Source organism: Osmerus mordax, chromosome 2 (assembly GCF_038355195.1).
Source record: "Osmerus mordax isolate fOsmMor3 chromosome 2, fOsmMor3.pri, whole genome shotgun sequence".
Taxonomy (NCBI): Eukaryota; Metazoa; Chordata; class Actinopteri; order Osmeriformes; family Osmeridae; genus Osmerus; species Osmerus mordax.
In genome coordinates, this window is record NC_090051.1 from 16,798,651 (window position 1) to 17,040,585 (window position 241,935).

Here is a 241,935-nt window from a genome sequence, read left to right on the forward strand (position 1 = left end):
TGTCTGCCTGTCTGTCACTCTGTTTGTCTGTCTGTCTGATTGTAGACAGAATGTATGCCAATGCAGCAAACCTGCTCATTAACAGAGAAGCAAAACATTCAGCACTTTGGCCTGTTTACTTGTCTAATTCCTATAATAACAAGATATCGGAGTCGGGACGGCCTAATTGTTGTGAATAAAGCTCTTAGCACACCTGTATGCTTACTCCAACTATAGGGAAGACAAGTGCAGGCCAGACTAGCATTTAGTCAGCTGTTCTCCACATGTACAATAAAGACTACCTGGTCTGGAGGCTGTTTACTCCGATCACACTGCACACATATTAGTGGACGCCACAACCAACACTAAAACAGAGAGTCCACTAACCACCTCAACACCCAAACATGCACACATCCACGTCAGACGTCGAAGCACGCACACGACACGGGCACGCACACACGAACCTCAGGTCAGAGGTCATGTGTCTCTCCAAGCTCTCAGAGGGAGAGGAATTTCTCCAGCCCTAGAGTCTGTCAGGCCCCCGACCCAGCCCGAGCCAGCTAGCCACATCAAACCACAGCCACCACACCCCGCTCAGTAACAACACACGCTCGGTGCCCTCCAGCAGCACTATTATGACAAACTGGTCAGCCAACCCTCACCTCTCTCGACAGACTATACGATCGACTAAGACAGAGCAGGCTGTGCTGCCTACGCATTTCTCTCGTCTACCCGACACCTCTTCATTGTGCTGTGGAATCTCTGATGACTGCATTGATTTTTACCCTCTCTACGCAGCCAACTTTGTATGGGATGTTTGAGCGGGATGAAACGCGAAGGAGAATTCGATCCAGTCGAAAAGGTTGTGTGTTCACATTATTTCACTCTCCGCTGGCGTGCTCAGTGGAAATATAAAACCTGTAATTGTGGGCCCTACAGCTTGTTAAAGCATTCTAACTTCAAAGTTGAGCAAAACATCAAAACAATCATTTTGGATAGTCCCTTTTGGGATGACTACAGTAGATTCTCAGCAACACTTTATTGGTATTGAAGAGATCCAGTGCTTAACCTTATATAGTCCACAATTATAACATTCATACTCCAAGGTGGAGAAATATAAAGAGGACCCTCCAGCATTTGACTTATCTTGTTCTCCCTTTACAAATGCCCAGCAGCTGGCAGGGGGCCAGGAAGACGAGACAGGGTGACCACACCCTCCTCCAGGACTGAGGGGTGAGACAGGGGTGACCCCCCCTCCTCCAGGACTGAGGGTGACTGAGGGTGAGACAGGGTTAACCCCCTCCCCCCAGGACTGAGGGTGAGACAGGGTGACCCCCTCCTCCTCAGGACTGAGGGTGAGACAGGGTTAACCCCCTCCTCCAGGACTGAGGGTGAGACAGGGTTAACCCCCTCCTCCAGGACTGAGGGTGAGACAGGGTTAACCCCCTCTCTCCAGGACTGAGGGTGAGACAGGGTTAACCCCCTCCTCCAGGACTGAGGGTGAGACAGGGTTAACCCCCTCCTCCAGGACTGAGGGTGAGACAGGGATGACCCCCCTCCCAAGATTGACGACCAGCTGTTTCCATCAGAGAGAAGTCTGGCCCTCAAAGCCCGGTCATTAACAGGGTCGTAAAGGTCTCGAGTGCGGGACGTGACAGGCTGGACGGGAGACAGATGTGCCACAGGTACAGCTGACAGGACCCTCCTGACAGGACCCTCCTCATGTCAGAGAAGCTAAGATAGATGGGGATGCTCGCGTTGCTTTTTCAGATATTCAGATCCCCTCCCCAGGCCTTAGCCTGTGCCATGACAAACCATGTTGCCCGTTTCAGCGAATCACAGTGAATTATCACGCCAGTTAGAGTGGGGTGAGGGCTGGCGTTGTGTGCGAGCAAAAAGCGGCATTGCAGACCAACGATGCAGACAGCTCACTCCAATTTAGCTGCTATCTCAAGGACAACATGACGAGTGCTGTTCTAATTAACTGGAGCGGACACAAACAAAGCCCATCCAGACGGGCCCAGAGACCGTTTAATTGATGAGCAAATTGATTACAGCCGACCTTCAAGAGGAGCCTTGATCACAACATAACACTTGATATGAAGAACAAAACAATCCCTGAACAGACGCGCGTAAACTGAGATGTAAACTTGTAAGGGGTAAACAGGCATAAAAGACACACACACACACACACACACACACACTACACGCAGCCCTTCAGTGGACTTGACAGAATTGTAATGATCAGGGGGATGAGTGTTCAAGGTGGTGTTGTGTATGTGGCCGCGAATGTGCGGGTGTGCCGCACATGATGTGGCCGGTGACCCGGGGAGGGAGGAGCGAGGCTGTTATTAATGGTGCTCGGCCACCGTTGTGATCCCATCAGCAGGGGGTGGGCTGGGGGGCAGACAGGCGAGGAACAACACTCCCTCAGGCTGGCTCCAAGGTTGGATCTGGAAGACCTGGCTGGATTCAATCAGAGACTCTGGCCCCCCACTGCCCCCACACAACACTCCTCTCTCTCTCTGTACTATACCCACACAAACACACCACACACACACACACAGCTTATAGAACAGATGTGTTTTGATTTGAAGAAAAATCCTTCACTGGGATAACCTCTTCATATGGTATTTTGTACCAGAACACAGTCTCCCAAAGGACTTTACTGGCTCCACCACCTCACCTCCGACAGTGGATAGATTCAGTTTATGAGCTATGAGATAGCCTTGTGGTGGTCTTGCTTGCACAATTCTGTACGTGAGGCCTCTTTCTGTTGTATTATTGAAAGAGCAGTGGGTAACTAACGGGGTTATCAATTGGCTTCCCCTCTCCTCCCAACCTTCCGACCGGGCTGCAGTAGCCGACAGGTGTAATCTCTGTTCGTTGTTAGACACCCTCCACTGCTCCAGCCCCTATAAACCACAGGGAACAACCAATGTAACAGCTCGGCTGCTGAGAAACACTACAGAGGACTTTGCACACAAGTCACATTTTTTGCAATGCTATCTCCAGAAATGCTACTTACGTAAAAATACATTCAGAGCACAGCAAAGGATGTCAGGTCGTGTCACTCAATGAGTTTTTTTTTTTTACTTCCAACCCGTGACATTGTCTTCCCAGTGCTGAGAAAAGACTTTATATGCTGAATTAAGGTTGCTCGCAGGTATATGACTGCAGTGGGAGTCAGAGTCACAAAGTCATTGAGTCTTCATGCTGAATTCAAAGTCCGCTCTTGTCATCACAACACTTCCAGAGCCCTCCGTGGCTCATTATCAATCAATTAGGAAGAGTCTCTAAGCATGGAGCCAATTACGGAGTATGACTTAGTGAAGCGGACCAGGAAATAGTACTGCTACTTAATTAACTTCTACTTTCTGTGAAACAGAGAAAGCACAGGCTGGATTAGGGTGGAAGAAACCTTCAACAGTAAAGTCACTGGGGCGGCAAGGCATATCTGGTCAAATGGACAGTGTTTTATTTCACAATCCAGTGGTCTATCTTGCCCATTAAGAAAAATGGATACATAAATGCTAATAGTGGCAAGAACTGACATATTCTCTGGCATCCTAACCACAGTGGGGTACTTTACACTGAGAGGGATCAGGCTGGAGAGATACTTGGTCACTGTGAGAGCCAGGCACCACCAGACCTGACTGAGGTCATAAGTGGTTCAGGCCTGATTAGTTCCTCAGCACCGAGAGTACAGCCACAGTCACACCAGCCTGTTCTGGGAAAACAGGAAATGTAATATGAAACAGTTTCAAACCGAGTCACTGTGACTAAGCCGTCCAGACAATTGTTACTGTCACTTTTAATTAGAGAGAAGGTCAGCTGACATTCAGTGATGATACACTTAGTTTTAACATGCTTTTGTTGAGGAGGTAAATAGCCCTTCAGAAAAAAGGACTGGCGTTGAAAAACGGTGATCTCCACAGACAACCCACTGTCTCCTGCTGGGGATGAAATTAAACACAAATCTTCACCGAGTCAAGTAAAGTTCCACCCGTTCCATTACTTTTATTAGATCTGGTGATTTGGTGCTTACTCGTCTGTCCCCTTGCCCCTGGATGTCTGGAAGTGTCACTGATGTGAGCAGCTCCCAGTCTGGGAAAAGGGCAGCAGACAGTGTGGGCTGTGTTTGTCACAGCAACCCTGGATGCATCGAGAGAACTGGTTGGAGGCTTCCCAACAAAGGCCCCTCAATCTGCTTTCCCCTGGTCTGTTTGTCACAGCGGTGAGAGGGGAACAGGGGACTGGCTCATTTGGACCCCTGCGGGCAGACTGATCAGAGGGTGGAGAGATGGAGGTACGGGAGGGAGGGGGTGTGGAGAAACCGGTACTACGCTGTCTCCATCACGTCCCACTTATTGGATTTTGGCTGTAGGGGCATTCATCACTCTCTCTGCCATTGTGCTGCTCAGGGAACAGACGTAGAAGTTTAATAAAACCCAACCTCTTAACCACCTCTGGAGGCAGGCAAACGGAGGCCTTTGTACTCCAAATTGAGCTGTTTTGGAAAAAGGCATTAATTTTGTTGTTGAAGTTTTACAAAAGCATCTATCAAGCGCACAGCGTGAAGAGGTACCCACAAGAATTAGAGCAGGAGAAAGTCAAGAAAGTAGCCACATGACTTTGAGAAGGGCCCGGACTGGGGGGCTGGGCAGAAGGTGTCTGGTCCCTGAGGTGTTCGTGTCCTCAGAAAATCTATTACAGCTGCTAGACAGGCCTAGGCTGGGACTGCTCTACACCTCTTAACAAGCCTCCTCAGACTCCATCTGATCCACTGCACCCTTCACCTTCACAAGGACAACAACCCCGTCCTTCGAGCTGGGGACAAACCAAATTGGATTACATTTCTCTCATTATAAATGGTTCTGAAGGCACTTGTGTCATGCGAGAGGACATGCACACCGTACACACTGACGGTGTTTTACGACTTGTCTGTGTCTTCAACTCGATTCGACTTTTGTCCCGCCACGCAGCCCTCCCCGCTCCTTGCTCTCGTTCAGCTCCCTCTCCTTTGCTGTCTCTCCTCTCTCCTCCCACCCTTTCTGCTTCCACGCTCCTGGATGTCAAAAATGTTTGGATCAGACCCCTTTGAGCTCAACCTCCTCTCTCCCCCCCCCCCTTCTCTCTCTCTCTCTCTCTCTCCGTTTCTTCTCTTCCTTTTATTGCTCTCCCTCAGATGCCCTCTCCCTCTCGTCTGAGTTTGGCACGGATGTAAGACTCAAAGCTCCACATTCATATCACCGTTACACATACAGAACACGCAAAACACACACACCCTCCTGGGATTATTATGGGATTATAAAACAGAACAATGTGCTGTGTCTCGAGAAGAATCAAAAATCCAAAATCTTTCAAATCTCAAAAACATTTCCTGTTTAATTGTTCTGATTTGAAATACTAAAGTATCTTTGATTTGCCAACCAACTTTGAGCTCAGTTATTCAGATGGCTCATTAAAATTGACTCATCCAGAATACTATAATCTGATATACGCATGAAGGAACAAAACGTGTTTTCATTAAATCTGGAATACTTTGGCAGGAAACACTTTCTCATAACCGTGTTGATATTAGTTTGTTCAGCTGTCACCATAACTGTATTTGTATGGATTTTCTTGTGGGGACTCACTCTTCAGAGTTCCTCTTCAATTATCCAGTTTTCCCTAACCCCTAACCCTAGCCCCTAACCCTAACACCATGCCAAACTCAAAGCCGTAATGTCATTCTAACTTTTAACCGTAATTCCATCCCTAACCACCCAAAAAAATACCTAGAAATAGCATTTGAACTCGTGAGGATCACAAAATTGTCCTTACACACACACACTCGGAAACTTCAAAAGGTCAACTGCAAAACACTTAGATCTGAACGCGATCACCATTATCTGTTCTCAGTGCAGTAAACAACCATATTTATAAGCTGAGAGAGGAAATAAATAGAGGAGATGGGGAAGGACTTGGAACAGTTGGATAGAAGGTCAAGAAATGTGCATCTCTTCCACTCACAATCTTTAAGTGATCTGGTCGTTTACATGCTATTAGTATAATTGTTAGTACTCTATAACTGCATGCACCTGCACAATATCTAAGGACGTGTTTTCAGTTGGAAGGATCCCATTAGTACCCTGCAGTTCATGAAGATAACGAGGTGAGTGAGCCTGTGCTGCTTGTGTACAATGTATTATAATGAGGGGAGCAAGGGGATCTTCCTTTTCACCAAAGACAAACTATCAAAGCGAGCACTCGCTGCTCACAAAGCACACAACAATAATAACATCCATTGTGTTCTCATTTTGAGATAATGATTTTGGCATCCAGTTTTAATTGCTGTGGGGTTTCACAACACAAACTGTGGTTCCTGCCTTTTTGAGGCATGAGACGGGCTTTGTGGCAAGGAATTTGGAGATGAAAATGAATGCAGCAACTGTGATCATTGCCTACATTGTCACTGTCCCAGCACACAACAGCTTTACTTTCGCATTCCGGATTCTAAAGCCTGTGACCCTCTTTCTCACTCTCTCTCTTTTTCGTCTCTCTCCCCCCTCTCTCTCTGTCTCTCGTAACAATATTTCTAGGTGTCCGCCATGTACTGCAGATGTAACATAATGGCTTTCTGTTATGGGAAATTCATCTAAATGATTACATTCTTTGTTGATGTTTCTCAGTTAGTTACATGAATGAAAAGTTCAATTAAGGCGTTAAGTAAACAATAGTTATGCTACAGATCATTCCCTGCGCCAGAAGATGTATCAACTGAAGATGAACACTGTCCCTGGATGACTAAAGATGAAACTGGCTTCATTATACTGTAGCCACATCCCCTTTCCAAGGCTGAGGGAAGCAATTGTATGGCCAGTTCAACATAATTCCTAGGCATTTTGTGTTTTTTGAGCCGAGCCCATCTAGTACGAAACTCGTTGACAGATGGCCCAGCGGAAGTCAAAACTGGCAGACAGAAAGGAGCAGAAGGCTCGTCTAAAAACACAGGTGGAATGTCCTCAGCTCTGACCCGAAGCTTACAGGCATTAGTTCAAATTAGTTAAGCTCACTGAAGGAGAGATCTTCATAAAGTTCTGTGCTCATGAAGAAATGTGTAATGATGTGGAAGGGTGATGGAATAAACTGAAACATACTATGACATACTATAATTATCTTAATATAAGGCTATGTACTGTATTCAACCCCCTCAGAACAATGGTTCGGCAATCGTTTATAAAATTGTCTGGTACCACACCCTCTAGCAAATTCCAAAGCATCATTTGTACACCATTTCTTCAATAATTTGTCACCAAGTTTCCATTAACACTTACATAGTTCCACATCATTTTCGTGTCATGTGATTTTGATTAGAAGAGAGAAACATCTGATAATCTCATTTGGAATGACGAGAAGTGACATTTTGATCAAATGGACTGAATGATGACATGGGTCCCTTGAAGATAAATTGATTCCCTGTGTTACAAAATTCAGACCCTGCACAAAGCATGCGGGCAAAGTCTGTTTCTGGAGTAAAAAAGACGTTTCCCTCAAGACATCTGTGAGCAACCAAGGACGACAGCAGAGGGAAGAGGCAGGAGGAGAAGGTGCTGGGCACTCAGATCCACCCTCTCCATCTTTAAAGACCCACACCTTGCTTTTCAAGTTTCCATCTTCACAGGGGCAAGTAGAGTGCTATGGCAACAGCAGCATCAAAAATACATCTCATGTCCACCTGATATCGGGGATGTGTCAATGGGTTCGGGTTTTCCTCAAGATACTCCAGTGATGATTGGCAATTTCCTTGTTATTCTCTTTCATGGTGTGCAGACTATTCATTTATTCTTTTGATTAGACTGCTTTCAACTAATATATATTCAATAAAGGCTCATGATAGAATGTTGTTATATAGACCTATCATATAATGTAATACTGTCCATGACAGAAAAATAGGTTAGTGGGTACTCATAAAGTCTTAATAAAACCCTATTGTTCTCTCAAAGAGTGAGAGGATGTAAAAAAAAAATGAGTCATTGTATTCGAAAGGGAAAAATAAAGCAAGAATCCCAGTCCTTTTTCCCACTAGTGCCTTTCTCCAATCTTGATAAAAGGAGTGATTTATATTGATGGTGTCTTCATTGGGGTTACTTAACTCTAATGAAAATACTTTGTTCCCTGCCCCCTGTGACTGCAGAAGAATGAAGAGGGGGGGGGGGGGGGGTAAGGTGAGAGAGACAACGAGAGGAAAAGAGAGACCGCAAGAGAGAGAGAGAGCGAGAGAGAGAGAGAGAGAGAGAGAAAGACAGAGAGAAAGACAGAGAGAAAGGCTGGCTATAGTCCAGCTGTCCCTACAGGAGAGTCTTGAGACAGGAGGGGGCAGGTCTATAATTAGGAAACAACCAACGGCCCTCTAATCCCTTCTGAATGATTAAGCTCTAACGCAGGGTTAGAAAATTGATTGACAACATGTCCAATGTGCTCAAACTTAGTTCCTCACAATCCAAAGAGAACAGGATGTCTACCAGCTCTCAGGTTACAGTGATGTTTGGTCAGTATTATACTGTCTGGCAGACCATATTTGAACATGTCTGTGAGTATTCCATGGCAGTTTGTGGTAAAGGGAAAATATGTCATAGTTCACATGGTACAACAGTGAGCCAGCCACAGTGGGCCAGAGAGCAAGTTGTGACATGAAACCCCATAACTTTAGAAAGTGCCAGCTCTATTGTGTTGGGTAATGAGTAGCTGGAGTATTGTTAGATATCACTGAGAGGTCTGGAATGCCATTAGAACAAGTGAAATATTATATGGGGTTCCCAATGGAAAACACAGATCACCATCAATTTTCAAAATGCAGTTCTCTCAATAGCCAATCACCTTCCTCCTGGCAGGCAGTTTGACCAATCAGTATTGTTTATAGCAAGAGATTGGAGATTGTTTACTTGCATGGGTATGGTTGATAACACAGTGTTTGTCAGATTACCAAACAGTCTTAGAAACTTGTATACAGAACTCTTCAAAATCAGGAGAATCGTTTCTAGGTCTTTCCAAGTCTCATGCACACGTGCATACATACTACAAAACAACCGTTTGGACATAAACAAGGGGTTCTCTCTCCACAAGTGGGCTTTAAACAGAAAACACCCCAAAACATGGTTATCGGCCAATCTAAATGATGAAGAAAGCACTCGCAAATAACTGGACCAAAGGGAGATTGGAGAAGTTCAGCGCAGATTTATACATGTTTTCAAACTGTAGCCTCTCCCTTCTATTGAGCCAGGATTCACAGCTGTACTCTGGGGGCGAGGGGCAGCTAATCATCAGCCAGTTAGCCACTGCAGTGTTCGGCGATCCAGAGAAGCTGATAGAGGACCCAAGGGCCCCGAGCACACAGCTTAATGACCCTGGGATCGGAGCAGGATTTACGGGCTTCAGGTCCCCGCCGTGGCCCCCTGGACAAAAGCCTCTCATCTATTTATGCTGTGAGAGCCAGATCATCAAGTTTGTGGCGGTGCCAGAGAGCTATGAAACCTTCCGCCTGACTAGGATTTGTCATGTGACAGCTGCTCTGGTTGACCTGTTTCCAAGGTGTGGTTTTGGCGCTCAGCACTAACAAGTTTAGTTGATGTGATGTAGTGGACAGTTGTACAGGCTCTGCACAGCCTAACAAGACAGGTTTGTGAAGTCTTTTGATAAGGCACTTCATGTTTCACCTGAAGCACCCTTTATGCCTGTCCATAGATAGTGCACTACTGGCAACACTCGAACCTGAATTGCGAGGGCCAGTGCAGAAAATGCGTTTGAGTTTTGGAGTTAGTAAATAATTGAAAGAGACATTCAATTTTGTAGACAACCAAGCATCTTGTAAAATACTAGGAGTATAGGGGAGGGTGTAGAGAAACAATCAACTGTACAAGCATGAGAACCAACTCTCAAAGGATTGCGGGGAATACACAAGCTCAACCTTCACCAGTCTCATATGACCTCGGGAAGCTGTGAAGCTACACGTGCCATCAAGGCATCACTTTCTAGGTACACTCACACTTACATTTAGCAGACGCTCTTATCCAGAGCGACTTACAGTAAGTACAGGGACATTCTCCCCGAAGCAAGTAGGGTGAAGTGCCTTGCCCAAGGACACAATGTCATTGGCATGGCCAGGAATCGAACCGGCAACCTTCTGATTAATAGCCCGTTTCCCTAACCGCTCAGCCATCTAACCCCCTGGATTTTCATACTTACATCATAGTATGAAAATACAACCATTATAGCTGTGCAGCTGGTACTGAAGGCCGAAGACATCTTCCCCATATGTTGAGGAGATGGTCGATGGAACTATGTCATGGTGGCCCAGCGATGAGGTCTGCTCACCCCCCCCCCCCCCACCTCCTGTCTGGAGAGAATGCTCCTCTGTGAGGCTGGCTAAGGCTCTGCCAGCGGCCCCTCTCTTTGTATGGTGAATGGGCAGAGCTCGGCCACGTTTTAAGCCACACTAATGTACCATGGCTGGACCACAAAGGCACTGTGGTAATTTGCCAGGGATAATGACCTGCCTTTAATTCAGCCGACCGAGAGTATTAAAGAAGAAGCCCTACAGATGAGCCACATTCTGGGTCTCTCTCTCTCCCTGAATCTCTCTCTGTGTATCTTGCCGTTGTTCACTGTCTCTCTCTCTTGCTTCCTCTCTCTCTTCCTCTCTTTCTCTATGAATCCACTCAGACTTGAAAAGGAGCTTGTTTTCTTTAGGCGTGTTGTCATCCTGAACCAAGTATCAGCAAACAACAGCGAGGAAGAGGAGGGGGAAACATGAAAACATGGCCGCCACTCCCGGGCTTCCTGATCCCCCCCCCCCCCCCCCCTCAGCGGAGGGGACAAAGCCAACACAAACGCAGAGGAGCGTCTCCACACTGGGCCCCAGTGAGAGTCTGCCACTCTGGTCCAGTGACACACATGAGGGGGAACATTTGGGCCACAAGCCCAACCAGGCTGAGAGAGGCTGAGGCAATGCTATGCAGAGGAATTACAATTAGTAGTAGGATCAAGTGGCAGCCAGCATGCCAGCACTGTTATTAGTTGAATAATATACACATATAGGCAACATATGACAGGGGGGTTCCAAACTTGGCTTGGTTCTGTTTCTAGAAAACTAGATTTAGAAGTTTGGGAGTTAGTGTCAAAACTATCTTGACAAGCTCCGCTCTCTTTCTCACAGGGTACACTTCCAGCCCCCACCCTCACCCAGAAACCCTTTAGAGACAGCCATCTCCGTTACTGGCTTGCGTTAGATCTATCTCTCTCTCTCTCATAATACTTCCGGCTCTCTACTGTAGGTGTTACATAAAGCTCATATAACTGAACGAGCAGAGATGAGGCAGATCTGCCTGGTTTGAAACACAGAGCTCTGATTTGAACATGTAGAGCCAATTACACTTAGTTAGGTCTCCAGCGGACTACTGTCGACTGAGACATTGAGGTTTCTCTTTGTAGAAGGAGAAAAGCTGTGGGCAGATGATCTCCAGTGTTACCTTGTAGGATAAAGGCTTCCTCTCCTCTCCTCTCCTCTCCTCTCCTCTCCTCTCCTCTCCTCTCCTCTCCTCTCCTCTCCTCTCCTCTCCTCTCCTCTCCTCTCCTCTCCTCTCCTCTCCTCTCCCCTCCCCTCCCCTCCTCTCCTCTCCCCTCCCCTCCCCTCCCCTCCCCTCCCTCCCTCCCTCCCTCCCTCCCTCCCTCCCTCCCTCCTTCCCCTCTTCCCCCAGAGTTGGAATAAAGGGATTTCACATAAAAGGCAGCACCCCTTCACCACAGGGCTAAAGAGAAGAGGGGGAGGGTACGAGAGAGAGAGAGAGAGAGAGAGAGAGAGAGAGAGTGAGTGATGGAGGGTGGAAGAGAAAAGAGGGATGGGGACTAGCTCTCAGCATCCTTCCTTTGGACTCCACTGAGCTGAAATCTGTGAGCAGTGTAGGACCTGGAGGAAGTGGGGGGGGGGGGGGCACAGCAGCAGGAAACCAATTCATGGACAGGCAACATCACACTACAACTCTCCAATGAGCAATGAGGTCCAGAAAACCTTTACAAGTGCACATTTAAAAGTTAGGTTCTGAGAGGTTAAAAGACGGAGAGGCAATGAAAAGTCAAGTGCATTCCTGGTTGGCGCGAGAGTGAGCATAAAACAGATATAAACCTGATTCACTGCCTCATATCAGTAAGAACAGAAGGCACTGTGTAAAAGTATAGTTGGAGCCAGAGGATTGTACTCACCAGCTAGGCATCACTGGCACACAGTCCTGCTGGGTACAGAAGGGCTGGAGAGGGATGTCTCTCCTTTGAAACCTTTTCTGAGGACGAAAAAAGAGGGGGGGGGGGGGGGGGGGGGGGTTGGGGGAGGGGGAGGTGGAGGGGTTAGTCTTTCAATAGTTCTCTGCCTCCTTCCCATAAGTAGCGTGGAGTGCCACAATGAGCAGCCCGCACTCTCGTAAACAAACCGCCAACTTCTCAATGAGGGCAAGAGGGCGGGCCGGGAATGGCATTTAAACAGACGTTTCACAGGCTGGAGGGGGAGAGGGGAGGCGGCTCCCCAACTACATTTCACTACATCAACTGCCCACGGCCCTCTTACGTCTCCAATAACGACACCTTCATTACTGTCCACGTTTTCAGAAGTGGTAGACAAAACATAACTTACAGATGGTGTGAACAATGGAAAAATGAAGGGAATCGATTCAATCTCATTTGCGGAGACATTCTTTTACAATTTTTTTGGAATCAATGCACTGGCAACATTTAATCAAACACACAAGTCAGTGTTGAATATTCTGATAGCATTTTGGGGGGATTTATCCATTTCCATCCGAGCACCGCACACAGCAAATTGAAACAAAATAGTCTTCTTTCGTTTCTACGGCAACCTCTGTTTGAGGCTCAGACATTGTGCCTCCCTGTGGTGTCAACTAACATGATGTTCTCCTCTTACATCCTTCACTTTCTCAGAGTAAAAAAAAAAAGAGCAAAAAAGGACAAGAAAAGAGAACGTTGGGACAATAAAGTCTGGCTTCTGCTTCAGATTCTGCTCCATTTCAGATACAGAAAATCCTCAGCACATCATACTAAGTCACTCCAAAATGTACATACTGGTTAGTGTTGTATACGTTTAACACACAAACAACGCACAAACACAGTGCCATGTCATTACAGCAGAACCTAGGCACTGTAGATGTCAGAGCTTTTGTGAAATAAATGCAGGGTTACAGGGTAACAGCAGCCTCAAACCCCAGATAACAATGCTGAGGTGGGCAAATCAAATAGACAAATCAGGTGGAGAAATGCTCGTAAGAGGATTACCAGCTCTGAATCTAAGGGTAATATAACACAGCAGGAAGGTTATGCTTCAACAAAAGCAGCCACATTCTGCTGTGTTGTTGTGGGGCAAAGCTTTGTCTAACCTTCATCTTCCACAGGCTGTCATATCACTCTCCTTTCACAAGTTCTCTATTTCACTCTCGCTCTCTTGCTGTCTTTCTTTCTTCCCGTCTCTCGCTCTCTGTCTCTCGCTCTCTGTCTCTCGCTCTCTGTCTCTCGCTCTCTGTCTCTCGCTCTCTGTCTCTCGCTCTCTGTCTCTCGCTCTCTGTCTCTCGCCCTCTGTCTCTCGCCCTCTGTCTCTCGCCCTCTGCCTCTGCAACTGGAGGTCCGTTTAGAGACATTGGCAAATTTCCACTTCATGTCTACAGTAGAAGAAGAAATACGCTTTTGAAGGAATCGAAATGAAATGGACAACCTCAATGTCTAGCATACCAGGAAATGTGACAAATGTGTATTGACCGACATTACATATTTGATTTTTGATCCGGATCTTTGGTCAGTCTCAAACATTAGACTTGTTAGATCTAGCAACATACACAGCAGGACACGGAAGAGGTGGAAGTTATTGTTTTGGGATAGATATTTGGGATTTAGATTCCCAATTAAAATCCCAGTGTGTGAAAAGAAATGGTAAATGTGAGTCTCACCAGAGGCTCCGCTCTGGTGTTAATTAGAGACATTTCTCTGTCCCCTCGAGGACGTGCAGTGCCACTCTGCCATGCGTGCTAACACACTGCCCACAATGTGTCTGTGTGTGTGTCTGTGTGTGTGTCTGTGACTGTGTCTGTTTGTGTGTTTGTGTTTCGCGTAAACCCCACCTGAAGGGAGCAAACATTGGAACAGAAGAATAACTGATAAACAAACAGAGAGAAGAGCTGTGTCAGCGAGAGTTTGACCTGTTCTTCCCTTCTCATTCAGACTATTATCAATCAGCCTGCAGTACACAGCACTGGGACTCTTCAGAGCCCAACAGCTCAGCAGTGAACACCCTCAAAGACCCCCAGCCTGATAGAGCAGGCTCTGACGCAGTCAAGGGCTTAATTAAGATTAGGGGAGGACAGAAACAGACGCCTAGTTAGCCTGTGCCAGCAGAGTTTTAAAACTTTACCCTCCACCCTCAGAACTGCCTGGAGGTCAGTGCTCTGTGCTAAGGTTTGTTGGGAATGGGTCAAAGGACTGTAGGAGAGGAGGTGTCTGTATGTGGGCTTTGCCTGCCTGCCTATCTTGCCTTCCTTTCCGCCTGCTGGCCTGCCTGCCTGCTTTCTCAGTAATGTCAATTAACCCACCTGAAGACAAGAGTTTGAAAAAGGTCAACCTAACCGAGGTAGACACAGCGCTCTGGCTTCCATAACCTGAAACCATGGTATCACATAGACAGGGGAAGTCATACATCAACCCTCCTTCTGTTCTCTCTGTCTGGGCCGAGACAGAGGAGAGAAGGTCGCCTCCGTGTCAAAAGCAGGTCCTGTGTCTCTGTTGCTTGCGTTGGCAGGGGAACACCGTTTCCAGCCAAGTTTCATATGTCCTTGGCTCCCCATCAAAGATCCGGACAGCCGTGCTGTCCCACCTGTCTGAGACGGTCACACACCCCTGGATGGACCCAGGGTTCCCTCTGCCCACAGCAGCCTTCCGGTACCCTGGAAGACTGCAACTCTGCTCTATGCTTCAGCCCATCTTGTGTAACTGCAGGCAAGCCTGTGCTTGCAGACACTAGAATGCCGTGTGCTGAATGTGTGTCTGTGTGTGTGTGTGTTTTGGGTCTCCACAAGAGTGTTGCTAGGCTAAAGTGGCACTCTGCCTTAATGAAATGGCAGGGCTATTACGGCATCCAGTGTTGGCACCAGGGCTAGCCAAAGACAGACAGAAAGACAGACAAACAGACGGAACGACAGACAGAACAGACAGACAAGACAAATCCTCTGTTGTACTCACAGCAGACTAGGCCTGGATGGCAAAACCAACACACTTGCTTTGCGAAGCACTTTAAGAATCGGAAAGGCTTTGAACTCACTCTGTTGTCATTGCTTCATCAACAGAACCTAAATGAAAAGCCTAATAAAATACAAATCATTTTCAGCAGTGTAATGTATTCCTTTTGGCTGATATCTAAATCTGATATTAAATCAGAAGACAAGAGTGAGTGATCTTCTCTCTGCATGTCAGAGCTGCTGTGACGTTAAAGATAGTTCCCCTCCACGTACACCCACAGCAATCACACCCACTGCCGCTCTGGGAACACTTACTCTGGCATTGAATGAGTGTGTGTGTGTGCATGATTGTGTGCTTGTTTGTGTGTGAGTATTGTGTAACCAGGACCAGGTGTTTGCTGTGGGATAAATTACTCCCCATAGACACTGAACACAGTCCTGAGGCTGCTGCTGCTGATTAGCACAGCCCGGTAGCAGAGCCCACACAGACGCTGATAGAGAGGTGTGTGTGTGCTGTGTGTTTGTGACTCTTCTACGTGCATGTATGTGTGTGTGTGTGCGTAGGTTACATTTACATTTAGTCATTTAGCAGATGCTCTTATCCAGAGCGACTTACAGTAAGTACAGGGACATTCCCCCGAGGCAAGGACACAACGTCAGTTGGCATGACCGGGAATCGAACTGGCAACCTTCGGATTACTAGCCCGATTCCCTCACCGCTCAGCCACCTGACTCACCAGGTTGAATTTGAGTTTTCATCCGGTATTGTGTGTGTGTGTGTGGATGGGGGGAGGGGGGGGTAGTGGATAGGTGGACATCGGTGAGTGATTGTGTGCTAGCTGGAGGCTGCGGTTATATGTGCCACTGTTATCAGGCAGCTTGGTTCACATGCTATTTCAGCTGCCATGCCGGGCCACTCACCTCCAGACCACACATTATCTGCAGGTCGGCCTATCTACTAACCGATGATGTGCCATAAAAAGCCTCATCTGCTGATGGGATGGAAGCTAGGATGACTTGGATTCCAATAGATGGAATCATGTCATTGTGGAGTGAGTCCCAAAACCCCTCTGAATGTTCTCTGCCATTTCTCCATTTCTCTAGATCTAGATCCCCTTTCCCCCCTCTCTGACTGTGCATCACATCACAACAGTGACATCAACAACAAAATAACTCCAGCATCCTGACAGTTGAAAACCCTTCAGTCAGAGGCAGGGTGCCAAAGTGCCCTGCCGGGGGACAGCTCTCCGTCCCCCGGACCTGAGACAGACACCGCTCTGCCACAGGGACATTTGTAGGCCACTGCCCAGTAACAGTCTCATCTCCATCTCCACGCCTGCCATTCCCTCCAGCCAGCCAGCCATTACAGGCACAGAGATCTGAGGAATGCAGGTTCACAACAGGGACGGGGGATGAGATGGGGAGAGGAGAAGGATGGGGGGGGGGGGCTGGGGGCGACGACGACAATGATGAGTTGGGCTCTGCTCCATCCCTGCCCTTGGGATTCGGTAAGGAAGCCCTAAAATAAACCGAAGCAGAGGGGAGCTGCTGTAATTATGACGCCAACTGGGGACATAATAAGGCCCGGGTTCCTGTCAGAGGAAAGAGAAGAAAAGAGGAGAGAGGTGTAGAGGACAGCGCTTTGTGTTGTCCACTACATCACATCAACCTACATGACATGAAATCAGTCAGCTACTTAGGGGAGACAAACTGCAGCAAGGGCAACTGTAATCATGCAAAATATATAGACAATATTCACAGCAAGTCCCTAAAGAGGTTGGCATTGTGACTAAAGTCAAACTCCAATGTGGCAACTCCTCAAACTCCTATTCAGTACATGGCACTGACCAGTTCAATACCAAGACCTCCCTGAGGAATCCTCAGCCACAGGCAGACACAGCGAGAGAGACAGACGACCCCACGGGCGTAGCCTAACCAACCAAGGATGATCAAATCACGAGGTGGTCCGACCTTTGACCCCCAGTTTTGTCAGAGCTAATGAGAGCCACATGCTGACCCCTTTCTGCCCGCCAGCCTCTACTAGGCTAACCAGCCTCTACTAGGCTAACCAGCCTCTACTAGGCTAACCAGCTTCTACTAGGCTAACCAGCCTTTACTAGGCTTACCAGCTTCTACTAGGCTAACCAGCTTCTACTAGGCTAACCAGCCTCTACTAGGCTAACCAGCTTCTACTAGGCTAACCAGCCTCTACTAGCCTAACCAGCCTCTACTAGGATAACCAGCCTCTACTTGGCTAACCAGCTTCTAGTAGGCTAACCAGCCTCTACTAGGCTCCTCTACTAGGCTAACCAGCTTCTACTAGGCTAACCAGCTTCTACTAGGCTTATCAGCATCTACTAGGCTAACCAGCCTCTACTAGGCTAACCAGCTTCTACTAGGCTAACCAGCCTCTACTAGACTAACCAGCCTCTACTAGGCTAACCAGCTTCTACTAGGCTAACCAGCCTCTACTAGGCTAACCAGCCTTTACTAGGCTAACTAGCCTCTACTAGGCTAACCAGCCTACTTGCTTGTGGCACCTCTCCCACACACATGCCTCGTCACTCAGGACAGGAGGCTCTCTCTCTCTGTTCTAGCACCTACAGACAGAACAGAGAGCGAGGAAAGAAAGGGTGTGGAGAGGAAGTAAAGTGATCTAGACTGCAGGTGATTCATCTGTGGTGTGGCTGGCCCACAGGTGGACGAGGCCTCGGAAGACAGGACCCTGTCTGTGTTTAATAAAAACAAAGTAGTCTGTGAGAATTCAACTGAGAGGGAGGGAGTGTGTGACTCCGACAGGACAAACAATGAAAGGGCAATAAGTGAGAGCGATAGTTTGAGTAGAGGATGAGGTAAATACAGATATCAAAGGAGAAAAAGAGGGATGGAAAGTCAATCAGGAGGGTTCTGGAGTTCTGATTGAAGATTGAACATTGAGGGAGAGACGGAAAGAGAGAAGGAAAGAGAGAGAGAGAGAGAGAGAGAGAGCGAGAGAGAGAGAGGGCCAAAAAGAGTCAGACGACCAGTGAATCAGACTATACACAATCTGAGAGGGTGGGAACCAATTCATCTTTTCACAGGCTGGAATTCAATACCATTCATCATCCGACTTCGGATCGGAGCGAAAATGGCAGAGAGAGAACCAGCTAGGCATGCTTTTCTTTATTGCCTTCTCCACTTGACTGCCTGGAATGTGAACAAAGACATTTCAGAATTTCACTTTGTAGGAGGTCGATTGAATAATTTGATGTTTACTGCCACTGACTCATCAGTCATACAAGACATTTGCTTAACAACTCTTGAAATTAAAGCACTTAGCATTTAACTCAGAACTGATGCAGCAATCGGCAAGTTCAAATGATATGCTACGTACTAAAGGAGGCCATCCATTAAGGTTCAAACAGAGCACATCCTGAGAAGAGAAATCAGGGGGCAGCTTTGCATCTTAGTGAATGATAATGTGTGTGTGCGTGTGTGTCTGTGTGTGTGTTTTTGAAATTTAGAGAGAAAATTTAACATAAAAAACTGATTGATTTTTTAAATGTCTTTATTGCCAGATACCAACCTATAAACATTAAGAAACTGCTTGATTACACTGGTGCAGGATGGTAGACAAATAGAGAGAGAGAGAGAGAGAGAGAGAGAGAGAGAGAGAGAGAGAGAGAGAGAGAGAGAGAGAGAGAGAGAGAGAGAGAGAGAGAGAGAGAGAGAGAGAGAGAGAGAGAGAGAGAGAGAGAGAGAGAGAGAGAGAGAGAGAGAGAGAGAGAGAGAGAGAGGGAAAATACTGCAATACTAGCATTTTAAGGCTGACATTGTTTCGATGTTTTCCAATACACCACTTCACGGAACTTTTCTCAGATTGCATCAGCAAAGGTTGTTACCCACAACTCAGTGTGCCTCAATTGTGGTCGTGATTCAAGCCCTCCCACTATCTGCCTGTCTGGCTGTCAGTCCACAAGATCAAAGAGGAGAGCAGCCACATGAGACTCAGCCAGCAGCTAAACCCCCACCAGCCCTCTCACCCTGACGCTCTACAACTACAATTTAATACAATCAATGTCCGACTAGGCTGTTTAACTTTATGGAGAAGAGCCATCGTTAACAGCTCCTCCTCCTCCTGCTATCTGTCTGTCTGGAGGACTAAGACTTAATATAAACTTAACTAAACAATTAACTTATGAAATTGAACGAAGGCCAGTGAACAAAATGACAATCCAATAAGTAATTAGCGCCAGACAGAGATGGGTCTCCATAGCGATGGACGTGCCTCTGATTCCCAATAGGCAGGACTGTGGATAATGCTCTGGATTAATTCACCGCCTTCAAAAATGGACGAGAGAAGGAGGACCACTACAGAAGAACACTTAACATTCAGAATAATCAAACACTTAAACAGCATAAATTTAAGTATTAAAAAAACTCACTTATGTTTGTATGGCAAATATACTGTATCCTAATCCACCAACTTTTTTAATTCACAGGTTTAAAGAATCTGAGTGGATCATAATGGTCACACAGTCATATGTATGTGACTATTAACAAACTTTTGTCCCATCTGCCAAATTCCCTTTTAAATACCACAGTTGGTATTTAAAAGGGAATTTACCCCACCTGGGCTTCTAGATCCGGACTTTGGGCGATGTGAGGGGTTGAGGAGGAGAGAGGGGGTTAGGAGGAGAGAGGGGGTGGGGAGGAGAGGAGAGAGGGGGTGAGGAGGAGAGAGGGGGTGAGGAGGAGAGAGGGGGTGAGGAGGAGAAAGGGGGTGAGGAGGAGAGAGGGGCCGAGGAGGAGAGAGGGGCCGAGGAGGAGAGAGGGGGTGAGGAGGAGAGAGGGGCCGAGGAGGAGAGAGGGGGTGAGGAGGAGAGAGGGGGTGAGGAGGAGAGAGGGGGTGAGGAGGAAGAACGAGTCTGACACCAAGACCTATGGAGGTGCTTTACTCATACTCCCTGACTGCTGCCAGCTCGCTGTCTCTGTGTCCCTGAGGGGTTGAGCAAGGACACTAGATTACTGGGGCTGTCAGCAGACATACACACACACACACACACACACACACACACACAGATACACAAAGACAACCAAACAGACACAGACACACACAGACATCCAGACAGACACACATACACACACAGGAACTTGAGCTCTTCCCGAGCTCTTAAAACAGCTCGAATTAAACGACTGCTGTCACAGTGGGAGAGACAGGTCTGCTGGAGATGCTGTAAACCAGCCAGCCCAGGCCAGCCAGGCCAGCCCAGGCCAGCCAGCCCAGCCCAGCCAGCCCAGGCCAGCCAGCCCAGCCCAGCCAGCCCAGGCCAGCCAGCCCAGGCCAGCCCAGCCAGCCCAGGCCAGCCAGCCCAGGCCAGCCAGCCCAGGCCAGCCAGCCCAGGCCAGCCCAGCCAGCCCAGGCCAGCCAGCCCAGGCCAGCCCAGCCAGGCCAGCCCAGGCCAGCCAGCCCAGGCCAGCCAGCCCAGGCCAGCCAGCCCAGGCCAGCCAGCCCAGGCCAGATCCCTTGATCAGAGTAGCCGTGTGGGGGCATGGTAAAGGGCTGCTGATGTTATTGAGAGGGGGGCCTGTGTCTGACTCAGGTTCATAATTAAGACTTGACAGGATAGATGTGCTACTGAGGCAAGGATCAAATGGATGATTACACAGAGACAGACTGATCCTTGCCAGGCTTCAGGCTCATTAGTGTGCCACAGCCAGAGACAGGTGGCTACAAACACCCGCAGAGCAAGACGGACGGACAGAGGACGTCACAGAGAAGTGAGCGGAGGGGAAACCAGAACAGAGTGGGAAGAGGATCGGCTAGGAAAGGGGGGAGTTCATGGATGTTAAAAAGTGTCCCCGGTGTAACCGCACAGCACTGTACACCCTAAATACGGTATCTTCTAACACTGAGGGCCCATCGGATGAGAGTCATCCGAATGGGCCGGCTGCCCGTTGACTTTCTCAATAGAGGGAGAGAAAATACATGAACGCAGCATAACCGGGCCACAAATTGTCTGTCTGTCCCTAACGAGCCTCTGTTTTATGTCTTGTTTATTTCCCTCCCAGCACCGCACAGGCGGCCCTGTCATCTTCCAGAGCCTAATGAATAGGAGCACGTCTCTGCAAAGTCAGAGAGCAGAGGGCTGACACTGGTACCGCCGCTTTGTAAACTGCTGAGGGTGGCCGGGCGCCGCGCCAACACAGGAACACACTGTCGAAAGCAGTAGGGGGGCACAGCGGGATGGATCGTGTGTGCGCGCGTGTGTGTGTGCGGGTGTGTGTGTGTGTGTGTTTGGGATGCACTGAGGCCAAGCTTGGTGGGCGGTGGGTGAGCGGTGCGTGGGGGGCGGGGCAGAGGTGGGGTAGAACGTTCCGTGTGAGTCGCTTTGTACCCTGCCGTGCTACCCGTCCCGCTGCAGCGCTGACGGTGGAGCTGGGAGGTGTTCTGTCCAAAGGAACTGGGATTAGGATGGTGCGCCCACCCTTGGACTATGACCTTGACCTTGAAGGGACAGAAGACCGATCCAAATTCATGTCAGGGAGAAACCGGCAACCTTATCCCTCCTGGAGAGACACGGTTTGACCTCTGAGTGCAGAAAAGAGGCTGCTTCCCTGTTTCGAATGCACACACACACACACACACACACACACACACACACACACGTAAAGCAGCACTAACATTTTAGAGTGGGTCACCACAGTGGAGATGTTTAAAGTCCTACATTTAAAGCTTTTGTTGTCATCACAACCTAAAGTGCTTGTTGTGTCAAAGTGGTTGAACTACGCTTTGGCGGATTGTGTTCCTCTCCTGTGCTCCCCTCTCCGCCTGAGGGCATCGTAACTCACTCGAGCTGAGAGCTGAAATGCAGAGTCTCGTTGAAAATGAGAGAGCAGATGGCAGCCAAAAACAGACACTCAAGCACGCACACCCACACAAACACCTGTCGTAGGATATCGGAATGACCTGGCTCAGCTCGGAGCGGCGTGTGTGTACCTGTCCACCCCTCTCGGAATCACGCCGCCGTTCATCTATCTAGACCCCCTCAAAAGACCGTCCAACCACACTGAAGTGTCTGAGGAGACTGCGTGGAATAGCTGGTAGAGTATGAGCCAGGACTTAACTCCAGGCTGAAGATAAAGACAGCCAGACGAGGCTGTTCAGACGGGCCGCGTTTGACAGAGTACCTCCATACAAGCGCAGCAGGGTGGGCTGGAGAACACAGGAGAGGCCTGGCCTCTCTGAACAAGCCCAGATGTCTTCATGTCTTCACCTATGTCTATCCTGGTGCCGTCATGTACACATGCGGTCAGAGGTTTTAAACATAAATCGGACAGCTTTCCCCCTCTCTTTGTTTGATGAAATACAGCACACAGTGATGTGGGATGTCGAAGGTTCTTTCCTGAGTCTTGTGGAGTCTGTGGATCTTGCATTGAACGTCCATCCATCAGACAATCCCAGTCCCTGTTCGACGTTATCCAGTATTGTGAAGAACTCCCTGTACATCACAGCATGACACAACTGCGTCTAGCCTACTAAACTGTGTTTATATACTGGTAATGATAACCATATGGCAATGTCACTGTTCTAAAATTAGAAGTTCATCTGTCTTTCTCCTCCACCTCCATCCCCCCTCCCTTCCCAATTCCGATGCCCCCTCTCACCCCCCTCTAGCCCCGCAAACAGGGCCCTCTAGGGTGCTGCTCAATGGGGCCCTTGTCCAAGAGACGCAGCACTCAACTGTGATCAAGGAGACGCCTGAGAGCTACCGTGTTTACTTAGAGACATCAAACATGGCGGCAGGCTGATTTCCACGCTGGTGTGACTGGTGCGCTTCCTTCCCAGGGAGGAGTCTGTGGTTCAACACATTGCCCATCCACAGTATTCCAGACACCATGTTGGCTTGTCAGAGGCAGATGAGATCGAGAAGAGCCCAAGGAGAGAAGACCAGAGGGGAGAGCGGATTGGGGAGACCAGAGGGGAGAGCGGGAAAAAGGCCAACTTGCGTCAACATCGCGGTGGTCTTGTTCACCACACGTCAGGGTCAAAAGCCAAGCCGGCGAAGAGAAATGGCAACCTCCTCCTACCAGTGTCTAGAGCTCATTCATCAGATCAATTTTCGCTCCCACATCTTCGGAGTTCAAATGGAAAACCAAGCAATAGTGAATGCTTTGTCCTTCCTTCCTAATACAACAACATTTCGAAGCGTGGGGAGGGAGGGGAGGGGGAGCTGGAGTGACCAGGTGTAGATTAGGTTGGGTAGCCGAAGAAGGAAGCCTTTCTCCTCTGAGGAAGAGGATTAACCGCACACACCACCAGGCCAACAGAGGGTCTTTTCTATAGGCATAAAAGAGAGGCAATGGGGAGCGAGGGATGGGATGGGGGTCTGAAAGAACCTGAGTAAAGACCCAGATCCTCAAAGAGGGTTAATGGACCTGGAATTCAAGGTGGGCAACATGAAAGAAAAGCAGGTACCTCTACAGCTTTGAGACCCCCCCCACACACATCTGTACCCAAACGGGATTAGGGCATATTGTGATGTGTGTTTTGTGTGTGCCTGCGTGCACCTGTCTGTGTGTGTGTGTGTGTGTGGCAGTGCTCATTAATAGTTTCTCCAGATTGACATTATGTAAAGGCACATACTGCCGACAGTAATTATTTCACTATTTCAATTCTTTGAGCCATTCTTTGAGTGGATATCTGTCAGATATCCACTGTGTGACCATGTATGTGTTTGGGTGAGTGTGTGTGGAGGGACAGGAAACAGGGGGGTGAATCCTTATCTCTGTCATGCAGACGACTCGCCTGCAGTCTTCTGTGCGACCGGTTTCTCATTAATAGGCTGCTGCTCGCTAGCGCTAACCAGCTCCAACACGTGACTGAGTTTAGATGAATAGCCCTCACTGCATCTGAAAAAGGCCACCTCCTCTTTGATGTTCTCATGGAGGCAGCAAGTGAAGAGGGGGTGGCTGGGAACACTACTCACATCCCACTCACATCCCATTCAGAGCATGGCTCGGCTGGAACACAGGAAAAGTTGGGGACAATACCCTGTGGAGTTCAAAGTCCACATTTAAGGGACGTCCATGCAAACAAGTGTCAGTTTGAACGGACTCATAGGTAACCTGCTACAGTGTTGACCTGCTTTGTTGTGAACTTAAAAGGCGTTAACCTGCTACAGTGTTAAACTGTTACAGTGTCAGCCGTCTACAGTTTTAGCCGTCTACAGTGTTAGCCTGCTACAGTGTCAGCCGTCTACAGTTTTAGCCGTCTACAGTGTTAGCCTGCTACAGTGTTAGCCTGCTACAGTGTTAGCCTGCTAGTGTTAAACCTTTGCAATGACAAGCTTGGAGTAGTAGAATGTTGTGAAGGTCTCTCCCAGAGGTCTGGTCTGTACACAGGGGGCCCTGAGAATAGAATGTCCATGTTTCTGCGTGGACATTAATCACTGTCACACTTCCTCTCTGTCTGTCTGAGTCTGAGACGGACCTTCCTGCCCCCGCAGAGAACTGCTTCCATCGCCATAGAAACCACCGCCAACCTCGCGCCAAACAAACCAGAGCGGAGAGGTAGGGCAGTAAACAAAGTGCGCCTGTCTGTAATTGAGTAAGAGATGGAGGGCGGAATATTGATAAGCACAGCTCTTCGCAGTGTTGAACTCAAGAGCAAACATTTACATCTATGTACCACTGTTGTTCCATTATGCACCAATAGTATTGTGAGGCAGATACATGTCTAAAATGAGAAGAGAACCACTCAGCGTTGGTATGAGAGAGACCACAAATGAGGACTCGGTTAAGAGGCTATAACAAAAAACAACAATGGTGATAATTGTAACTTGTAATGTTCTCCACTCTCAGTCAACAAGAGTGAGACCCTCTCAGGAAACGTAAAATGTCACCCATTGGTCCTAGAAGAATATCTATGGTCTTTAGACATGTATAATCAGAATCAGAATCAGAATGGGATTTATTCGCCATGAAAGTTTGCACAGACAAGGAATTTGCTTTGGCAGGAAGGTGCATACAATAAACATATAGGGACCTAAAATTTATCTATACTAAGGGTACATGAACTAGCAGTACTAAGGAAACTGAAGAAAATAATGTGTCTGTAGTTCTGCCTGGTTACTTTTGTTAGTGGTGTCAGAGTGCAGAGCTATTCCTGCCTTCTCTCACCTCACAATATCCAAGCGCATGGAATGCAAGCGCCAATTAATATCCCATTTCACAGTGAGCCAGTCTACACACACCATCCTCAGAGTGGTGAAATATAAACTGGTCTCTCTGGGTTATTGCTCAATTCTCTCTTTCTATCAATCAATTCAACACCAGGGTCTGTTCACACATAAGCGGTGGGGCGATTTGCCCTTGGAGGTGTACCTGGATAGCAGAGGAGAAACTAAGCAGTGGAGGACTGCTTTGACTACATCAGAGATCATTCATGAAATAGCGGGGAAGGCTATTTTGATGAAACGTTTTATATTTTAAAAAATTACATTTAGCAGACGCTCTTATCCAGAGCGACTTACAGTAAGTACATGGACATTCCCCCCGAGGCAAGTAGGGTGTAGTGCCTTGCCCAAGGACACAACGTCAGTTTGCACGGCCGGGAATCGAACTGGCAACCTTCAGATCACCAGCCCGCTTCCCTAACCGCTCAGCCACCTGACTAACATCAATACCACAATCCCAAAGACCTGTTCATGCTTACAGGAAACTACAAAGACTGTGTACAGCAGCCTGTACGGCACTTCACTCAACATGAAAGAGATGAATCAGGTCACACAAACACCTGTGTTTGAAGTGCTCTGTAATTTAACAGCTGTGGTGAGGCTTCCTGAAAAGAAAATGCTGCTCTGACAGGCATTTTCCATTGGTGTGGGGCACGTTCCCAATCACACGTGGATGTGTCACCCAGACAACAGAGTGATGCGGTGGGAAAGGTACAAGTGGAGGGACTACAGCTAGACTGCCAGCACGAGAAAACGACACAAACTCATGGGAAAGAACACTATACGTGCCGGACGCATTTATTAAAGGTTCAACGTATGCGGTTTTCAATCTGTTTGAATGTCATTCAAAGCCCATTAGAGATTTTTATAAATGTCTCCATTCCTGGATGTGACCATCCCGCTGCTATGAAATAAGTATAGCCATTATGTCACATTTTTAATCAACACCTGACTGGGGTCGACTCTTCTCATCATGTTTAGCTGTGCAATGTCGTTAGGCTCGCCGTGTGAATCCCAGCCAATGGCTCTGTTCTCTGCCCACATGTGCTGATGAGATACGGGGTGATGGACACGAGAGAGGCTGGCGGACTGCTTACTGCTGGTGTTGGGAACAACACACACACACAATACAAACCACGGGGACAGGCGTCACCTCACTAATGAGCCCATTAGACTAAACAGCCCAAAGGCAACAAGCAGCCACAAATTGTCCCCATCCACACCAGTGAGAGAATTGTCATTACAGAGGGATTTCACTTTTATAGGATGGTCAAGCGGAGGAGAAATGGCGGCTGTATGTATTTCGGGCCGGTCCTGATGTTTTAAGTACATACTTATCTTGTCCTAAAGGACACAATGCCCAGAGCTGACCTAAGCTTTGTTCCGCTGGAGGCTCTCGAGCAGGTGACTGGACACCAGGGAGGGAGAAACGCCCAAGGCAAGGACAGAGTTATCTCCCGGTTGCTGCGGCTTGAAAAAAGGAGAGCATTTCACTCGGACAAAGTGGTGCTTTCCCTGTGGGATACAGACCCACTGCCGCACAAAGCGTCCTGACGTCACCTGCAGGTTGGGGACGTGACTGACCTCGGGGACGTGACTGACCTCGGAGTCGTGTCCGGTCTACGGAGACGAGACCGCGAGCTCCTGGAGCAGAGCGAGGGGAGAGAGGAGGGGGATAAAATAAGTACAACGGGGACAACGTTCCCACCATGGCCACAAAGCCCCTAACAGCCATCTCCCAGCCCCGTCCTCTGAGTCGCCTGTTGCTCTGAAAGAGCCCCCCCTTCCTAAAGCTTCTGGAGGTTGCACCATCCACTCACTTATCAATGGGAATAGTGTTCCTCCCCCACAATGGCCAAATCAACTGTGGGAGCATTCTGGCCTCTCCTCCCCCTACTTCTCTTCATCCCACTGAGGCCTTGTTGAGACGGTCTCTAATGGAGAAAGAAGGCACATGCCATCACGTCCGCTTCACACACACACACACACACACACACACACACAAACCCACGCGCACACACACACACACATGTGCACACAGACACTCCCCTCCTTTGGCAGCCGGGGGAACAATAATCAGAAATGGGAACACAAAGCTTATTGAGAGGAAGTCCCTTGCCAAAAAATACATCATTAATCTGTGACTCATGCTTTCAATGCCCTAGATGCCAGAACACATGATATTGTATACCTCGCATAGTTTGTTTGTCAGAACACATAATGAAGATATCTGTAAGTTGTTACAAGCTTTTACAAGAAAACCTCCGTTTATCCTTAAGTGGGAGAAACTTTGCTCATTCGCAGGGTAAATTAAATTCTTCTTAACGAGGAGCATTTTTCACGTCCAGACTATAAACAGACATTTTGGTCTCTATTCACTGTTCTAAAACACTGTTAGGGAAGGGGAGGAAAAACAACCCCGACAACAACGATAAGAAGCCACCAGACAAATGGAGCCTGTTGGGTCGCATCAAGCATTAATTAGGGGCTTGCGACAGTACGCGAGCGGGCGGAGCAGCCCTATCGGCTGTCACAGCCGGAGTGGTGTGCAGCCGAGCGTTGAGACCAGGTTACAGACAGACAGACACCCGGCAGGCCCTGCCAAAAGGAGCGCATTGAAAAACAATGAGCACCCCATGCCCAGAGAGATCAGATGGATCCAGACCAGACTTGATGGGCTAATGAATTAATGTCCACTTGCTCTCACTGCTCAACCATGCCCACATAGTGGCGACCAATAGTACTGAGCCGTGCCCACCAAGAGAGCCCCACACTGTGAATTGTTTTCAATCGTACAAGTACATGTCAATCTCCTATCACATCTACAGTATACTACTAAAGGCTTTAGAACTGAACTCAGAATAGTCCCAGAAACTGCGTATTTGTGACACATATCGACTCATATAGGGATCTTGAATATGTTTAAGGCATGAAGGCAACAGTTGTCATTCCAGACTACATTCATGTTTATCCTTTGTTTGGTTTTTCTGTGAGCATGTGTGTCTTTTCCGTCACACTAAATGGATAAGCCACCTGACGGGGGTTGGGTTGAGTGTTTCATCAGCTTTAAGATCACTGAAAGTTGTGTTTGGTGGGAGGAGGTAACACAGTCTCATGCCCAACCTGACTTTCAGGCAACACACATAGCGTGCTAGCAGGCCACACCTTCCCTTTATATCTATGTCACTTTGCCCCTAAAAATTATTCCACCATAATTAAACGGCAGACAAATGTTTAAACTGTGTGGGAGTCGGACATTTGTGTTGAGAATATTACAACTTTCAAAGATGTAGCACATGGGAAGGGGGTCCAAAACGCCTCCAAACTATTTTAAAAGCCACGATCGTAGCAGGTTTGGGCTCTTTTTCGGCACAGCTCTGACCTAATTACCATGTAAATCCAACTGAAGCCCACTATAAAAGGATAAATCTCTCTGTCCCGCATGGTCCACAGTGGGAACAAAGCATGTGAGGCAGGCCCACCTCCCTGTATAGGAGCTTGTCACAGCCCGACTCTGCCTCGCAGCAATTCTGAGGGCATCTTCCATGACGACAAAACAGTTTTAGAATGTTCTTGAAAGCGCGATGTCACCCGTTTGCTCCAGATATGATTGTAAACACCAGTAGTGTTTTGTGTGGAATAAGCAAGCGGGTCTTAAAATCGGATGATGACTCAGGACGTGTGGTAACAAACGTTGTGCCGCTTGTCGAGCTTCAAGATACTGACAAGAAACAGAGTCCCCGGTGACATAAAATCGCTGTAGAGGAGTGGAGCCTTAGGGATGGTATTGGCTGGCTGCTCAGCACACTCACTTGGTCGCATGAAATGGTAGTCTGGTGAAACAATATTCATTACAACATCATGAGCCAGCTCAAACGTTCATGCTAAGCAGATACATGCCTCAAACTTGATATTCAAACAAACTGTTGACAGCAATTCCATTAAAAGAGCCAGTGACATCTTTTTAGGTATGGCTTTACTTTGCCTCCTTCCTAATCTGCGGACTCTGGTCCAGTGCAATAGCAGAGTGGTTTCTCCTCCTGTAGCTGAATGGTCTCCTTTATCTCCTCAGACACAGATGCTGTTCTGCAGCGGTCAGTTATATTGGTCATGATCTGGTTTTCCCATGGAGGTTAAATCTACAGACGTGCAGGTAGTGTTACCCCAGCATTAATCTTTCATCTCAGTTGTCCGCTTTCAATTGTAGCACCACCGACTCAAATGGCACAGCTTACATATCCACTATTAAATAGTTGATGAAGGCCATTAATTCAATATTTTGACATTCAGGTGTATTAATGAAATGAAACAATTGATACTGAAACCTCCAGACAATGGGCACTAGTGGTATGTCTGCATAACAGAGTTGTAAGAGGCTTTAAGCCTCTGGTTTTTCTCTTTGAATTATCTGCCCAGGTCTCTCTCCGTGAACTGTCAAGGGCCCTCATAAGTTCATCAAACATGAAAACCTACTTTCCATTTGAAAGGGTGTGCTCGGGATCTCAGACATCGCTTGAATTAACTCATGTGGCGTGGCTGTATATATATGAATATTAAGTGTTCAACAGTCATTTGTTTAGGGTACACTGCAAATACTTCACTAAATCTATGAACCAATGAGCACATTGCATCCCCAGGAATAAGCCAAGAGACAATATTGCACTGGTTCAAATAACACACAGCTCACAGCTTTTATAACCAACGAGGCAGGTTTTGGAAACATGACTTGCTTATTTAAATGATATTGAGATGATAGAAGCCTGTCCTCATTACAATACTGTCTAAAGGTCTCATACTCAATGACAACGATACTAATGTTTCAAACTTCACACGGTGCGCAAACAGAATTCACCTGGCAAGGTGCTTTAACTTTTGTGCACCGTTGCTGAACACTGCCCTCTATCGTTCTCCGAAAATACAAACGTCTAAACTGGGGTGACTGTATCCATTCGTTTTGCTATTGTGATTTCGATAACTGGTTATTTACACATACTGCCAAAATAATCAAATAGCACTATGCACTAGGCTATGTCTTTCGTTCCCAATGCCCTGAATAATGGTATTTTAATGTGATATATTTGAATTAGGAAAGAATCAAGTGATCATGTCTTAAGTTTACATATGAACATAATATGTTCTATATGTCATGCAATCTTACATATCACAAGAGGTAGTTACTGAAGTCGATATTGAATGTCCATAATAGCAAACACTCGAAAATTCCCGTTTACATTTTTGTCAAGAAAACCACACAGTTCGAGAACAAAGGTATATTAATGAAATACAGGGTTGAAGCACATAACGAAAAATGACAAATTAGAACACTTTTCTCGGTCCTTTTTAGTAATCACCTCCCTGTTACGGACAACGGAAATAAGTTTGAAACAGTGGATATGTGGCAGAACCTGCAGCTAGAAATGCCTCTGATCCTGAGATGGAACGTGAGTAGAAAGTCAAACTGAAGCGGTATAAAAGAAACTGCTAACTGCTCTGAATAAACATGCGATATGTCGAACAAACACGTCGCTAAACCGAGTCCCTGTACAACGTACGAAAAAACAGGAAAAATCAGGACGGGACACAGAAATAAATATATAGAAGGAAAACCTGGACAATCAAGGGATGTAGCCAAATCGAAATTAAGCATCCAATGATCAATGCGAAAAAAAGGTAGTCTCAATGGAAGTCTAATAATTTTATGGATGAATTCAGTTTACAAAACACAATGTCTAATTTGTCCTATTTTCTAAGATTGGGTTATGCTTTATTTGATCATTTTTATTAAATAATAAAAGTGAATGTTATTAATTAACAAAAGTTAAATATGTTTTTGGCAATAAACATCAAACGCCATATAAAGTCTACCATCCAGTAAATGTAATACAATATTTACCTTGTTGTTTCTTTTCCAACTTGATCGAAAACACGCGGGCTCCTTGGATCTCAACTAGGCTACCTCAACACAAGTGTATCCTGCGATGTTTCGTTCTGAGCGACCTGCAGCTGCCAACTGCGCTCGCAGTGAAAGCTGGATGAGACTACAAGGACCGTTGCAACTCACAAAGGTAGGGGTGTCCAAGCGAGTGTCTGCATTTCAAAACGGAAGTTTGCGCACGGACGCGAGGTAGTGAGACGTCGCAATGACTTGCAGCACCGTTAATCATAATGGCTTCATAAATATTATTGCTTTTGTCAGTTGATGATCCAATACGAGATTTAAAACTATTTAATCATAAACGCCCCTAATGTTTATTTGGGTGAGGTTGCGTGCCAATTCTGCACTGCAGAGCATGGCAATTTGTCCATGGTGGGCAAGGTTAGGAGGAATTGATAGCCTATCCGAGATTAGATTTAAAGCCCTATTAGTTTTATTGAGAGCATATCACTTAACCTATGTGCCAAACAATGAACTATTTCAAACTAATTTCCCCAATATATATCATTATTAAAATCAGAGCACATTAGACATTATAAAATATATTGAACTGTATCAATATAATAAAGTTAATCTCTGACCATTATCAACATAGGTTTATGTTTACACAGTTTTATCTTGACAATACAACATTTGATTAAACTAATATAATGCAGGATTTTACTTTATCACTTCGATCCCTGATTTGTAGGCGCTGAGGCTCTTGGCCGTAAACTACATTACCTAAGAAGCCTTGCGATTTGCCCAGGAATCCGTCCGTGGAAAACCGATTGCGCTTGCGTATCCAGACGTGGCAACGGCATCATGGCTTCTTGGATCAGCGACGGGAGTCGGAGGAGAGAGATGAAAATACACATATTTTTCTTGTTGGTAAGTAATATTGCTCGTTTTATGTTACATCAAGACAGAGAGAATAATATTCATAATCTGATATCAAAGCTGTGGCCAAGGAATTATGGGAAAACCTAAAACTGTTCTTTGCCGTGTATTCGTGCTGGTTGCAAAGTTGACAGGCTATTCAAATCGTTTTTGGTGGTAGAACTTGTCGCTCATTATTGGCCATTAAGACTGAACGCGGATTTCTATTGTACTCTACGTATCCATTGCATCCTTGTATTAGGTAATGTTAATTTAAGATAAAGTTGTTCAATGTATGCGCTTTCCCTAGTAAATACCGCATGGATGCTTTGCGAGCACAACAGGCAACAGATTTAATCCGTGAAACGCTGGACACATCATTTTTTTAATTCAAGTACATACGTAGGATTTCTTATCCTGGGCATGAAGGCCTGTATTCTATTCACGATTCTAGTTCTTCCAAACTGTGGGCCTATACTTTTATGACGGAAGTGCCTTCCTGCCCCTTGGCCCGTGTTCATGTAACTGTCTGCAAGCGTAGTAGTAAGTGCAGGGCAAAACCCATGGAACGACCAACCTATTTCACGAAGCTTCTGAGGGTCTGACTAATGGTCATATTTCAACCAGAATACAGATGCAGGATGTGTTTTTTCTATTGTGAAAGAATGACTAGTGGTGTAGTAGGTAGCCTACCCTTCTAAAATACAGGTTAGCATTGAGGGGTGTGGTTCACTGCCCTTTGGAGTCAGAGGTAGGATAATATAGTTATACCCCTATGTCATGTGACCCATATCCAGTAATTTGTTTACATACAGAAGCTACATGTGGCTGTTCTGGCACTAACATTCAGTTTGTTATCCATGTCCTGCAGAAGACCACGTCACTGGTTGTGGCAGTCCTTTTCCTGTTCCACATCCTGTTGTATTCCTGCCATTGCAAACAAAGGTGGAGACGGGTACTGGTTTAAGCAGGCCAGACAGACATGTAGACCTGGGGTGGGTAGCGGAGATAGCAGGACACTGTTCTCTACCAGGGGCCGAGGCTGTCAAAGCAATTAAAAAAATATTTGAATCTGAGTTGAGGACACATCTCCTATCCACACACACACACACGCGTGCGCGCACACACACCCTCCCTAACATGTTGGACTGCCTGACTGCCTGCCATTACACCCTGGAGTCCTTTTTACATAAATGGCTCTATCAAGAGAGGAGGGCCGCACCATTGACAGACCTGTTAGTGTTCCCTGTCTTCTAATCAATTGCCGATAAATGATCAATTGTTTCATAATGTTTCCCCACTGTCAGCATTTCGACCGTGGCTCTATCACCCAAGGCTGGGGGGGAACATATCTATACTTCGGCTCATCTAGTTTTAACGTATTCTATGAACCACAGTTCTTGGGCAACTACCACAAACACAAACACACACACACACAGTCAGTAGCTGCTTCTCAAGTCATTAATCAGAGGGAAATGGAGAGAGCGTTTCAGAAACAGTCAACTGGTTTGTGCTGATTCAGTGCAGCTTTCTAAACTGGGATGGCATTTATGAAGCAGGTTAGTCACAGCAGATGGAGGGTGCAGCAGCAGAATCCAGGCTTCTGCTGCTTAGCTAGCGTAAAGTTTTTTTTAAATTTTTTATATATTTTTTTTTATAAACACTGATGTGATGCGACACCTTTTTTGGATTAGCGTTCTAGATGAAGAGTGTGCTAATGGCCGCCCTCCATATTTAAGCCATTCGCTCAGAAGGGCTTCCAGGGACAAGCTCCCTTGCACTCACTAAGCTGCATACCTTAATTGGAAAATGTCGGCTGGATGAGATATGGTTTATTGGGGGAGCTTGATCGATAATGAAAGGATTTGCAATAGATTGTCATTCTGAGAGCGGGGTTGGGTGAATAGGCTACGCTTGACCAGTCATGTTTGCCTGTGTGCTAATGGTCTTCAATAACGTGGGTTTGTGACTGTGTCACTTGTGAATGCGAGTGAAATAGAGGCTACATTACAGCATCCCAGCAGTTAATGTGTTCCAACCTCACTTTATCAGATGATTGAGTAGAACCAAGAACCAAACCAAGTTCTTGGCCAAGAAGCCATGCTTTCCTAGAGCCTACTGTCTCATTGTATCTTCTGTTAATGTAGTACGCAAGGCTGCCGCGTGGAAGGACTGAAGGCTCAGTGTGTGTGCGCTTGTGGTTGGGTGCATTTGTGTGCGTGTGTGAGCATTTGTGTGCCCGTGTGTAGTTCCACCTCCACCTGTCTCCATCAATTGGGAGTGTGTGAGTGAGTCTGTTTCCCGGCAGCATGTGTTCAGAGGATGTAGATAATGGTAGGGAGAGAGCGGCAGATCACATGGGCCACAGCAGCCCTTTAGAATGGGTGGGCTAGGCTGCACACGCTAATTGCCAGGCATTGATGGGCTAGCAGGATTGGCTGCCTGTCTCTACACAGTGTGAGTGGGAGGGCAATGTCATTATCATTTTTTTTTTTTTGTTGAAGGCATAATCACACAACAAAAACGGAGTCATTGTAGTAGGAATAATCAGAGCTGATTTGACTAATTATACAACCAGTCACGATAGCCTGAGCATTTTATGATTCAAACGTCTTGGTAAATCCATGATGCAATTTATAGTCCTGCATCCCTTCCTCTCCTCTGCTCCAGTCCAACATCCCCTTCCTCCCACCCCCTCCAGGAGCTGACCTAGCCAGGAGCTGACCTAGCCAGGAGCTGACCTAGCCAGGAGCTGACCTAGCCAGGAGCTGACCTAGCCAGGAGCTGACCTAGCCAGGAGCTGACCTAGCCAGGAGCTGACCTAGCCAGGAGCTGACCTAGCCAGGAGCTGACCTAGCCAGGAGCTGACCTAGCCAGGAGCTGACCTAGCCAGGAGCTGACCTAGCCAGGAGCTGACCTAGCCAGGAGCTGACCTAGCCAGGAGCTGACCTAGCCAGGCAGGGGAGGGGTATTCATGGTCCTCACAGGACAGAGATTCTCCATATTTTTTTTTTGACTTTTAATTACTCCTGACGGGCAGCTTCACACCCCAGGCTGCCCGGTCTCAGAGCAGGGGGGGGGAGGAAGGTAGGCCGGTGGGCAGGCAGTGGAGGACGTCACCCTGTCACATCCTTCGGCTCTGTCTCCGATCAGCAACCTCTAGACTCCCACACTGTCACACAGAGAAAATGAGATGGCCTCCTGATAGAGTTCACGAGTCATCCAGACAAGTGTGTCTGCGTGCGAGTCTGTAGAGCGCATTTGTGGGTACGTGGATATGGACCATCAGAAATGTGTGGAGGTCAGGGTCAGATATGGTTTCAGTCGTTCCACTACTGTTTCAGTATGGTTTTAGAGAACCTGTTAGAGATGGGCTCTGGAAGGCTCATGAAGATGAGAATGTAGGCTAGCTTGGTTTCAATTAAGGCAGTGTCACTCATTATGTATGTGGACCAGAGCAGAAACGGACGTTTAGGGCAAATTTGATATCTCTGCAGGGGACCAAAGGACGTTTTTAAGACGCAGTAGGAAGGAGACGATTCAAATTTGTCACACAGTGTGACACCGAAACTCCATGTCACACTTCAGAGGATGTTTACCGGGGTAAGCATTCTGCTTGCTCGGAAGGTTATATAATTACCTGGGGAAATTCACCTTTCAAATGATTTTTTGATTGAAGTTGGTGGTGAGTGCTCTGCTTATTTTATGTATCAAATGATCTGTGTGTGTCTTTGTGCTTGTGTGTGCGTGCGTGCGTGGTGTTTAGGTGTGGTTGGCGTCCACACTGCAGGCCGTCAAGGTGTCTCCTCTCATTGAGAAGATAAGCGACCACAAAGACTTCAAGAAGCTTCTAAGGACCCGGACCAACGTCCTCGTGCTCTACACCAAGTCAGGTGAGGCACCTCGCTGCTAGCTGTCACCAGATGTTCCCCTTCGTTTTGATTGAACTATTTCCCCGCGTTTAGGATAGGATTTGCGTGTGTCACACGGCTGTAGTTTCAATCTGCCGAGTTGGGAAGTGCTGGGGTTGGAGATTAGAGTAAGATGAGTGTCCCTACGCGGTCAAATGAGGTCGTAAAAAAAGCAGTCACTCAAAGGCATTAGGGAAGTCAAGAGCTTGCATTTAACATTTAATTTGCATATTTTACACCGGCCCGAAGTGTGATTCCCCTCCACCACAGGGCCCATGGAAGACTGAACCATGCTGATCCCATCCATAAACAACCCAGCCTCTCTGCACAGGAAGAGCCTCTCAAGGCCTCATGGCTCTAGATTCATTCGTTTCATAATTCAAGGCCCATTTCAGCCTCTGTCAGGTCATTGGATAAGACTTGCACATATTGAACGCCAGTGATTGATGGTTTGCTGCGCTGTTCTGTGGCGTTTCCCCGAGGCACGGGCCAGGCTGTTTCCCTTCCTACATGTTTCCCTGCCCATTTCATTTCCTGCTGTCTGTCCCTCTCTCTGTGCCCCCCTCCCCCAGACCCAACCCACCCTCAAGGGGGTGTCTAAACATTCTTCTCCCCTCCAACGCTGCACACTTCCTCCATAAAACCAAACTACCCTCATACCCGATGTCACCGTATGTTGGGATCTAAGAGCCGCGCTTTCAGGTGTTTCCCTTAGCAACCTGGTGCTAGGCCCCTTTTAGGCCCATACCACTCCCCCGAGAGTCATGGCTGAGCCCCAAACCTACTGAATATAAAGCAAGTGTTGTGTCTACAGCCAGTGGAAATGCTCTACGAATGCTTGTGACACCTTAATCAAGTTTAGCAAGAAGGCAGTAAAACTGATATACAGTGAGGCTGTAGGAATAAAGACCCACAGGGTGTTTTACCCGACTCAGAATCCACACCCTCGTGTTGACTTAGTTTTATCATTGTGAATTGTGGTTATGTTCGCTGCTATAAATTGTTTCTCATTGTGGCACTCTGGGAGGTTAAGTAAAGTTCTCTCTGTGATGCGATGGGGTTCTTTGTTTGCTATGTTGACATATTCCTGGTGTTTTATTTGAGTCCAGAGTACTTGTGTTCAGTGTGTCATCCTGACCCTCCTTATCTATAACCTCCATAGTTTTTTTGGAAAGCAATGACATTATCATTTGCTAACAAATGCATTCACCTGTTATCCTTTAAATATGATTATATTCATACACAATTTTCTTTGTGTCGATGGCTAGTATGCAGTTCTAACTGTGTGTGTGTGCGTGTGTGTTTGTGTGTGTGTGTGTGTGTGCAGGGAGTTCTGGGGACTCCCAGCTGAAGCTTCTGTCAGATGTTTCCCAGGTGGTGAAGGGCCAGGGGACCATTGCCTGGGTCAACTGTGGGTGAGTAATGGATGCCGTGGCCTAGTTCACAGAATGACAGTGCTTAGGATCATTGTGTTATATGCTATATTGCGTAATACCAGCAATGGGATGATATGAACCACAAGTCTGATTTCGGTGAGTGGCACTGGCTCAGAAGAAGATCTGTCAAACAAGTCGAGTGCAGCCGTTTCTCTGTCATTGAAATTTGCAGCAAAGAACTTGGAAGCCTTTTGTCTTGGTCCTTTGTAGGAGCACAATGTGGCATGTCTGTCCAGAGTAATCGATAGCAGCCATTGAAGCCGCTGCTGTATCCTCTTTAAACTGCCTCCCTCTAGATCTCTATACCCGGCCTGTCCTGCAGGCACACTGAAAATGCTCATTAAAACATTTCTTTCTACATTTCGTTGAAGGCTGGAGAGAGGAGAGAGTCACAGCCATGTGTGTGTGTTGTGTGTGTATTGTCTACACGTGTAGCGATGAGTCACGGAGCACATTCACTTTCCTGTATTGGAATCCATGCTTCTCTGTCCTTGCCTCCCCGCGCCCCACACAATAGATGTGTCAGGATGGGGCAGATTAATCCACCTCAGGCTCTTTTCTTGGAAGCCTTATCACCGGGATAGATGATACTCCCATGGCACACGCAGGAATGCTCTTCTTTAAACTCTTCCATCGTCTGCGCCCACCACCCCCAGCAACTCGGGCCTCTGCAGGCTGCGCGTCCTCTCGGTTCTCTGCTTTTTTCCACAGCTGTGTCAACCTTCAACCCCGTGAGCCTCCCCCGTCGCTCAGGAGGGACGGCATCCAACGGGAATTGGAGAAAATGAGAGGATCTCCTGGCAACTGCCTTTCAAAACATACCTCGAAGTTTCCCTCAAGCTTGTCTGGGAGTGGCAAGCTGTCAACTCTCCTCGCTAATTGCTTGTCATCAGTTCGATTCACTTACAGCAATGAGCAAAATAAATCTTTCACTTTTTCAAGTTTACCTACTGTATGTTCAATTTCTGGGAATATGCCTTTCCACTCTGCCTCCATACTGGAGTGGGTAGTGAGCTTCTAGGCCTGTGCCAGAGAGCCTACAGGGGGCATAGATGACCGGGTTCAGCCCTGCTGGACTCCCCCTGCCTCTGCCAGTACTGCTCCAGCTAGCAAGCCTGCAGTAATTGTGCGCGTTGGCGTGCTCTAGCACCTTCCTACATGGAGCAGGTCCAAAACAAAGCTTAGCCGAGAGCCTGTGGCGGAGTGGAGCTGACGGGCCTCAGCATGAGAACAGACCTCCCTGCCAACCTGGAGGCCTGGGGAGGCCAAGACGACACACTTAGAGCAGATGACACAGAGCTGAGAGAGGGCCAACTATGGCCAACCCGGGAATGAGGTCACCGGAAGTGGGCGAGGGAACAAGCCAGGAAGGGTCCGGCTAATGGTATTAGTCACATCTTACATCAAGATTGGCTGAATACATTTTTTTTTCATGATGCCAGAGGAAAGCTTCTGTAATCCTGAAGACTTCTTGGATGATTTATTAAGCATATCAAGGATGACCTGTGTTTGTGTGTTTTTCTGCTTTACTGGATTCTTTTTAATTATCTCGATTGCGTGTGCACTATCCGGAATAGCTGACAATGTACTGTTGTCGCAGAAAATGTTTAGTTTTCTACGGGTTTTCTTCTCAATGGCAGTATTCTCTGAGTTTATTTGGAGGCAGATTTGACGGGGGCAGTTCTCCAGAAAATTCGCCTCGACTCTCCTTTTCTCAATGTCATCTTTTGTTGCACCCAATATCTTCCACTCAGCCTCTCTTCCCATCTCTCTCTCTCCACCTCTCTTCGTCACCTGCCACCACCCTGTGGACAGCAGAATCCATCTGACTCACCCTGCATGACGCAACTGCTTGAGAAACAAATTATCACCCCTAAAATCGGTGCCTGGGTCTGCATGAGCTCTGCTGTTGGTAGAACTGGAATCCTCTGCTGCCAATTTTAGTCTCTCACTCCTCGGACGGATACATTCAGCAGGTCCGTTTCAAAGAGACTGTCCGAGTACTTTATTACTTTATTTACTCGACTACTTTTATTACTCTCCTCTTTGTTCTGTGGACGATTGTTGAGAAGAAAGTGACAAGATATATTTACTCCTCAGCTGAGGTCATCTTAAATTCGATTTGTCCTGGGACTATTTCTGTTACTTGACTTTTCGTTTCCACGGTCAGCACGGAGATCGCAAATCCAGAGAAGTCCTCCGTTATCGCGGCGACCAGCGTAATGTTCGACGAGGTCAGGGCCCCCTATGCTGCTAACAAGCCAGTGATTTGGAGGCACTCTGCCCATTTGCACCCCACCCGTTAGAGGGATATGGTGTTCCGTGGAACTGTGTGAAACTCATGATTGGCTCTCAACTCCCCCGGTACAATGTGCGGTCACAATGTCTGCTCATGAATACCTTGAGCGATGCCATCTGCTATTGTGAGTCTCAATGTTTCGGTGCATGCACTCACACGCACACAGTCACTATCTACTCTCTTCTACCTGCATTCTGGAAAACATCCCTCCTGCAGACAATGACACTATCTATAATGTATATAACATTGATGACAGCACCTCATTCTCTCTTAAAGGACAAAAAAGGGTATTTTGCTGAGGGTGGGGGGGGTGGGTCTGTCAGTACTGTAATTGAATTCCATCCCTTTTGAATTTTCATTAGCATAGAGGCTTAGCTTTCCTGTGGAGGCCTGTGTGTGTGTCTCTCTCACTTCCTATTTGTCCTCAAGTAACACATTTTCATGCTCATTATCGCTGGAGAGAAAGGGAGTTATTATCGTCGGGAGAGGGGTGTGCCGGGAGTGTGAATGTGTGGGTGGCTGGTTATATAGGATGTGTGTATTTGTAGCATGTGCTTACAGAGGGTTTGTTTGCTGTTGTGTGTTTGGGTGTTCTGCTTGTTTGCGAAGATTACTCTCCACAATGACAGAAATGAGCCTGTGAACAGTATGTAAACAGATCCTCTCGTCAGCGTACGCCGTCTCCAATCAACACCACGGCTCTCTAAATGAGTGTGTATAGTCAACAGGAGTGCGTGTTTCTGTGACCCGTCCGAGAACGTCATCAAACACACTGATATGTTCCAGTTGATGGCAGTAATGGCTGGAGACTTGATTTCATCAGGCTTAATCTGTCTCTTATGTATTTCTCTTTCAGAGATTCAGAAGGTCGCAAACTGTGTAAGAAGGTGAAGGTGGACCCCAGTTCAAAAAGCAGTGGAGCAGAACTCCTGCACTACAAGTGAGACTCTCTCCACTGTGTCGCTTCCTTTTAATAACGTTTAATAGCGTCTCTGGTGTTGAGCAGAACTTGTGTGTGTGTTCCAGGGATGGAACCTTCCACATAGAGTACAGCAGGCCCGCCACATTTAAGGTAACTTTCACACTCTGCATCAAGATCACCTCCAAACGTCATGACTGAAGGTGGGGCGTACGTAAACACCAAGCGGGAAACTTATGAGCAAATAAAACGATGATCACGGGAACATCGCTGCTTTCTTCCTGATTTGAAAAGCATGTTTGTGATGTTTTGGTATTTTGAAATTAAAGCACATTCAGTCGATCATGTCTTGCAGCCGAAACTACAGATTGCGGCAACAATCATCCTCATTTGACCCAGCCCTGCATATTTAGTAATTGTACAAATAACCAGAGCAGTTTAGATACTACCTCATGTATAGTTGTGCTTGCTGTTGTCTCAGAAGACATATGGCTCATCACTTAAGTTTGGAAAGTGCATAAAAACTCATTATGAACATTTTAAAGTGAAGAATGACTTGCGTGATTCCCGAATGGGAGAACATTTTTGCGGATATATTACTCGCCATCTGCCAGGCCAGTGCAGCTCCTGCTCAGCATTCACTGGTGTGTTTTTCCCAGTGACGCCTTCTCATCTGCTCTCCTTCTCCTCTCTATTTTCCCCCTCTCCTCCCCCTCTCCAACCCTCCAGTCCATGGTGGCGTTCCTGAAAGATCCCACAGGAGCCCCTCTGTGGGAGGAGAACCCCGAGGCGAAGGACGTCGTCCACGTAGAGAGTGAGAAGGTCAGTGCGTCCTGTCCTCTATGGGTTCCTGCTAACATGGACTGAGTGTCGCTCTATGGAGATTAATTAATTAATATGCAGCATTAAATCTGAGCTCAACAACAAACCGCTGTGATGATGACTAAACACTTCAGGATAAAGTCAGACTTCCTGTTCTCCGGCCCTCTCTCTATCGCTCTCTGTCTCTCTCTCTATCTCTCCCTCCAGTCTAACAGTTGGATCACCTCGACACATCCTGAAATAACAACACAGCACTACACAGTTACTGACAGACATAAACGCAGGCCAGGCGCGGCATCAAAGAGCTGAAAACAGTTCAAACATGATCAGCGGCCCGCTCTGTCGTCAGAGCTGTCCGACGGTTCTCGCTCCAGCAGCGAGGCTGACTCGATGCCTCACCAGAAGGCTGATCTGCACACACGACCCGCGCGAGGCCTTTGAACATCTTTTGATTGCCGGATGAGCCGCTGATTCCTGCTCATCTCTGTGTTGCACCGTGCCTGGAGGACAGCGTAGAGTAGAGGCTGTGTCAGTTGGCAGTTCTTCTGATGTGAAGGAACAGGAAGTGGATGTGTAATGAGGGAGGGAAATGAATTGTCAAGGAAGAAAGGATTCAGACCCCCCACCTGTGTGTTTCTTTCTCTTCCCTCCATCCATGGCATCAGCGTGTGTCGCAATGCCAATCAAATGAGCCAGGCGGACTATTTTTGTGCGGCTAAGTTAATTAGCGGCTGCTTTTCATAGAATCACTCTCCTCGTGATTCATCGCGTGCTTCGGCCTTTTGTTCACCACGCTGCACCTCCGCTGTTCTCTTTGTTTCTCAGGACTTCCGGAAGCTTCTGAAGAGAGAAGAGAGGCCGGTCCTCATGATGTTCTACGCCCCCTGTGAGTCACCCGTCTCATTCACACTGCCTGCAGCTGAGAGGTCCAGGTAGAGTCCTGGAGAGACAGGCGTGTTGTCCTCAAAGTGCTCTGCAAAAAGTCACAACAGCATTGTGCTCATTACACAGGAGCCTTCATTCTCGAACACACAGTAAAGATGGAGGACCAACCGTGTTGGCCTGCTGGCATAATCAAGTTGGTGCCTAGACACATTTCTCAAATGTCTTCATAATGTATTCCCCTATCGTGTGTTGTAACAGGGTGCGGTGTATGTAAGAGGATGCAGCCCATCTTCCAGCAAGCGGCCACGGAGACTAAGGGGAAATATGTAAGTGAAGCTCCTCTCGACGGCTGGCATCTTGTTTACGGAGCCTAATCACTCCTGTTCTCAGTGAGACACCATCACAGTTGCAGTTCAATCGAAAGCAGCTTGCCTCCAGGGCCTCTTCGCCCTGTGCTTTAGAGGAACTACATAATGGATGTGCCAGCCATCAGTCAGACACCTGTGTAATTGCTAGGATCACTGCTCATTTAGAAACCCGACTTTCCCTCCTCATTTTCCTCTTAATATTGTTCTAGATTGAGCTGTCCTCATGAAGTGGGGATTTACTTGGTTTATACCCATTTACTTAACTGTGGTCACCTAATAATGCCCCAACAACACCAATTATGGGATGGAGTCGTGACAGTTGGAGTCTTGTGTCTGTATGGATTACTGTGGCTTCCCCCTTAGACCTGACAGTGTTGTGTTTTCTTCACGGCTCTCTCGTCTCTCCCAACCTTGTCTCTAAAAATCCACTCGGTCAACAGAGAAAGGGGAAGAACAATCTAGTACAGTGGAGGACTGTCCAGCTAATGGTACATGAGATTGCAAGGTGGGGTGGGGTGGGGGGGGGGGGTGGGCTGGTTGGTTGCGTGAAGGAGATGAGCTTCTTCCTCTGGAGAGCGGAGAGTTTACAGATCAATAGCACACAGGGTGTCCCTCCGCGACTAGCCAGAGAAACAAAGAAACTGTTTTCAGAAGCATTTCTGGTACAGCGATGTCATAGGGCTGACTTCAGACGGCTGTTTCCTTTACCCTTCTAAAGGAGCAAAGTACTGAAGGGAAGAAGTTGAGTTTTCAGTGTTTGATTTCGGGTGTGTGAATAAATAAGCCCCTCATTTAGAGATTTGCATAATGGGTGCATTTACCTCCCTATACACGCAACATGTGGTGTTGCAGCATAATGACAGTATTCCAAATAGTTGTGTGACAGACGAGATGCTTTGAGTTTCAAATTGCTTTTGAAAAGTTAACCTGGTTAACCCGAATCCCACATCATGTTTTCATGTCTCGTTCTGTTTACCAGCTCTGTCGTTCATCTTCATTTCCAGGCTTTTGGGAAAGTTTCTTTTCAAATCAAGTAAACTACCGTTTCTGCCCTTCTCATTCTCTCTCTCTCATTCTCTCTCTCTCTCTCTCTCTCTCTCTCTCTCTCTCTCTCTCTTCTTGTTTTCTCTCTCTCTCTCTCTCTCTCTCTCTCTCTCTCTCTCTCTCTCTCTCTCTCTCTCTCTCTCTCTCTCTCTCTCTCTCTCTCTCTCTTCTTGTTTTCTCTCCCTCTCTCTCTCATTCTCTCTCTCTCTTCTTGTTTTCTCTCCCTTTCTCCTTTATATTTCCCACTGCTCTAGGTGTTGGCAGGGATGAATGTGCACCCAGCAGAGTTTGACGGCCTCAAGCAGGAGTACGATGTCAAGGGCTACCCGACCTTCTGCTACTTCCAGTGAGTCTCTGTCATCCGTCTCACTTAGGGCCTCGCTCATATGGCTGCTTCACTCCATGCTGGGCCAATAGAACATTTACTACCATAGGTGTTTGGAGAGGATGGGGGCACGCATCATATCACCACACTCATTGCCAAGCATCGGCACACTCCCTGCCTTGCAATTGGCCAAAGCAAGTAAGTGTGTCGTTGGATGTTCTGATCTGACTCCTCTCTCTGAGTTTCTTCAGTGGGCTTGGGTCCTTGACGATTCTGTTTGAACGAGGCAGGCTCACAATGGGGGGGGGGTTTCTGCTGGGAAGAGTTGAGATGGGGTGGCAGGTCGTGGGGGGGCCTGGCATGGCGTCTCCACTGTGGTGTGTGTGTGTGTTTGCTAGGGGACAGATGGAGTTGAAGCTGAAGGCTCCCTCTAGCCTCTGAGCTGTCTCTGGTTCCTTAAGCCTGCAACTGCTCTCAGTAGGATGTCCTGGCTGCTGTTTCTCCATCCTAAGTTACCCTCGCTGCTAGGTCCTCTGTCATGCAGGAGAATGTCCAAAGCCTGTATAGATCAAGTAGTATCAATGTAGCGTATGTATGTTTACTTCCTTGTATATGACTTGAAAATGTGCTTCATCATAGAGCTTGTGCACTTGTTTCAGATTCGAGTGAAGACACAGCCATATTTGGTTGTACCATCCAACCAGCCTTCTAGCCTTTACAAATCCCCCCCCCCCCCCCCATCCATCCATCCTATCCTTTCAAACCTAACTAAACGCTTCTTGTTTCAGCTCAGCCTTTCAATTAGGGTCCATTAAGCAGCTAGCGAGGATGTGCTGGCCAAAGCAGAGTGAGCAGGTTACCAGTGAGACGTTAGCCATTAGCTTTCCCAGCTCAGGGGGGAAGGCAAGCGGACAACCACGCAGCAGCATTTGTTTCCTGTAATGAGCCCTTTCATTTGGAACTCGTTGCAAGTCCTTCTAGGACAAAACACCATCGTCTCGAACACTTCTGGTGCAGAGCAATCTCACAGTGGTACCGTGGTGGACTTTCTGCTCAGAAGCCTCTACCTTTCGTACACCGGGAAGACCACTGCAGTTTTCAACTGGGCTTTAGGGCACCACTAAATTTGCCAGAGCTAAATGAAAAAGGTCTCAAAACTTGTGTTCGAAAGTCCTTTTTATTTTCTTTCAGTAGCTACGGGCAGCATGTTTTTATGGCTCCTTGTTGTGGAGACCGACCCACTTCATGTTTTTCGTGTAACATCGTAAAGATCTATCACGGCTTGCTTTTTCCATAAGACACACGATAGGTCTACTGGGAGTCAGGTGGCTGAGCGGTTAGGGAATTGGGCTAGTAATCCGAAGGTTGCTGTGCCAAATGACGTCGTGTCCTTGGGCAAGGCACTTCACCCTACTTGCCTCTGGGGGAACGTCCCTGTACTTACTGTAAGTCGCTCTGGATAAGAGCGTCTGCTAAATGACTACATGTAAATGTAGGTCTGTTAACACAGTCTTCTTCCAGCTGTGGTTTTCACTGATGGGGACATTTCTCACAACGTTTCCAACTCCCTATGGACCAGGAACAGTTATAAATGACTGTGATCTGCAGGTATAAAGTTGAGCTGGCACAGATTAGTCCCATGTGGAGGAATCCCAGATCACAGCAGATCAGCACCGATACGTTTAGAACACAAGAACGTTGTCTTCTGAGAAATCGCAAGGTTTGGCATGTTCACACTGTGGAAAGAGAGCTCTGTTTTCAGCCTGTTTCTGATTCATGGCAGTGGGTAAACGGAAGACGGGCTGTGTTATCCACAGAAGTAGGAAAAGAAGAGAGGGAAATCAATTCATGTTGCGCATTTTCTTTTTTGTTGCTTTTGTCATCCTCATAAAATGTCTCGTTTGTTCCCTAGTCCTTCTCTCTGCTCTGGACAGGAAAAGCAGACACATGTAGGGGGATATTCTTTCAGCTATTCGAGGAAATTCATTCTTGTTGCATCGCTCCATAGTTTGTTTTGTTATGGAACTCTCTGGTGACGGTGTAACGCCAGCACGTGTTGAGTGCTTCTGCGTCTTCTCTTTCCGCCTTCTAGGAAAGGGAAGTTCCTCCACCATTATGAGAACTACGGAGCCACGGCCAAGGACATCATCGACTGGATAAAAAAGTGAGTGACTCATTACCCCGTTCTCCCCTGTGAGCTTCCCTGCTTATCCCATTCTCCCCCAGTATCACCCCTTTACCCTCTCATGCCTCCCTCCTTCATAGCTCACTAACTCCCCCTCCCTCCCCTGATCCACCCCCCCCCCCACTCACCACCTCCAGACTGAGGTGTAAGGGCCTGGAAGGCTGCCACGCCGGCCCTCCGCGCCCCGCAGAAGTGCACGGTGCGCACATTTCCCAGTACAAATTGGGGGGGGGGGAAGAGGAGAAGTGTGTCGAAACAATTCTTAGAAGGCCAGTAAACACACGACACTTGAGAACCCTCTTCAGTGCATACTCTTCAAGTCCTGAGCACTCTCCTCTCCGAGCACAATGGCCACATGTGAAACCTTCCCACGGTACAGGGCCATAGCACCATCTAGCATGTGCTCAGGCTGTGGCTGGTGCTGCTGCCCTTTCCCTGGGCCTTGATCAGCCCAGCCTGCTAATGCTAAGAGGTGCAGCTGACAGTTAAATACGAGGATATGCTCACTGGACAAACCCCTGCAGGCAGGCACCGCACTCTGTCACACAGCAACGAAATTGGCTGATTGTGCGGGAAAAAACTCACCAGAGCTTTACCTTCCGGAAGCCTCCTAGGTGGCATTATGGGAGAACTCCTATAAAGAAGCACACAAGTAGTCAGGCAAGTGAGCTTGCCAGTGGGGAAACTCAGCACCTGATGTTGCTTAGAAACTACCTGGCCATCTGGTACCGAATAAGTGTAGCCGGTTAAGATTTTTAAAACAATAAATTGGAGTTGAGCCAATATCCTTAAGGAGAATCTGTGCAGGATGAGGCCCACTTCTCACAGCCTCCCAGTTGCACAATACTGACATACAAAAGTTTCCACTATCAGAGGGGCATATGCAGGTGTAGATAAATACACCTTATTATACAACCAGTACGTAGATACTGCATGTACCAGGGGGAACGTTTTGTAAGTATGTGTGTATGTTTATGGGAGAGAAGAGCGTGTTTGTGTGTAAGACAGAGAGAGGATGCGTGCGAGCCAGCGTGCCTGCGTGTGCGTACTGGTCTTGGCAGTGCAGGAGAGGGTTCTGTCACACGGGCGTGTCCACTCTAGTCCAGATGTGTGTGACGTGAGGTGCAGTATTGGCTCCAGCTGTGATGGCCTCTGGGACCGGACCAGCTCAGAGGACTGTTCAGTGGAAGCGTGACGGCTCCTGACCTCTTCATGTGCAGCAGTATATCTCCACACATTACCTCGAGTCCTCACCTCAGGTCTCCCCCGCTTCCAGAATGTTTCTACACTGCTTCCTTGCTGTTTTCCTATTCATGTTTCTTCTCTCTCCACCCTACCTCCCCCCCCCTCTCTCTCTCTCTCTCTCTCTCTCTCTCTCTCTCTCTCTCTCTCTCTCTCTCTCTCTCTCTCTCTCTCTCTCTCTCTCTCTCTCAGCCCCCAGCCCCCACAGCCTAAGGCCCCTGAGGTACCCTGGTCGGAGACAGAGTCCCCGGTGTTCCACCTGACAGACGACTCCTTCGATGGCTTCCTGGAGGAGCATCCCTCGGCCCTGGTCATGTTCTACGCCCCCTGTGAGTAGCTTGCCCCAGGAACACTCACAGAACCCACACACAGACAAGCACACACAAACACGCATACATGTACACACACGGCCCGAGTCTCCCACACACTGTCAGTCTCCGCTGGGAATGACTGAATGACCTTGCGCCGTGTACTCAAGCCTATGTTGCATCATTGGAGCTTACGCAACGGGCTGTTTCCAGAAACGTTTCTAAAAATGCCAAACTGTGAAGGATGAAACCTTGAGTTCCAAACTCTTGTCTCTTAGGTGAGTGTGGAGGTGGTCCGAGGGTTGTTAGTCTAATGTCGTCTCGTAGCATAGAGTGAACATTTCCACCTTCTCTGGGAGGTCTCATATCTTGTCCTCTGATCTCCTTCTTGCCGCATTGCTAACCTCGAGACACCTCTCTAGCCACTATGCAATGAGAAGCTAAGCCTCCTTCTTATAGACTCCCGCCCCAGTTCAGGATGCCAGCTAGACAGACCCAACCCTCTCTCCATGGGGTCTAGAACCAGACAATGGTGGCACGGCAACCTTGACCTGACACAGTTCCTGCTCATTGAGACTCTGAACAAGGGGCAGTCAGCTGATATTGGCATCAGGCATTGCAGCTTACACACACACACAAACCACACACACGCAAACTCGCGCAGACATGCATGCGCACAGAGACACCCGCAGACACACACTCGCTGTGTGGAAGTTTTAAAGTGGTCCAGACATCATTGAGAGATACATGGCTTTGCGTTCAAGAGGGTGACCTTGTATTTTGGTCTGTCTCAAACCTGAACCGATCTATCCCTATGCTGACATAGACCAAGGGCGCACCTCTACAGACAGCCTAGACTAAAGATGGGCCTTAACCCGAGTCTGGAGACAGGCTCTGAATGAAGATGAGTGGAGTTTGACTGTACTGCCAGTTTGCATGGTGGTGGTGTCCTGAGAGACACACACACACACACTTTTATGTTGCTGGAGGTAGGCAGAGTACAGTACTTGAATCACTAAAGCTGTCTGTGGTCAGCGCAGTCAGTAAGATTATTCCCAACACTACTGAGATGTTCCTGGGTCCGTAACAGGCAAGTTTGTTACAGTAGTTACTGACATCTAACTTACGTATTTTATTAGATTTAAATATAAAATAATTTATGTGCTTTTTGATCTGATAAAGTTTTACAGGGCTGTTATATATATATATATGTATATATATATATATATATTTAGTTATTTTTTCATCCTGCCTTAACATGCAAAAGAAACCTAGATATACGTGTTCTCTATCAAAGAGCATATTCATGAGATTTTAAACAAAGCATCTCATGGATGCTGGGGCACAAACTTTCAGTTCAGCGTCTGAAAGACGTTTAGCTCTAAAAATAAGACGCATCCACGCTGCACTCATGCATTTTTTATCAAACGCAGAGTTTATTCATGATGCTAGAATTTGGTTATCACAACAGTGTTGACAAGCCAGCTCACAGACACGCACGCGCGCGCACACACACACATGCGGGGCGGAACACTTGCTGTGGCTCTCGCAGCCCTCACCATGTGATGTCAGCGTGAGGTCTCAGTTCCAGTACGCTGTATCCATCCTCTGTCGGCGTTTCAGGAGTTAGGACGCTGACACACCCTCTGCCCACGCGGCTGCAGTCATGCCTGTGGACAGACATGACTCAGTCCTCCAGGGGGTGTCACCATGGATCTCCTTTGCCCTCCAGTCTGATTAAATAGCACAAGCTAGGTACGGATGGAGCGCATGTCTAGTCCATCGTACGAGGTGAGAAACCTTGCTCTCGCTAGCTCGGATGGATACGGAAACCGAGGTCTGAGATGCATTAGGACTGACTCTTCAGTCCTAAACTGACTCCGAGTCAGTTTTATGACGAGTTTTATGAAGTCAGTTTTATGAAGTTTCCCGAAACGGGTGGAGAGTTCCCAGCCGCTTGTCTTCGCGTGCTCGGACGAGACGGCTCCGAGGGCCGTCGTGTTTGTGAACCGCTCGAGTTTGCCCACCGAAGGCCCTTCCTTATGGCTGTTGTTTCTCCCGTTCGTGTTATAAGGGCGAGTGAAGTCACGCTGTCCTGCTCTGACTTACGACCTGTCGTCTCTCTCTGCTCAGGGTGTGGCCACTGCAAGAAGATGAAGCCAGAGTATGATGAAGCCGCTGAGACTCTCAACAAAGACAAACACGTAAGTCTTCCTGTGTGCCTACGAACCCCGTCACGTAGAGTCTGTGCGACACGTTTAACACCCTTCCCCAGCTCGAGCCTTGGCCGCTGGTATGACTAGAGAGGAGAGAGAGAGAGAGAGAGAGAGAGACTGGAGAGTTGGAGAGACTGGAGAGAATGCACAGGGGGGAGGCGTATGTGTTTATGATTATCAGGGTGTGTCCTGGTCCTATCCTCTCTGGTAATGCTTCTCCCCCATGGCCGCAGACGGGTCAGTAGCACTCAGCCCAGCCTCCCGATTGGTCCCATTACCCCATCCTCATCCCCTCCATCTCTCCAATCGTCCTCATCCTGCTGCCTGGCGAGGCTGAGCTGTTCTGTGGCGGTCTGCCCAGTGCCGGGGGTCAATGGGAAGAGCTCCCACATGATCTAATGTGGCTTTACTGGAGCCCTTCCTCACACCCCGGGCTCTGGAGGCCCCTCAAGCCCTTCCTTTTTCATCTTCTCCAGTACTGGTGACTCATACAGTACACTACACTCATACATCGAAGCTTGGTGAGAAGCACATCTGTGGACTTGCTGTAGTGCTTAACGTCTACAGGACTTGCTCTGTAGACAGAGAAAAAATAGAAAGTGTTTTTTTTATTTTTGATCGGTCCAATGTTTATAAGTAATAGGGGTGATTTTAATTTGAATGGATTGCAACGTACCGTTGAAGGGCTCTTAAGACGGCACCACGACTGTTTGCAGTCTTACTAACAACCTTCGGTTTGCTCTCCCTCTCCTCCGTCTTTTGCACGCCCCTACTTTCTGCAGTGCCTCAGCCCGTGAGCAAAATTTTTTTGTTGATGATGTCATAACTGCGTGGTGTTGTTCTGTGTGTCCAGAGCCCTGGCGTTCTGGCGGCGGTGGATACCACCATCCACAAGGCGGTGGGAGAACGCTTCAAGATCTCCGGCTTCCCCACCGTCAAGTACTTCCAGAAGGGGGAGGACACGTACACCCTGCCCCATCTCCGCAACAAAGACAAGATCATCGAGTTCCTGCAAAAGTCAGTTCTTACCTTCCCAAACCCAAAAAACACACCGGCTCGACGTTAGTAGGGATGTCTAACAGTCCAGAACGCCGTTGCCAACGATGCAGAACGTCACTAGTTGGATGTCTCTAATGAAAACTAGTCATGTGTAATGGCCATGTCCTGATTCTTCTCCCCCCTCCAGCCCCCAGCCCCCACCTCCTCCAGAGCAGTCCTGGGAGGACACGCCCTCCAGTGTCAGCCATCTCGGATTGGAAGACTTTAGAGAGGCTCTGAAGAAGAAAAAGCATGCCCTGGTCATGTTCTACGCTCCCTGTAAGAACCTCGAGCATGCCTCCCAATGACAGTCCGGGCGAAACACCTGTTGTTGATTTACCCATGTCACCCATGACCTCAGCTTTCATTGCCCCGGTGTTTACGAAGCATTCCTAGCCAACCTAAAGCTGCCATCTTCTCCGGCTCCACCTGAACTGTGGGGAATTGGGAAGTTACACACTGGGCTCAAAATAGATTTGCAGTAGTGGGTAAATAGGATGACAGGTCCACCTCCTCGGCAGTGAGCTAAGCATTAACACACACACACCGTTTCCTTCCCTGTCAATGGGGAGGGGGGGCGCTGACGTTACGAAAGCCTACAGTCGCCGTATGATGCGAGACTTCAAAAGAGCAAGAAAGCAGCACCGTCATCTTAGCGCGGAGCCAAAGCTGTCTGAAATGCCCTCGGCTGTCCCTCGACAAAGAGGTGGTTGAGGCAGAACCGACAAAAACAAGGTGCTCTTTGTGCTTCCCCCTTTTAACGTGTTGTAATCCACTGTGTAACATCCGCCCAGGGGCCTGGCGGATCAAACTGCATAAAGACTGGAAGGCCTTCAGACAATCTGTTAATTGCTATCAAAGGGGATGGGAGACACTCGTTCGTTTCCTAGCGTCAGACCTGCAGAACAAACAGCCTACGTAGCCCTGCGAGTAATAGGCCACTTTCACCGTTTCCTACAGTAAACCCACCCTGGAAACACTGAGCTAATATCTGTGTACTGGTACATTACACCATTTACAAGCTCATTTACCCTAAAGCCTATTTAGCCGAAATGACATCCATTTAATTTTGATATACGATATCCGATTTGAGAATGAGTTGAGTGATTCCCACTAGTTACGTTGATATTGTAATCCCTGTGCAGGCGAGGTGTTTAAAGATCTAGCTCTACCTCGCATTGGCAATGTAACAACCCTTCCTCTCGTGGTCAGAGCGACCAACAGGGAGAGGGGATCACCAAACACAGGCAACACCCAGTGGCAAGCTACTCAAGTGTAATGGCAGAAGGTGGAGACCCATGGACGTGGGAGGGGCGCGTTTGCTAGGGGGAGTGAAACTTATAGATGTGCTACAACATCCTGGGAGGCATCATTCATGAGGGCGGTAACAAGTTTTATGGCTGCTTGTGAAATGGACATCAGTAATAAGGGAGTAGCATGTGTGTACGCTGCCAAATCCTATGTGCCGTCACACGGCTACGAGAGAATGACCTCTCTGTACGAGGGAGTCCGGTTTGTCGCGTGGTGAAGGAGTATTGGGCGTTCGATGCGGTCCATGTCCTGCAGCGAGGGGCCAAGTAGTGCTTGTGCTGATGTGGCCGTAGCGACACTGACTCCCTCTTTCCGGCAGGGTGTCCCCACTGCAAGAACGCCGTCCCCCACTTCACCACAGCAGCCGACCTGTTCAAGGAGGACCGCAAGGTGAGACTGCCCATCCCTCCGCCGTCTTCCTGACTCGCCTTCATCGGGTTACATTTTCAATACAGGCCAATCTGGAGGATCTGACTTGCATGTGACTTCGTAAACACACACAATTCCTCAATCCCAAATTAACACCTACACCTCCCTGTGAAGTCGTGTTGATTTTAGAAGGCTATTGCTCTACTGTTTACTCTTTGCAAATTCTCCACTTGAGGAATTATCTAGATTAGGATTGCCATTGGTATGGTATGCTGTCATGTTGAAATCTATCCGGCTCACGCCATGATTATCTCAAGGGCCGGGTGCTGATTGGGGATTATTCGACTCAGACACTCTCCCCTTCTGTGTCCTCTATCCTCATGTTTTCTCATATACCCCTCTGGAGGCTCTTTCACTCTCATATCCTCTCTTGCTCCTCTCCCCTGGCAATCCATCTCACTTCTATGATGCCTTCAATTGTACATTTCCTGTTAAACCCTCTGACTCCGTGACTCAAGTCACTGTTTCCATTTGGGGAGCCCCCCCTCCCACCTAACTGTCTGAATCACCTCTGTCCTCACTTGGCAAGCGAGTTCTCTCGCTCTGACCTGAAAAAAACCCAAAGTTGAACATTTGCAACTGAGTCAGATGCATCCTACATAGCACCAGCCTTTACCAATTATTGAAATGCCACTCGTTATTTGGCACGCAATCTTTTTACATAAGCCTGTACATAATTCACATCGTTGCGATGTTGAAATCAATAATCCATCACAGATGTTACTGTGTGAAGACGTCTACTTTGGAACTTGTTTGCTGGGCAGCGCCTTGGTCGATATTTCGCATCAAGGGAATAGAAGTTCTTGTTGTTCGTGTTAAGACCTGCTCTCTAACCCGGAGCGTGTCTGAACGGTGGATGTCCCTGCTGTGGGACATGCACGCCAACGAGCAGACCCTACTGGCTCACAGTGTCGGGAGCCTGGCTCACAGTGTCGGGAGCTTGGCTCACAGTGTCGGGAGCCTGGCTCACAGTGTCGGGAGCCTGGCTCACAGTGTCGGGAGCCTGGCTCACAGTGTCGGGAGCCTGGCTCACAGTGTCGGGAGCCTGGCTCACAGTGTCGGGAGCCTGGCTCACAGTGTCGGGAGCCTGGCTCACAGTGTCAGGAGCCTGGCTCACAGTGTCGGGAGCCTGGCTCCTGTGGAGCTGAGTTACAGCTACCTGTCGATGTACATTCCAGTACTGTGGGGCTCCATACCGAGCCCAGGACAGGACCAGAGCCAGAGACCCTGGGCTGTGGGGGTCTGTCAGCCAGGAGTAAGTGGTCCACTCGGAGGTCTCCACAGGCAGGATCCAGCCCCCTCCACTGGCCATTGATAGTATGCACGTCCGCAAAGACAAACTAGAATCCCCACAGTTCTAACTTGGATATATGTTGGTGTTACATAACCATCATGCCTTTGACATCCCTCATGAAGGCATAGAAAAGCAAAGACAGATTCCTTTTACCCCCTCCCTGTGGCTTACATTAAATGACCAGAGGATCAGATGGTCAGTGCGCACGAGGCGTTGTCGGGGTGGGGTGTATGATCCGATAAGCCTGGCGGGGTGTGGAGCAAGGGAACTCGATGCAACCCAGAGATCTCTGAAAAAGATCTCCCCTACCTCCCCTGGTCCCTGCTCTCCCCCTCTCACCATCGTATGCCCTTCTTCTCTCCATCTCCCCTTCTCCTACAGTGAGCAGGATTTTGGGGGGAAGGGTTGATTAGACAGGAGTGACAAGGGAGAACGGAACACAAGGTTGGTCATTTGTTTGAAGTCCTCAGTGCATGGCTCTGCACGGGGGCAAATCTCCATCTATTGACTTTCTTCCCCTCATTTACCAAAGACAGATATAACAAGCTCAATGCTCACTTGCAAGAAACACAATTAAACACAAGATATTGCATCCCCCTCGAATGACGATGTGTCAGTGTTCAGTGTCTGAGGAAAAGCAATGTTTTATCCCAATCCTGAATTAATGGGATGTCTACACTGCTAAAGCAGGGGTTTTATGGGGTAACTAATATTCAGAAAGCTGCCTGCTGACTAATGAGAAGACCATGACCAAGGAGAGAGAGTGGGGGTGGGAGACAGTCTAATAACCTGCTTGTGCAGTGAGGATTGACTTGCTCTCACAGATATTAATTAGCACCTAAGGTAGATTCATCCACTATTGATGCTCCTACTTTGTAGGAACCCAATCGCTGCAGCTTCTCCAAGGTACCGTAACAGGTGTAACATCTAGTCCTCGACAGAGACCCCCATGTACGCTTCCACGGCGTCAGAGCTGTTGTGGGATCAATGTGATGTTGCGGGGTCCTCTGTCAACTGGAGCAAGATCAATAAGCAGCATTGGTCTTAGACCTTTTGAAAACAATCCCTTACGACTTAATTTTCCTCCTGTCAATTTGCCGGCTGCTTTGATTGATCGCCCGGACTGGCTCGGTGATGAACGTCGGGGCCAGTGTCTGCAGTGATGTCATCATCGCCGACTGCCACAGATGCCTTCTGGGAGTTTAAAGGGTTTGTTCCAGCCCGGCTGTGAAGCTAACAGCTCAGCCTCTCTGATCTGAGATGACCCTGTTCCGTCACTGTCCCAGACCTGATGGCATCTGCTCACTAGCCTTACTGGCCCAGCTGGCCCTGACATCTAAACTACCCTCAGCCATTCATCTAACAAGGGTTTGACGGCACGGCTGACTTGGGACAGATGTGATTGTGTGTTCTCACTGCTGAAGAACAGTCCGGTCATTCGGACGAGCAATTTCATGTTGTTGATATGCGGCGGAGTGCCTGCGATTTGGACGTCGAGCTGTCCGATTTGTTTAGTCTCGGCAGGAGATCTATCGTTTCCTTATTCGTCTCCAGGAAAATGCTGGGAGATTATTCAACGGTGACAAGTTCAATGCCCGGTTTTTGAGTGTTTGGGAGGGTGACATTTGAGCTGTCCAAAAGGATGAACTGAGTGAGCTGTGTATCAGAGGTGGTATTCACGCCTCATTGGGACCGGCTTTCTCAACTGCCTTTCTCCAACATAAATCTCCTTTGTTGTTTTTGTGTAGGAGGGATTGGTTTTCTTCTCTCTCTCTACATGGTCAAGCCCGATAGGAATGAATTAGTCATTTTTCTTAACCCTGCCGAGTCTCTGGCAGGCTAAATTTGGGAAAGTGGAATGTTGAGAGCAAAACAGCTCGGTCCGTGCCAAAGCAGCTGTCAGAGGTTCAAGTACTTACTGTGAATGTCTCTGTACTGCAAATAAAGGCTGCAATATTAACAATGTGGATATTGTATGTCTTCCATACAAAAGTTAAAGGACTGGAAATTCACAGCTTGTTGAACAGATCGTTCCGCTTGGAATGAATTAGACTACTAGGCTCTTATGAAACCTGGCATTTATACTATAGGAAATGTATGGCTGCTATTTTCTACGTGGAAAATCTCCCATCAAATAGGAAAAATGCTGCATATGACTAATCCTCTGCCATCCCGAGCCACCCCTGTCCTAGGGAGTGATATAGGTGTGCCGTTGTCGAGGGTTTGGTATTGAGCCAGACGTCTTATCAGCAGGGGACGGAACAGCACAGCAAGGCCATGAGCAGGGGAGACAATGGAACACCAGTCAATAGAGGAGCATGGGATATCTCATGCCGAATGAAATCCTGCCAATGCCTACACCGCCACATTCCATTAATGACCAAAAGCAGGCCAAATCGATTCCTTAGTCGGGTAGTGTCTGTGTCATGTTTACGATCATTCCCCTCCACCCACCACCCAGATTGCATATGCAGCCGTGGACTGCACCAGAGGACAGAACCACGAGCTGTGTAAACAGGAGGGGGTAGAAGGATACCCCACCTTCAACTACTACAACTATGGCAAGTTTCCCGAAAGATACAACGGAGACAGAGGGGTAAGGAACAACTCGGGGCCACAGCAAGTGCTCTCTTGTCACCTTAGTATCACATTGTGTTATAAACCAAAGTTTGTAGGTATCCCCAATTCCCAACATTTCTCTCTCTGACTGTCAATGTTTTTTTTTTTTCTCTCTCTCTCCTTCCCTCCCTTGTTTCAGGAGGCGGGCTTTATAGGCTTCATGCGCAGCCTGAGGGGGCGGGACCAGGAGAAGGTTGGCAAGAAGAAGGAGGAGCTTTAAGGCTGACTTAGGTGGGGAGAGCCTGTCGTTGCACTGTGACCCCTGGCCGAGCGGGGGGCCTATCAGCACTGACGTGGGAGACTTGAAAACCTCAGCGAAAGGCTATTTTTGATACTGCGCTGACCATGTTTGTTATACCAGCGGAGTAACCTACCGTCAGACCACTTCTTTTCTTTTTTTTTTCATTAGTACTTTGATGGACCAAACAAAAAAATCATAATCAAAACAGAAACAAAACAGAGTTTTTGCCCAAATACTGTGACTTCATTTGTGAAAACGACATCTTATACTGTATCTATGCAATACTTCTCCCTGCTTTCCCAGCCCTGGGTATCTGTGAAAGTGCTGTTTGGTGGTCTGGGGATGGAGGAGGGCTGTGCTTGTCATTGGCATCCACCCACCCGCAGCCAGCTACACATTACACCACAGGGATCACACGTTAGCATTGTTAGCTCTGTATGTTCTTTTGAAGAGGAATCCAATACAACATAGGTATACAGCTTTTTCCCTCCCAAAAATATTTTTGTACAGAACTGTCCTGTAGGAAGACTGAACCCATGTTAAACCTTCATGGTGGAATTGCTCCAGTATAGACGACTGGTACTGTTCACGAGTCTGTCTGAATGCTGTATTGATTGTTCCAAACTGAATAACACTGAAGTGAAGTGGAATCGCCTTCTCTATTTCAAAGCTGTTATGTGTCGTCTTGCTTTAAAGAGAAAACGTATCTAGTCTCTCAAAACAGTGGCCTTAAATGTTATTATGGAAACGAGTTACATTATTCAGACAGATATGGTGACATTCGAGGTCCGGAGCTCTCTGGGAGTAATGTTTCAAAGCCTGGTGCTTGTCAATCTCCACCTTTTTTTAAGTTAATCTTAACAGACATTAGCGTGAATGTCAAAAAGGTCATTTGAACTGTGTTGCATTTGCAGAGGCTTAGTGTTGCACCATGCCTAGTGTTACCTCTTTACTATGGCCCTACATGTATAGAGATGAGGTATCTAACTAATCATTAGCCTCATAGCGCTGGAGAGACCTGCAGGCTTAGAATGATTCCAGTGATTCCATCTGGCCCAGTCTGTCACATTGTCATGTGTATTGCATTTTCGAAACTGAACCGCACTAAGGAGATAAGGGTGAATGGATAGTCCAGTCAGCCTCATTCAGATCTTGTTTTGTGAGTCCTTCTGGTCAACGGTCCGTCTTCACATTTGATAGATTCAGGTCATTATAGCCGATGATGAGATCCGAGCTTGCAGAATGCACAATGTGCACCAACCAGGAGGCATTATAAAACATAGGGGCCATCCTCCACCCTGATGAGGCCCGGTGTGCTCCAGTTTAGTCTGGGCAGTGTCGACCCTTGTGTTCCAACTCATCCAAATGGATAACTACGCTGATCTGAGGGGCGGGGAAGTCAATGGGGCCCACAGACTTTTCTTTCAGAGCCTGGCACTTTCATCCACTCTCGAGCCATCATCACTACCTTTGTGGCGACTTCAATGTTGTGTGTTTTTTCGACTCCCTCGCTTAGGCCTCGATAAATATTTAAAAATGTATCTGTAGCTGGACTTGTGTTTTATTATTCAGGAGTTTTGTTCCTTTTATTATGAATAATGTTCTCAGGGATAGCGAAACACAATTAAGGGAACTAGCTAGTTTTTGTCATTTGCATTCCAATTTGGTGTGGATGAGCTCTAGTCGCCAAATTAATAATTGTTTACATTTGCCTCCAAGAAATAGAACAAAATATATAGATTAATTTTTCAAGTTTTCATTTCCTGTGTCAACTTATGGCAGGATGTATTACATAGAACATATTGATCTTAATGGGGGTTAATGAACAGACTCTTAGTGGAGGTCGTTGGATTTTAAATGGGCCAGTTTCAAATGGTCAGTCTGACTGCTGGCTGACGTTGAACACTGTTGTAGATGTTTAATGTTACTACTTCATGAGTATGAAAAACATGCAGAAACTAGCTGCAGAATCACATAATATTGGGAGAGTGCTTTACATAGCTAGATTTTCACATAATGCTGTTTTAGGTGTTTGGTTTTGTTCCATGTCGGCCAGAAATGGCTTTGTCTCTTATTCAGTTGGTTTCTTCACTTGTTGAGGCTTCTTCAGTTTTAAAAATGAGGATTTATTATTCGGACAGCTCTGTCCTATCCCAAAGGTCTCCATCTTGTGTGAAAAAAAAAAAACACAAACTTATGCCAAGAAGTCATGGTTGCCTTTGTTGATTTGTGTGCCCAGCCATATGTACAGTTTAGCCCAGTACAAATGAGGACCTTGCAAAAAATAAACTAATTCGTTTCCAAAACATTGTCTGTTTGTCGATTTTCCCAATATGTATTCCTAGTCAGCTGACAAATTGTCACTCCAGTGAATACGATTATGGTCATCGTTGACTTATGAACACACCCCTATCAAATGTAACTACTGGGACAACAACGTAGTTTATCCCTGTTAATCCGTCTTCGTAGATCACCCCCCAGACCATGGCAGCTGTGTACCTGGGTATTTAGACACCCCGTATCTCACTTGGTGGTTCATCATCTCAGTAAATAGACAAAAAAACAATTCTATCAGCCCTCAGTAGAACCGTATGAGATTGACAATGAACTGTACAACAGACAGTGAAGTGCAACTCCTTCCTTTCTTTATCACAGTCTTCCTAGAGTAGGTAACATTTCAAGTTTACTTCTAAGAAAGCATTCTTAGATTTATTTGTACCTGTATATTGATTCCTTAGAATGAAAAAACCTGGATCAAGAAAATGGGTTACATTTATTTTTCTTGAATGCCCTTATAGGTGTCTTAAGTGTGGCTTTTTATATACTTATATACTTTGAGTCATTGAAGCTCTCCTGGATAAATTCTCAAGTGTGAGATTCATTTAGTGTTCAATGAGGCTGTCGCTTCATGATTAATGTTCGCGACTGCAGACAGAGATACCCACTCCAACAGAATTTCCCTCAAGCCCTTTTTAAAGTGAGAAGCCTAGTTTTTCGGATGGGTGCACTTCCTTGTCGTGAAACGGGTTGCTAAACGGACAAGCGCATTAACCTGCAAAATTGAACATAAGCAATAGAGGGCAGAGTGTTGTCTAATTCCACCCAAGTTCTGTCCAATGTGACAGAAGGTCATTTCAGGTAGATTGGGTTTTGCTCTTGAGAGCAGCTTTCTGATCACGTTCGGCTTTCTCCACGAGTTGCTAACTCTCACACTCTGCGTGCCTAATCTTACCTGCTGTCTCTGTGACTACCATAAGGGTCTGTGGCCTTCTTTGTTTAATTTTTTTGGACATAATCACAGCATGATACCGTGTTAATTAGTCTTCACCCAAGAGCACCACTTTGCTCTTATTTTCTGATCCAGACATTGATCCAGAGCCCAGCTCTGCGCCTGTGGTTCTGAAATGAATCACATTGAGGTCTATTCAATACAGCAGGACGTGGGGACAAATTGGTCTGAATAACAGCAGTCAAAGAAATAAATAGACCCCCGAGTATCTGCTCAGGCGAGATAAAGATTTCCCTCAGCCCTTCTTTCCTCAAGGCAGTCATCAAAATAATTTACACCGCTGGCTGCAAGATCCATACACTCATCATCTTCGCACTGCTATAGAGCTGCCAGTCAACAGCCCTCAGAACAGCATCCCTTTTGTAATTTCTGATTGAAATTGGAAAATTATAGCTTGTGCAATCTTACCAGAGCATCATCATGAAAGAACAGTGGTTACATGGTTAATTGCTCTACACTCACACATAAAAAAAGGCTTATTTTGTTTTGATTAATATTTCACTATCTCTTATGGGACCAAGTAAAATACAGTGTAAAATCCATACTCGATGCCGAACAGTCCGAAATTGGTCTCCGATTCACTGGTGTTTCTATAGTTTAATCGACATTAGGGGTTAAAGGCTGTCTTTGCAGGACTACGGTTTGCGGATATCCAGCCTAGGGGTCATGTGCCTGCCAATATCAGCATGCAGTACATTGATTTACTGAACTGAGATGTACAGTATGAATAATAAACCTTTCCATAAAACATCTGATTCAATACACAAGCCACATGCTATGACACAATTACTCTACAAGAAAAAAATACATTTTCAAGCAACAAAAACAATGTGGCATCCGTTTACCAAACAGGAGACACTGAGACCTACAATTTCTTGGACCCTCCACTCCATTTGGTACCCGGTGATTGTGAATGACAGCTCTGCCTCGCTTCCATCTGACAGTCACTCAACACGGAACATTCCCCTGGACCAGTGGCCATTCATCAAGTTGTCAGCACAGCAGACATCGATCATCGTCACCATGTAATCCCCTACACCCCTACCCCACCCTCACACACACACACACACACACAACCTGAAGGTGAAGGGTTCTTAGTGAAGCGGTCTACACTGAAGATAAAATGTCTCTTGAGAGCCAGAATCCCTGGGGCTTTTTTCTGGTTTGTTTAAAAAGAAAAACCGAAAATGTATCATTTGATCTTGGTTAATAACTTGTAGTTTAAGAAGTGAATTTTGGTTTACCAATTCAAACTTACTCAGCCCTGAAATATTCACCTGATACCTCCTCAAAAGTTGTTACAGTGTGGGTTTTACTTTAACCATAATAATTACAGAATAACCATTTGATAAATTATCCCAGACTTTTAACAGAGAGTCTAGAGATAAACTGGCTGTGCATGCCTTATTTGCTTTCTGTGGTCAGTATTGGTGAATGGCATTCCATGAGATTAATGCAAAATGCACACTGATGATGCAGCATTGCCTTTCCACTTCGAACTGAACCGGCCTGTTATACTAACATCACCTGAGGCTGGAGGGAGTTTGTGTGTGCTGATTTAGAGGTTCTATTAAGTTCATTAAATCTGTTCATTACATGTATGTGCATCAGTGAGTTTGCTAATAAATTATTGGACGCCATGGACCTTCTTATTGTAATTGCTCCAGTCCCTTGTGCTTACTTTAATTTCCTTCATTTCTCATGAACGTTAATTTTCCTTTGTATATTTATACTTTTTTTTCCCCTCAAAATTGTCTTAATGGATGGATGAGTATCGTATCATATCTAATCCAGTACCCAATAAAGACAGCATGTACCCGGAAAGGCCATTCCCGGTCTTTGCCTTTATGGTGCTGATCAGAGCTTCTCAGTGAGATGTTTTTTGATGCTGATCAAAGGTACTAAGATTTTTTTTTTTGGTGCTGATCAGAAAAGAGTTGTTTTTTGGTGCTGATGAGACTGGCATTACCCATAATGCACCGGTCAGCCACGTAAACATTCGAGGTGTAGGAAGTCCTCCTGCCTGCTGCGTGCTCACTGAAAGAGCTGCTCCATATCCGACAGATGAGAAATAGCAAGCTTGCAACCGAATGGCATACTAGATAGCTTAAACACAAATTCGTTATTGAATCAGAGGCGGTGCACGACTGACACATGTTCAGGTTAGAGCGTAAAACAACAGCCTTTTTCATTATTGCATATTCGAAGACTATTCCTCCTCAGCACAGCAGCTAACTTAGTCGTTAGCCTAGCTAGCTACTGTAGTTAGTTTTCGACTACGGCTTGGCTTATTGCAATGCTAGCTAACTCACGGTCAATAGCAAAGCTGAGCCAGGTTGACAGAAAGCTTGTTAGTCTAGGGAAGCAAGGAAGGGCAAAAGTTGGAGCTGGCATTATTCTACCTGGTCCTAGCAGGCTTAGGATGAACCTGTGAGCTAATTCACTTGCTAATTAGCTAGCTAGCTGTCACGTAGCTGCTAGTATCACACATAACTGCACATTATTTTCCATATAACGTTAGCAAGTCGCTTTGATTTTCAATATGCAGAAACAGCAGTTGTCTTTAATGCACCATATGTGGATTTAAAAAAAACTCAATGTGTCTGTGTAGCTAGTACTACTGGAAAACGAGCTAATGATCCTATTTAGGTTGGTAGCCAGAAACGCGTTGCTGAGTGGTGTCGCGAGATAACCGTTCAAGGTGTCTGCTTGTGCTGTCCAAGGTGCTAAAGTCAATGACTGCGTTGTAGAAAAGAAACGGATCATAATATGAGTTGCAATAACCCCAGTGTCAATGTTTAGAGAATGAATCCGATCGCAATGTTTGATAAACTGATGTTAAGATGTAAACTGTCATTATTTAACACAAGTGACCATGCGAATGTGTCAAGCCTACCCTTTATAAAGTGCCCGTGTGTCTGTCTTCAGGTGTTCGGCATAGGTGAGAGAGCTGTAAGATCATGTCTATGGTCCTGTTTGCCTCCGTGGTACGAGTGGGGGATGGCCTACCTCTCTCCGCCTCTACAGATTATGAGCAGGACAAAGGCCTGCAGGAGACCAAGAAGCACCTCAAAGGGCTTTCCAAGAAGCTCAGCCAGTTTCCTGACCGCTGCACACTGAAGGCTGGACAGTACAACGTCAAGTGAGTCGACCTGTGATCTGGACCTTCTAGTCAGACCAGACCTGGGTGTATCTCGGAAGTCGTGAATTGCGGGACTAGTTCGACTTGTCGTTCAGTGCATCCACGTAAAGTTGGTGGAAACCTCCTAAAATGGTGTGTTTGTAAATTGGTTATTAGCTAAAAGGTTCCATTCGGGCAGCAACAGATAATGGTTTGAACGACAAAAAGGCCTGACTCGACTTAAAAAAAAGACTGGTTTGTCTCTATCGAAGCGCTACCGAGACACAAGTTCCTTTAATCAATGCACATATCAGCCTTCAAAAGACAGAGGCGGAAGGGCAAATGTGCCAGCAAGCATTTAAGTCACTGGTTAATCTAATCCAATATTTAAAAGGTCCTTTTTGGCAGTGTCTGACTTAGATGTATAGGTCTTCTGAGGGGCAGTGACTCCACTACAAGCCCGCTCCACTCTACAGCTAGGCTATACATCACCCAGACACCATAAGTAGCTTTAGAAGAGGGGGGAGAGGGTTTGAAAGACACAACACCGTTAGCCTCGTTCTGCTGTTTCCCACTAGGTGGGCGTCAGTTTCAATTCTTTGTGGAGGCAGGACGTCGGTGGCTTGGCGAAGTGAAAGTACTTATCTGCTTCACTGTCATGGTCAAGATTGTGAAAGATGTTTGTGTAACAGTCAGTGGTGTGTGTGTGTTTCAGTTTCACCAGCTCCCTGGGAGTGGGGTATCTGATGGTCTGCTCTGATAACTACCCCAACGTGCTGGCCTTCTGTTTCTTGGACGAGCTACAGAGAGAGTTCCTGGTCACCTACGACACGAAGCGCATCATCAGCGCCGTGCGGCCGTACTCCTTCATCGAGTTTGGTGAGTGCTCTGCTTTATATCCGACGACGATGGTGCGGTCCAAATGATTCGAATTCAATCCAAAAAACGTGTTCGTTCCATTGCTGTGGATTAGGGTTGGGTATCAAGAACGGGGTTCCAAATATCCAAGATCTGTCGATTCGATAAGACGCGTGCATTTCCGTTTTTCCGGTTCGTTCCATAGCGTTTGCATACGAGTGGCGCTCCCGCGTAAACTGCAGTGAGCATTTTACAGTCCATAAAAGTTGCACTTATCTGCCAGGACCTGCTATGCAGATGCAGTAAGTCAGCAAAGCATGTGAGAAGAGCCACTTTAAGCATCCTGGACCTGACCGCAGTAAACCCCTCCACAGTTTGCCTTAGCGTCACTTAAAAAAGATAACGACACGGCCAAATTGCGGCATCTGCAGTAAGGACATCTCATGCGAGGTAAGAAACGCCTCCGACGAAGCGTTTACTTTAATACAGCGAAATTAAATCTGAATCTGAAGGAACGCACCGCGTTCGACATGTTGCGTTCTCCCAGCCACGCTAATGACCCAGATACAGCAAATGTCAACAGTAGCCAGGTCTCCTGCTCAGTTCCAGAACAGAGAAAGGCTGACGTTCGCCTTTTCTATTGGAAGGGAAAGAAAATAATGATTTTTACTGATTATAGCCTAAATGTGCCAAGAGGAAAGGTAGGCACATTTTTGTTTTTGAAATAATGAGCAAAGCTAGTTCAGGCATGGCAATCGGGCAGCGCGCGTCATCCGCTCATCGCCACACCTGTGTGAGCCAGCACAAACCCATTGGGCCACGTCTGATAAGACGACATTAAAAGGCCGCGCGGATGCGCACACACTCACCTCGGTTGTTGTATTATCAGTGCTGCTGCCGCCCTCCACCTCCCCCTTCTCCCCCTTGCTGTCTGTACAGTATGTTCTATCCATCAGGAGGATCATATCTCTATTGCTCTCTGCCTCATATGTCATGTACGTGTCGCATCGAGGAGGCAGGGAGCGCTTCCCTTAGATCATCAACTCCGCCAAAGTCAAACCTATTTCCATGTCATGGTTATCAATAAATGCTCTCCAATCTAATACGTGAGTGTCTTGACTGAACTGGCTTTGTTCTTTTCTTCGGTCCCCCCAAAACTATTGGAAATCAGAAACGATATTCGCTAAGAACCCAGATTCAAAGAGCAGAATCCAAATTGAAAGTCTGAAACAATACCCAACCCTACAGTAGATGCACGTGTACAATATCAACTACGCCAGATGTTCACCATTTGAAGCTAAAAGTGATCAAACAGAACATTGCGTTTTTTATTTCCATATCCAACAGACAACTTCATCCAGAAAACCAAGCAGCGTTACAACAGCCCCCGGTCGCTGTCCACCAAGATCAACCTGGCCGACATGCAGACGGAGATCAAGCTGCGGCCGCCCTACCAGCTCTCCCCGGAGGACATGGGCTCCGTCAACGGCTTCTCCCCCCACACCACCTCCAAGTACAAGGGCATAGGTACGCCGTCCCCCTTCCAACGCACCCGTCAGCGTGTTGTGTTTACGTGTTGTGGGTGTCGAGCTAAGAAAACACCATGCGTTTTGAGTGCCAAGTGAGCACCGATGGCACCTTACCATCTGTATTGTCGCTTACTGTACAGCATCTTATCAGACGTAGCCCAGACGTATGTTTCGAGAATATGCTTGTGGACATCGAGGCCTTTTCAAAGGGGTTTGATGTGTTCGTATCCTTACACGTAAAGGTAGTGTCGCTGCTGTTTAACTCGCCTGAAGACTTTCTTCTACATCTCTCACATTTCCATTACATTCGAGTGTTTCCCCTTCACCCTCAGTAATAATGCCGATTTTCAACACCTTCCTTATTTCCCTTGTATCTCCTTTTGGGCACGTTTGACCATGTAGGCCTATACGTTCCACACAGTACATCTCGCGCGGGTCATGAACATGTTGGAAAAGAGCCCGTGTCAGTCCGACAGAAGCGGTGTGCTCGCGCGGAGCCCGCTCGCCGCTACACGGCTAAAAGCACGGCCAACGTCACCGTCTGACAGCTGTCATGTGTTCCAGAGCGGGGCTCGGGCTCGCTCGTCCATTAGTGGGGCCCCAGCTGAGACCTCCCCTGCCCCGCCGCCTCTACGGCTCACCGCCCAGCCCTGTGGGCCGCTTCACACCTCAGCAGGCCCGGCTAAGCGATTCGGCCCTGGGTCACCGCGGCTTTTGTGTACCCCCCCCCTCCCCCGGAGCCACTTCATCCTTCTCACCTCGCTTCTCGCCCCTTTTATCTCTCCGCCTCCTCACTCTGCCCTTTTCAAATGCCAGTCGACCCAGCGAAGTGCCAGTCAGACGGCAGCGCCGGGACATGGCCGCTGAAAAAGCTCCGTTTGGAGGGGAGAGAGGCACAGCAGTGGGTTGTCAACAAGCATCCTGGTGGGGGGGGGGATCTCCCAAATGAAAACGGACGGGTTGTTTTGGATGTGACGTGATTGGTCTGTCTCCTCTGCCCTGCCCACAGCTCCCACCCAGATGCTGGAGCCGGTGGCCCTGCCCGGCGTTGTGTCCTGCGTGCTCAGCCTGCTTTGCGGAGGCCTCAATCTCCTGCGCGGAGTCCACGCCATCGAGAGCATTCTACAGGTAAGGACGACGGGTGCGGATTCGCTCGCAGCCGCGGCGTTTCCGCCCATTGGTCCCCCCCCCCCGTGGAGGTGTACTTCCTGCCTACTGCCTTTGCTTCGTGACTCCCGAGTGACTCCACTTAACCCGCCTCCATCTCTCCTCCTCTTCAATCCACAGAACGATGACGAAAACTTTAATTATGTGATTGCCTTTTTCCTGGGCACAGCAGCCTGTCTGTATCAGGTAAAGGATATCCAGCCGAATTTTTCGTTTTGTGGCTAAATACTGATTGTTTTGGCTGTTCCCTCTGGCTGCGTGTGTTAATGGATATTAACTGCCCCCCCCCCCCCCCTCTTTATCCCTGCAGTGTTACCTGTTTGCATACTTCTCCGTGTGGAGAAACAGCAAGTCCTTCCTGGCGTTTGCACTCATCTGCCTGTGCAACATGTACCTGTATGAACTGAGGAACGTGTGGCAGATCCTGTTCCACGTCACCGTTGGAGCCTTCATGACCCTGCAGATACGCCTCCGCCAGCCACAGGGCAAAGCTCCAGACTACAATGTCTGACCAGAGCAACAAAGGACTCAAACTCCCAAGACTCCAAATCCAGGAAACCGTTTTTGAAGTTCCACTCAAATTCTTTGGTCTCTGTACCACCACATATCCCAACCCCCCCCCCCCCCCAGGATGGCTGGACTATATGCCCTTAGGGACCCTCAGACAGCCCCCCCCTCCACACACACACACCCCAACCCCCCCCTCTCTTCAATGTGGCTGCCAGCTCATATGGAGCCTGCCTATGCATGGAGGAAGCCGCAGCGAGGCCCAGCGACTCTGCTGGCTGAATGTCTCCAGGCTGCTTGGGAGGAAGGATTGGGCCTGGGGGTGGTCATGGGACTACGCAGTGCAGGGCTTTTCAGGGTAGCTCTCCTCCTGATCCTTTTGGTTCCCCCCTTAGGTAGGACAAGACTTTCATCCGTTCAGCCGGCGACGTCATGTTCCTGTATCACCATTTGCTCGCTTGTTTCGAAGCATACCGTTTTATTGATTATTTATTGAACGCTGTTTCTCATTTGTATCGGAAACGAAACGTATTTCGTGATTTGAATGCATTCATTTGTTTTATACGCGACACGCGGGCCGTTCCTTGCCTCTGTTTTATTGCACATGTCCAGTAGGCCTCAGAGTCATAACAGTCCTATGTTAGTTCCAGAGTTGTGACGCTGACGCTGTACTGAACAGTACATGGAGCTCCCGTGGACATGCTGGATGTCAGTAGTGCAGCGACCCTCTTCACGTCCCCCCGCTACAGTGCTGCTACTGGCAGCTACTATTGAAACTGGATCCATATAGTATATCCATAGCATGGGATTCCTCATACTCAATCCAGTCCCCTGATTGTGCCAATTGCGTTGTTGACTGTCTTGATATTTGGCCATTTCCATTGACAGCATTAGAGTACAGTTCATAATTGCATGAGAGAACATAGAGGAAGATGAGTATTGCGCTTCTTTGGCACCAAGAGGCTGACCGACTGCTTCAACTCCTAGGATCTGTCCCGGCCTGTTAGGGCGGCCAGTTTGGACAGTTTTGCTGTGGTTGCCTGCAGGCCCCACTCACCAGCAGAGTTGTTCCTGAATGAGTTTGGATTTTGCTATTGATCAAATGTAACACTTCACCATAATTAAACAATACAAATATGTATTCATTTATCGTTGATTTTCATCTGCAAAAGGGTTTCCTTTGCATTTATTGTCATCCCAGTGAAGTAGCTAAAGACACATGTTTGCTGTATTAAATGCTTTTTCAAAGAATGTCAGTATCAATGAGGATCTGCAAGTTCCATCCATCCCTACAAGGGAAAAGCGTGAACATGAGAGGAGAATGCTAAACTGCTAAACTGGCAAGCAACTCCATATAAAACGTTGGCACAAGTTTTCAAGCAACATTTATTTTGTTTCAGAAGTCGAACCATCAGTGCGGCCATTATGATGATTGCCTGAGTGATGATTATGACTATTAGTGTGTGTGTGTGTGTGTGTGCAGCATTATTATTATTAGAAGCAGCCATTTCCTCCAAAGGTACGTAGAGAAGTAATGAGCCAGGGCTGATCTCTTTGTTCACGCTTGCCCTACCAGATATGAGGTGCGACGCTGAAAGGAACTGTTGGGTGGTGGAAAATTGCTGCTATTTGCAAGCAAGCGCAGGAGTCACCGACGGGGTTTGTGCGTGAGGCTTTGTGTTCGTGACCACGACATTTTTCCCCAGTCATGGGGTGGTTCACAAGTGGGGTGCTCTGAATGTGCTTCCACTCATTCCTAATCTTTCTGCCAAAAGACAGACACTTCGTTCCCCCAAAGAACGGTGGTTCTCTATATGTACACACTGGCAAGCAGAGTATGAAAAGCAGATATCAAATACAAGGTACATTAAGAAATGATCAACATACAAAATACTTTTAAAAACATTGCACCATCTGCCTTATGTTGGGTCAAAAGGGAAGGCATAGGGAGAGAGTCTGACACCCAAGTGTTGGTGTTTTAATGAGTTTGAAAGACTACTGCTGCCCCCTTGTGGACATTGGAACACAGCTGATCAACTGAAAGACCCAAGTACGTGAGGAAAACCAGATCAAACCACCAGGGAGAAGTAAAACATTTGAGCAGTTTATTTGCATGTAAAAAACAGCAGTGTTTGACATGATAGAAAGAGAACACACTGATGCCAGATATCTTCCTATTAGCTGCCCGCGTCTCCATATCAACAGTCAGCTTCTCGATGAAAGCCTGTCTGTCCACAGCAGCGAGGGACAGTGTCCGAACTCCCGAGTCTCCTCCTCTGATGTCAGCTTCTGACAACGTCTAAAGGTCAACGAAATTCAATGGCACTGTGTTTGCTAAGTTTTCTAAAAAGGCTCACTTTCTGCGTACAATCTCTTAACCTCCCCCCCCACCCCCACAACTAATGACAAACAGTGAGATCATAAAAACATGAAAAGTCACAAGGGCAAACTAACCATGGCACCATGGTGACAGATCTGGGAGGGGGGGGGAGGCAGAACTGATAAAGACAGACGTTTGCATGAGTCTGGTAGTTCCTAAGGTCGTTGTACTGCAGGGAAAAACTAAAGGCCAAACTGCAGGGAGTAAGCAGATGGGCGATCACAATAGGGTACATATGCAGTTACACTGTGGAACTGTTGTATTAAAACACTTTAGGGATACAAAAAGCCGACCTAAATAACTATTTCCGCAAGTAGACCCCTTTTCATAGAAGGACGTCATTAGTATATATAGACTATAGAAGAAAGGCCTCATTGGAAATCATTGGACATTCATTGGGTCGTACCATCTGATTAAAAGATGGGGGGGGGTAAAAGGTGAAAAGGTGGGCTGACAGCAGTGTTGTGCAAAATTGGCTTTCAGCACCGAAAACTATTATTGCTGGGTCCCAATTTTCTACCCTTTTTCGACTTTTAGAGTGTGAACACTTCATGAAAAGGGTTGAACATTGGGACGGATGATGTACAGGCTGAATGTTATTACACAAAACAGAATGTGTGACGCTCATGAACAACAGTATGACATGGAAACCTAACATGGAGCCACAGAAAAAAGAAAGTCCAGAGGAATCCCCGACCCCTGGCTAATGTATGTGCATGATTGTAAAAGGACTGTGTTAGCTTTGTACATCTGAATACACGTTGGTGTTTATAGATAACTCTCTCTCTAATATATTAATGTACAAAATATAGAATCTGAAATATCTGATAGGGTTTGGTGTTTGGAGTCAAAATACAAAATGCTGAAAATACAAAAAAAAGCTTTTCGTTGACATCCTCGGTTGAAAGTGTCTTCAGTTAAAGCATGTGTGTGTGTGTGTGTGTGTTTGCAGGTAGGTGTGTGCGTGTGTATCTGTTTGTGTGGCTGGGGAAGAGCCCTGTAAACTCGCACATCACCACACAAGACAGTGTCACTGATCAGCTGAGCCACAGGAAGGTTGAACGTGTCCACCTACCGCCCCCTACTGGTGATAAATAGACCTGCTGCTCGGTCTCATGTCCTGTGTGGAGCTCCTTCTCATCCAGCATCAGGCCAGCTACTGATGACCTCGGTAAAGGGATGGATAGTGCTGCTTTGCTGACTGGAGCCTAATGTACTCGTGAAATTGCAATATCTGCACCACTCCACAGTGTACACTGACAATATGGACACAAACTGTTTTACACCTACACACGAATATATACACATAAAACAGAGTGTGTTTTACATGTATACATGGTTCAGTATCTTCATGCAGGTTTTGTTTGGAGCAAAGGTGGATCTCTGTGAAAGCTGGGTGGGCTAGGGCCATTCTGCCATGTGGTAAACATGACACGGGTTCTGGGGATGAGCATATTAGCACGTCATATAAGCTAATGCGTCACTGCAGGGTGACTGGACGTCTTTGGTCTCCGTAGTGAACCCAGACCCTCTAGGCCCCTCCAACTGTTCGACCCTCGGTGAGAGAATGGGTAAGGTCTACTGTTTCCTTTGCTCAATAGCTGACCTCTGCAGGTAGGGAAGGGGCTAAATGACAAGTGGGGGCATGTGCCATACGCACCAGGCTATTGCAGGTCCGTGAGCCTGCTCTTCAAAGGCTCGGCCCCCGGTCCTTTAAGTCCTGCCCCCCTCTCCTCTGAGTCATGCCCAGTGTCAGTGACAGTCAGTGGGTGTTAACTGCTGGAAGGCCCTCCGTTTAGGAAATAGGTCATCATCTCTCCTTTCCCCTTCACCTTCACCACCCCTCGGCACTCCAGAGAGTAGTTGTAGGAATTCAACACTTGATACAGATCTGTTGTCACCTGATGAGAGAAACCATGCTGTTGTGGTTACATTACATTTACATTTAGTCATTTAGCAGACGCTCTTATCCAGAGCGACTTACAGTAAGTACAGGGACATTCCCCCTGAGGCAAGTAGGGTGAAGTGCCTTGCCCAAGGACACAACGTCAGTTGGCATGACCGGGAATCGAACTGGCAACCTTCTGATTAGTAGCCCGCTTCCCTCACCGCTCAGCCACCTGACTCCCAAGCCTGGTTAGCAAGCCATGAGAGAGCTGTGTGTTGTGTGCGCGTGCTCTGTTTGTGTGCGCGTGTTGGTGTTACCTGGATCCTCTCAGGAACCCCAGTGCTGTCCATGCGACTGGCCACATTGACCGTGTTGCCCCAGATGTCGTACTGTGGTTTCCTGGCTCCTATGACCCCAGCCACCACAGGCCCCATGTTCAGACCTATATGAGGTACATACACGGTAAACACACAGTGAAAGTGGAACACGTTATCATGCGAAATGCTTTCCTTGCTTCCTGTCCTCAGTTCCCACTTCATTTATACAGTGTGAGATGCAGTCGTCTGGCTCTGAAGCATATTGATTTAAAATGATCTTGATTTATGCGAAACACTTTGACGCCCCGTTCTCAACCTTATCAAGCTATCTGCTATCCTGTCTGGGGGAAAAATGTAACGAGTAGTTCTAGAAAATTCAAAAGACGAGGCCGTCTGTCTCACCAATCTTCATCTTGAAGTTGTTGAAGGAGTGCTCATTGATGTACTTCATCTGGTCCATCAGTCTCATGGCGTAGTCAGCCAGCGCCAGAATGTGGGAGCGGCCTGCCTTGTCGTAGGTGGAGTCATTCAGGCCAGAAGCCGCCATGTAGGTGGAGCCAATGGTCTTGATCTTCTCCAGCTGCCGGAACTGGTCCTCGCTGATGATCTGGGTAGGAGGGACGAGCACATTTCCAGAGGGGGAGGGACGGAAAGAAAAAGAAAATTGTGGTTTTCTGGAATCAGTTTTCAGAAGCCTCGCAATGGTCCATTTTCATCAACACACACACACACACACACACACACAGAAACGCACACGGCCTCACCTCGTCGAAATCTGCGATGATCTCGTTGAGCAGCCGGAGACACTCCACGCCCTCGTTGTTGGCCTCCAGCTCCACGTAGAACTCTGAGAAGTTGCTGATGGAGGCGAACATGACGGCCACGCACTCGCACGACTGGTAGTACAGCTCGTCGTTGCGGCGCTCCCGCGCCAGGAAGTGGGCGGCCACGTCCTTGGGCAGGATGTTGTGGAGGAGCCGTCGGTTGTAGGCCTGCAGCTCCTCCATCTCCTCCTTCTCCTCTGTGGCCTGAGGGGAGGGGCAAGGAGGTGCCAATCAGAACTTTTTCCGACCAATCCCTAATGAGGGATTTCCTTGAAAGACACACACACACACGCAAACACACAGTGACACTCACCTGTAGCTTCCAGAGGAAGTCGAGTCTGGCTGTTGACTCCACCTGCTGTGCGTGCAGGTAGAGCGCCAAGACAAAGACCGTGATGACCACAGGAGTCATAATCTTCAGAGGAACCTTGGGGTCCATCTCACAGCTGTCCAGCACAGACACAGACACGAACAGGCAAAACAAGCCAGGTCAGATGAATCACTTTCAAAGAACATGACTACCCATGATATCTGATATCATTGATATGATATGAGAGTATCCAAGACTTGCTATCAAAATGAATGAACAGTTGTGTCACAGAACACATAACACCCAGGTTGTGTCGCCTGTATTGTAAATCTCACCTTGTTGAATTGAAGTAAGCACTATGCGGAGGAAACAAAAAGTAGAAAAGCGTTAGATGGTTTGAAAGCAAAGCAAGAAAAACGACTCCATCCAAAACGAACGACAGCAGACATGTCAGACTCACATGGCATTGGCCATGACCAGCAGGTCCACGTTGTCGAAGAGGCTGACCTCAGGAACCTCCATGATGAGGAGGTAGAAGAGCTCAATGAACAGCATGAGGAACAGCTTCCCTATGCTGCTGACCTGCAGGAAGACTGAACACGCCAGCAGACTGAGCAGCACGCACGAGGAGAAGTACTACGGGAGGGAGGGAGACAGGGAGGGAGGGGGGGAGGGAGGGAGGGAGACAGGGAGGGAGGGAGGGAGACAGGAGGAAGGGAAACAGGAGGGAGGGAGACAGGAGGGAGGCAGAAGGGAGGGAGGGGGGGAGGGGGGAAGGAGACAGATAGGAAGGGAGGGAGACAGGAGGGAGGGAGACAGGAGGGAGGGAGGGAGACAGGAGGGAGGGAGGGAGACAGGAGGGAAGGAGACAGGAGGGAGGGAGGGAGACAGGTGGGAGGGAGGGAGACAGGAGGGAGGGAGGGAGAAGGAAGAAGAGAGGAAGGGAGATAGAGGGAGGGAGAGAGGAATAAAAATAATTAAATTTCTACAGAGATGACAATAAGCAAAACTAATTGAAATACTCCTGGCTCAAAGTGCAAATGTACAGGACTTTGTCCATGAATGTGTGAAGAGTCACACACACACTTCCCGACTGTACCTCCGGGAAGTTGCAGTTGATAGCGCCGTCTCCGCAGAAGCCGGCGTATGAGTCCAGGGTGTAGTTGAGGCTGCGGGCGTGGCAGGCGTTGATGGTGCTGCGGCTCAGATTGAGTTCGGAGCTGATGCAGTCACGCAGATCACTGGTGCTGCAGGTAAACTAGGGGGAACAGGTCAGGGGGTCAGGTCACTAAATGAAATAACAGCCCAGGATGGGAACCTCGTGGACTTACCATGTTGATGAAAGCGGACAGAAAGACCAGGATGATGGTGAAGACCCCCACTAGAGTGCTGTTGAGTCTGGACTGGACAATCCTCTTCGAGAGCGTCTGGAGAGGCACTGGGAAAAACTACCAAGAGGTGAGGGGATGGGAAGGAGGGAAAGGGAAGGAGGCATAGGGGGAGAGAGGAATAAAGTATATTAGTAAGACTCAAGACAGTTAACAGACTCTTCTTAGGATGAGCGGAGCTGAGTGGAAGCACACAACCAGCTCTGACATTGACCATCGCCATTCCTCTGAAATGAGCAACGAAGGACGTCACAGCAGTGTCTGTCTCAGTGGAATATCATCAAGTATGCTCACGCATGAGAATGTCGTTATAAGATTCAATTTAGGAGTCTATTCCACAGTATCACTTACTGTACAGGGTTGAGACTGCTCTCAGTGGTTTTATAACAAAAACACACCAGAACAACTACAAAAGATGAGCTGCCAGCTACGATGATTGTTCTCTTCAAGTGGGCATGAGGGCCTGTCTTATTTCCCCGACGGCCTGCGGTCAGCCAATAAAGAGAAAGCAGGAAATGTGATACCCAGAGGTCCCAGCTGGGTTCAATAGCGCCACCATGACGCTGCTTCCTTTGAACATTCTGAACTGTCACACCAAACACGGCGAGTGCAGCACACGTCTCTTTGCCTCAATTCAAAACCCAGTCCGTGTCTCCACAAGGATACAAACGCACACACGCTGGCACACACATAGCTACGCATGCACACATACACACATGCTTGCGCGCACACACACACACATAGGAGGACACCACCAGCATTTACACAGGTGTAGCTCTGTATGTATGTACTGTATATGCCGGCTCTGTATGTATGTATGTACTGTATATGCCGGCTCTGTATGTATGTATTGTATATGCCGGCTCTGTATGTATGTACTGTATATGCCTGCTCTGTATGTATGTATGTACTGTATATGCTTGCTCTGTATGTATGTATGTATGTATGTATGTATGTATGTATGTATGTACTGTATATGCCTGCTCTGTATGTATGTACTGTATATGCCTGCTCTGTATGTATGTACTGTATATGCCGGCTCTGCGTCCTGATTACTGTGGAACCTACACCATCACAGCACCTGGCATTCTCAGACATAACTGTTCTAATAAGGTTATCTTACACCCGCTGCTGTCATTCATTTGATTAAAATGACTCAACTAGGAAAAGAACAACAAATAAAACTAGCTATTAGGGAGTACTCACCCCGAAACAGGAGTAGACTGCAGAGACAAACATGACAACCATCAGAATGATCAGGCATGAGATGTAGAACCCGATCATCAAACTAGAGCTGAGGAGGAACAGATTAGATCAATTAGATAAGACGATGAATAAGATAGATAACATGGAGAGAGAGATAGAGATGGAAAAGAGAGCGAGAGATGGATAGGTAGAGAGAGAAAGAGAGAGAGACGCCATATATCATATCACTGGATTAGAAATCACATCCTGATTTTAGAGGAGACAAAGAGGTGAAATGTTCGCGCAGATAACAACAACCCCTGGAAGCACTCCCTGGGAGAAGATCATAGTCATTCTCCAACAGAAACAGACATGTGAGAGGTAGTGACAAGGACAATAAGAATGGGTAGGGAGGAAAAATGATCGAAAGAAGTAAAAAAAAAAACATATATATATATATATATATATATATATATAGTAAGAGATTAGGAAACAAAGAAAAAGGAAGGTGAATGCAGATGAACGAACCTGGGAAGGTTGTGGGTGGAGGGGACGACTGTAGACGGACAGACAGAGGGCAAGGGGATCGATGAAACGCAGGGAATTGATCTCAACACGGGGAAAGGGGAGAGATAAAAGGTTCCGGAAGAAAATGGTATAACAAAGGAACGATAACGGGATCAATGCAACGACAGAGGGAGCGACGGAGGAAGCGAGCGTGAGGAACGGAGAAGCGAGGCAGAGGAAGAGATGGCGGGCGAGAGACTGAAGGAGCAAAGAGAGGCAGGGGGAGAGAGAGGTGAGAGACGCAGGAAGGAGAAAGAGACAAGAGAATGAGAACAAAATAGTTGAAGGGATATCGTGAGGCTGAGATGGGGACAGCCTTGACGGGATATCTTTGGTGTTTGAACCCCTGCTTCTTGCTTGTCTCTGAGATAGGCAGCTTAGGGTTCGCAAGGTGAGCTGGAGGACTTACTGTGGTACGATGACGATCTGGATGAAGCAAATGAAGAGGAAGACGAGAGAGGCACAGGCAACATACGCCCCAAACCTGGAATCCACCTGTTTGGAGTACTGGACAGGAAAAGATTGTTAGTAAAGAAATGAAAAGTCAAGCTCTCAACCCAAACACACAAACGATAAATTAAAGATGGCACGTGTATTTACAGCTGTCTACTAACAGCCTGTGAAATCAAGTTAAGTCAGTCTAACTATATTATTGTCAAAATAGCTCCTAGAAATGATCTACAAACGGAATATGGATACAAACCACATGCAAACGGAATGTATCTAATGTAAGTAAGGCCACAATAAAAGCAGGGACAAACTGTCATCCAGACATTCAGGCTTTCTGCCTGCCTAATGTGCACACTGAGGGGGTGAATAATTGTCTGCCGTGGTGCCCAGGTAATCGAGGGAAACAAAGGCAGCCATTATCTCACCCACAAAGGTGCGGGGGCCGCCTAAGAGCCAGCTCGAGAGCCAGCCTGAGAGGCCTTCTGCTCGGCTGTAAGTAGCACTAGGCAGCCCATTTACAATCCCATAGCAGGAAAGGAGGAGAAAGAGAAAGTGGGGAGAGGGCAGCGAGAGAGATGAGGTGGGCCAGGTGAAAACAGGTCTCTGCTTCGCCTCCCTCACCCCTTTGTCAACTCCTCTGTCCTCCTTTCATCTCCCCCCTTTCAGCCTCTCGCTCCTTCCTCCTCTCCCCCTCTGTCTCCCTCTCCCCCCTGCTTCTATATCTGTCTCTCCCGCCTCTCTCTCTCTTGCTCTCCCTTCACACCCTGCTTTGACAGACCTCCCATTGGCACAGTGTTAGACTTGCGAGTTCAACTTGGTCTGAAAGCTGTTTGTGTGTGAGTGTGTGGGGGGGAGGGAGATTACTTGTCACAAGTAATTATTTAAGCCCCTTTTAGCAGGACGGGAGGGCGAAAACATCGAATCCCAGGCTACCTTCTTTTCTAGATCAGGTTCTCGGAAGGTGAGCAGGAACTTGGTGACGTGTTCGGAGCGCAGGCGGTCGATGCTCCTGGCGTCGATGGCTCGGCCCAGGAACTCATCCACCTCGTCCTCTGGGTTCAGGTTCTCCTGTGTGTTTCTGAAAATGAAATGTCTAGATAACACAAGACGAGACCCTTTGTTGTTGTTCTCTGAGGGCTGGCTGTCAGCTCATGCCACAGCTCTGTGTCACTACGACTACCTCCCAGCACCGCCACCAGCAAACCCCAAACCAGCGTGGAAAGCAAGCAGTAAGATTGACAGAAAGGAGTAGCCAATCATTGGATCAATTGGATTTGAAGGACCTGTCTTTGAATCAGGGTACAATTGTGACAATTTGACAGGAGTGTGATTTGGCCAAATGTCAGTGGATTATGAGATATGTGTTAATCAGCTGACTATTGTGATCTGAGGGGTCACACTAATAACAGAGCAGAGGATGTTACTCACTTGTCCTTGGGATCTTCAAAGCCCTGAAACAGAGGAGAGAAACAAAAGGCAACTCAAATCAGAAGTGGGGCCATTCAGGTAAACCTCATCCAGCCAAACGCAATAGAGAAAGACAGCAACAGGGCATGAGGTACTGGAATGTGCTGAATGTGAAACGTTGCTAGCGTTTGGAACAGCGAGAAACCGTCTCCACAGCTGGGAACTAAAAATGGAACATACGTCAAGCAGACACGAGATTGGCATCTTCTCTCCTCCATCTCTCAACCACCAAAAACGGCCCTCCTCTCTTTCCTTCACTTCCTATAGCTCTCTTTCTTTCTGAGTCATCAGACTGACCTGGATGTCTGTCAGGGGGCGATGGTGTTTTAGCACACTGGCTGTGCATTACTCACATCCCATTCTGTTTACGGCACATCAGGTGAAATGAACAGTGGACCCATTTTGGCCAATAGCTCCCTCTGTTGGACATGTGTAGCAACAGAGGAAGAGAGAGCCAAGCCAGGTCTGATAACACTGGACAGACAAAGACACCGTTTGTAGACTGATGGAGAAAAACAGGAAGTAGAAGGGAGACACTCTATCATTGTAATCAATATCAACTGAAGATCAGTTGTTGTTTTTTTTTGCACAAACAAAGCACTGGCAAATGAGAGCTTGGACACAGCAGGATGTACAATGACTATGTGGTCTGGACACACTGGGCTACAATAGGAAGCCTTGTAAACCAAGCTAAGGTACCCGAGTGTGTAAAACCGTGTTAGGGATAGAACACAGGAAGAATACACTCAGTGTTTTTTGGAGGGGGGTTTATGTGAAATATGAAAGCTGTGATTAATAGCATGGGAGGCCTGGCAGCCAGAAAGCAGCTGGACAGCTCATAAGTCATCTCTCCTCTGTTGCCCTTCAGTCTGCCTGCATGTGGAGGACAGAGGCAAGAGGGAATTTCTATCACTCCCTTCCTTTTACACGCGGTCTCTCTCATGCCCTCGCTCGCTCTATCTTTGCTCTTTCCGTATCTGTGCCGCTGTGTGATTTATGAGAAATGCAGGGGGGATGGAGAGAGAGGGAGAGAGGGAGAGGGAGAGAGGGAGAGAGATAAAGAGGGAGGGAGGAAGCGGGAGAAATTGGAGAAAGATACAGAGGGTATGAGACGAAGAAAGCTCGTAAACATCACTGAGTTCATGTCGACGGAGGCAGTGACTGGTTAGGGAGGATGAGAGCAAGAGAGGAGGGCTCGAGAGGCGTCCAGCTATGTGTGGTGTCACCGGGATTCCCTTTGCAACAGAGAGGCTGGATCTCCTGAAAGAGACGTGATACACAGATGGCCGCCTATTCATCATTGAACACCGACAGACCGATAGACACAGCGAGAGAGAGAGAGAGAAAAAGGAATTTGGGGTCAAGAGAGGGAATTAATAATCCCAGAGAGAAAGAGGGAAAGAGGGAGGGAGAGAATACCATTCTCAGAAAAGTAAACAACAGAATCCTTGGTGTGTGTGTGCGTGCGTGTGCATGAGTCACTGATGGTAGGATTGATTTAGCACAGTTGGAGGCCTCAGGGAGGAGAAAGCAAACCCTGGATACGGTCACAGCAGCCCTGTCAACGATACGCCGTTATTGTTCCCATTTCCATACGTCTACAAACTCCTCCTCGGTTTTGGAGGACATGTATTTATCCCAAATGAGGCCGCAGTGACAGAATGTTTTGGCATTTGTTTGTTCATCCTCGCTGCCCATGGATGACAGAGTCTGGTACTGTGGCCCTTAGGGGCCACTCTTTACTGGGCGGGGAGAAGGGATGCATGCACACCCCAGGATCCCGGTTCCCAAGCCCCCACTTGGAGCTACTGAGAAAACAAAGAGCTCTTCCCAAAGAGCTCTTACCAATGATCCCCGGGTGTTTATTATAATATTGTGCTCATTTAGCAGATGCTTTGTTGTTTACTACCCCTGCAAAATACAGTCTCCCAGGTAGACGTTGCAAATATCACATTGCTAGAATCACGTTAGCTCGCTAAAAGCACTGACCCTGAAGCTGTTTGTTATTCTCCAAATGGGAAAAGCAGCACACATCCACACATGACCGACCAACCTTGAGATGCTATTGTACCAGGTTGACACATGCACAGACACACACAGACACACACACAGACACGCTGACAGACATACATACACAGACACGAATGAACACACGCATATGTTGATTCCGAGTGATGGGGGACCAATCCCAGTTGCTCACCATCCTCCTCATGTCCTTGGAGACCTGGTTGCCGCCCAGGTGGTTGTAGAAGGGCCGTTCGGTCCAGTGGCCTGTGTTGTGGGTGACCGAGTTAGTCCGCTGACGGTTCATCTTTGCTATCATGGCCTTCTCTTCTTTCTGTCAGCGGGAGATAACACAGTTATTTCTGTGTCATAATTGAGATGAGGTGCAGTTGTTTTGACAGAGCTGCTCTGGAGCTTTTCAAAAGCTGCAGTTCCCATCTCGCTTATCAATCGAGGTAAATCAGCCACACCTTAGGTAGCATTCCAGGTGTGAACATGCTCGAGATACCGTATACGGTGTCCTTTTGAACAGGCTCATGGTGGGAGTTGTACAGTAACTGATCTGGGATGGAATCAGCGGATGTAAAGGCTCGGAGGGTATCGTGTATCACAAATATGTGAGGAGTGTGACAGCAACCTTGTCCCATATTCGGCGCTCACTAACAGAGAGCGTCCTGTGTAACATGAGATACTTAGGACCGAGTTCCCATGACGCCTGTGACATGACCAGAGGACACTGATGGAGGCGTCAGACATGTAAACAAGCACTTTCTCCCAACTGCTGGGTGAGGTGAGCTCGCGCTCCACATACTTAAGGAACTCGTCATCTTTCTGTTTACAAATGCGACCATTATAAATGCTTTCGCCATTTTTATCTTGAAATATGGGAGCATTAGAGATAGCAGTGTAGGCTTTCAAATGTAATGGTGTGCAAGAGCACAAATCAGGATTTGGGGGGCTTAAAAAAGCAGCTGGTTTTCGTTCGAAAAACCCAATCCTGGCCCCCGCCACGGAGGGGATGAGAGCTCCAGGACGTACGCGCTTCTGACTGCAGCCCACGATGAGGTAGGTTTCTATGTTGTGCTTCTTCAGGTAGACGTTCCTCTCCCCCCCAGCGCCTGGTTCCACGTCATAGTCTCCATTCAGGTAGTTCAGCGTGGCCTTGGTGATGTGAATACGCCTGGCAACACACAAACACACACACACAGGATGAGTACGGTAGACGCACGGTTCCGTAGATTCACGGGTTGACTAACCGTGGGTAATGTGTCCTGATTGGATGCGCTTACCCTGCCTTGCCCCCTGCCTCCATGTGATTGGCAAGCGTGACATCATTGGACCAGACGTCAAACTGCCACTTCCTGAGTCCCAGCACACCACAGTGGACCCTGCCGCTGTGGATGCCCACCCGCATGTTCACGTTGACCCCAGTGACCTCTCGCACCAGCCTGCAACACAGGCGCGCAGGCACACACATTGAAGAAATGGCAAGAATGTACTTTTGACTTCATCATTTCAAATGGATTTACGTCACACTTTTCTTCCAACAATATTCTATAGAGTGAGGCAGGCTGGGACACACTATGTCACCATTCTCTCTGACTGAGCCCCATACACTCAGACTTGAAGAGAGATCTGTGTGTGAGAGGGCGTGTGTGTCTGTGTGTGAGATGTGTTTTTTTTTGTTGAGAGTCACATACTTAGGCCATGCTGTAAGCACATTAATCTGACGAGTGTATCTGAGAGCCGTTGTAAGTGAAAAGCACCTCAGGGTCAGCTCTGTATGGACTGGGCGAGTGCTGTGACGAGAAGTCTGGCTCTTCTGTCTAGGATATTATCTAGCCACACGCTCAGTAAGGCAGTGCTGCAGGCCCTTCAAACTCATATCCAAGCACATACAGGCACAAAGACACACGCGCACACACACGTGTACACTCTCCCTGCTGACAGGACCAACGTGGCCAGACATTTACATTTAGTCATTTAGCAGACGCTCTTATCCAGAGCGACTTACAGTAAGTACAGGGACATTCCCCCGAGGCAAGTAGGGTGAAGTGCCTTGCCCAAGGACACAACGTCATTTGGCACGGCTGGGAATCGAACAGGCAACCTTCAGATTACTAGCCCGATTCCCTAACCGCTCAGCCACCTGACTCCCTGACTCCCCAGACACACCTTATCAGGCCGACCAGGAAAAACACATTATTCACACTTCATTAATATCTCAAGATTGCACTGAACAAGTCCCATCTCTCAGCAAACAGCAATCAAAAGGCATATTTACAAACAAATACAGCATGAAAAGAACCCGGGAGAGGACACTAATCACGGTGACTGCCCTTGGTACATCCAGGACAGGGCTCATCACCAACCATGTAACGACACAAATTAGGCTAAGTGCCTCTTTAGGGGTTGGATACAGCGTGAACCTCATGTGAAATGAATCGCTGTTAGGGCTGTAGCGTTTCAACACAAACACACACACAGACACCCAGGCACCATCATGTCTGTTCCTGAGAACAGCAGGGGACACAAGAGACTGCTGGCAGATCCGCTCCAATACAGACTGTACCAATCTAACATGATTGAATGACTGACAGCTCTCCACACGTTAACAATTAACCTTGATAGACAAGTGGATTAGCTAGATTACAACCACGCAAGAAAAGTTATTCATTTGTGCCTGAACCACAGAGGTTCGGATCAACCAGCGTCCTATAAAGAACTGCTGGAAGCTAAATTGTATGAGATTGGTTGAAGTTAACCCATGATCGACTCTGATGGACAGATGGGTCATCCAATTACCTGCCAAAATGTTATTGAAAGTGCCTGAACTTTTCCAAACAGTTTCCATGGACAACTTCCCAGATGGATATGTGTAACAAACCATCTGGTGTTTAGGTTGGTTAACAATACATCCATCTTTGTCTATGTCCTCTGTCCCTGGACCTTCTCCTGCCTCAGTGAATACTTGTGTCCACCGTGTCAGCGCAGACAAGCTAGACAAGCTAGACTTTTTGGAAAGACTTTGTGGAGAACGGTTTACGTGTGAGTCAAGCTACTTTGCCGCAAACAAATATTTGGAATGTGCAGAAACTTATAAGCACCATAGCAAACTCTTGGATCAGCAGCAGTCAGAGCATGTATCAGCAAGAACCGGCGACGAAATGCGTAGTCTCATTTCCTCGTTGAGAGGCAGTCCTGTCAACCCTTCACTCAATGTTGACAGTAATGTCGAGTGGCTCGCCAAGCATTTCAAGCGATGCAGTGGACGGTATATAAATGAATCCGGCCTTTTGGTCTGGCTTAGTAGCAAGCCAGACCAAAAGGCCGGATTCATTTATTTATATACCGTCCACTGTCCTTTCGAGTCGCCCTCCTTCTGGGAGGAGGGATAGGCATGAAACCCATGGGTGTACATCACATCACGTAGATAACCTGCTGTTTCAAAACATTTGCCATTACTAACAAGGTTAGAGGCGAGCGATTGTCTTTTTTGCTTGGCGGCAGGCAGGTTCAAAAACACGATTAGTATTGAGACAGGGCTGGTTATGGTGTGGGGAAGAGAGAGCCAGATCTTCCGAGCTCTTTGTTTGGACACGTCCTTTATCATTTCCTTGTATATCGCTCCTCCTGTCGGTCCCCTCTTTGTCGTAGGGTGTTTTCGTTTGTGTGTGTGTGTCTGTGCGAGTGCGTGAAGCGGGTCCTGTGTGATACTCACGAGATGGCCTCGATCATGTCCACGCCCATCTCCACACAGCAGTGTCCGTGGTCAGCACGGGCCTCCGGCAGGCCAGACACACAGTAGTAGCAGTCTCCTAGGATCTTGATACGCAGACAGTGGTTCTCCTGAGGTGGGTGACACACACACAAACACATTTTCAACCCCTACTTTCCGAACAGCACCTCGTAGGGTTTGGTCCCTGTTGCCGTGTCTCCCTGAGGGTGTCATGAAACTACAAGGTCCTTATTGTGAAACTCGAAAACCTTGACAGAGAAATAGGTTTATTCTAGCTTTAAACTGCGAGTGGCTTCCCAACGACAAGGGATTGGGGTGAGGACGACAATGTGTGTTGTCTGTGTGAGCTGGTGTGAGTGTGGGAGGTGAAGGCGGGGGTGGGGGGGAGGGGGGTGGGGGGGAGGGGGGGGGGGGGGGTTGTTTGTGAGTATGTCTCCCCGAGGCTGGGCACAGGACTGTACCAGGCTGGTGTCTTATGATACCCACCTGAATATCTCCCTAGCACATGGTTCTGGTTGAATACAATCCTCCCCTTTGTTGAGCAATAGAAAATGTGTGTGTTTGTGCACTTGGCTTCATGCACTATGTCGCATGCGGGTGTGTATAAAACTGAGCTGGCGCATTTGCGACATTCATTTGTCCTTGTGATTGATGGAACATATGAATGGGATTATATCTACGTGTGTGTTAGACGCTGAACTGAAACCTTGAAGTGGGATGGGGATAGTGTATATGCATGTGGGAGTGGGTGTAATGTATTAAGCCATTTTCTTTTATTGTGGGTAGGGGGAAAATATGTGGACATACGTTTGTCTTTTGGAGCACTGTACTTGTGAGGAACAATAGTACAATGATATTCCACATCGTATTAACTGATTCACTGACACGGTTCTCAACCTCACCCATGACCCATGACCCATGACCCCAAATCCCCAAACCTAGCCTGGTGTGTGTGAGGTGCAAGTGCGAGGGGGAGCGTTCTCTCACCGCGGCCAGCTTGTCGAAGCGAGCGAACAGCTCGTTGAGCGTCATCACCAGCTCCTGGGCGGTGCACTGAGAGGCCAGGCTGGTGAAGCCCTCGATGTCAGCAAACAGGATGCTGGTCACGCGTCACAAAGAGAGAGAGAATGGGACGGGTCAGTAAAGCGATGCAGTGGGTGCCTTAGCTGACAGGATTTTTACCAGGCAGTCAAGCTGTTGACTGCATTGACCATTGTCTCCTTCGGTAAAGCAGCTGTCACAATCCCAGAAACTCGGATCAGATGGTGCTGTTGTTTTCTCTTGTTACACATGACAGCCAACCTTGGGAACCATGGCAACCGCTGAAGCCATTGACAGAGGTGCCAGGGCAGATTGCTCCTGGTCCATTTAGAACAGCATGAGAATAAAGTAGACCGCCCACAGGAACAATCATCTCCACAGTCAGAGTATGGCACTCATGTGACACTGATGTCTGAACTCCAACTCCACAGCAGGTCAGACCAGCTGTAGATCAGACAGGGCAAGCCTATTTATATGAAAGGACTAAAGGGTGAGAGAGTGAGAGAGAGGGCGACAGAATGTGTGTGTCGGTGACCGTGCGCTTCGGTTTGTGCAAGTGTGTGTGTGTGTGTGTGTGTGTGTGTGTGTGTGTGTGTGTGGAAACGTGTGTGCCTGACCACTCCCGACAAACTCCCAAGTCAAGTCACCTTCCCTGGGAACAAGGTAACTGATATGTTAATCTTTCGTAACATGCCCTCCGGGGGTGCACACATTCATCTCACCACAACAGTGTGGATGATCTCATCCAGTGAAAGGGTGTCACTCGTCGGCATCACCCAGGCCACAATAGGGCAGAGAGATGGGCAGGTCTCCTGTATTAGCAGAGTGGTGGGAGAGTCAGACCGCTCTGACATGCGGGCCCAAGAGCTTCGCTGCTCTTGAAATTGGTTCTCTGGAGTGGCGTGAGCCTCGCTCGACATGCGGCGGATGTCAAATTGTACCCTCGTCTTCCGTCTGAAACATGTCGCGCCACTCCTTGGTCGCTAGCAGGCTGTACTTCTGAGATTGAAATTGCGTCGATCGGGTAAGAAGACACAGGGTGAAAATAGGAACGAGAGAGTGCGAGTCACAGAGAAGAACAGGGAGAGACATGGAGTAGAGAAGGTTGCGAGAAGGACACCAGAAAGGATGGAGGACCAAAAAGCTGATGCTGGACAGAGGGAAATGGTGATAGAGGGTAGGAAAGAGTGAGAGGGGGGACGGAGAGAGAGAGAGAGAGAGAGAGAGAGAGAGAGAGAGAGAGAGAGAGAGAGAGAGAGAGAGAGAGAGAGAGAGAGAGAGAGAGAGAGAGAGAGAGAAAGCAGCTCCGAAAGCAAAACAGGCTCACATGAGTCTCACAGGGTGTAAAGAGAGGCCCGAGGGCCGACTGGGAGAAGACGCATGGCCAGGAGAGGTGTCTGCTGTGGTCTGGAAATAGAGCTTCGCACACAAAGGGGACAGACACGGCCTGCCCTGCTCGTTCAACAGCCTGATAAAGAGCCATTGTGGAGCAGCACCTACAGGGCAGCACCAATCACAGGGCAGCACCTACAGGGCAGCACCAATCACAGGGCAGCACCTACAGGGCAGCACCAATCACAGGGCTAGGGGGTACCAATGGTCACTATGTGGCATAGACTAAGACTGCCTCTGCATTTTAGACTGTCCAGTCATCTGAGGGGGAGAGCTTGATTTGAATCTAAAATCCTAACAAGCCTAATGACATACACCTTAAGAGACATTCTTTGATTTAAGCGAACAAGCGAGCGTCTCTGAAGAACTAATTGAAGCCTTTTTGACGTGTGTTGTATTTCCCTTCGCAGGATTCTGAGGGGATTCTACTTCCATTAGGCTCTTCATAGCAGGCACACTAAATAAAGCACCTCTTAAATCCTTCCGTATTAGACCTCAGCGCCTGGACTCCCTGGTCGCCCGTGGAAGCAGCCTCAGCATCCCTGCCCGCACGCCCCCTCAGACCTGTTGTCATGACCACAGATTGACGGTGATTAGGATGATTACGGTGGTGGCTTTGAGAGGAGGAGAAGGGGGGTGGTGGGAGGGGGTGGGGTAGTGTTGAGCAGGCTTCTGTCCCGGTGCTCCAGGTGCATATGAGGGAAACAATCTGCATGACCTTTCCAGCTCAATAGTCATGTTCGCCCCATAAGATATCCTTAGCGTTTAAGTCTTATTTGAAAAGAATATACTGTTCCACCTGGTCCTACTGCTGTATCCAGCAAAGGAACCAGATCAGCATGGAGTCTTAGTGGGCCGACTAGTTGACTGATTGAGAGGTCATATCAGGGGACTAAGGTAAAGTCCAGTCCAGCCTGATCACTCTGATCCCGGATTGGCTGACAGGCACAGGGGTACGCCAGACCGCTTCGCTGCAACTCAGATTATCAGATGGTTTATGACAGCGGCACCGTGGAAGCTATTTATGGTGCCAAATATAATCCCTGTGCCTCCCACAACCATGGGATTAACAGCTGCACAAATATCAGGGAGCAGAGTGTTATTCTGGAGAGGGGGTTCGAGACGGAGGGAGGAAGGGGGGCAGACACCAGGCAAATGTCAAGAGCTTTGTCAGGTTTCTAAAACCTGTAAAATGGTTACTTAGGTGATGACTCACCAGAATGTAGAAGCACGACTTGAGATGGTGATTTGTTTTTCTGTCTGGCAAGGATCTTAGAGGCCTGCGGCTCACTGTCCCTGGCTGGTGGAGAGACAATGCTCACACGTGTATCCGTATCTTAAGCACGGGTTTGAATCCCCCATCCATCATAAAGAAATCTCCATCCAACCTTTCTTATTTTTGCTCACTTACTCAACTAATAACCATTGGCTCTCTTCAAACACATGTTACAAATTCTCGGGAATTAGGAACTGTGCTGGGATTAGGAATTGTGCTGGTTTGTGCTGGTTAGATTTGCTTAGATAAAACAAAATATTCGCAATTCTTCTCAACGTTATGCTATTAACGTTGTTGACATTACAAATAAGACCTGAGATCACAAAACAGCTTAGAGCCATTGCTTCATCCGAAGCTCTTTGAAACAGAAGGAGACTGAGAACAAACTCGTCCGAGGGTTCCCGGATGTTCAGGAACTAAGATTGCATTAGGTCCCCTCTTTCAAGTGTTATTGTCCCTGGAGGAAAGGACCTTCACTATGTCAACAATAAGACACAGGAATAATAAACCTTTGGACAAGAGACCCTGAGGCTGGAGCAGGGAGTTTCAGGATGAAATGTCCGACTTCAGGAAGTGTTTGCTCGGCAAGTTGTTTAAGTTGTTAGTGAGCCTCATATTTCACAAGCTGAGCCCCAACACAGCTACATGCAAGTACACACACACATAAAGTATATACACACACACGCAAACAAAAACATACACATTAATACACACAAACACTCCAATATCCCCAGGGGAAAGGAGAGTGAGGAGAAGCACACTTCCTGCTTATATAGCACAACCCCCAGAATCCATTCCGGGTCAGCGCTCAGCCAAATCAAAGGCCTGCTGAGCTGGCATGGTCTGACCCCATGAACCCCTGTCCCTCAGAGCTGGCACTGCCACAAAACGCCAGGCCTTTCATCTCTCCGCCGCTTGACCTCCCAGCACTGTTGTTGGCCAGTTCAACCCTGCATGCATATCCCCTTTCCTTCTCGCTCTCTCGTTCTCTCGCTCCCTCTCTCGCTCTCTCCCTCTCTTCCTCTCTCCCTCTCTTTCTCTCTCCCTCTCTCTCTCTCTCTCTCTCTCTCTCTCTCTCCTTTGCGGTGTCCTCTCCTTCTCCCCCCGTCTCCCCTCCCTCCATGTCCCCTGGCATGTCGTACGAGGACTCGGTCCCCTCGTCTGCCAGTGCATCCGGCCGTCCAGCCGCCTGCCTTGTTTGTCCCTGTTGTGCTCAGCCTGTCAGCGCTAAACCCATGAGTACATGTCTGGCTGGTTGTCAGATTACATCACCTTACATTTCCTTCCTCTCCGTCGCTTGTCACGCACCTCCATAGGAAACTGGTGATAAAACACCTTGAAAAGATTCATACAGTACATGACTCATGTAGGACTATTCATTCAAAGGTCAATATGAAGGACATTAAACTATTGACCATGAAACATTTGGCTTGCTTTCCTGATACAGGACCGCAAAGGGTCTGGTGGAGGATGCGTGATCCTGAAACAGCTCCCATCCGTCTCTGGAGAAAAACCTCTCTCCGGGACGGAGGCCGAGAGGACTGGAGTGTCTGCTGTCCTGTGTGCCGCAGTACTGAGCTGCTGACCACGAACAGGGGGACATGACAGCACTGCCTCCATCAGCCCCAGCAGGGAACTCTTATGTAAGCTTCTGAGAGGCCACGACTGGAAACTGCACTGCAGACAGCAATCTGACACAACTGCAGAACTGCTCATCTGCTGTGTGTGTGTGTGTGTGTGTGTGTGTGTGTGTGTGTGTGTGTGTGTGTGTGTGTGTGTGTGTGTGTGTGTGAGTGAGTGAGTGAGAGAGAGAGAGAGAGTGTGTTTAAATGTGACTTTAGCGATGGAGCACCGGGGGGGTCAACAGTGGTTCAATCAAACCAAGGAGCTCTGTCTTCCTTTGTAGCAGATAAATACTGCTATTAGAGACCTCATCCAAACGGACCCAAATAACACCCTACTGCTAGCTTGCATAACTGTGTCTGCTGTGGAATGGGACATTTTGGCCTAATTGCTGGAAGCCACAGGGAGGACACAAACAGGAAGGCAGGTCCTGACAGAGAGAGAGAGACGGCCCCGGGAGTACAAGGGTACCGGGGGCTGGGGCCACTAGACTGTTGGTGGCAGGCGGAGAGGGATTGGAAGCTGGGGCCTGGGAGCTGGAGGCTCGGGACTGTAACCTGGACAGCTGGTGACTGAGACTTCAGGATTGAGACTAGCTTTCTAGCTTTTTTTTTTTTCCCCGGCGAGAGCGGTCCACTCTGTTCCTGTTGTCCGTCTGCGGCTCAGATGGGCCCAATTAACAGTGGTGGCGTGCCCTCTCCCGCGGGCCTCCCGTTAGCAGGGCATTAGCCACACAGTCAGCCAAGCTTACTGGGCAGCGACACTAATGAAACCAGCTGAGAGGTCTGGACAAGATGGGGGGGGGCTGCTGCTCCACCAGCCAGCCAATCAGACCCAGCGTCAGCCGGAATGAGAAACAGATCAACACACGGCGGGATCAATCACTCCAACCTATAGCTGTGCTTTTCAGCACGATCAGGGAAGCACGCATTCCTTTTCGAAACAATAGCAATCAAACGCCTGACAGACACCGCTGGCCTCGAGCGCGTGCGACAGAAACGGGTCCCACTATTTCTGTCACAGCTACATCACAGATGAAGGAACGTCCTCGAGCTGGCGTCACGCGGTACATCCGTGCGTGGAAGGAGGCGAGTGGACGCGATGTGGAGGAGAGCGATGGAGCCTCTGACGGGGGCATGGAGGACAGAGCTGTGTGACCAGTGGCTCTTCTCCCAGAGACAGTACCCCCCCCTCCCCCCCGCCCCGACACCTCTGTGCTGCACGTTGTCCAGCTAACCCAATCAGACACAGGGGCTCCTTATGGCCCCGACACCGCCACCCGAGCGGTGGTGGAACAGTGGTCACTCTGTGTACAGGTGACCACTGTAAACCACCTACACAGTGCAACACTTAGGTGCTGGAACAACCAGCAAGGAACTGTGCTGTTCTGTGTGGTGGAAGAAATTATGGATATCATACGGGCTTATGTTAATCACAATCAGTAGGTCGGCTAATTGCCTTCATGTATTCTCTCTTGTTATTCGTATGCATTCCTGCTATAACCTATATTATGTTGAGGACAGTCATAGGTCTATGATGTAGTATCCGCCTGACTGATCAATGAACACCTGTTGGCTGTAGGTTTCATGCTTCAGAAAGACTTCATTACCCACACTGTGTATTGGGTGGTCAGTTTTCATGTCATGAGTGTCCAATCTGCAGTTTGCTTGATACTTCCAAACCCACAACCAGATTGAATACATTTCCTGTGGAGACGGGCAGAACCTTTCGACACCAGTGTCTTCTCATCTCTTACGGAGAGGGTAGGGTAGAGAGAGTGGCTGACCGAGCCTAGAATGGAGGTCTCAGCACGCACACACAAGTTAGCAGCAGTGGCCTGCTGGAAGGCTGTGGGACGGATTTTCAAAACAACAGTTTGGGGGCAAGACCTGGAAGTGGCCTCTGTTTTTCTCCATCTCTGCCCCCTGTCCAGCGCCCCTCCCCTGGTGACAGTTGGCCGTACCTCACGTTGTCGTGCTTCTGGATGTAGATCTTGTGAAACATCATGTCCTCTTGTTTGACGTTAATGTCGGCTTTCATCTCCATGGCAACGTGGCGGGGAAGCACCGAGAGCAGGAGGCGTTCCTGTGGAGAGAGAGAGAGGGAGAGAGAGAGAGAGGGAGAGAGAGAGGGAGGGAGGGAGGGAGGGAGGGAGGGAGGGAGGGAGGGAGGGAGGGAGGGAGGGAGGGAGGGAGGGAGGGAGGGAGGGAGGGAGGGAGGGAGGGAGGGAGGGAAAGCAGAAAGAGAGGGGAGGAGGGGAGGAGAGCAATAGATCATTAAGTGATGGAGACAGAGAAAAGTATAAGAGAAAAAAGAAGTAGAGGGGAGAGTGAAGGAGAGTAGGAGTTAGAGAGACAGTAAAAATTTAAGTGTTGATTTTGGCCATGACAAAGTGGGGGTGGGGTGTACAGGGGTAATTGAGTTGTCAGCCGCGCACACTGCCTCGCTACACCCGTCCTCGCCCTCCTCCCCTCTCAGCCCTCATCCATACATCTTCGTACAGTGTCCGCCCACGCATGGAGATCCCGCAGAGCGATGTCATCACTAAGTGACGAGTGTGAGCCAGCCTCTGATGTCATTTCCATGTTTACGTTGCAGTGGGGGCAGCGTCACTGCTGCCAGGCCAGGCTGCTACTAAAGGATGACACACACACCTCCCTCACACATTCATCTCCTACTGCAGCCTGTCAAACCTGCACAATTAGCCCCAGTCGGCTCTCTCTCTCCGCCCACTGGTAGAGCTCCAATTATGAACACTTTTAACAAGCTCAGTTCAGCAGGAGACAACCATCTTCGGCATGACTCACTAATTAGATGACATTGTCCATGGAACAGGGACCCTCCATCCTGAACTCTGAAAGGATGTGACATCCACCCCCCCCCACCCCCCCGCCCCAGCCCGCCCTCCCTGTCACCAACTGCCCCCCCACCTCCCTCTCCCCAGCCCCCGACCACCCCACTCCCCCATTCACCTAGGCCCGGCACCTGCTCACCTGCTGCTGGTTCTCTCTCTGCGAGTGGAGGCGAGCCTGGATACACTCCCTTGTCTCCTGGAAGGCCTGCCTCTGGGAGCCCTCGGCTGGGTAGTGTGTGCACACCCCCACAATGTTGGTGCAGGAAAAGATCAACACGTTGGACACCACCTGTGGGAGGAGACGGAGGAGAGAGGGAGGAGTCATGAGGCCGGGGTCGGATATAGGAAGAAGAAAGAGGGAAGGAGAGAGAGACCTTTTGTACATTTTATGCAAAGTGCCATTTTGTTTACAATTTGTTCACTTAATCCAATCCCCAACACACAATTTAAACGCATTGTAGTTTGTGTCTGTTTTGGAGATCCGACCTTGGAAAGACAACATTGACCCTGTTCCCACATTTTTAGTATTCCATTCCTTAAATGGTTTTTGTTTGGAGTCCAAATCATTGAATCTGACACCACAAGGAGCCGAGCGATATATCTGGGAGGAAGAGGAGAAGGAGTAGAATACAGACACAAGTGAGCAGATATGGTTTCCCAGCGTTGCGTCCCTGTCCCTTCTTGGTTTAGGAAGAAGGACCTCCAGTACCCCTTTGCCCCCTCTCCCTGTGACTCCTTCTGAGTTACAGTAAGAACAGGCTGGCTCGACCCCTCTCCTTCCTGGTAGTTAGCAGAGGCCCAGAGCCACAGCGCCACAGCATCACTATGCCTGGGGCCAGACAGAACCCAGCGTTCTCAGACATAGCTCTGACATGACCTCAGCTGTTGGAATAACGCCACTACCGGACCAGGCCTATATGGACTGCCTAGGTGTGTGTTTGTATGTGTGTGTGTGTTGTGTGCAGAGAGTAAGAAAGAGCAAGAGAGAAAGAACGCAAGAAAGAGAGAGCGTGAGAGCGTGAGAGCGCGCGCGAGAGAGAGAGAGAGAGAGAGAGAGAGAGAGAGAGAGAGAGAGAGAGAGAGAGAGAGAGAGTGAAAGAAAGCTATAAAGTGTGAGGGAGAATGTGTGATACACAGAAAACTGTGAGAGATACAGAAAGCGAGAGAGAGAGAGAGAGAGAGAGAGAGAGAGAGAGAGAGAGAGAGAGAGAGAGAGAGAGAGAGAGAGAGAGAGAGAGAGTACTGTGGGGATAGGGCTCCTGAGGCCAGCACCCAGAGGCTTCCTCCCCTACAGCCAGGCCCAGGCCTGTCACACAATTAACCAATGGCCTGAGTCAGCTATCTCATTCACACCTCTGGCCCCTCCCATTACAGAACAAAATAAACAAACACATCAGACTGTATTTTCCAAGGCCCATAATTAGTCTATAAGCAGCCTGTCTACAATTAGAAATGAGGATGTAAGAACTAAGGCGGAAGAGGAGGAGGCCGGGGAGGGATTTGAAGACACTGGGGAGGCAGAGGAGGAGGCTGGGGAGGAGGAGGAGAAGGCTGCTGGGAAAGAAGACAGAGAGACACTGAAAATGAGTCTCCCAGAGAGACACAACAGAGGAGCGCTACTTCACAGACACTGACAGAGGTGTGAGACAAGACATTTATATAAGTGTAACAAACAAAGTAACACACGATGACATCTCCAAGGTCGGTCATTCAGAGAAACTCTCCATCTCTTACCTTCTCCCCTCAGTTCTTAGAGGAATATGTCCTGATGACTGTACTGTGTCTCTCCAGATAACCAATAGCCATGACAATTCTACAGTTGTCAAAGTAAAGGCAGGTGTTGTGCTCTCCTTATTTAGTATACTATTCCGTGTCCTCTTGAACCCGGGTGTCAGTACAGACTACAGCACATACCCTGGTGTGAGTAAAGGCTACTGTAAGGCAGCAGAGAATGCAGTTGGTCTTGAAGGCAACTGATGCTACACAGTTAGTGAATGGTTCTATAGCTATACACAGTATCCCCCACACACTAAAACTGCCAGGAAAACCGCAGTGCATCAGATAAGGCCTCCAGCAGGTCAATGTGACCATCCCTTGCCAGAAGGACGCCCTCGTGGTCTATTTATACCATCCCAACATCCCCACTGGCCTTCTTAGACTGCTTGCCTGGGTCTGCCTGGGCTTAATCAAAGATACTACAAATATAGTTTTTATTATCAAAATTAGGAATGTTTACAATTAGGGCAAAATGACAATGAATATAATGTACAGAGATGTACATCAAAACCATCTGTGTTGGGCATTTCTGAGATGGCGCTGGCGTTCAAAGTTATCATCATCCAGCCTGTAACTGCTGGGTCTCTTGATGCAAACATGTTCAATCGCAGGGACGCTAAAGCTCAACCCCGAATCTCTCACCTGAACACAACCTGAATGCAGTCCAACCTTTTACAGTCAAGGTGTCCACACAATAGCTGCTGCTATCTCTTCCATCGAGAGAGGCAGTGGAGCACATACCAGGTGCATGGTGTGAGCGTGCCGTAAAAACTCTTACAGAGCGGAACGTTTCGCAAACAAGCCCCTCAGTGAATGTGACAAGGCGAACAACAACCAGGAGAGAAACAAATACAGTGTGCCTAATGGATCCTCCCCTCTCTCCCCGAGGGACATTACTCATCCAGTTCCCTGCGTGTAGCGTCCCTGTCGAGCGCCCCACGTTGAGGTCAGCCAGGCCTGCCACGCAATGCTGCTTTAGAGATAATGGACAGCTCGCACAGCGATCAGCACCAGGAAAAAAAAATACATCTGTCCTCCTTCCTTAAAAGAACTACAACTGCCAGCTTCCATCGAGCAGTGAGATTCAAGAAGAAGAGACCAACGCTGAGCATGCCGTCTGGTTCTTCCCCACGAAGAAGAACTTCACACAGCCCACAGTGGGTCTTCCACACACAGTGACAACGGCTGAGGTGCAGACGGCTGAGACACACCGAATTTGGGAGACTGGTAGACAACAGTCGATTTGCATTGCCGTGCGTCTAATTAACGAAAGAAACTATGTTCAAACATTATAGACAGAAGTACTCCTCTCAGGGCTTCTCATCAGGGAGCCTCGCTCCACCCAGGTTAGCCGCACTGGCCTGTAAGTGTGGCACGCAACTCACACTTTACGTGATCGCTGGCAAGGGATACAGTATTTGTGCCGGCAACGGCTGTCCCCTGAGGCATTTTCCTCTCTTGCGGCGTTCGCTGTCTCTGAGCCATATCGGCTCCGTTTTTGGCGAGAAGGTTCTGATTGGTGAAGGTTTATGGTAGTGGAGTACGACAACTTTCCTCGAATCCACGTCCATGATTCGACGGCGGTGACGAAGTATGTGGAAGTACCATTCAAAGCCAGCCTTCTGCTCACTTATCTTCCCAAATAAACCCATTACGCCAACATGCGTGTGTGCGGCTGTGTTGACTGAGTGATGCTTAATGTGTTTCTGCATGTTCTTTGTCGTTGTAGTAACCAGGGAACGGACTGCACAGCTTGGTGTGGCTGCTCACTCGCCTGTGCTTCTCGCTAGGTGCAACATTATTTCAGAGGACTCCTAATAATTACCAGCAGGAACCATAAAATCTCCAGGGAGCGAGGCAGCCTGGGTGTCAATATTTACCTATCCAACCGAGCCCCCATTTTACCCTCCTTGTCGTCTTATCCCCTCCCCTCTCTTTCACTCACGCTCTCCCCTCCTTGTCACCTTCTCTCTCTCCTCTGTCTTCTTCCCTCCTTTTCTCTCCCATGTCCTCTCCTTCCCTCCCCTCCTCTATACTTGGCTTTCTCCTCCTCTGGCCTCCTTTCCTCATCTCCCCTCCCTTCCCCCTGTCCACCTTTTTCCATTCCTCCCCTCATCTTTCCCCTCCTCTCATTCCCTCCCCTTTTCTGTTCTCTCCTTCCCCCCCCCCCCCTCTGTCCCCTGCTTCCCTTTCTCCTCCCCTCCTCACTAACTCTTCCAAGCACACAGCACTATTTCTATACTTCCTGCGTGTCCATTGTGCCCCGGCTATAACACCTGTCCACTCGGTGGGTCTTCTAAACGTTGACTTCTAAACTTCTAAATGTTGACTAATAACCGTTTACCATCAATGCATTTCACCACTTGTCATGACGAGGACCCAGCCATCATCAGTAGTGTATCTGAGTGTGGTTTGATATAATTTTCTAAGTGATTCCTTACTGCAGACTCTCCTAGGTCAGGACAATGAGACCCATTGTAGGCTCTTAGAATAAATGCAAGTCATGTGCAGCTAGCTGATTAGTGTGAGCAGGCGTTCTCGGACTGTGTGGGCTCGGCACCGTGGTGCTGCATGGCCTTGGACTGAAATGTTCCAGACCTTTCACCCCGGGCCCTGTGTCACTAGAGAGGTAGAGAGGTAGAGAGGTAGCTACAAGCACCCCGGGCCCTGTGTCACTAGAGAGGTAGAGAGGTAGAGAGGTAGAGAGGTAGAGAGGTAGAGAGGTAGAGAGGTAGAGAGGTAGAGAGGTAAAGAGGTAGAGAGGTAAAGAGGTAGAGAGGTAGCGAGGTAGAGAGGTAGAGAGGTAGAGAGGTAGAGAGGTAGCGAGGTAGCTACAAGCACCAGCCAAGCACCAATGCTGTCCATCACTAGTTTCACTTTCATGATTTTAGCTCACATCCAGATACCATACTATTTACACGCTGTATGTCATTTTATTTATTTTTTTATGACATTAAAAAATGTCACTGACTGATTTTTTCTATTCGGATTATGGTATTTGGCACGCTCCAAGACCAACCCTTCACTAAATCATATCTGTAAGGACCTCTCCAGAACATTTCTTCATCCTGTATACTAATTCAATTTTAATCAAACTGTGTACTATATAAAGGAAAAATGCAGTGGTTAATTTTGTTCTTTAGAAGATTTTGCAAGCCGATGCAAACAAGAAGGCTTTCCTCCCAGAGCTTGAGGTTTGACATGCCTTACATTCAAACCAGCTGAAGGAACAAGAAAAGCTAAATGCCTTTTTGTATTGAATTGAATCCATTGGCACCATAATGCCAAGGAGGCAAAACAACACTAAATGTCTTAAATGCACACACACACACACACACACACACAAACATATTACATCAGACAATACAAAGCACTGCTGTTCCCAATTATATCCGTGCCACACCTCTCCAACAGGAACTCAGTTACAATTCCATCTTGTGTTCCACAAACACATCTTCATGTGACCTGTTCCAGACGGTAGGGCGAAACCAGAGAGGATGAAGGTCTGGAGATGGGGGCAGGGGAAAGTGGGAGTACAGTCTTTTGGTTGACTGTTAAATTAAATGTTCAATCAAACTGTCCATCTCAGGACACAGGGAGATTTCCAATACAGATGTGATGGGGCCTGTTGGGCCTGAAAGGTCAATGTCTGAATCATACCTTTGAAGAAGAAAGGTGGGGCCACCATCAGACAATAACATTTTTTCATCTCTCACTTCAAAATACAAAGAGAGAGAGAGAGAAATACTGAAAGTCACTCTAAATATAGCCTCATTTCAAACACTATGGCATGGGGCAAAAGGGCTCTCGGGGGCCCTTTGAAGTCAACAGCCAGCACTCAAATCCAATTTCCTCACAAACTGTACATTGCATTGTACTCATAATAAAAAACAAATGTACTTCTGAAAATACAGCTATGCACACTTTGAGAAAAACCTAAACATGAAAAGGGACAATTTCTCTAGGATACCCTTTTGGCAGAAAACCTAACCAACGCAAACACACAAACGCACACAGTCTCAGGGTCCTCTGTGTTACATAGTGATTGAATCATCATGAGTGTCCAAGACCTAGCATGACCCTGTTCACCCCGCCTGTCATAGAGCTTGTCTGACATAGAGGTGAATATAAATTGCAATGAAGCAGCCTAAAGGAGGACACAGTACTTTAGTTTGCTAGGGCACTCAAAAGTGTCCAGGTGTCTTCGACCGCTCCACCAGTGATGAAAGTATAGCTCTCAGGAGAGACCCCGCCAGAAAAAGCGACACGAATGGCACTTCTTGTTCCATTGTCTACTTTCCTCATGTTTCCCTTGCGACCCTTCCTTTCACTCACTCCAGCAATGCCAGATCGTACAGGGAGCACAGCTGTGATCATGTGACTCCCCCCAGCCCCAATCTGGATCCCTGCTTTCCCTCTCACTCGCCTCGCCTGTCACGCAGTAGGAGTGCAAGGCTCTGCACCAGGGCTGATCCAAGTCCAGTCCAGGATCAACCTGCCACACAAATCACCGTTTCCCGCCAACTGCCATGGTGTCATAGTTGACACTAACTGCCAACACGCAGCCTCGTTACACTTCTGAAACAACTAAAGGAAAGATCGGCTCACTTTTTACAAGAAACAGATCTCGTTCCTACAGCATTACTTTTCATCACTTGAACAGGCAATAGTTACAGGGTGTGCTTGATGTCCCCCCCTCTCACAGCCCACATATCAAACTACAGATCACAATAACCACAGTTGGACAGAGGGAAAGGGCTCGGAATCAATGTGTTGCTAAGGAGACACAATCCCCAATTACTAATGCGGACATTTCTCCAAGCCCTGATGAGTGTCACTGCACTTGTAGTAATTAGTCCATTCAAATGAGCAATCATTTCCTGGTTGGTGGAGGGCAGAGGCCATAGGGATATGGTAATCTCTTTCACACTAAACCGAAGGCTGACCAGCTTTGTGAGGTAAACAAGCACAGTGCTTTCAAGCGACTCATTCTTCAGAAAAATGCGGCTGACAGGGTCAAGTAAGGACCTTCCTGTTTTTTACAGCACCTGTGACTTTTGATGGCACCTCAGAACTCTTAAGGGAAAAAAGAACCTCCCGTTAAGGACTATAAGTGTCCATAGAGCCTATAAAAAATAGAGATCTTATTCATAATAGCTAGCTTGGCGAGGCCCTGTCAGGTGTCTCAGATCACCGAGGGATGCTAGTCCAGTCCCAACATGTGATCACGTTATAGCTCGAATAGATTGCTGTCGTGTTTGTTGTGTGTGTGTGGAGTGGCAGGGAGGGAGGGAGAGAGGAGGCTCGAGTCTGGTCAATAGGAGTCTGTGTGTTCCCTGTGCCTGATGTCATTAAGTGGAGCTGTGCTCCGTGGCGCATGGCGGCAGTCCTGTGAGCCTCTGCTGGGCTCTGCTTATGTAACACTGGGCCAAAGGGCTCCTGCAGCCTGCTTCAGCCCCAGCGGCTCCAAACCCAGCCCCAGCAGGAAAGGACGCCAGGCCGCCGCATTCATGCAACATGCACAAACATGGTCTTCAAACATCCATAATCATCTATCAATTCCTCCCATGGCAACGGAAGCAGAGCAGGCCATCCAGGAGAGGCAGTACACATGAACACGTACACGGAACGGACAAGACGGTCGTCAACAAATAACTATCCAATGGGTCAACACACCCCTTGAACAAAAGCAACGTCAAGTTGAGTTTTTACATGTTTAATGGAAGCTGAGGACCTGAGGCTCTCCTTCCATTAAACCTCCCATTAGAAGAGTCTTGCCAAAGAGCATGATAGGAGATATAGACTAAAGCAACTGATTAATAGGGTTATGATGTTGGAAAAGGAGAGGGAGCCAGGCAGACCCGCTGCGCTCTGTTATGATAGCCCTACTTGACCAAGAGCACTTAGCAGGTCAAAAGGGGCTGATTTTAGTGTGTGCGTTCAGCAGCTGCAGACTCAAAGTGCCCTGACCTTGAAGGTGCCTGATCAACCCGGGCTTTGCGGCCCCACATTTAGCAGTAATCTAGATAAAAGCTTTTCAATTAACAGCGAAACATTTCGAAGCCACCACTGAACAACATTACGATGCCAACGCTACCACCTTTGAAAATGGGTAGAAGCTTGTCAGCCTGCAATCTGTGGATGTGGTCAGAGAGAGAAACCATCACAATCAATTGGAGATTATATAAATGAGCTCATTTGGAGCCACAGCTCTGTTTTAGCCCACTGTTCGAGCATGGCGGGATGAAGTTATATTGGCCGCTCGGGATTGGCTCCTTGGTGGCTAGCAGTCTCGTAATTGAATTAGACTCTTTGCCCTGTTGCTTACAGGCGCTTGGTGGCTCGTTAACGAGCACCATCTCCCAAGATGCAGCAGCAAAGACGGGCTGTTTCGCTGTTCTGCACTGCAAATACTGACAACTTTGTTCACATTATTCAAACCACACTTTTCCTGAGTGTCCGCTCTTGATTCTCCACAGTGGGTGGTGGCTGTAGCCGACGTGTTTGTTCTTCTTGCCTATGCCACTCGGCACGTCAAAGGAATCAGTGTCGCAAAAACTATTCTAGTCTCCCGTGTTCTGTCACGTTGGAAGAACGCAGCCACTGTGTACTCGCAGTGTGCGAACGCAACAAACGACAGACATGTTGCGGAAGATGCGCTGTTATGCAACACAGTGAGAAGGTACTTTTGTGACTCATTTGGCTTTATTTCAGTTTGCTTGTATTTAGCTTTCATCCCAAAAGAATTGTGTGTGTTAAGGTGTGAGAATACGTTGGAGAGCAAATATGCATGAAAAAGTACGTGAAAGTATGTGAACAATGTTTTTCCTACAAAATGCACAAACGTTATGCATGAAAACAATAGCTCAGATTAGTGATTTTAAAAAACTATTCTGGAACAGTCATTTACAGCATTTCTGCAGGCATTGCACTCTTCTTTAAAAGAGGAGGGTTTTAACAGACTAAAGACCAGGATCAATACGCAGGCACTGCCAAATATAGCCCAAGAGGAAAGAGAACTAATGTTTTATCTCCATTTGCCTAATTTTAGTACTCCTGAGAGCATACATAATTCCCCCCCCCCCATGTCAGTTGGCAGTGTACAATTAGAGATTGTATTATACTTTTGAAATGCACAGCTAGATAAAAACATAAACATCCCTAAGGCTAGTTAGACCATAATCTCATGAACAGAGGACAAATCTTCTCATAATATAGTATTGATATAGGCTTTTTTAATCGTATGAGTCTAGACTGATATAGAGCTGGAAAAGTCTCACTCTGTTTACCCTATCAAGACAGCGGCTGTACCAACTCAGAATAAATGAAATATGCATACTGTCCGTGCATTTCCTGGCGATTCAGATGAAACAGTTGAGAGAGGTTGGAGAGTTTAAGATTCCAACAACTATATGATATACCACACATACAGTATACAGGGGTGAAATATGGTCCCCTCAGAAATATGGTCCCCTCAAAAATAGAAGCAGGCATCTCAGAGAGAGAAAGAAAGAATAAGCAGAGGAGGTATCGAGAAATCACCTAACTGTTGACATACCAGGAATACCTAACATGGACGAAAAGGGAATAAATATGGATGTCCCCATCTACCTTCTATGTTCCACTGTGTTCGGGGATGTGGGCATACTTTGAATGCTGTACCAAAAAAAAAAAAAAACACGGCCTGTATATCAGCCCCTTAGATCCACGTACACAGACAGACAACACAGGCCAGCCTTAGGATCTGCTCCACGTCCTGCTAATGCAGGCTAGATGTGCCGCTGCTACCGTGTTTGGGTCTCCAGGAGCTGTCCCACAGCCAGGTACGGTACACTGAGCAGAAAGCCAGAGACCGGTCAGGCTCTAAGAGATCAAACACCACAGCCACGCTCCGCCAGCCACGCACCCAACCACAATGCACCACCAATTCACTTTAGCTAGAGAGATGAGCTATGATGCCTAATTACCAACCCCCATAACATGTGTGCCTGCATGACAGTGTGTGTGCATTCATTAAATGACAACACTGTAAACAACAATACATTTAGTCATGGATGAGATATTTAATTTCTAAGGCCTAATCCCCCACACACAAATTTAAAAACGGGACAGTACACCAGGCAGACGTACACGTTCTATATTTAAACCTATATAGATTAGCCCAGTTTAGTTTGAGAAAAATAATATGCTCACGCTGAGAGCATTGATACAGACCGGTTTTTATTCACTGTCAGATATTGTTTTCAAACAAGTATATCACTCATCGTTTTACATGTTTGGCCACATTTCATTTACATGGGGAAGGTATATCGCGTGTAGCCTCTGTGCTCACCTGCATGGAAGTCATTCACAAACATGCACTTTACATAGACTATCTGGGTTGATACTGCAGCTATCCAACCAATGATAAACACAGTTAGCAAGAGAGCTTGAACACATTTAATGTGCGATCTCCATGACTTACAACATATCCATTATTAGAACACCCTTGCATTTCATCCAACAACAAAAAAGCCAACCACACCCTAAATGAGAACACCAACAGTTCTCATTTGACCACCAGACCAGCTCTGTTGTGTCAGTTCTGACATGTTAGCTGTGAACACTGAGAGCGAGGCAAGAAGCCAGATTAGTGTTTACATGGCAACAGCTCGAGCTGAGTGGGAGATGGATGGTGTTGATCTATTTGTAGCCACATTAATTGTTCGATGTCTTCGCCACGATTCACATGATTCACCTCTTGATGGCTAATGGGTCTAGCAGTGGGACAAGACAGTGAGCAGCATTGTTTCCTCCCTGGTGTTTGGAGCCCTCGACACTGAGGCGGAGTACCAAAGCTGCTAATGTGAACCTCAGTTATCGCGGCTGATGCTGAGCCCAAACACGGGGGGATTTCTCATTCGGATTTAAAGAGAGAGAGAGAGCGTTCATGCATCGCCAGCTGCCTGTCATCACATCGATTTATGTTTGTGACTGGAGGATTTGATGTGAAAATGCCAACACATCATAGTTTGAGAGTTACATCCCTTTGCTGCTGCAATTTGTACAGCACAGTACAAACTTTACAAGAACCCGTGTACCAGGGTTAGTGTTTTAAATGAGTGGAAATCTGGCATTGGCTGGGCCATAAACATATGCTGAAAATATCAATAAAGCAGATTTACGAAGCCCAGTCACCCAGCGTCGGCACACACAAAGCCATTTACTTTAACACTACCATGTGGTTGTTGAAACTAATTATAAACACACACTGTAGCCCAACTCAAACCACTCACTCACACTGGTTGCTTTCTTGAATTACGAGAAGTTGCAAAACTTTTCACTGTTGGCAGAGGGACAATGGAAAGAGCCAGGCCCTTGGGGGACAGGGGTGGGTGCAACGGGGCAAGGGAGACAGGGTTGGGGAGAGGGCTAACTGGGACTGGCTGCCAGAGCTGTCCCACCGAGCCCATGTTTCCTTCCCATTACCAAATCCTGCACGGAGTCACATCCCTCCCTCATGAGTAGTCTGGCCCACGCTGGTTCTCAGGCTGAACAGGCCCCGTGGAGGTTATTGCCGTGTGTCCACAGCATGTGTGTGTAACGTTGGTGAGCTCCATTATGGAGGACTAAGTATGCTGCCGTTATCAACCTCTGCCATGCTGCCTGTGCATGCTGCCCTACTGCGATAGCTAGCTGCTCGACTCCCTCCAGGATCTCATGTTAAGTAGTGAAAGAGCTCCATATAAGGATGTCAGGACTGACACACTGTGTCTTATCAAACACAGTGTTTTCTTAACTCGAGCCACAGTCAAAACACATATGGAAAGCATCACCGAAGTGAGATCTAAGTGAGAACTTTTCTCTCTTCAGCCACAACCGAATGATACTTAAGCGCTTTGCATTTTACTGAGGGAGCGCAGGATCTGTCAGTTCAGATTGAATTACAACTGGCCAGGATCCTTTCTATATCGAGGACATCGTGACAATTGCTACGATGAATGGTGTCCGTCAGGACGTGTGACGAGCTTCATTTTAGCGTACAGTACAAGCTTTTCATAACCAGCGCCCAATGTAGTTTTCCCAAGGTAAAACTACATATACCATAGACCTACGTTGAGATTCTACATGGACAGGAAGCAGACAAAGAACAGATCCTCTTTGACAGCCAGAGCACTGCTACTGTGCGGTGTATCTCTGTTTGCTCTGTTGGTTGTCTCTAACACTAACCTTTATGGCCCTCTTGTCTGTCCACTGAATAGTTAAGCATAACAGGCAAACAAACATTAGGTGTCGAACCTCCTACAGTTTACAAGCAATATACCTACCCTGTGGCTACACAGCTACAGGTTTTAGGGAACTGGGTTATAACAGGAAACTATAATGCATAGTGTCATGATAGGGGTGTTACAATATATTTTGAACAAACCCCTCAAATTTGAAAGGTCTATTGTCGATGACCTTCACAATGTCTTGGGAGAGAGACACCTACCTCTAAGTGGCATCTATGCATCATATTCTGGCATGGTTGTGTCAGCCATGTTGCCTCCCGAAATTATAGTAAAAGGTCATTTGATTATGATTTTATGACAGTAAGATATCTGGACAAAAAAAACTAACATTTCAGCATAAATGACCACAGTTATTCATATCAACAGCGATGGTTTAGCAGAGATTGTCCTCAAATCAAATGCTCATGTTGTCACTACCTGGACAGTCACCAAAACACCTGCCTCGGGTGAATTCATGCCCCTGCTATTATCAACTAAACCAATAACATTGTCTGCTGAAATATATTGTTACATCAGACATCAACAGGCAGGCAGGAAGACAGCTGGGCTATCGTTTCCCTGGTTCGATGCTAATTTTATGCAAGCCAGTGTTGCCTTCTGTATGAGATTCAGTCCAAGAGGCCTGAGTCTTGCTGCCAGCTCCAGCTGCTGTAGCTCAGATACATACAGTAAAGTACAGCGATCTGCTGTTGACCTCGCTACACCTGCCCAGCTTATCCATTATGGAGGCAGCAAATGAGATCGGAGCAGGAAAACACGTGTATGAGCAGCGAAGAGGGACACACTCTGCAAAATTCAACATGACTAAGAACCACGTTCACCGAGCACACACTGAAAAACAAGTCTCCCTGCCAGTAATGCTAAAGTGTGTTTGTATCAACCAAGCTATTCTCAGCTGAACTATGCCCGCATTCCACTGACAGACATAAACGTTTAGTTAATGTTAAGAATTGGTCAGAAATACAAATGTAGGCCATGCTCACGACCTTTGGGGCCACTAGTGGTCTGCCAGAAACCTACTCGAATCCCTTATTCCCCAGGCACTGATATGTAGTATCAGGATAGGACTAAGCACAATGCTGCTTTCAGTAACTTCATATGCTCCAGGTACAATGTCCTACCATGTTGCTTACACCAACCCCTCCTGGTTAGTCCTCTTACTGACTTTTGACCAGAATAGTAGCATACAGTTCCCTGTGTATCCCCACAGTCCCTTTGAGACTGTGGGAAAAAATCAGTGTTTGTGTCTGGCTGCCTGGGTACCGCACAGCGTCTGAGACTGTGTTGTATGCAGAGATGCCTATGGAGAGGAGAGAATACAGGGAGGAAGGGGGGAGGTTGGAAGGAAAAGGAGCAAAGAGGGAAAAGGGAAGAAAAAGGGCAATGAAAAGCAAAGAGGAAAGAAGTAAGGAAAGATACGAGGGAAAAGGACAGGGAAAGGAATAATAAAATAGGGAAAAGAAAGCGAAGGAAAAATGAATAGGGAAAGAAACAGAGAGGAAAGACAAACCCCCAGAGCCCGGAGAGCATATGTAACAGTATGGTTGTCCAGAACATCCCCATCTGTCAGAGACAAGTTGTTACTTAAGTGGATGGCTAGATGGAGAGAGAGGAAGATTACTCTTTTTAAAGATATATATTATGGCCCTTTTTTGTTGTTGCCTTTGCCTGAACAGAGATGATGAATAGACAGGAAATGTAGGGGAGAATGAGGGAAAGTCTCAGCCCTTGTGGTATGTGTTCTATCCGATGAGCCACAGGGGCGCTGTGAAAACATAACTTTAACAGCTATATACTCCAATCTCAAGAGCTGATAGAGGGATGTACAGAGACATAGAGAAAAGCTGTAGAACAGTGTGTCCAGCCTTATTAGACCCTGACCAACCAGGTCACCTTCACAATATGTCCTCACATATCCTGTGTTGCCATGAGATACAGCAGAATCAGATATGATAAGGACGAAGCTTATTGGACATTGCTTCTATTATACCTCCCATTCATTCATTCCTGTCTTAACAAGAAGCTTCGAGAAAACCTGAGGAAACTGCTTATGCCTGACATTACCAGAGGAGGTCTAGGAAGGATATGAGATGCAAAGCTGTCAACAGTTTGCAATAGCCTAGCCAGCCAACCAGGGTTGAGCTATACAGAGCATTATTAGCGTGTTAGCAGCTACAAATAGACTTTCGGAATAACTGACAGTCCAAAGCAAGGAGAAAAGTCAGAATTGTGCAGTTGAGGGAGTCCCATATCTGATATTCTAGTATACAGTAGATTGCCTTTTGTACTTGAGCGCACTTGCTGTTTAAACCTCCACTTTAGAACTATGATGTAAAGGTGAGATGTTAATATACACAATTAAACAGGGGGCAATGTTAATGTCAAACAAATGTAGGCCTACTACTATTTTTATATGCCTACTTCTGTACTGCCATGTCCTACGAATTTCTTTGTTCAGAATGTCATACTGCCCACATGACAAATAAAACACTTTGACATTTTTTAGGGATCAAATCACAAGAAAAAGCCATCACACTACTCTAATACTAGCACGTATTAGGATATTATACATCGCAGTGCATAACTCATATGAACAATAGTCATCAGTGGCAGGTTGATTAATAACATGGTAACAAGTCTGTGTCTTTAAACTGACTGTTTATACTGTGGCTCTTGGCAGAAGATACATGTTTAACTATGAGAAGAATTTCCCTACCAAATAAGACAGATGGGATCCATTTTGATCCACTGGATCAACATCTTCCATAGTTCTAACTGTTCTCAACATGGAAACAAAGAACATTTTTTACCCACAGGTTTAACTTAGTGCCATCCATCTCTTAATGTTTAGTGAGCTTGGAATGGCCAGGGTGGTTTATGCAAATATAACCATTTTCCTCCATGTTTGGTTGGCCTTCCCACGCACAAACACAGAAATAACACAAAGGGCAGTACAGAATGAATACAATGGCAAGAAAATGTATAGAAACTTCACTCTGTCCTATACTGTATGAGCTGGGAATAGCAGAGGCTATTATGAACATGCACTGCTAGGTTTCTAAAGCTCTATAAACTCAGATGTGTAACTGTCAATCAAACACACCAATGAGAAAGAGGGAGGGATTAGGAAAGACATCTCCCCCTCTCCACCCTCCACTCCCAGGGCAGCTACACTGGACTACCCCTGACAGGGCAGCTATACTGGACTCCACCCTCCAGGGCAGCTACACTGGACTCCACCCTCCAGGGCAGCTACACTGGACTCCACCCTCCAGGGCAGCTACACTGGACTCCACCCTCCAGGGCAGCTACACTGGACTCCACCCTCCAGGGCAGCTACACTGGACTCCCCCTGACAGGGCAGCTACACTGGACTCCACCCTCCAGGGCAGCTACACTGGACTCCCCCTGACAGTGACATGGCACAGAGAAGTCCATCAGATAATAAATCTGAAGCTTCACATCAAATGTCATCTAGAGGGTCACCCAGCACCAAGAGGTGCTATTTCAAAGGGTCTACGGTAACAGGTGAAACGAATGTGCATTAGGCATTGGCACAGTTTAAAGATTCTTTTTTAAATTTGTAAAAAAAAAATTAGGGGCATTTTATTTCACAGTGGATTGCTAAACCAGAGCGTCTGTTGTGTGGGAAAGGGTTTTCTGTGGGGGTGACATCTTTTACATCAGTGGAAATTGCCCAGAGCTGAGCAAAACACTCCAGTGAAGAATGCAAGTTTCTTCACAGTTCACTCTGATGATACAACCCTGTACGTTATAAGTTGGAAAAATGCATGTTGATCACCTAGACAATATTCTTCCTTCATACAGTGCATATTCTCATTAATTCTTTAATTAATTAAGACAATGGCAAGAGGTACAAGTTAAGACAATGCTGCCAGGAAGCAAATATGGCACATCATTATGCCCACGACGGCAAGTAATAAATTAACCGGTCTACATCACTGCAAAAACATGTCCCATCTATCAAAGCCTACAGGGATACTGACCAAGGCAGGTCCACCACTGAACCAAGCAATGCAGAGGAGTGACAGGTCATCTAAGCATGAATGCCCTTGGTATTAAACAACGTGAACCGTTAGCACTGACACCAAATTAACACAGAGCAAGGTGGACAGGCTCCTCTGGCTGAGCGTTAAGCTATGCAGCTTTGTGGGATGAACTCTGCGGGAATCCTAGGCTCAAGGTCATTGGTACAGAATAAAAGGATATATTCAGCATATTAGGTTTTCAAGTATTCAACATAAGCACTATCTCATCCAGTCAATTTTATACTGAGCTTCTGAGAAAGAATTCAAAAGAAACAAGAGTTTCATAGTCAAATGTATTGAAAAAAAATTCTGCTTAAGCCATCATAAGAGGGGTAAAAGCATTATTTGCCTGAAGAGCGAAGAGAGAGAAAAACGTATTACTCTCGGCCCAACAGGCAGCTACACTGTAAACACAGAGGGTGCGAGCGGGGCAAACTGTAGGGTTCATCCTAAGGTTGTGTCCAGACAAAGCCAGGCACAGCTAGGCTAGGCCAGGCTGTTTTCAATGACGATCATTCATTTGCAGAACAGCATGATGCAGAGCAGAAACCCTCTGCTTGCTTTCAAGCAATCTCACAAAGCCTGGCCCTGGGTCTATATCCCATACACCACACCACACCACAGTCACGCTGATTGGCATTGTTCTTCATGCAAAAACCATTTGCTGATTTGAATAGGCTGATCTATCGAACAAAGACACAAAATCGTCAGCAAGTCATTTCCATCCCATTATGGTAAGAGACTGCCTTCATATTGTTTTACTTTCGTTCTAACTGACTGGTCATTTTTGACTCAACATTCATTAGGTCTCATTAGAAGACTGGAACAATTCCAATGATGACACCAAAGCTTGAGTTTTAAGGAAAATACAGCCCTGGTAAGATGAGACCCTGTTGCTCCTCTAACACCTCCTCACCCCTACAGGCCTAGCCTCAGGCAAACCCCCAGGGCTGGACACAGAAAAACCTGGGCCTCTGTGACTCCACACACTTCCAGTGAAGTTGTAGTACTGGAACTGAAGGTTGAGAACTGATCTCTGAAACGGCAGCATCAGCTGTTGAGATTAGCTTCCCAGTTAGTCTTTCCGTGACAGCTCCTCAAATAATCAACGTCTACTCTGCTGGTCAGGGCTAAGCTTTAATCACAGTCCTGAAAGATAACACTAATGTTTTACTTGTGTGTTTCCCTTAATGGATCAATCTGACATTTTCTACACAGAGGCTGATGATTAAAATAAACAACTGTCCAACAGTGGTGGTCGGACTCTACGATACTAACTGCACAAGCACCCTGTTGTCTAAAAGGATCCTGACCATGCAGTGCAATATGAATGTGCAATATGAAACACCATGGCTGATTATCTATGACCATTAACCATACAAATGAGACAGAACGCTGGGATATTGGCCTTGGTCCATTCACTGTCCAATACTGAGGCACAGAGCCAAGCTTCTAGAGCTCTGTATAGCACTTGTCTGTGGCCTTTCTGGGTTATTATAGAGACTGACAATCTACTGTTAAACAAAAAGAGGGGGAAATACCTTTATATTTCATCTTTAAACAAACGATGAAACAGCTATATTTCTTGTCCGTTTCTGGAGAAAAGAACATTCTAATCTCACGGACACTGTCAGAGATGATGAGACAAATGGAATCTAGAGTGGCAGGTGGCTTGTCTCTAGACTAGCTGAATATCATTTCAATGTTCTTCAGTGTAATTAGAAAGAGCAAATACTTGTTTATGTATCTGTTACAGTGATGTTCTTACAGAGAAACTATCTTGCCATGAGGCTAACTTAAATAAACAGTACATATTACCATTGTATACCTCTTGTTTACAGTTCTACAGCTCTGTGCAGAGGATGATGTCCAGACTAAGCTCTTATGGTTAGTTATCATTAAAACAAACCAAAAATCTTAGTTTAAACATTGAAGTCTTGGCTAAGCATCAGTCCACACCTCCCGTTTCACCTAAACCCCATCCTAATTAAGACAACACTGCATTGGAGGATGTCCTTGGGTTCTGTCAAGTGATGGAGATCCAAACCTTGATGACACCTCTCCCAGCGGACACAGAAGTTTGTATTGTGGTTATATTTTGGTTAGGGTGTCATGCGGCCGAATACAACCTGCTCTAGACATTGGTTTATCCAACGTCTCTACAACTGACCTAAATCCAGCATCTTTATTTGAACACATCTCGTTCTTCTCATCACACCTCTCACATAATATGATACTAGGAAATGATTATAAGCAAGTGTGATTCAAGAGACCCCTTCATACTCAACCAAAATTGTCATGGGATGTCAGAAAATAAGTTATATCTAAACAATATCTATCTATACAACCTACCCCATCCCATTGGGTCTCGAAAGAGATCTTGACCACAGCATTAAGGCCCACAGTTTCCTGATTGGCCGTAGAATGCATCGGATAACAGAAAAATGACTCAGTGGGGCCATCGGGGTGAAAGTATGGAAATGGAAGGAACATCGGCCCAAGATGGTGCCATGAAGTTCTGTCCCAATTATCTATACTGAGTTTTTACAAGGAAGGCTGGAGATTCAAAAAGGGGTTGGAGATGAAAAGCAAACAGAGGTCTTCTTGGGAGGGAAGCTCTAAGAGGCTGTGGATGGTGTTGTGAAATACGGATTCTGTTGCTAAGATACAGGGAGAACTGCGCAGGGTCTGCGCTCCCAGAGGACACAAAAGTGGTTGCACGATGCAGTTAGGTGCTCTGGTGTCTGGTGACTTAGAAAACACCTCCCTACATACCTATCAACTTTCCTCAGACGCTCACACACACCTGACCATGCACCGGGTCAAAGTAAAATCACTACACCAAACAAGGCTACAAGACACAATGCTGGCGACATCAGAATGAAAGAAAAAGGGCAAGAGGTGCTTCAACCTCTTTTATTTCCTAAAATCTGAAATCAGCAGCATGTTCTCATTTGTATTTCCTCCTGGGCAAGTTTCAAGCCTGTGTTCTAGAGTGAACTTATTTTGGATTTGAAGTGATAGCTAAATGCTTCCATGGGGGTTATGTCTCAAAGGCAAATTAAAAGCAGGTCTGTCTCGGGAGAGTTGGAGTAAGAGGGGAAAAAGGGGAGGACATCTGTTTTGAATTCCGGCGAGTCGGCACGTTACAGCGCAGGGCAATTTAATTATAGAGGCTGCAAACCTTGTTACAGCTGGAGTCGTGCCAGAATGGACTGACCACCTAACCTGCTCCTCTCTGATAAAAAGTTAAAGAGAGAGGAGAAAAAGAGGTACGTGAAAGTGAAAAATTGTGCAAGAAAAACGTGAAACTGCAGACCAAAGAGGGACTAATTGTGAGGTAGACTTACAGTGGGCTTTGCATTAACTGAAAATTAGCAAGGAGGAACCTAGGGGTTTTAACCAGTTCTCTTTATATGAGGGCCTCGGTCAGTGTAGTTTGGACATATCCATCTCTGGAGCCTATGCCTCTCTTATCAGAAATAATCCCTTCACTAAGCATGAGATGGGAATCCTCCATCCATTTCATGTTCCAGCTGTACTGGAAACTTTCAATTATTTCAGATTTCTTCAAGGCGGTTAACAGCATATTATTATATAGATTTAGAAGTTGTCTTTTCAAGCTGTGTACTTGCTTATTCCTGGGAGCATTTTTAAACAAGCATCTTCATGGGATCTCATATAAACATGGTGTTCAACTCTGGAAACCTGCTGGAACCTATGTAAACAGGGGAAGATCTGATAGGCTAAAAACAACAGGATTGTGAGGAAAGAGAAACAAATACAGGAGCTCTTTCCCACACACTACTTTCAAACAGACATTATTTTCACAGAAAATACAATTAGATGCTGGGTCGCATGTCTATAGCAAAAGGTAAAGCTCATAGTAGTACAGTAGTCAAACTTTTAAACGCAGAAATGCCATGATTAGAATGTTTTGTACACTATATGCCAACAAGCCTATGGGAACGATTTGTTTGGGCAGTTTGGATTCTTTCTCTTTTTTTTTGGCTGCCAAATGATTCATTTACAAGCCCCTTAACTTCAATGGTGGATTGGCTGATGCACTGTTTCCACTCAGTGGATACTTACTTACAAGTAAGTTTTTTTCTGGATGAGGCCATTCTTTAGGCAGTTTATTAGATGCACTGGGACTGGTTAACACACTGATCTAAGTAGCCAAACAAATCTATGAAAACGGGGAGAGAAAGCGCCATGTCCAAATTGTTGTGTGAGAATCAGAGCGTTGTGCACTGTGAAGTTCGGCATTGTGTTTTTCGTGAAAAGCTCGAGCACACACCTAGGCTATTAAGGAAAACGCCTGATCGCCTATTGCATTCACTTGTGATTTGCCTAACTTCTGCTAATTGCTCTCAAAGAAAAGCGTGCTGAGCAATAGTCAATCTTGACAGTTTCCGTGGCAACAAGAAGGTGCCGGCATCCCGGTGAAAGCCAAAGAACAACATCGGCATCTTTAATATGCATAGGCATAAACTATAAATATGATAATTCAGTAAAGTGTACTTCAAAGTTAATATTAGCCTATAGCGCGTCTTAAAAGTTAATATTGTCTTGTTGAAAAGACAATATTAACTTTTAAGAGTAGGCTATAGAAACCTGTCGATCTATTTCTCTGGATTTTGTGACCAGACGTTTTGATTTATCAGGTGTTCATAAGCTACGGTGTATTGTCATTTTTAAAACAGCATGAAATACTTTAAACCTATTGACATTTTAACTTTAATTCTATGTGGCTGGTAGAGACCATAGCCTACAACTGCACTCTCTTCCAAGTGACGAACCTACTTTACCTGTTTCCATATGAAGTTATCCACCCCGTTTAGCGTCCAAGACACGGCCACATGGATGGCGGACAGTATAACTCCAGTGATAACTGCAGCTCGCATCCGGACCGGGAGCAACGTGTAGATGACATGGATAAAGAACACTGTCCACCAGATTCCCTCAGAGGCACTTCGCGGCTGCACCAGTAGAACCCCAATCACCTGCACCACTAGCACGACCAGTATAACCACATAGCAGACGATCCACATGTGGTCCTGATGAAACCCGTTCCTATTGCAGACGACCATCAGTATGAGGATGAGAAGGATGGCAATGGCAAAGACCACCACGTAAGTTACGCTGCATATCCCCCCGGCGCAATGAAATCCCAGCATGACCGCGCACACGAGCACCAACACGGCCATAAGCATGGTCAAACTGCTCTGATTAAGTCGGAAAAAGTAACGCTGGTAAAGCCTTTCCAATTTCTCCGATTGGAATTTCTTGGATTTAAAAATCTGCATCACGCTGCTGCAGCACGCAACCATGGAAAAGTGAACTTCGGGCATAAGCTCCTCCTCGGACTTGGGCTTCGATCTCCGGTCCTCCAGACCCAGTTCCACCGATTTGGCTCTCACTTCACCATCAGCGTGCTTTGGGGATGAACGATTGTTGTTACGGCTCCCCTCCCCATGCTCTTGCCACGCAGACCTAGACCTAAAACTGACCCTGCTAACAGTTGTTGTGGCACGTCCTGCTTGTCGATCATAATCATCCTCCTCTTTCCATCTGCTGTTCGACCGGGTGAGCTTTTTGCTCGGCGATCTGGCCGAGTATGGGCATCCGTTGGCAATAGACTCACACTCGCCCCAAGCTGATCTGTGCTCAGTCCCTCCCCTTAGTCCAGGCGCACAGACTCCAGGGGGGCTTACACTGTTTGATCTGGACATTATAGCCTATTTCAGACGCAATTAATAGAAAAATTACTCGACATCAACGAGTCCTTTTATAAAATAAAACTTCCTAAATTCCAACTCTGGGCTTAAAGTTCTGCCCAATAAAATTGAGAATAAACAGTAGGCTATAGGCCTACTCTTAATGAAATTTCTACCAAACTTCAAAGGAATACACTTCAGCAAGGTTCTTGCAGCTCTCAATTAGGATTTTGTAAAAGTTCATTGGGGGTTCCGAATCCGAAAGTTCAAATCAAAGCCATTGTTGAATAGCGCACACTTAAGACCTATACAGGCCTAAGTTATTCAAAACGATCGAATGTATAAAATGTTCAGGACAATAATTTATTTACGGCCCGAACAACACATTTTATCAAAAATGTTTGTCATAGGCCTATATTTTATCAACGCGTAGCCTACTGTGTCCAAAAAGTCAAAACAATTTCATGGCCGGTTGAAGAATTCTTCCGAGGATCAAAACAATTGAACAAGGAGAAAAAGTAGGCTAACCTGGGACTCCCCAACAAAACCATCTTGTGTACAATGAATATTTTCAGGTGGACTTCTGACAATATTATTAGGCCTAACTGCCATACAAACGGAGAATGCCTCTAGTTATTTTTCATTAAATGAAATAATTACGCAATTTGAGCCCCATATTACGTTGCAAATCCGTTATATCTCCCTAAATATTTTCTTTTACCCTGTGAAATAGATATTTTAGAAAAGTAAAACCGACACCAAGTATATATGGGGTACAATTCCATGGTGCTGTCTACATTTGTTCTTCAACCAATAGGATTATGGTCATGCACCTGCGCTACTGGTTCCAGGCTTGTCGATGGTTATATCCTCACATTTAGGCTAAATCAATCACTTCCCTCATTGACCGATGGATGTTACAGACTATAGGAAAGCACTCCGATTCTCCTGGTCTCCAAGCCGCGCACAATAAAAAACGACTGTATTCTTTAGCTACTCTATTAGTATAGAATTTATGCCAACTCTACAAGAATTAATAACCTGCCGCAACATTGAACAGCTGCAGATCAGCACTCGAGATCCCCGATGACTCAATCCAATTTGTATCCATATTCATTCAGGACACATTTTCAACGATGTCGGTGCAAATGGCCACCCTATTTTGTGCACAACGTCGAAGAATCCAAGCGTTCTATCCGACTGACTAGATATCTTCTTTTGCACGAAATCCCATAAGGCAAGGATAGAGAATCACGCGTTGTATTGATCAAGTGAGCATCATCGGCTATTTACGGTCTCCGTTGGATTGCCATTCAACCAAGTGTGATTCCTAGAGTCCGCCTTTTGCCAATTTCTATTGGAAAAGCGAGAATATGACTTTCACATACAGGATTATTATTGGCTTTTGCCGGTGTCAGTTCAAACCTGACTGGATGAATGGGCGGGTCTGTGATCACAGCTGGATCTGAGCACTAACGTTTAACACTTAAAGTTCTGTAGACAACTAGCCTCCTCATCTAATGTTTATCGATAGTTGTGGAGCCATCATTGGGAGGCATGAAGAAATTATTTTAAGAACAAACTAACTGCATTGGCCTATTGTGTACAGTGAGTCATGATATAATTCTTTGAACACATACACAGTCCAGTAACCTTTCATTCTATCACATAACACTCCATAGCCTATAGTTTTTAAATAATGTCCCTTTCAATCTCCCTCTCTTATGGAACTTCGATTTGCCCTAATTAGTTAGAAAATACACTTATTTAAAGAAACAAGTTACATTTATAAAAATAGTGAAGTGTTTTTTCATTGTCCCATTGCCATCTTGCAGTTTCCTTCCACTGAAAGGATCACATGTAAGCTATCCGCTTTTTATGGAGAAAGAGGACACAGACCTCATAAAGGATTCATCTGATCTACTCTTCCTATTTATTAAAGGATATGAACAGATTGCATGAATTTCAAATTAGGAGAAACAATGATGTTACTGTGTCAGATAAATGTTCTAGCTAAGTGTTCTTGTGTAGATTTTTATACACAGCAATCCCTTTCTTCTCACTGTTTCTCTTGCTTGGGACATAACATGCTCTGAATAAGTATAATGGAATCATTGAGATTATGCAAAAGTTGAAACATGATCATTATAGCACCAGAATAATGCTATTCAAGCACAGTGTTGTATATGTAAGAGACCTAAACAAGTGTAAATAGAGAGGCCTGAACACAGTGCATGTGACCGGTATACTTATCACACCATGTTTGTATGCATGTGCATACATAGATTATATTTTGAAAACCATGAAATCATGATAATACATTTTATGTATTATCTCCTGATCCTTTACTTTAGCTGAACAAGTGTTTCTGCATAATGCAAAAGCCCTGGTTTGAATCCTGCTTACAGTGTAAGTGGAATAATGCACACTCTAGCCTAATGTATCCGTTGCTCATTTACAGGGGAAGAAAATGGTTAGGAAGAGCTTTTGCCTAAGATAAGAAAAATGGCCAAAAGGATTGTTGATAAATTACAGGATTTATGTCTCCAGAGGACACATTTGAAGTGTTTAGAGAAATGTTTTATCCATCACATAAAGCCTTCTGAGCTGGCCTGAAACATAACCCAACTGGGGAGAAGTTTTATTAATACCGATATTGTGAATGTCCCTAAATGAAAAACTTTCATAATTCAGTTTGTTATAAAGGACACTCATACTGTTTTTCTGAAGTAGCCTAGAACACTACTGCCATCATGTGAGTGGTCAGGGAATTTGTTCAGCAGAGATACTACTTTTAAACAAACATAACACATACAGATAACACTCACTTCGTTTTCCAACAACCTTTTCAATATTTCCTTATGGATTATGTAAAACAACCTCTGAAATATCAGCTTGCTTACCATATTGAGTTTATTGTAAATATATATTCATATAACGCATCATACTTATACAAAGTTTTCCTGTTCCATGCAAAACATTTGTATCAAAAACCTCACAGTAGTTAGTATAACTAGGAGAATGCAGTCATGTGGCATGCTGTTCTCTTTACAATGTGCCCAATTATAATTACTCTGGGCAAATTATTCAGATTATTTCCTCTGACATGCAATTTCGCAAGAGTTGCATACCTCTCTTTCACAGACATACCTAATAATTTCATAACCATGCTGTCAAACTGTCTTCAAACAAGCAAGAGTAAGATTTCACTATTAAAGGTGGTGGGTTGTTGTGCTGTTAGCTAAACTTGATCATTGTAAAGGGATCTCTGCAACCATAAGGTTTGAAAGTGAATTTTGGAGAATAGCTTTGGTATATATCAGATCCACAGGACTTTTAATTAAGTTGCAAAGTGGGAGGTATTCTTAGGGACGACTCCCTTTACTGTAGGGATAATAATAATACTGGGATTCAATTTCGGAGTCAGTAGTCCCCAGTAGTGGTTGTACACCACAAAGCAGCACTGCAGGTAAACTAGTGTCAGCTCACACCACTGACCAAGCCCTCCAAAAGCAGAACCAACACCACTCATGAAAGATGACAGAACTAGAATAGTGAACCATCAGTAAAACATGAAAAAAAATAAACACAGAAATGGGCTTACGCTGTTTCTGGTTTTACTTTTGTTGGCTTAATCCAAATCAATAAAATATTCAGTTTGGGAGTCAACATGTCATAACAACATAAAACATCTATCATAATGTTATTTCCAGTACCAAAGCAGGTAAGGGTAATACCATGCAAAGCCAGGCATCACACATGTGCACCAGCTCCCTTCTCTCTCTGGATTATTAGATTTGGCTCATTGGGAATGCATGACACAAGCACTCTAATCCAATTGGATCCAGTGTGTACAGTATGTAAGCTTTTTGTCACGGTATATTCTGACAACTATAGTTTAACACAAAGTGTGAATAAATACAGAAAAATGGCGATGGCTTGTGAAATTTCCAAGGTAATGTAAAATGTAGCATCTTGCACTAAGGTCACATAGAGAAGATTTCAGTATAGCCTTTAGCGTTATTGAAGATCATTTCAATGAGTTTTATCAGACCAAACAGACAAGAAGGAATACGGAAAAGCTTTCAACTGCACAACTCAATCTATTCAGCAACTCTACAACTATTCATCAACAGCACGTCTAGCCTGAACAGGTACAGATAAACTAACAAACGGAACCAACCTTAAGTTAACATTTATTAAAAGCAAGGACACGAATATAGCACGAACCCTGGTCAATGTAAATTCAGTACAAACTGGTTGACAAAGTTCACAACATAAAAAGCATTACTAATCTTGATAGGACATGGTAACCTTTCAAACTCCTATCAAACACCCAGTTACTGCAGTTCTCCAGGTATAATTCAAAAACAGAAACTAAACAAACACAGAATGAAAAAGCTTTATTATACCAAACAGGGAATGTGATCAAAACCTACATGTGACAAATAAGCTGCAGAACTAAATTAGTTAAATAACTTAAATCAAACTCTTCTTCTTTTCCAACTGTCTTGGAACTGTATCCAAACAAAGGACAATTACAACAATGTGCAGACCAGGGGGTTGTTTTAGAGTAAGTCTCCTACAGTGCCACTAGAGAACAGGACAGTATGTATCTTTGCATTTAATTTAAACAGTATGATCAAGAGTCCTTGCCAGGACCATTCAGCTCGCCTCTGAAAGAGGGGCCGATGCAACTGTATTCGATTCAGTACAGTTTTGAGTGAGCGTTCTTATAGAACAGTGGGTAAGTGCCTTTGCTCATAAAGAAACCACCAAGCTGTTCAAATTGTAGTATATGCACTTGAAAACCGGATCTCAGGCAACAACTCATCAACAACCAATTGATAAACCATAAAAACATTGTTAGATTACATCATAGTCCTCACATCGCACTTCTGAATCTGAAAACAGAGTTAAGCTTGGTTTATCAACAAGCACACATGTTTAGTAGGCCAAGCAGGTTTCTGAAAGGTTATCTTCTCTTCATTCCTCTTTTCTCCTGTGACCAGTCTGTGATGTGCTCGGTTTACTCCACTTTGGTGTAGTCCTCCACATGCCCCAGGACTTTCTTCCTCTGACGCATCATGTGGAAATACAGCTGTGGGAACACTAGAGGGGAGAGGAGGGAGAAGAAAGGAGTCACACTTCCGGTATCAATGACCACAATGACTGGGAAGTGGCTGAGCGGTTAGGGAATCGGGCTAGTAATCTGAAGGTTGCCAGTTCGATTCCCGGCTGTGAAAAATGACGTTGTGTCCTTGGGCAAGGCACTTCACCCTACTTGCCTCGGGAGAATGTCCCTGTACTTACTGTAAGTCGCTCTGGATAAGAGCGTCTGCTAAATGACTAAATGAAAATGTAAGTGAGGCAGGCACTTGTAAAGAGAACATTGGTATTGCCTAGCATTATTTCACAGCGTGCAGTGTTTACAACATGGCCAGTATGAATAGCTGCTGTGACCTAGATGACTCAACACATCATCAGATACACCTTAATGTGCAGGCAGAGGGGAGGAGTCGGTGCAACTTACGTGGAATGTAGGAGATCATGGTGAGGATGAGGAAGGTGTGGTAATCAAAGGAGAAGTTGTACTTGTTGGGCAGAGTGACAGAGTACAGGCCAGTCTTCTGTACATATGGCAGGGCTGCATAGATAGTTAGCAGCTCCCCAGTGACACCCATTGGGTACAGCACAATGAAGAATGTGTACCTGGATAGAGGGAATAAGGCACATTAATAACTATGAAAAAAGGATGTGCTATTAGACGCATATATTTTCAATATAGCTCTATAATAAGGTAACGGTTTAAACTGAGTAGTGCAATACCAACTGAACAATTATAATAAAAATCAGCACATTAAAGGCAATGTATTTCCCTGGTTAAGGGAAAGAATTTCACGCAAATACACTCCATGTCAAACATCACAAGTAAAAAAAGCTACTGAATTAGGTGAAAAACACATCAATGCCTTGCCCTGGCTGACATTGGAGGAAGATCATAATTTGCTACCTGGAAACACAGAAAGTCCTTCCCTATGGACTCTGGGGCTCTTAAAGACTGTTGCCATGGTTGTGAGGAAAAACTTGACTATGCAACAAACGTCACGACTCCCACACCATCATTGACCCTTCACCGCCAATAATGTCTATGAGTATCAGTTCTTTTGTATAATTGTTTTCTGTCGGTTAAGATGCTCCAATTTACCTGAGGGATGAGTGAAAAATATGACTTCCTTCTTATGGGAAAACCTGCACTGTAAATAACCATCAGTTTTAGCCAATCTGGTCCTTACCTTGCCCATTTGATGAGGTAGGGCAGGTGGTTGAGCAGGCTGAATGTGTAGAAGGAGTAGCGGATGATCTCTGTAATGGTCCAGGCCGCTACAAAGAGCAGGACACTGTCCTCACTTTGGACCTGTGGTGGACGGGGGGGAGATAGAAAAATGGTGAAAAGGGAGGTTGAGTAGGGCTTATCTACTTCATATTCAGAATCGGTTACAGCTGCAAGAAAACATGCATCTCAGGACATCCAGACATCAGTCCCCAGAGAGACATGAGCGGACACACAGCAGAGAAAAGCAGAACCCACATTCTGGTTGAGTAAATATAGGCTAGATGCAAAGGCATAAAGACACACCGATCATCAGACATGCACACACACATTGTTCCAACGCGTACATCAGTGTTAATAATGTTTGTTTCAAGCATGGTGGCTATTTCAGGCTTACAGACCTTGATGCCTCAGCAAGACAGTCTTTCTTTTGGATGGAAGACAACATCTAGGGGCATTGTTTAGGGATCAATACTCTTCTTCAGTCTATGTGTATAACTTATTATGAAAATGGATCAAAACCACACTGATATTGAACCTAACAATAAAAAAAAGCTGAAAGATCCAATCACATCAGCATTAGATAATCCATTATTTGAAAAGTAACAGTTGCTCAATGGAGTGATAGGACCAATAAATTGAACTGTATCAATACTCATTTGAAATTAATAATATAGCATTCATACCTCTCTGACACTGTGAGTCACAGCCCAGGTGAGGAACACTCGAGACATCACCTGGAATCCTGTCAGAACCACTGAGGACGGAACAATGCCTTAAGGGTAGAAAGATGAGATGATCAAATAATTACAAAATGTCGTTTTCATAAAAGACACAGTGACTAAGTAGAGTAGACCAATGAAGACTGTGTGTAGAGTTGGTCCCAGCAGGGGGCAGCACAGTGCTGTGTGCTGAACGACAGCAGGCAACCATAGTCTGTTAGCTCGCTGAGGGAAAGGTCAGGTTTAGCTTTAAATTTCAGATAAAGAGGAGTGGACTCTCAACCCAGAATCACACCACCAAAGATATACAGTATCTCCTTTGCACATGAGCACCACCTGGCAAGCTTCCCTAAACTACAATTGCTCAACCCTACATCTCCAAGGTCAGCAGTCTATGCAGTAGGTCCACATTCTTGGTTTACTGATGAAAAAGACCAAAAGGTGACAGGAGAGGAACTTACCCACAGCACAGTGCAATACCTGAAAAAGAATAATAGACATTCATTCGGGATACATGTAGAAGCTACATGATACAGAATAACAAATGTATCTGGCCTGGAAATATATATATTTTTTTTTAAACGTCCATGCTTATGTAGATATAGATAGATTCATAAGAATTGGTAAGCACAATGTTTAGAGCTTATATTATACAAAGTTCAATGTTTGATAATACAGTATATGGGTAAAAGCAATCACTGAAACACTAAGTAACTTTTGCACAGTTTGTGTGTGCATGTGTGTATGGGCATGTTTATCAGAAGTCCCCTCAAGAATAGTAAACTAAGGTACATTTTAACTTCTGAGGACATTTTCTAGGTCCTCACAAGTTCAAGTGCGATTTGGAACTGGATTTTCAATCCACACAAGGGCCCCAGAACTTGTGTGTGTGAATATCACAGGGGTGGAAGCTGAAGAGGCTCGGACATGTCACAGCGGAATTAAAACTGTGTTTTTGTATCACTTACTCATCACTAAATAGCAGCCATGGGTTACTTATGGATGGCTTGGAGAATACAGTATTTGTAAGGAGACACTGCCTTCACCCACCTCCAGGAGAGCACCAGTCTGGAAGAACTTTAGGGGCTTCTCTATGGAGTAGTATAGACCATGGTAGCTGCCTCTGGCCAAGTAAGCACGAACCAGGCCCACAGCTATCACCAGCCACCTAAATAACATACACATTCAAACCTTTTAAATTTCACTGCAAAGTAAGGCACAGTACAACATATTAGTTGTACAAAGCTGTAGGTAAAACAGCCTACTATAACAGAAAAGGCTGAGTCAACCGTAGGTTATGTGTTCTAAAGTTTCACCTGCCAACACCAACCAAGGTGAGGGGTGATCTAACTGGTTGGAATAGAACTACAATGTGATATAACAGGTTAGGATAGCACCCCCACTTGTGCAATCTGGCCATATAGAGGCTGTTGCTCAATCCTTAATAATGTTAACATATTCCACATGATCTGACCCATTACATTACTGTTTAAACACGCAAAATGTTATATGTACAATGATATATTAAACAGATATGCGATCAGTCTGCATGTCATTGACATGCTAATAGGACATAATACATTCATCGGGGGACAAATGCTTAACTTTTCACGACGACATCGCCACTTTATGGTAGATGATGAATACATGCCCTCTCCTTCTTGCACTTGAGCAACATTACAACAGTACCCCTGTCTGACAAATTATGACTTTACGATTACGGTGGTTTAAACAATAGTGGACTGTTTGCCTGCGGCGGCATATGCTATTTTATTAGCTTGGGACATCTGCAAAAGTATTTTCCTCAACACGAGTTTATTATTAGATTACTTTTCTGGTAGGCCTCTGCTCTGGAATTGATGGTACATAAATGCTAGATACGGTTCGAATAATCGTGTCTCGATGCGAGTATGTGCCAGTTGTATCCATCCTTCTAATCCATGAGGAATTATCACGCTTGCTACTTACTCGGCATAGACTACAACAGGAAGTACAGAATTAAATGTACATACCCAGCTGTCATAACCACGTTATAAATAACCAGATACGCCGTCGCCAGGGCACCTGGCCCCCTCTTCTTCTTTTGGCTCACATCACTGTGAGCTGTTTTGGTGCTCCCCATAGCAGGTGCTGACATGACTGAAATCCACTTGACGATGCCTGGTGCTGATAATTGCAATCGGTTCACCGACTCAGGAAACGAAAGGCATAAAGGGCAAGGGCCGCAAACAATATTCAGGGTATGGTTACAAGAACGCGCGCCCCCTACTGCAACATCACCATAACGTATCGGAAGACATAGAACGCTTGACACGTTAGGTAGCAAAAAAAATAAAAAAGTAACAAGACGCAGATAAAATAATCAAAAAATATAGTATTCCTCTCTATAATACAAGAAAAGAGTCAACACGTATTCCATCGATTTCTACTGTTATTCCACATCAGTTACTTCATTCCAAAGTTTAGGACCCCAATAGAGATGTCTATGTACTTGCCTGTGTGACAGACAACTAACTAAATAGTATTGTATTAAAACATACCTACATGATGACAGGTTCAAACTGAGATTCGTTAAAGATGTTAAAGATATGTGCAAATGGTGTATGTGACAAGTATCTTTATATTTAGCTTTTAATTACATTTGGTCATTTAGCAGATTTTAATGATCATCGGGCATTTGATTGGACACCCAAGTTTACGGAAGAGCAACTGGTGAAAGTGTACACTTTGATGGATGAGGAAGGGAAAATATTTTATTAAAGAAAGTCACAGTTTTCGCCGTTAGAACTTCGTTTTGCTAATAAAGATTCAACATGCCTTTATTTACCCAAAACCCTTTTGACCAAGATGTCGGTAAGTTAAGCTTTTTATTGCCGTTGTTATTAGACTTAGCAACCTAACATAGCTAGCTCGAGCTACCTACTAGCTAGCTGTATTGCTAACCCTGTTGATTATCTGGCAAACTTAGATAGCAGCTTGCGAGTGCACTACACCGATTCCTATTTTCAACAGATGGGTTGCTAGCTTGGTAGCTTGCTAATTACTGGCATAAAGCCGTCAGCCAGGCTGTCAAAACGGAAAAACGTCAACCATTCTATTGTTTCTGATGACGTCTGGGATAGGCTACATTTTTATGTTAGCTACTAACAATGTATGTCAATGTACAGTAAGCGTGATTCGTGCTACAGTTAACTTTAGCTAATCTGTTAGTGTATAGTAGTGGGGATATTAGTATGAGCTAGAATATTAGCTAGCTTACTTCTATGTAGTAGCATTCATTCCACGGGCCGCTCCCTGTCAAAATGAATACCCCCGAAAGATCAGATATTGTGCAAACTTAGAACAGTGTAGGGCCAAGTGTTTCATTTGTATAACCGCCTATGTACTGCTTGTTAGCAGTAACTATAACTCTAGATTGAAGTCAGACTCGATCTGAGAAAGAGAAGCTATCTAACTTACTAATACGTTACATATATAGGTCACCATTATCCCTCAATGCAAATGATACATTTAAATCACCCTTGGCTTTAGTTTGTCAGTCCATCTTGGAACATTGCTTTTCTTTGTGGCTAAAATACGATATTGACATCACTAGCTGTCACTGACTCACTGTCGTAGTCTAACCCAGCAAGTGAGGTTTTTTAATTAGCTATATATTTTAAACAATAAATACGTTGGCCCAGCTGCCATGGCAATATGGTGACAGCAATAGCGGGTTAGGTATGACGTCATCATACTTTGGACTTGTATTTTGTTGTATTCATGATATATATTCATGATCTGTCACATTCTCAGAGAAAGCAACCAATGAAACCAACACAACAGATGACTGGGGCCTCATTATGGATATCTGCGACAGGATTGGAACAACACCCAATGGGTAATCTGAGAAGAACAAAAACAGCCTATCTCCAAAACAACAGCATTGTTTACTTACACCAGCGCTGTTTTCACGATAAAACAGTTGGCCCATGTATAAATATGCATTCTATTTTGAGTACAGCTGCATCCCCATGCATGTCGAATCATGGATATAGATTTTAAATGTTTTTCCTGGAGCCCTTCAATGTTATTATTTCCATTCCTCCTATATCTAATAGCTATGTACCTGTCCTTCCCCAGAGCAAAGGACTGCCTCAGATCCATCATGAAAAGAGTCAATCACAAGGTCCCACATGTGGCCATGCAGGCTCTCACTGTGAGTTCAAGCTGTAACACCCACCCTTTTTTCAGACCTTTTCCCAATCTTTATTTCTAAGTAGAACAGACAGTCCTCAGCTTTGATGTGACCAATTTAGCGACAGTTTTATTTACTTTTGTAAAGGATTGTGTGTCGAATGTGATCATTCAAGTTTGCCTGTTGCTGGAATTTCCTTTGGGATCAATAACGTTAATAGAATTGAACAAAAAAAAATCGAATCCTCATTCCTCTTCAGCTGTCAGTGTAGCTCAAAACGATCTGGGCTCTTGGTTGTCACACAGTTGCTTCATTGGGCCCGGAATGCTGTGGAATAATCGGGGTTGTTCAGGGCAGTCTGACAAGGAGGGATACTGTGACTATGTGATCATTCTCTTTGAGTCATCACGCGTAAAGATGTCACATGATTCTATTATTAGACCTCTCCCTCCTCAGCTAAACTTCCAAAGTCATTAAGTCGTGCATAAGGATTTAAACGTCTTCACCTTTTATTTATATGCTGCTCAATCATTTAACAGATCAAACTGGATGCACACAGTGTGCACACCAGACCTAGCTGGATAGGATTTCAAACACTTTGATACCCCTGGATGAAACCTGAAGAAATATGATTAAGCTAATATGTCTCACCTGTTTTGTAGTTGCTAGGAGCCGGTGTCGCTAATGCTGGAAGAATCTTTCACCTAGAGATCTGTTCCCGAGAGTTTGCCAGTGAAGTGCGGGCGGTCCTGGGCAGGGTATGTTTTGTCAATATGGCTTAAATCAGGTCAAACCTTCCTTTATTATTGTTATTATTATGGTATTTCCACCATTCCCACTGTTTCGTTATGGTATAATAGTCACAGGCTGAATTTAGGTAGTTTCCGCTCTCACCTCAGGCTCACAACAAGGTGTGCGACAAGCTGAAGGCCTTAATGATGGAATGGGCGGAGAGTTTCCAGAAGGATCCACAGCTCAGTCTCATCAGCGCCACCATTAAGTCTCTAAAAGAGGATGGGGTGAGCTTTCCCTCAGGCTCCCAGGTAAAAACATCCATGATAATTAACACCTATGTTGATGTTACTTCAGTTTTATTTACATTTTTCTAAATATTTTTTTATCGTGTTTGTCAATGAGGATCTAACTGCAATTTCACTGTGACATTCTACTCTATATACTATGTCCTTGGCCTTGTCTAGCATCCACTCAAGTCTTCACTGCTTTCCTATGTGTTTTCCAATATACTGTAGCCCTGGGTGTAGCTTGAGCTTACATTGGAATTTCCTCTCCTATTTTATGTAAAGCCAGTCTATCCATGTGAAGAGTTACAATGTTTTGTGAGTGTGTGGAGCAGCCTAGCATCTTCGTGATCTTCATTTCTTCCTTGAAGCTTGCATTGGCATGCACACCCTTGTTTTTTTTCTTCACGCAAGCGAATGTCACGTGAAGTGGTATGTGTCGATACGGGGCCCTTGTGCATGCTCTGGCCCGGATAACAATGTTTGCTTAAAAGATTGTACAAGCTTTCCTGTGGGCACTGTTGCATGGCTTCTTCTTATAAAAAGAGCAGTGTTTAGTCTCTCTTGTTGATCGTTGTGCATGCTGTATTACTTATAAACTCCTAGAGGTGGCATCACAGAGTATGCTTCTTTTGCTTACCCTCTACCCCCCCCCCCCCCCCCTCTCTCCCTCTCCCTACCATAATCACCTCATTTGTTCTGTGTTGACCGCAGGGGTCTAGCTTGAAGGTCAGCACACCTGCAGTGAGCAAAGCCTCTGATGACGACGACCTGGCCAAAGGTAGACTACACCCCTTGCCGTACGCAGACAGTTTGATATGTAGCTGATGAACACAATTTAACACACACACCCCCCTCCTTCCCTCAGCCATCGAGCTGTCCCTGCAGGAGCAGAAGGTTGAGACCCGCCCCCTCATGGTGACCTCTGACCCCCCCTTCAACACTAACGGGGGCAAGGATTCCAGGAAGGTGCGTGCCCTCTATGACTTTGAGGCGGCGGAGGACAACGAGCTGACCTTCAAGACTGGGGAGCTGATCCTTGTCCTCGACGACAGGTAACTGGCCGGTCAAGTCATGAAATTGGTGTCCCTTTTTCAAGATGGTTGATCTCATAACATGATATGAAATGATGTGTGCAGTGATCCAAACTGGTGGAAAGGAGAGAACCACAGGGGAATAGGTCTCTTTCCGTCCAACTTCGTCACTACAAACCTGAATGACGAACCTGAAGCGGGTATGTTTTCCTTCATTAGTACCATGGCATGGGTCAGGCCTCGGTTTTGCAATACCTTGCTCCCATTTATCCCGGTCATCATCAGAGTAATGTGTAGACTGATGGGTTAACCAGCCTTGTCTTTCCTCAGTGGCATATGTGGAGAAGACGGAGATTCCCGAAGAACCCTGTATAGAACCCAGAGTGGAACCGGAGCCTGTCTTCATAGACGAGGTGGGTAGACAGCAGTGTACAACCATCACGACTATCTGCTCAACCATTTGGATCTTTCTCATCCGCACTTTAAACTCCCCCATTTCCTTCTCCCTTTCTTAACCCCCCCCTTCATGTCTTCTTCTCTGTTTCTCTCTCCCACTCTCTGTTTCTGCAGGAGAAGATGGACAAAACACTGTTCCTGCTTCAGAACAAGGATCCCGCTGATGCAGCTCTGGACGACTCCGAGCTGGTCCAGCTGGAGGGTATAAACTAGTCTTTAATGCCCCTATAAATCCAGGTTTTGGCCACCGGTGCTGCAGCTGGCTCGACTGTGTACAGGAGACTGTCCATTCAGACTGGAGTCTAATTCATTTGTATTAATCCCTGCTTCTTACCTCCCAGGTGCCTGTGAGCAGATGAACCCCATGATTGACGAGAAACTAGAAGAGATTGACAGGTATGGTGAATCCACCTTTCCCCACACAAAGCACACCTCACATAGTTTCGTGTGTGGTCCACCCACCCGAGGTCAAGAACCCGCGAGGGTTTGTCCGACACCGCTTTCATTTGTTCCTCTCTAAACGCAATGCGTTTATCTCTCTCACACGCGTTCTTTGCCTGACAGGCAACACTCGGAGTTGTCAGAGCTCAACGTGAAGGTGCTGGAGGCCTTGGAACTCTATAACAAGCTGATGAACGAGGCTCCGTTCTACACGGCCTACTCTAAGATGCAGCCCCCGGCTCAATACCCACCTGCCCCAGCTGCAGCCATGCCGGTAAGACTGGACTGTCTCTTGTTTTATTTATGGATCGAACGAATGATGGACAGATCAGGAAAAAGGCCCGAAGATAACGATTGAAGTCCCCGTCTGGCTTTTAAGTTATGGATGTGTGTTAAAAAAGAAGAGGTGATTTGTACCGACGCCTATTTCTCACACCTGACCCAGTGACGATACGATCTAGCGGGTCTCTAATGTCCCCCTGTGGACCCCGTGACCACGTGCAGCTGTGTTTTGTCTGCTGCGCTCTCTTTGGTTTTGTCACCATGATGGATGACATTGTCACTCCCCTGTGACGGAGAGTAATGGCAGCTTCAGTGGTCCTGCCTGGACACGAGCTCTGCTCACTTTCTGTTTGGTCCGTTTTTTGCACAGTGTAGCAAAAAAAAAAAAAAAAACAAAGCTCCCCCTCAATTTAACACTTAGCACACACTCACCTTGGCTGGTCCTGTTCTTTCAGTGAGAGCTTTTGACCTTGACTTTATGAGGTTGCTGTTTCTTTAGGGGAGTAATCCATTTGTTAGATTTGATCCAGAGTCAAACATTTGTTTAGTCATCTAAGGGTTCCACTTCTCTTCCTGTCCCCTCTTTTTCAGGGTTATCCCGGCCAGCCAGGAGGTGCCTACATGCCCCCAGGGATGTCCCAGGGCCCCCCAGCCCAGACCTACATGGCATCTGACCAGCCAGGACCCCTTCACTCTCTCCCACCCAACAGTCAACCAGCACAGTACGTCAGGTAGGTGTCTGCAGCCTGTGTTTTAAGCCTGGGAACTGCTATGGCTCACAAGCATGTGATTGCTAATGTTGCTGTCCTTGGTTCCTTCCCATCAGTGGCATAAATGGGCCCTACATGAGCCAAGCTCCCAGTGCCGCATACCCTCCCCAAATGGGGGTGGCCATGGACATGTCAGCCTATCAGAATGCTAACTCCAGCATGCCTCCGGGCCCGTATCCAATGGCGGCGCCCTCCCACCCAGCCCCCCAGCCGCAGCAGGCTGCCTACTATCAGCAGCCCCTCCTGTAAGGCCCGTGTCTGTGTAGGGATTCCCACCTTCAGACTTAACGCAACACCGCAGAACCAACCGTGCACCTGATTGTCCCCTACCCTCCTTTCTCGTCCTGATTGAGAAAATGATGCGTACGTACGACGATCATCAGAGAAGTCAGCGCAGAGGCCACTGTAAAGGAAGTGATGTCGCCGTCGACCGGCGGGCGACCCACAGAACAATACGGCGCATTTTTGAAGGGATGACCAATTTGCATCTCAAATTGTTGGAATGTTGGAAATGCAAACTGTACATACACATTTCTCCTGACCTACTTATTGTGTCTGATACACATACATCAGTTACTACAAGATTTTTGTTTTTAATCAGTCTTTTATTTTAAATGTTTGTTTTGTTGATTTAACCTGTCTTTCTTGTAGATCTATGAAGGAGGTTGTGGTTGGACAGTGTTTCCTCTTATGTCCCTCTCACCAGCATCAACCATTCTAGATTGCACCGCTCTGGGTCAAACGTTATGAAGTGCAACACATTACATAGCCACTGTATATGGTATCTTGTACAATAACAATTTCTTCAGAACATGTTCAGTTTCTAAAATGAGCTTCCCATTCACTGCCTTGATGCACTCTGGGGCGTTAGTAAAGACAGACTTGATAGAGAGGTAGATGGAGTAATTGTTGTGCGTGAGTGTGTGTGTGTGTGTGTGTGTGTGTGTGTGTGTGTTAAGATATGTTGATTGAGTTGTGATCGTACTTGCTGCATTGGAGGTTGAGATTATTATTTGTACACAAATCGAAAGTTTGTATAGAATTTGTAGATGGAAGAAAGCGTTATGGCTTCTGATAAAGAACAGGTTTTGCCATGGCTTTTGTCGATGTAGAAGGAGCCCAGACAGACCGCAAACCTTTTGAGGGGCTTATTGGAAAAGGGTTTCTATTCTATGCCTCCGCTTTTGTTTGTATAATAATTATAGTTTATTCATGTCGGTCGGTTTGTCTAGTGGGGCATCATGTTTCTATAAAGAACCTATTCTCAACATCAGTTGGAGATTGCTTCACTCAAGACATCTTTTGATATGCAATGCAACACATTTCTACATTGCATGGCTATTTGCAGTTTTTCGTTTTAAAATAGATAATTGCAATGCTTGTGTATTTGTATTTTATTTGGTATATTGTGTACCCAGGTGATATAATTTTATGGTTTATGAATGTAAGATTGTAGTAACTTACTTCCCTTATTTTTTGACTTAATTTTATAAGAAAATTCAAATAGAATTGGTTTTCATACACATCATGACCAACTTTTGTGAACTGGCCATTCAAACTGTAGTTTTAACATAAGAGATACAGTATTTGGCCAGTGGTCAGTTTGCCCTGGAATATTTCTGTGGGTTCAAATTGAGGACCACATTTCTCATCTGACATTTGCTTTTCTTCCTTGCTAGATAGTAAAATATGATTCAGAGCTCTACACTTTATTTTCTTTACTTGCCTCATTAAAAGGTATTGTATATTAGATGTAAAATATCTGGTTTTGTCAGCATTGCACCTTAACTTTGTAAACAGTTATGTACCACTGGATGCCTTGTTTTCTGTAGAAATCGTAATTAAAAATACTGAAACAACTTTAGGAAAGGAATTCACCCTGGAAGCTGCTGTATATCTTTATATTTAAAAAGATTCCAGGGAAAGTTCCTATCAACTGGCATAATATTCCCATGTTTTGTATCAGGGTTCTTCCTTATCTTGTGTTATCATTTTAAATACCCTTTTGTAACACAGTGAACTCTAATATTCATCGAAATAAAATTGACCTGTGTTCAAATTCATCTTTTTATGTTTGATTGTGTTTTTCTTGCTAATTGCATTACGCTTTTATAATATTTTCCTTCAACTTTTTAACGTTTTGATGAAGGTATTGAAATCGTTTTCAGGACTCCTAGATATAGACTTACTTTCACACATATTGTAATATGATATATTTATATTTAGTCATTTAGCAGACGCTCTTATCCAGAGCGACTTACAGTAAGTACAGGGACATTCCCCTGAGGCAAGTAGGGTGAAGTGCCTTGCCCAAGGACACAACGTCAGTTGGCATGACCGGGAATCGAACTGGCAACCTTCGGATTACTAGTCCGACTCCCTCACCGCTCAGCCACCTGACTCCGAATATGATGCCATATCTAACATGGTGAAAAGGGGATCTGTTTATTGAGATTACAATCAGTAGTGAACAGTATAATTTGTAAAAGGAAGGGCTTGGGCTAATAAGATAGGCTAATATAAGTGAAGAAAATTAAACATCCAGGCATATTAGGTTCTCGTGTTGTTTTCTATTTAAAGTATGCCACAGCCATTTTAAGTATTTTGATATAGAACAACACTAAACAGAACATGTTCTTGAAGACAGATGAGTCCTAACTGGCTCATATTATGTAATTTCCTGCCAGGGAAGTTAACACAGCAGTGGTCAATCAGAGGTTATTTATTCACTCAAGATGAAAAAATAATTTCTTATCACCTTTCATCCACCCATACAGTTCTCAGCTGTCCCAGAGTGAAGCCTTGACTAGAGACCAATGACGCATTGGCGGCCTGTCACAGTAATCGTTACCTGGGAGACACAATGATTTATTCATCAAGACTTATGAAACTGCACTATACTTCTGCAGATAAATCCCTGTAGACACTTTTTCTGAAGCCACTACTGTAGGAAGAGGGCCAATGGCCTAGGCTTTAGGAGTTGATTGACAAACAAAGCTTACACTGAAATGCTGATCCAATGCATCATTTTATATTTTATTTAGCACTCTACTGCTAGACTTAGGCTCTAGGATAAAAGGGATTTTTGTGTAGAATGTGGGAGGAGATGCCCCCACAAATGGACATTCAAACCAGTCAATTTGTACACATAGGAGACTTAGACCCACACCATAATCTCATAAATCTAATTAAATGTTAACTTGGCAGAAATGTCATTGACTGAAAGGAACAAAGAAATCTAGCAATGCGTCAAAATTAACTCAAGATCTAAAGAAGACCAAACTGAATTGGCTGGAGAGAAAACGCGCACGGAGAGCACTCTGTCAATAATGGAGCGGTGGGGGGAGTGTGCTACTGCGCGTGCACATCTGTAGCATACAGCGTCAGCAGCTGCACTGCCGCTGAACACGCGCTGATCCTGGTCCTATTTCAGTTGTAGTCTTCTATATATTTGTCAAAGGAGCAGTAGAGCGATTCTCTTTTCTGTGTTGCTGTGTGAAATCTAACGGTGCAAAGCTGGAGCAAACGGTTCAATGCCCGCAGCAGTTGCAGTGGACTGGGACAGAGCGGCAGCCGCCCCCCTGGACAGATGAACTGGCCGAAATGTCCCGACACATATACACCCGTCACGGTGTTGGCGACGGGCTACAAAAGCCTGTTTTTCAGGTAGGCAAAAGATCCGCATAAAAAATATGTTCTCTTCATCTTCTCGTCTCCTCTCTTCGAAATCGAACTCTAATCACTAATTCAATGCGCTTTAAACATACAGTATATATATGTAGAGATATGCAAGTGGGTCAAGTGTTCTAATCACGGTCGACTCTTGTTTCGTTTTAATATATATATATATATATTAATTTATTTTTAAACTAAAATTTGAAATTATATGTCCAATAAAAGTGTCATGCTTTTGTCTAATATAACACAGTACACATAGGCTACATTTTTGCCTATGGACAGTAGGCTTACAATGTTCTCACCTCTGGTAATAATGCTGGTCATTGGGAAACTGGGCTTTCAGTTGTATGGTTTGAAATAGGGTGCTTAATAATTCATAAGTTGAGCTGGTACTCATTTAAGAAGGGGCAAGCTGACCTAGATGTGCTGCTTTTCTAAAGTACAAGTGGAAAATCTCATCCGTTCATTCTGATACACTTGAGCAAGACAAACTGATCGGACACATCGAATATCTTTGAATTATTTCACTTGTGCGTGACATCCTAAATCCCTATGACAGCAGCAGTGCTTCCATCCACCTAAGCACTGTGGGATGTAGACGTTGAAGGGTATGGATGGTTCAGACAAGGACACCTCTGGTGTTCCTCTGGTTTGAGGGAATTGCCTGTGACACTCTGCTCTGTGGGGCTACAGACGTGCATGTGCGTGTATGGGTGAACATATATGTGTGTGTTTGTTCGTGTGTCACACTCTGACATCAGCTGCCCAATGATGCCCTCTTATAGGTGGGCGGAGGAAAAGAAACACCACTAACACAGGATAGGTGCTGTCTGAAAAGGCTCTTATTCAGGACATAACCACCACCTCAGTCCGTGGGCCAAGGTGCCCTTGTTTAGCCGCAGAGTGTACTGTATGTGTGTGCATGTATTGTCCCCAGAAGGATAGTAAACAAACAAAAAAATGACCTTGCGGACACATTTTCTTGGGCCCAACCACTTCAAGTGCTATTTCTAGGGTTTTTTAAGGGCTTTAGGCTTAGTGTTGGAATTAGTGTTAGGGTTAACATTTCATGAAGGGTTAACGTTAGGGTTAAGGGTTAGGGGTTAGGTACAACACAAATTTGGGAGTTAATTGTCGGTCCTCATTAGGATAGTAAAACTAACCTGGCATGTGTGTGTGTGTGTGTTGGTGGGGTGTTTGTGTGGGTACTTTTGTGTGTGTGTTATTCGTATGTGTCCGACCCCCCCTCCAGGGTAACAGAGGGACCTACTCCAGACGCAGCAGATTGAAGAGATCTGATGGCAGCACCACTTCCACCAGCTTCATCCTCAGACAAGTAAGAACATTCTGTCCCCCTGTCCCTAATGAGAAGCTGTCATTAAGTCCTCCATGTTTATTAAAGGTTCAAAGCTCAGAAAACATAATGACATTCTGTTTGCATCTATGTCACATCAACAGCATACTGCTGTGGTAGCAGCAGCAATGACCTTTATTTAAACATAAAAGGAGAATTAATTCAAACAATTCACTCAGCTACCACTGAATTATCTGTCAGTCATGTAAAATCCATGGAGAAGTGAACAGGGGGTTATCTTTGTAGTTCTGGCTGTACTCTCTTCGCCTCTAAGCAACTCTGTAACAAATGCTAATGATATACCATTATGTGTAAGATAATTATTCCATAAAAATGGAGGGGACTTTGTCTGAACTGTGACATCCCAACTAATGGGTTTCCAAGGAAACTGCAGTCGGGCTTTTCACAACACTGGGACACCTGAATGTTATTGGCCATCTTTTGTGTGTCTTTTTATTTATTTCACTGAACGTGTCAGTGGGAACAGATCAAAACCTCTCAAATTAGGGGAGTATTTTTGTTGGTCAATTATTCTAAGACGTTTTCCTTAGTTACATTTCCCAAACTGTTAGTTTGTTGATTTATGTAAACAGTGCATACATTGCTTCGACATATTTGCCACAAGGCTGTCTTAATAAAGATACAGTACAGTAGGTCACATCAAGAATGAGGGAATGTTTTGTGGAAATGGTTTGCAAACTCTATGTCAGGTTATTTATGTTTTTGCCACATGCCAAGTTGTATCTAGTACACCATTCAACCAACACATTATCATAAAAATGTTGATTAAGGACTAGAATATGGATTAGCTTCCTGTTTGTTTATCCCGTGATTTTCCCTCATGATGATTATTAATTATGCAAGAGTCACTGTGGGAAATCTATCTGCATGCAAAGCATTCATGTCCCAGCGGGTTTAAAGAGGCCAAAGACACACAGGACACTTATGCATGCACACACTTACACAAATACACACATACACATGGACACACACTTATACACACACTCACACAAACACAACTTAAGGGTCATAATCAGTTTCACATCTTCAGGTGGTGAGATGAGCAGAGTGCCTGCTGATTGAGCTCTTTGATTCCAGTTAGGTATCCATAGCAACAGCGCTAGTTCAAAATCAGGGGTTGAGCCCAGCTGTTTGATTGGCAGTCATTGGTCCTTTAACATATCTGATGTGACAACCTTTACTCTCCTCTTTAAAACAGTGCAGGGGAAGTCTGAAGTGTAATCTGTAAAAAGTGTCAAGTGAATCTTTCCAGTGTGTGGATTTACTGGAGGTTTAGCTGAAGTACAGTATTAGGGGCAAGGAGGATGATCACAAACATGTCAGAAACTGTCAGCTTTTATGGCCGACCATAAAGAGATCTCTATTCAGACTATTCTGTACATCCGTGTTTATTAGACTAGAGTCAACAACCCTCTCTCCCTGCTATTGGAGCTGAAGAGCTGTTCTCTCCTGGAAGTCAGGAGATGAGCAGGAGAGAGAACGTGTTACCTGGTACAGGCTAATGAAGACAACAGAGGCGCACATCACGCCACATGTGGTTGACTCTTAGACAGAAAAAGAAAATGCGTCAGGCATGAGAAGATGTTTTCTTTCCTCAGATGGTGTTTTGAGTTCACATGGTTTATTACATTCCGGTAGACAGATGTTCAGCGTTTCTTCATGGGATATCTAGTCATCTAAACTGTCTTCTGCCTGTTTCCCTGAGCTCTATCTTGAGAGTCAGGGACTCAGACAGCTATTTGCTAGCTGGGTAGTTCTGTATTTCTGTATAAACCATTGGATCCCTTAAGCTTTTCACCAAGGAATCCATGGCTTTCCTCCAGGCCTATTCAAGAAAAACTAAAAGTGTGCCAACTCTTAAAGAACAGCTTTAATTTAAACTCCTGAGGAAACGTACTATACTCAGTTATCTACTAGGTACTGTATTGTACGTATCGTATTAGACAGAGAGTCCTGGTATCTCATGTAGCTGGCCTAAGTGGCTGACCTGGAAGGGCTGAGCAGTGGCCATTTTAGATATCATTAGGTTCCTGATTCATTTCTGGGATTTCTAAGGTTAATTTAGAGAAGAGGAAATATTTAGAAAAGTTAATTGAATGGGTGAAGTGAATCTCAGTTGTGCAGCTGAAAAGCCATTGGCTGAGGGAAGATTTCTGAATCACAATTAATTGAACAAAGAGATACAGTTAAGATGATTTTTTTCTATGGGGAATAGAAGGGCTGATTTATTTTGTTAATCCCTCCAATGTACAGTAGGTCACATGACCGAACACCTAAGCAGCTAATTCATGAATCACTGAATGGGACTTGGCCACAGCACTCGCCATTCCACCCCATCACACATCAAGTACCATCCAGTCCTTCCAAACAGCACACTCCACCCACTCACACATTAAGTACCAGTCAGTCCCTCCAAACAGCAACAGCTCAATGTAGTGACCTCCCTCACCATGTGACCTTTTCCTCTCCAAAGTCAGATCTCCGAATAAGCTCTCTGTGATAAATGTCACATTGTAGGTCACACTGTCAGGTTAGATAGCTAGAAATACTGGGTTGAATGTCTAGACATGACCAACAGTATGTCCTATTTGTAGAGTGTCGGATTGGAATAAAACAAACAAAGCCTAGTTAGAAATTATTACTTATAATATCATATCCATGGGTAATCGAAATAAACAAGGAGATGAAAAAAAAAAAGATCATAACATGACCATCCAAAGATAACCATGGTAGAGAGAGGCTGCCCGTTGGTGCTCCGGCTCAGGACATCCACAAGCCTCTGTTTCCCCCAGCTCTGTTGGCAGGGTTACCGAGCAAGCTCAGCTTAGTGGCAGGTGCACCTGCTGTAAGTCTCCTCATCAGCAGGGGGCAATGTTGCTCTTCCATAGCAGCATTTCTCGTATAGCGCTCAAAGATGCAGAGTTTCCAATTAAACGATTTCCCTTAATTAAAGTTTCAAATCCCTTAATTAATGAACATGCACCACATTCCATATCATTCCATCTAGTCATCAAGTAAAAGTGTCTCAAACAATGAAAGACTACGTAAAAAAGTATGGCTTGTGTGTGAATACGTCAACAAAAAGAAAATGTGTCATTATTTGTAAGGCTTTGAGTATTTGAGGCCAGGTTTTGATAATACCCCATGACCCTGGTCTTCCCTGCATGGCCTTGGCTGCAGTGCATCCGGACACGGTTGTTTTATGGTCCCATTGGGTTCATAAAGATATTATGACATCCTTTGGGTATGCTGTGAGCAATGAGCGTGAGTGATGTTGCAGTGGAGAGGGTACTACAAGAGGAGGGGTTGTCGTTAAATCTTAGTGTTTAGGTCAGTGTCATCATGATTACACACACAGACACGCAAACACACACTCCAGTTAGTAGAAAGAGAGAGAGTGAGAGCGAGAAAGCCAGAAAGAGATTTAGAGGCAGTTAAGCAAACGACATGAGACTAGCAGACAAATACACGGCACCTCAAAGAAAACGATGCGCTCAAGCTATAGACCCCGTCTCTCTCTTTTTATCCCTCCCTCCCTCCCTCCCTCCCTCCCTCCCTCCCTCCCTCCCTCCCTCCCTCCCTCCCTCCCTCCCTCCCTCCCTCCCTCCCTCCCTCCCTCCCTCCCTCCCTCCCTCCCTCCCTCCCTCCCTCCCTCCCTCCCTCCCATCCCTTTCCTTATTCACCAGTGTCTAAGCTAACTGGAGCAGCCAGCAGCCAATCAGAAGGCTGCCTCCCTGCGTTGTCATCAGCCTCTGATTGAGGAAGGGATTCGCTCTCCTGCTCTGTATTTGGGAGGCAGATAAAATGCCAGGTCTGTGTAGCCTCCGGAGAGAGCTAGGTTGCCTTGTGATGGATAGGAACTCACTCTAGGCTCTGGGGCAATAACATCCAACAGACACTGGGAAGGCAAAACAGAAGAGGGCTCCACGTTCATGATTTATGTGGAGAGGGATTTTTAATCCCCCGGTGTTGATGCTCTGCTGCTCCATCATTCACTCTTAATTCATCAAGTGGTGCTTTCTGGAATATCAAACCTCCATGTACGATAATTTGTACCTACATGGATTTGAAGACTCGGAGGCGGTGAGTAAGGGGTTGTGGAGGGCTAGGGGGAAAAGCAGTTGTAGCTGTCTGTACCATGCGTTTTATTGTGACACTGTTAGATGCCTCTGGATTCATACTTCTCCCTCCTGTGTAATTGTATTGACAAGTGCACTCTCACATTCACACACAAAGACACGCACACACACACACACTCTAAGGATTGGGAGTAGGGGCATGGTATGTTTATGGTATTCTGTCTTTGGTTGGTTTGGGCTTTCTTGTGGGGAGTTGGGAGTGGGTGGGAGGATGGGGGGATGGGAAAGAAGGAGAGGAAGAGACATGTGTCTTAGAGTTACCTGTTCTTCATTCTTACAAATGATACTGTTCTCTCTCTCCAAGGCTGATGTTGTACATTTAGTCATTTAGCAGACACTCTTATCCAGAGCGACTAATGCCACGGAAGAGAAACAGGCTAGAAAAAAACGTACATTCCATATCACTGAACATCCACTGATCTGGACAGTGCTCTTGATCATGTCTGTGTATGACTGATTAGCCAGTGAACATGCTGCAACTGAGTGTGTGCGCGTGCATGTGTGTTTGTGTGTGCATGTAGGTGTGTGTATTGTTTGTGGGTGGGCGAGTATGTGTGTGTATGTGGTTACTTGTATATGTGTTTTTTATGTGTGTGCTCATACTTGGCCAGGAGTGCAGAGAACCAGCCATCCTTGGCTACTTAATGTATCATTATGTAGTTTCTTGTAACAGAGAGCTGCATTTGCTTTTGATTTAAAGGGACAGTACCTTACTAACTCTCTTTTACATTCACAGTAAGGGGTTGTGTGACCCACTCCCATGGGTCTAAGATAACACTAATCTTATCTCATCTGCCATTGTTTCAAACAGAGTTGTAAAATTCCGAGGGCCATGTGTCTTGTAATCCAAGCACTGACAAGATTCACTTCAGACTCTGTGAAGCTATAGCAGTCGGGTGTGACTGACTGTGACAAACAGTCCTGTAGATCATGTCCATCACAGACATAAAAATGAATACCTCTGAAGTGTCTGTGTACACACAGCCATGATTCTCTTCTGCTGTGGAAAAACCTAGATTTATACTGACATGTGACGAGCATCAGCACCAGAAACCTGTTTTTGAGTGCTGAGAGAAATGCTTACAAAGGCAATAAAATGTAGGAGCTGTGTGGACAGGAGGAGGAGGAGGGAGCTGAACATGAACATACCTAGCTCTCTCTCTTTTCCTCCAAGCCCTCTCTGTCCCTTCCAGTCCTCTCTTTCTTTCTTGTTATTTATTGGAAAGGGGATATCAGAGATGATCTATCTGATCCTCATGATTGTGTATAATTTCAGCATTTCACTATCATGGACAATTTGGTCTAATTTGGTCCTTTTGTTTGCCTTCAATACAAAATACACTCGACTGAAGGGTTATACATTTGCACTGTAACAGATAACAAGAGGTGCTCAGCGTAGGCTAGACATGAGCTATGCTATTTATTACCAACTATATTTCTAGCTAACACAAGCTTAATTGCTTCCTCTCAATTATTTATGGACCCCAATCAGGTTTGGGCTGTTATCCGTTCAGCCAATGGCTCGCCAGCCCCATTGAACCTAACCAGTATGTGATGGAAATCATTGTTTTCTGCCACCTCCATGAAAGTGCTGCACAAGCTAAATGTGGTCTCTCCTTTGTGAGTCTGTGCAACCCAGTAGGGAGGTAGTGTTATTGAATCATTAATACAGCATCTCTACATTGTGGAGGGGGAGGTTCACTGCAAGGCAACACGCCTTGTCAGCTTGATACCAAATCTAAAATCTCTACAGAGCAGAGTTAAATTAGACCAGTTGTTATACAAATGTCAAACAACGCCCGTTTCAAGTCCACAGATGGCAGTGCATTTGAGCTATTTCATACTTGTCTGTAGACAAACTGTCATACAGTACTAAGTGTTGAGACTGTATGGCAGTGTTAGTTTAGTTTAGTGCTGGCAGCTGCACTAACCTTCATTCTGGCATCCGATCAGCTCTTAGTGGCTCTACGTTATTATCAGCCCTTATCTCAGACCACTGAGTGGCTGGCTTTACAGGAAGTGAAACTATGACCAGCAAGTGACCAGTTTGGAGAGACACATCGAACACACTCGAAACCTACATTATTTTTAGAAGTGATTTCATTTTCATGTGTTGGTTATAGGGAGTTTAATTAATGGTTGCATTGATGGTGATCAGGTAGGGAGTTCTACCGCACCTTAAAATGTATCACAACATGATCAAAGGGCATCCAAAACCCTATTAGATTATAATATTGTGTACTTATTGTAGATATCGTCCATCTAAATACCAGAGCATTTCATTCCAGTTTGCTCAGGAAGATGCTAGCCTGTTTGTCTTTGAGACAGTGATGTAGTGATGTCATCTGTTGTGGTGCCTGGAGAGCGAGTAGCCAGGACAGGAAACATGATGGCATTTTTCATTTGAAGGGGAGACAGGAGCCAGGCTGTGGTTGGCTGGAGAGTGTACAAGCACTGCAACTTGACTCTGAGAATGCCTCACACACTGTGACGTGCAGTTTGATGGATGAATCAGACCATCTCTGCCAACTCAGCAGAACTGTTGTTTACGATAGTAACAAACCTATTTTGGTGAGAAAAAACAACAACATATTCTTACATTTCACTTACCATTTACACAACGCCCGTCATTTTAGAAATCAGGCGAGATCTTTTCCATGGCAGTGTGACGCACAGAAATACCATTTAACAGAAACAACGTTGAACTCAATATCTTGCCACTGACTGGATCAGATTGGTCATGGGGGCAGGGGGATTTGGGGTGCAGCTGTGAGGGTCGCTTGAGTGCTACTAGGCGTCTGGGGCGATAAGACCCGAGTGTGGTGCGATGGACACTAGCCTGGGCCCCTGACGCACTCAGATAACGGACACACTAGTGACCCAGTCAGTGTGGTAGTGGGAACATGGATTGTGGAGTTGGTTGAAGTGTGTCTGTGTGTCTGTGTGTGTGCTTGTGTCGTGGGATGCAGGTTTGTGATAGTAGTAGATAGTGGTGGCCTTGTGTCCATTGTTGTCACTTAAGGATTTTTTTTCAGTAAGTGTTGCATGCCTTAGACCCACCCCCACTCCTGGCTGTGCAGAGAAGTTAATGATATCACATGTTTTGCTCTAAATTTAGTTTCACTGCTATTTGTTTTGAGGTAAATATCCTGACAAACGACAGAATACTTGTGTTTTTGAGCTAAAGGCCAGGTATGAGATTAAAAGGCTGAAGGTTAAAATCCAGACGGTTTTCTTAACAATACTATCCTTTTATAGTAAATTGTTTGTATTGTAACACATCTTAGCTGCAGGATGATAAAGGACCATTTTGTATTGTACTTGTATTACTTTAATATTGTCCACTATAAAGGGACATATGCCACTATTTACAGTGCTGTGATCACACAAATGCTTGTAAAGGTATTGTAGTCTCATTGTAGAGAAGTTGAAGACCTATCACACCAGAGGAAGCAGTGATGCAGAGGAGCTGTTCCTCTGTGAAAGTGGGTCTGGATTCTAACTGGATGAAAAGGCATCGCAAAGGGAAATGCTACTCCATGAATATAAATGGTTGTATCGGGCAATCATGCCTTGTTCCTCTTGTCATGCAGCCCTTTGTAAGCATGTTTCTCTGCTCCCGCGAGCCTATGCACCATGTACACGTGTGTGTGAATGGAGTTGTCCATGACATGTGCACGTTGATGTGTTCACGTGTGGCTCTTTGTGCTCAGGTGAAGCCTAATGCAAATTTCTCCGGGAAATAAAACAGCATCAACCACCGTCAAATCTCCATGCCATTTCCTTGAAGTTACATTTGCAAATACTGCCGTGCATGTTCGATTGAATGGCCCCCGGCCCTCTGTTAATGGCATGTTGTGCAGAAAGGACTAGTTGGCAGCACCCTTGGGGCGACTGTGCCATCATCTGTTGGGTAAACATTTGTGCTGAGGCTCCATGTTCCTCAAGCCTGCCTTTCCTTAGTAGGGCTGAGTCTGCAGTACTGGGAGTGCAGACCAGCTGGCTGTGATACTGCTAATGTGCTTCATACAGGAGTGATACCATACACTCAGTGTCTGACAGAGCAGGAAGGAAACACTGTTGTGTGCAAACCTCTACTTACATGCTAAGAAAAACCAGGTCTGCCAAGTACAGGCTGTGTAAATGAACGATGACAATGAATTAAACGCTGTTCATTCATCAATCATTTCCGACTATTATATAAAAAATGCGGTTGGTGGTCCTATTATTTTACAAAATAATTTTGGATAGTCAATAAATGTAAGGAATGTACATGTTCTGAACTTGGTGACAATACAATCACCTCTATGTCCAAACCTACCCTCTTTTCTTTCTGTCTATCCCTCCCTCCCAATTCTACACTTCCCTTTCCCTCTCCCGTTTCCTTTCTTTCTCTCTACCTCTCTCTATCTCTCTCTCATTCTCTCTCTGGCCAAGGGATGACTCGAGACCCCACATGCCTCTCCCTAGCTCTCAGCTGTTGAAGCGTGAAGTCCATGGAGACATATGTATCACCGGTGACTACACACATGGCACACTTTGCCACAGCACTGCCATCACACTGAAAACCACACAAAGACAAGAAAGGGATTAAAAAGCTCAAGCTGACTAGTACCTTCATTCAAATGGACAAATGCATGTTCATTCATGTTCATTCAAATGGACAAATACCTCATACAATCTCAGCATTTGCTTTGCATTCACAATATTTCACGACTCGTTTTCACTTTTCCATATGTTGCTCATATATATGTAAATGTATTTATGAAGTGCCTGTAATTCTTTGTTGATTAAGCAAAATGCACAAGGGTGAGTGTATTCACTTCATTGTTTGGAGACATGAAGACCCTGAATCAATCAGTAGGCAGAATCCCAAAGAAGATGTGTAGAGAGAGAAAGAAAGAGGTGGACAGAAAGAGACGAAGAGAACGGAGTAAAGAAAGTGAGTGAGGGAGGGAGAGAGAGAGTGCAGGTTGTAGTCAGAGGGATGATGTATCAGACAGAATATTGACGTCAGCAGGAGTAGAGATGGGGGCTTTCATCCCTCAGTCCTTGTGTAACTGCTGAACAGGTCAGGTCAGAGGGTACAGGTGGTGGAGGAGTCTCTGACATCAAAACAAGGCGACTGAGACGGGAATTAATTGAAAGCTGAACTGTCGCTTATACTCTACATGTTCAGATGTTTAACGTACGGATTTGTCCTCTATCTGTAATGTCCACCTGTCTGGAACTGTTCCATTTATTTGCAGAGTGAAATAGTTCATGCAGAGAGCACTGCTGAACTCATTGAAATGTTGTTTGGGAAAAGCAAAGCTCAGAAACGGTCTAATAGTTCAAAGCAGTAGAGAATGTATTTGGAACCTGGTCTTCTTTTCTCCATATCCTGTCAGGAGTAACAGACATCAGGAAGTAGACTTATCCACCTTGCCAGGCACCACCTAGACAGCTATTGGTTGGTGGCATCAGAAGGTTAGCCGCTGCATGCTGAGGATGTGATGAGATCGTCACTGCTAATGTCTCTCAGCACCTTCGTCAGGGGGCTCGAAATAGAGTCCCTCCCCCCCAGCCCCCCACCTCCCTCCCCCACCCCCCACTACCCGGATTCCACCCCCTCACTGCAGCCTCAGTTTGCTGCTGCCGCTGGCATCTGGGCATCCGGGCATTACTGAGCTGTGGTGGCGGTGGTGCCTCTCCGAATCTCTCCGAATCTCTGAAATTCTGGAGAATCTTTTGTCCATACTTCCATCCTTACGTCCATCTGTCTCATTCTATCTCTCTGTGTCTTGTATTTTTTCTCTCACAGATCACTTTGTTATCTCTGTCTCTCTCTCTCTGTCCGTGTCGCTTTCTCTGTCTCTCACTCTCTCTCTCTGTCTCTCTGTCTCTTTCTCTCCCTTTTTCTCTGTGAGTGGGTGTTGTACTGGTTCTGTTTCCCAGCAGCCACTGACTCGTGGCTAATAAGGGATAGTGTTGGGGGCTTGGTTGCTGGAGGGTAGGGGGGCAGCTCCTCTGATAGTAATGCCATGAGACTGGCTCTGCCTGAAGGGGGGGGGGGGGGGGGGGGGGGGGGGCAGTTGAGCACACAAAGACCAGTACACACTTTCTGGGGTGCCTTGGACACAATAATGCCTTGGTTTCCACTGTAATGTAATAGCGGATGCCTCAATTACAATCTAATTCCTACAGTATGAGCCTGTTTAAAGTGAGCCCCGGAGATAGTCGTAATTTCCCTTGGATTATTCATATTTTCCCCATTTTCATTTTTCAAGAACAGTAGTGTGATTAATATATCTGGAAGCTTCTAAGACAAAATAGCGAATCTGCTAAATGGAGGTCTGCAATCCTATTATTATAGGTTCAATAGCCGCAAGGTTAATCAGGCCTTTTGCGCTTTGTGTGGAACCTTTTGATTTCAGGTTCAAAGCTTTACTCTCAGGTCCTCTCTCTTGAAAACAGTGCTCTGTTTGATATGAGATGAGATCCTTTTGCTAACACTGTGCTAAGGCCAACACTTGGTCTTAGATGTGTTGCTGTGTGGTGAAGAGTCCTTCTCCTACTTGCCCGTGGAGCCCAATACACCTGCCTAGGGCTCTTCGTCTCTGCTCCTCTCATCATGTTGTATTGACCCAGCCTCTGTTTAGTCACACTCTGCAGTCTAAATGTGTGTGTGCTTGTGTGTGAGTTAATGCGCTTTCCAATTTGATCACTTCAACTAGATTTCCCTTTTCGGCATGCTACAAAAAAGCCTCTCTGTATTTGGGAGCCCTGTCGCCACGGCGGCTTGTCAGCTTTAATCACACTCTCTTTGATCTTGTCGGGAGAGGTGGACAGCCATCTTTGCGCCTCCCCTCCACGCCCCCGCCACACACCTGGACCCCCACCACAACTCGCTCGCTCACTCACGCATGCACGCACACATGCACTCACTCGTTCACTTTCTCACTCACATACTCATTCTCTCACAGACTCACGCAACTCCTAACTTGCCTACTCCCTCCCTCACTCACTCACGCACTATTTTTAGTTCTCGACCTACCTACTGTAAGCATAGGCCTTATGGTCCTACTGGGAGTTTTACCATTTCTAAGGACTGTTGGGTGTTGGGTGTTATAGGCCTACGTGTTACAGTATTCTGTAAATTGTACCTTGTGTCTAATGTTTCCCCTCGCCTGGTGACTAACAGCCTGTGCTCCTGCAGGGTTCAGCTGATTCCTACACTAGCCGACCATCTGACTCAGATGTGTCTCTGGAGGAGGAGCGGGAAAGCGGGCGGCAGGAGAAGGAGCAGCAGGCGGCGGTGCAGCTGGAGAGGGCTAAGGTGAGCTCCAACACTGTGCCTTGCATCTGCTGCAGCTTGGCCCTAGGAGGGTCAAACACATCGTACTCGGACAGCTCGCGCCGTGCACCCACATTCTTACCCATTTCTAACAACGAATACTTCAACTGGCCCCTGAAGTCATTATGCCCCTATTCAGCGTCACTCACGATTAGGCTTTACATCATACATCCGTTACTTCGACACGTGGCGTAGTTCAACATGTCTTGTGCCTCCCATGCTGTGCTTGCCCAGGCCAAGGCAGTGGCCTTCGCTGTGAAGACGAACGTCAGCTACTGTGGAGCCCTGGATGAGGACGTCCCTGTGGCTGGGACAGCCATCTCCTTTGATGCCAAGGACTTCCTGCACATCAAAGAGGTACCGAGCGCTGCGCTCTTCCAACAACAAACGACACGCTGCTTTCAAGCGATTCGTTTGTGTGTGTGTGGGGGGGTGGGGGGGGGGGATTTCAACTGTCTCCGAGTGTGGTTTAACTTTTTGTATGTACTTTTGAAAGTATTGTAATTCACTTTGTTTTGATACCTAATGTGTCAATTGTTCAGGTACGGTATCTATCTTTTCGGTCTTGTTTTCTTCCAGAAGTACAGCAATGACTGGTGGATTGGTCGCCTGGTGAAGGAGGGCTGTGACACCGGCTTCATCCCCAGCCCTCTCAAGCTGGAGAACATCCGTCTTCAGCAGGAGCAGAAGCGAGGACGTTTCCACGGGTACGTGGAAGGCATGGGGGCAGTGGCACAATGGAGGGGGTAAGGCAGAAAGTGTGTGTGTGTGTGGGGGTGGGGGATCGAACCGAGACTGTGGAGTCTGTCTCATCATTGATCGACAGCTTTTTGTTAGCATTTGTTAGTAAGCTCTGCATTAACTCTGTGCTGCATACTTCAAAAGACAATGGGTCCGGATTGGCCTCATGTTGGTGATGATTTGACCAGTTGTGGTAAAAGTGGGTATGACGTCTTCTCGAATACATCGAAACTAACCTCTCCAAGAACACCGCTTATGAGTTAAACAAGCATCGCCACAGCATATTTATTGCAGCCCTTTGTAATCACTGGTCAATCTATGCCGCTAACAAGAAGCAACCTGCACTTCTTATGTCAATCATGTTTCATTGTTGGGTAAATATATCCTGATTAACATGAATGCAGTGCTCTTTGTGACCTCTCCTATCAGCAGGCTGGGGTGTGATTGATGAGATTGTATGTGCTCCACATTCACACTGCTCTTTGTTATGGTTTTGTGCCTCCGCAGTAAGTCCAGTGGGAATTCCTCCTCCAGTCTAGGAGACATGGTCTCAGGCTCATTCAAACCCAACCCCACCTCTGCAGGTGAGCCCTGGCACTGCGCCAGCCTGTAGATCAAGACAACTTATTTGTGAATCATCTGATTGAAGTTGGAATCATCTACTTGAAGAATAGAATTCAGAGGGTGAATTTCCCTCTCTGGGCCATTTCCCAGACATGCATTAAGCATAATCTCTTACGATTAAACATCCTAAAGGAAGCTCTGCTTTTGGAGGTTGTTTGTCCATTCAGGGTGATGTTTGATATCTGTGCAGGGAACTGTCCAAAAAGATGTCTGTAAATCCAAATAGTGTGATGGTATAGTTTGTCTGGTGTGAATAATTCTGTCCTCATTTCATTTTTTTTATTTTTATCTTTGTGTATCATAAATGGCATCTATCGAAAAAAAACTCAGGTCTTTCAATGGCTAACCCTGCAAAGGAAGGTTTGGAATAGATACAAATAAATCAAGTATTTTTAACCACTAGTGTTAATATAATGTATAGGCCTACTGTACATACATTTTATTTGATACTTCATTTATTTGTGGATATCTGTCTCCCCTTAAAAGGTTGTGTTTTGTAAATACCTTGTTCAGTAGCATGATTGTAGCTCACTTTTAGTCACTACATCATTTGTTAAGCCATAAAACCGTAATCAATAACAAGGTCTTGTGTGCATATAATGTGGTGTCAGCGGAGTCTAATAAGGTTAGCAACCCTATCAATTTCCAAGTTGATAGCAGAATTCCTTTTGACTCATACAGGTCAAGACACACGTCACAATGCATATGTGCTGCTTTATAATAGGATGCATTTTCCTTGTTTAAAATATATTGATTGGATCTTTTTTCTTTTTTTCAGGAAAACAAAAGCAGAAAGTGGTGAGTGTGTCTGTTCATTACTTTGATTTATACACTGATGTCAACTTACCATACTTTTCATTCAGTCTAGATGAACAATTTATTTAGAAAGAGGCTGGCAAGTCTGCCTTCATATACAGATTTACATTTGTAACTAAATTATATCTATTTTTTACAGATGCATTGAGTCACTTTGATACCATATACTCTTATGGGGGCAGTTAAACAGTTTGAGAGACCCAAACACTAATGGCTTAATTGTAAAAAAGCTCACCTATAACCATGATGTATGTGCTATTTTATAGTTAAACTCTTTTTAGATAAGGTTTTGTCTAAACAACATGACAGAATCGCAAGTTTAAAGCAGCAGACTGAATTCCTGCAGCTTGATAGCAGTGGATATACTGTACATGTATATACAATGTGTGCATGTGTGTGTATGTGCGTGCGTGTATGTGTGTGGTTGAATATGTGTTTGTGTGTGTGTCCTTTCCAGGCAGAGAACATCCCTCCCTATGACGTGGTGCCCTCCATGAGACCAGTGGTCCTAGTAGGACCGTCCCTGAAGGGATATGAGGTAGGTCACTGCCATCTCAAACCCTGTGACTCACACAGACTCCTTTAAGGTCTCCTTCAAGACCTAATGGAAGGAAGTGTCATACAATCTCCTCACTTGTTTCTTTGGGGTTATTTTTGGGTGATGATTTTGATGTAAAATCTCATTTTAGAGCAACTGTGACTTTTGATGGTATGCCATGCCCTAAAGGGACAACTACGGGATTCTCCAGTTGAATCAGTACTGACAATATTCTCATGGTAGTTGGCTGAAGGGAAATAGGTAAAGATGAAGATACCTTGAACACCAACCCGTTTTTGCAGAGAACCAACTCCCGTTACATCATTTAAGGCGTGTGCCTAACAGCAGCACTGCATAACCCAGCCAGCCAGCGCTAACTAGTGATGGGGTGTATTGTCAGCTGAGCAGGGCAGGAATGGGGTAAAGTGGGGGAGCCAGAGTCATCACAGAATCCTCATCTCCTCTCTGTGTTGCCGTGGTAACAACCTTCTGGGTAAAACACGTCAGTATCGAAAGTGGAGCATGGTTTGAAATTAGAAACTGAAAATACATTGCAGTAGCTATACATTACATGGTCACATAACATGTTCATATGATCTGTCCGTTTGAAAAAGCCATTTTGTTGTTGGAATTGGAAAAGTTTGCTCTATGATTTTAATCAATGGATTTGTAAGTAGTTGCTAGTACCGTTGTTGTCTTTTACAAGGTTCTATGGATTTTCTTTTGAAGAACCAAAATATGTTTTACATCTAGTGCTAGTTCTCATGGTAACAAAGCTAGACATATCTTTGTGTGTGACAGTGTAAAATCTAGAGAAACAAATTGTTTTTTGGAAGAAACAGACAAGATATTTTGACTGAATAATGATGCAGAGGAAGGCCTGCAATATGTACACATATTTAATACCTGTTAAGGTTAAGATAATGTTGATGGAATTTCACTGTATCTTGTATCTTTGGTGTGAAATTTCAGCCTAAGTTTCTTCTCAGTAGCCGTGCTATGTTTGGTAGAAAATGGCCCATGACATGACTACTGTGTACAGGGTTCTGCTGTCACTCAATGTTACAGTCAAGAGAGGCAAGTGCATGCAACAGCATCAGGCAGATACACTCATAGAACAAAATTACTCGAACAAAATTCCTTCATGAGAGTTGACTTCTATTGTTCTCGTGAGTTCGAAATCATTTTCTACTTTTCAAGTTTTATTTATTTTCGACCAAAGTTTCATCGGGGACTCTCTGCGAATGATAGCCTCAATTCATCACCTTTGCGCTGGTCTTTATGACACCTGTCATTGTAGGCCTAATAATCTTGTTAAATGTAACCCTTAATCCTGGAGTGAAGTGGAGAGGAACCATTAGCTCTGCGAAGTGTGTTATTCATTCTGGTAGGACTCTGAAAACAGAATGGGGCCCTTCTTAATTGTGGAAGGGAAACAAGAAATAATTGGGGACAGTGATGGCTGGGGCAAGTAGGGACAGGCGATTGCTAGGTAGCTTGTGTTTTTTTTCAATGCTTTATGTCTTACTCCTATCATTGATACCATCTTTACCAAATCATGCTGCAGTTGTTCTTTTCTGCCTGTTTCTTATATTTTATCTCTTATCTGATCTCGTATTTCTCTGCCTCTCCCCTCTCCCCACCGGTTCTACCTGGGCTATATATGCAGGTGACTGACATGATGCAGAAAGCACTATTTGACTTCCTGAAGCACAGGTTTGATGGCAGGTGAGGAGCTGGGAGTTCACTCTCTTTAGATTATGCATATACCTTGAGTAAACTCTGCAGTTTTATATCCCTGTATACAATCTCACCATACAACCAGAAGGCTCACAGCTCATAGAAGAATTCCACAGTTAGCACAGGCTTTATATAAAACATAATGTTAACTAAATTGACCGTTCCAAATAAAGTTTCTCAACTTATGTTTATCCATGTCAGGATATCCATCACAAGGGTGACAGCAGACATATCTCTGGCTAAGAGGTCAGTCCTAAACAACCCCAGCAAGAGGGCCATCATAGAGAGGTCCAACACCAGGTCCAGTCTAGGTAAAACAAGGATGGCTTTGTTTCATCAATGAAATGCTCAACATACATACTCATCTTTCATATCTGTCTTTTATGAAAAGAATGGACAGCGTTTGTCATTTCTTTCCAACAGCGGAGGTACAGAGTGAGATTGAGAGGATCTTTGAGTTGGCCAGGTCCTTGCAGCTGGTGGTGTTGGATGCTGACACAATCAACCACCCAGCTCAGTTGATAAAGACCTCATTAGCCCCCATCATTGTCCATGTTAAAGTGTCCTCCCCTAAGGTAACTCACCGGCTACACTTGTTCTCTGAGGTTGTACTGTTTTCTGATTTGCCGTGAGTCAAGGTTGCTGCCCTCTTCTGGTTAAAACTTTACATTTGTTTTATTAGTGGTCTGTGGAATGTAGTTCAAAATCTAAAACAGCAAAAGGCCATATTTTGTACTGTATTGTAATAATTTATATAGAGGGAAGAGTACCTCTTGTTTTGCATAACATTGAATTGTTTACATCAAATTAATTATAATGTTTTTTTAAATAGTATTATAAGCTTTTTATGGAAAACAGAAACATATCATTTTTTATAGATTTTGTAGGATAGTGGTGAAATAACCTCTGGTCTGTTCACATTCTTCAGGTCCTGCAGCGGCTGATTAAATCAAGGGGGAAATCCCAGAGTAAACACTTGAACGTGCAGCTTGTAGCAGCAGACAAGCTAGCACAGTGCCCCCCCGTAAGCATCTTATGAACCCTTACAAATGACACACTGTCTTCCTAACCACTATACAAGTGACAGAAAGTCACAAGTATTCAAACATTTTGAACTTTACTCAACTTACCTGTTTTCTGCCGTTTCCTACAATCTACATCCTACTCATCGCTCCTATCTCCTTTCTTATCCTGTGTGAAGCTACAATCTCTAATCTCTCCTGTCTCTCCCGATCAGGAGATGTTTGATATCATCTTGGATGAGAACCAGCTGGAGGATGCATGCGAGCACCTGGCAGAGTACCTTGAGGCCTATTGGCGTGCCACCCACACCTCCCTCAGCACACCCCTCAACCCTCTGTTGGGACGTAACCTGGGCTCCACTGCCCTTTCCCCGTACCCAACTGCCATATCTGGTCTACAGGTAAACCAACCTACACATTGAGACTATTGTGGGTGTTACAAACATCTCTGTCATTACTACCGTGTGTGCAATATTATCACACTCCAAAGAGTAAAAACGATTTCATTCAAATAAATGAAATGGTGTATTAATACACAAGTATCCTCCTTTTACAGACTTCCCATCCACTGTGGTTATGCTTAACACAGCCTAATGTGCTCAAATGAAAACGTACTGTACGATCAGGGGACTGAGATCTATGTGTCAATCTATCCTCCCATGCACAGGGCCAAAAAAACAGGAACAGCAATCACACACAAGAAGACCACACGCCCATCGAAAGGCGCAGTCTGATGCCGTCAGATGAGAACTACCACAATGAGCGGACACGCAAGAGCTGCAACCGGCTATCCTCTGGGTCCATGCCAAGCCGAGACCACTACCCCCTAGAGGAGGAGGACTACCAAGACCCTTACCAGGACTCCTATAAACCTCACCGCAATAGGGGCTCCCCTGGGGGCTACAGTCAAGACTCCAGGCACAGGCTTTGAGTGGACACCATATAAAACCTCATTGACCCCCGCCCCATTGTCTCCCCTCCTCTAAACAACATTGGGGCAACTATTTAGGCTCCAGTGCCAATTGTTTTTCTTCTAAAGTGTAGCACCTCACTTCCCTTTGGCACTGGTTCCTACCAACGGGGCATCTGGGAAATCCAATCTGGGAACATATCGTTTTTGTGGTTGTTGCAAAGGATCATTTTGTGTTGTAAAGATAATTGTTTAGGGCGGATGCCTGAACTGGGAAGTCCTGTGGCTAAATGGAAGGAGTACCCATGAGGGACAGGTGTTATTACTGTCCCATGGGCTCACTTCTGCACTGCCCCTCCCCTCTCTCCCCCACTCACCCAGTGCCAGCACCAAGTGTCCTGGGATCAGCACAGTAGAAACTCTTAGCATGTTGTATCCAGGAGCTGAAAACAGCAGAGGGCAATGCATCTTTAATAATCTAACTAAGTTGTTTGAAACTGTATTGGATGTGCGTGTTTCCAGTCCTGTGCATCCTGCTTTTCAGAACAAGTGAAGTTTCTGTTTGGCTAACATGTCCAGTGATTTTAGCTTATTTTTTTGGTGGGGGTGGGAGGGTCACAATTTTAAATACAGTCAATTAAACTTTTGAGTGATATTTGAGTCCCACATCAGGGCAAAACTTTATTTTTAAGTATAGAGAACAATATTAGTAGCAAGGTATTTACCTTGGTCTCTTTTAGGAAAGTGGGATGATTTTTTACTATACATTTATAGTATCTCAAGTTATTGATTATCAAATAAATATGCTTCACTCCTAGTTTAACTACAGTACACACGTTCAACCTGAGCATTACATGTGGGGTAATTCATGCTGAATCTAATTGCCTAAAGAATTTCTGTATGTGAGTGGTCAGAGCAGAATAGTATTCCCAATAAGGGGTATTTTTGATTGTCAGAATATTGCTTCCAGTTATAAGCTGCCTCTGATAGGGAAAGGCTGGCTAACTCTATTGGAGCAGGGAACACAGGTCCTATTCCGCAAAATAGAAATGTCTATGTAGCTTTGGTTTAGGATGATCATGCCAGCATGTCTATTTTTCAATATACAATATGCCATGCAGTTATCCAGTGCTAAAATATGTCATGTATGTCTGTTAGGCTGGATCAGATAATAGAAAAATGGTTTGCTAGTGAGTGACATATGTTAAAGTCACTACGAAATAGAAATGAGTCAAGACAAAAGGGGTGGAAAGAAGCTTCAAATGTTGTTGAACTCACAGTTGGTTGCTGCACACGAATCAACTCAATTGTATTAATTATGAATCATGATTCCAAAACGCGGTGGGTGTTTGTTCCTGCCTGGAAGTCTTCCAATAGCTTTGCCGTTTAGTTCCTCTTCATGCATTTTGAAGCTTACTTTATGTGAAAGTATTCAACAGTATTCTCTGATGATCACTTCTGCTTGTAAAGAAATATGTTGCAGATTAAATAGCTATCCCTATCACCGAGTAACAATTTTAAATAATCAAAAAATAGTTGATTTGGTTAATCTACATAATATAACATATGTTTACTGTACCTTTTGAATTGGCATGACGTTTAATACAGACACTGCTTTCTACAAAAACTGTAGCCTACTTCTCCAGTTCAATATCAGCCAATAAGACAACATTTTATAGTGTAGATGGAACTTATTGTCCTTACTGTATGATACAGGTTAGCCATACTTATTTATAGCTTTTTCCACCTATGAACATAAATTATATGTATTTCTTAGTAGCTATGGAGCATTGTTTGGCTCCTGTTCCTATTCACATGTAGCATTTTCAGTGAATGTGACCACACTTCAGAGGTTGACTAACTCTATAACAAACTGTCAATTTAAAGCACCTGTTTCTCTTTGGACCGAACATGCCTTGGAATGTCTCCTAGAACTGTACTGTGTGTGATTTACAACTACCTGTAGTTGACATTTCATCAGGGTCAACCAGAGATCAGGGGAAATTGGATAACATGCTGGTTTAAAAAATCGTAATTGTTTATTGACCTTATTATCCTCTTTTGTTCTGTAAACTACAGCTACAGTATGAGACTAAGAACAAGGATTAGTTTTGTTTTTATGTTAGGATCTATTCATCAGTATTCAAAAATATGTTTCTTTTATTTGTAATTCTAGATTAAAGAACACTGGAGAGCAAGTAATGATTTGATTTCAAATCCTTTGAAAACTGCCTGTGAAAGACCAATGCATTGCATTAAAGTGATTTTGTTTGTACTGCCAATTTACAGTTGTATTGTAATAAATTTCCCTAATTCTGTTGGATGGATAGCAATTTATGAGTGTCAATTTTTTTCCATTAAAAGGGGATGCTCTTTATCGAGAAACAGATATGTTTCTATACGTAATATCTTCATAGTAACAGCCTTTGCATTTGCACTTTCACATCAGGTCAGAGAGAGAGAAAGAAAAAGAGAGGCAGAGAGAATCTTTTTTACAAATTGTGTTGTTATAATTCATCATTGTGGTGCAAAGGGTAAAGCCTCAAACTGAAACAAATGTTCGTTAATACCACCCTCTCTCTGGTTACAAGCAGAGCCATATAAACAGAATAAGTAAAGAAAAAAAAGCCATGGAAAGAATGGCTCTGGAGAAGCTAAATTAATGGAGAAAGAAAATGCTGAAGAACGCATGCGTAACATTTGACGTTTCACACACAGTAGCGAACTGAGCCGACTGGGCCAGCTGCAGTAGTAGCGTTACTTGTCTATCCATCGTTTACCTACAGCTGGCTAGCTAGCTGCCGTTCTTTGGAATTAAACATTAGATTGTCACTGTACTCGTGTACTGTGAACTGAATAAATTGTCTATATATTCAACAATGGCAAAGCCTTGCAGACATTTTGACATTACCCGGCTTTTTGTTCCTGTTAGATGTCAGGTGTAACGTTAGCTAGCTAGCTAGTTAGCTTGGAACTTGCTAATGGTAACAGCATTGCCAGCCTATAGTTTGTAGGGCTAACGTTAGTAGTTTAGCAAAGATAACAAGCTTAATTTGCATCCTCTCCTCCCAGACATGGGGATAATATTTACTAAGTTGTGGAGGCTGTTTAACCATCAAGGTAAGTTTTCAAAAGATCTCCAGTTGTCGAGATAGTTTCATATTTATTTCATAAAACAAAAATAGCTTGTGCTAGCTAACTAGCATAATAGTATTAAACATATGAGATTGCATTTATTAAGTAACAAACATACCTAAGTAGCATTGCAAGGAAATGCTTTCTTATTTACTGTCTGTGATCTGAATAATTCCTTTTCGCTAACCAATTACAGCAACCATTGTGTAGCTGTAATAAATAAATCCCCCCTCTACCATTTCTTGAGGACAAGTAGCTAGTTAGGTTCCAGTCTTTGGTTTAGTCCATTTTACATACATTTTAGTAGTGCTTGCTATCGCGCTGGTTATCTGGTAGTTGGTGCCAGTTTAGTTACAGAGTCCATGAGGACGTGGGTTTGTTTGTCTGACATTTTTACGTGGATCACATACAGCTACAGTAGCTAACCGTTGATTTCCTTGAGCACTCACTATTGTAGCTGCTTCTAGTTATTCTGGAGGGGTAGATGGACAATTAACTAATCCTCCTGTCTTATGGATGTATAGCTGTCAATCAGTCACTTAGATGTGCTGGTCTCTCTGAAATAGGTGAAATGTACTTTCTTTAATGCTGATGGGCCTAATAATCGTATTTGGTAATCAGATATGTGAACCACTTGTCATTTGAGACCAGCAGAGTGCTATGGAAAAACCACTGTCACAGTACCTTTTAGCAAGGTTTTATGTTTGGTTTCTCTAAGGCCACAGTGTGGTACTAAACGTTTGTTCTAAAACCAACAGTTTGGTTGTAGGGCAAACCAAACGTTTGCTCTTACACAAGCAATTAAATGGCAACCTCTTCATCTATATATATATATATATATATATATATATATATCAAGGATTGAGGAAGATGGAATTTGTAAATGAATAATTAGTGACTCATGTTAAATTATCCCAATCAGCAAACAGTAGCCATAAAACATTGCAGTATTGGCTTTATTCAGATATAGTGTAACACCCTACACATTTTGTTCTGTTTTTACAGATGTGCCTATACTTACATAGATTGTCGAAAACAGACGTAGCCAACATTTTATCAGCAAAACATTAAAACCACATGAAATTGTTTACTAGCAAGACTCTGACAGCCTGTGACTTACATTACCACTGCCATATCTGAGGTGCTTTATTTTTCGGTTCAGTGTGGCAAGACAACTGATTTGTCTGATAAGCATGTTTTTTTTTATATTTAAGCCTATCTGGTATTCATGTGGCTCGCATTTTGAAGACTGAAGAAAACTGTCTGCGGTTAGCCTACTACTAGATCTTTAGCCTCCAGAACAATAGGCATTCATTCACAAGGTGGAGAATAAAAGGTTGTACAGGGTGCCACCAAAATACAGTGGTGTCACTCTCATAGTGGGTGTAGCCGGTGTAATAACAACATTCTAAGGGCACAGCCTATCATCTGAACAACCTTTGCAACTGATGTGTGACGTGCACTTGACATCTTTGCTGACTCCACCGATTTTCAAGTGAGAGATGCATGCCATTTGCAATTCCTGCAGAACAAAAAGTGCCCTAAGTGTGGCTTTGTCTGTATTGGGTTGAGGCTGCTTAGGGCTTACTTGTTAAGAAAGGAAGCTTGCCACCACACCTGTGTAGGGTTTAGTAATCTAGGCAGGCTACATCCTACTTGTCTACTGTGCAGTTCAGGGTTTTTCTCTTCTGTTTTTGCTTGTCTACTGTGCAGTTCAGGGTCTGTTCACAGGATAATGATTAGCCTAGATGTTGGGATTTAGAAGACAGGGTTTACATTCATAGGACTTGTTTATGTTGGGTGCCTAAGCATTTTCTTTTCTTTGTCTCATGTTGTGCTACTGCCTAGATCTTGGTGATTGCGATTGTTGTTGATAGGTGGGCACATGGGGTTTCAGAAACACGGGGTTTCAGAAACAGCTGTGATAATGGAGCAGGATATGGAGGTTTGGATATGGAGGTCTGCATATCCTGGATCTTCAGGATATGCAGCCCTGAATCAACTTTGCCATGCAGGAACTTGTGGGACCTTAGACTAAACATGAATTATCTTGCTGAGTGTGTACAGACAGAAGCGTACACTTAATCTTTATTTCTGTCTCTTTTTCATAATCTTCACCTTCCCCCTCCTCCTTTTTTCTCTTTCGGTCTATGTTTCTCTTTCTTTCTTATTTCCTTATTTGTTCTCTGAATTTATTTGTGCCGAATAGCCTCATTGCAGCCTAAGCTTTTTCATTTCTGCAATTGTGGGTACAACTGGTTATGCTGTCTGGTAAGAGAGATTGTCTGACTAATCATTATTATCTAACCGTAATCAACCTTTGAGAAGACTTTATTGAGTGACTATGTTTCTCTTTCGCTCCTTCAGTGATTAGCAGCCAGTTTTAGAGAGACAAACCATTTCAAACCAATTATTGAACCTCCGAAAACACACCCAGTGTCTGAAATGACTGTGTTCTATGTTTTGGCAGTGCACAAGCATCTCTGACTTCTGTCTTTAACTACTTGTCTTATTTGCATGGATTGTATGTCGATGTACAGGTGGCCCCTGCCATGCTCCCTGGAGCCAGGTGCGCTCGTATTTGTCTGAGTTCCTTCCTGCCTCCTGCAGCTTGTGCGGGGGGAGGCCCCAAACCCCGACTCTGGAGCTGCTCTGTCTCAGTCAGGCCCTGTGTGTCAGAGGGAGGGAAACGGGTGAAGATATGTGTGACATGTCACCATTTGTCACTGGGAAATGTCCCCATTTGTCACAGGGAAATGTCACTGATCCAGTAGAGGAGGGTTGTTTCTTGTCATTTGATGGCGTGGAGGCCTGAGATCCTCAGAGCTGGGAACAATATCAGCTCTGTTTCTGGAAAAAGCCTCAGATTAGGTTATGTAGTCACCATGATGTGCAGCGTTCACCAACGGTATTAATGGTCTTATCTTCCAGGCCTGGACAGCTAAGTTTATGCAGTTTGTGTGAATGTTGGAAAACTTCAATCTTCAAACAACTTCAAACTATCTAAAAGCTTTCTCTCTTGATGTATTTCAGAGCACAAAGTTATCATTGTGGGCCTGGACAATGCAGGGAAGACCACCATTCTCTACCAGTTGTAAGTAGACGTTAGTCATTTTGATTGTGGAATAGTACATTTTGTAAGCTTATCGCTCTTGAAAAAAAAACAAAAAGTGAAAGTAGGGCTAATGGACTTCCATCATGAACTCTGTTCCAGTTTTGGAAACGATCTCAGCCTGTGATTGCTTTTTGCTCTACAGTTCTATGAACGAGGTGGTGCACACATCCCCCACAATAGGCAGCAATGTGGAGGAGATAGTTGTCAACAACACTCACTTCCTCATGTGGGACATAGGTGGACAGGAGTCGCTTCGGTCCTCTTGGAACACCTACTACACCAACACAGAGGTGTGTGTGTGCACGGGGATCCAGGGGGAGTGGTGGGGTAGTGCATGCGTTGTACTTTTGTAATTGTCCTTTTTTTTTTTTGTCTCAACATAGTTTGTTATAGTGGTGGTGGACAGCACAGACCGAGAGAGGATCTCCGTCACCAAAGAGGAGCTGTACAGAATGCTTGCTCATGAAGTGAGTCCTCTTGTTTGTCTTCTATTATTGCAAACAAGAGATTTAGGTTGCTGCTTTCTAGCACTCTGTCTTTCACTCTAGGACCTGAAGAAGGCTGGCCTGCTGGTATTTGCCAATAAACAGGATGTGAAAGGCTGCATGTCTGTAGCAGAGATCTCCCAGAGTCTACAGCTCACCTCAGTCAAAGACCACCAGTGGCACATCCAGGCCTGCTGTGCCCTCACAGGGGAGGGGTAAGGACACTTTAACAGCATATATGGCTAAATTTGAAAGAATGGTATGCCATGTTTATGTTAACAATGAAATGTCTGTCTAGCTTGTGCCAGGGCCTTGAGTGGATGATGTCACGACTTCGGGTGAGATGACCACTGACCTGAACCAATGAAGTGGTTTTTTGTTTCTACTCCTCCATGACGGACGGACTGACGGGGGGCACTTGTGTGGTTGGTTGATGGATGCCCTCTGACACTGACCTGGCAAGAAAAGACCTGCCAGAAAACCATTTTTTGGGGTGTTTTTATTTATTACACAACAATTCTTCAGACTTCTCTGAACTGTGAACAAAAACTTTTCAATTTCAGAACCTCAAAGACTGATGTGTATTTAATTTTTTGCACGGTTCTCTTATAAAGCTACATGAAAGTGGGCTGGGTCTGATTGGCTGGTGTGGGAAAATGAGGTCTTTAGTTGTGTGAGAAAGGGATCCTGCCCAGTGTGGCCTTGCAGTATTGCCGGACTGCTTGTGGTGGTGTTTAACATCACCCCTGTGTGTACAGCCCAGTATTTACAGTAACTTTGTGCCTGCCTCAGATTCCCCAAGCGATGGTTGAAAATAGAGTCAATGTAGGGGGAACACCCAACTCAGCCCATTATTATACAAAGTGAAATAAAGGGTTTTTATCTGTTTCTGGTGAATAAAATGTGTCATGAATGGATTATTCTTATGGATGACGAAGAAGTAAGTTACACACTAATTGCACACTCACATAAATATAGTTACTCTCTAACTGTCTTACTCTCTAATCTAAACTTTATTGGTTGTGCTTCTGAATGTGCATGGTTCTCCTACAGGCCTCTAGGGTGCAGTATGTTCTATGAGGACTCATGTTTGCTTCCGATTACAGAGTAGAGTATGGACAAGACGAGTGGGGAGGGAGTGGCGAGTAAAAGAGAAAAGAGGCTGGGTGGTAAGCATATCCCTCGCTCTGCGGAAGACAACGTCAACTAAGACAGTCAAGTCAGTGTGTACAGTATTATGTATGCCATATTGTTAATCCTCTGTCATTGGTCTGCCAGGTTATAAATTACAGTTGATTACATTAGACACTAATCCGAAGACACCATGCAGCAAGTCATAACAATGTTAAATGAGATGTATAATATTGGTAGAAGAGTAACCAGTAATCAATTGATTATAAAGACAACTTGTTCTCTATACAAGAGTGATTGTCAATTGTCTACATTGTTGAGTATTGTAGCAGTTGTGCTGTCAGCAAAGGTTAATGTCGTGGTTCTAAGCGTGTTAGATCTACAGCTATGGATGAACTGCTTAAGTATAGTGTTCTAATTTATTTGACATGCTGCCAGTTTCTCCCTTCAGTCAAAAACTGCCTTATGTTTCTCTGTAAGTTATCAAACTATGAAATATACAACATGGTTATAATTCAGAGGTGATGCTTCTATTAAATCAAATGATTTAATACGCTTTGATGGGATAAACAAAATATGAGTTTATAGGGCTTACATTGTCATCCCATTATGTCAGCTATCTATTAAAGAGCAGGGACTTGGCTGCTGTGGAGTCCAGACATCTGGTTAGTAAACAATATCTATCTACAAACTAATGTCCTCATATGCCAGACACCCTGTTTAGTCCTCTTACCTCAGTGTTGATGAGAACAATTTTTTTCAGAGGATTTAGGGGGAGGATCACTGAAAGCGTGATTAGCAACGGTGGAGGTATCATCGTGCAGCTGCTGTCCTAGTCTGCCATGTCCTCCTGTCTGGCGGTCAGCTTTGTTCAGTGACTAAGCATCATTTTCCATCTCTAGCTTCACTTAAGACCCAGGCAGGTATGGAAACCTCTCTGATAAAGGCACAAAGCTGCCACATAACCCGAAATGTTAACACCATGCACTTCCAGTATGCTCCTACCATGAACTGTTGGGAGTAAAAATATATTTTTAAGTTGGATTCTAAAGGGTACATTACACTTTGCTTTATATTTTGAAACATCTGCTATAAATATGGTTTTATTGTTTACAATGTACCTCACAGAAGATGGATGTGTGTGATATTTGTATTTCACCCTCTTATCAGTACTTATTCATGAATGCGTGTCCCTGTCATTTTTCATCGTAAAAAAAACAAAAAAGAATTTCCTTGAGTATATGCATTGACCTTGCTAATGAGGACTAGATAGCATTCCGAACACCACTTACTAATGGGGGATAGGGTGTTTGGAGGTAGAGACTCAGCTGTGCCTGTCCATCAGAGCCCAGAAGCTCGCTTCTCGTGGAGGGAGGGGGTAAATACCAGCAAGCGAGAGAGAGAGGTCCACGGCAGAGGAAAAGAGATACATTCCCATCATACCCCCTCCCGAGGTAGCATCTAAGGTACAGTATGTATGAGTTTAGACTCGGGTTTCACAAATACCATCCAGTATTTGTTCTTATACTTTCCAGAGAACGCCTTACTCTCTGTCATGTATGCCCTCCACTGTACTATGTTTCTTGAAATAGTCCATGGCTGTATTTTTATACAGGATTACTATGAATACTTCTGTATACCAATGCAGAGACAGAACACGGACAGCAACTGTGTCTATTGTAAGTTTGATGGAGGGGATGTGCCACCATTGTTCTCTTTCAAATGTTATTTTTGAACCTCACATCCTACTTTATTCACTCTCAAAAGATGACAGAGAGCGCGACCTGTCAAACCCTGCGATCCTGCATTCATCATGAAGGGGCACTCAACCGTGAAAGTTACTTTCACCCTTTATACATTTGTACCATTCTATTGCATTCATTTCATATGGAAATAAATCCATTAAAACTCGACAAGTGAAGTCCAATATCTTCCTGGTGTCTGTCCCAGATGTACAGTGGTTTCAGATCAGTAGAGAAGATCAACTGATCTGGTGTCTGATCGAATCTTTCAGTCTGGCCATGAGTCTGAAGTGTGTTGGCACACGTGATAAACCTTTTTATATACGATCCAGTAATTACTGGATCATTTTGAGCTTTTGTTTATTTATAGTGGGTATTTATTTCAGTCCAGGTCAACTATTTTGATTCCCTTCCACCTCAGTGGTCTGTTCAGCCATTAACTTGATTCCAGACACTATTAAGCATCTGAACAGGGTCAACTAGTAGCTGACCTCAGAGACTTTGGAAAAATACAGTAACAGTGAGTCAGTGCCCTCTCCACAGCCCTGTCCTCAAGGATAGTCTCCTTCCTCCAAACAACCCCATGTGGCATGTTTTCAAAACCAGCGACTACACCCATTGCCCCTGCCTGGGGGATGCTTCTAGATGTGGCTTTTCTCATGTTTTCACTCCCGTTGCCCCATCCTCATAGTTAAATCGCTGATACATTTGCTGAACAGGTGCTCTTTTTCCTGCAGGGATCACTAGGTATATTTAGATTTGGAAACCTGAGTGTCGGCTGCTGATTGGCTGTCTGGGCCACATGATAACCGGGGTGTCGTTGCAGCTGTGAGCTGTCTCCCACCGTTTCTCAGGAGGGAAGTTGGGGACGCTCTGGCGGCTTGGGAATCCTTTAAACTTTAAAGTAACTGGTAAGCAATCAAAAACCAAACAACATTGTTTTCAGCAAAACCCTCTGCATGGCCTACACTCTGCCTGGACTTGTGTCTCTCCTGCTGGTTCTGTTTGGATGCTGGAAGACCATTTATGGATGGATGAGCCTGTTGAGGTTATGCTGTCGTTAAAGGATACTTCCAGGCAGCCCAGAGCAGAACGTCTCCAGCTCTACCAGGCCACCATTGGGATACCTATGAATCACAACATGACTGTCCATCTTTCTAGTGTCATCTTTTTTGTGTGCCTTTTGTTTAGAAAAAGCATCTTTGAATGAGATGAGTTGGGAGTCGGGTCCTTAAAAAGGGTAGTTAGTACGCTGTCCTATATTTAACCTGCAGCCTCAGAAGGAATTGCAGTTCAGTTTGCTAAACAAAGCCAACCAATCAGGCTGTGGCATTGGCTTACATGACAAATAGCTGGAGCATCGTGGGGCAGCTGTCGCCAACCTTCAGCCTGGAGGCGCAGTGCTTGTGGGTTTTTTTTTTTTTTTTTTTTTTTTTTTTGAGGGTGGGGGAAGAGCTGCAGAGCCAGAGGCCTACAAAAAAAAGATTCCCATGCAATTTAGTCCTTTGGTTTCTCGTGTCTTCTCTCTGCTCTACCTGAACTGTTTTAGGTGGAGTTGAATATTTGATATTTATCTTTGATTTATCTAGGCTTGAAGCAAGTCGAAAAGTGGAATATCAATTTGGGACCCTAGTGGATGGGAAGTGAAGCTTTTGTTTTAAGGTCGCAGAAAATACCACTGGAATCTCTCTGGTACTGTTTGGATTATTTAAGTGTTTTTTTTTGTGCATGTGTGTGCTTGAGAGAGAATGAGACATTCTGTTTGCTAATTGAGTTGTATTGAGTGAAGCTCATTCATTGACATTGGGTTGGGGTTAGTGTGTAGGTGTGGGTTCAACAGGATCTGCAAGGAGAGATCCTAAAATATCTCTAGTAACGTCCTTTCAACCTGTGATAGAGCTAAAGAATACACTGAATTGTTAATATGTCAACATCAGAGACATTGGTACGTTGTCAAGTATTGTAATAATTGAAGTTTCCATTCAGCTCACTCAAAGTCCTTGACAGTGATGAATATTGTGTGTGTGTTTCATGTAGAATCTCTAAAACTGTGCCATAATGGAGGAGACTGAAGAAATTGATGAATTCGAGGAGGAAGAGATTGTGGAGGAGGTAAGTGCATTTATGTTTCCCCAGGTGAACACTGTTTTCATTCAGTCACTCGTTGCTGGTTAGGTTCTGTGGCGGTTGGGGACAACATTTACATTTTTACATACAAATAAAGGACGAACTGCCAACTGGAAGTCGTATGAGAAACACTCTTCTTGACAGATAAAAGTCCCACACAAAATGACACGTTCAATAAATACATAGTATGTGTCTTGCCAGGGAGTCAGCTTTATTTAGCACAGTGAAAGATGCTTTAGGGTTTGACTGATTTTCTATGGTCCTGGTGGGCTGAAGCAATCTGTTGGATTTGCAGGTTCGGTAGCAGCGAACCCTATGAATAGTTAAGTCTCTTACGATACCCTTCAAGTCAGCAATTCAGGAGCCCAGGCATCTGTGAGTGATGCTGGATCCAGTTTCAGTGGGACACCTCCCTATGTGCCAAAGCCAGGCCAGCCCTCCTTAAAGCACTGTAAATCATAACCGTCATTAAAAAACCTGCTACTTTCACTTACTTGAGGTTTTATAGCTACATTTCTCAGCAGGTAGCAGTCAGTGGAAGTGCACTTTTACCCCTACTAACACATAGTTCAACCAGTGGCAATAGATCATAGGTCAGCTGGTGATGATGTAAACAATATTACAACACTGTCAATGTTAGGTGTTGTTGGCTAGTAGTTCTGATGATGAGCCATTCCAATGTGTTCCACAATATTACAGCGCACAGTTTATGATACTATAATTTGCTGTAGTGTGCTTATAAGAAGGTTCCCATATCACTGTAGCAGTGATGGAAAATATGTATTGATGGAAGGGTGTTCCACGCAGAGGAATGCACCCTGTGTCATAGATAGACTGACTGTCTGAAACCTTTGGGAGACGCCTTTGGGCGATTTTAGGTCAAGTAGCAGAAAGTAGCAAGACATTTTTTCAAGGTGGATCAAACTAATTTTTATATTTAATCAAATATACAGCTCCCTGAGTTCCAAATAATTCAGCTAAATATTACTGTAAATTCTGTGTTGTTATTGTTTGTGACTGTCCTGTTATCTGTAGTCTATGTCAGAGTGTCCAATGGAAGAGTGAAAACAGAAGGCTAATAACTTAATCCCATATTTCCCAGTGAAATAGGATTAAAGTTAGCCTTGTATTTTTCATGTTGATATCTAATAGAGGTGCCAAATGATTACTCATCCAGCAAATGGGACAATGCTTTAAGTTAGGCCTAGACAGAGTTCCTATGAAATAATCCTATTTAGAATATTAATGAGAAATCTTAAACATACCCCAAAACATAGTGATAAGTTAATAATTATTTGGCTCCCATATTACATATCAACCATCCCCAAAGAGATTTATCATCTTAATGACAAAGATATAAATCTTTCACGAGGAAGAGGAAAATAAATACTTTCAACTTGATACAATCTGATTTCACTATCACTTTCATCTTCACTTTGGAAGACATTTTTAAACAAATACATTTTATATCAAAAGTGTAAGATGGCTTCTTTTATTTGATCTTCTGATTGAGGAGAATTTGAAAACTCTTATTTTGAAATAACATTTGACTGTAATGTGCCTTATTCATAATGTCTTTGTAGATCATTTGTAGAGACATTGGTTTCATACAGCATCTCTTGGCTGTACCAAACAAGACCATTTTTTTCATTATATATTTTCATGTTCATGGTCATTGAGATAGGTATTTTTTCTTTTAACTACTGAGTTTCCTCTAAGCCCAGTAAGGGAATAAGTCAGTGCTCATAGCTCCAGCGATTGAGAGCTACAAATTTAGAAGTGGACATTTACGGCAGACTGGCAGGGAGACAAGTGAGAAGGGCCTCACTGTAAATCACACTCCTGTGGCCCAGCCTGTGTTAACGTCATGCTGCCAAAATGTGCTTAGGAGAGATGGATGCATGGAAAAAACACCTGGAAGTAGCAGGAGAGAGATCAATCTGCAGTATAGCATATCCTACCTTCTCTCTACTCACCATTATTTCCATCGTGTAACTTGTTCTGAGGATAGAGGTGTGTGTGTGTGTGTGTGTGTGGGGGGGGGGGGGGGTACCTGTACGAATCTCCTCTAGTTCGGAAGATCCACGTAAAGAAGCCTCTTACAGCTGTTTTTTAAAGTGTTTGAGATGTTCTTTTCTCCCAGCTCTGGTCTTAATGCTATTTCTGATGAGTTTTGAGGGCACAGCCTCCATGGATAATGATCCAAGAAGTTCTAGGGCTTTCTAGAAAAAAATGATATTATTGCTCACGTGACTGTGCACTATTTTGTGTGTCAGTGACTGCCAGGGTTAAAAAGTGTTGTCTCATTGGAGGTCACAGGTTAAACTGTAGACTCATTTAGACGAGTTGGACGGATGTTGGATGCAAGTTATTCAGGGAGTATGTGGAGAAGTGTTCATATAGTAGTTCAAGCATGACCCTCTAGTTGATGCTTGAAATGGATTTGTAACCCATGCAGAGGGGCAGGCATTAAGCTTAAAAGCTGATCTAATGCTGTTGTATTGTAACTATTTGATTACAATTGTGACACATAGGACATAGGACAATAGGGTCCAACACAACACAAGAATAGAGGTGAGGTCAAATGGGTTCTAAGATGTTTTTACAGAATGGGTCAGTCAGAAGGTTCTGTCAGTCAGACTCGCTTACACACACACACTCTCTCTCTTTCTCTCTCTCTTTTTCTCTCTCGCACGCACACACACCACACATGGACACACACACAGAGCTATTATAGGTTTATCTACCCCATCTGGAACAGAGGCTTAATTACTACCACTTTCACTCCATTCCCTAATGGACTCTAAAGTCATTAGAAAGTCATGTGTGAATGGGGGACTTTTATTATAGAACAAGATAATTATTCCTAAATCACTTTCAATATTCAAATGTAGGCGGACACAGTCGTAGTTGATGCTGGCTGTGAAGCCAAATAGAAATACAGCAGGTTTAGGAGTCCTACCAGAGCTGGAGTGAAAAAATCAACCTCAATCCAATATGACTGTGATTTGTCTTCTCTTAATTGTACTGGTGATTTTGAAACCACAGAGTATATCCTATATTTGTAGTCTTTTAAGATGACTTCGTCGACTGTCAGTCACCAGACAACTAAGGTGGCCGAGGTAAAGCACTCCCTCCCAGAGGACAGTTGAGATACTACGTCCGGCGATGTTGCTGACTCTCCTCCCACTCTGCTTGCATGCAATGGGGGCTATTCCATATAGTCTCAGTAGACAGGAAAGTAAGTGTGTCCATTCGAGAGACATGTATGCTTATGTGCCACCATGGCACATTTAAGCAAACTCCATTTTATAACGAAACACATCTCACAATCAAAAGTGATGTTTTATTCTGCTGTTTTCCATGTGAATTCATCGCCTCTGGAACATAGTCTCAGCTGTCCCCTTGTGCACTGCATACAAATGAAATAGCCCTCATCACGAGCGAGTCCTGCTTATAGATGACGCATGCGGCCTACTCTGCATGCGACAGTGTTTTTGACCTCCCTCTTGTCCCTGTGTTTGTCCCACAGTCTCTCCTTATTCCCTTCAGTCCCCAATCCCCTCTTACAACGTCCCCTGTAACAGATCCACTTTACCTGACCTCTGCTCGGGCCTTACTACGCCTACCCTAGCCATGTCCATTACACCCTGTAGAACTCCATGTAGATGACTATGCATAACTCCATGTCATGCTTTAATCATTCCCAAAAGTGTTGGGAATGATTTGCCTTTTTGATTAGCCGATTGACTTATCAGGTAAGTCAACGCTGAAAATGTCCTTTTGTTGCCATTAGATCTAGTGCCACACTTGATGTACCGGTAGCTTGTGTTTCCCGCTTGTCTCTCTTATGTGCCTGACGCAGTAGTATATTTTCTTGTCTTGTCTGTGTTATACTGTGTAGCTGGTCTCTCCATTGGCAGAATTATAGTTTTTTTTCACTGGGTTAGGGCCCTGAGAGGAGCTCTGGACCATTGTGTCAAACAAAGCACTGACTGTTCCTTCTGCTTCCCCAGGCTGGTGTTCTCGCTACCAGAAAGATCAGGAAGAAGGTCAAGGTGGACACCTCAAAGTTCATGACCCCTTACCTAGCCCACAGCCAGAAGATGCTGGACCAGTACAGTCATGTAAGCAGAAGCCAGTTCTCTTTCAGCAGTCACGTCAATACTTTCGGGACGTTTTTAATCTCAAGACCATCTTTTCATCTTTTTCTCCCCCATTACACCAGCTTATTTGACACAATCCAGTTAGTCTGTCTGAAAAAAAATGTCCACAATGTGAAGAGTAGAGTGTGACTAGAATGTGATGGCCCCACTGTCGCCCTCCCCTCTTCCTGTTCCCCTTACCAGAACAAGTACCGTCTTGAATATGATAAGGCCAAGGGGCAGCCCTATGCCATCAGCGCTGACACCCCTGAGATGATCAGGATCAAGAAGGCCCAGGAGCAGCTCAGCGAGGTACTGCACAGAGGGGGCTTCTATCCGGGACGTTAAATGGGATTCCTGACGCTGGCCATTAGGATGAGTCCATCATATCGTCTATCGTGATACACTACTCACGGCGTGTTGTCATCTTCCAGGTGAAGTACCGCATGGAGGGCAACAAGACCAGGACTACCAGCTTGTATGACGGCGAGGCTAGAGAGATCGCCCACGTCAAACATGTCTCTGAGCTTGTCAGCAAGGTAATTTTCAAGACACTCGCGTATTAGATTTGAGCATTTATTGACAACCATAGACATGGAAATAGGTTTGACTTTGGCGGAGTGGATGTATCTCAGGGAAGCATTCCCTGCCTCTAGCATTAGTGAGCAGCATACATAGAATATGAGGCAGGGAGCAAATAGAGTAATAATCCCCCCAGATGGATAGTACATACAGACAACACGGGGGAGATGGGGATGGGGGAGGGCGGCAGCAGCACAATAATACAACAACCGGAGTATCCGTGCAGCCTTATAATGCCGCCTTATCGGATGTGGGCCAATGGGCTTGAAGCAGGCTAACACAGGTGTAGTTAATGAGTGTAATGAGGCGCGCTGCCCGAGTGCCATGCCTCTGAACTAGGCTTTGCTCATGAAATATACAAGTTTCTACACTGTGAATATAAACAAGGAAGACAATATGCATATTATGAATGTGTATACTCCAGGTACTGTACAGGCAGAAATGGGATGAGACCAAGGACAGATTCTTCTTGCCACCTGATTGTCCTGAGCTGGTCCTGGCTGTCAAGAATGCTGCTAACTACAGCAAGGTAATTCACTGGTTTCAGACCTAGCCTTGTACAAGTCTTGGTAAAACCGTATACAAGTCTATAATATTGTCTTTTTTTTTTTTTTATCTCCACTCTTTTAATTGTTCTGATTGATCTTATTGGTCCTGCTTGGTGTCTGTCCCTTGGGGTTAGAAACTGTACACAGAGGCCTGGGATGAGGACAAGACCATGTTCTTCCCCTACAGTGACAGCCCTGAGCTCCGCAGGGTGGCCAAGGCCCAGGAGGTCCTCAGTGACGTAAGTGGCACCATATGTCCTGGTGTAGAAATCCTGAATGGTAGACACAGTAGTGATGTCTTATTCAGATATAATTCCCTCTATACTTATCCAATTTGGGTGAATATTACCCTACCAAATCTGATTTACTCACAGGAAATGTCAAAATTACTTTTAACATGTTTCAGAATCATTTTCACAAATCAAAAAATCATTTCTCACATCTATTGGCAAAATGTGGGTCAGCATCCCTCATTCCTCGTTCTCTTATTTTCTGTTTTCAGAGCTTTTCTTTCTGTGTAATATGGTTAACTTGCTCAGCCAAGTGACAAATCATCAAGCAATGTAGCTGTGCCATTCAAGGTCAGGTGCTGTTCCTCATCAGACATTTTCTTGCCGCTTACAGATCCACTACAAGAAAGGTCATAACGAACGTAAGGCCAAGTACACCTCCCTGGCTGTTTCTACAGATATGGAGCTGGCCAAGAAAGCGTTCACTCAGCGCAGTGATGTAAGTCATTCAGCAGGTTCACATCCATTGTCATACATGCACGGGCACACAAACATTTACACAGCAAACTGGTTCGAAAGTCATTTGAGCCACAAGCCGTTGGCATACAGAGGAATATACATGCACACAAAACGCACACCCACCCAACAAAAACTGTCCCTTCACTCGTCCATCGGTCGCATCAGGCTGGGTTAGTGGCTGTCCTACACACTGTGCTGCTCCCAGCACTGCCCTCCCGGGGAGGCTGCTGGGGATAAGCAGCCCCCTGCTTCCTGGTGTCAGTGAAAGGCAGCAGTATTTTTGGTAGTGAGAAGCACAGGGAGTTGGCAAAGAAGCGCAGCGATAGCTTTTCCCCTCTGCAGCATGCAAAATGTACCATCCACCAGCCCCTCAATGGCACACACTCTTGGAACGTCCGCGTATTTGTGCTCCACTGTAAAATGACATACTTCCTCATGATTTCAGATGAAGTGGAACACATTGGCACTGTATATGTTGCTCACTGTTCATTGGACATCCCGTGTCATTTCATTTCTCAGCTGAAGTACCACGAGGACTATAACAAGAACGTGAAGGGCCAGTGGTGCGAGACCCCCTACTTTGAAGTGGCCACTGCCAGGATGGCCATGGACAACTTGAGCAGTGTGAGTAGACACTGCTCTATTTCACATCGTCTTAAAGTCGGTATAGGTATATCGGAAAAAGTTGCTGATACTGTGAAGTTTTATACCAAACCTCCACATTTATGGGTTGTGATTTCCTTTTCCCCCCATTTCAGAAAAAGTACACTGCTGCGTATGAGGATGTTAAAGACCAAATCTATTTCATGCAAACGGACACGCCAGAGTACGGAACACGCAAGAAGGCTGGCAAAGCGGCAAGCTCGGTGAGTCTGACGGCCCCAAAATATAAAGACACACCCAACTTCAAACACAAACATGAGACCTGAGTATATTTTTATAGATCCCATCTCATGCGGACAGGACACTAGTTGACCTTCGCCTCTGAACAGGGTGTGAGTCATCCGTGTGACTCCACCATCACGAACACCCTTCACATGGGGGGGGGGGGGGGGGGCTCACACAAACGCATCAGAGAACATCTAGAACTCTTGTCATCTTCACCTGAGTCAGACCTCAGGCGTGACAAGCACTCCGCATGCGTGTATCGACCAGATGTGTCTCCTTTTTAATGCATGAAAGCACATTGTAAAGACACAGGTAGAAACTTTGTTTCCCTTTCTTCCCCTCAGGTGCAATACAAGAAGGACTATGAGAAGACGAAGGACCAGGCTGCTTACAATGTTCTACCTGCGACGGATAACCCCCTTCTCAGGCAGCTGAGATATGCCGGCACAATCCTCAGTGATGTAGGTGTCTGATGGACATGGCAGCACTAGGACCACTGGTCTGGCAGCATTTAGCTACAGCCACGTGGCTCTGACACATATCGTTACATTTCCTGAGAGTAAGATTATGACTGAGTGATTGCTCATCTTCTAGGTGATTATCGTATTAGGGGTGTTAATTAATCTCATTTGGACGACTTAGCCTTAGTGGCGTAACCCACTGGTATTTTGTGGTGTAACCCACTGAGGGTGTAAAATGGCCTCAGGTGACAACTGCAAGCCACTCTTAATTACAATTATTAGCTATCAGACGGCAAGCCAGAAAACAATTTATATTTATAGTGTCTGATTTACAAGCTATTGCCTATTTAACACAAGTATTTTACTTTTTTAGGATTATTGTTTTAAAATCTTTGTCACTAATTTACTTCCTGTCTGTCTACTCCTGCAGAAAGTGTATAAGGCCAGCTATGAGAAATCAAGGGGATCTAGCATAAACTACTGTGATACGCCCAAATTCAAAATGGACTCAGTGATTCAGAAGTTCAGTGATGTGAGTATACACCCTTCACTTCTGTCAGGCAAAAATGTATAAATATTGAGCTATATAAAGTTAGTACCATATTATAACATTATTACCTAATGTAAATATTGAGCTATATAAAGTTAGTACCATATTATAACATTATTACCTAATGTTATTCTCAATATCATGTTTCTTTCTCCGCACAGGCAAATTATAGAGAGAAGTACGAAAACGAAGTGAAAGGTCACTATATTGGCAGCTATGAGGACATTTATATGCTACACTGTCAGAAAATGGAGGAGATAAAGAGCGAAGTAAGACAGTTTGAATGTCGGTTCCACTACAGTTAACAAACCGATATTTCACAGTTTGGTTCTCAGTTGAATACACAGTTTTTTAATGTTTTATCTTTCAGACAAATTACAAAGCAGACTATGAAGACATGAAGACTAGATGTTTCTACCCCCAAACAATGACGCCTGAATACGCAGCCACTAAGAAGCTTCAACAGTGTAAAGATGTAAGTGTGTTTCTGAACCACAGACAACAGACAGTTTCACAATAAGCATGAGTCACTCTCTCCAAGTCTCTGAAACATCTAGAGTTGTGGAAATTGGATGCTCTGAGTGATGTCCTTGAACTCTTGGAGGGTTTCTGTTGTCTGTTTTACAGAAAGTATACCGGCAACATCCGGACAAAGTGAAATTCACTCAAGTGACGGACTCGCCAGTTCAACTCCAAGCTGCCATCAATGCCAAACAGCTAAGTGATGTATGAATCTTATCAATTATCTGTTTACCTACCAAATTTGTTGTAATGTGTAGCGTGAAAAGGTATTCAACCAAGTTCAGTTATTAGGTTGTATGTAGGTGTTGTATGTAATGAACCATAGTGAAGAATAACAAAAACAAAAATAGTCAGTTGTTTCCATGACAAAGGCTTCTATATAGAGACACGATAGTCCCCTGAATATGTGCTCATTCATCCACATAGCCCAGCTGTCTTCCTGTGGACACCATGGAAACCAGAGCCATCTCTCTGCAGTATAAATAGCAACATGCGTTCAGTCTGCCCAAAATAAACCTACTCTGAGGTGACTGGGGGAGGACAGTTATGAGAGACAACTCTGACATAGGGAGTCTGTTCAGTCAGACAATACTGGCCTCTAGTGGTAGGAAATACTGCACCTTTAGATGGCCGTTACTAAATACGTACCGAAAAGTTACAGGCACTCACTGTGTAGTATACTTAGTCAATCTTCTAGTTGCTTGTTATCACAATAAACTATGGCATAGCTTACAGTATACAAGGGACATTGACTGAAATAAGACCACAAGGTGAGAGAGACAGACTTCAATGACTTATCAATTTCTCCCTAACCCTTTCTTGCTTTCCAGCTGAACTACCATGCACAGTATGAAAAGGATAAGTTTAAGTGTTCCCTGCCCGTGGACTACCCCTTCTTCATCCAGTCCAGAGTCAATGCTTATAACCTTAGTGATGTGAGTACATGTTTTTGGTGTTTTTCTAGATATTTGTGTTGGACACGCTCTTTGATGACATGTAGTAATTGTAGTTGTGGATTAAGATAGGGTTGAGTATATCATTGGATATAGTATTCACTGTTTTCTATCTCCACGCAGAATTGTTACAAGTATGACTGGGAGAAGAAAAAAGCCAAGCAGTTTGAGGTCAAGGGGGACACCATCTCAATCCTGGCTGCCCGTGCACATACAAACATTGCCAGCGATGTAAGTTATTGTTCCGCGGTTGACAGCTCAATTCCCTAAATGTCCATGAACAGAAACATCCTGGACGAGGGAGATGCTCTTGGTTGTATGTGTCTGTCGACCACAGCTTTTCAAACTGTCATTGATTCTCTCAGGTGAAGTACAAGAAGGAATACGAGAAGAACAAGGGTCAAATGGTGGGAGCCCTCAGTATCCACGACGACCCCAAGATCCTGCATTCTGTCCACGTGGCCAAAATTCAGAGTGATGTAAGACTAAGAACTGATATTCCTATTTATTTCTGGTCGCTTACAAATCAGTGTGGAATTATGTCATAGTCTCTCATTGTGATATTTGCACAGTCCAATTCTTAAAAAAAAAAAAGCAAATAAAATGGCTTATTTGAATGAATAATACAACTGTTGTGTGTTTGGTGTCCTGACAATCTTTTTAAATCCCATCCTTGTAGAGGGAGTATAAGAAGAACTATGAGAAGATCAAGACCAAGTTCCACACCACCCTGGACATGATGTCCCTCACCCTGGCTAAGAAATCCCAGGCTATAGCTAGCATGACCGGCTACAGGCGCATCCACAACCACTACATGCTGCCCTATGACAGCTTAGCTTTGGACCTGGCCAAGAAAGTCAACATCCAGCAGAGTGACGTAAGTGCCACCTTACACCCAAGTCGTCAAATCACTCACTTAACAGCAACAAGGGATAGCTTTCTACCAATCACAGGCTATCACAACATATTGTCCTATTGCTTTGATGTTTGCACCGAGTTCAGTTATTCTGATTGCATTTAGAGACGATTAGCTGTATGTATAAACAGGGTTATAAATGACATGCACCCACTTCTTTCTCCTTTAACTTTCCTCCTTCCAGAATGAATACCATTCAGACTACAACAACTTCACCAAGGGAACTCCGTGGGTACCCTATGGCTCTATAGAAGTAGAAAAGGTCAAGAAAGCCGGTGAAATCCTCAATGAGGTACGACGGCATGATTCCTCGCCCCCCCCCCCCCCCCTTTCATCTTGTCATGTCATTTCCTGATGCAAGCAGGTCATTTCCTCCCTGTCAGCAGATCTCACAGAGTAAATGACAAATTAAAAACGTACTTTCATTTTTATGCCCACAGAAAAAGTACAGGCAACACCCTGACACCATCCCCTTTACGTCAATTGACGACCATCCAGTGATGATGCAGGCCAAAGTCAACCAGATGATGAGGAGTGATGTGAGTACATGGATCAACTGGATTGTATTCCCTGTACGACATGGTTAAGATACCATATCGTATTGTTCACCGTATACTTTAGTATTTGTAGCTAAGTATACTTATTTATTCTAATGCTGTTACCTATCTTTTGCAGTTGCACTACAAGAAAGGTTTGGAGAAGACCCACCAGAAGTACTCTCTGCCCCATGATCTCCCAGAGTTCATCCAGGCCAAATGCAATGCCTACAACATCAGCAAGGTGCGGGAGGTTGAGACTGTGCTGTTCTTTGTCGACACTAACAGTCGGGCGTCTCAGTGACATTTCTAATATGTCACTTTGCTGGTTCATTTTAGAGCTGCTACAAGGTGGCATGGGAGGAAACTATTGCAAAGGGGTATGACCTGAAGAATGACGCCATTTCCATCATTGCTGCTAAGAAAGCAAGACATGCAGTCAGTGACGTAAGTACATTATGACAGATTTGGGATTTACTTGTACATGTAATTCAACTGAACCCTGTGTAGTACTGTATATACAGTTTACATTTGCAGATGTAACAATAATCATTTTTTTTTTTTATATATATAAAAAAATAAATAATTGGGTGCCATCTAGGTTCAGTACAAGAAAGCCTATGAGAAGAACAGAGGCCACCATGTTGGCTGCCGTAACGTTAAGGACGACCCCTTGCTGGTGCACTACATGGCGGTTGCCAAGATGCAGAGTGAGAGAAACTACACGAAGGATTACCACAAGACCAAGCTGAAGTACCACTCTCCAGTAGATATGATGAGCCTCGCCCATGCCAAGCACGCCTCTGCTGTGCAAACCTACGCTGGCTACAAGACGATCCACCATCGCTACTCCCTGATGCCTGACGCCATGAACCTGGCGCTGGCTCGCACCATGAACGTCAACGCCAGCGATGTGAGTCCTCTTTGTGAAGCCGCTTGGTGTTGAGGGTTCCTGCAATACCTCGTGGTTTCATCTCCCCCCTTCTTTGTCTCTATATTAGAAAGAGAATCACAGTTGTGGTTCTCTGTTATTTTTATGTTTTTATATATGTAAATCTGACAACCCCATAGAAGAGGTTCAGTTGTGCAGCTTTTTCACTGTTCCTCCTAATTCTTCCTAACCTAATTCCCACAAATGACTTTACTCTCCACAAACTGTGAAGTGCAACTACAAGTCGGATTACGAGAGTTACGTGAAAGGAACGGGGTGGATTCCCATCGGCTCCTTGGAGGTGGAGAGGGCCAAGGCCGCTGGCTCTGCTCTGGATGAGCACAAGTACCGGCAGCATCCCGACACCTTCAAGTTCACCAGCCTCACCGACTCCATGAACATGGAGCTGGCCAAGACAAACGCCAAGATCATGAGTGTTGTGAGTACGACAGAACAACAGTCCTGTGTAAGGTGGCTGAGGAGCTTAGAGATCAGTTGTCTTTACATCATTTTGTTCATCAGGAAAACCCAAAACAAAATGTGCTGTCAATATAAACATTTATGACATATTTGACTGCTAAATTGATTTTGTTTTGCTAAGTGTTATTATTTTTTATTTTTTCAGCGGGACTACAAAGCAAGCGGAGAGAAGTTTATGCACACCTACCATCTCCCCGCGGATGCACCACAGCTGATGCAAGCCAAATATAATGCTGTCAACATTAGCCAGGTAGGCATCAGCTACTGTCAACCAGCTATTGTATGTGTATTCCCTGATACATGACTTTTGCATGTCATAACTTGTAATGTGTATTTTTCAGAATTATTACACCCATGCTCACCGTCAAGACCTGCTTAAGGGGCACCATGTGAAAGAGGATGCCATTTCCGTCCTCGCTGCCAGAGCCTCAACGAACATTGCTAGTGATGTAGGTTGTTTATCTGTGGGGATACTACAAGGATTTTGTCACATCTGATATGATTCACATTATCATGTATCGCTTTGTATCCTAAACAGTACAAGTACAAGCTGGCACACGAGAAGGCCAGGGGCCACCACGTTGGCTGCCGTAATGTTCAGGATGACCCCTTGCTCGTTCACTACATGGCGGTTGCTAAGATGCAGAGTGAGAGAAACTACACAAAGGATTACCACAAGTCCAAGCTGAAGTACCACTCTCCAGTAGATATGATGAGCCTCACCCATGCCAAGCAGGCTTCTGCTGCACAAACCTTCGCTGGCTACAGGAAGATTCAACATAACTACACACTGCTTCCTGATGCCATGAACCTTGGTCTGGCTCGTACCATGATGGAGATTCAGAGTGATGTAAGTTTTGTATCCTCCCCATTTCGTGTGTGGGAAGAACACTGAGTCTCTGTTATGTCAGATACTGATGCCCTGTCCTTTTGCTCTGCTTTCTTTGCCTCAGAATGCCTACAAGTCAGACTACATGAATGTGTACAGGGGTGCAGGCTGGGTCCCCATTGGTTCGGTGGAGGTCGAAAAGGCTAAAGCAGCTAAGGCTGCTCTGGATGAACATGGCTACCGCCAGCACCCCAGCACCTTCAAATTCAAAAGTCTGACCGACTCCATGAACATGGCCCTGGCCATCAGTAATACCAAGCAACTCAATGATGTGAGAACTTTGTTTGATGAATGTAATGATTATAGGATGACACCTAAAATTGTATTTGAATAAGAATCAAAAGGTTTATAGCTTTACATTTGTAGCAGTCCTATAGGACCCATAGACACTTCTAATTCTTGAAAGCCACAATTGTCTCATATTTATGAAACTATACTGGAAGTTACATTTTTCATTATGTAAATTCCCCTAATATTTGGGGAAATGGACTTGACTCTGTTTCTATCTGTCCCCCCCCAGCCTGCATATAGAGCTTCTGGTGAGAAATTCAAGCACACCTACCACCTGCCAGCAGACAGCCCTGAGTTCATCCAGGCCAAGTTCAATGCTCAGACCATGAGCGAGGTCAGAATCCAGAACCTGTTGATGTCATGAAATCTCGGTGTCCCTCACTTATTGACTCGCTTGATCATGATCAATGAGTTGTAAATGGAAGCGTTCACACAGGGAGATGGACTTTTACGGCCATTTCTGTGACACAATATGAATATTTTGTTTAAAATTTAAATTACTGAGCAGAACTTGAACACACTAGGCTATAAATATTGGATGTGTTTTCTATAGGCTCACTACAAGCACCAGTGGGTGCAGGATATTTCCAAGGGCTACGACATGAGGGTGGATGCCATCTCCATTGTGGCTGCAAAGCATGGCAGGCATATTGCCAGTGACGTAAGTACATATTAAACAACGAGTAGTGATCACAAGGCAAAACAATGTACAATTTTTTTTTACACTAAATTGAATAGAAATGCATGATTTAAATATACTATGTTTTGACTCTATTCAGTTCCAGTACAAGAAGGACTTTCGGAAGGCCAAGGGCCACCATGTTGGCTTCCGTAATGTTAAGGACGACCCCTTGCTCGTGCACTACATGGCGGTTGCTAAGATGCAGAGTGAGAGAAACTACACAAAGGATTACCACAAATCCAAGCTGAAGTACCACTCTCCAGTAGATATGATGAGCCTCACCCATGCCAAGCAGGCTTCTGCTGCACAAACCTTCGCTGGCTACAGGAAGATTCAACATCATTACTCTCTCCTGCCCGATGCCATGAACCTGGTTCTGGCTCGAGGCATGAACTCCATCGCCAGTGATGTGAGTTATTAAATGAACCAACCTATTCCATGTCAATGAAAGCTTTGTTATAATTTAATCTGAAGTGTTTTTGTGGTAGCATACTGCTGAAACAACATACCACCTACTGCTGACTTGTCCACTCTGCTGTATTTATATCCTGTTTCCAATGTATTCTCTTAGTATGAGTACAAAAGTGATTGGAACAACTTTGTGAGAGGCACTGGATGGATCCCCATTGGCTCAGTGGGAGTGGAGACAGCCAAGATTGGAGGGAATATTCAGAGTGAACACAAGTACCGTACACATCCCTCCACCTTCAAGTTCCACAAGCTGATGGATTCCATGGATCTGACCTTGGCCACAGCCAACAACCAGATTATGAACAAGGTGTGTTTTGTTCACATTTAAATAATTTCTCAGCTATTGATAAAAAAAAAGGTAAATCCTGTTGTATTATGATACTATATAATCCAGCATGATGCTAAAATAAACAGAATTAAGATGTATTTTAGATGGAGCAGCTGACCAACCCCTAATTGTAATGTATATTGCATGTGTGTTTTTGTCTTTCAGAAAGCATATTCAGATAAATGGAACAAGGACAAACTGAGTATCCATGTCATGCCCGATGCTCCGGAGATTGTGCTGGCCAAGGCTAATGCTATCAACATGAGTCAGGTATAGCCATCCTATTGGTGCATGCAACGCATTTTCAATGCTTTTTCATGCTTACAAGCATGCACTGTTTGGAACATCAAGGAATAATTGCCCGAATGTCAATTGAAAACCTTGTAGAAATGTTTAGATCTGTCTGCTTGAACACTATTAACCATTTTATTGACAATTTATTTATTTTAGTGGCAAGTCTTATTTGAAAATTATAGGCTGTACAGTGAAAGACAAAACGAGTTTATAAGTGATGATCTTGTTCTATTTCAGAAACTGTACAAAGCTGGTGTGGTGGAGATGGCCAAGAAGGGCTATGACCTGAAACCAGATGCCATCTCTATCTTGGCAGCCAAGTTAGGTACTAGAATTGCTAGTGACGTAAGTGAGATATTATAATTTTTACTACTTTCTTAGTGTTATGGATCCTGTAATCAACTAGCGTCTGCCACAATCTCTTTGTACATTTTGACCGTATATGTTGATTGTTATATGGGGTTAATTACTACTTCACTTTTGCAGTTCAAGTACAAGCTGGCACACGAGAAGGCCAGGGGCCACCTTGTTGGCTGCCGTAATGTTCAGGATGACCCCTTGCTCGTTCACTACATGGCGGTTGCTAAGATGCAGAGTGAGAGAAACTACACAAAGGATTACCACAAATCCAAGCTGAAGTACCACTCTCCAGTAGATATGATGAGCCTCACCCATGCCAAGCAGGCTTCTGCTGCACAAACCTTCGCTGGCTACAGGAAGATTCAACATCATTACTCTCTCCTGCCCGATGCCATGAACCTGGTTCTGGCTCGAGGCATGAACTCCATCGCCAGTGATGTGAGTTATTAAATGAACCAGCCTATTCCATGTCAATGAAAGCTTTGTTATAATGTAATCTGAAGTGTTTTTGTGGTAGCATACTGCTGAAACAACATGCCACCTATTGCTGACTTGTCATAACTGCTGTATTGACATTGTTTCCAATGTATTCTCTTAGAATGAGTACAAAAGTGATTGGAACAACTTTGTGAAAGGCACTGGATGGATCCCCATTGGCTCAGTGGGAGTGGAGACAGCCAAGATTGGAGGGAATATTCAGAGTGAACACAAGTACCGTACACATCCCTCCACCTTCAAGTTCCACAAGCTGATGGACTCCATGGATCTGACCCTGGCCAAAGCCAACAACCAGATTATGAACAAGGTAAAGAGTTCTGTTGCCAAGAATGCATTCGTATCTGAAAAATGTATCTTTGGTATTACAGCAGGTCTCGGTAACTTTTGTCTTTTGTATCCATGTCATTACAGCAAGCATACAATGCAGCCTGGGAAAAAGATAAACTCCACATCCACGTCATGCCTGATTCTCCTGAAATTGTCCTCGCTAAGGCCAATGCTATCACAATGAGTGAGGTAAGGCCCAGACATAAATAAACAGTATATATGAGATTTACTGGAAAACGACAGTAATGCAAAATGCAATACGTTTCTTTTGCATTGAAGAAACAATACAAAGCTGGTCTGCAAGCACTGACGAAGAAGGGCTATGACCTCCGAACAGATGCTATCTCCATCCAGGCAGCCAAGCTTTCCACCCGCATTGCCAGTGATGTGAGTACCTTTTCCTTCTCTTTGCTCCATCTTCCCTTCTAATATTCCCCAACTTTCTTCAATATTCATTTAAATTGACCGTTTGTTATCGTTATTTTTACAGTACAAGTACAAGAAAGATTATGAGAAGGCAAGAGGCCACCATGTTGGCTGCCGTAACGTTAAAGACGACCCCTTGCTGGTGCACTACATGGAGGTTGCTAAGATGCAGAGTGAGAAGAACTACAAGAAGGATTACCACAAGTCCAAGCTGAAGTACCACTCTCCAGTAGATATGATGAGCCTCATCCATGCCAAGCAGGCTTCTGCTGCACAAACCTATGCAGGCTACAGAAAGATTCAACATCACTACACTGTTCTACCTGATGCCATGAACATGGTGCTGGCTCGTAACATGCAACAAATTATCAGTGATGTGAGTATAGGTTTATGTCAACTTGTGAACCTCCTTTCACTGTTTCAAGTATGAAATGTAAGCCGTCCATTCAGAAGAGTGAAATGCCAATATTGGTTACATTTTACACTTGTCCAGTATGTTTATCTACTATTATACGGATGTTATTATCTGCTATTCTCAAACACAGTGTATTAAGCAATTCATCCATTAATGGCTTGCACAAGAAAAATACAACTGACACCAAATATATCTAACACCTATAATACGCCCCTTTCTTACAGAATCAGTACAAAAGTGACTATGACAGCTACGTAAAGGGATTGGGATGGGTCCCAATTGGTGCTGTGGAAGTTGAAACGGTGAAGGCAGCAGGCAAGATCCGCAGTGAGAAACTGTACCGCCAGCATCCCAGCAAATTCAAGTTTACGAAAGACATGTTCTCCATGGACCTGACTCTAGCTACAGCCAACAACCAGATCATGAATAAGGTATGTGGTGTCTGTCTGAAAAAACGTAGCAAATTTTAATGTTGTTATTATTGCCAACACCACTAATCAACACCATTTCATCAAAGCACACCATTGTCCTGTTCCTGATGAAAAAAACAAACCAGCTCTATTGTAAACCCTCCTAATAGCAAGCATACATGACTGCCTGGGAGAAGGACAAGACCAAGATCCACATCATGCCTGATTCCATGGAGGTGGTTTTGGCAAGACAGAACAAATCCAACTACAGCGAGGTAAAACATTTATTTGGATGTTGTTAAGTTATGCATTAAAAAATTAAATAAAATAACATCCATGCGTCAAGCATTCTAAAATGTATGGCTTTTTTGGAAAATGTTTCTAGTGCATGAAATTCTCAATAATATGTCTTTTTCTCTCCTCAGAAACTGTATAAGCTTGACAATGAGCTGAGCAAGAAGAAGGGTCATCACGTGCGCTCCGACGCCATTGCTATTCAAGCAGCTAAAGCCACCACTGTCATTGCCAGCGATGTAAGCTTATGCTTAATTACAAGCACACATTTTAATATGACAGTTAAATGTATTCAGGTTAAGTCCCACGGCTGGTTGTTTTTTTGTAAATGACTTTGTAAATTGTAAATCCATGTACAGTAGATTCAACATTGCTTACTGGTATCTTTCAGTACAAGTACAAGGCAGGTTACCGCAAGCAAGTTGGCCATCACATTGGTGCCCTCAGCGTCCAGGATGACCCTCTGCTCGTGCTGGCTCTGAACTCAGCCAGGATTGCTAGTGATGCCCTCTATAAGAAGGACTTCAACAAGTCAAAGACCAAGTTCAACCTTCCAGTGGACATGATGGCCTTTGAGCTGGCCAAGAAGAACCAGATCCAGGTCAACCATGCCAACTACATCACCCGCCTGCACAACTGGACCTGTCTTCCAGATTCCAGTGATGTTGTACATGCCAGACAGATGTACGACATGCAGAGTGATGTGAGTATAGATTTCCATCATCTACGTTAAATTACAACTCTTTATATAGTTACCTATGAAGGCATCTTCACCCATACTTTATGCAGTATTTGATTAGGCAAATATTAATACATTTTGTTTTCTTTGGTCCCCTTTAGGCTGTGTACAAGGCTGATCTGAAATGGTTGAGGGGAATGGGATGGGTGCCCATTGGATCACTTGATGTTGAGAAGGCGAAGAAAGCTGGGCAGGTCCTGAGTGAGCAGCTGTATCGTCAGCACCCAAGCAAGTTCGCTTTCAAAAGCTCAACTGAGGACATGCCCTTGGTGTTGGCTAAGGCCAATGCTCAGATTGCCAACAAGGTATTGTTATACTTCTCCAGTTACCCCAATTTAATTCAAATTAGATACTGGCTAGATTATCCATTTATATAAAATCATGCTGATAGGATGCTAACATTATTCCTTCCTAACATTATTCATAGAGTTCATTGTGTGAACAGTCTGATGACGTGATTGTTTTTTGTTGGTACAGCAAGCATACACAGCGGCCTGGGAGAAAGATAAGACAAGTATCCACATCATGCCTGACATTATGGATGTGGTACTGGCCAAACAGAACAATATCAACTACAGTTTGGTAAGTAACTATGAAAAGCTGACCACACAGACAAAGTTGACTATGATACATCTTCAAGTTTAATGGACTTTGAATGCTTGTGTGGATGGAAGTCCTTCATGCCATGTTGTTTGTGCTGTCATGTTTATTTGATTAAAACTACTCCTAATGTTCTGAGTAGGCCAATAATTGTTACTATATTCTTTATTCTTTAATTTTTACAGAAAAAGTATAGACAAGGTTTTGAAGACACCATCAAGAAGGGATATAACCTTCCTGTGGATGCCATCTCTGTCAAGGCTGCTAAACTTGGTAGAGAAATCATCAGTGATGTAAGTGTCCGCTATTATATTTTAAGTAAATATATTTTATTGTATGAAAATGTTAACATTATTTACTCATTTTATTCAGGTCAAATACAAGACGGGTTACCGCAAGCAAGTTGGCCATCACATTGGTGCCCTCAGCGTCCAGGATGACCCTCTGCTCGTGCTGGCTCTGAACTCAGCCAGGATTGCTAGTGATGCCCTCTATAAGAAGGACTTCAACAAGTCAAAGACCAAGTTCAACCTTCCAGTGGACATGATGGCCTTTGAGCTGGCCAAGAAGAACCAGATCCAGGTCAACCATGCCAACTACATCACCCGCCTGCACAACTGGACCTGTCTTCCAGATTCCAGTGATGTTGTACATGCCAGACAGATGAACGAAATGCAGAGTGATGTGAGTATAGATTTCCATCATCTCTGTTATATTACTACTTTTTATATAAATACCTATGAAGGCATATTCATCCCTACTTTATGCAGTATATGATTAGGTAAATATAAATACATTTTGTTTTCTATGGTCCCCTTTAGGCTGTGTACAAGGCTGATCTGAAATGGTTGAGGGGAATGGGATGGGTGCCCATTGGATCACTTGATGTTGAGAAGGCGAAGAAAGCTGGGCAGGTCCTGAGTGAGCAGCTGTATCGTCAGCACCCAAGCAAGTTCGCTTTCAAAAGCTCAACTGAGGACATGCCCTTGGTGTTGGCTAAGGCCAATGCTCAGATTGCCAACAAGGTATTGTTATACTTCTCAAGTTACCCCCATTTATTTCAAATTAGATACTGGCGAGATTATCCATTTATATAAAATCATGCTGATAGGATGTTAACATTATTCCTTAACATTATTCATAGAGTTCATTGTGTGAACAGTCTGATGACATGATTGTTTTTTGTTGGTACAGCAAGCATACACAGCGGCCTGGGAGAAAGATAAGACAAGTATCCACATCATGCCTGACATTATGGATGTGGTACTGGCCAAACAGAACAATATTAACTTCAGTTTGGTAAGTAACTATGAAAAGCTGACCACATAGACAAAGTTGATTATGATACATCTTCAAGTTTAATGGACTTTGAATGCTTGTGAGGATGGCAGTCCTTCATACCATGTTGTTTGTGCTGTCATGTTTAATTGATTGAAACTAACTCCTAATGTCCTGAGTAGGCCAATAATTGTTACTATATTCTTTATTCTTTAATTTTTACAGAAAAAGTATAGACAAGGTTTTGAAGACACCATCAAGAAGGGATATAACCTTCCTGTGGATGCCATCTCTGTCAAGGCTGCTAAACTTGGTAGAGAAATCATCAGTGATGTAAGTGTCCGCTATTATATTTTAAGTAAATATATTTTATTGTATGAAAATGTTAACATTATTTACTCATTTTATTCAGGTCAAATACAAGACGGGTTACCGCAAGCAAGTTGGCCATCACATTGGTGCCCTCAGCGTCCAGGATGACCCTCTGCTCGTGCTGGCTCTGAACTCAGCCAGGATTGCTAGTGATGCCCTCTATAAGAAGGACTTCAACAAGTCAAAGACCAAGTTCAACCTTCCAGTGGACATGATGGCCTTTGAGCTGGCCAAGAAGAACCAGATCCAGGTCAACCATGCCAACTACATCACCCGCCTGCACAACTGGACCTGTCTTCCAGATTCCAGTGATGTTGTACATGCCAGACAGATGAACGAAATGCAGAGTGATGTGAGTATAGATTTCCATCATCTCTGTTATATTACTACTTTTTATATAAATACCTATGAAGGCATATTCATCCCTACTTTTTGCAGTATATGATTAGGTAAATATAAATACATTTTGTTTTCTATGGTCCCCTTTAGGCTGTGTACAAGGCTGATCTGAAATGGTTGAGGGGAATGGGATGGGTGCCCATTGGATCACTTGATGTTGAGAAGGCGAAGAAAGCTGGGCAGGTCCTGAGTGAGCAGCTGTATCGTCAGCACCCAAGCAAGTTCGCTTTCAAAAGCTCAACTGAGGACATGCCCTTGGTGTTGGCTAAGGCCAATGCTCAGATTGCCAACAAGGTATTGTTATACTTCTCAAGTTACCCCCATTTATTTCAAATTAGATACTGGCGAGATTATCCATTTATATAAAATCATGCTGATAGGATGTTAACATTATTCCTTAACATTATTCATAGAGTTCATTGTGTGAACAGTCTGATGACGTGATTGTTTTTTGTTGGTACAGCAAGCATACACAGCGGCCTGGGAGAAAGATAAGACAAGTATCCACATCATGCCTGACATTATGGATGTGGTACTGGCCAAACAGAACAATATTAACTTCAGTTTGGTAAGTAACTATGAAAAGCTGACCACATAGACAAAGTTGATTATGATACATCTTCAAGTTTAATGGACTTTGAATGCTTGTGAGGATGGCAGTCCTTCATACCATGTTGTTTGTGCTGTCATGTTTAATTGATTGAAACTAACTCCTAATGTCCTGAGTAGGCCAATAATTGTTACTATATTCTTTATTCTTTAATTTTTACAGAAAAAGTATAGACAAGGTTTTGAAGACACCATCAAGAAGGGATATAACCTTCCTGTGGATGCCATCTCTGTCAAGGCTGCTAAACTTGGTAGAGAAATCATCAGTGATGTAAGTGTCCGCTATTATATTTTAAGTAAATATATTTTATTGTATGAAAATGTTAACATTATTTACTCATTTTATTCAGGTCAAATACAAGACGGGTTACCGCAAGCAAGTTGGCCATCACATTGGTGCCCTCAGCGTCCAGGATGACCCTCTGCTCGTGCTGGCTCTGAACTCAGCCAGGATTGCTAGTGATGCCCTCTATAAGAAGGACTTCAACAAGTCAAAGACCAAGTTCAACCTTCCAGTGGACATGATGGCCTTTGAGCTGGCCAAGAAGAACCAGATCCAGGTCAACCATGCCAACTACATCACCCGCCTGCACAACTGGACCTGTCTTCCAGATTCCAGTGATGTTGTACATGCCAGACAGGTGTACGACATACAGAGTGACGTAAGTTCACAGCTTTATCTATATAAAACATGTCCATCAGAGCTCACCATTAATATTTATTGTTGGAATTTTGAAACTTGTGTATTGTTGAAAGTTAAAATCGTTCACAGTAAAATACAATAATTTGAGTATAATGATGATTCCCCTTACCTATAGGCCATATACAAAGCAGATCTTAAGTGGCTCAAAGGACTTGGCTGGGTCCCCATTGGTTCAATTGATGTGGAGAAAGCCAAGAAGGCTGGAGAAATCCTGAGTGAGGCGAAGTATCGCCAGCACCCCAGCACTGTGCCTTTTACAAGTCCTATTGATGCCATGAACCTTGTCCTGGCAAAGAATAATTGCCTAACCATGAACAAGGTAATGTGCACCTCTCTACCCACCAACTTTGCAGCACGCATTCTTTGAAGTCATACAGAGATCAAATCAGATGTTTTAATTTGAATATGTGTTTATTTATGTATTTATCATATTATGGAGTATTAAATAACCTATTGAGACATATGCACAACAATACAAAACACCTCATAGAGGGACTGTGTGTGTGTGTGTGTGTGTGTGTGTGTGTGTGTGTGTGTGTGTGTGTGTGTGTGTGTGTGTGTGTGTGTGTGTGTGTGTGTGTGTGTGTGTGTGTGTGTGTGTGTGTGTGTGTGTGTGTGTGTGTGTGTGTGTGTGTGTGTGTGTGTGTGTGTGTGTGTGTGTGTGTGTGTGTGTGTGTGTGTGTGTGTGTGTGTGTGTGTGTGTGTGTGTGTGTGTGTGTGTGTGTGTGTGTGTGTGTGTGTGTGTGTATATTTATTTGGTTTTGTTTTGCAGAAAATGTACACAGAGGCATGGGAGGCAGACAAGACGAAGCTGCACATCAACCCTGACACTCCTGAGATTGTGCTGGGCAAGCAGAACTCTATCACCATGAGCAATGTGAGTACACTGCTCAGATCATCCCATGTTCATTATTTAAATACAACAGTCTGGTTTGAGGTTAAACTCTACTACTACCTGCTGGGTTCTCCGCACTGATTCAGAAGGCTGTGTGGATAGGAAATCATATGACATTTACTTTGCATTGACATGTTTTACTGATTTGAAGCAACTTATAATGTCCTGAAAATACCTGTAATTCTCACTATATTTTCCATTCTTTCCTTTTTACAGAAGCAGTATAGACAAGGTTTTGAAGACACCATCAAGAAGGGATATTACCTTCCTGGTGACGCCATCTCTGTCAAAGCTGCCAAACTTGGTAGAGAAATCATCAGTGATGTAAGTGTCTCATATTGTTTCTTTTCTATGCACACTGTAATTATCTTCTGGGTTTGTGAAAAGCAAAGAATTTTAGGTTGAGCGAAAAAAAATATATATAGTAAATCCATGTCGATTTTAACATTGTTTACTTATATATTACAGTACAAGTACAAGACAGGTTACCGCAAGCAACTTGGCCATCACATCGGTGCCCTCAACGTCCAGGGTGATCCTCTGCTCGTGCTGGCTCTGAACTCAGCCAGGATCGCTAGTGATGCCCTGTACAAGAAGGACTTCAACCAGTCCAAGACCAAGTTCAACCTTCCAGTGGACATGATGGCATTTGAGCTGGCCAAGAAGAACCAGATACAAGTTAACGATGCCAACTACAGAACTCGCCTGCACAACTGGACCTGTCTGCCAGATTCCAGTGATGTGGTGCATGCCAGGAAGGTCTATGATCTGCACAGTGATGTAAGAATAATGACATTAAAAGTCATTAGATGTACACAAGTCTGCTGTTTCAGGTTTCTGTGTTGTTACTGTCCCTTAAGAGCTGCTTCAGTCTATTCTTTTCTTCTACCCAGGCTGTCTACAAGGCAGACATGGAGTTCACAAGGGGTTTGGGATGGGTCCCTATCGGGTCTCTGGACGTGTTGAAGGCGAAGAAAGCTGGAGAGATTTTGAGTGATCGCCTTTACAAGCAGAAACCAGATGCACTTAAATTCACCACTGACATGCAGTCTATGCCCATGGTTTTGGCCAAGGCCAATGCTGATATCATTAACAAGGTATGTATTGTGTCCTGTATAATGTTCTGCTTGGCAAATATTCGATTTGAAAAAGAAAGTGTGTTACAATGATTTGACCTGAGATTTTGTCTGTATTTGTAGCATCAGTACTTGGCTGCTTGGGAGAAAGACAAGATCAAAATTCATATGACCCCGGATATACCTGAAATTGTGCTTTCAAAGGCCAATGCAATCAACATGAGCAGGGTAAGCCCTTCTCTTCCTCTCCTTAAACTGTCTTGTAAATCTACATCTACCATGTCTTTTTATATTTTCAACTGCGACTCTTGTGGATGTCTCCTCCTTTTCCTTTGCAGAAACTGTACAGGCAAGGCTTTGAGGACTCCATCCGCAAGCCTATTGACATCAAATCAGATTGCATCGCAATCAAAGCTGCCAAGCATGGCAGAGAGATCATCAGTGATGTAAGTACTCCAGCCACGAGTACTCATAAACATGGGATAATTCTTGTTACAGGCTAATCAAATTATTTTATGCATACATGGTGACTGATCTGTGAGTTGAATTATGGAGTCTCACCAAACTGTGATTTATTCTTTTCTTTATCAGTACAAGTACAAGGCAGCTTACCGCAAGCAAGTTGGCCATCACATTGGTGCCCTCAACGTCCAGGGTGATCCTCTGCTCATGCTGGCTCTGAACTCAGCCAAGATTGCTAGTGATGCCCTGTACAAGAAGGACTTCAACAAGTCCAAGACCAAGTTCCACCTCCCAGTGGACATGCTGTCCATTGAGTTGGCCAAGAGATGCCAGGTCCAAGTCAACGACTTCAACTACAGAACTCGCCTGCACAACTGGACCTGTCTACCAGACTCTAGTGATGTTGTTCAGGCCAGAAAGGTCTATGATCTGCGTAGTGATGTAAGTTCAAAGAAAGTTCCATTAATCTGATTTTAAATTGGGTATACACTTTAACTTTTAAAACACAAATTAGTTGTTTAAAGCATACTGTCTAATAATCCTTTTCCCCTCTGTTTTTGCTACATTTTTATTAGGCCGTGTACAAAGCTGACCTTGAGTGGTTGAGGGGCACAGGCTGGGTTCCTATTGGCTCAGTGGATGTGGAGAAGGTCAAGAAGGCATCAGCAATCCTAAGCGAAAGGAAGTATCGCCAGCACCCCAGCAACTTCAAGTTCACCGCCAAAACCGATGGCATACCATATGCCTTAGCTCAAGCCAATGCACAAATAATGAACAAGGTACCGTACAGCGCTCTTACCTGTTAATCTGTTTTCGAAAACATGAAGGGTTATGGTTAATAAAGGTTTGATGACCAAGATGATAAGTTGGGAAAATAGTTTGCATTTCATTAATATCAGTTACCTTTTTCTTTACAATGTTGCCATACAGTTCCGTGATTGACTGGACTGAATTTTTGTCTTATTAACAGACAATTGATTTCCCTTATCTGTTCATAGAAAGCATATGTAGAAGCCTGGGAAAAGGACAAAGTCAACATCCACATTATGCCTGACACACCAGAGATCATTTTGGGCCAGCAGAACAAACTTAACACAAGTCTGGTAAGACATCAATTCATCACAATTTTTGAAATGTAAGAGTTGTGTCAGTTTCACCGAACCATATTCCAAATTGATCACTGTGTTATCTTGGTAATTTATTTCTATTTTTCATTGTATATGCATTGTATTACACTGTTCTTGTGCTTTTTTAGAAATATTATCGTCAAGGATTTGAAGATACCATCAAAAAAGGCTACTACTTGCCAAAGGATGCCATCTCCATCAAAGCTGCCAAGGCTGGCAGGGATATCATCAGTGATGTAAGTCAGCATATTTCACTCCTCTGAAAAAAGCATGGCCAGCTTTTAACAGTCACAATAGTTGGCTTTAAATCAGTAAACTGCCTAAACATGATATCTTAACATTTAAACAAAATAGACTTCAGAGCTAGAGATATAATTCACCCACAAATGTTTCTATAAGAACTGAAAGTATTTTAACAACCTTTTAATATGTTTTTGAAAACCTTCAGTATAAGTACAAGGCTGGCTACCGTAAGCAATGTGGACACCATATTGGAGCCTTAAGTGTTCAGGGTGACCCTCTCCTCGTGCTGGCAGCAAATGCAGCTAAGATCTTCAGCGATAATGTCTACAAAGCAGACTTCCACAAGACCAAGACCAAGTTTAACCTTCCTGTTGACATGTTGGCTTTTGAGCTGGCTAAAAAGAATCAGATCCAAGTTAACGATGCCAACTACAGAACTCGCCTGCACAACTGGACCTGTCTGCCAGATTCCAGTGATGTTGTCCAAGCCAGGAAGGTGTATGATATCCGCAGTGATGTAAGTAAACAAAACACATGCTCTGATTCAAAGCTATATAAAGTTTCTTCCAAACTTGCCTAACAAAATAACCTTTAGGGCTCACTTGAGCTGGACCTGTTCTTGTTTTGCTTCCTTTAGGCAGTGTACAAGGCTGATCTTGAGTGGCTGAGAGGATGCGGCTGGATGCCTCAGGGCTCCGTGGATGTCGTCAAGGCTAAGCATGCCCAAACCATCCTCAATGACCGGCTGTATCGCCAGCCACCCAGCTCTGTCAAGTTCACCAGTGTGGTTGACCTCCCCGCCATTGTCCTCTCCAAGCAGAATGCTGACACCATTAGCGATGTGAGTTTGTCACTAGTACTTGACTAAGTAGCCAAGCTTGTACTATTTTAATAATCACATGTCTGGTTAAAGCAGAAAGTCAAAGTTATTTTATGAGATTAATTTAATTTCTTGTTCGTTAATTGTTGTTCTTTCGTTCCTTTACAGAGGAAATACCATGAAGTTTGGGAGAAAGACAAAACTTCCATTCATCTCCCAGTTGACATACCTTCAAATGTGCTGTCCAAGGCCAATGCTATCAGTATCAGCAATGTAAGTTTTACCTGAAATGTTCCACAGATTGTGAATACGTTCACTAGACATTTTTAAAAGACAGCTTAAAACCTACCTTTTTACCGAAGCATTTAAGTAATTTTATCTCAGAAGGGTTTTACTACTTTTATTAGTTATATTATTGTTTTTATAGATTTGCTATATTAAATATTACTTTTATCACTTGTATTATTGTTTTTATTGATTTTATGTAAAGCACCTTGAGCTACAATTCTTGTATGAAATGTGCTATATAAATAAAGTCTTACTTACTTACTTACTTACTTACTTACTTACAGGTAATTTGATGAGCCAACTTATCGTACACAATTTTTTGTGTTGTATCTAATTGAGGGTCTTTTCTTCCACAGAAACTGTACACAAAAGACTGGGATACCCAGAAGGCCAAGGGGTACCACATTAAGGAGGATGCCATCGCTGTCCTGAAGGCCAGAAAATCCAGAGACATCATCAGTGACGTAAGAAAAATGAGCCACGGTTTACCTTTTCAAAGACCATTCAAAAAAGATATTCGTTGTCTGTAACTCTTCAACTCTTTCTTTTATTCGCTCAGTACAAATACAAAGCAGGTTACCGCAAGCAAGTTGGACATCACATTGGTGCCCTCAGTGTTCTTGATGATCCTCTGATCATGCTGGCTCTGAACTCAGCCAGGATTGCTAGTGATGTCCTGTATAAGAAGGACTTCAACAAGTCCAAGACCAAGTTCAACCTCCCAGTGGACATGCTGACCATTGAGTTGGCCAAGAAATGCCAGGTCCAAGTCAACGACTTCAACTATAGAACTCACCTGCACAACTGGACCTGTCTACCAGACTCCACCGATGTAGTCCAGGCCAGGAAAGCTTACGACCTTCAGAGCGACGTAAGTTTGCCGTTTTGAGTTATTTACTGTCAATGTTGCTCATTTCTAATTCATCTACTTGTGTTATGTGGATAAGGAAAACTCTGAATATGCTGTAGCTGTGGAAATGATTGTATAAAATGAATTGTAATGCAATGCTAATGCTTATATTGTTGCCCCCCCCAGGCTGTGTACAAGGCTGATATGGAGTGGCTACGTGGATGTGGCTGGGTTCCACATATGTGTTTGGATGTGGTAAAGGTTAAGAATGCCCAGAAGATCCTGGCTGATGTAAGTCACTTCTCTCTCACTCCTTTCTCTCAGATATGGGTATAGGAATTTCAAATATAATTTGATGATCCGTAAAGGAATTCCAAATATAATTAGCCAAATATGATCCAACTCCAGTTGCACTTAACGCATAACGTGAATGCACCTCAATATTGAAGAGGTTTTATATTGTTGTTAATAATGTCTTTCAGAGAGGCTACCGTGTCAAGTTGGATGAGCAGAAGTTCACTGCTCCTGTCGATAGAATGGACTTTGTCCGTGCCAAGAATGCTGCTGAAGTCCTTAACGAGGTGATGAGGACATAAATTATTTGACAACAAACACGGTTGTAAAGGTTGCTTTTGTGTCTTCAAATCTATAACCTTCAGTGTCACTTGCTGTAGGAAAATCAGTTGATCTTGGGCAATTATCTTTATGCTGTTCTTCATTCCCTTTGCAAATATGTAGTGAGAAGCTGACCAGTGCTTTTTTTAATCTCTTAACATTGTGCAGGCTAAGTACCGTGAGACTTGGCACAAGGACAAGATCAAGTACTCCTTGTCGGATACCCCAATCCTGGCCACAGCCAGAGAGGTGGCCAAGAACCTGCATCCGGTAAGAGACTTTCAGTTGTCTTAGACACTTCAACCAGTTTATGTTTGCTTGATACTACATGTATGAGTATAGTTATGAATGAATACGGCATTCCTGCTTTCTTTAAAAGTTGTTTAATAGATTATTTCCCTGATAACGTAACTTATAGAATACCATGAACTGTGTTCGTTGCAGAAATTGTACACCAAGGACTGGGACAAGGTCAAGTCCACTGGATATTTCATGCCTGGAGATGCAGTTCCCATCAAGCAGTGTATCCATAACGCCAAAGTGCAGAGTGACGTGAGTATAAAACAGCAAAGTGAAAAAGACAATGTTAAAAAGACAGTCTTCAACAGGATGTTAGATGCTCAGACTCATCTACTAATAAAAGATGTTATATGTATTTAGATAATAATGTATGGATTGATAAACCGTTGAATCGTTTCTGGCGCTGACTTTGTTTTTTTGTTTTTTTTAGCACAAATACAAAGCAAGTTACCGCAAGCAAATTGGCCATCACATTGGTGCCCTCAGCGTCCAGGATGACCCTCTGCTCATGCTGGCTCTGAACTCAGCCAAGATTGCTAGTGATGCCCTGTACAAGAAGGACTTCAACAAGTCCAAGACCAAGTTCCACCTCCCAGTGGACATGCTGACCATTGAGTTGGCCAAGAAATGCCAGGTCCAAGTCAACGACTTCAACTACAGAACTCACCTGCACAACTGGACCTGTCTACCGGACTCTAGTGATGTCCAGCAAGCACGCAAAGCCTATGACCTTCAGAGTGATGTAGGTCAACACTATAGACATCATTTCACATCACCATGTCAAATTTGCTGTAATACATCAACTTTTTAGAGATTATGAAATCATCCTTCAGTGACTAAAGTTCCTGTTTTTATGTCTCTTGGTTTCTAGTTTGTCTACAAGGCGGATATGGAATGGCTTAGAGGCTGTGGCTGGATGGCAGCTGACTCTGTCCACCACGTCAAAGTCAGGAATGCCCAGAAGATTATCAATGAGGTAAGTTCCTTGAATTCTAACTCTGCTAAGCTTGATGATTTGTTATTTTTCTAAGGTCTTAGTTGTCTTTCAAGTTTCAATTGTATCTAACTCATTGTTTTTTCATTTGTTTTGCAGAGGTTCTACAAGAAGGATGCCAAAGATAACTTTGCCAAGTACACACATATTGTGGATCGTCCAGAAATCATCTTGGCAAAAAATAATGCTTTCAACCTCAGTGATGTAAGCAATAAGTATTTTGTAGTCTTCAATATTTACTTCCTAAACATAGAACATGCACTACAAATGGAATGTATGCTAGACACGTGCTGTATTTGAACAAAAACAAAAGGTGAAATATTTTTTATCACTATGGATGCTAAACTGTAAACCGTATTTGCTGTGGTGCCATTAGCTGAAGTACAAAGAGACCTTCAACATTGAGAAGGGCCACTACATTGGTTCTGAGGATACCCCCCAGCTTGCCCACAGCAGGGAAGTCTCCAAGAACATCAGTGAGGTAAGACCTGAACAGCATCTAAACATCTAGTATCTAGTACAGTATTGGTGTGTGATCAGTTTTTTTTACGCGAGTATTTTGATGTGATTGCAGAAATACTACAAACTAGCCTGGGATGAGGCCAAAGCTACTGGTTACCAGCTGAACCATCAGTACATGCCCCTAATTGGAGCCAAGAAGGGCAGAGAGATCATCAGTGATGTGAGTTTATTTTTATTTCATAGTTAGTAATCCCCCACTGACCAGCATTTGTATTCTACCCAGAGTTTTTGGATTCCTGTTTTGTCTTGTGTGTTTATGTCTGTTATATTTGATCAAATGTCTCCAGGCCAAATACAAGGACGCCCATGAGAAGGCAAAGGGACACTACCTGGCTGGTACCCTTGTGGACTTCCCTGAAGTGATGCGCTGTGGTGCTCAAGAGAAGGCCAAGGGACTGGTGAGCTTTGTCAATGACGTGTATTCGGGCGAGAACAAGAGCACACTTTGATCTTTCTTATGCAAGTTGATAAACTATCGTTCGTAATCTTACCCCACTCTGCTTCGCCATAGAGAGACTATCAAAAGGCCTACAATGAGACCAAGACGAAGAACCACCTTCCAGCTGACGTCATCGCCAACGTGGTGGCAAAGAAGAGCCAAGATATGCTGAGTACTGTGCTGTACCGGAACTATCTGCACCAATGGACATGCCACCCTGACCAAGAGGACAACATCAGAGCCCGCAGGAACAACGAAATCCTCAGTGATGTAGGCAGCTGGCATTGGCGCGCACATGCAGACACACACACCCACACATGCAGCTATGCAACAATAAGATCCTCTGAAACGTGTGTGGTGCATGTCAGACACCTAACGGCGCATGCCTGTAATATTTCCTGTCTGATCAAACTGTGCCCTGTGTCGTGTCGCCTCACAGGTGTTTTACAGAGATGACCTGAACTGGATGAAGGGGATTGGCTGCTATGTTTGGGACACGCCCGAGATCGTTCGTGCCAAGAAATCTTATGAGCTCCAGAGCGAGGTGAGTAACAGGAAAAGGAGGACAAATACAGCAAAATCTTACTTTCACTACAGTTTGTAGGGCCTAATTTGCCTCATTGTCAGGTCAAAATGTATTATTTCTTGTTCCACTATTAATATCACTCTGGAGCATAAGACTGGAGTAATGGTTTGTTTTATTTTACCAAAGTAATGTACCACTGTAGACTATGGTGTGGACATATTTTTAGGAATTGCTTAATTTTTATCTTTGTCAACTCTTGTCTTCCAGCTCAAGTACAAAGAGGAGGGCAAAAAAGAGTTCAACAACTACTCCATCGTGACAGATACTCCAGTCTATGTGACTGCTATTCTGGGTTCCACCTGGGCTAGTGAGGTACACAAACATGTCCTTCATTTTCCTAGTCTTTAAGTTTTACGTATTCAATAATGTATTCATGAATGAGATTCACTCACTTCTGTTGTTTATTCCCCCAGCTGAACTACAGGGAAGCCTACCATAAAGAGAAGCACTTGTATACAACCATTCTGGACACCCATGACTATGCTAGGTGCCACGCCCTCAAGGAAATCTACAGCAACGTATGTTTGAGATGTCTTCCCGAAACACCAATTGATAACTTTCTCTTAAATATTTCACATGTCAAAACTTTTCTGCTCTAAGTTATGTGTGTATATTTTGTCTCCAGAAATCATACACAGCTGCTTGGGATAAGGTCAAGGCAAAGGCATACCAAATCCCATCAGACTCCCATGCTCTGAGCCACGCCAAACAGCAGAAAGTCATCCTCAGTGGTGTGAAGTACAAGGAGGACTACGAGAAGTTCAAGTCTCTCTACAGCCTGCCCAAGTCCATAGAGGACGACCCCTCCACTGCTCGATGCCTCAAAGCTGGGAAGCTCTGCCTTGACGTGAGTTCATCATCATCCTTGGGAGTCAGGTGGCTGAGCGGTTAGGGAATCGGGCTAGTAATCAGAAGGTTGCCGGTTCAATTCCCTGCCAGGGAATTGAACCATTTTCTCAGACTTCCTTGATTAGCATTTTCAATAAACATCCTCCATCAGATGAAATGGTTTTTCATATCTATTGTTTCTCCTCACACAGCGCTTGTACAGGCAAGATTATGAGAAGACCAAGGCCAAGAATCAAGTTGTACCCGACATGCTGGAGATTATATCCGCCCGCAACACCCAGGCAATGATCAGCGAGGTCGACTACAGGAAGCGCCTGCACCAGTGGGTGTGCCTGCCTGACATGCAGGTGTTCGTCCAGGCACGCAAGGTCAACGAGCAGCTCAGCGATGTGAGTGTCTCTCCCGTAGCTGGTCTTTACCTTACAGGACGATCCAAATCCATAGCCTTCACTGTCAAGTTATATACTCGTGATAAGACATTTTGTCTACATCGCTGTTGTGGTTTGTCTTTTGCCATGACTTTTCCCATGGCTGAACGTTCGGTGTCTCCCCAGATCTTCTACAAAGATGACATGAACTGGCTGAGAGGTATTGGCTGCTACGCCTGGGACACGCCCGAGATCATACGCTGCAAACAGTCCAACATTCTGCAGAGTGAGGTGAGACTCTCTCTACGTCCCCTCCGTGTCATTGTGTCGACCCTTCCAAAGGCAAATGAATCTGATTTGTCAAAATCTGTATGGTGATGATGCATGTATGTTTCTTTCACGTCCACCAGAACAAATACAGAGCCAAGGGTATCGAGCACTTCAAGGACTACTCTGTTGTCCTGGAGACCCCAGGCTATGAGAACAGCAAGCTGGCCTCCCAGAACCTGAGCGACGTAAGTTCCCCTGAGGATTGCCCTTCGAGACGGCCTCTTGCTGTCATGTCATCACAGATATGGACAACTTTTTTCTCTCAGTGAAATTCTCACCTGTTCACTCTCTTCTCTGTTGCTTTCAGCTTCACTATCGCCAAGACTATGCCACCAACGTCAAGGGCACAAACACCGCCCCCGCGGTCACCGTAGATACGGAGAGGGCACGCATGGCCAACTTCATCCAGAGTGAAGTATGTCCTTCTGTCACCCAGGAGTATCTCAACCCTCAGCCTTCATCAGAAAAAAGAATCAGAAGTGCATTTGAACTGTACCAGCGATTACCACTATTGAATCTCAATTGGCACTGATTTAATCCTCCTTTTGTGTTTCCAGAACTTCTACAAAGAAGCCAACAAGAACTTCATGCCCACTGGGTACACCCTTCCCTACGATACTCCTCTGAATAAGCAGGCCAAAGCCAACAGCATTGTCACCAGCAGTGTAAGCATCCTGCTGTCTTCTGATTTCAACAATAGAGGGAAGATCTTCGGTCGGAAAGCCTAAAAATGCAGTGTACTTGTTTTAGAAATACATTTACGATCATGAAACTGCTTCTACCGGATGGTGTTTCAATTGTTGTGACGTCAAATGTTCTGTTAATCTTCCTGACTCAGTCGATGGTGTTTGTGTTTGTGTTGTCATTAGGTGAAGTACAGTGAAGCCCATGACCTGACCAAGGCCAAGGCCTATACCCTAGACCCCGAGGGAGTCAGCTTTGTCAACATCAGGAAGGCTAACAAGATCACCAACCCCGTAAGACCACACCTTGCCAACATTGATTCTTGTCCTTCACATGATAAGGATGTACTCTCTGAAGGTAGTGGGTGAGTTATACTGGTTTCATTCCCCCCCCCTCTCTCTCTCTCTCTCTTCACAGCGTCTGTACCGCGAGAAGTATGAGAAGGAGAAGGAAAAGTTCCATTCTGAATATGATACCCCTGAGATTAAACAGGTCAAGATGACCCAGGAGGCCATCAGCAACGTGAGTCACCGTCTCTCAACCACATGCAACCACAGGTCACTAAAATGTTACTTTCATGCCATATTTTTCACATCCATTTAACACTTTTCCCTTCCACAGTTGTGCTACAAGGAGAAGTACTTTAACAACAGAGGCACCTTGATCGCCATGGCGACCACTCCTCAACTCATGCACTGCCACCATGTGAATGAGATCACAAGCGATGTACGTCCAAAGACTTCCTACACGCATACGTTTATGGGATTTGAGTGCAGATGTGTGACTTGTGTGTTTATATTTGTCTCATAAGGTTCATCCTAAATCAACATGCGTTTTGTGTTTTGCACGCTGTACTGCAGCAGTAGTGTAACTATCCTGTGTACTTGTGTGTATGATGTCACTTCCAGCTGAGGTACAAAGAGGACCTGCAGTGGCTGAGAGGCATGGGCTGCTTCCTGTATGACACCCCTGAGATGGTCCATGTTCGCAACATCACCAAGTTCAGGGTAATCGACATCCCGCTCATCATCCTTTGGCTCAGTGTAAAAGCTCTACCGTGGATACAACTTAACAGTGGATAGTGTTTTTGAAGTTCCTCTCTCCCTTCAAATAGGCCAACTATGGCGTCGAAGCCATGAAGAACCGCGGCAAGTTCTCCGTGGTCCTGGACACCCCAGAGTACCAGCGTGTGTCTGAGCTCAAGACCCACATGAGCGGCGTGAGTCACCTGATTTCCTTCTCGCCTTCCTCCTACTCTACGGGTTATGTCCAGTGAGCTCTGAGTCACCCGGAAGTGTTGCCTTTTTTTCCTGTCCTCCACAGCGTGTGTACAAGGCCCAGGCCGCCGAGGAGCAGAGCAAGTGCACCACCACTCTGGACTCCATGGACATCCAGAGAGTCAAGTGGGCCCAGCAGCTCACCAACAAGGCAAGTCGGGACGGAAGTCACGGCGCCAAATATTTCCAGTCCGTCCATCAATTGCATGTATTGGTTTCGTACGCGAAGCTTGTCTCCATAAGCCTAGTTGGGAAGAAACCACTCCGTTTCCTGTCTTGTTCTGCACAAAAACGATCCGCTGGTCATTTGAGGTGTGTTTGTGTGGTTGGTGTCTACAGTACCAGTACACTGACCTGGCCTCCAAAGAGAGAGCCCACTTCACCCAGGAGATTGACACCCCCACTATGGACCATTCCAGAGCAATGAAGGTCATCGTCAGTGAAGTAAGTCCTCTCAATAGTGTCCTCTACCTCAGCAATCAGGTCTCTTTTGGGGGGGGGGACCACAGCTCTTGTAAATGAGGGGAGTAACCTCCACTTGTCTCATCATCCAGAACAAATACAAGAACCAGTATGAGAAGATGAAGCACAAGTACACTTCTATTGCCGACACGCCCATCCTAGTGCGCGCCAAGAAGGCCTACCTCAACTCCAGCGACGTGAGTATGATCTGTTGGGGGAAAGGTCTAGCTTTACTTTTCATGGGTGTCGTTTTCATGGGTCGTCTCACCGGCGTCTGAATGACTGTATCCCTGTTTTCTCTGCAGTTGCGCTACAAGGAGACCTTTGAGCTGTCAAAGGGACACTACCACACTGTCCAGGATGCCCTGGACATTGTCTGCCACCGCAGGGTCACTGATGACATCAGTGAGGTCAGTTTCTGTTCGAGTTCTCTGCCCTTTTGGCGTCACAGGGGATTACGCTGCAGTCTGTCATTTATTCTAAAGTCAATTTGATCAGAGTTACTTTGAGGGATAAACTAGAAAAAGAAAATACATTTGTTGTGGTTCCGTTTCTTAATCTCTTTCATTTCCACCCAGGTCAAGTACAGGGAGAAGTACATCAACTCTCTCGGTACATGGAGGTCTATTCCCGACCGCCCCGAGTTCTTCCACAGCAGGAATGTCAGCGATGCCGTCAGCGATGTGAGTGGTGGCGCAGACGCCTTAATAACCCTTCATAGTTCAGTCAGATTGCACCGAGACACGTCTATTGGAGTCACATGACTAACCCCCATTCGCTGTCTCCAACATCAGATCAAGTACAAGGAGGATATGGATTGGATGAAGGGTATCGGCTGCTTTGTGTGGGATAGACCTGAGATGGTCCAGGCAGAGAAGAACAAGACTCTGTACAGTGAGGTAAGGGATCCACAATATCATATCCGACCTGTGATATAGCACACGTTTGACATCTGTGATGTCAATTGTATATTGGATGCCACCTGAGGTTTTGTTTGAAATTGTCCTCGCTGTCGTAACCACACTTGTGTGTTTCCTCACGACGACAGAGGCTGTACAAAGCTTCATTCGAGAAGAACAGATACAACTTCAAGTACACCTGCGATACTCCCTTCTTCCACGCCGCCAAGAACGCGTCTGTTCTCATCAACGATGTAAGTCACTGATATCGTTTGGATGCATCCAATCTTTTCATGGTATGTAGGCATTACTCCTGAAATATACATGTTGATCAGCAGACACAGTAATGAGTATTATGTGCTTTCTTTACCTGCATCTGTGTTGGATTCTCAGCTGTTAAGGTAAAAGTTGCCAGCGATGTTATTGTAATACTGAGATCTTTCATCCGTAGCTAAGAATGTTGGTTCCCCATCGTATTCACTGTACTCTAATGTGTTATCACTTCAGTTTTATGTAGTCATTTAATTTCCGGCAGAACATTCCTCTGGACATCCTTATCAAATGCTATTAACTGACTTTTCTCCCTCAAGAGTGTGTAAATATCACAGAGAACTATTGTTTGGCAGTTGTCTTTAACTTCCTTCTGATATTCTGAGCAGAGGACCTATAGATCAGCCTATGAGAAGAGCAAGGATAAGTACTCCGTTGTTCTGGATGATCCCAAAAACCTGATGGCCAGGGAGGCCAAGGCCCAGAGCCAGGTAACACCCCTGAGCCAGCTGGCCCTACGCCCCGCCCACGCCCGCCTCCTGTGGGCCAATCAGAACGCCTGCCTCTGAGCCCAGTGCATGAGGTCATCTGCTGCCTGCCGAAGGCCATGTCCGCATGGCGAGGACGTCACCCGTTGACATTCACAACTCTCTCTCTCACTCGCACAGGTTTCCCACGCTCTGCCACTCAAGTAGCCCAGTGGGGGTTATTTTGAGTGGTCAGGACTCACCTTAAACTGTGCTCTTTCATGGCCTGAGGCCCTGTTTCTGTGATATTTTTTCGATTTGAATACAAAACTATCTAAGTGAGTCCATCTCCTCGAAAGGGCCGTAATCGGAGACGATCACACCATTTCTCCCTCGATATTCTTAAAGGGGAGGCTTCAGCCCAAGAGCACAGATTAAGACCCAGCTCGGACTCCGTGTTTGGATCCTGGGAGTCACCAGGCTACGCCAGCGTGTCGCCGCCCTCACATTTGGCATGCTGTGTCTGTGTGTGTCTGTGTGTGTGTGTTGTCCTGACGTGGACAGATGAAATATAAATCCCGAGCCAAGGAGCTGCTAAAGAGTGGCTGCAATGAGCTGCTCCGACCAGACATCCTCAGCGCTCTGTACAACTCTGGCATGAGGAGTAAGGTAACCATCAGAGCAGTGGAGCCCCAGAAACCCTCTCCCATACAGCAGGCTTCTGTTCACAAACAACCCCCTTAGACTTGCCCCCAGACACTGGTGCATGGATTATACAAACAGGCAAAAGGAGAGCTGGAGTCGACATTGCTTATTCTGGACCTGCCAAGTTGTCTCACAGTGTCAGAGGGCTGAGGCCTAGACGTTGTTTCTGGACAGAGCCTCAAGAATTCCCTGTACTTCCCATCCTCTCCATTGTCATTTTTTATCCTGGCTAACTCCAGATGTGGAACCCCCACTTGTCCTCCACCCTGCTTCTAAAACACACGCACTGTACTGACCACTAGACCCCTCGCTACCCTCCGTCACCCTGTCCCAAACACGCAGAGTATGACCGACATTCCAAGGTAGTTTGGAATGTGGAATCTTCGCTGCCAGTGACACAATCAGTAGTTTGATAGATTCACATAAGTGTAATCAAACGAGAAATCATACCGATAAACAGAAGCCGCACACTTTAAATCTTCAGTGCAGTTCACTCTTTCCCGTTCAATGTTCCTGTGCCACATGGCCATTGTTGTTGAACCATGTGTTAGAGATACTGCACCGTATCAGTGGCATAATACAGTAGCCTAGTTGTGGAGTTGCTGCATCATGACATGAACAAACCGCTGCTGATGGAAATCGCCAACATGGAAACAACAGCCACCTTTTATCTGAGTATTGGTAACACGTTTGTCCATCTCCCTAAACATTTGACCATGCCTGTTTGTTTGTTTGTTTGTTTGTTTGGTTGCTGCATGTAAAGCCCGTACTGAGGATATTAACTCACCTGTGCATGGCCTCTCCTCTATACACATCTTATTATGTTCCAGTTCATCTAACTTGTAAATGAATACATGTAGAATGTACTGTACATTCCAAGTACTTGTAATGTACTTGTAGACTCACAGAAACTTTTTGCATTTCTTGATCTGGCTATTATGCATGTTATTCAATACAACCGCATTTGACACACACACACACACACATTCATGTAGTTATGTGTAACCATACAGTTATATGATCAATTATACAGCAATCATATAACATGAATAATAAATAATATAAATTAAGGTAAATTCATAGATTACTCATGCTTGTGGAACTGATGTGGATCAAACGAATACTACACTGTGTCTGAGGATGTCTATCTTTGGTGTCCCTCTACCCCACCTCTTCCCTCAGTGGAAGTACAGGGAGCAGTATGAGAAAGCCAAGGACAAGTTCACCTCCATCCTGGAGACCCCTGAGCACGAGTCCCATAAACGCAGCAAGAAGATCAGCGATGTGAGTCTGCTCTGTTTGTGTCTATCCATTCAAGCAAGGAAACGTGAAAACACACATTTTAATGCAGATTTACCAAGTAGATTTCTCCCACTTTCCCGGCTTCATGGAGTTTGTTTTTAATGATGGTCTCACAAAGTTTATGATTTTCCTTCCAGGTTATTTACAAGATGGAATACCACAAGAACAAGGCCAAGGGCTACACCCTGCCCTATGACACTCCAGCCACCAACCACATGAAGAGGGTGAAGGAGATCACCAGCAACGTACGTCCCTCAAACCAGCATCGACTTACCACATCGGTCGCTTGCCAGGCCTGAAGTCTTAGCTGGAGTTCTGTGTCTTTGACCTTTTGACCCGTGTTCCTGTTTCTTGCAGCTGAAGTACAGGGAGGTATACGAGAGGAGCAAGGCTCAGATCAACATGGCTCCCGATTCCCACGAAATCCGCGCCGCCAAGGAGGCCTACAAGAACATTAGCAATGTGAGTCTCGCAGTTCTGGCCTTCGAGTATGCTAGGATGGATAGATGAAGGAATGGATGGATAACTGTTTACTTTGCCTTCTGCAGCTTGATTACCGCAAGAAGTACCATGCCACAAAGAACAAGTGGATCTGGACCGTGGACAGACCTGACTTTGTCCATAATGCCAAGAACACCTTCCAGCAGAGTGATGTCAGTTCAACTTTATTCAGAAGAAATCGCTAACGATGACTTCTTACTGCCTCCATATTAAATCTCTGGATTTTGTAATGCCTATTGTTTTTTATGAATCCACAGATTGAGTACAAGTATGACAAGGAGATGATGAAAGGCTGTATGATGTCCGTGGTGGATGACAAGCTCACTGTCCTGGCCAAGAACAATTCTGATATGTCCAATGTGAGTCCCTCACTTACTCTCTCAGTGTACAGTCACACTCAAGACATGTCCCATCAACCTGAATAACCTTAGACCTTTAATAACCCATTGTTCCTATTGTTTTGTTTTATAACCTTAACCCTATTTCCAGGTGAAATACAGACAAAAATATGAGTCGTCTAAAGGACAGTACAAGGCTGTTATGGACACTCCTCAGATCCTCCACGCCAAAGCAGTGCGCAGTCTTGTGTCTGAGGTAAGAAATATCCTACTTGGATTTGTGGGTCACTGTACATGGGAACAATTCATGACTGGCTGTTGATGGACCTATTTCAGAGCAAATACAAAGAGGCCAGTAAGAAGGACCAGCAGTCTGGCTCCTTCACCACCTTGGCTCAGACCCGGGACACCATCCACAGCAAGGAGATCAACAAGCTCATCAGCGGGGTGAGTGGAACCCACACTAGGATGGGGATCATATAAAGGCCTAGCTGTTTTGGGTTGCTTTGTCACTAACTCCTCCACCCCCCACCATCTTGTCCACGACAGAAACTCTACAAGGAGAAGTTTGAGGCCGAGAAAGGGAAGTCAAAGTACAACAACATGATTGTACCACCTGATGTGCAGCATGCCATGGAGGTGGCCAAGAGCCAGAGCAATGTAAGTCTCTCTCTGTCCAACACTTTACGAGCTCTCTAATCTCACTCATAGGTGTTGTTACCATAGAAACACTTGTGTCCATCTCTCATGCATACTTTCTCTTGGCGGTCTCTACATTTGGTAACTGTGTTTTTATGTCTCTGCCCACCTCCCAGTTTGCCTATAGGAAAGACGCCAAGGCCAAGCTAAACTACACCTCTGTAGCCGACCGTCCTGACATCAGGAAGGCCACGCAGACTGCCAAGCTTGTCAGTGATGTAAGTAATGTACATCATGGTTGCCCTCCTGGCCCAGTGGCCTTTCCAATTGGACTTGCAAATGTAGGGTTGTGGCTTGCTTATCCATGTTCACCATGTTGGTCAATTTGGACAAACATCCCTGTAAGATGATTATATGCATAGTAAGGTTATTTTCTATGACAAACAAGAAGGTATCTTGCGTTATCACATCAACAAGACTGTGTTGTCCGTTAACGGTGTTCCGTGTCTGTCTGCTAGGTTGGCTACCGTGAGAAGGCTCGCCAGGAGGCTAGTCGTGGAGGCTCCCTGGCCCACCGCCCTGACATTGCTCTGGCCACAGAGGTGTCCAAGCTGACCAGCCAGGTACGGTAACCACCCCTTCACCCAGCCAGGGAGCCCTGTCCTGGGGCAGTGTCAACACCGTTCTGCCCCGTTTGATGATCAGTTACCTCTTTTCTGTTCACATTGACCCACTCTGTCCACATATGACATTCCCAAGTGGTTTGTTACGGTCTGCTTTCAGACGAGTTTTGTATCGTATTTTTCCGCTGATGGTGTTATCCCTCAGCTGGTGTCGTGATCAAACCAAGTTTCAGATTTCCAGAGACTTGATATTGCGCCCATAGATTGTAGTGCTCTCAGACGCTCTATTCCGTTAACAATTGAGCCAGCTAGCAGTTAAAAGCTCATCATTAGTGCTTCCCCTGCCATCCTGCATTAATATCTCCAGTATGTCCCACACTGTCCTTGTCAGTCCTGTCTGATCCTCCATAGATATATATGTTCATATGCCTTTCCCACTATGTACAACCCTCTCCATCTCCCCCCAGCATGTCCATTGTGTTTACTCTGCTCTCACCCCTCCATCTCACTACGCTTTATAGGTAGAGGGCACGCCCTCCCTCCACGGGACGGCCTCCTACGACACGCCCCAGATGCGCCACATTAAGAAAATGAGCTCCCTGACTAGTAATGTAAGGAGGCCAACCTCAAACCCCCCCTCCCGGGAACCAATCAGCTGCAACTTCCTGTCTGTCGTCTTTGCGCCTCCTTTTCTCTTGACTTGACCGCCTGACCTTCTTAGGGGCTCTGGGGCGGCACGGGCCTCACTGCACATTACACTAAATCAGACGACATTGATATTTTCCTCGCATTTACATTTTTTTGGTTTTCTCTCACAAGTTATGTTCAAATGATCTTTCCTGTCCGTTTTGTGTTATCAGTGTTCACCCTCGCTTTTTTCTATTTCCCTGGCAAACCTTTGCCCTTCTGACAAGCATAAAAAGCATAGCCTGGCCTTTACTAATTCAGAAGCCATCAAATTCACCTCAAAGGTTAATTGAAAATGTTCATTCTCTATGGTATTTATTTGCCGTGAGGTACCCCCAAGACATACACATCACTCGACATCTCTGTCCCAGTGCCCTGTATGAAATGGCCTCTACGGTGACATGTCGTCATAGGCTGAACGCTGTTGCATCATTCTACTACATAATTTCCCTGTACTGTAAGGACTGTGTAAATCCAGTATGTAAATCCAGTACTATATCAAATATACAGTCAAATGTGTCCCTGTTGAATAGATGCCAAGGACAAGACTCATTTAGAAAATAGGACTATTGGGTTTACACATCCTTCAAGTTCTCTCTGTCTGCCTGATGTTTGCAGTTTGGTATTTTGTCTTCTACTCTAAAGTTGGTTCCTCTGCAGATCCGGAGTCTCGGACTATGTCTGCAGTGAGATCCCCGCATCACAGTCTCCCTCTCCCATCTACCATATATACTCTCATACATACATATATATGAGCTCTACGTTTGTGCTTGTACACTTATCTGTGTTTGGACTATTTGGCCTGCCTCCTGGAAGTAGTTGGTACAGTACAATGACGCTGCAGTCCCTCTCCTCCGATAAATCGGCATGCAGCAGTTAGTTACTCCCAGGAGGTAGAACACAAACTCTCTGGTTCTTGACTACAACCATTGCTCTGTATAACAAGGGACTACAGATTCCATCTGATCGAGTAGAATGCACAGTAAATGTGATTGGGACTTCTCAATTTGGAATGCACTTCTTTTACTGTCTAAAGATCCCATCCCATACTGTCAAACGAAATGATCATCATAAGCCCTTTTTATACAACGTGACCCATTGCTATGTGATCCTGTTTTCTTTTCTCCTTGTTAATCCGTTTCTCCAAGTGTGATAGCCGCCAGACAGTCTGTCAGATTGACACTAACACGCGTCAACACATTGGCCTGTCCTCATAGGTGAAGTACAAGGAGAAGCATGACAAGGAGATGAGAGGAAGGAAGGCACAGTATGACTTGAAGGACAGTAAGATTTACCAGACACTGAAGGATGCAAACATCCTGGCTAGTGAGGTAGGTGCTTTCCCAGATCGAAATACCACCCCACCCACCACCTGTATTATCATGCGTCTCTGAGTGCCTGGATTTCTGCTCTCCCAGGTGAAGTACAAGGGCGACATGAAGAAGATCCACAAGCCGGTGACCGACATGGCCGAATCTCTGTCCATGCAACACAACCTGAGCACCAGCAAACTGTCCAGCGGCGTGAGTCATCCGCTAACCCTCCTCTCACACTCATCCGCTCCCTCCCTCCCTCCCTTTCATCCACTCACCGTTCATCCACGCCTGGGCTCACCCTGTAGTTCCATCCCTCCTTCCACGTCACAGTCCCCTCTAACGCCTCCAGGCCGCCACGTGAGCCCGTCTCAAGGGGACCGATCGGGGTCTCTCGCTTGCTCTCCGAGCTCGACTTGAACTAAGATACCCGGTAGCATCATTCTTCATCCATAACTCCCAAGGACATCATCTGGTAGTGACCCTTGGCCCTTCTCACCTCTGACCTCTAAACCTCCTGCAACTAGCATACATCATAACCTTCATTTTTTTTAATTATTATTATTATCAAGTGACGTCATGTTGCCATGTGTTAGATATGTGACCTTTTTCTATAACTCGTAACTCTTTTTATAACTTCTTTAACTTTTTCCATAACATCTTAAAACACAGCCCCCTGCCTCACCCTTCATCTTTCATGCATTGTTGTTGTTTTTTATTTTTAAATCTCAACCAATGCAAAATATCATCTTTTATGACTTCTGAATGACCATTATCCCAAATGGATTTAGTTTTCAACGTATTTTTCCTCTTTTTTTTCTCACACAAATTCTGTGATCTGTTTTAATGTGGCATGATCCCTCCCATTTTCATGTCCACATTTTTTACAAAACATCTGTTTTTCAAATGGGTGGCAGTGGGCAAATACTCCTTTTGATTTCTTTGTTGTGCTGAACTGCTTCACGTCGCCCGGCGTTCCCCCTTAGTACCAGTACAAGAAGAAATTTGAGGACAGTAAGGGTCACTACCTTATGATCGCCGACACACCTGAACAGCTCCACCACAAGGAGGCCTCAGAACTGCAGAGTCACGTAAGTGGGTCACGATGTCATGAGCACACCTGTGGAAGCCCTACAGACATCCCCCACGTTTCCCCCAAGTGTTTGAGGTGCCATTTCCCGTTTGAACATCTCCATGGTTACGTCTCAGTGTACTTGATCCAAACCTGTAAAATAGAGGCAGTAGATTAAACTGTGTTGTAAATTGTGTTTGTACAGAGCTACTTTTTAAGGGTTTGGTTGACTTGTAAAAGCACTGTACTTGGTGGTTTTATTGAATCAGTAAAGATTTTCTCAAGTGTCACTCCCCTTATTAATCCTAAATGTTTATATTACATAAACTTTACTGTGAACCATACATCCCAGTGAACCATACATCCCAGTAGGTGCAAAGTGACTTTTTACTTCAGACAGAAACTTACCTTGCTTACTGAAATAGGATCTGTCAAGCCTACGACATAGGCTAACAGCCCATGTAGCGAGTGCATGTATGACTGTGTGCGTGTGGCCATCTCCAGGTGAAGTACAAGGAGAAGTATGAGAAGGAGAGAGGAAAGGCCATGTTGGACTTTGAGACGCCCACGTACGTGACGGCCAAGGAGGCCCAGCACATGCAGAGCCAGGTGAGCTCCCTCCCCCCGGCCTGTCAGTCACACCACGCTGGTTGTTTTTTGCCCTGCCTCCCCTCAGCAGGACCCCCTGGATCACGTGCTGGGGAAACCGAATGGCCTCTTCCAAACATTCCATACATCCGTTTGCTCTGCTGCTTATTCTTGTGATTATGCCATCGGAGGTCTGTGTTGTTTGAGACGTTAAAGGGGCTATGCTGTATGGTCTGTTGAATGAACCGTTGGATGAAACGGTTTGAATTGAAAAGGTAAGCGGTGTAGTAGACTTGTTGCGTGTACATGTATGTAGTGGCAGTCACATGACCCTCTGATCGTCCATGGACATTCAAGGTACCTGTTATTTATCTTTACTTGGTAGCTTCCAAGCAGTCCAGATCAAAATCACTTTTCTCATTGATTCAAGACTGTTGAAACCATGGACTGGTTTGGACACCGTGTAAATGCTCCTGATAAGTGCATACACATAAGCATTCCTGCACAGTACAGTGAGCTGTTACTTTCCTCACATGTGACATATCAGATCTAGCAGATACTACAGCTGAAAGAAAACACAATAGCACTCCAGAGGTACCTCATCACAATGTGATGCCGTAGGCCTAGAAGGCCGAGCTGTGGGTAGGATGGAGGTAGGCCACACTGTACCTCTCCCTCAGGGGGGGTAGCGCATTGTGCACCATGCCGTCTTGGCTGCATGTCCTATCTCAGCTGTGTTTGTCCTTGTCTTGTCTTTGCGGCCAATAGAAAGACTATAAGAGGGACTATGAGGAGTCCATAAAGGGCAAGAACCTCTCAGGGTTGGAGGTCACCCCAGCCATGATACATGTCAGACATGCCACCAAAATAGCGAGCGAGGTAAACGACAAATACCCTCCACTTTTTGTTAATACCTCCCTCCTCCCCCTTTCGTCTCCTCCTCCCCCTAAAACCCATTCACCCCACCCTTCCGTAGTAATTATACTAAGACCACAAAGCATACACACCACCCCACCCCACCCCCCTCTCCACTCCCTACACGAGTGCCGTTTGGTCTTCTGGTTCCAGTCTGGTTAGTCCAAGTAAATTGCATGGTTCACTTCGTCTTAATGACAATACACTGTATAATACACTCATAATACGCCCACCCTTTCTCTGTCGTAGTAAACCACGTTGGTGCCGTGTCAGTAGTAGTCTGGACATTATTGTGTTTGTCTGCTGGTTCTCTCTCCCTTCTTGCTTGTCTGCACTCTCGTCTGTGTTGACACCCTCGTACACACTGTTCCACTCACAACACTATGACTCCTTTAGAAAAATAACCTGGTCCTTGGGTTGACTTTATTTCTGTTTGCTTCGTCCGTGTGGGTTGTCATTAACCTCTTAGGCTACCACCAGTTAACAAGTCGTTTAACTGAGGTAGAAACGTGTTCGCATGCTGTTATGACAGGCAGGCATGAGCTCCTGTCTCTTTTTAAACGAACTAAATGACTTTTATATTCATTCAGTAATGCTATTGTGATTGTACATTTACCTCCAACCTGTCCTAGTTTGAAACGACAACTCCGGAGGGAGTTGGTGACTGTGAGCAGAGTGGGGGGGGGAAGAGCTTGCCAGATAAGCCTCGTACTGTGCTTGTGTGCCCTGCTCTGGTCTGGTCTGGCCTGGCCTGCCCTGCCCTGCCTGTCTGTCTGTCTGTTTTCCTGCAGTCTCTCTGTTCTTCTCCCTCCCTGTAGAGGGAATACAGGAGGGACCTAGAGGAGGGGGTGAAGGGTAAAGGGCTAACGGTTTTTGAGGAAACTCCAGAGCTTTTGAGAGCAAGGAATGCTACTCAAATCCTAAGTGAGGTAGGATGGCAGCGGATCGAGCTGGCCTTTCTCCGTTCCTTTGTGTCCCTCCTCTACCTGCTTCATCACCACATTAACCGGGCAGTTGCTGCTGAGTTTGCCACGTCCTCTTTGGCGCACACTGATGACATCACTAATAAGTCCTACCCTGCAGTGGATGGATGAGATCTTTAACCAGATAGGTTCACTGAAGTGTACCTGTAACTTTGCCACCCTGATATTCACAGCTAACCTTCCTCTGTCTTCCAGCTCTGAGTGGATCCACTTTTCACCCCCCTTCTCCCTCATAACTTTATTTATCCCATCTCTAGTGTCTCCAGTTGATTTGTGCTAACCTCTGTTCACTGTTCCTTCAGGAGTTTCCTTAATCTCTTTACACCGTTGACTATTTCTGCTTTGCAGCCCATAGAAATCCCTTTCCTCTCCCAGTACCCAGTCGTTACAGTATCTCTAAATGCGGTGAGGGTGAAGCGTGTCCTACTCTCACGCTTGTCCCTTGGGTGTTTGCAGAGAGAGTATAAGAAGTCACTGGAGTCGGAGATCAAGGGCAAGGGGATGTTAGCTTTGGCTACCGACACCCCAGACTTCCAGAGGGCTAGGAACGCCACCGACATCCTCAGTCAGGTCTGTGGAACCTTTGGTTATGTTTGATCTGATATTGAACTTTTGATCGATTTTTTGTATAAGGCCGGTCGCATATACGTACAATTACGTTGCGTTCGTATTGCCTTGACATTGCATGCCAAATTTGTCTGATTCAGATCATTCGTGCTCCTTAAATGTTACTCATAGGATGGATCTAGCTTTTCGAAAAGTGTGTCGATGTTGGGTACTGAGTGGCGGTTTGTCCTTCAGTCTCAGTACAAGCACAAAGCGGAGGTGGACAGGGCCAGCTACACTTCGGTCATCGACACCCCAGACATCCTCCACGCCCAGCAGATCAGGAACATCATCAGCCAGGTGAGTGACACACAGCCAACATCTACTGTACGGCTATTTCGAATTGCTTGTTTGTATTTGAATGGTAGTTCGATGTGTTGTTCATCGAATAACCCATTATCATGATCTGACAAGATCATTTTGAAGCTTTTTTGTGGGTTGTGAAGCGTACTTCAGTTTGACTTCTCTTTTTCTCTCTCCAACAGAAAAAATACAGGGAGGAGGCTGAGAAGACCATGTCTCACTATGTGCCAGTCCTGGACACCCCTGAGATGCAGAGAGTTCGGGAGAACCAGAAGAACTTCAGCACAGTGAGTACAGTCGAGAACCTTCCAGAGCAGCTGGAACCCCTAGTTACCCACTAGACGACAGGCTCTGTGGTCCCAGGGACACGGGGTCTCATCCAAGCCAGGCACTGCGAGGTGGCTCTGTGTTTGTTTGTGTTTCTACATGTCTGCTTCTCAAAGTATTTCCCTGAATACTTTATACTTTTTCATGGATGTCTATTGTGTTGTGTTGTCGTAACTAAAACCAGCAACACATTGTACAGCTATGGTTATTATGAGTTGATGAAGTCCGAGAAGCACAGTAGCTAATATAATGATTCAGATGATGAGACTAGTTAAACCTGCTGATGATACTGGTAAGAAGCTGAATTAACTCGGCGCAGGATGAACTGTGACGTAAACCTCGTCCTTAAAACAACGAGGTTTAATCCTTTTGATTTAAAAGGAGCGATATTGTTTTTTTCCACATATCGTCTCTTTCTTTTCTCTTGTATCCATGACAACATTTTAATTACACTTTTGCTCTTCCCTCTGTAGAATCAGTACCAGACAGACTTTAAAAACACAAAGGGCAAAGTCTGTGCAATAAAGGACACCCCTGAAATGCTTCGTGTTAAAGAAAATACAAAGAATTTCAGCTCGGTACCTACTGCTCATTCATATTCTTGTTTTTCTTTTTTTAACCCTTTTTTCTAATACCATATTTTTGCCTTAATTTTTTTCTTTGGCTTTCTTTGGTAACTTTTTTTCTCTTTTGAAGTGAAGGTTAACACTCCCTGATATGCAGCCCTTTTTGGTCTTTCGAAAGTACAAACCTAGTAGACATTAACCACTTGTAGATGGTTCTCTAAATGAGCAACTAACCCATCGCCGGTGATGTTGTTGCTCTAGTCTGAAAGGTGGCAGCTTAACCCTGAGGTTAACAATAATGCTGCTATTGCCTTGCTGGTGTGTTTCCGTAGAATGTGTTTCTGTGTCGTGTTGATATGTAATCTGTGCTGTACTGTGCTGTCTCCGTCAATACTGTCTGTTTTAATGCTGGGCCTGTCCAGCCAATACACAAATTACCTGAGTCACCAGGAAAGTTTGCTAAATACAATAACTGTTGTTGGCCCAGGTGAGTTTCTCGACATATGGTAAGATTGTTGGTCACTGTTTTATCCTGTACCTGTTTCAAAGATTCAGTACAAAGAGGATTTGGGTGGAGGAACGTCCCTGTCAGAGACCCCAGAGATGGAGAGAGTTAAACGCAATCAGCAGAACATTAGCACGGTACACCATGGTGTGACCCTGCCTCTCCTCCAGCACTCATCACCCCTTCTGCCCTCTATGCTCCATCACTCCCTCCATCTCTCCCTCCCTCTCTCCCTCATACTCAGAAACAAACGGCAGCTTACTATCTATAATCCCTTTTGAAACAGCAGCCATTCTTTCCCCCACCATTTCAGACCCAGTGTGCTGAGTTGGTACTAATTCACTGTGCTTCAAGCTCAGAAATCCTTCCAGGCCACACAGCCATTTGTTGTGTCTCAGCCCTTCTCTGATTACCTAATGGAAATATGTATTTATTTGTTCTTATGTACTGTATATATGTGTGTGTGTTTGTATATACCTGTCTGTGTATGTTTGCATGGGCTCTGTCTGTTCCTTTGTTTCGCTCTGTGTTTTTCATGGAACCTGTATGTCTGGTAGATAAAATACAAGGAGTTGTTGGGTCAGGGCATCGCCATACCAGACCTTCCTGAGGTGAAGCGGGTCAGAGAGACCCAGAAGAACATCAGCTCGGTAGAGTTTCTCTCTAGTTTCACATCGGAGTGCTAATTTGTGGTGGGAGGATCTGTGCAGTATACCTCCCAATCACTCCAAAGTTTACACAGCCTCCCATTCATTTAGTAGAAAGGCATTAACCCCTTGTTGACTGGTTGCTGCTGTCTACCTGTTTAAAGATTCAGTACAAAGAGGATTTGGGTGGAGGAACGGCCCTCTCAGAGACCCCAGAGATGGAGAGAGTTAAACGCAATCAGCAGAACATTAGCACGGTACACCATGGTGTGACCTTCCCCCCCTCCATTTGACCTCTATCTACCCTGCCCTACCCCTGCCCTACTCCTGATCCTACCCCTGCCCTACTCCTGATCCTACCCCTACCTGCCACTGCCCTACTCCTGATCGTACCCCTGCCCTACACCTGGTCCTACCCCTAATCCTACCCTACCCCATGTCCCATCTATGCCCTACCCCAGGTCCTACCCTTGCCTTAACTTAACCTACAATACTCCTGTCCTTGTCAAGTTGCCCCAGTCACCCCTTCTATAATGACAGCCCCATTCAGCCCTAATCCGCCTTCACCTCAGGCAACCTGTATCCCAAACATCCCCAAATAGACCTTAATATCATATTTAAATCATCACCATCACATCCAACCACCCAAATCGTGTTGTTCGTATTTAAGGGCTTCAAATCATTAACATTCTGGTATGTCGATGTGTTCAAATGTTAGCATTCTTGTCCTTTTGTTTAGTCTACTGCGTATGTGTTATTATTCCAGTTCCATGACTGTACTGCTGTGCAGTACATGTGCTGCCTGTCCTCTGTCCCTGGCTTACGTCTGCCCTCTGTCTGTCTGTCTCTCTGTGTACTCTGCATGGACCCTGTACCTGGGTTAGATCAAGTACAAGGACTCGTTGGGTCAGGGAACGGCCATATCAGACCTCCCAGAGGTGAAGCGTGTCCGGGAGACCCAGAAGAACATCAGTGCGGTAGTGGAACCCGCCAACACGTGTTTCTCCCAGCTTTTGATTTGAGAGTGAACCCTCCACTTCACCCCTTCATCTCCCTGCGTCCGTACCCGCTGAGCTGACATCCTCCTCCCATACCCCTCTACCAGTATATCTGTTCCGTCTCATCTCCCTGCACCCGTGACCACCATGCACCCAGAAGATGTGTCCCCCGTTTGCTCAACCGTCATCACCCGGGGAAGTCCTGTCCCTAATACGACCTGACACTCTCCCACCTTCACCCCTTTCTCCATGTCTTCCTTCATTCACCCATTCATTTTCTGTCTTCTGTGAGGCCATCTTCCGCCATCTCCCATCATCGGACTCATCCCCTACGTTTCCGCCGTTGTCTTCGGCGTTTCTAACCCTTTTTCCCATGACCCAGCTTCTCTCATTTGACCGAGATACTCTTTGACTGTCCCACCCTTGCTTTATCGTGGGCCGTTGGGTTGTGTCCTTCAGAACTAACATTTCAGCGTGTGCCGGCTCATGTCCTGCGAGGTGTCTGATTGTCCCCTGGGGGGCGCTGTGCTTCTGTCCTGACTCTAGGTGTTGTATAAGGACGCTTCTGCCAAGGGAACCCCCGTGGTGTTCACTCCCGAGATGGAAAGAGTGAAACGGAACCAAGAACACATTAGCTCGGTATTCCAGAACAGGGAACGTGTGCCCGTCATCCTTTAGACCCTCAGTAGTCCCCACGTTAACCCCAGTCTAACCCCCCACCCCCTGTACCCTCCTCTGGCTTTAGTTCATCCCATTAACGCAGACCTGAACGCTCTCATACGCTCCTTTCTCTCGATGTGTTTAATACCACCATCTGTTGTGTGGTGTGGACATCCTCTCTAACTCATCCCTCTGTTCAGACTAGTCTTCTCCGTCTCCAGCTCCGTCTGAGACCCCTCTCAGCCACCCACCCTCCCTCATAATGTCCCCCTCTCTAAAAGGTTTGATTCTCCCTGCTAATTCATCTGTCTTGAGATTCCATTTTAATTCATCTGTCTTGAGATTCCATTTTAACGCTCCGGTGTTTCTCCCAGCGGCCTTGGCGGTCGCCCGCTCTCTCTCTGTCCGTCCACCTCTTGTGTGTCTGTCTGTGGTGTCCTCATCTCCTGGTGCTGTGTGGAGCGTGGTGTGTGGCGCTGACGCTGATGCTGTGCCCCTCCGCCCCCACAGGTGCTGTACTCCGACAGCTTCAGGAAGCAGGTGCAGGGCAAGGCCGCCTTCGTGCTGGACACCCCCGAGATGAGACGCGTCAAGGAGACCCAGCGCAACATCTCTGGAGTGAGACACTGCTTCTCGTGGCGAAATCCACTCAGACATCAATCAAATTCGATCTGAGATCTGTCCCCGAGTCCAGCTACAGTAAGCATACATGTAAAGTGTGTTCTGAACTTACGATTAACGGTCGTCTATGACCTCGTCCACCAGGTGAGATACCACCAGGACTTTGAGAAGAGCAAGGGCAGCTTCACTCCCACCACCACCGACCTTGTGACGGAGCGCGTGAAGAAGAACACTCAGGACTTCAGCGACATCAACTACCGCGGCATCCAGAGGCGCGTGGTGGAGATGGAGAGGAGGCGTGCAGTGGAGCACGACCAGGAGACCATCACCGGTACCCGTCTAAACCCCTCCCTGAAATGACTCAATCGACCTGATCTTTACTGTACACGCAAAACATTAAATGAAAAAGCACATTCAGATATGCGCAGGTGCACACACAAGTCCAGCTCGTTCATCTTCTTGTCGTGTTGTCCTCAGACCTGCGTGTGTGGCGTACCAACCCAGGCTCTGTGTTTGACTATGACCCTGCTGAGGACAACATCCAGTCCAGGAGTCTGCACATGATGAAAGGTGAGGAGTCATGGAACAATCTGGAACAGTCTGTTCCACTGCCAAGGAGGAGTTCGTTCAATTAAACATCGTGACATTGGCCGAACACGTTTCTCTACTTGGCATGGATCCTGTCTGGCAGACGTGTGACGCTGATATTAACCCTTTCACCCTCTGCCAGTCCAAGCCCAGCGCCGCAGCAAGGAGCACTCCCGCTCCACCAGCGCCATGAGCGGAGCAGGAGACGGAGAGAAGTCGGAGGTGTCTGAGAACGTGGACCACCACATGTCCACGTACAGCAACGGCTTTGGAGCCTCCTCTATAGGTGAGACCAGATCTCGACGAATCACAAATGCTGCGCATAGTAACTCGCACATCTGTGTGGATTCTCTCGTGCTGAAGAGTGGTTCGGTACATTATGAAAACATTCAAAATGGCCATTTATAGAAAACACGGGAGAAATGCCATTTGGTCTGTGATCTCAACCTCCCGTCTGGGGTGTGGTGGTGACGAGCGGTGTTCTCTCCCTTCTGCAGGATACCAGCAGGCCAAGACTGTGGAGCTGCAGCAGAGGTCCTCATCTGTGGCCACCCAGCAGACCACAGTGTCCTCTGTGCCCTCACACCCCTCTACGACTGGAGTCAGTACCGCACACAAGCACCCACCCACACACACACACACAGTTGACAATTATTTGGGGGGGGAGCTTACATTGTGCCAGCACACAGGGCTTGTGCAACCCCTATTATGATTCCAGAAAAATAGAGGAGCATGTTTCTAACATATAGTCAAGGGGGAGGCCATTGTTAGCACAATCTCGAGTGGCAAATCAGTTGAATACATTTTGGGAGGCCACTAGATGCCAGTGAGCAGTTAGTCTTATCTTTCATTGAGTCACTGTCCTTCCGCGTCTGCCTGGCTGTGACTCAAGATCTCTTTGCTGTTGTTTTTCTCCCGTTTCAGAAGACTGTGCGTGCTCTGTATGACTACGCGGCTGCCGACAACGACGAGGTGTCCTTCAAGGACAGTGATGTCATCGTCAACGTGCAGTCCATCGACGAGGGCTGGATGTATGGCACCGTGCAGCGCACCGGCAAGACTGGCATGCTGCCAGCCAATTACGTTGAGTCTATCTAAAGTTAAGGCCCGCCCGCCCGCCCACCCAAACCCCAACCTCCTTCCGGAGTGGGCGAGACGCAATCCCGGTGGACACCTGATTGGTGGCCCCACCTGCGGCTGGATCTGTGGCTTTACGAATATGCAGTTATATATGTGTAGTGTTTAGATTTTAGCGGTAGGTTCTGTATATGTTATGATCTGCTAGAATGGGACGTTCTATTGTTGTGTATGCCTGTGTGTACACACACTGCCTATGGATGCGACCTGACAATTGACTACATGACATACATTTATACATATCGATATGAATCAGACTATTGTAGAATGTTAAACTTCTCCAAGACCCATGTCTTGCAAGAACAATGATGTGACTGAAAAAAGCCCATTATTTTGTAAATTGCAAACAACCATATTTAAATATTTCAGTTTAATATTTATGAAAACGCTTTGAGAGTTTTAACTTTCACACACAAACAAATGGATGGGCTTGCATGCCATGAAGGATGAATCGAAACAAACCAGTTATAGAGTAACCTTAAAACCACAATAGAGGGGTTTTAAGAAAAGATGTATGTAACCTGAAGGAGGCATGAACCATCTCCTCCTGTTATCAAACCAGTCCTGAAGAGTTGTAAAAGAAGAGCCTCTCTCCTCCCTCCTTTACTGAAGGCTGGCCATGAGTAGCATGTGTGTTTTGTTTCTTCCGATTGCCGAGGTTTGAGGGGAAAATGAAGTCGTATACCTTTAATCATTAGCTAATAAAGCACATCAAGCTTCAGCAGTATTCTGTTCCAGAGTCCTTCTTCTGCCACTGGACCCTCATCTCATACAGGGTTCCTGCAGGTTCCAGTAAGTCAAATAAGACATTTTAAGACCATAAGGATGGAAATTGAACAGAGGTAAAACCTTTTTTTTTAGACCTGACTAAATGAAATTTAAGACCTCAGATGAAAATCTGTCTGACGTTTTAAGGCCTTAAATTTAAAGTTCAGACGTAAGATCGCGCAGGAACCCAGTAATAGTGCATCGTATATTTACATTGCCTGATAATTCCAGGAAACACTAGCATGTCAGTACACCATCCTGAGCCGTCTGCTGGAGGTGCTTTGAATGTCCTTTAGCTCCAATATAGAATATAAAGCAAGCATGACAAGGGATAAAATGTTATCGTTTATTGACACATTCAGGAATTCCTTAATAAAACTTTGTACTACCATCTTGTGAATGACAGACAAATGTAACAGTAAAGACACTTGGATCAAATATAAAATATACAAACTTTCCTACTAAGGTTCCTGTGGTAGAGTGAATATGCATGACGTGTCTTACGTAGGCATTATACTGGTAATAGTGGAATACTAACCGCAACAGAGGTATATAAGAAACATATGTACACACACGCGCACACACACACACACAATCATAACTTGGCAATACCTTAAATTCTAGTATCAAAGAACTTGATACATTCTTATCTCTGTTATTCAAATAAGAAAATTGCCATCCCTTTACAAGCACTTGGTAAAAAGTTTCTGGCTCAGCACTCAGCTAAGAGACCGTCTACAGAGTCGCCTACTGTTGCTTCAGGAAGGAAAAAAGGGCAAGTGTTAAAAATTCCTCAACCACCAGAGGAGATGAGGAAATAATCAGGAAGTACATTTCATTAAAATCCATATTTGGGTTTCTGGATCAGCCCAGTCTATATCCACCGGCCCAGTCCAGAAAACCTGCCTAATCCTTTCCAGGAAAACAAGGGGTGGACATCCAGGATCAGGTTAAAGGCTGCATGTAAGGTGTTCAGCTCTTTCCAGCTAGGAGGTTCCCTCAGAGCTGCCCTTCCCTCTGAGTCAGCCTGGTCTGCAGCTGGACCACCACCCTCCTCATCATGCTGCCCAGCTGGTCATGCACATGAAGCAGCTGCTCTGCAGAACACCGGCCCAGCGACTCTGCGGTCATCTGAGCGCCCAGCCCCTCCACCTCAGACAGAAGACCCTGGGTCCTCACCTCCCTCAGCGGGCCCTCTGGGGCCCCGTCCTGGGGCCTCTTGCTTAGCCGGGGGTTTCCCTGCCCCACCGCCAGGGGCTCCTCCAATAACTCTGTGGCTGTAGAGAGAGACAAGACACCTTGAGTTTTTAACACTGCCAACTACTGATTGAGGCTGGATATGGAATGGATTGTTCCGAGAACCTGGGTGCCATTTTTTCGAATTGTGGAAAAGATTTGACCGCAACAACGCTTTCGATGGGAGGAACTCACCGAGAGCCTCTCCTGTAGACTTGTCGTCATCTTCCTGGTTGGGAGGGGCATTCATGTCCTCCAGCTCCGAGGCCATCTTCTCCATCTCATCGAAGCTCTTCAGCTCATCACCACGACCTTTACGCTTCAGCAGGAAGTGAGCCAAAGGAAACCACGGGTCATTATAGGTGTTATACGCTATTACCATCCAAAAAATAAGTTTCGACATTCAACGATGACAGAGACCCCAAAAAAGAAGCATACCTGCTGTTCATGGTAGGTCCTAAGTGCCATCTTAACGTTCATGATTTTGGGAGAACGGATAGGAAGTTTCTTAATTTCATTGGGTGTGAGAGAACTGAGGTCTCCAACTGTTTTGATATTTCGGGCTCGGACAAGCTGTCCAAAACCACGGGGCCTGCAGAAATAAACAGGAAAAATGTTCAGGTAAAAAATGTTTTTTTTAAACATGCTGTGGTAGAGTCCACCTGTCTGCTTTTTAAAAGACATGGTCCTCACCACATGTTGGAGGTGATCTGGGGCAGCACAGCCTCCACAGGGGTCGAGCAGCCGACAAGGGCAGGGTAAACACAGTCCTTGGGGATGGCCAGTGGCTCCTGGCCCATCTCGGAAATCTGAATTAAACAAAAGTTCCACCATTACATCATACACCTGCAGTCTACATGCATCTACAGTCATTCCGGAAATGTACCCGTTTCGTTTTGTAAATAGGGTGGTACATGAACCTTGTTTCCCCATTGATTATGCATGCCTAACTCATGTCAAGACATCTAGCAGGGTACTTCTGGCTTCCCTCTAAGGGCTGCCACATACCAGGCATTTCTTGGAGCTCTTGTATCCAGGGCTTCGAAGGTTGCGAGGACTGAAGTTCAGTAGGCCCTTTGTAGGAGTCGTGATGTACTGCAACACAAATGGCAGGCTATTTCAGCTGAAAGGGTCACAAGTCAGTGTTCCCAGAAATAAAGCAAGACAAGTTCTTCTGTGTCCCAACACAGTACAGGCAGACATCTCCATGACCAGAATGTATGTAAAAAAACAAGAAACACTAAATAACAGGCATTACATGACCCATCTAGGCATGGATCTCTGGCATCAACACTGGTTAACCAAGAGAAGCAGTGGATAGTTTATAATGATGATTCAATACAACATGAAGTATATACCTTAGGCTGTGGAATACTGCTGGGGGACTTGGATCTGGGAGAGCTGGTTCGGATGACAGGGCTCCGGCGGTCTATGTCATCTGCCAGCTCCTGGTGCTGGATTGGGTTAGCAAAAGACACTCTTCTAGACTGAAAGCAGAAGAGACGGAGCAAATTCGATGAATGCATGAAGAACGTATGGAAGAAAAGTGTCAATGGAACTTTTGATTGACAAAGTATTCCCTGTGACAAACCAATCGGTTTACCTTGATTATTGGGGAGGGGGTCTCCACTTCCACCAAGGCTCTCTTCTGGCCCTTCTTCAAGATGCTGGTGGAAGGGGAAGCAGTGGGAGACCAGACCCCCCTCGTCTTGCTGCTGGGACTGTCGCCTACCTCCGGCCTCCCTAGGCCCGCCAGGCCCCTCTGCTTGGCTGGGGAGTCCTGGTGCACGTCTGTGGTCTGTTCCGGGTGTGGGGCTGCAAGGACATCAGCCAGAGGGGCAACAGAGTCCGCCACAGCCCCCGCAGGCAGGTCGAGGTCGTGGTTGTCTATCTGGGTTTCTTCTCCAGCTTCGTCTTCACACCCCAGCCCCGAGGCGGGATCTTTCTCCTGGGGAGGAGGTGCATCTCGGTCTGCCTGAGCCTTTCCCCCCACCTCTACTCGGGTCCTGATGGAGCGACCATCAGTCTCTGGAAGGCTCTCCTTAATAGACGTGTACTGATCTTGCTCTCCTCCTAAGACATTCAAACACGTTGCCGGGACCTCCTCCGTTGACGTATCGATGCCAGTACACCGGCGGTCCTCCTCTGAAACCACGGTAGATGCACGCTGATCTTCATCCAGGTCGCCCACCTGTTCCTCAGCCACGACCTCCACAGGCTGGGGCATGTCTCCAAGCTTCTCCTCTGAAGACTGAGACACCTGGAGACTAAGGCTCGGTTTCTCCCCTGGGTCGCTGGAGGGGGAGGAGTCCGACGAGATTCCATTGGGCAGCGGAGGAGCGCAGACCTCGTTGGGATCCATAAAGACGTCGTCGAGGAGGACGCTGGAAGGCACGGGAGTGTCCGACCTCCCGGGGTCGTCCACCTGAGATACCGTAGTGTCCGGGATTGACTGGCCCTTTGAGCACTTCTGAGGGGACATGCGGGCATGCAGATCTTTCACAGTCAGGTCTGCTTCCACGGCAGGTCTCGTCTGTGAGAAGGGTTGGGCGTTCTCACTCTCCGTCTTCTCCTGGACAACAACGGGGTCAACAGACTCAGAGAACTCTCCCTCCGTGTGGATCTGGTTGTCGGCCAGGCAGTCCTCTACGGTGTTCTCAGAGACCAGAGGGACACTTACTTCCACTGCATCTTGAGATCCAGGAAGGTCTTTAGACACCAACACTGCCAAAGATGCTAAACGTATAGGTATGATCGCTGGTTCAGCCTTTTGAGAAGATTCAGAGCTATCCATCTGAATCTCGTTATCTGGCGTAGGCCTGTTTGATTCTACGTTAAGTGGACTTGGAGACTTGCACTTCTTGCTTCTCTTCTTGGCCTTCTGAACTAACTCTCTGGCCTCGGATCCATCCGACTCGGAGGTCTCCACGTTGGACAACAGGGCCTGGGATGCTGTCCGTCTGGTGGACCGGCCCCTACCTAGGGAGGACTCTGGGGTTCCTGCTTCTTCGATGACCTGAGAGCTCTGGGCCTCCACAGTAAGCGCTGAACTAGCATTCACCTGCTGCTCTGCCAGCTTGAGCCTCCGGGGCCTACAGCCCATTGTCTGCCCATCAGGTCGACTGGAGGGAGTTAGCTGAGAGTCAGTCTGAGGGCATGGTTTTTCTGGTGTGTCACCGACCAAATCCTGGCTCTTGTCAGGTTCAGCTGTGTCATCAGACACGTCGCTCCTCTCTCTGCCGATACCCAGTGACTGGCTATCGGGCTGAGAGACTGAGGAAGGTGTGCTCGTTTGAAAATCATTCGGACTGGACTTGTCATCTGTACTTTCAATTCTACCAGAGTCGTCTTTGACAAGCTCTTCCAATTGGTCGACCACTTTGCTTGTCCTACTTGGTGTACTCTGTGATTGGCTATCTGGTTGACTGTCCGAAGACGGGGTCGTTTGAGGGTCACCTTGGCTTAGCTCATCATCCGTGCCACTTTTCCTGGTCGTCTTGGGTTCATCTTTGACCCGCTCTTGTGATTCACTCACCACTTTGCTGCTTCTACTGGCTCGACCTTGTGACTGACTCTCATTCTGAGAGGCAGAAGATGGCGTGACCACTTGGGAATCACCTTGACTGAGCGCAGCTTCCTCTTTTTTACTCTGGCTTATGAGGTCAAATTCCTCAGAGTCGCTGACCATCTTGCTTCTCCGGCTAGTTCTACCCTGAGACTGGCTTTCTGACTGGGACGGCGTGGCAACGCGTCTCTGGCTGGACCCTTGCTCCTTGGGAGACTTGCCACTCCGTGTGACTCGGCCTACTTCCTTAGCTACGTTACTCCTTAGACTGCGCCTGCCCTGAGACTGGCTGTCATTTTCAGAGGCGCTCTGACTAAGTTCTTCCTTTGTAGAACCTCTCTTAGTGCGTTTGTCTTTAACCAGCTCTGAATCACCCAACAATTTGACTCTCTTACTCGATTTAAGTGATTGGCTATTGGTTTCCGTGGTAGGAGAGGGAGTAACCATCAGTGAATTTGATTGGCTGGACTGGCTCCCGTCCTTGAGCGCTGCTTTCTTCTGTGGTTTTCCGGCTTCCACCACTTCAACAGCCAGCTTGCTGCTCCTACTAGACCTCCCCTGAGATTGGCTGTCAGCCGCAAGGTGTGGTGTACTTTGTGAATCAGTTTGACTCGGCCCTTTCCCACTTGTCGATTGTCTCTCTTTTTCCTCCACATTGTCTGGGTCCTCCCCTGGCAGCAGTGGCCTGCTCCTGCGTCGGCCAGACCTTCTGGGCTCACCCTGTGACTGCGAGCACGCCGGATCTTCCACAAGAGCCTCCTCCTGGCTGTCGGCCTCTACGTCCTCCACCACAGGTTCCTTCCTCTCCTCTTCAGCCTGGGTATCGGGAATGACATCTTCCTCATCCTCCGTGGCTTCACTGGGCCGCTTCTCTGGGATCTTCACCTCGGGCTCATTTTCGTTTGGACTCGTTCTGTACTCTTTCTCCTGCTGTGAAGACTGCTGATCTGGGAGAATGTCCCCGGAGTGTTTCAGCCTCTCTTGTCTGGCTTGGGGGGTTTGTGAGTCAGAGCCCGTGTCTGCCAGGGAGGCCTGAGAGAGGGGGGAACAGGAAGAGGGGTCCTGGCTGTTGGAGGTCCTGGCGAGGGGGCCTGTGAACTTCGTCACACTGATGGGACTGGCGGGTTTCCCCTCGGCATACTTCTCCAGGGTGATGAAGGACTGCCGGCGGCTATTGCTGGACTGTTGAGGGGTGCCCGAGACTACGTCGGGGGAGGTGGAGACGTTGGGGCTGGTGGAGGCTGTGGGCTCTGTAACAGGGTCTTCCACTGGTACATGTCCGTGGGCCTCCTCCATGGAAACATCTGGAGACTCTGGTAGCATCTCGGCTGGACCCTGGTCCTGCACCGGGCTTGCGGACACATGGTCGTTGGCAGTCAGACTGCTGTATTCCTGGGGGTCCTTCGTCAGAAGCTCAGGGACCTCCTCTGTTTCCATGTTCTCCTCTTGATCCTGTATGGAGTTGAAGGCAATTTGAAAACATGCATTGGAAGAGGCAAGAAAGCTTCCAGATGTTTGCCATGATACATAAAAATGTATGGTAAGAGCACACAATTGAATTGTGAATGTTAGTTTTTTTTCTTTATGGTGTTCGTCATTACCTCTGTGTTGCCACTATCCTTGGCAGGATCTTGAGCTTGCTCATCTGTTTGTAGTTTGTCCCTGAAATAGATAATTTCATTATTTAAAAACCTAAATGATTGCCGTAACAAATAGGCCACATGGCAGACACAGATCCAAATACACTTACATGGACTCTTCCTGGCTCTGAGTGTACTGGCTGAAGGCTGTGGTATCAAGGGAGGCATCCAGGTTATTGTACATTGCAGGAATGTCAACCCTTTAACAAGAGGACAACACAGCAAATTAATATTGACACGCTGATAATAAAAGGATTTCCATTGCAGCAGAGGTGACTGTTGACGTCGGACCTTTTCATCCTCTTGACCTCCTTCTGGTGCTCTGTCAGGACTCTCTGCTTGGTCTCAGGGGGGATGAAGACAAAGTCTATGGAGGCCTCCTCCTCCAGAACTTCTCTACGTGGAGGCTTGGGAGACCCAAAGTCCAGCTTTGTCTATTGGGATTGGATTGTTAAAAAATTAATAAGACAGATTGTTAATAAATAAAAGGGTTTTAGGGTTCTTTTGTTGCACAGTATCAGAGATCAACGGCCCAGCAGAAAGGCTTACAGAGACAGGCTTGGAGGTCTTGGGGGTGGGCTCCTTCAGCTCCCCCGCCCTGGCCAAAAGAGAGTCCCTCTTCCCTACTGATGACACCTGAACTCCACTTAGTTTGGTCACCAACTGAGAGCTCTCACTCTAAACAACAACCAGTAAAAAGATTCCATTAGAACACTTAGTAGTAAGAGGAGAAACAATATATATGTAAGCTTACTGTGTGGTACATAGAAACACTCACCGACTCCTGTCCATTGAGCTCATCTGGTACATCAACTGACTGAAAGCCAGGTAGAATAATGGGGGTATTATGCTTGACCTGGCTCAGGACTGGTCTGTCAACAGAGACATTACAAAATATGTACGTCAGAACACTTCATTATTGAAACCTCATTCCAAAAAATAAAATAAAAAATACAATCTGCTGCAGTCAACTTTTATTTGGAGAAGGGAAAAAAAAGAAAAAGGAGATTCTTACTTGAGCTGGTCAGGGTAGGTGAGGACGAGCGTGTTAGCGAAAGTAGCGTTCCAGAACTGGGTGACGAGGGAGCGGACGTGCTTGCTCCTGTGAGAGAACAGCACGCACAGCAGTGGAGCCAGCAGACCCAGCAGGTCGTTGTCGTAGGCCAGGGCTGAGCGCGTCTGGAAGCAGCCCAGCATGTCGCCCAGGAGCTTGTCCAACTGGGGACAAACACACCCGGTCAGAAACTAACAACTGCTAGGTTCAAACGTGAACAAAATGTTATATCGGGATCCTACACGAGTTTAGCTTCTCAAATGTTGAGAAGTGTAATTGGGGAATTAAAAATTCCAGTTTAATACGGGAATTTAACACACATACCTTTGCAGATAAGTTTGATGAGAATTTTGGCTCCTCATTTTGGGACCTACATAAAAGGGAAGAAACGGTATACAACATCATAAGACTATGAGGTCCTATGACGACAGTCCTATGACGACAGATGACAACTCAAAAGCCCATCCTTACCCATAAGCCTGTTGGTAGAACTGTGTGAGGGGCTGGGTGAGGGACACAAGGGCTTCATGGATGGCTGTGGCCAGAGCCAAGTTAGTAAAGAGACAAGACAAGATGGAGACCAGGGTGAACCCTGCTCCCTCACTGGCCGCCTCAGGGTCCTCCAGGGCAGTGAAGGTCTCCAGGGCCCGGACCAGAAGAGTCTGGAAGGAGAACAGGTTCCCCAGGGCTCTCTTCTTCCTCAGCCAGGGCTGGGGGGTGTGGGGAGCTGGGACAGAGGGACCAGCAAACAGCTCATTAGGATTCTGGTGACACCCAGAGGAAGCGTCATTATCAATCCTAACAATACCATAGTCAACAGATAATAAGTCATTACATTTCGTTTTCTGCTGGAACTGTGGTGTGTAGGGAGAAAAGTCCACACTCTCAATGATGACTAGGAGGATGTGTACAACTGCATCCATTGTAGGAGGAGTCTGAAAGAGGCAACCATGTCTAATAAATAAACTGTTATTGATAGGCAGCTTATTGATTGATAGGGCGTAGCAGTCCTATTGCACTCACCATCAATGCCTTTGAGTCAAGGACGGCAGCCATCTTGTTACAGAGCTCCTCACAGCAGACATTCTCCTCAGCAGTGGCCACTAGGGCAGAGCAGCGAGCGAAAACCGTGTACAGCCGAGACCAGGTGGAAAGCAGAGACTTCTGGGACATCTGGAGGATGGCAGGGCGTGTAAAAGAAGAAACACTGATCTACATATTTGTGTAGGTGTGAGGTCAATAACATCTGGAGCAAAGGGTAGATGTCTCTTATGGCACCATCCTTCAGTGACTGACCTGAGGCAGAGGCTTGCCAGGGAGTAGGTAGGTAATGGGGAACATCAGAGCGGTGTGCACAGCACTGAAGTTGTGCTCCAGCGCATCTCCTTGGTTCACCTCGTTAGTCTGGGGGAGAGATCAGCCAATCAGAACCAAACGCCCCCATCTTTCCCGTTGTGCTGTTGATTTCTTTATCTGTCGCAAACTGCTGTTGAATTGACTGGTAGGTGACAGCACACTTCTAAAGGCCACGGAGCTTTAAGGATGAAACCATCATCCTCATCGCCGTACCTGTGTGATGGTGTCGGTTAAGGGGTTCACCACCACACTCCACATCCTCCACAGCTGCTCCTTGTGGTCCAGAACACATGCAGCGCGCCCCATGGCGCCCAGGACCGCCTCCCCAAACGCCAGAGGGGACGTGGGGCCAGACAGGCCACAGCCCACCAAGGTCTCCAGGCACAGGAAGAACCTAGAGGGGGACAGGCATATAAAGAACAGCTGATGGAACACCGCGAGGAGCCGACCTTTCGTTCGTTTCCAGATGAACGGATCGTTTAAGACAAATGTTTCCGAGCCGGTCCCCCACCTCTCCTCCTCCACGAAGGCTGGGACCAGGCTGCTGTTGAAGAGCAGCTGGATCAGGAACAGAGCCGGGGTTCCCTAGGGTCACAGCAGGACACCAGTCAACACACACACACACACTCGAGACAAGAGTACAGAGAACACACACAAAGGCTCAGAGGGATTGAACTGCCAAATAACACGTCCGTCAGGCAACCTTGGACCAAGCTCCAGTGCAAAGGCAGCCGGCTGCCCCAGGGCCACCGTCCAGCTGAGCTTGTGCACGTCCAAGAATACAGGACATAATTGACCGTAGCGGCCAAGAGCAGGCGATTGAGAAACTCACATTCAGCACATCCATCTTGCCAACTTGGTAGGAGGCAGACCCAAGGACTCTCTGAGGAATGCCCCTCACCGTAGTTTCCAGAAGACCCTGAGTACAGTGAAAGCAGCATGAGTCACGACCGGGCAGCGTCTGAAGCACCCCCTTTTTAAAAAGCTCAAGTGTTACGAGCTGAAGTGTGGAGTTTTGGAACAGCGGGCCAGCCAGGATGGAGTTAACTTGCAGCATGGGACATTAGAGAGAGCTGCGGAGCAGACGTGGAATGGAGGCAAGTCTAGTGCAGGGGAGAGGGAGGTCTCACCAACACACGCTGGGCCCGCAGGGCTTCTGAGGTGACGACGCTCTGGAGAGCCTGGAGAACCAGCGTGAGCACCTCGCAGCCGTGACGATCTTTCTTGTGGCCAGCTGTTCAAAAGGGATTTGATCAAAACGTCAAATATTCGGGTTCATACAACTTTGGTCGTTTAGAAAGGATGTCTTGTTTTTCCATTTACTGTTTCATAAAAATGTACATAATCAGGGGATTTGGACTTTGGAGATGGTCATCATTGGGGGCCAGCCCCTCAGATTAATCTCCTCGTCACAGCAGGCCAGACCCTCAAGTCTTTCTGCTCAGACTTAAACTGATGATAGTGGGACTGGGTCTAGATCTGGGGGGGGGAGTAGGGTCTCACTTTCACCCCCCAGGACAGGAGGCAGACCCAGCCATGGTGCTCTTTGTGGTGCTGCTAGGCAGGCCCATGTCTTCAAGAGCCTGCCCTGTAGGACAGCCTACCACAATACATGGATCAACACCGATATGAATGTTGCATGAAGGGTTGAGGGGTCGTTTTTCTTGTATCCTAGGGAACCATCAGGCAGACTCTTGGCATCTTACCAGCGTCTATGGTTGAGCTGACGTAACTGACGAGGTGCTTCCAGAGGAGGGTGAGTAGGGCATCTGGAAGGAGTGAAGAGAGAGAAAACATGACTCATTTCCAATAATAAAAAAGAGCACACCGAAGAACCCTCCTGTGAGTTTGCACACAGAACACAATTCAAAGTACTTTCCCCCCTCCCTCAACCCCCGAGCAACTCTCCAAGTCTGTTTCAAATCCACAGATCCCATCAGTGCGAACTCCCCCATTCCGCAATACCCGACCAGGAGACCAAAACCGACCCCACAAGCCTCCCTTTATGAAGCAGCAAGCGAGCAGCCAAGCCGTGTCCGCCCCCCCCCCCCCCCCCCTACTGCTGCCTGTCCTAGAAAACGTCATACCCCAGCCATGCTCCTGGAGGGACACCAGCTCAGTGAATGAAACCATCTCACTAGCTGGAAGGCAGAACTAAAAAAGGCAGCTGGCCCTGTGGTTTCTCAGTAAGAAGAGATGCAGCAGAGATGCGCGTGCGTGCTGCAGAGCAGATACCTGGAGCGTTTTTGCCGATGGTGATGAATCCGTCTCGTACCAATGAGGTGAGCAGCAAGGCATGTTTGGTGAAAGACGACGGGCTGGAAAGGAGGGTGTGGCTCAAAGGTTCTGAAAGTCAAAAATCACAGGAAGCCAATCAATCAAAGCCATCAAATTGAAGGATCATTTCCAGAAATGTTCATTCCAATGAGTAGTACTATATTTTTACTAATTCATAGACTTTGTACTATTTGTACTAGCTGTAATGATTCACATAGATTACAGAGGGAATTTGTGGAGTACAGGTCATCTTGTCCTTAGTGTGATCGATACATCAGTTTGTTGTAAGAGATCATGTATGAGCCATCCAGAGCCTGGCACCCAAGGTTGAGAGGTATTTGGGGCCCCTGGCTGAAAGAGGCCTACTTATGGGTTGAGCCTGACTGATATGATGATCTTGTCTGTGGTTGTGAGTATGCCTAATTTTGTAAAAGCACCTATTGGTTGTATTTCATTTGTTATCTTTAAGTTCCCTATAAAACTAGATCTTCTGACCGTCACACTTCAGAGACTTTGCAACAGACCACATCTGTGTCTTTGAATCTATTTGCTATTCCTGAGTCACTGTTTTGGTGTTCATCTCCACTTAGCTGACTGGTAAATATCAGTAAATCTCATAAACAGAGAGACGCCACACTATTGGCGGAGATGGACAACATTTTCTTCCACGTCAGCTTGGCTGATCTAACATGAGGATTTAGCGGTGAGTCACGCACCCAAGCCGAGCACAAGCTTGTTCCTGGCAGCGGTGGAGGTGACCTCTGGCCCCAGGAAGCAGTGGAGCAGCATCTCCAGGCCCAGGAGCTGGATGGAGGGATAGGCCTGCACAGGGTGGATACTGCTATTCAGATTCATACGAGGTGTGACTGCAGGGCTGCCAAAGCCTGGGGTGCCTGGAGGTGGAGGAGGAAATGTGACCAGACATTAGAAAAAAACAGCCTGTGGCAGTTATGGTAGTCCCCTGGTAGGGGACCGGTGAGTGAGAGGACAGTACCTGCTTTCGGGGTAGATGTTCCCACAACTCCACTGTGACTGGAGTTACGGGCTGGAGTGGCTGGGGAGGGAGTGTCAAGGCCGAGGGTACACTGTAGGAGGGGCACACCCACCTGCAACGACACGATTTCAGACACAGATGGAGTTGAAGCGCTTACGTCACCTGTGAATCTGTTTTTAACACTCCACAATCCTCACACTTCTTACCTGTTCAAAGTTGGCAGCCATGTTGGGCCCCAGCTTGACCAGCAGGTACCACCAGACCTCCAGCTTGGTGAGCAGCAGGGCCTCCGTCCTGACCTGGATGGAGCTCAGAGGCTGCATCAGCAGCTTTAAGCGCTTTGCACTGGAGAGGATGTCTACAGGGAGAAACAGTCTGTAAGAGCACTGGAGAGGATGTCTACAGGGAGAAATGGTCAGTAAGAGCACTGGAGAGGATGTCTACAGGGAGAAACAGTCTGTAAGAGCACTGGAGAGGATGTCTACAGGGACAAATGGTCAGTAAGAGCACTGGAGAGGATGTCTACAGGGAGAAACAGTCTAAGAGCACTGGAGAGGATGTCTACAGGGAGAAACAGTCTGTACACGCACTGGAGAGGATGTCATAGACATAGTTCGAAAAGACACTGGACTGTATGGGAAACATCCCTTTGAAGAAACACACAAAGCGATAAACAAAGGGATGTTTTGGCGTGGTCACCTGGATTGAGGGCAAAGTTGTCTATGAGGCTCTTCCAGGCGATGAAGGCAATCTTCTTGACGTTGGGGGAGGAGCTACGGAAGCCCAGTTCCTCCAGGTGGAGCAGGGAGTTGATGAACGGCCCTCCTCTGTGGAGCAGCTGTGTGAGTAAACACAAAGTATTGCTTTAGCGCAACCCCTTCCACTTCAGACGGACTCTTGGTGATGCCCGTCATCAGCTCGTACGCCATACCTTGCCCAGGAGCCTCACAAACAGAGGCCACAGTTTCAGCACGTTGGTCTCGTTCTTGGAGGAGAAGAGTTTCTGGAGCTCAGGGATGAGCTTCTGTGGAAACGTACAGAAGACGGAGATGAGGACAAGCTTCACAAGCAAGCATGAGCCATTTGCAGGCCATCTTGCGGCTGTTCGAACACTCCTCACACACGCAGGCAAACAGGAGACACAGGATATGAAACTCACAGTGGACATCATGGGCTCGATGATAGCCGCCACCTCCTGCTGCTTTGCCAGTAGCAGAGGCATGCCCATCTCCATGGCGACTGCTGCACGGAGCCTCACCTTGGAGGCCGAGTGGACCACCAGTGGGATGACCAGGCTAGCCCACCGCTCTGCACCCTCCCCCATCTGGACTGGAGCCTGCTCCAGTAACCTACACAGACACGCGTGAGTGGGTTGGTGTCGGGAATGTGCAGTATATTGAACATTAAACGCAACAACAGATGTAGAACACATATCCCTCTCGAGCAAAAGGTCATTTTAGTCAGGACCATAACATATGAATCGTTATGTTTGGCAGTTTGGTTTGTTTACCTAATTACAACATTTAGCGCCTCATGTTCCATGACGATAGACTGGATGTCCTCTCGAGTCCGTACACTCTCAAGGGTCTCCAGCACCTCTGGCACCTGACAACAACAACAAAACAGACAAGTCAACTTTTATGATTTGGAGAAAATCACCTTAATCGCTTTAGAAACAACAGCAAAAACATGAGTCTTGAAAGTCTGTCCACCCACCCTTTTAGCAACCACCTCGGGAGGAAAATTCTGTTTGGAGATGACCCACAGTGCCCGAGTACATGTGTTCTTTTCTGTGGACTTCACCACCAGGGAAGAAAGTGCTGACAGGAGCTCCTCTGCAAAGCTTGCTGATAGTCCAAAAGAATTATAAACATTACAGATATGCGGACAAGGGATAGGAGTCAGCACTAAACAGATGGGTTACGATATCAAAGAAATTAACGTCGAAAACATGTATTCATAAATATACAAACAAGAACTCCCATCACCCAAACTGTGAGCCAGTGGATCACTCCTGCAACCCTAACCCTAGCACCTACCTGGGATGATTGACACGACATGACTGTGGAACACACAGAAGCCCAGGGCCTGCAAAGCAGCCTGGCTCAGCTCCACATTCTGACTGGCTATGTGAGTCTAGAATAAGAACAATAAAACTGACATTATCATCTTGACTTTATAAAAAAAAAAACAGAATTCAAAAGCGGTCAAACAAGGCTGACAGCGTTAGCTGCATGTCTCGTGATGTGTGGACAACACCATGAAGTAGAGACTCACCTGTAATGTTTTGCCCAAACGCGAAAAGTGCTTGACGACTGCGGGAAGGAACTGTCGCCCCTCTTCGCCATTGATGCGGCTGCAGACGAAAAACAAGAGAGCTTTGAAACATAAGCGTCAAACAGCAACAGCATAAAAGTAGAAACTGACTGTCCACCCGGGCAGTTCTGTGAAATAAATAAATGGTATCAAAAATATATTTGATAGCATACCAATTCCATGTCCAAACACCATCATTTCTTTCCAGGAGTGTACTTACTTGGCGATGGTGAGGTAGGCATCCGTCTGCTCCGACTGTCCAACATTGCTGTCCTCCAAGGACTCCAGAAGCGGGAGGAGGCTCGAGCTGGTCTGGGGTACTGTGGCCATCATCCTTGCTCACCTCCGTTCACTAAAGGCAGGTGGGTAGAGGAGGTAGAGAAGGGGGATTGCAATGAGTCTACAACCCACAGCAGATGTCCATTCATATAGACAGCAAGTGACATGAAGGGGTACCTTGTATTTAACAAGCAACAAAACTAGACTTCCATAACTTGACCTGACTAGTTTGCTGGCCTTCTAGCTCAAAGTAAATGTTTACCACGCACCAATTTGGGATACGTGGGTACGTAATTGGTACGTGGCAAAGCATTGTGTGAATAGAAGACCAAATAGCTGTCTGGCGTGTAATCTCACACACTTTAGCCTAATCTGATACATGGAATACCAAAAAAATACAGTATGATTGGCTCCTGCGAGCTAGAGCTAGTTAGCTTAGGAGGCAATCATGCAGTCACTTGACCATATAGGGGTGTCGATATGACTCATGGTCGTAACCGTAAAGCACCACGTTTTACCACACAATGCAAAAAATACTTAATTTCATTACTTAATAGCTTTATTTAGCGAGCTAGTTAGATAGCTAGCAGGTTGGCTACTGTCTTGTCAGTGATTCCCTTCCCTCGCGCGAAAATAAAAACAAAGCAAGCCAAACTTCCTTACCTCGGCACTCGTGCAGAAGGCCAGATGCATACAGACAACGATATCATGAACACCGGTAATATACTAGCAATACACACGAGCAACAGCCAGACCTGTTACAGAAGAACCCGATTATATTATCTTTATTTCCTTCGGTTTGTGATTATCCTCCTCTACAAGTAGTCCGCGCGTAGACACTGTGGTGCTGGCGCGAAACTAACACGCTGATCACCTATGACCTGACGTAGTGGGACCGCCCCATTAAGTCGAACGACGTGCATAACCCGTACGAAATCATTTAGTTCCCTTTGCATTAAAAAATAATCAATACAATATATAAATACATGCTATTCCATGACAAAATCGGCCTAGTTATTGTTCAACATTTTCATCGATAATTTTTTTTACGTAGGCTATTGCACTGTGCAGCATATGCCATTGCCTACACGATACGTTTATCTGTTTTTGAACAACTGTGGCCTATGAAAGATTTCCCAAGAGAATATCAAGAGCACATCAGCAACCAGGACAAACAGGTTAACATCAAACACAAAGTCACACAGAGCACATGATTATGGCGTATTTAATGTTATGGATTTAATACAGAACTATTTATGTATTTTATGAACTTCAAATACTCATTAATTACATGGCTAACGACTACAACAACATACAGTACATTGACTCCAATATGTCATTGGTCAAGTGTAATAATCAGTGTTGCTCTCTGAAAGCATAGATGCGTTAAAGGCTGTGTACTGGAGCTGGAAGCCTCCTGCAGTCACAGATGCATCAGAGAGAAACTTCAGTGTCATGACGTTTCCTGTTGGCATAGAAACAAGATTTAGGGTACAGGGTTATTTATACATGAAACAGGTGAAACCTATTGAGCTATTGTACAGAAATAATTTATCCCAGAGTTTGTGGAATATAACTTGAGATATTGACATAGTTTACAATACACCCAATAATTACATGAGCCCAGCATAAGTGCAAGCCTTCCTGCTAAATCAATCAACAGCTTTTCAGAACAATTACATTTGACAGGAAATGAAAGAATATTTCTCTTTTTGCCCGGCAAAAACACAAGGACTTCAGTGGTACATGTGAACTGGATTCATAAAGTAGTAACATGATGATGCCATACCTGTGCTAATTATGTCGTCTGGTAAATAATCACCACAGAACCTATAAAATAGGAACAGGTTTAGTTGATTATAAAGGGCAAGAGCAACATGATAGCTAAGTATGCTCTCTATAGATACTAAAATAACTGATGTTATGTAGAATACTGGTGGCCACTGAGAGGGCAAAGACACAACCAGGAGAAACTAAATTATGCCACTCACCTTCCGGCAAAGCCAAAGATGTCATCATAGCTGTCAAAGATCTCCAGGTGGTCAGCCAGGCAGGACATGTCATCCTCTATGTCAAACTCCAGGAAGTGGAGGCGTATTCTCTGGCCGTATCGCACACGAATGTGCCAGTAGCAAATCTGCTCATCCTGATATTCGTTAGGGTAACCAGGGGACTGTATGATCTTCTGTTGATCTGTCAGAACCCCACCACACTCCTTTGCTGTGTGACAGAGAGGGTGGAGGCGAAAGAGCAATGTGGGAAGAGATCAGGAAGGGAGACCATAAAAAAGTTATTAGTAATATGAATATTAAAAACCATATGTCTCTTCTGTCAAGTTTTAATTAACAATGTATGAATCAACTTAGCCCGCTGCTATGTAATGGACACCTCTTTGTACATCTCTTTGTAAACTTTGTTTTATCTTGCATGAGAACACAGTATACAATTTATAAAGGGAAAAGAGAATCTATTGTCCTTTGAAGGACGAAAATCAACAACATGTGTGGACTAAAGAAAATGTAATGAAAAACGTACTGTCCTCTAGACTGGTATTGGGGAAACATCATATTTAATTGGGAACTGCTGGAATTTTTCCATGAACAATCCCTATACTTACAACATTTAAAATGTAAGTAGTGTGTGCTAGTGTGGGGGAAAACGAGAACCCAATAAACTGCCTTATGTGCTGTAAAGCTTGCTGTATAGTATGTTAATCATAAAAACCATTAATTTGAAGTGAGGTCGCTCCAACTCTGTCTTGCTTGCTGACAAAGAAGTATCAGTTGAGAGCTAATCGTGAAACTTTACCATACCTCAAAAATATTTTCAAATATACAGACAGGGAAGGGAATGTAAATATTCTTGTATCTTGCGTGAAATGTAATCCTAATGTTAGTATCTCTTGGTCTTTAGTGGCCCGCTGACAACTAAAAGGAATTTGGGCTTTGGTCTGTCTGCATAGCTGGGGAATTACAGTATTCAGATAGAACTCTTTCTCTCTCATAGGTCTGCCTGTTTCTTAGTTATTTTCTTCCCGTCATCTTTCTAATGGCTGGATACTGCAGCCCACAAGCTTCTGCACAAGGTGGAGTAAATGAATATAATGGAACCACACAAACTCCATTCTGACTGCCGGGTGCCCTAACCTCACCCTCCGTAACAACATACACTCATTCATATCTAATGGAGACTCATGGTCCATTTACGGTCAATTAAATCCACACCCAGCGTTGACTAAACTCTAACATCATTTGTCATGCTCTTTACTCACTGTCTGGGTTGTAGCAATACACGTCCCACCTCTCACTCTTGTTCAGCCTGTAGCCATAGTCAACGATACCAACTTTCCCAAAGCCACAGTTGACGCCAGATTTGACAATGGGATAGCCAACACGTCCTTTATCAAACCATCCTGCGGCACATACGTGAAAGCCTAATGAGGGAATGAGAGAAAGAGTTAAGCATGGGATGACTTCAAATGTATTGATAACCATCTAATTGCCTAGCACCTTTTACATTGATATTTTCTGTTATTCCACTTTATGTGGATTAGCTGAGCAAATGTAAAAACGTTCTTAACTTCCCTTCAAAAAGAAATACAAAATAAAACATTTTGGAAATCCATGGCGTCTGACCAATGTGCCCTTCAGTGATTCTTAATGTGGGTGTGGGTTTTGGGGGCAGGGAGCAACATATAGCCACATAATGGACTCCCATCTGATTGTAGTAACAATCAGTGAACCACAGACAGGAAAGGAAGAGCAGATAAAGGCAGACCTCCTAGAAACTCTGCCATGGGGTAAAGCTTTTATCACAGAGACACAGAGTGGGGTTCTCAGCGCCAGAACCAAGGCCTGTTTTCAATCTGTCTTGCATGGAAACAGTAAAATTTCCTAGCAAGGTACGTGTTAACAGGTCTTCACAAAACTGGTGAACCAGACTGTTCAGTGTTAACAATACCAAGGAGAACAATCTGGCAGTCACATGCCTCTTGTTGCATTTCACCTTTCATCTTTCCTTGTCAACAATTTGGTTTACATTTTTACTCACAACTGAAATGAACTGTTTTCTTTTCCCCCAAACATGACTCATACTGTGGCAGTCCTTTCCTTTCTAATTCATCACCAAACCCGCAGACGTGGGAGAAAGAAGCAAGGTAGACAAGCACCCTTCCCTGCCATTGCTGGACCACATGGTGGCCCAGTATAGGCTGTGTTGTTTGTGATGTCATCAATGAAAGGGTAAACACTCAAACATTTTACTTATGTTTAAAGCCTGTATCTGAGTTATTGGAAGAATTGTGCACTTCTGTGTGTGTGACTGTGTGTATGTGTGTTTGTCTAGAGGTGTGTGTGTCTGTTTGCCAGCTTGTATGGCTGTGTGTTGAGTCTGAGTGTGTTACATACCTATTTGGCGTGCAGCTTCCAGTTGCTCATAAGTGGCCAATTTTCCTCCTTCATACTTGCACACAGCCTTGGCCTCCATGTAAGTCAGTTGATATCTCCCTTTGCGTGATTCCCTGTGGTAGACCCCAGCTGCTTGCTCTGTCCAGTAAAAAAAGAAAAGAAAAAACAATGTCCGTCAACAGTGCTATCAGCATCAACGAGGCAGAAAGAGGAGATATGCTCCCAGTGTCTGTGTAGTGTCCCTCTGCTTCAACCACAAATAGACGTCTCCAGGCGACAGGAAACAGGTTAGAGGGATTCTGTTTTACAAGAAGAGAGAGGAGAACTGAGAGAAGAACTTGCTGAGAAGAACAAACCAACAAACTGGGATTCAGGCTGAAGAGCTTAACCTAAAGTGAATTAAAACACTCATAGGAGTTGATTATTAGTACAGTTCTTAGTTCTCCCCGCCTCCCGGCTTTTTTCCCTAGTGCTCTTGGTTGGTCCTGTTTTGATATTACGAATGCATGACCCTAAAACAAGACTAAAGAGTCCATTACAAATGACCCCCTGATATACTACATGATATAAGGGGAAAGAGTCATGTGATGCAGTTCTGTAAACATGCAGTTTATGTGCCAGATGTGCTGATGAGCAAGCCTGACTCATTAATTCTGTCAGAAGCAACATCAAATGGATGTGGACTGTCAGATACAACGGTGACCAAACAACTAAGTCTAAATAGAACGTAATCAGGCCAATGTCCAATGTAAATTACACTCAACTAGGTCCATGACAATTCGAATCTTATTGATGATATTTCAACAAAGACAAAACAAAACAACAAAGAATGAGTTTGCAGAAGTAGTTAACTCATTGCTGTCCTGTATGTGTGTGTGTGGGTTTATGTCTTCCAGACAAAATGAAGTCATTTCCCAGTGTTTACACGACAGTCTCAAGTAGAGCTCGGTCTATAAATGTGTCTCCTACTGTGTGTACCCTACCCCACTCTCACACACATTCTCCCTCTCTTTCTCGCTCTCACATACACACACAAACACACCAAGAATGCTTTGACCAATTATTTTTTTTACAAAAAAGCTTTTTGCTCATGACTTGTTTAAATTCCTCTTTTAACAATCAAGCCCCACTGAATGTGTTCTTTGACACCCCACTTATTCAAGAATTCCACAACAACTTCAAATAATTGTAGCCTACCTGTAAGTTAAGAAAACATGATCAAATCGCCAAACCTCATAGCCTTACCAAGCCAAATTGAGTTATGAAATATCCCATTCCTGAAGCCCCAGGCTTGCGCCTCCTTCATGAGGAAACCAGTGATCCAGACGACAGCGAAGATGCGCATCCTTCCGTTGTGTCGTTCCCTGTGCGCAGGGCAGCTTAAATTCTGCGTTCTTGCTAGATGCCACCGCGCGCTGTGCTTACTGCTCATTTGGCGACTGGCCTTAAATAGTTAGCTGCTGCCCTTCGCCGCGCTCTCTCAACTGCGTCAAGTCAGCGACGTTGCTTCCTCAACCCTGGAAATTACCATTAGGGACCTGATTTGGTGTTTGAAATAGTGAGAATGTGTACCATCATGTCCACCACATGAACACACACTAATCATGGCAGATGCCATGTCTGATAGTTAAGTTAAAGCCATGAGTTGATATAGCCTGGACACTATCTCTACAGTATGTTCGATCAAAGAGTAGCCTATTGTGTTGATCAAACTGAAACTCAAATATTATTTAAAGGAATGTCATGTATCCTATTGGCTATGGAAACTTCAGTGTGAAGAGTATAAGAATAAGTAAATATTTGTATCATATAATATTTATATTTAAATATATGTATTTATATTTGTAAATATCTGATGAAGGCAAACATGTGTTTTAGATGATGTTTTCATATGGTAAACACCTCTGAAAGTAATAATGAGCTGTTTCAACCAATGTGCTAGTACTTTTTGCTGGTGTTAAAAAGGGATTGAATACACCGGGTGCATGACAGAAAAAAAGTGACCTGTAAATATGTAGGTCACTTTGATGGCCAAGCCTGCGCAATATCTGTGATCCCTGTGGTCACACTTCAATGAGCATATTTTTGTATGACCTCAGGTAATAAGGGTGGGTACAGATCAGATGAAAATTGTTCTGAAATGGTTCCAGAACAGACAGGAAATGAGCTATACCTTCTTAATTCCCGAAACTCTCTCAGTTGAACCCAGAGATGGACATTTTGGCTCATGAACATTTATTGTAATTTAGACTTTTCTTGTCATGGCTATTCATTTCATTTCCTAGTGTTGAAACTGTTGAACTATAATTAGTTGAGTTTTGACTTAATATTAGAACAAAGAAGAAATATTATATTAATATATTATAAAATATGATATCATTTATAATAATATAAATATGACACAGCTGTATAATCAATGCTTTTGACATAGTCAATTTCTGTTGTTACGGCCACGGCCTGGTCCCTGTCCCTTTTACACCCCCTGTTGGTTCTCCTGGATCATCCTGCCTAGACCCTACACACCTGCCGCCCATTACCTCATCATCCTGCATACCTCAACCCGGCTTTCCAACCACTCCTCGTCAGATCGTTGTCACAGCTACTGTGGTAGTATGCGCTTTTGACCCTCAAGCATTGCTTGATTCACTTCCCTTCTGTAACCCTGCTTTCTTTGTGCCCAGGATCACCATCCGTGAACCCAGTCCCTGCCTGCTGACCCGCTGATTCACCAAACAAGACCACAACTCAGGACTACACCCAATAAATCACCTAATTGTATCTCTGCTGCGTTTGGGTACACTCTGTACCACACCATAACATCTGTGGTACTGCGAGTATGTCTCAATTTCTCTGTGTGAATAAAGAAAAGACATAATCAATCAATTAGAAAAGCTGCCTCAGTGTTGCTCACAGTCAGAACCAAATAGTGTTTGAAGCTAAGAGCAATATATACCACTTACTGTTTGAGACTGATAAAGTCTGAATCCTTTGATAGAAAAAAAAAAAGTATTTTTCAGATCAACATGAGCTGCCCACACAGGCAGTGAATTTCCCTGAGTAATGGCAGCTGTTTTGAATATATTGTAATGTAATTACATCCTCCCACATATGTCAAACACGTTCCTGGGCTGTGTCCATGTCACTGTCCAGAGTGTGTAGGCATGTGTGGTGTATTGCTCACTCACTACACATTCAACACACAGGGGAGAGGGATAAGGGCGTCTTTGTTCTGGCGTGTTTTTTACTATTTTTACTGAGTTGCCCACTGACTGCCACTCCATGACTTAACATCCTGCCATGCGCCAATCTGGAGGTGGTGCTCAGCCCTAACACACACATAGCATATACTCACACGCATGAATTCACACACACGCCCTCATATACAGTGTATAAACACACAGACATACACACACACCGCTTAGGCAAGGCCACATATGGCAGCAAGACAGTGAGCCTAATCACACTTTCTTTCCATTCCCTCCCTTAACCTTGGAGGAGGGCCCCTCTTGTTTGCCACCCCCTCTCAGCTCATGCTGAAAGAAGAGACTCATCCTCCTGTAAGGGTGTTAAAGGGAGTATCCGGGACGTCGGCTAATTTTATTGTTTCGACCGACGAAAGCCAAAAGTATTTAAAGATGACACAAAGCACTTAATTTCCATTGATTTATTTAGTGTTATGTCATCTGTAAGCCACTATTATTCTCTCACATACTTTTCCATCAGTAGAGGGCGACATGAGACAAGAGCAGGTCGTGAGACAAGGATTTGTGGTCTTGAATGGTTGACAGATGAGATACCGTCTACTGACCAACAGGGGGTGCTATATGATGGATAACTGCCCATCATATGTTGTTTGACCATCTTGCAATGTAATATAGGCCTAACCTCATTCAAAAACGAGTCTGCCATTTTTAACATTGCAT

General features: G+C 45.5%; 10 protein-coding genes across 28 annotated transcripts; 6 read left to right on the forward strand and 4 right to left on the reverse strand.

Moving 5' to 3' along the window:
• The first annotated feature begins 32,194 nt into the window (after window positions 1-32,194).
• pdia5 (protein disulfide isomerase family A, member 5) lies at window positions 32,195-59,444 on the forward strand. 2 transcript variants are annotated; one of them, XM_067227707.1, is made up of 18 exons: window positions 32,195-32,267; window positions 35,753-35,858; window positions 36,022-36,148; window positions 37,494-37,581; window positions 40,758-40,841; window positions 40,928-40,973; window positions 41,550-41,642; window positions 42,468-42,528; window positions 42,786-42,853; window positions 44,194-44,285; window positions 46,357-46,428; window positions 47,884-48,020; window positions 50,133-50,203; window positions 51,069-51,232; window positions 51,402-51,532; window positions 52,884-52,954; window positions 56,749-56,883; window positions 57,046-59,444. In XM_067227707.1, the coding sequence occupies exons 2-18, from the start codon at window positions 35,847-35,849 to the stop codon at window positions 57,124-57,126; spliced, it is 1,533 nt and encodes a 510-aa protein (XP_067083808.1). In that variant the 5' UTR covers window positions 32,195-32,267; window positions 35,753-35,846; the 3' UTR covers window positions 57,127-59,444. The 2 variants fall into 2 exon arrangements, with proteins under 2 accessions (XP_067083808.1, XP_067083800.1); XM_067227699.1 differs by lacking the exon at window positions 35,753-35,858 and having other exon boundaries at window positions 32,198-32,267.
• A 3,033-nt stretch (window positions 59,445-62,477) lies between these two features.
• On the forward strand, window positions 62,478-68,759 carry sec22a (SEC22 homolog A, vesicle trafficking protein). Its single transcript, XM_067258335.1, has 7 exons — window positions 62,478-62,598; window positions 63,365-63,578; window positions 64,273-64,436; window positions 65,763-65,942; window positions 66,954-67,072; window positions 67,232-67,297; window positions 67,422-68,759. The coding sequence occupies exons 2-7, from the start codon at window positions 63,397-63,399 to the stop codon at window positions 67,620-67,622; spliced, it is 912 nt and encodes a 303-aa protein (XP_067114436.1). The 5' UTR covers window positions 62,478-62,598; window positions 63,365-63,396; the 3' UTR covers window positions 67,623-68,759.
• Window positions 68,760-69,714: 955 nt separating this feature from the next.
• Window positions 69,715-114,154, reverse strand: adcy5 (adenylate cyclase 5). Its single transcript, XM_067251714.1, has 20 exons — window positions 113,231-114,154; window positions 92,463-92,612; window positions 91,433-91,554; window positions 85,125-85,236; window positions 84,120-84,247; window positions 81,688-81,846; window positions 81,437-81,578; window positions 80,595-80,732; window positions 78,356-78,378; window positions 77,861-78,005; window positions 76,887-76,984; window positions 75,932-76,019; window positions 74,669-74,785; window positions 74,437-74,595; window positions 73,798-73,973; window positions 73,341-73,473; window positions 72,968-73,231; window positions 72,606-72,810; window positions 72,204-72,328; window positions 69,715-71,899 (listed from the first exon to the last, which is right to left on the reverse strand). The coding sequence occupies exons 1-20, from the start codon at window positions 114,152-114,154 to the stop codon at window positions 71,771-71,773; spliced, it is 3,537 nt and encodes a 1,178-aa protein (XP_067107815.1). The 3' UTR covers window positions 69,715-71,770.
• A 4,371-nt stretch (window positions 114,155-118,525) lies between these two features.
• hacd2 (3-hydroxyacyl-CoA dehydratase 2) lies at window positions 118,526-123,391 on the reverse strand. 2 transcript variants are annotated; one of them, XM_067260030.1, is made up of 7 exons: window positions 123,208-123,391; window positions 122,246-122,363; window positions 121,657-121,675; window positions 121,160-121,248; window positions 120,436-120,557; window positions 119,673-119,851; window positions 118,526-119,251 (listed from the first exon to the last, which is right to left on the reverse strand). In XM_067260030.1, the coding sequence occupies exons 1-7, from the start codon at window positions 123,330-123,332 to the stop codon at window positions 119,169-119,171; spliced, it is 735 nt and encodes a 244-aa protein (XP_067116131.1). In that variant the 5' UTR covers window positions 123,333-123,391; the 3' UTR covers window positions 118,526-119,168. The 2 variants fall into 2 exon arrangements, with proteins under 2 accessions (XP_067116131.1, XP_067116140.1); XM_067260039.1 differs by lacking the exon at window positions 123,208-123,391 and having other exon boundaries at window positions 122,164-122,274.
• Window positions 123,392-123,909: 518 nt separating this feature from the next.
• Window positions 123,910-131,427, forward strand: stam2 (signal transducing adaptor molecule (SH3 domain and ITAM motif) 2). Its single transcript, XM_067261962.1, has 14 exons — window positions 123,910-124,048; window positions 124,991-125,075; window positions 125,318-125,393; window positions 126,035-126,130; window positions 126,272-126,415; window positions 127,106-127,172; window positions 127,260-127,446; window positions 127,531-127,625; window positions 127,756-127,838; window positions 127,996-128,083; window positions 128,223-128,277; window positions 128,446-128,596; window positions 129,196-129,335; window positions 129,431-131,427. Exons 1-14 carry the CDS (start codon window positions 124,009-124,011, stop codon window positions 129,621-129,623), a joined length of 1,500 nt encoding a protein of 499 aa, XP_067118063.1. The 5' UTR covers window positions 123,910-124,008; the 3' UTR covers window positions 129,624-131,427.
• A 1,550-nt stretch (window positions 131,428-132,977) lies between these two features.
• On the forward strand, window positions 132,978-152,314 carry cacnb4a (calcium channel, voltage-dependent, beta 4a subunit). Of its 8 annotated transcripts, none has more exons than XM_067251050.1 (14): window positions 132,978-133,040; window positions 134,305-134,388; window positions 145,765-145,884; window positions 146,137-146,259; window positions 146,482-146,609; window positions 147,151-147,227; window positions 148,046-148,065; window positions 148,541-148,621; window positions 150,291-150,349; window positions 150,563-150,672; window positions 150,785-150,936; window positions 151,290-151,385; window positions 151,599-151,784; window positions 152,051-152,314. In XM_067251050.1, the coding sequence occupies exons 1-14, from the start codon at window positions 132,978-132,980 to the stop codon at window positions 152,312-152,314; spliced, it is 1,563 nt and encodes a 520-aa protein (XP_067107151.1). The 8 variants fall into 8 exon arrangements, with proteins under 8 accessions (XP_067107151.1, XP_067107168.1, XP_067107175.1 ...); XM_067251067.1 differs by having other exon boundaries at window positions 147,151-147,195; window positions 148,041-148,065; XM_067251088.1 differs by lacking the exons at window positions 132,978-133,040; window positions 134,305-134,388 and adding exons at window positions 138,466-138,510; window positions 146,646-146,648.
• A 2,746-nt stretch (window positions 152,315-155,060) lies between these two features.
• On the forward strand, window positions 155,061-159,916 carry arl5a (ADP-ribosylation factor-like 5A). Its single transcript, XM_067251113.1, has 6 exons — window positions 155,061-155,413; window positions 158,462-158,522; window positions 158,686-158,833; window positions 158,927-159,010; window positions 159,092-159,243; window positions 159,327-159,916. Exons 1-6 carry the CDS (start codon window positions 155,368-155,370, stop codon window positions 159,373-159,375), a joined length of 540 nt encoding a protein of 179 aa, XP_067107214.1. The 5' UTR covers window positions 155,061-155,367; the 3' UTR covers window positions 159,376-159,916.
• Window positions 159,917-162,752: 2,836 nt separating this feature from the next.
• neb (nebulin) lies at window positions 162,753-218,848 on the forward strand. Of its 10 annotated transcripts, XM_067251178.1 has the most exons (137): window positions 162,753-162,812; window positions 163,939-164,013; window positions 167,097-167,150; window positions 168,045-168,155; window positions 168,378-168,485; window positions 168,608-168,712; window positions 169,180-169,284; window positions 169,438-169,542; window positions 169,928-170,032; window positions 170,572-170,676; window positions 170,811-170,918; window positions 171,285-171,401; window positions 171,832-171,933; window positions 172,113-172,220; window positions 172,322-172,426; window positions 172,579-172,677; window positions 173,304-173,408; window positions 173,550-173,657; window positions 173,792-173,905; window positions 174,106-174,303; window positions 174,527-174,634; window positions 174,783-174,881; window positions 175,018-175,122; window positions 175,218-175,325; window positions 175,480-175,791; window positions 176,042-176,248; window positions 176,435-176,539; window positions 176,631-176,738; window positions 176,828-177,139; window positions 177,243-177,449; window positions 177,699-177,803; window positions 178,023-178,130; window positions 178,249-178,560; window positions 178,723-178,929; window positions 179,116-179,220; window positions 179,482-179,589; window positions 179,731-180,042; window positions 180,203-180,409; window positions 180,514-180,618; window positions 180,709-180,816; window positions 180,920-181,231; window positions 181,495-181,701; window positions 181,851-181,955; window positions 182,106-182,213; window positions 182,366-182,677; window positions 182,815-183,018; window positions 183,191-183,295; window positions 183,499-183,606; window positions 183,686-183,997; window positions 184,135-184,338; window positions 184,508-184,612; window positions 184,817-184,924; window positions 185,004-185,315; window positions 185,453-185,656; window positions 185,826-185,930; window positions 186,135-186,242; window positions 186,322-186,633; window positions 186,790-186,993; window positions 187,447-187,551; window positions 187,786-187,893; window positions 188,038-188,349; window positions 188,463-188,666; window positions 188,769-188,873; window positions 188,984-189,091; window positions 189,237-189,548; window positions 189,683-189,886; window positions 190,106-190,210; window positions 190,363-190,470; window positions 190,683-190,994; window positions 191,115-191,318; window positions 191,466-191,570; window positions 191,942-192,049; window positions 192,145-192,456; window positions 192,622-192,726; window positions 192,918-193,016; window positions 193,219-193,320; window positions 193,495-193,602; window positions 193,781-194,092; window positions 194,222-194,326; window positions 194,444-194,548; window positions 194,721-194,825; window positions 194,919-195,026; window positions 195,154-195,264; window positions 195,378-195,575; window positions 195,745-195,849; window positions 196,099-196,203; window positions 196,305-196,409; window positions 196,517-196,738; window positions 196,932-197,129; window positions 197,295-197,399; window positions 197,519-197,623; window positions 197,746-197,853; window positions 197,996-198,103; window positions 198,308-198,415; window positions 198,540-198,644; window positions 198,744-198,848; window positions 199,031-199,129; window positions 199,237-199,341; window positions 199,446-199,550; window positions 199,739-199,843; window positions 199,954-200,058; window positions 200,167-200,271; window positions 200,440-200,544; window positions 200,656-200,760; window positions 200,910-201,014; window positions 201,420-201,521; window positions 203,385-203,486; window positions 203,642-203,749; window positions 203,862-203,966; window positions 204,053-204,157; window positions 204,263-204,364; window positions 204,495-204,599; window positions 204,680-204,790; window positions 204,893-205,003; window positions 205,159-205,260; window positions 205,501-205,605; window positions 207,510-207,623; window positions 207,711-207,815; window positions 208,592-208,696; window positions 209,182-209,286; window positions 210,034-210,144; window positions 210,999-211,109; window positions 211,620-211,733; window positions 211,965-212,069; window positions 212,255-212,359; window positions 212,873-212,977; window positions 213,515-213,607; window positions 214,028-214,120; window positions 214,282-214,374; window positions 215,002-215,094; window positions 215,662-215,754; window positions 216,286-216,393; window positions 216,541-216,727; window positions 216,874-216,966; window positions 217,127-217,270; window positions 217,482-217,585; window positions 217,909-218,848. In XM_067251178.1, the coding sequence occupies exons 2-137, from the start codon at window positions 163,960-163,962 to the stop codon at window positions 218,080-218,082; spliced, it is 18,900 nt and encodes a 6,299-aa protein (XP_067107279.1). In that variant the 5' UTR covers window positions 162,753-162,812; window positions 163,939-163,959; the 3' UTR covers window positions 218,083-218,848. The 10 variants fall into 10 exon arrangements, with proteins under 10 accessions (XP_067107279.1, XP_067107227.1, XP_067107259.1 ...); XM_067251126.1 differs by lacking the exons at window positions 208,592-208,696; window positions 210,034-210,144; window positions 210,999-211,109 and adding an exon at window positions 206,127-206,216; XM_067251135.1 differs by lacking the exons at window positions 162,753-162,812; window positions 208,592-208,696; window positions 210,034-210,144; window positions 210,999-211,109 and adding exons at window positions 163,519-163,593; window positions 206,127-206,216.
• Window positions 218,849-219,223: 375 nt separating this feature from the next.
• On the reverse strand, window positions 219,224-233,660 carry rif1 (replication timing regulatory factor 1). The gene is made up of 35 exons (XM_067261109.1): window positions 233,548-233,660; window positions 233,289-233,367; window positions 233,051-233,147; window positions 232,728-232,858; window positions 232,522-232,616; window positions 232,171-232,360; window positions 231,943-232,035; window positions 231,711-231,849; window positions 231,218-231,369; window positions 231,012-231,123; window positions 230,734-230,910; window positions 229,976-230,086; window positions 229,447-229,509; window positions 228,871-228,974; window positions 228,573-228,659; window positions 228,252-228,325; window positions 227,954-228,134; window positions 227,681-227,788; window positions 227,408-227,557; window positions 227,220-227,319; window positions 226,856-227,111; window positions 226,709-226,754; window positions 226,346-226,548; window positions 226,109-226,202; window positions 225,880-226,008; window positions 225,622-225,764; window positions 225,441-225,530; window positions 225,292-225,352; window positions 221,729-225,142; window positions 221,484-221,612; window positions 221,134-221,220; window positions 220,819-220,934; window positions 220,564-220,717; window positions 220,321-220,444; window positions 219,224-220,166 (listed from the first exon to the last, which is right to left on the reverse strand). Exons 1-35 carry the CDS (start codon window positions 233,658-233,660, stop codon window positions 219,889-219,891), a joined length of 7,680 nt encoding a protein of 2,559 aa, XP_067117210.1. The 3' UTR covers window positions 219,224-219,888.
• Window positions 233,661-234,830: 1,170 nt separating this feature from the next.
• Window positions 234,831-239,460, reverse strand: tnfaip6 (tumor necrosis factor, alpha-induced protein 6). The gene is made up of 6 exons (XM_067260249.1): window positions 239,258-239,460; window positions 238,013-238,150; window positions 236,878-237,039; window positions 235,598-235,826; window positions 235,396-235,436; window positions 234,831-235,071 (listed from the first exon to the last, which is right to left on the reverse strand). Exons 1-6 carry the CDS (start codon window positions 239,442-239,444, stop codon window positions 234,950-234,952), a joined length of 879 nt encoding a protein of 292 aa, XP_067116350.1. The 5' UTR covers window positions 239,445-239,460; the 3' UTR covers window positions 234,831-234,949.
• Window positions 239,461-241,935: the final 2,475 nt, after the last annotated feature.

Bases quoted from the DNA above. Each gene is read 5' to 3' on its own strand.
- arl5a (XM_067251113.1), top strand. From the start codon at position 155,368: ATGGGGATAATATTTACTAAGTTGTGGAGGCTGTTTAACCATCAAG. The intron at 155,414-158,461 runs GTAAGTTTTCAA...GATGTATTTCAG, and splicing joins GAGGCTGTTTAACCATCAAG to AGCACAAAGTTATCATTGTG. The intron at 159,244-159,326 runs GTAAGGACACTT...ATGTCTGTCTAG, and splicing joins TGTGCCCTCACAGGGGAGGG to CTTGTGCCAGGGCCTTGAGT.
- rif1 (XM_067261109.1), bottom strand. From the start codon at position 233,660: ATGATGGCCACAGTACCCCAGACCAGCTCGAGCCTCCTCCCGCTTCTG. The intron at 230,911-231,011 runs GTACTGTCCTCT...CTCCACCTCCAG, and splicing joins AACATCTACCCCGAAAGCAG to GCACCCCAGGCTTTGGCAGC. The intron at 226,203-226,345 runs GTAAGAATCTCC...CTCTGTTGACAG, and splicing joins ACCTACCCTGACCAGCTCAA to ACCAGTCCTGAGCCAGGTCA.
- tnfaip6 (XM_067260249.1), bottom strand. From the start codon at position 239,444: ATGAGCAGTAAGCACAGCGCGCGGTGGCATCTAGCAAGAACGCAGAAT. The intron at 238,151-239,257 runs GTAAGGCTATGA...TTTACTGGACAG, and splicing joins TCATAACTCAATTTGGCTTG to AGCAAGCAGCTGGGGTCTAC. The intron at 235,072-235,395 runs GTATGGCATCAT...CTATGCCAACAG, and splicing joins AGACGACATAATTAGCACAG to GAAACGTCATGACACTGAAG.
- adcy5 (XM_067251714.1), bottom strand. From the start codon at position 114,154: ATGTCCAGATCAAACAGTGTAAGCCCCCCTGGAGTCTGTGCGCCTGGA. The intron at 92,613-113,230 runs GTAAAGTAGGTT...CTCCTCCCACAG, and splicing joins ATAACTTCATATGGAAACAG to GTGGTGTCCAACGTGTTGAT. The intron at 76,020-76,886 runs GTAAGTCCTCCA...GTTCCTCCTCAG, and splicing joins CAGATCGTCATCGTACCACA to CTCTAGTTTGATGATCGGGT.
- stam2 (XM_067261962.1), top strand. From the start codon at position 124,009: ATGCCTTTATTTACCCAAAACCCTTTTGACCAAGATGTCG. The intron at 124,049-124,990 runs GTAAGTTAAGCT...TCACATTCTCAG, and splicing joins CCCTTTTGACCAAGATGTCG to AGAAAGCAACCAATGAAACC. The intron at 126,131-126,271 runs GTATGTTTTGTC...CTCTCACCTCAG, and splicing joins TGCGGGCGGTCCTGGGCAGG to GCTCACAACAAGGTGTGCGA.
- pdia5 (XM_067227699.1), top strand. From the start codon at position 32,202: ATGGCTTCTTGGATCAGCGACGGGAGTCGGAGGAGAGAGATGAAAATA. The intron at 40,974-41,549 runs GTAACTTTCACA...CCAACCCTCCAG, and splicing joins GCAGGCCCGCCACATTTAAG to TCCATGGTGGCGTTCCTGAA. The intron at 51,233-51,401 runs GTCAGTTCTTAC...TCCCCCCTCCAG, and splicing joins ATCATCGAGTTCCTGCAAAA to CCCCCAGCCCCCACCTCCTC.
- neb (XM_067251178.1), top strand. From the start codon at position 163,960: ATGGAGGAGACTGAAGAAATTGATGAATTCGAGGAGGAAGAGATTGTG. The intron at 168,486-168,607 runs GTACTGCACAGA...GTCATCTTCCAG, and splicing joins CCCAGGAGCAGCTCAGCGAG to GTGAAGTACCGCATGGAGGG. The intron at 172,427-172,578 runs GTAAGTGTGTTT...TCTGTTTTACAG, and splicing joins AGCTTCAACAGTGTAAAGAT to AAAGTATACCGGCAACATCC.
- sec22a (XM_067258335.1), top strand. From the start codon at position 63,397: ATGTCTATGGTCCTGTTTGCCTCCGTGGTACGAGTGGGGGATGGCCTA. The intron at 67,073-67,231 runs GTAAGGACGACG...TTCAATCCACAG, and splicing joins CCATCGAGAGCATTCTACAG to AACGATGACGAAAACTTTAA. The intron at 67,298-67,421 runs GTAAAGGATATC...TTATCCCTGCAG, and splicing joins CAGCAGCCTGTCTGTATCAG to TGTTACCTGTTTGCATACTT.
- hacd2 (XM_067260030.1), bottom strand. From the start codon at position 123,332: ATGTCAGCACCTGCTATGGGGAGCACCAAAACAGCTCACAGTGATGTG. The intron at 120,558-121,159 runs GTATGAATGCTA...CGTCCACCACAG, and splicing joins TGACTCACAGTGTCAGAGAG to GTCCAAAGTGAGGACAGTGT. The intron at 119,852-120,435 runs GTAAGGACCAGA...CCCTCTATCCAG, and splicing joins TACCTCATCAAATGGGCAAG to GTACACATTCTTCATTGTGC.
- cacnb4a (XM_067251050.1), top strand. From the start codon at position 132,978: ATGTCCCGACACATATACACCCGTCACGGTGTTGGCGACGGGCTACAA. The intron at 134,389-145,764 runs GTAAGAACATTC...GTGCTCCTGCAG, and splicing joins CCAGCTTCATCCTCAGACAA to GGTTCAGCTGATTCCTACAC. The intron at 151,386-151,598 runs GTAAGCATCTTA...TCTCCCGATCAG, and splicing joins AGCTAGCACAGTGCCCCCCC to GAGATGTTTGATATCATCTT.